The sequence below is a fragment of the Carcharodon carcharias genome, chromosome 4, assembly GCF_017639515.1.
Source record: "Carcharodon carcharias isolate sCarCar2 chromosome 4, sCarCar2.pri, whole genome shotgun sequence".
Lineage (NCBI taxonomy): Eukaryota > Metazoa > Chordata > Chondrichthyes > Lamniformes > Lamnidae > Carcharodon > Carcharodon carcharias.
Window position 1 is genome coordinate 138,520,828 of NC_054470.1, and position 288,358 is coordinate 138,809,185.

Genomic DNA, 288,358 nt, shown 5'->3' on the forward strand with positions numbered 1-288,358 from the left:
TATTGCAGTTTAAATTATGATCAAGCAGAAATATTCCATCTGTATAAATTGTAAGGAATAATTTCACTAAACTGGGTTATTTGTGGTAAAGCAGGTAGTTCACAATTTCATATAGTTAATTAAAATTCAGGGTAATTCATTGCTACTGGGTTATACTTCAAGCAAGTTGTAGTTTGAGCAGCCTCGCATACATGCAGTCAAATTCCTGCTGAAAAGTTCGCACATTGAGTGAGGATAGGATTGAGCTTGACCATGATGTGTCTCATGAGACAGTAGCAGCTGATGCTTAGGGGTAGATTTTCAACTTGGCAACCAGGCATAAACCTGGTGGTTGGATCCGCTACCTGTTATAGGAACTGCACAATCGACGGCATTCCACTTTTACATCTGGGTGGGAAATTGAAAATCTAACCCATACTCTCTCTGGTGACGCATGAGGAATAGTCATTTAGATGAGGTACAAGAGGGACCTGTAGCCCAGGACAAATTAGTACCTTCAGAAGAGAAGGGGGCACATTGGAAGACAGAATAGAGATAATGATTTTAATTGTCTCCATTATAAAATCTGTTACAATACTTAGGGCATTCTGTAAGCGCAACATTGCATAGAGAACCTTTGTAACCCTAGTTCTAATTTATTGACACAGTGAAATGCTACTTTAGCCTTTCAAGGATTATTGAAAACAGACGAAATGTCCATTGATTTACTTGTCAGAGTAAAGCTCTGAAGCTGTAACATCGAACATTTAATATAGTATCCATTTTACACAAGTCAGGCAATTGTCATATCCTAAATGTACATGGTTGGGATATGTTGACTTTACTTTGAAGCTGATGTATCTTTGCCTATCTGTGCAGGAAAACCATTTAAAAGGAAACACTATGAAGTTGGCTGACAGAAGTGGGCCTTCCAAAGCATTAAAAGTAGAACATGTACGAACTGTGTTTACAACAAATGTACTCGATGGTTTACATGCCCCAGAAATGTACTGTACTGCACATTAACACAGTGCAGTAAAATCTCACCTTGAAAAGCAGATGTGCTAAAAAATAGCAAACATAAGTTCCAGTATAATCTTCATATAGACAGAATGCATCTTAATGGTATTTTTAAAGGTATTACACAAGATAAGCTTAGTTATTTAAATACTTGACTGATGAAAAATCAGGATAGTAATTTGACCTGTTTCTAAATATATGCCAAGTAACAGCTAGCTATGAATGTGTAACCTTATAGCGTTGTCTAATTGTTTTTGTGATAATAATATAACCAGTGAAAGCAATTTACAATAGTATCAAAAACTGAGATTTGTAGTACAGCCTATAATACATAATCATGAACAGTTACAGACATAGCGGTCCAGAAATTTAGGCATGTCCATTCTTGGGGTAGGGTAGAAGTTTCATTTCCTGTTTCAGAATGGTAAGGACTGAGGGTCCAAAGATATTGGATTTCGGGCCTCATAATAATGGAATTAATGTGGTATTGGAGCCCACTGATGAAGAGTTGTGCGTATTTTACAGCTGTTACTGTCACAGCAGCCCTCATGAAAGTAGGTCCTCCTGCTACACCCAGCTCAGCTTTCAGGTTAGTTATTTACCTACATTATTGTCCGTGAACCAGGGTGCTGGTTTCCCGATTCCAACCCATGATAGCGCAGGCAGACTTAAGCAAGACTAATTTTGGAAAGGAGACCTGAAACAGGCAATATGGCCCTTATTTGCAGATGGAACAGGCCTACCACCATTTCAAAAGTGGGCAAGAAATATCTCTTGTTTGTCCTTACCCAATATGGAGGGTGCTGCAGTCCTAGTATGTGTCCTGTCTGCCATATTAGGGCTTTAGCAGTCTGAGGCTGGCATTTCATATGATGTTTGTTTCACAGATTAACACAAAATGTTGCCTTTCAAATTCATATCACTCATCACTGAAATTAGCCAATGTCAATTGTGCAGTAGTTAATTAGCAGCCTGGTTTATATTGTTGACAATAGAAGCAATGGACTGCCAATTTTCTATCGGACTTTCTTGCACTACTGGCATTGACCAATTTCACCGCCCTTAGATTTCTACTTGTGTTTACACCTTGCATCACTGGTACAGGATTTTGTCACCATTACTGTCACTTTGGTTGGGATATTATGGGACCCCAGGATGCAGGCTTGGAAGCTAGGGTTGTGTAAGATCAGGTGGGATGCTGGGTGGCAGCATGCCCATCACTTTCCTGCTGCCACAGACATTTAGCAAGCAGGTGTCAGGCACTTTGTCACATGGGGAAATGGCCAGGTATACCCTGGCAGCCTCTGTGGTCATGGGATGGGGATCCTTCTGATTGGGCACCCAGTGGAGGACTCCTTGGGAGCAAGAGCTAACCGGGCTGGAAGATCCCCAACACTACCTTAACGAGCAGCCACATCCCCCAGCACCCCGTCCTCGCTGGGGCATGCCTGATGTACCCCAGTGAACCTCACAAATTTACCTTAATTCTGGGGCCTCCTCCATATAGTTGGTCCAGGCCTGCTGTGGTACTAGTAGTGACCACCGCTGTCACTCCCCAGAGATGCTGCTGGGAGTTAAGAGCTGCTGACCCTCCAATTGGCTGGCAGCTTGGAGGTGGGACTTTGGCCTTTAAAGGGACAGAAGCCCTGACTGCTGACAGTTCATTGTCTGAGAATTATAAAAGCCAGTTGGGGCTACCACGACCAGCTGAGCACGGGGTTGCCCCAACTTTCTGGCGCATGGACAGGGCCACCACTGTTAAAACATGGCCTATGTTTCAGATCCACTGTTATCACTGTTAAGTTTTATGATTTGGGTTTGTATCACTGTCACTGCATTTTGACATTCAGACTCATATCCAAAATTTTGTCATTCAAGTTCATTTCTCCATCATTGTCTCTCTCAGGCTTGTCAATAAAGTTTCTGTTTCCCATCAATGCCAACTTTTTTTCAGTGAAAATTCCAATATCCTGCTGCCAACTGATTATGTAAATTCCAAAACTCTTTTTCTGGCTGGGCAATGAATTGAGGATTACGATGTAGACAAATAAAGTGAGACAACTTACTTTTATTTTTAATCATGTTATCAATTTTTATTGCTTCTTTATTATCCAAATTATATTTAGCTATTTCTCTATCTGTATGGGGAATTTTAACTTTCTCACCCAGTAGAAATCGGCAATTAAAGTGGAGTAGCTGACTTGCTGCTGACTTTCCACTCTAGTCCAACTGACTGCAGCGTCATACCATAGGTATCAGGGAAAGCTGCTCAAAATCAGTGGGTCCTTCTTTAAAAATGCAGGTTGGGTCCTGACAATCTCATCATCCCCCAGATTTGTCATTTAAACATAGGCCTGAGTGAGAAATTAGAATTTCTTACATTTTGTTTACGAATTCCATTGAAAGGTTTCCTGGTGTGAGTTTCTTTGTGCTGGCAATTAAAACAGTTATTATTTATAAGATTAGCCCCTTCATATGTTCATTGCATTGATGCAAATAACCTCTTATTATAGCATCATAAGGTCTGGTCAGTATGCTATTGGCTGAAATGATGTTTTGCTGACTTTCCCGACAGGCTGAAGCTTTGGTGAGAGTGATCAGTGGGAAAAGGAACAATCATTTTTGGGGTTAGGACGAGGTAGAGTGCTCCCCGAGACCTCACAAAAGAAGTGTAGGCCTCTATGCCCTGAATCCCTTTCCTTTCCCAAAACACTGACTGCCATGTAATCCTCTTCTCACCTTGCCATCCCTACACTCACCATGATCCTGGCACAGCCTCTAAGATGGCTGATTTTAATGGTCAGGTAACTGCTTCGCCTGTACTTCCTGGCTACTTTGATTGGGAAGATGGTCAACAGCATGTTAATAAGGCCAAAACATTAAAATCAGCTAGACTTCCTGCTGTCCCTCTTGGATGGGCTAGGCCCTAGGCAGGCTGTTTTCCCATTTGGGAGTTAAATTTTCTTCCATAGTGTTTACAAATTCCATTGAAAGGTTTCCTGGTGTGAGTTTCTTTGTGCTGGCAAATAAAACAGTTATTATTTATAAGATTATCCCCTTAATATGTTCATTGCATTGATGTAAATAACCTCTTATTATAGCACCATGGGGTCTGGTCAGTATGCAATTGGCTGAAATGATGCTTTGCTGTAATTTGACATTCGCACAATGTTAATGAATAGCCTCTGTTTCAAAGATTAGTGTCACACAAATGCGAAATGTTCTTGATTGCACAAATGAAAGGCGACAGCATTGCAAACAGGAATATAGGTTAATGCAATGCAGGACTTTCAAACCCAATGGTAGGCTTGTGCAAATAGCATACATGATTTCAGTAAATGAGCCCTGAAAAGTGAATATTGTTCCTTAATTTGTTTTGTACTAAGTGCAATACAATCCTTTTTGGAGTTACATGAGGTGAAATCACATTGTTGGAACATGATTCTATGAATAGGTTTGCACGAAATTCTTCTGGCCGTCATTTTAACAAAGGATAGTGACCTATTTAAAATAAAGAAGTTAGCACCTTTGTTGAAATAGTGGCAGGAGCAATTTCATTAAAATATATTGTCCAGTCTAACTTCATCCAATTAACATCATATGCCTTGATTATTGTTGTCACTAGACTGCATATTTGATTATTATTGTTGCACTAATTGTTTAATCTTTATAAATAGAGTAATTCAAAATCATGAAGCCCTTGGTAAACTGATCAGGTTAACCAGTACAAGTGTTCTCTCTAATCATGAAGCATATAGCAAATGCGTGAATTTACAATGATGCAGGAAGGTTACAAGAGGTCTAATTATATATCAAAGATCACACCCTGCATATAAATATTGTGGTGAGTGTGCTTGATACACTGGATAGATTGTCCTTTACAACACATCACCTCACACTTTGGCTGGGATTTTCTAGCCCCGTCGTGGGCAGGACCCGCTGCGGGAGATTTGGAGGCCCAGCCAAAAGTCCAGTGACTTTCAGCGGGACAGGACGATCCCGGCAGCGGGTGGGGCTGGAAAATCCCACTCTTTGACTAATCATAATGATTCAAAAGAGTTGGATAGCATTTGTATGCTCATCTGTACATCAAATTGTTACAATGGGAAGACACTAAAATTACAATTCATATCTACAAGCTATTCACCTAAGAAATTAAAGCATTCCTACCCAATTTATTTACTTATGATTTAAAACCAAGCAAACAAAGCATTCTCTAAAAGAATAAGGTGAACCGGCATAATAGATTCAGGCAGTTGCATGTCAGTTAATATTCTGTTAATACTCTACTAACATAGCCTTTTACAGTACAAATATTACAGTTGCCCTTTTCCCTTTGTATTTGTAGATACTACATAGAACAAGGGACAACAGCAAGGGAAAGCAGTGCTGAATCTTCTAAGAATACATTATAGAGGTGCTTAACAGTGCTACAGATGTCATGTAATCTGTATTTTAATGAGCATTTGTACACTGTTATCTTCCAATTTACAGGGTATAGCTTTAAAGGATTAGTGAATTTGCATAATTTCACATTTTGGAAATAGTGTAAAGATTTTGAGCTAAATCCCTTGTTTTAACATAAATTAGACAATATTCTTCAAAGTGGTGTTTGGCAGCTTACTATTCATGTAAACAATTTTATGTAATGTAAAAAACAGCAAAATGCTGCAGATGCTGGAAATATGAAACAAAAACAGAAAATATTGAAAAAGCTCGCAGGTTCTGATAAAAGATCATGTAAAAGAAAGAAAGTCCTTCATTTATATGGAATCTTTCATGGCCACAGGAGATTCTGAAGTGATTTACAGCCAATGATATAATTTTTGACATGCAGTCACTGTTGTGGAACTTGGGGCAGCCAATTTGTGCACAGGAAGTTCCCATAAACAACAATGTGATACTGATCAGATAATTTGTCTCTTTTGTGATGCTAATTGAAGGATGAATATTTGGTCAGGGCACTGGGGATATCTCCCCTGTTCTTTTTCAAAAGAGTGTTAGGGAACCTTTTACACCCACCTGAGGGAAGGAGCCTTGGTTTATTATCTCATCTGAAACATAGCACCTCCAATAGTGTAGCATTTCCTCAGTACTACACTGGAGGTTTGATCTTGACTTCACAACAAAGATATATCCCAGTGAGTAAGAAGAATTCTAGGAAGGGTATAAACCAACCATGGTTAACTAAGGAAGTTAAGGATAGTATCAAATTGAAAGACAAAACATACAATGTGGCAAAGATTAGTGGTAAGCCAGAGGATTGGGAATGTTTTAAAAACCAACAAAAGATGACCAAAAAATAATAGAGGGAGAAAATAAATTTTGAGAGTAAACTAGCAAGTAATATAAAAACAGACAGTAAGAGCTCCTTTAAATATATAAGGAAAAGAGAGTCCAAACTGAACATAACCCCCTTCAAGAATGAGGCTGAGGAAATAATAATGGGGAACCAGGAGATGGAGTTGAATAAATACTTTGCATCAGTCTTTATGGTAAAAGGCACTAATAGCTTTCCAAAAATACGAAATAATCAAGGGGCAAAAGCGGGGGGTGGGGGGGGGGGGGGAAATAAATACAACAACTATCTCTTCAGAAAAAGTACTAGGGAACCTAATGAGGCTAAAGGCCAATAGGTCTCCTGGACCTGATGGGTTGCATCCAAGGGTAATAAAGGAAGTAGCTACAGAGATAGTGGATGGACTGGCAGTAGTCTTCTAAGCATCCTTAGATTCTGGAAAAATCCCAGGACGTTGCCTGGGAGTGTGGTGGAGGGGGGTTGCCTCACATCCTTTAAAAGGCACCTGGGTGAGCACTTGGCATGTCATAACATTGAAGGCTATGGGCCAAATGCTGGTAAACGGAATTAGGTAGGTAGGTCAGGTGTTTCTTACATGTTGGTGCAGATCCGATGAGCTGAAGGGCCTCTTCTGCACTGCGTGATTCTGTGATTCCATGATTGGAAAGCTGCCAATGTAACACCCTTATTCAAAAAGGGAGTGAGACACAAAACAGGTAACTGTAGGTCGGTTAGCCTAGCATCCATCTTGGGAAAGAGTTAAGAGTCTATTATAAAGGATGTAATAGCAGAGCATTTAGAAATGCATAATATAATCAAGCAGTGGCTTCATGAAAGGGAAATCATGCCTGAAAAATTTATTAGATTTTTTTGAGTAGGTAACAAGCAGGATGGATGATGGGAAACCAGTAGATGTAATATTTTTGGATTTCCAAAAGGTGTTCAATAAGATACCGGACATAAGGCTACTTAATAAGGTGAGAGCCCATGGTATTGGGGGTGGTATATTAGCATGGATAGAGGATTGGCTAACTAATAGAAGACAGAGTGTTGGGATAAGTGGCCATTTTCAGGATGGCAACCTATAACTGGTGGAGTGCCACAGGGATCAGTGCTGGGGCCACAATTATTTACAATATATGTTAATGACTTGGATGAGGGAAGTTAATGTACTATCACTACATTTGCAGATGACACAAAAATAGGTGGGAAGGCAAGTGGTGAGGATGACACAAAGGGTCTACAGAGGGATAGAGAGAGGTTAAGTAAATGGGCAAAAACTTGGCAGTTGGAATATTAGGTAGGAAAATGTGAGGTTATGCACTTTGGCAAGAGAAATAGAGGAGCTGAATATTATTTAAATGGAGAAAGACTGAAGAAATCTGCAGTGCAGAGAGATTCGGGGGTCTTTGTGCATGAATCACAAAAACCTAGGATACATGTTCAACAGATAAATGGGAAGGCAAATGGAATGTTGGCCTTTATTTCAAAGGGAATGCAGTATAAAAATAGGGAAGTCTTGCTAAAACTATACAAGGCATTAGTTAGACAACACCTATAATACTGTGAACAGTTTTGGTCCCCTTATCTAAGGAAAAATATACTGGCATTGAAGGCAGTCCAGGGAAGGTTCATTAGGTTGATCCCTGGTTTGGAGGAATTTTTTTCTTAGCAGAGGTTAAGTAAGTTGGGCCTCATTGGAGTTTAGAAGAATGAGAGGTGACCTTATTGAAACACTTAAGGTTCTTAGGGGGTTTGACAGGGTAGATGTTGAGAGGTTAGTTCCCCTTATGGGAGAGTGTAGGACCAGAAGGCATAATCTCAGAGTAAGGGGTCACCCATTTAAGACAGAGATGAAGGGGAATTTCTTCTCTCAGAGGGTAGTTAATCTGTGGAAGTCCTCTCCACAAAGGGCTGTAGAGGCTGGGTTGTTAAGTATATTCGAGGCTGAGATAGACAGATTTTTAATCAGTAAGGGAATCAATGGTTATGGGGAAAAGGCAGGAAAGTGGAGTTGATAATTATCAGATCAGCCATGATCTCATTGAATGGCAAGGCAGACTCGATGGGCCGAATGGCCTACTTCTGCTCCTACATCTTATGGTCTCATGGTGTGCTCAAGTCCTGGAGTGGAACTTGAATTCAGCAACCTTCTGACTAAGAGGTAAGATCGCTACCAACTGAGCCACAGCCAACGTTTACCATCTGCATCAACTCTACCTTCCTCTTGACCTGTCAAGTGTTTCCAGCATTTTCTGTTATGTGAAGCTGCCTTTTGAATTGTTTAGCAAATGGTTGATTAATATGATATATATACTGGAAAATCTTATCACCCAGGCGGTGGTTGGAGCCTGGAACAAACTTCCTGAAAGGGTGGTGGGGGCAGGTTCGATTGAGGTATTCAAAAGGTAATTGAATTGCTACCTGAAAAGGGAGAATGTGCAAGGTTACCGGGATAAGGCAGGGGAGTGGGACTAGATGGGATGCTCTTTCAGAGAGCCAGTTCTGACTCGGTGGGCTGAATGGCCTCCTACACTGAAAAAATACTGTAAATTTGTATTTTGGGAAAATTATGTTGGCATTGCAGAAAAGCAAAATGTGCAGAAACATAGAAAAGTTGGAGGCACTGTGCAATTTGGCATTGGGTGACCTTTTGAGCAAAGAAATCGCACAGCATTAGGCTTTACATCATATACAGTAAAATTGCAAATAACGGAAAACCAACTTCTCAAACTTTTAAGTTTAAAATTTCACTGACTGGTGAGTAGAGTTCTCTGCATGTTTTTAATGTAATACTATAAACTAGTTATAAATGTACAATATAACTTGGTACTAATTACCTGCACTACTCTGGCAATGGGTATTAGTAAATCTGATATAACTGGAGCTGAAAAGTAAGTTTTTCATAGTCACTCAAGTGTCTGCTATGCACAGAAATGTATTACAACAGCCAAAAGTTTCCAAACCAAACTATAAAAATTCTGCTTTCCCAACCTCACTTTCCTGGCCTGATAATATAGGTACTGGTTGGCAAGAGCTAAGGTTTAGAATACCTCAATTGTGAACAGGAGTACCAATTAAAACCACACAGCTTACCCATAGGGAGTACTGGTAACCTCCTCACTGCTCATCAAGCTTGAACCAGCCCTATCCATGAGGCCATTAACTTGGAAGGTTACATGGAGCTAAGTGGGAAAAATTCCAGTACCAAGTAGCAGGTTTACCTTCCCTTTTTCTTGTTAATCTAAGCTGGCTGGTCAATCAGCAGTATTGTAGTACCATGCACCTGACTGGTTTATGTATTAGAACACCTATCTGCCACTGAGTATTGACCAGGTTTCAGTTTCCGACTACCATGCAGCTCATTTATAAACCAATTTGAACCCAAAGCAATGCTATTTACCACTTTCAAGAAGGATGACACTAACAAGCTCCAGAGTTTAGCTAAAAGCAAAAAACTGCAGATGCTGGAATCCAAAACAAAAATAAAAATAAAAATACCTGGAAAAACTCAGCAGGTCTGACAGCATCTGCGAGAGGAACATAGTTAATGTTTCGAGTCCGTATGACCCTTCAACAGAATTAAGGAAAATTAGAAAAGAGGTATAAGCTGGTTTAAGGGGGGAGGTGGGACAAGTAGAGCTGGATTGAGGGCCAGTGATAGGTGGAGATAGCCAAAAGATGTCATAGAGAAAAGGACAAAGAGGTGTTGAAGATTGTGATATTATCTAAGGAATGTGCTATTAGGTGACATTAAGGGTAGAAAGCAGGACGAGCAAGGTACAGATAGCCCTAGTGGGGGTGGGTTGGGGGGAAGGGATTGAAATAGGCTAAAAGAAAGAGATTAAACAATGGATGGAAATACGTTTAAAAATAATGGAAATAGGTGGGAAAAAATATATATAAATTATTGGAAAAATAAATTTTTAAAAATTTAAAAAATAAATAAATAAAAATCAGCAGGCCAAGGACAGGTATGTGAGCATGAGAGCAGGGTGGAGTGTTGAAATGGCAAGTGACAGGGAGGTCTGGGTCATGCTTGTGGATAGACCGAAGGTCTGCTGCAATGTTTCAATGAAGCTCAACGCAAACTGGAGGAACAGCACCTCATCTTCTGACTAGGCACTTCACAGCCTTCCGGACTGAATATTGAGTTCAACAATTTTAGATCATGAACTCTCTCCTCCATCCCCACCTCCTTTCCGATCCCCCTTTTTTCCAAAAGTTTATATAGATTTTTCTTTTCCCACCTATTTCCATTATTTTTAAATGTATTTCCATCATTTTATCTCTACCTTTTAGCCTATTTCGATCCCTTCCCCCCACCCCACCCCCACGAGGGCTATCTGTGCTTTGCTCCTCCCGCTTTCTACCCTTAATGTCACCTAAGAGCACATTCCTTAGATAATATCACCACCTTCAACACCTCTTTGTCCTTTTGTCTATGACATATTTTGGCTATCTCCACCTATCACTGGCCCTCTATCCAGCTCAACCTGTCCCACCACGCCCCCCACCCCCACCGCCCCACTTAAACCAACTTTTATTTCACCTCTTTTCTATTTTTCCTTAGTTCTGTTGAAGCTTCAGAGTTTCTTCGTTTGGTGGTTATCTGCCTTCAGTGTGGAACAAGGCCCACAATAGGGCATCTTATTGTGTGCTGGCTGTCTTCACCTTGAAGGCATCTTAATCCAATGTTGCATACTTACCACCAATTTCTTAACTTCCATTGTCATATTGAAGGATTTTGCAAAGAGCTGAGCCCACCATAAATCTAACTTCCCATTTATGATGCTGAGTGTTAGGCAACGCAAGCCAGAGTTCTCTCTCCCTCTAACTATTTCATGTTGGTTCAGGTCTAGCAATTTTGAATCTTAATGCTGCTTTGCTATATCATTGATGCAATGTTTTGAAGTACAATATAATGTTATTGCTCTCATTGATTTGATCTCAGAACTATTTATGTTAGTGAGATTTCTTTAAAGTTGTTCATATTATCAAGTTTGGATTGCCAAATTTAAACATGGAAATCCTTCTACACTGCTGCACTGGTTCAAAACTCTCATCACATCTATTCAATTATTGGTACTTTCACTGGCAGAACAAAGGTCACAGATAGCAGTAAAACTGTACATTCCCTGTTGGTACTGTTGCACTAATGGTGCCAGCACCACATTTGTATTCTATTAGTATAATTACAACATTAGGCTACAGGATGTATAACCTTGAGACTAAAGGTTTCTTCTTTGGACTCTCTTCTTCCTGGCACTTTCTTTTGAGAATCCTTTTGAACTCCTGACAGCAACTGCAAAGTATCAAACCGATACTTTGTTGTTTTAAACTGCTGCAAAAGTATTTTGAGTAGGACACCTGCTTCTGTGTTGCAATTTGTGCAAATACATACTCAAGTTTCTTATGCATATCCATACCTTGACTGTCATGAATATTATTTACCTGTGCATAGGTATATTATTTACATTTTTGGAGGCCAATGGGAGTGGAAACTGAGGCAACCAGATGCATAATTTCGTGCCACCAGCCTGTGTGCCAGTTTGCCAGCACTGTCCCTCCCCTGAGCCATTTCCAGGAAGCTGGAGCAGGGGTGGAACAGTTACCTGCTTGCAAGCAATGGACAGCATGTTAAGTTAATCAAAAAGCCATTGATCAGAGGCCAACTGGAATTATCAGGTCCTGTGGGCTCTCCGCAGCATCAAGAGAACAGCAGTTGCTTGGAGACAGCCTTCAAGTGGTAGATCAGGGGGAAGGGGAGATGCTGTCCAGTGCTCCAGGATAACTTTGAGGCTGTTCCCTCTCCCGTCCCCCTTCCTTATCTGACCATAGTTGTGGCTACAGGCCGCTCAGTGGAGGGGTTTCCCCTCCACATTGTGGTCTGGCAGCTCTGGCCATTGTTTTATTTCAGATATGTTAAAAGTGCTGAGATGGTGCCTCAAAATTAACTGCAACAGGAGGCTGCAGCTCCGTCAGTGCTAGAGGGCCTCCTTATGTCCCTCCTGCTTCAACAGCCTGTCTGCTGTCCTTAATTGGAAGGAGAGTGCACCCTCTGGCCACTACCTGGCCAATTCCGCAAAAATTGATGTTGGGTTGCTGCTCCCGGCATGGTGCAGGGTCGGGACCCGGATTTGATCCCCGGAAGCCAGGATCCTGCCTAGAACAGAAATCCTGCTCTTTATGTTTGAAGTTACAATATGCAGAGTCAAAGACAGACCTGAATTTATATAGCACATTATCACATAGGGTCTTACAGCATAGAAATATTTCTTAAAAGTGTGACGTAGCACTTATGTTTGTAAATTGCTGGAAAGAGAGACATGGGGAAAAATTTTCCACCCGTTGTGGGGGGGGGGGGGGAAAGAGAGACATGGGGAAAAGTTTTCCCCCCCGTTGTTGGGGGGAGAGGGGGAAGTGCGGGAGCGGGCGTGCCTCCAATTGACACCCCTGATTGGGGGTGCGCCGCCATTTTATGTGGGCGGGCCAATTAAGGCCCGCCCAGCATGACGTCCGCACGGAAGTGCTATGCGCTCCCTGTGCGGGCGGTGGGGGAGTGGAGGTGGGGGGCAGGATTCCCTAAGCCGAGAGGGCTGCCTCAGGGAGATTGGCTTGGAATTAAAATTTTTAATACAACTGATGAAAAAGTTTCGCTGACATGTCCCCTCATTTGACACTGTCACATGAGTTGGGACATGTCCATAACTTCTATTGAAAGATTTGATAAAATTTAAATATTCTCATGACATCTCATCCTGCCTGTGGATGAGGTTTCATGCTTTTTCTGAAGCCCGCCAACCTTAAGGTTGGAAGGGCAGGTCCATTAATTACCTTAATTAGTTTTTTAATGGCTTCAATAGGCTGTTGACAGGTTGGTGGGCGTGCAACTGACTCGGCTGCGCCCCCACCAAACTGAAAATGGAAATGACGCCGGGTGACGTTGGGAGTTCCACCCGATGTCATCCCGCATCATTTTACGCATCAGCGAGCGGGCCCTGCCCCTGCACACCGACTGGATGATCCTGCCCATGATGCCAAAACAAATGATCTTAGCAATTTATACCACAGGAGAAAAGGGATGCTGATCAGTTGGCAAGTTGACTGTGATTGGCTGAGGCATTGCCATGGACGAAGTAACAGGAATTACAGGCTCCTCAAACTTCCAGGAATTTAAAAAAAGATGCAAGGCTTGAACATATTTCTTTTGTTTGCAGAGAATTGGTTTCTGGGTATGAATGTTTGTCGCTTTTGGCAAGCCTAAATGAGCCACATTACGAGCTTGACTGATTATCTTAAATTGGTTGTTCATGTAGCTATTAGCACACTCAAGATTGTTCAGTAAGTGCTGCCCAATTATGGAATTACATCTAACAGTAGATGTTTTGGTTTGGATTTTGCAAGCGCATTTTGCTTGGTGAAAGTCAATGCTCTGCCTATTATGAACAGTCAGAGGGACATGCTGTTTGATTTGATCAACCAATCATTGGGAAGTACGGCCTATGTACCAGCCACACTGAAATTCATACATGGCGTTGCAAATTTGTGTGGTAGGCAGAACATTTTTACATTTGTGGAGTGTTGTTAAATGTTATGATTAATTGCTAGATTCTTAAAACTAATTATTTTCTAAAAGAAAATATTTTTCATGATAGGCTGGATTTTAACAAGTCAGGACCATTCGGGAACCGTTTAAAAAATGGTAGTCAGGTTCTGGTCCTGAGATTACTGACTCTGTTCCCGGGCTGTCTGATTTTTGGGAGTGCCTTTAAATGGTGCGGGCTGGTTCCTGTCAGAAGCTCGCAGCCGGCTCTCTGGACATGGCTGGCTCCATTGCAGAGATAGGCATGTCCTACTCCTCCACAACGTTCTTGGAGTTGGGCCAGGTTTTTAAAGAGTCATGCTTCACAGCCCCTCAGAGGAGTTGTGAACCCTAGTCTGCATGAGGGAACCTTTTAAAAGGTGAGTTTAAAACGTCTACCTCATGCCCCCATGCCAAACTATGCCCCCACCCACCCTCAAGGCCCCTCATACCGCCAATATCAAAAGGTTAGATCCCTACCCACCACCCCATGGCCTGCCATGCCCCATGCCAAGCTATGCCACTCCAGTCACCCCCATGGCCTCTCATGCCCAATGCCAAACTATGGCACTTCACCCACCCCCATACCCCTTCATACGCATAATAGCCAAGACATCCATAACTCTTGTTGAAACAGCTACACCCCAGGGAAAACATTGCTTGATTTACAGCGCTGGCTCTCTCAACTCTGTTGTCTTTGTTTAATACAGTGGAAAGTAATGAATGAATTACTTTTTTAAAAAGTATTTTAAAACACATCCTACTTTCATTATAGGGTTAATTGGTTCTCTACAATGTATGGTGGGTCAATGAGCATGGAAGTGCCTTAGCTTGGCATGGGGGCATGAGGGGCCAGGGGGTGGTTGGTGAAGTGGCATAGCTCAGCATACAGGTTACAAGGAGCCATGGGGATGGGTGGAGGGTAATAGCTTAGCATAGAGGGTATGAGGGGCCATGGGGGTGTGTGGAGGGTCATAGCTTGGCATAGGGGCATGAAAGGCCATGGGGTGGGTAGAGGGGCATATCTTGGCATTGGGGGTATGAAAGGCTGTAGATGGTGGATGAGCGGCATGAGGTGGCATGTTTGGGCATGGGAAGTGTGTGGGAGTGAGGGGTGTGAGGCATGAAAGCTGGAGGGATTTTGTGTTTTTATTATAACTGAGATCAAGTCTCACAGCATCGAGGCAGGCTTCTTAAACAGCCTGCCTCAGCACCCAGCAGCCCCTGTGGCTGCCTCCGACCTCTTTCCCGGGTTGACTGGCCCGACTCCAGCCCGCACCCAGCCCCAGCAATGAAGATCCCAACTTAGGATGAACTTCCTCTTGAGGCGGGCAGGCCGAATGGGAATTTTTCCGACTCACACTTGCTGATGAAAATTCAAGCTGATATTTCGGCTTCTACCTCCACAATATGTATATGTCCCAAGTTTTACTTTGCTCTCAGTAAAATTTTTAAAATTTGATTTGACTTCATTTCTTGGTTGGCTGCCTGAGAGAATCCTTGAAAATGAATGACTGCTTAGACAACTTGATGACATCACTGCAGCTCCATGTTGGGTATCCCCAATAAACTATGGTACAATCTATTGCACATCAAGAGGGTTAAAGTTCTCATCAAATTGCCAGGTCTTTTGATGAGGCTATCTTCGAAGTCAGTCATGAGCACTGATTGCTGAATTGCTGATTGCAAAATCTGAGCCAATGTACGTTGTGCACACTGATTTCCAAAAGCTGTCTAATAAGATGTCACACTGAAGGTTTGTTGACTAAATCAAGGCACTTTTTCTTATTCATTCATGCGATGTTGGTGTCGTAGGCTGGCCCATCACTGATTGCCCTTCAGAAGATAGTGGTGAGCTGCCTTCTTGAACCACTGCAGTCCATTTGGTGTAGGTACATCCACAGTGCTATTAGGAAGGGAGTTCCACAGTTTTGACCCAGCGACAGTGAAGGAATTGGAATATTTCCAAGTCAGGATGTTGTGTGGCTTGGAAGGGAACTTCCAGGTGGTGGTGTTCCCATCTGCTGCCCTTGTCCCTCTAGATGGTAGTGGTTGTGGGTCCGGAAGGTGCTGTCTAAGGAGCCTTGGTGAGTTTCTGCAGTGCATCTTGTAGATGATACACACTGTTGCCACTATGCATCAGTGGTGGAGGGAATGAATGTTTGTGGACGGGGTGCTAGTCAAGCTGCCTGCTTTGTTCTGGATGGTGTTGGGCTTTTTGGTGTTTATGGTACAAATATATTGGTACAATCTTGGTGTCGGGTGTTGTTGGAGCTGCACTCATCCAGGCAAGTGGAGAGTATTCCATCACACTCCTGACTTATGTCTTGTGGATGGTGGACAGGCTTTGGGGAGTCAGGAAGTGAGTTACTCATCACAGGATTCCTAACCTCCAACCTGTTTTTGTAGCCACAGTGTTTATATGGCTAGTCCAGTTCAGTTTCTGGTCAATGGTAAACCCCAGGATGTTTATGGTGGGGGATTCAGCGATGGTAATGCCATTGAATGTCGAGGGGTGATGGTTAGATTCTCTCCACTGGAGATGGTCATTGCCTGGCACTTGTATGGCGTGACTGTTACTTGCCACTTGTCAGCCCAAGCCTGGATATTATCCAAGTCTTGCTACACATGGACATGCATCTGAGGAGTTGCAAATGGTGCTGAACGTTGTGCAATCATCAGAGAACATCCCCACTTCTGACCTTATGATGGAAGGAAGGTCATTTGATGAGGTAGCTGAAGATGGTTGTGCTGAGGACACTACCTTGATGAACTTCTGTAGTGATGTCCTGGAACTGAGATGACTGACCTCCAACAAACACAAGCATCTTCCTTTGTGATAGGTATGACTCTAACCAGCAGAGAGTTTTCCCCCTGATTGACATTGACTCCAGTTTTGCTAGGGCTCCTTGATGCCACACTCGGTCAAATGCTTGACGTCAAGGGCAGTCACTCTCACCTCACCTCGGGAGTTCAGCTCTTTTGTCCATGTTTAAACCAATGAAGTCAAGAGCTGAGTAATCCTGGTGGAACCCAAACTGAGCATCAGTGAGCAGGTTGTTGCTAAGCAAGTGCTGCTTGATAGCAGTATTGATGACCCCTTCCATCACTTTACTGCTGATCAAGAGTAGATTGATGGGGCGGTAGTTGAGCAGGTTGGATTTGTCCTGCTTTTTGTGGAGGGGACATATCTGGGCAATTTTCCACATTGCCAGGTAAATGCCAGTGTTGTACCTGTACTGGAACAGCTTGGCTAGGGACACGGCAAGTTCTGGAGTACATGTCTTCAATATTATTACCAGAATATTGTCAGAGCCCATAGCCTTTGCGGTATCCAGTGCCATCAACCGTTTCTTGATATCATGTGGAATGAATCGAATTGGCTGAAGACTGGCATCTGTGATGCTGGGGACCTCCAGAGAAAGCATGGTATTAAAGGAAATGTGACAAGCATGCAGGTATGGGAAGTAGTTGGGAAGGCAAATGGAATGTTTGCTTTCATTGAAAGGGGAATATATTATTAACATAGGGATGTGTTGCTACAGCTTTATAGGGCCTTAGTGAGACTGCATCTGGAATACTCTGTACAGTTTTGGTCTCCCTACTTTAGGAGGGATATAATTGCTTTGGAAATAGTTCAGCGAATGTACACTCGGCTGATTCCTGGGATGAAGGGGTTGTCTTATAAGGAAATGTTGTGCTGGTTGGGTCTATTCTCACTGCAGTTGAGAAGAATGTGGGTGATCTCATTGAAACATGTAAGATTCTGAGGGAGCTTGACAGGAGAGATGCTGAAAGGATGTTTCCCCTCATGGAGGAATCTAGAACTAGAGACCACAGTTTCAAAATAAGGGGTCTTCCATTTAAGATGGAGATGAGGAGGAATCTTTTCTGTCAGAGAGTTGTTAGACTTTGGAACTCTCTTCCCAGACAGCAATGGAGGCTGGGTCATTGACCATATTCAAGGCTGAGTTAGATAAATTTTTGATCAACAATGGAGCCAAGGGTTTTGGGTGGCAGGCAGGAAAGTGGAGCTAGGGCCACAATCGGATCAGCCATGGCCTTAATGAATGGTGGAGCAGATTCAAGGGGGCAAATGGCCTACTCCTGCTTCTATGTCTTATGATCTTACTCAGAGGAGCAGATACACAAATCTTCAAAAAAAAAGGACACATTGATAAAGCTGTTTAAAAAAAAAGTACCTGGCATCTGAAGTTCTATAAATAAAGGCAGAGGGGGAAGAATTGGATAAAGCCTGAAAATGGGTCTGGGCATTGCTATGCATGATTATCTATTTATTGTAATTCAGGCGGCACGCATACTCCACTAATTTAACTTATAGTAGCATGTAGCTCAGCATTAAACGTGCTGCTGTCTGGCTGCATATCTCATGTCTAAATTCGATGCACAAAACATCCATTTTCAGGTACTGGAGCAATGACAATGAAATCAGAGATGAATTTGTCTACTTTTTTCTACTCTCTGACAGCACAATAGCAATCTAAGAATCACTTTGGATGTTTCTGCAGCTAAGAGGGAAATTAGGAAATCTGTTGTGGGTTTTTCAGTACTCTGCCAGCTGAAAGCCAATCCATGTTATGGTATCCCTCCTGCTGAGGTGATAGTTGCTGAGATCCTCTGTAGGTCAAATGAACTCGTGGAATTTCTGAAAGGGAATCGACAAGATGCTCATAGTGGAGGCTACCTTGTGCTAAAGTGAAAATCACCTTTGGTCATACAGTGTCATCTTACCTGACGTTTTGGGAAAGATGGATATATTCACAGTAAGTCTACCTTGACTGCCAAAAATTATTGCCCTTTACAGGAATGATATAGCTGCTCCAAGAAAGCAAAGGAACAACAGTCATGGGTCATGGTTCATGATCATTCTGACCACAATGACACTTCAGATATTTGACGCTCCATATTTTTGAAAACAGTTCTCATTGGGCTTCCCGTTGGGCTTCAGGTGAGGAGATTAAGAGGGACCTGGACATGAACCTAACTTAGATAGACAGAAATAAAGATTCCTCACCTCCAACTGTTAGATGCCACATGTAAGAAACAATGTAGTCTCATTTCCATTCCTGGTAAGTACAAATGCACTACACAAAAATGTTAAAGATTGAATTTTCTTCAAGTTTAAAATCTCAGTTGGAAAAATCTCCAGGACTTTTGTTTTGAGAATTTGAAGAGTTCATAATGGTGCAGTTGGGATTATTATTTTGGACTTTAATTTAAGGTACATTTTTGAGGATCAGTACAGATACAGTAACTGAGCATCTGACAAAGCTATACCTGACATGTGAGTACTTGAATGCTAAAAATGGCAATCAAACAGTGGAATCTTGCTGTTTTTGAAAATATTCTTTCATTGGGAAAGATTCAGGTCCTGTACCCCATGGTGTGTGCCCACTTGCGTGATTTTTCAGGAGGCGGCCAATTAAGAGGCCTCTTCTTGGGAGCCCTGTTCAATTAAACATAGCAGGAGAGCTCTGAGCCTGCAGGCATAATCAGAGGGCCCACAGCTTCGGAAGGTTGGCACCCTCACAAAGAGAGGTGGGTGCTGCTCAGGATCAATGGGATTGCAAAGGTGTCTCCATTTTGAGGCACTCTTGGAGACGTACAACATAATTAAAAATGAGGGCCTTAGCTGGTAAGCCCCTCTGAGCTGAGGGGACCGTCCACCTCCACTGGGCTGTAAGGTTCGGCATTCAGCTAGACGTTGTCCTGCTTCCGTTGCTCACCCATCTCCGGCAAGATCACTAGAAGGTGGGAGCACATGGGCCGCTGACTCAACATTGACCTTCTCTATTTTCCTCCCGGTCTTGCCTCCAAATCCACCTCATCTCATAATATTCCACCCAAAATAATTTAAAGCCCTAGGTGCAAAAAGTATAATCAACAAACTATATGAAGAAAAAGTGTACTCTCATTGAATCATAGAATGATACAGCACAGGAGGAAAACATTCGGCCTATCATGCCTGTGTCAACTCTTGCATAGAGCCAGCCAATTATTATCACTCCCCTGATCTTCCCCATAGACCGATTTTTTTCCTCCTTCAAGTATTTACCCAATTCTCTTTTGAAAGTTACTCCTGAAATCTGCTTCTACCACCTTTTCCGACAGTGCATTCCAGATAATAACAATTCACTGTATAAAGAAATATTTCCGAATGCTGCCCCTGGATCTTTTGCCAATCACCTTAAAGCTACGTTCTTTGGTTACCGATTCTGCACGGAAAACCATTACCCCTTATTTACTCACTCAAAAACCATTCCTGACTTTGAACACCCCTATCAAATCTCCTCTTCACTTTCTCTACTCAACCCCCAGGTTCTCCTGTATCCTCACATTACTGAATTCCTTCAGTTAACTGGTCCCATTCTAGTAAATCTCTTCTCACCCTCTGCAAGGCCTTGACATCCTTCCTAAAGTGTAGTCCCCAGAAATGAAGACAATGTTCCAGCTGAGGACTATCCAGCGTTCTGTACCCTGTTCCTCTCTCAATAAAGCCAAAAATCCCACATGCTCTGTTTTTAAAGATTCTTCTCAACTTTTCCTGTCACTTCCAAAGGTTTGTGTACATACTGTCATGATAAAAGCTACTTGTGGTTGTGGACCCCAGTATTAGATATTATACCATTGTCTATACTATATACAGGTCCACCTGATTTGCGGGTTGAAGGTCAGATAGCACATGTTGGAGCCTGTCTTGATAGAGTTCAGATACTGCAGATATATGTTCATGTTAGGAAAATGTGTTATCAATAAAGTTAGCTCAGCAACAATGTCAATGGCCTGTGTGCATCATTAAACAAAGAAACAAGAAATAAGACACATACCATAGAACCATAGAAATGTTACAGCACAGGAGGCCATTCAGCCCATCTTATCCATGCCAGCCCAAGGGCACCCAGGTGCCCTTTCTAATCCCACCTTCCTGCTCCTGGCCCATAGCCCTGCAGCTTACAGCGCTTAAGGTGCCAATCCAGGTACTTTTTAAAAGAGTTTAGAGTTTCTGCCTCTAACACCAACTTGGGCAGCAAATTCCAGACACCCAATACCCTCTGCATAAAAAGGTTCTTCCTCATGTTCCCCCCTACACCTTCTGCCACTTATCTTGAATCTATGTCCCCTGGCTCTAGAATTATCCACTAAGGGAAATAATTTTATCATGTCCACTCTATCTATTCCCCTCATAATTTTGTACACCTCAGTCAAGTTATCTCTTAGCCTTCTTTGTTCTAAGGAAAATAACCCCAACCTATCCAATCTCTCCTTGAAGCTACACTTTTCTACCCCTAGCAACATTCTTGTAAACCTCCTCTTCACTCTCTCCAGAGCTATTATGTCCTTCCTATAATGTGGTGACCAGAACTGCACACAATACTCCAGTTGTGACCTCACCAGTGTTTTATACAATTCCAACATTATATCCTTACTTTTATATTCTATACCTCTGCCAATGAAGGAGAGCATTCTATATGCCTTCTTTACAACCTTGTTGTCTACTTGAACTGCTGCCTTCAGGGACCTGTGTACTTGTACGCCAAGATCTCTCACTTCATCTACCCCTCTTAGTATATTCCCATTTATTGTGTAATCCCTGTAACTGTTTGACCCCCCCTAATTGCATGACCTCACACTTCTCTATGTTAAAATCCACCTGCCACTTTACTGCCCACTCCACCAACCCATCTATATCGTTTTAGAGATTATGGCTATCCTCTACACTATCCACAACTTGGCCAATCTTTGTGTCATCTGCAAATTTCCCAATCATGCCCCACACGTTCACGTCCAAATCATTAATGTATAACACAAACAACAAGGGTCCCAACACCGAGCCCTGTGGAACACCACTGGAGACAACTTTCCATTCGTAAGGGCATCCATCGACCATTTCCCTTTGTTTCCTGTTACAAAGCCAACCTTTTATCCAGTTTGCCACATTACCCTGAATCCCATGAGCTTTTACTTTCCTGACCAATCTGCCATGTGGGACCTTGTCAAATGCCTTGCTAAAATCCATGTACACAACATCCACTACACTACTTTCATCAACCCTTCTTGTCACTTCCTCAAAGAATTCAATCAAATTTGTGAGGCAAGACCTTCCTTTAACAAATCCATGCTGACCATCCCTGACTGGTCCATGCCTTTCCACATGACAGTTAATCCTGTCTCTCAGGATTGATTCTACTAATTTGCTCACCACCGATGTAACACTAACTGGCCTATAATTGTTTGGCATTTCCTTTGATCTCTTTTTAAACAATGGAGCTACGGTTGCATTTCTCCAATCCTCTGGTACCTCCCCTGTATCTAGTGAAGATTGGAAAATCATCCTCAGAGCATCTGCTATCTCCTCCCTGACTTCCTTCAGCAGCCTCGGAAACAATCCATCTGGCCCTGGTGACTTATCAACTTTCAAGGATTTCAACCCTTCAAGTACTTCCTCTCTCTTTATGACTATCACATCCAATATCTATACTTGGACTAATATATCTACATACTCCCTTTCCTTTGTAAACACGGAGATAAAATATTCATTCAAAACCCTTCCCACAGCCTCTGCATCTACACACAAGTTTCCATTTTCATCTCTGATAGGTCCCACTTTTTCCTTAATTAACCTTTCAGCATTAATGTATTGGTAAAACACCTTTGAGTTTTCTTTAACTTTACTTGCTAATCTTTTTTCATGCCCTCTCTTTGATTTCCTTATTTCCTTTTTTACTTCGTCCCTGCACTTCCGATATTCGTTTAGGATATCTGCAGTGCTTAGTTTTTTGTGCCTATCATACGCTTTCTTTTTCTGTTTGATCTTCCCCTGTATTCCTCTAGACAACCAGGGGGGTCTAGATTTGGCTGTACCACTCTTATTTTTGTAGGGGACATGTCTATTTTGTACAATTAGAATCTTGCTTTTTAGTGCTTCCCACTGGTTTTCCACTGTTTTATCCTCCAGCAGTGCTGTCCAGTCCACCTCAGCCAAGTGCCTTCTCACTTCTGCAAAATTTGCCTTCCCCCAGTTCAAGACTTTTACTCCTGCCTTATCTCTGTCCTTTTCCATGGTAATGCTAAATCTAACTGAATTGTGATCACTGTCTTCGATATGGTCGTTAGCTGTCACTTCACCCACTTGCCCTTCTTTGTTCCCCAAGACTAGGTCTAGAATTGCATCTCCTCTCATTGGGTTTGTCACTAATTGGTTGAAAAAATTTTCCTGGACACACTGCATGAATTTTTCTCCCTCAGTGCCCCTTATATTGTTTGAATTCCAGTTGATATTAGGACATTATTGCCCTCTTGTTCTTACAAGCAGAAATTTGCAAACATATTTGTTCTTCTATCTCCCTTTCACTATTTGGGGGTCTGTAGTATACTCCTAGTAGTGTGACTGCCCCTTTTTTATTTCTAAGCTCAATCCATAAAGCCTCGTTTGTTAACCCATTTAGTATATCATCCCTTCTCACAACTGGAATTTACCCATTAGTGCTAACCCCCCCCCGCTTTTTTATCTCCTACTCTATTGTGTCTGAAGACTCTATAACCAGGGACATTAAGCTGACAGTTTTGTCCCTCCTTTAGCCAGGTCTCCATTATAGCAATGACATCCTGCTGCCATGTGTCTACCTGTGCCCTTAACTCATCTACCTTGTTTGTAATACTCCTTGCATTGAATTATAAACAGTTTAACCCCGTCAATTTCCCATGCTGGACACTTTTTAAACTTTGCTTCTCGTGTAACTCCATGTCTATCACAATGTCCCTAGCTAATGTTCTACCTCCATTTTTCTGATCTGAATCTGACCTATCTGATCCTACTCCTGGGATCCCAACCCCCTGCCACACTAGTTTAACTACTCCCCAACAGAACTAGCAAAAGCCCCCACAAGGACACTGGTCCCAGCTCTGCCTGGGTGCAGCCCGTCCGGTTTGTACAGGTCCCACATTCCCCAGAACCAGTCCCATTGCCTCAAGAATCTGAATCCCTCCCGGCTACACCATCTCTCCAGCCATGTGTTCATTTGATCTATCCTCTTATTCCTGCTCTCGCTAGCACCTGGAACTGGGAGTAATCCTGAGATTACTACATTTGAGGTCCTGTATTTTAATTTATCTCCTAACTTCCTGTACTGAGCTTGCAGGTTCTCATCCCTTAGTTTACCTACATCGTTGGTACCAATGTGTACCACAACCACTGGCTGCTTACCTTCCCTCCCCAGAATGTCCTGAAGCCACTCCGTGACATCCTGGACCCTGGCACCAGGGAGGCAACATACCATCCTTGATTCACGTTTGCGGCCACAGAAGCGTCTGTCTGTACCCCTAACTATTGAATCCCCTACCATTTGTTTTCCTCCCACTCCCCTGAGCAGCACAGCCACCCATGGTGCCGTGAACTTGGCTGTTGCTGCTTTCTCCTGAGAGGCTATCCCCCCCCCCCAACAGTATCCAAAGTGGTATATCTGTTAGAGAGGGGAATAACCACAGGGGACACTTGCACTACTTTCCTGAGTCTTTTACTGTTCCTGATGGTCACCCATTCCCTTTCTGCCTGTGTAATTTTCACCTGCGGTGTGACCGCCTCGCTAAACGTGCTATCCACGACTTGCTCAGCATTACGGATGCTCCACAACAAATCCACCTGCAGCTCCAGCTCCGAAATCCAGTTAGTTAGAAGCTGCATTTGGACACACCTTCCGCACACATGGTCACTGGGGACGCAGGAAGCGTCCCTCATTTTCCACATCCTGCAGGAGGAGCATATCACGGGTCTGAGTTCTCCTGCCATGACGTCCCAGGAGTCTCTGTTTCTGCACCTCTTTTAAATCCTATCATTTAGCTCATCTTGTCTCTCCTCAATCTTAGCAAAACAAATCGCTTCATATCAATTTAACCTACCGTGTGTCTGCCCATTTCACTTGTCTGTCCTCCCATCTGTTACTCCTGTTGTTTACTACATTGCTGGGAATTTTGTGTCATCTGCAAATTTTGAACTCCCTTGTGTATCTCCCTGTAGTTTGAAAAGCAACCTTTTACAGTATCATAAAAGCAAAATACTGCAGAAGCTGGAAATCTGAAATAAAAAAGAGAGAAAATACTGGAAATACTTAGTAGGCCTGGCGGCATCTGGAACTGATGAAGGGTCATTGACCTGAAATGTTAACTTTGTTTCTCTCCACAGATGCTGCCTGACCTGCTGAGTATTTTCAGCATTTTCTGTTTATTTTTCTTTCACCACTACTCTCTGCTTTCTGTCCCTTAGCCAATCTTGTATCCATGCTGACGCTATCCCCCTTTAATCGCATGGACTTTAATTTCGCTAACAATTATATACAACATTCAAAATTAATCTTTAAGGAATTAAGTCTCAAATAGTCTCTAGGAATATTGCGCAGACTTTAATGCCTGCACCCCCACCCCCCTCCACCCGCACCCCCCTGCCACCCACCCCCCCCCCCCAGAGTCAGGTTTTGGGGTGGGAGGAGGCTGTTGGATTGTGCAGGATGTGTGGAGTGGAGACTCATCCCGACTTCCCCTCACTCAAGCTCCAAGCAGGAAGGGTGGAGGGTGGCCTTCTCATCTTGAAGCCAATTGAGGTCCTTAAATAAACACTTAAGGGCCGCTTAAGGGTCTTATCCCATTGCTGCTGGAATTCAACCAGCAGCTAGTGGGAATTCTCCATGTGGTACAATTGCAAACTAAACCCTGTTGGGTTTGCCTGTGGCCTACTGGGGGAAGGATGGGGGAGTCCCTTGTACCTAGGCACTCTGTGCCAGATCAAGGGACCCAGCATTGGGAAATGGGGCCCCATGGGAAACCACTTCCCTGCCCTTTCTATCAATCCTCCCTTGCCACCACCCCCTCCTTGCTACCCCTATCCAACTCACACTTACCTCTCTCCAATGTTCCATTGTCAATCCCTGGTAAAGGCCCCTGTGCAGTACCAGCAGTGACCACCACTTATGGTGACACTGCCAGTGCTGGAGAGCTGCCGGCCTTTGATTGGCTCACAGCTCTCAGGGGCACCTGGCTTAATTCAATGGGGGGCCCAATGCTAACCAGGTAAGTTATTGATTATTATAAAATTCCGTTGGGCCTCCTGAAAATGTTCAACGTGGGTTTCCCACTGGTTTTTCAGCTGGTGGACAGGATCCTGCCTTGAACATTAAATTCCACCCATTATTTTCACATTGTCCACTGTATTTCAATCAAGGGAGTAACTAAATCGGATGCTAATTGGAGGTTTTACTTAACCTGTGGTGGTTTGTGAAGTAGAATAGTGCCAATTCCAGGTTTATCTTTAAATGTGATGACTTCTTCCTATTTTTGACTTAACTTCATCTATATAGTCCTAGTAAGCTCATCAAGAAGCTCTTTTTTTAAAATTCATCTGTGGGATGTGGGCTTTGCTGGCTGGGCCAGCATTTATTGCCCATCCCTAGTTGCTCTTGAGAAGGTGGTGGTAAGCTGCCTTCTTGAACTGCTGTAATCCATGCGGTGTAGGTACACCTACAGTGCTGTTAAGAAGGGAGTTCCAGGATTTTGACCCAGCGATAGTGAAGGAACTGCAATATATTTCCAAGTCAGGATGGTGAGTGACTTGAAGGCGAACGTCCAGGTGGTGGTGTTCCCATTTATCTGCTGCCCTTGTCCTTCTAGATGGTTGTGGTCGTGGGTTTGGAAAGTGCTGTCTAAGGAGCCTTGGTGAATTCCTGTAGTGCATCTTGTAGATGGTACATACTGCTGCTGCAATGCATTGGTGGAGAAGAGAGTGAATGTTTATGGATGTGGTACCAATCAAGTGGGTTGCTTTGTCTTGGACGGTGTCCAACTTCTTCAGTGTTGTAGGAGCTGCACTTATCCAGGCAAGTGGGGAGTATTCCATCACATTCCTGATTTGTGCCTTGTAGATGGTGGACAAGCTTTGGGGAGTCAGGAAGTGAGTTACTCATCACAGGATTCCTAGCCTCTGACCTGTTCTTGTAGCCACAGTGTTTATATGGCTACTCTAGTTCATTTTCTGGTCAATAGTAACCCCCCCAGGATGTTGATTGTGGGGGATTCACTGAGGGTAATGCCTTTGAACATCAAGGGACGATGGTTGGATTCTTTCTTGTTGGAGATGGTAATTGCCTGACACTTGTGTCGCGCGAGTTTTACTTGTCACTTGTCAGCCCAAGTCTGGATATTGTCCAGGTCTTGCACAGAAATAGTTATAAGTTAAAGCACTGAGGATCAAAGAGCTACCCAAGACCACATGTCCCTTTCCATATTAAATTTGACAGTAAATGAGGTGAACAATCCACACTGTCTAAGAGACAGCCAACACATGTCTACATCTTTTGCTTCTTTACTTGGCCCATTATCATCTGCTTTTGTCTTGCATTATCATCATTTAATTGCTCCTGCCTTCCACACTATTACAGTTCTTTCCTTTGTCAATCTTTCCTTTTCCTACCTTTTCATGCCTCTGTATTCGCTTAAAAACTGTTCCCTTTCTAACTTTTTCCAGTTCAGACTTGAATAGTTAGCTCTGTTTCTCTCCCCACAGATGCTACCAGACATGCTGGGTATTTCCAGTATTTTCTGTTTTCTTTTAGATTTCCAGCATCTGCAGTATTTTGTTTTGCATGTCTACATTGTCCAGCTCTAACATCCATCAGGAATAGATTTCTGCGGATATCTCGAGCTACAGGGTTTAGGGGATTTAGAGGGATTAACAAATTTAAGAACATTTCCTTAAGTGCTGAGACTGATGATTAATTCATTGCCCACAGGTTAGGTGACTTGAGGCATTTGGTAAATCTCTTAAATTCAGAATCAGGAATTTGACAGTTAAGCTTTATTGAGCAAAATATTATATTGGTGATGGTAGGGGAAGAGGTAAGTACCAAAATCATACGTAAAAGCACCTCCAAATTTTCAGTAGCCCTCTACCAGTACAATATTTTTATAAAGAACCAACATCAGGTCTGGTCATTGAAGGATAAAGCTCACTGGAGGTAAATATGACTTTGTGAGTTAGTGTAAAGTTCTTTCCAAATTTTTATTTCCATTGACTTCCACACTATCACACAATGTCAAAATGACCCCCACCGTCAACAACATTGTTGTACAAACAGTGAATGCAATTACATCAGGTTCCTCTCTCCAACTCATGTAACAACGGCTAATGTATTGCAAGAGCAGAGCTTGTTAACGTAGATACAGTAACATCGCCGACACTAATTTTCACCTTGAATGTTTTCAAAAGGATAGACTTCAGGATGTTTGGAGATTCAATGAAGAAATGCTGATTCCATACAGAATTATTCGTTAGAGTAGTAAAACCATCCAATAATTCATAATTAGCTGTCAACACTGATAATTGGATATTAATTGATATACATCCACTTTTTCAAAGCACTACTATGATTTTAATCATCTGCACTATAAATTAATGATTTAAAATATACAGACTATAGAATTGCTCAGTAATTAATTGCAAATTATGTCTCAGTGAATTTGCACTATTAACATTGCAGATTTTAATTTTGATGTGTGAATGCCATCATACATCTTCAATATGGACTGTGTGGGCAATGCACTCTGCATGTCAGTTCATCCTAAATAAATTCTATGGATAATGACAGATAATTCAAAATTGAAATGATTCAAATGTAATACCTCACTTCAGATAGTAGGACGAATGACTGGAATTTTCTTATATGGGCAATCAAGGTAGATTTTGCAAACCGCTGCACTCAGTGAGTTTGGGTTGGAAAATTGAGTGGCTGATCTTGAATACCTGTTTCCTTGATTTTCTGATGGGTGACGTGCTGGCATAATGAGGTTGCAGCACTGAACACTCAGCCTTATTTTAATGCCTAAATCCCACTGGCCCAAAATTTTATGGTTTCGGGCAAGCCTCTGCCTATAGTTTCAGCCTCATCCATCAAAATTGGCACATTGGGATCCGAGAGATCTGGCCTGCTCGTGGAGACCTAACAGAGGGTGAAAGCAAGCTCTCACATTGTTTTTTTTTCCTTTTTAGGGCGGTGGAGGTGGGGGAGGGGGGTCGGTGGGTTTGGTATCCGTTTTCTTGTACTCACTTTTCTTCATGCATTATTCGGTTTAGCTGGGTAGTCCTCCATTTTTGCATTATGGCCTGGTAGCAAGGCAGCTTCATGATAAAGCCATCAGGTTTATTGTGTTGCCAGGCTTCCCAAAGTGCATTCTTGGCGAGTGCCTAGCTTAAAGTCAGTGTACCAACTATCTTCTTAGTGGATTCTGAATTTCTACCGGGTTTTCTTTCCATAATTGCTGTGTTGCATGCCTGACCCAATCTGAGGCCCTCTATGTATGCACTCACTGATGCTACTGGGAGCTCATTACCATAAATTAAAATCAGCGCCAATGGCATTGGAATCCCCAAATCCCATGATTTGTGTTCCCACTGCACCAATGGTAATTAAGCATGAGTTAAAAGAAGTATTCCTGTTGCCAGTATCATCTGATATGAGTGGAAATGCTTTCCTTTGGAGCCTGCAGCCTGAAGAAACTTTGAAAAGAAATTACTGGAGTTACTAAAAGCTTTTAAAGCATTTTTCTTCGTCTGCATTGTTAGACTTGCCTATAAGCAGCCTGTTGGTCAGTAGAGTTATTTTGCTCCTAACAATAGAAAAACTAAATGAGAGACATGTAAATGGGCTGCCACTCACTTTCACCTGTTTTACAATATTGCACAAAGTCAAGTTCTAACCCATTGGGAGGAAGGCACTTTGAAAAACAAGGAAATCCTCGAGATCCGCAACTGCTCATCCCACTGCATCAGCATCGGTTCACTGTTCCTAACCTGCCACCTTCTGCTTCAACAAAAGCATTCAAGGCAGCTTTGGCACAATAAGGAAATGTGTGCAAAAGGACAATGGTTATGCACAATGGTTAAAATTAGTTATTTTACAGAAGGTGCACAGTTCTTAACGTGGGTTCTTCCCATGCTCAGTGCCTTCATGCAAAACATGTTGAAAACTAAGAATTACACTTACTCAAAGCAATAGTGAAATAATGCAGATGCTGGAAATCTGAAATAAAATCAGAAAATATTGGAAATGCTCAGGCATCATCTGTAGAGTGAGCGACAGAGGTAACATTTGGTCAAAGACCTTTCATCAGAACTGGAAGAAATTAGGGCAGAATTTTCCGTTCCTGTTGGCATCCGGCATGTTTGGCGACGTGAGTGGATAATATGGCGAGAAGGCCAAAAATCAGTTTCATGACGTCATGAAACCAGTTTGCAATCGTCCGCTCTGCCCGTCAATGGCGGGCCACATTTCCCAGCGTCAGACATTGGGAACTTCGTCGCAATATATCTGCATGTCATTATAACCCCAGCTCGCCGGAATCATCCCCTCACTGAATCATCTTGGCATGGTTGGATGCCGATATGTTTCACAACTGTACATAAGTGACATGCACCTGGCGGGCTGCACTTTGCTTGGGACTTCGAGGTTTGTTTTCCTATGTTACTTCGGTCCGCACTCACAATCATCAGTGCCAGGCTTCAAAGACAACACCACATCACTTTTAGGGGGGCTCACGGGCAAATCTCTGCCTACCAGACCAGTTGTAAGGCGGGGGTGGCTTTTCAACAGCTGCAGGGCTAGGCTTGCTCAGGGAAGAGGGAAAAGTGGCCTCAGGCAAGGGAAGAGGCTGCAGGGTGAGGGCTGTACTGGGGGAGGAGCGTATCCCAGGATGTGTGTGGGGCCATATGTTGATCTGTGCAAGTGGCCTCAAGATGGTGAGGGCCAAGGAGGCAGACTTCAGAGGAAATGAGACCAGATGGAGATGTGAGGGTGTGTGTGTGTGAGAGAGTAAGCTGGCAGTGAATGAGATGCCAGTGAATGTGCGATGGCCTTGTGAGTTTAGAGCGATGAGATGGATGCCTTACCTTGGTGGCACGGATGAGATAATTCATTCTCTATCTGCATTGGATGGCCAACCACTTCTGTGCAGCATCAGCACTGATCACTACTGCCATCGCCTATCAAGCCGGAATAGTCATGTTGCTGCCCCTCCTGCAGCCAGCGGGAGTAGAGAACAGGTGGGGCTCCATGGCATCCAAAAGGAGCTTGAGGGATGCATCATTTAACCAGTGCTATAGTCTTCTTGCCTTCCAGGGCCATGTTTTCTGTGCAGCAGTCCTGGGCTGGAAGCACTGAGAGGTATGCACGTGGCTGCACTTTAAATGTGGCACGTGGTGTGATGAAGTGGTGAGGTGATGGCATGGTGGGTAAATGAGAACCCGCTTGCCATTGAAACAGCGTATTTCCTGGGAACGCTTGATACATGAGATGGGATTGGGACGGTACACCAACAAAAGCCACCATTCCGGCCAGCGGGTAAAATGTCCTTTTTCCCATCCGTTACCACACCTAATGAAAATCTGGGATGATTCTGCCCTTACTTTAACACTTTATAAGTAAGTACACAACTGGAGAAAAGGAGGTGGTGAGGGCAGGCGGGTGGGGGTGGAGCAGCGAGAGGAGAGAAGAAAGATCTGAGGGATAGGTCATTGGGATAGAGAGAGGGCAGGAGTAATTAAATGACAAAAGTGATGGTATAAAGCAAAAAGGGAACAAGCAACAAAACCAAAGATAAGTCCAAGGAAATGTAAATGATAAAAGCAGAACAATTAGCAACACCTTCTGTCCAAGAAAAATCTGATTTTGTTGAACTCAATGTTGAGGCTGCAAGTTATAAAATGCCTCATTGAAAGATGAGATTCTGTGCCTCAAGCTTGCAATGACTTTTGTTGAAACACTGTGGGTTAGAGTAGGAGGGGCGGGTGGGAAGGGGGGGTGTGGCGGGGGAGGTAGCAGAGAATGAGAATGGCAAGTGACTGGAAGCTCAGGGTCAGACTGAAAGGACCAGAATTTTATCTGAACCAGTCGGGTCATGGAAACAGAACCAGAAGTGGGTGATGATGGCTCTCCAAATTCCCAATGTTTCTTCCAGCTCCCAATTAACAGCTGGCAGCAGGATCACCCATGACATGACATCTGGAGGTGAGATTTGAGGTGGAGGCTGTGTCATCACCTGACACAGAAGAAGGTACAGGTGGCATGTTTAAAGGGCAACTAGCACCACAATCCTGAAGCAAGCTGTGACCAGCAGGAAGCCTGAAATGCGATATGAGCCCCATTAAGCCTGAGACCACCCATCTTCTGTCTGAGACTGCTCCTCTCAAGCCTGAGACCAGTCCTCCTTTGGTCTGAGACCAAATCACTATCACCATCTTGGGGTTACCATTGACCAGAAACTAAACTGGACCAGTCATATAAATACTGTGGCTTTAAGAGTAGGTCAGAGGCTGGAAATGCTGCAGAGGGTAACTCACCTCCTGACTCCCCAAAGCCTGTCCATCATTTACTGGGGACAAGTCAGGAGTGCAATGGAATGCTCTCCACTTGCCTGGATGAGTGCAGCTCCAACAACACTCAAGAAGCTCGAAGTCATCCATGACAAGGCTGTCTGCTTGATTAGAATCCCAGCCACCACCTTAAACATTCATTCCCTCCACCACCAATGCACAAGGGCTCCAGTGTGTATCATCTACAAGATGCACTGCAACAACTCATCAAACCTTCGACAGCAACTCCCAAACCCACGACCGATACCGCCTGGAAGAACAAGGGCAGCAGGTGCATAGGAACACCACCAACTGCAAGTTTCCCTTCAAAGCCACACAACATCCTAACTTGGAAATATATCACCGTTCCTTCACTGTCACTGGGTCAAAATCCTCGAGTTCCCTTCCTAACAGCACCATGGGTGTACCTACTCCACATGGACTGCAGCGCTTCAAGAGGCGGCTCCCCACCACATTCTGAAAGGTAATTCTCAAGGGATGGGCAACAAACGCTGGCCGAGCCAGCAACACCCACATCCTGTGAAAGAATACATTTTTGAAAAAGCCCCCTTCAGCCTTAGACTATCCCACTTTTGCCTCATACCAAGATTTGCCCATTCAGCCTCAAATGAGCAGCTACCAACAATCAGTCAACCAGGATGCAGTTGGAACCCACTTCCAGTGGCAGAAGCTAAACCTGGGTGACCCCACAGCTCAGTGATGACTCCCTGCATATTTGCCTCCAAACTACTTAGGGAAGGTGGGAAGACCTCTTCTTCATAGGCAGAAGGATGAGACCACTCCGTCTAAGCAAGCAAACCTGGATGGAGGTCGCAGAGGAGGTCATCAGCTGTGGGGTCATCTAGGGAATCTGGCTGCAGTGCCACAAGCGAGTCAAAGACCTCCTCTATTCTGTCAGGGTGAGTGACAAAGCTCACTCCTTATTGGGGGAGACAGGGGCAGCAAGTGGGTAGGTGTGATGTTGCAGTTCTGCAGAGAGAGAGGCCACCATATCGGTGCCAATTGGTGGAGGCTGCAGCACCTCCTTGGAAAGTAATGGCTTCAGCTCTGTCAGGGGAGTGAGTCTGGCACTGATAAACCACACAAGGGCCAGAGTGGCCCAGTGCCACATGGATGTCATTGGCCTTAGACACTGCAGCATCTATTGAAAGCAATTAGGCACTGTGTTAGCTCTTGGCGTGCCATTAACATAATTCTCCTGTGTTTCTGCAGGAGAAGAAGGCCTAGAATACCAGGGAGAGGGCACAGGCTGGTAAGCATTCTGGTGATCACCTGACCCCAATAGACGAGATGCTAGAGCTGGAAAGATATCACAGCGGCCACTCCACGTGGACAGTAAGGCTGAAATGCAATCAGATAAGGTGAGTCGCATATGGGGGAAGCATTAGCAAGAATGTTTGAGCTGCATCTGATTCTGGACTGAAAGCTTGAGTGTGCCTGATCATTCTGTTTTCTCATGCAGGTCAATCTCAGGACCAGAGAGCTGCCGTCACTGGGGGACTTTTGTGCTCCTCTGAGGAGAAGGGAACCTTGGAGGGTGCAGCAGCGCAATATTGTTCTGCACCCTCCACAGCACAGATACTTAAACCTTTGTGGGTGTGCAGTCGGGAATAGATTCAAGATCACTACCATGTACAGGCACCACACATGTGCCTGACCATCTGTCAGAGCTGTGACAGCCAAAGCCATTGACATTTAGAGAACTGTGGGAGACCAGGCCCATGCTAAATCCCAGGCTGATGATGTGCCTCTGGAGTTGTCTGTGAGGCAGCAGATACTGGAAGTCCAGTATGAAGTGTGTGAAGATCTAGTGGAGCTTCCAGAGGGTATCCGCACCCTGGCTCTGACTGTGAGTGAGTCCACCCAGGCCATGAGCGCTACCTTTCATATGTGCACTTGGCCTCCTCCATGGGAAGCTCGGCGACTCACTTATAGCTGCATCCAGCAGACCAGTATTGGATGCCAGACATGAGTCCAGACTGTGTACTGTGATATGATGTGAATATACCATTAAGGATGTGTATCTTAAACTGCTGTCAATCATTACCAACTTGACAGGATATGATGTAGTAGCCCCAGGATTTGTAGTCAGGCTATCAGCAGCAGGACTAGGAGTAAGATGTGTGTATAATAGTTTCCCAGTTAACTCTATCTGTAGAGAGTCTTATCTTCAAATAAAGAATGCACACTATTGTTTCGCCAATCCTTGCATATGATTGGTATGTTTATGTCAAACAGAAGATGAACATAACACTGAACACCAGTGCTTTGTCAGTGAGTTGAAGGGAGCAGTGGCAATGCAAGAAGGGATGAGGCGCTGGAGTCTCCACTAGGTCCTCATTCTTCTCAGGGCAGCAGGGAAGTACAAGTGTGCCTTACAAGGGAGGAGGAGCAGCTGCTTTCTGCATTAGCGGGCTCCTCTCAGGGCACTGCTGCTGTGGACAGCGGCTTCTCAGCCACTCTGTCAGTGACACCAGTGCTTCAAGTTGCCACATGACAGAAGAAGCTCCTGCATCTGTGCAGAAACCCCTCAGCACACCGGGCTCTCCAGGCCTTAGGCAGCCAGAGGATGGCCACTGAGGTCACACCAAACCGGGCAGCAAGATCAACAGCCTGTCTCCACTACAGCTTGCAGCAAAGTGGAAGCATCACGTGGGGGCACACAGAAAAGATTTAAGAAATCACTCCACAGGCACTTGGGCCTCACAGGTGCTCATAAAAGGAGTGACTATCCACCCAAGTGCAATGATTTCAATAATAAATGGTTAATTTGTTTTGTGAATGTCTTCATGCAGCGTTGGTTGCCATCTGACAGTGTAACATTGACATGGGTTTACTCAGAGGCTGGCATGCTGTGTGTGCTCATGATTTGCACATAATGGAAGCAAGAGGTGCGAGTGAAAAATGGGGTCTGGGTTTCTAGCAGACGTGTATGATTTTTGCGGGCTTGGAGTGTGGATCTTCATTTTTCTGGATGGTTGAAGTGGTAAGGGTCTTGTGAAACAAGTGAGGATAAGTGTCTCCTGAGTCTCCCTTGTGCATAGATTTTGGTGTCCTCCCAGTGGCCCCTCATATCTGTCAGAATGCTGCGAGTCCTCTTCAGCTTCGTCAGCTTCCTCCTGGTCTGAGGATACTTCGCCATCCGCCATGTCTTCAGCAGCCAGGAGCTCTCACCTCTGCAATGCCAAATTGTGCAGAATGCAGCAGACCACCATAATCTGGAGGCCCTCTTTGGGGCATAATGAAGTGCATTATCTGATTGATCCAGGCACCAAAATCTCATTTTGATGGGACCAATGGTATGCTTAATGGTTGCTCTGGTCGCAACTTGTCTCACGTAGTGATGTTTCTCTACCTCAGTCCTTGATTCCTCACTGGTGCTGGCAGCCATTTCTTCTAATGGGTAATTTGCTTGGCAAGTATCCATCCTTGCAGGTGCAAACAAGAGCACAAGAAATAGGAGCAGGAGTAGACCAAATGGCCCATTGAGCCTGCTCCACCATTCAATACAATCAAGGCTGATCTTGGGCTTCAACTCCACTTTCCCGCCTGCTCCCCATATTTCTTGATTCCCTGAGAGACCAAAAACCTGTCTATCCCAACCTTAAATGTATTCAATGATAGAGCATCCATAACTCTCTGGGGTAGAGAATTCCAAAGATTCACAACCATTTGAATGAAATAATTTCTTCTCATCTCAGTCTTAAATCATATAGAGAATATAAGCCTAATTTACTTATTATTTACTCTCATCTTTGCACACTCCCCTCATTAAAGGGGCCAATTTAGTGAACCTTCGCCTCCAATGCAGGTATATCCTGCCTTAAATATGGGGCTGGACTTTATGGCCCCTCTGTTGGGCATGTTTTCAACAGGGTAGAGGGGTGGTGGGCATGTAAAATATGTTGGGTGGCTAGCCCATCAGCTTCCTGCCCACCCTGACCCAGTCCCCATAATACTGGAAGTGGATAATAGCCTGCCCATCCTTAGGCCTATTGAGGACCTTAAGTGGCCAATTATTGGTCACTTAAGGCCCACAATCTGCCTCCACTGCCATAAAATACTGGGCATGGCAGGCGGATGAGACTGAGAAGGCTGTTTCTTTAACCACTTTGGTGAAAATATGGGAAAGACGGGAGGGGGACATCATGTGGTGGGGGGTTGCCCTATTGCCCAAGATGTTACCCCCTCTTTGTGTCTCCTCGCCTGGTCTCCAAAACCTGCCCCCACAATCCCCCTCACCTCTATCCCTAGGGTGCCTGATTGTTCCCTGCCCTAAAAGCCTGGGACATACCTGAGCCTGATGTCCATCTTGGATTTCCGTGGGCCTCCTTGCAGGCTCGGCTGTGCCCACTAGTAAGTTCTGACACTGCTGGGACTGCTAGAGCTGCCAGACAATCAGATTGGCCGGCATCTCTTGAGAATAGAACTTGCTCCTGTAATAGCACCCTCTTGTAGCTATTTATGGATATAAACCAAAACCAGAATAAACCAGTTCAGTTGGGTATGAGAGCTCCATGTATATGCGCCAGTGTTTTTGTCCTGCCAAGACATCACACTTCCTACAGAGGGCTTGTTTAGACTGATCAGAGTGTGTTATCACTGCAGGGAGACCATTTTTAAAGTCAGTTCGTTTGGAACCAACTATTCTTCCAGGGGGTGAGTAGTATGCACCACCCCCTAGCCCCCCAAATAAAATCCAGCACATGGAGACCAAAACTGCACACAGTATTTCAGATGTAGTCTCACCAAAAGCCTTGTACAATTGTTGTAAGACTTCTTTATTCCTGTACTCCAATCCACTTGTGTAAAGGCCAGGATGCTATTTGCCTTCGTAATTGCTTGCTGTACCTGCACGCTAACTTTCTGCATTTCCTGTCCGAGCATATCCAAGTCCCTTTGAACATCAACATTTACAAGTTTTGCACAGGATGAGAGTGAAAAGCTGTGGCACCACCAGAGAATGATGTGCATGATTGTTCCCAAGGAACACTTGCAGGAGCTGCCATTGGTCAAAGATAAGTTGGGCATTAGGGGAATTAAATCCCTTCCAGTTAATGCAGACCCCTGGGTGGCCTGTGGGAGTGACCTTGATGGCACATGTGTGCAGTCTATGAGACCTTGCACCTGGGGGAATCCAGAAATGATGCCAAAACCTCTGGCTCTCTCAGCCTGACTGTTCGCATTGGTTCTGAGCTTTATGTACTGCTGGCCCTCCTGAAGAGGGCATCTGTCACCACTTTGATGCAATGATGTAGGGCTGATTGGGAGATGCTACTGATGTTTGCAGTGGGCCCCTCAAATGAGCCTGAGGTGTAAAAATTCAGGGCGACAGTGAACCTGAGAGCTACGGCATCAGATGCCCACCAATGCATTTGGAGCTAATCTCCTCCTCCATCATGGCACAGAGATCAGCCATGGCCTTGTGGTGTAGGCACAAGCTTTGGTGGCTTCTGGACATTCTGGCCACTGGGTAACCTCATCTCTTTATCAGTCTCTGTGCCCAGTCCCCTCTGCAGCCTCCTGCCACCTCCTCTATCACAAGACTGCTCCTTCAGGTGACCAGGAGCTGCTGTCCATTGCCAGTTGCCCTCTCAGGTTCCCCTCCTCACTGGAGGAACCTCCTCTGGAATGCTCGATGCCCATGCCTGGACATTGCTGCTAAAAGGGGGGCACCAGCCCCCCTGGCTGCAGTAGTTCAACCCAGCCCTACACTCTTCTCAGGCCCCTCTCCAATGAGCACCTGCCAGGAGGGCTAACTGCTCAAGGGGATCTCCAACCAAAAAAAAATAGTTGCCCTTCTCCTTCCTTTCAATTAAAAGAAAAGGCCCCAGTGAATGTCAGCTGAGTGCAGTAACATTAACAGCTGCCACCTGTTGCCACCCTTTAATTGATGCTGAGGCTCTGACTCATGCCTGTCTCCCCCACCCCCATGTCACCTGTGTACTGCTCCCAAAATTACTGTCAGTTGCCTCCTCAATGTTTTAATTGGCTTTTAATTGATCGTTTAGAGATTGTGAGTAGAGTCCCTACTCGACCTGCTGTCTGCCCCTGCTGAAATTCCAGCATATCACAATGTTGGGGGCCTGACCGAATGCCATTTCTCTCAATTTTACAGCTCCATTGCCTCCTCTCCATCCATTTTCCAAGTATGTAGGGGTCTGGTGCAAGTCTCCAAACACCTGGTGCCCCTCTATTACTTTTATTACTCTATTATTACAGTTGAAATAAAAATTGGGAGAGATGTAGTCACCCACTTTACACCCTCACGAATAATCAGAATGACTGCCACTGTCATTTTCTGACCTGCCTTTCAAGTTTCATCAGCTAGAAACTAGATTGCGCCTGAAACCAGGGAGATCAGTTTAAGGTTTTAAAGTATAAAGGAAAAAGAAAACTTGTAAAACCTGTCCCCTCATGTGACAGTGTCACATGAACTGGGACTTGTTAATGAATTTTTAAAATAATTTTTATTGAATTTTAAAACACTTCATGAAACCTCTTCCCACCCACGGATGAAGTTTCATGAAAAATGCGAAGGCCGCCTGGGCTCTTCACCTGCCCGCCAATGTTAACGTTTGACGGACAGCTCATTTAACTGTTTTAATTAGTTTTTAACAGGCCTTAATAGGCCTTTTACAGTTTGGCGCACACGCAGCCGACCCATCTGACGCCCGCTGAAGTGAAAATCTAAATGATGCGCGGTGATGTTGGGACGCCCACCTGACATCACCGCGCGTCATTTTATGTGTTGGCGAACAGGCCCTGTCCCCTTTTGCCGACCGGAAAATTCTTCTCCTGGTCAGTGGGGGAGGGGAGCACACTACATGATTAGGTACAAGGACAACAGGAAACTTGTACAGACAGCTCATTATAATGAGTTAGGTATGAAGGAAGTGGTATCTGCTCAGTGATGCCATTTAAAGACAGCTAGCGCCTCTTAAAGAAGAGGTGCACTCTGGCTGTGGATAGCAGGGAATCTTCTCAAGTGAAGAAATGACTGTGAGAACACACCCAGCTTCTCTGATGCAGCACTGAAGAATCTGTTTCAGATGGTGGACAGGAGGATAGAGATACTTTTCCCACTGGAAAAAACCCCTACAGGCCATATTTCTACCACTAATAGAAGCGAGAAGCTCCCAGGACCTGCCAACAATGCCAGAAAAAGATTAATGACTTCAGCAGAATTGTCAAGGTAAGATTCTTACTCAACTGCTCTCTCCTCACACCTGCATTCCCACTAGTCACAAGGACCCCTTCCCTTCACTCCTACAATCACTGTACTCTATTTCACTCCTCTTCTTTCACACACAATGCATTCCTGATTCTCACCACGATCACAATTCTCACTTCCACACTCCTCACGTCTTCCACACAACGTACAAATTATTTGACCGGTATATCTCCTAAAATGCTTCACAAGATAGTATTAACATACTTACACATTTCTTGAAGGAGCAGGTCACACACAACATGTGATAGGAGGTGGCAACTGGTGGAGGCCAAGCCCACTTGTACACAATCTTCCTCCAGAGGAAGCTCAGGTAAGGGGAGAGTGACCACTCTGCAGGAGGTATTACGCAGGGTTTCTACACACTTTATCTTCTTACTTCACTCTGCATGAGAAACTGCAGCTGCTTTCTGTAAACACAAATCTCTCTCTGATCTCCCTCCATACTAAAAGCTAACTGTTGTCCCTTGCTTTTAGTTCAAACTGAGCTGAAAATGTCGATGCCTGTCTGCGACTTCAGAAATGGGAAGACCATCTTCCTGAAGATGCAGTGTCACTTGATGTGAATATAGACCTTGTTATAGGCCAGCTGTGTGGTACTCAGTTTCCTGACAGGAGCATGAGCTATGGTTGGAGGAGATATCACTTGTGACCTGTAACCTGACAGTCTGGTTGGAATAATGGCTGTACAGAGTACTGGACGAATGAATCATGACTATACAATTAGAATAAAAGAGCAACCAAAACCACAGAAAAACAATGCAAGCGGCATTCATGCTCAATTTCCAGAGTTTCTATGGCTCTTCTGCCTGAGTTACAGGGGATAAGTGGAATAACTTAGATGATTTGAAAAAACCCATAAAGTTGGTTTCAGTACGCATTCACAGCTGTGGTGTCTGTTTCACTTTACATTGATGCTGCAGTGGTCTGAATTTGGAATCAGTTTGGACGTCAACGCTTGATGGATATCCCACAAGCCTAGCCTTGGTTTGAAACTAAAATTACTTTGTTCCAGCGTTAAGCCTATGGTGTGAATGCATTGTGAATAAAGAAGGTCAAAATGTCATAAATATTGTTAATGTTGTGTTAAAAATTTTTAAACCTCCTTCCTATTTCAGACATATATAGTGTTGATGGAAAATTGAATCTTGAGCCTGAATTTTTACAAAGCCGGAAGGGCTTTCCCTCCTGTCCATTTACCTTAGCCAAGATGGCGCTAGAGCCTCAATTCCAGAAGTCCTGCCCCTGAGCCTGGCATCCACCATTTTTGCTGGGGGGAGGAATGGGGACGAGTTGTAATTTGCAAATCCGTGGTTCATGAAGGCAGCTGCCTTATACATGAGCAGCTGCCTTCAAACAGGTGCAATTTTCGTTACTAGGATTTCTGAAACATGACTCATGGGATTTAGACATTTGAGGAAAATGTATAAAGCCGCCAGAGTTATTTGATGAGGTAAGGTGCCCTTTTGGAGAGGTACATTCCTTTTTCTGCAAGTTCCCCTCCAAACAACACACCATTCAAATTTGGAACTAATTCCTTCACTGTTGCTGGGTCAAAATCCTGGAACTCCCTGACTAACAGCACTGTTGGTATACCTACACCACATGGTCTGTAGCAGTACAAGAAAGTGGCTCACCACCACTTTTTGAAGTGCGACTAGGGTAACAAATGTTGACATAGCGAGCGACACCCACACTCCGTGAAAGAATAAAACAAAGGTATCCTTTCAGAAAAGGTCAGGTGACCTTTTGAGCGAGGTAAGGTGCCCTTTGGGAGAGGTAAGGTACCCTTTGGGATTGTTTAGAGTAGATATGAATATACACAAAAAGTGGATAAGCTCAGTGGAACTGTTGAGCTGTCAAGTTATTTAAATCCTGAAGCCCTTTTAATTTTTTAGGAAAATTTCAGCTTGCTGAGACTCTTCTTGCAATTTCACTAGCTGTCTGTTGACATAAGTCTGAGGGTTATTATTATAGGATTAGTGCTGCTTGACCGCTCCCACAACCTTTCATTGTCACACTGAAGGCCTGTAAATTCACAATTTGATTGACATCTCCAAGTGCTTATAAAGAGATTAGCTGTCTTTGATGTAGGACTATGAATATAAATGTTTGTTTTGCATTAAGGGATTAGGTATTGATGGAAATCTGTTTTTATATGGGGGTACTTATTTGAAAGAAATATTTATTTTTATGGATGATTCAGTACTTGAGGGAATTTAAATGTATTAAATGGGCATTTATAAATGAGAATTTTTAAAAAATGATGTAATACACTCAGAACCTTATTTTATCTCATCTGACCATGGCCTGTGAGGTCTGCCCATGGTGAATACTGGGTGAATTGGCATGGAGAGTGTAAAAGCAAAGGGTGATGTCAGGGCATGGGTTGGCATGAGCTGGCACTAAGTTGGCTTAGGGGATATAAAGTGCCATGGGATGGGTAGAGGGGCATGAGGTGTCATGGAAGGTATGAGGGGCCATGGGGGTAAGTAGAGGGGTATTAGCTGGCATGGAGGGTAAGAGGGGCAAGGGGGTTGAGTGGGGGAACATAGCTTGGCATGGAAGATATGAGGGGCCATGCGGGTGAGTAGAGAGAACGAGGGACATGAGTTGACATGGATGGACCATGTGGAGTGTGTGGGGTATGAGGGGTGAGGCTGATTTTTGTTTTATTGCTTTTTTTAACAACTGAGTTGAAGTCCCGGAGCATCGAGCCGGGCCTTTTCACCAACCCACCTCGGTACTCGTCAGCCCTGCGACTGCCTCCTACCTCTTAAAGGGGTGGTGGGCCTGACTCCAAATAACACCCACATCCCCCAGAATAAAAATTACACCAAGTGGGCACTTTCTCCTGAGTCTGGTATGGGCAGTTTTCCCAACTCTGCGCTCCTGACTCAGGGATGAAAATTTGGCCCTTAACCTTGCTTTCAGTTACAACATTGAAAGTCCTTCCAAAGCCCTTGCCGCAGCCAATTTATATAGAAGAATATTCAAAAACAAGGAGAAATGTTCAGTTAAATGTAGAGTTAAACAATCATGAGGACTGAACTGCACATGGCTCATATACTTAGCGTTATTGGGAGATACAGATTACAAAAAATCTATTCAAAGGTACGACAAAAATGCATTAGGTTAAGTTTTAGCATTCTACTTCCATAGTCCACATATGCTTAAATTCAAGACTTTTTATAATCAATCACAGCAACACATGGGAGTCTTGAAGGTGATGACGTTGCTTCAGAGACCATGGGCAGCATTTTTACCTCGGGTGGGCGCACAGGCCTGGGAGCAGCCATGAAACCGACTACTGCCCGTGATTGGGATCTGACCGCAATTTCATACTGGCTGGCCAATTAATAGCCAGCCGGCATGAAAGGCACGCTGAGAGCCTCAGCACTGCTGGGGTGGGGGTGAGAGGAACACAAGCGCTAAAGTTTGCGATTGCGTGGGGGTGCACTCAGTGAAAGCTCCCTGAAGGCACAGAATTGCCTCATGGAGCTGAAGATTTTTAACATTAAAATTGAAGAGTTGAAAAATAGGGAAAACATGTCCCCTCATGTGACTCATGAGTTTTAAAAGTTTTTTTTTCAATCACTAGTTGAAACCTCATTGCGCCCGTGGATGAGGTTTCGCAAAAAATGCAAAGGCTGCTGGGGCCATTCACCTGCCCGCCAATTGAATGGGTGGACGGACAGCGAAAAATTTGATTTAATTAATTGATTAAGGGCCTTAATAGCCCTCTTAATTGTTGGCAGGCGCACTGCTGCCTCTTGCGTGTGCTTGCCAAGCGAAATATTGCGAGAGTGCGTGATGACGTTGGGACGCTCACTTGACATCATCGCGCACTATTTTACTCCTGTATAAGTCGGGTGCGTGCCCGCCCGGAGAGGGAAAAATTCTGCCCCATGGAAAATAGCAACAATCTAACCGTGGGCCCAGACCTTTGCTTACAGCAGAACTATTGCTCCACATAAGCATTATTGCCGGTATACGTATATATTACATTCCCACTAAGGAATTTTCAAACTCCCCTGCCTCAATATTAATGTTGCTTCACAGAAAGCAGCTAGTGTAAGTAAAATCTAGAGAAGGGCCTCCACCCTCAGTCTAAGACAGAACAATTGCCCTATTTTAGATCCTCCGACTTCATGCTTTGGAGAATTCAAAGACTTCTTTGCCTTTCAGCTAACAACTACCAACAATGGGCTTTTAAACAACTAGCTCAGGATTTCCAAAATCACCAGCTGATAATTTCTGTTCATGTAGTATAGGCCACAAGCAGCCACTTTGAAATCAGAAAGTAAGAAATGCTTAACTGGCTGCTCACTTTGTATGCAGAGCTGTACACGAAGCTCAATTAAATCATAATGAATAACAGATCTATAAACACAGCCAAAAGATTAAATTCAGTTCATGTGGTACCAGATCTCAAAGAACGTGGAATGGCCAGGCAGTAGTGGGAAGGATGAAATTCTATTTCCCAAATATTACAGGAGAAGTTTGACAGAAAAGAAAGGTGATGGCAAACAGCCCAGAATGTAAACAAAAATATTTTTCTAGTATGTAACTTGAACTCTTTTTAGAAAAAAAATTAATTAAAAAAATTCTGCTCCCTTCAACATTCTGACATTGTCATATAACAGCAGAGCTCTTGTTTCAGTTGTTAACTGTTGATGAGAACACTGAAAGTTTTACTGTCTGAAAACATTCACTGCACAAAACAGTTCTGTCATGCTTCCCCATAGTTTTGTTATAAATTCACCACCTAGTGTGGTATTGAGCTTACACAGGCCAGAAGTTCCTGGTTTGATCCTTGGTGCACATTGTTAACAGGCTTTAGCCGCAGTGTCTGTGAAAGTGCTTCAAGTGGCTTCGGTGCCCCAAGGGACTTGGCTGGAAAGTGCATTTTTGTGGATGTTGGAGGAGGACAAGAAGGAGTTAAGTTGTGATGCGCTCACAATCAAGAGGACCATTAATATTCACCGTCATTGCTCACAAATGGAGGGTGACCAGTTAGTTAGGTGAGGGCTCCTGGGACTTATGAAACTGTACCTTGCAAGATGCACTGCCATCAGGTTGGGAGGGGAATAAAGAGGTAATATTTGGATCAACAAAAGCATAACTGTAATTCAACTATTAAAAAGAAAGTTTAAACATAAATTAATATATAAAGCAGATTCCAACGTTATCTCACGTGAGAATATTAAAAAAGCCATCATTTTAATGTGCCTTTAAGGAATCATAATTTTCAATTATGTTGGTGAGCGATGATACAGAAATCCTATATTACACTGTATGTAACTATTTCTCATCTTCATTTTCTAATTCATTAGGATGCACAGCTTATCAAATCCATTGAGATAGCAATACTTAGCATGGCAATCTCAAAACTTCCTCTAGTTAAAAAAAAAGTTAAAATAGATGCACAGGGTGTTTCAGCTTACACAGAACCTTTATGATTAATCACAAATGGTGTAAATGCCACTTTGATAATACAAGGCAGCACCAAATGTACAAAGACTAATATTACACACTGTTTTGCTTCCCATATGAGGTTCTCAACTGTACACAAATGATCTCAGCGTATTTTAATGTCTTTAAATTAAAGGATAACACTTTTTCTGTTACACAATGTCCAAGGATTTGGATAGCTGTGGCCTAAAGTTTTACTGCGAAACTATTTACTTCTAGAATGCCTGATATTTAGCAATGGAATAAAAATTGAGCTGGTTCCACAACAGGACAGGGTACCACTCAGATGGTGAAGTTGAAAAATTGCTCCTTCTGACCCAAAAAGGCAGGGACATCCATACTGGAAATTTTAGGCAGCTGCTTTTAAATTTACAATTGGGTGCTGATCTTATCTGGAAACAAGATGTAGAAACTGCAGCAGAAGCAGATATATTGCAAAATAGACAGCTACTTAAGTCCCAACTCAGTAGTAGCAAGGACATTTCTGAGTCAGAAGGTTGTGATTTCAAGCTACATTGAGACCTGAGCTCATAATCTAGGTTGGCACTTCAGTGAGGCACTGAGAGAGTATAGCATTGTTGGGGGTGCTTTCTTTTTGCATAAGACATGAAGCTGAGGCCCTGTCTTCCAACTGAAAAAGAAGAAAAAGATCACATGGCACTATTTCAAAAAGTCCTACCATATCCTTGTAAATATTATTCTCAATATAGATTATCTGGTCATCTCACTACTGTTCATGGGACATCACTGTGAGCATGATTGCCTGCCATTGTCCCTATATTACAGCAATGACTATGTTGCAAAAATGCTTAATTGGCTGTAAAGAGCTCTGGACATCCTGATGCCATGAAAGGCATTATATAGTGTGATTTCCTCTTCTCCTCTATCTGGGCATGATAGACGGGCATTTTATGAGGGAGCTAAAATTCAGCCAGGCGGCTGTGATTGAATTATGCTACCTAATCGATGAAGGCCTACGCAAACAATTAACCATCTTCCAACATTACCACAGGCCAACTTTAATACTCCAGGAACCTTCCAAAAAGGGACATCAAAGGAGTCGAACACTTGAATTTTAGATGGGTGAAAAGAATTAAAGACTAAAAGATATATTAAAAATTTATTCATTTTGTTGAGGTTACAACTTTTCAATATATTTAATGTATGTGCTTGTCATGCTTCATCCAGTGCATTGCACTGAATGTGAATGTGCCCCACTGAAATGTACTTCCTCAGTTGAAAAAATAGCAGTGGGTGTCTGTGGAGCCAACAGGCAAACTGCTGAGAATACAGAAGGTCCACTGTCTATATCTGCACATAACCCTGATGGACCTGCATCATGCTATAGCTCTCCTTTGCTGAAGTCAATGCGGGTTCATTGCTTTCAAATTTAGTACTTACTGTTATTTGTAAAGATCTTTCTGATAGTGTAGAATTGCCATGAATACCAACTGAATGCTCCTGTTACTCCGTGCATGCCACAATTGGAGGTCACCTTCTATATCTCATTATATCTGAATATAGAGTAAGTGGTAATCTATAAGTTTTCAGAATTCTTTCATCATGAGTGCTAATAACTATTTCTCAATCAAGCTGGAGCCATCTATTAGGAAGGATGTGGAGAGAGGGTGCAGAAAAGATTCAGGGGAATGGTTCCAGGAATAAGGAAATTCTGTTATGTAGAAAAATTGGGGAAGGTGGGGCTGTTCTCTTTGGAGAAGAAAAGATTGAGAGGAGAATTGAGAGAGGTATTCAAAATCATGAGAGGTCTTGACAGGCTAGATAGAGAAAAATCACTCCCATTGGTGAAAGGATTAAGAACCAGAGGACACTAATTTAAGGTCATTGGCCAAAGAAGCAAAGGCAGCATGAGGGACAACTTCTTCATGCAGCAAATGGTTAGGATTCGAAATGAAATCATTAAGTGCTGGAAAAAATCAGCAGGTCTGGCAGCATCTGTGGAGAGAGAAATAGAGTTAACTATTCCGCTCCAATATGACTCTTCTTCAAAGTTCCGAAGAAGAGTTATATTGGACTTGAAACATTGGCCTTAATTTTTCCTGCATCAGGCGGGCTTGGCGGGTGAGGATGGTGGCGGCTGGGAAGCCAGCCTCTGCCCATGATCAGCTCTGCACCGTGATTTCACGTGGGTGGACCAATTAAGGCCCGCCCTGCGTGGATCGCGAGCGACAGTGCTGAGCGCAACCTGTGCAGGCGGGGAAGGAGGGAGAGTTGGGTCTAGCGCGCAGTTTGTGCATGTGTGGGAAAGAGCGCTTCAATCTCCCTCAGGCATGGAGCTGCCTCAGGGAGATTGAAGCGCTTTTTAAAAAAATTAAAAAATACAGTAAAAATTTAATAAAACATGTCCCCTCATCTGACTGTGTCACACGAGATGGGACATGTTTTTAATGTCAAAATAAAGGTTTTATTTAATTAGTATTAGCTTTAGGAAACCTCATCCCGCTCGTGGATGAGGTTCCCTAAAAATGTAAAGCTGACTCTGGCACACATCAAATGAAATGTTGCACGAGTACGTGATGATGTCAGGACGCACACCCAATGTCATCACACGTCTTATTACATTCTGGTGTGTCGGGCATGCACCCGCACGCCGAAGGTAAAATTCAAGCCATTAAGTCTGCTTATCTATCCACAGATGCTGCCAGACCTGCTGAGTTTTTCCAGCACTCTGTTTTCATTTTCGATCTCCAGCATCGGCAATATTTTGCTTTTACTTTAGGATTTAGAATGCTCTGCCTTAGAATGTGATGGAGACAGGCTCAATCATGGCTTTCAAAAGAAAGTTGAATCATTATCTGAAGTGGGAGGATTTGCAGGACTATAGGGAAAAGCCAGGGGAGTGGCACTATGTGCACTGCTCGTGTAGAAAACTGGCACAACACAACGGGTCAAATGGCCTCCTTCTGTGCTGGAACCATTCTCTGATTCTACCATAATTCTGTAATTTTGTGAGCTTATATTGGAGTTTGGACCCCCAAAGCCTCCATAACAATAATGCCAGTGATCATGATGAATATTCCAACTGTTTGTATGACTTAGTTAACTAAGCGGCGAAGAGCAGTGGGAAACCAGGGGATTGGGAAGACCAAAAAGACCAACAGAGGATAACTAAAAAAGAAATAAGGAGGGAGAAGATTAAATATGAGGGTAAACTAGCCAGTAATTTAAAAGAAGATTGCAAGAGCTTTTTTAGATATATAAAGGGTAAGAGAGAGGCAAAAGTGGACGTTGGGCTGCTGGAAAATGTCGCTGGAGAAGTAGTAGTGGGGAACAAAGAAATGGCGGAGGAACTGAACAGGTACTTTGCATCAGTCTTCACAGTGGAAGACACAAGTGACATCCCCAAAGTTCAAGAGAGTCGGGGGGGTAGAGGTGAGTATGGTGGCCATTACTAAGGAGAAGGTGCTAAGAAAACTGAAAGGTCTGAAGGTGGATAAATCACCTGGACCTGATGGATTACACCCCAGAGTTCTGAAGGGAATAGCTGAAGAGATAGGCGTTAGTGGTGATCTTTCAGGAATCATTGGAGTCAGGGAGGGTCCCAGAGGACTGGAAAATCGCTAATGTAACCCCCCTGTTTAACAAGGGAATGAGGCAAAAGACGGGAAATTACAGGCCGATTAGCCTGACCTCGGTCATTGGTAAGATTTTAGAGTCCATTATTAAGCATGAGATTTCAGAATACTTGGAAGTGCATGGTAAAATCAGGCAAAGTCAGCATGGTTTCATCAAGGGGAGGTCATGCCAGACAAATCTGTTAGAATTCTTTGAGGAGGTAACAAGTAGGTTAGACAAAGGAGAGCCAATGGATGTTATCTACTTGGACTTCCAGAAGGCCTTTGACAAGGTGCCGCACAGGGGGCTGCTCAGTAAGATAAGAGGCCATGGCATTAGAGGCAAGCTATTAGCATGGATAGAAGATTGGCTGTCTGGCAGGAGGCAGAGAGTGGGGATAAGGGGGTCCTTCTCAGGATGGCGGCCGGTGACTAGTGGAGTTCCGCAGGGGTCAGTGTTGGGACCACAACTTTTCACTTTATACATTAATGATCTAGATGAAGGAACAGAGGACATCTTGGCTAAGTTTGCAGATGATAAAAAGATAGGTAGAGGGACAGGTAGTATTGAGGAGACGGGGAGGCCAGGTCATTGAGTGTATTTAAGACCGAGATAGATAGGTTCTTGATTGATAAGGGGATCAAAGGTTATGGGGAAAAGGCGGGAGAATGGGGTTGAGAAACTTATCAGCGATGATTGAATGGCAGAGCAGACTCGATGGGCCGAATGGCCTAATTTCTGCTCCTATGTCTTATGGTCTTATGGTCTTAACTAACACATCTACTGTAGAGATTGTCGTCACATGCTCAATGCCAGATTGTAGTGCTCAAAATTATTGACTTATTTCATAATTTGTATGAGAAATGGCAATGAACATTTGGATGTTCTCCCCTGCCAACCTCCGCTCCGCTCCCCCCCACCCTCTCACCATACCTGAGACTACTTTTTAATGCAGTATATATGAGGGCAAATGACTCCACAGTACTATGCTATTGTTCATGCAGCCTCAATCTAAAAGTAAACTCACAAAGATATGTATTCTCAAACAACTCAGAAGGATCACTCATCTTGTTGGACCTTTATAATCATTTCCCTTTGAATCACTACCAGTACTGTCACATCTTCACTGATGCTTTGTGTTCCATCCTGCTTCCTCCTTAACATTACTGTGTACCTTTCTAATGTATTATAGCTGCACTGGGGTCTACTTCAAGTGGGAGTAAGGACAATTGGTTTTCAGATGAATGGTGCTCTTCAGACGCACTGATGGACCACAGGACCACAGGAGTAGAGGATATGTCCTCATCCAGAGGTAGCTGCAGAGATACTAATGAATTATCATTATATGCATTATTATGCATTCATACGAAATGTGTATGAAATGTTAATATAACATATTGTGTAAACCTTAAAATATTTGATTAATCTGGAACATTCCAATGTCCCAATGACTGGTGCAATGCTTTTTGCTTTTGGAGTATTCGACATTTTAATAACTGACTCATTGAGATTAGAACACAAAGTGACTCAGTGGGGCCTTGATGTTAACAATGCTTCAGCCTGGCAGCAGCCAGCCTTTCTTTAGCCAGCACTTTTACCGCTTCCACGCCTGGAGAGGTGGAGCATCTTGTGCATCTAAATCAGTAAATCGCACCCACTAATGTGTGTCTTTGGGCTGTTATGCTTTTGAAGTGACACAGGTATGGCTGAATGTTCTTGTTGAGTGGGCCTGATTTATTGCTCTTTAGATTCTAGCACTTCTACAGCAGGAATAAAAGGACATGGGAATAGTTAGGCATGTTGTGTTTGTTGTGCAGATGACACATGGAAAAATGTTTAGAACAACATTATTTAAAACTAAAATCACCAGTGCACAGAGAAGGTATGTGCTTGTAAAAGATGTGTGATGATCCTGTTAGGGAAAGGACAAATCAAAACACCCAGTAATTAACTGACTGAATTATATCACAAGATTTCACGTTTTTAAACAAAAATAAACTCAATAGCATATAAAGAGAAATTACACAATGCAAGCACCTCTAACTTAACCCGATAGCTTATAAAGACTTATACTATAAGCACAATTCTACTTCTTACTCCCCAACAGTTCCCTTATTTTACAAAATCTTACAGGTTCATTCACTTGGTGAGAGACTAACCCAAAGGTATGCCACAGCCCTCCAGAATTCACATTAATTCTCCTCAGTGTTCCAGCTATCCTCCAAGGTAAAGTTCTTGGAGTGCTTCCATTAACTTTTTTTTTTTGGCTACGCAACCCTCTACTTTTTCCTACAGACCTCATGACTGCAGATGTCTCAGCTCCTTGTTCAAGTTACCAGCAGATATACAATTACCTTACCAGAACTTTTAAATCTAACTCCTGTCTGCTTTCTGCCACAAGGCTCTATGTGGACCACTGTAGATTTCTTCCATTATCTGTAAACTAGAGTAAATAGTCCAGCTGCTTTTCCTTCATGAAATCAAAACTGAGATAGAACCCCACCAACATTCCACGTGGTGAACAATGAAGTTAGTATTTTCTCTGCTTGAATTGCAGGCCTAAATGACTAACATTTATTTTCTTTGGTCTTCCAACTCAGTGAGCTGCAGCCTACACTTAGATCAAAACTGCAACTGCCTCTGCCTGTTCCCAAACTGAACTGCTTGCTTCTATGAGCAAACATACACAGATTATTAAACAAATCAATCTTTTAACCAAGGCTCGCTGAATCACTATCTCTATGGCAACATGGCATTTTTTGGAATAATTCAAACAGGAATATAAACAAATTATTTTACCTTCAACGCAACTCTTTGATTCTGTAACCCAAATGAATAACGTATATTGCCAATAAAGTTTTGCAAACCTGTTACGACTAGGTGAGAAGGGATGAACTGGCTCCCCTCTATTCAACCTCCTCGGTTGGTCACTACAATGGTTTAAGTTTCTTTTTTATGAAGATATGCCTTTTCCAAATCAGAATATAGTTTACTATTTAAGCTGTTAGCATTAAGGAACCAAACAAACAGTCAAAGAAAGAACAAACTTATTGACCACTGAACCCGAGAAAAATAATAAAAATGTGACATCAAGCATTCGGCTCTAGAGGTGTAGATTTCAAATGCTGTGACTGATTTAGGTTAACTTTCTCGGAGGTGGTCAGGTGTAGAAGATTATGTAATTATTGTGAGATCTTGGTTCGCTGGTAGACCTGTGGTACTGTTGGCTCCTTCAACTGGCCGACACACTTATTCCAAATGAGAGAGGGAGAGAGAGAGAGCAGCCCTCCGCTTGTTTCCTCTGCTATAGGCTTTTTGGACACTGCCTGTGTCACTTGCAATCTCTCTTCAGTGACTGGCAGCCTTGTCTTGAAATACTTCACACATGTGTGTTTCCAAGTGGTTTTGGGTGTGTCTGTCTGTGGTAGCCATTGTTTCAATATCCAGTACTTTTCATTTTTAATGTCTCTTCCTGAGACAGTTACAAGTTTCAATGGGTGTCTGGGTGATAGAAAATGTCTCTATCTCTACACACCTGTGAGGTTGGTCTCTCGCCTTCAATTTGAAATGTGACCATTTTAAAGCAGTTTGTTCTGTCTCAATTCAAATTGCAAAAGTTCCAGACTGGGAGTGTTTTAGAAACCAGCAAAGGGTGACCAAAAAGTTGATCAAAAGAGAAAACATGGAATTTGAGAGTAAACTAGCCAGGGATATAAAAGAGCTTGTAAGAGTTTTTACAAATATATAAAAAGGAGAAGAGTAGCTAAAGTAAACATTGGTCCCTTAGAGGCAGATACAAGGGAAATTATCTGGGAATGAGGAAATAGCAGAGATGTTGAACAATTTTTTTGTGTATCTTCATAAAAGAAGACACAAATTACAAGCCTGAAAATTAAGGTAACCAAAGGGCTAATAAGAGTGAGAAACTTAAGTTAATTAACATCAGAAGAATAAAAATATTGGATAAAATTAAGGGGCTAAAAGCCAGCAAAACCAGAATCCAATGGTAACATCCTAAGGTTTTATAAGAGGTAGCTGCAGAATTAGTGGATGCATTGATTATGATTTTTCAAAACTTCTTAGATTTTAGAAAGATCCTTGTGGATTGGAATTTAGAAAATGGAACACTGCTTTTCAAGAAAGATACAGGTGATAGAACAGGGAACTACAGGCTAATTAGCCTGACATCAGTCTTCAGGAAATCCTGGAATCTTTTATTAAGGGAATCTTACCAATGCTTTTAGAAAATCATATTATGATCAGACAGAGTCAACATGGTTTTCCAAAAATGAAATTCTGTTTGACAAATTTATTAGCGTTTTTGAGGATGTAACTAATAGAGTAGATAAAGGGGTACCAATAGATGTAGTATACGTGAATTTCCAAAAGGCATTTGATAAAATGACATACAAAAGATTAATATGCAAGATAAGAGCTTATGGTGTTGGGAGCAATATATTACAATGGATGCAAATCTGGGACATTTCCACCCAATGATTTAAATGTTGATTATGGAAGAAACCCGTCCTCGGTGTATTCAGATTTGTGATACTCTATCTGTGAAAAATACACATACTATTAGGGTTGATTTGATATAAGTAGTGAAAATAATCCTGCATATTGAGAGTGTTGTCTTTTTAAATGGCATTAGGATGTCAATGAAAGTGACACAATTTGTATAAAATGGAAGGGGGCTATTAATGTGAAATATAATGCGTAGCAGCCAACGTGGTCTCCTATATATCATAGTCCAGAATGACAGTGTCTGCCATTTGATCTGCACACAGGAAATGCAGGATTCCAAGCAGATGAGAGGTGAAATTAAAGCCCTAAAACCTTACTCGTACAAGTGATTAGGGGCATCTGTTTAGCTTCACATTTCGGAGCACTTGAACTCTGCAACCTGCTACATTTAATGTTGGTGGCTATACCAAACAACAAAAAACCCCCCCGAAAATGAAAAAGAACGGAAAATAGTTTTTATACAACAAGGAGGAAAGTCCAGCTAGCAGATGTGGAGCAAATGGCTTTTCATTAAAAATGAAGGGTTGGGTTGAAGGAGTTGGGGGTGGGTGGTGGCAAAAGCTATATGACAGAAATACACATGGGAGGGAACAAAAAGGAAAACTGGGAACATGTATGGAAGATTACTTACAAACATAAACTGACAGCTGGAAACTCTGACCTTGAATATAGTGATTAAAAGCTGTCTATATATTTAAACTTGGTTTCAGGCTGCTGATTAACCATAAAAGAGCAGGACTTTGTTCATGCCAAAAATAAAAAGCATTTTGCCTGCATTTGTCATGTATGGTCATTATTTTTAACTGAGATAAATATTACTATAATGTATTCATTCAAATACCACCATTTAGAAACAGTCTTAGTTCATTGGGTATGAAGGAATTTTGATTTTTGGATGACAACTTTGAACAGAGCTTAATAATAACAAACGCAGTGAAGGGAAACAAATGTTCCTGGACAGATTGGAAACTTTGGCTGGAATTTACCCCTCCCCCTTGAGTTCCGTGGTGAGAGCGGGAAGCTCCCCACCAATGAGCTGGGCGAGGCATTATGTACAAACGTGTGCTCCCCTTTTAAATAATTTTGCATGCGCATGGTTTGAGACGTGCCTTGTGGCGGGATGGGCAGGTAGTCCTGTCCTGCTATCATGTCCGGGCGCCATATTTAAAAGGCACCGGACAGTCAGTGAATCAGCGTCCCAGAACTTCAGGACACTGAGGTTGCCTTGAGAAGGCACCAAGCACCAGACCCATGCTTCAGTGATGTCTCCCTGGAGACTCCCCTCCAGGCCATGGAGGACAGGTGAGAAGTCCATGCATTCCAAGTGCCCTCTGGCTATGACCCCATCAGCTCCAGCCTCTGAGACTGCTGAGGGTGCACCAAATCCAGAGCAGGAGAAACAAAGAAGGCTGGAGCCAGGACTCCCGCCAAAGTCATCACTGACATGAAAGCATAGTGGTCAGCAGGTTATCTCCACCTCTACTGGTGGATGTTGGGAAGCACATAGATGTGGTGGCAGGGTAGGAACAATTAAGAAATATTAAGTTAACACTGGTGGCATGGGTGCACAATCATTGTATATCATTTTAGCACTTTTGTAAATATATGAATCATTTCACTTCATGGAGGTCTCCTGGGCTTTTCATACTGCTGTACATGCTCCCCTTTCTTCCAGAGAGGGGCCAAGACTGTGTCTCTGTCCCCCTGAATCATGCCTGCGCATCGAGGCATTGCTCTTTGCCAAGGCTCATGTGAGCCATGTGCGAGAAGCCTTCCACTCACAATATTACCCTTCCCTCCATTGCCTTTTAGAGCCTATAGAGAGACCTTTGCCTTTTCAGGATAGAGTATTTGGGTTCTCCTTCAGTTGTCGCGTTGAGCTGACCTTCAGTTCCACCCACCCAATGGCCCTCCTGCAACCTTTTGTTGGATGAGGGCATCGACATTCTGATCTGCCTCTGCCTCAGGATGGTGCGCATCACCTTCCAGACAGTGTCCAACGCCTTTTACCCACCTCCTGTAACCCACCCCCCACCCCCATCAACATCCCCCCCGCCCAGTGTTATCTTCACCCTCCCATCTGTCACCCTTGAACCTTCCCCCATTACCCAAGAGCCTGTCACCATTACCCTTCAAATGCAGTCCCTCCCTGCTGAGCCCACACCTGTCACAGTCCCCATGCCAACACTGCCCACTCCCCAGATCCATGTGAAAATTCTTATCCCTGTAAACAACCCTCCTAATGAGAACCACTCCTGACAAGAACTACTCCCGCCATGCCTGGACATTCACCCTCCCATCCTACTGCATCCCACTGCCCTCTCTCAGAGTCACATACCCTCCTGCCACCAGTACTCTTGGTTCACCCCAGATTCCAGCATTGACAGCAACGACCCCTCCCTCTGAACAACTGCCTCCCCCAACAAGGCAGTCTTGGTTATCCCCTCCCTCTTCAAGTCTTCTTGGTCATCTGCCCCACCACCCAAGACTTCCAGGTCAGACCCCCCCACCCAAGTCTTCCTCGTCATCCCCTCACTCATGCCTTGCAGCACACCTGCCTCCCGTGTGTTCTGACCCTCCCCCCTTGTCTTCCAGCATCCCCCATGTGTGTTCCAACCCCCCAGCCCATGTTCTTCCAACACCCCCCCACCCCTCTCCCATCTCCGGTCATCTCCTTGGTGTGCACCACACCTGGGGTCATGTGGCCCTCCAGTGCCCCAGGCCACGACTTCTTGGCTAATTGATCTAAGCTCTCTTGCCATGTGCATGACAGGGTTTGTCTGGTCACGAATTACAGTGTGCAAAGGGCCTTGCAGGGTGTCAGAGCAGCCCAGCAATTTGCCTTTCAACAGATTACTAGGAATGCTGAGGTGCCGCCCTGGGGGAGTTTCAGTGCCTCCATGGAGCATGAATCCTCTGTCCTCTCTCAGGAAGACAACATTTGTCCTCCTACTACTGACACTCTGCCAGTGTCTTTGCTGTTGCTAATCAGCTAGCTAGCCCAGATTGCTTTTGGCCATGCTGAAATGGCGCAGTCTGCAACAGGGCCTTCTGGGCCCAGAGATGTGTGAGGTAAGGCTTCTGCAGTTTCCTTCACGGGGTCAGCCATCCTGCAGTCCCTGGACTTCCCATCCTAACAGCACTGTGGGTGTACCTACACCACATAGACTGCAGTGGTTCAAGAAAGTAGCTCACCACCACCTTCTCAAGGGCAATTAGGGATGGGCAAAAATAGTCTCTTGGACTGCACTACTGATGAGCACTAAGATAGACAAAGGCACATGGAAGACAGGTACTAAATGAATGTATAAGTGTGATTAGTTGACTTTTATATACAATGTGGCATAATTTAATTTGTAAAATTGGTTTGGAATGTTTATTTTGTAATGGCTTTCCTTTACATTGTGGCCAGGCAGATGTTGTTGTGGTTAGTGAAAGAGGAAAGTTAAAGTGAAGGACTGTTGAAGAATGGGGAGTTGGGGCTGGTTACTGATATCACACGTGAATGTGTTCTTATGGACAGCCCAGGCAAAATGCCTGCTCCCTTCCTGTTCCTCTTCTTTCCTCCTGCTTTTCCCACTCCTCAGCTGTTTGCTGAATAGCTGGTGACAAGGTCTGCCCCTCTTGATGGCAAGGCAGTGCAGCATGCAGCAGATCACCACAAATCTTCACACCTGTTCTGCCAAGTATCTGCTAAACCTGTCCAGGAAGCCGGGTGTTGCAACATGCCAGTGGCATGACCTATCACATTTTGTGTGATAGGATGGCTTTCATTGCATGCTGCACACGTAATGTGGCGTGTGCACAGGAATCATCAGCCATGTCTTCAGCAGTTAGCCCTTGGCATCCAGCAGCCATCTTTTAGTTTGCCATCGTGGCTTAAATGCTGATGGCAAAATGGACCACCACAGAATTAAGGCATTGTGACTGCTGCCAGGATACCTGGCATTGATCTGCATGATTTGCTGTCTATGGCCTCTCATCACCTGGACATTGAAGGAGTTATATCCCTTTTGGTCTGGCACAGGACAGAATTGATATGCAGTGCCTGGCAAAGCAATGTGTGTGTGCCCACTGGCACCCTGCATCATGGGGAGAAATGCAATCCCAGCAAACCCATGTGATTGCTCTCTCTGGAAAGATGAAATAAGATGTAGCTAGCTCTCATTGAATAGAGAGCATCAGTGACTTCCCTTATTCAAGCTGTTGGCAAACTCTGAGATGTTACAAATATCTCCACCTGCAGTGTGAATGAGCCAAATGTATACAAGTTCATTGCCATGGTCACCTTCACAGCTACTGGCAAAGTGGTCCTTACCTTGAGTTTTAAAAATTACTGTCCATGGGATGCAGGCATCACCCGCATTTATTGCCCATCTCTAATTGCCCTTGAGAAAGTGGTGGTGAGCTGCCTTCTTGAACTGCTGCAGTCCATATATTGTAGGAACACCCACAGTGCTGTTAAGAAGGGAGTTCCAGGATTTTGACCCAGTGACAGTGAAGGAACGATGATATATTTCCAAGTCAGGATGGTGAGCGGCTTGGAGGAAAACTTGCTCCCAAACATGTACTGCCTTTGTCCTTCTAGGTGGTAGAGCTCACAGGTTTGGAAGATGCTGTCGAAAAGCCTTGGCAAGTTGCTTCACTTGCATCTGGTTGATGGCACACACTATTGACGCTGTGCATCGGTGATGGAGGAGTGAATGTCGAAGGTGGTGAATGGGGTACCAATCAAGCGGGCTGCTTTGTCCTGGATGGTGTCAAACTTCTTGAGTGTTGTTGGAGCTGCACTCATCCAGGCAAGTGGGAGTATTCCATCACACTCCTGACTTGTCCCTTGTAGATGGTGGACAGATTCTGGGGAGTCAGGAGATGAGTTACTCATCACAGGATTCCTAGCCTCTGAGTTACTCTTGTAGCCACAGTATTTAAATGGCTAGTCCAGTTCAGTTTTTGGTCAATGGTAATCCCCAGGATGTTGATAGTGCGGGATTCATAGATGGTAATGCCATTGAATGTCAAGGGACAATGGTTAGATTATATCTTGTTGGAGATGGTCATTGCCTGATTTGTATGGCACGGATGTTACTTACTACTTATCAGCCCAAGACTGAATGTTATCCAGGTTCTTTCTGCATCAGGACAAGAACTGCTTCAGCATCTGAGGAATTGTAATTGGGTCTGAACATTGTGTAATCATCAGTGAACACACCCCTTCAGAACTTATGATGGAGGGAAGGTCATTGATGAAACAACTGAAGATGGTTGGGCCGAGGACACTACCCTGAGGAACTCCTGCAGCGATGTCTTAGGACTGAGATAACTGACCTCCAACAACCACAAAGATATTCCTTTATGCTAGGTATGATTCCAACCAGTGGAGAGTTTTCTCCCTGATTGACATCGACGTCAGTTTTGTTAGGGCTCCTTGATGCTACACTTGGTCAAATGCTGCCTTGATATCAAGGGCAGTCACTCTCACCTTACCTGCTGAGTTCAGCTCTTTTGTCCATGCTTGAACCAAGGCTGTAATGAGGTCAGGAGCTGAGTGGCTCTCGTAAAACCCAAACTGAGCATCAGTGAGCAGGGTATTGCTGAATAAGTGTTGCTTGAAAGCACTGTCACTGACACTTTCCATCACTTTGCTGATGATCGAGAGTTGACTGATGGTAATTGGCTGGGTTCAGATTGTGCACAGGACATACCTGGACAATTCTCCACATTGCCAGATCGATGCTGGCCATTACCGTTGTGGCTTACAGGTGAGAGATTTCAGTGAGGACGGTTGCCTTTCCTGAAGCACAGGTGTTTCATACATGGTTCCTTTCTGAGTTTCAGATAGGAGTTAGTTTTACTTCTGAAATTCCTGGGTAGACATAGATTCCTGCTGATAGCCCTACTCCTCCTCTTCCTTCAAACAGCTTGATCTACTCTGCCCTTCCTATTCTCCCAGTTGTGCTGTATTCCCAGGGATGCCTACGAGTGCACCATGCCTGGGAACAGCAGGTGGGTGCTGAAGTTTTGAAGTCAGAAAATACCTGTCACATCATCCCTGCAGACTTTTGGAAATTGAAATTATATAAAGCAATGAGCACTTGTAGAATTGTAGCAGTAGCCAGAATAACTTAAGCAGCGAATAACCTGTAAATAGTTGATGATTTCTTTAAATAGCAATAGTGCTGTGTTCTCCCTCCTGCTGAACACAAGATTAGGATTCAGAGTTGGCTGGAACCTAGAGCTCCAAAAAAGCACCATTGGCATCAAATCAGTGTTGCATACTGATTGACGTCATGATAGACTGGTCTCCATACTTCTGCTGGGCATTTTTGCATTGCATGCACTAATGCCTGCGTCAATAAATAAATAATAGAAATGGTAAACCACATATATCTAGTAAAAGTACATGAATATATGTTAGAAATTACTATTGCTGATATTTACACATTTGTACGGCATTCCTCAACCTTTTACTTTAACAGGAACATTAATTTATTCTAAATAAATGGGTTAATGGCTCCATTAATATGGCAAAGAGTGGAATACTATGCGAACATACTAAGCTGGTAATATGTCAATAGTAGTTTCAAGCTATAATTTAAAAATCTATTCCTTTGATGATAGATTGGTTTCATAACTTTTTTTAAAGCTGTCAGTTGGCGTGTTTTTTTTAGATAGATTGGTAGTTTTTTCATCTATTGTGCCTGTTGCTCTTGCAGGTTGGAGGTACAGCCTGTTTTTTTAGCGTATGTTGGACATGGTCCTTGGTGGCCTAGAAGCTGATTTTCATTCTCATATCAACATCTTTGTCTTTCAATCAAAAGTTCAGACATTGCTTTGCAGATCCTCCAAATCCAACATTTATTATTTTCTTATTCCAAAGTGATACTTCTAAAATGGTTTTAATCATTTCTCCCATCCACATTAGTAACTCTGCTGCCTTTTCAACTTACTCAGGTGAGAAAATTTTAAAAAAGCCTTTTTTCCTATTTCCTTTCCAATGTTTCTCAACTTGTTTTTCCTTTTCCTCCACTTCATGGTATCATGTATTTTCCTCCAAATAAACAAACTTTTGACATCTGTCCAGTACAAACCATATCATGTTGCATTAACCCTTAGGATAGCTATCATTTAAATTATTTGCAGTCATTTTGTTCCCCTTTTCCATTACATCAGGGTGCAACAGGAACAGATGGTGCATGAACATGACCTTGCAGGTTGCTGAGAGTACAGTCAACTTGAAAATTTGTACTAAGGACAGCAAAAAGGAAGCCACAAACCACCTATATGATGCATGCTCCAGCAAATCTCATTCTGTGAAGTGTTACATAGCCCCATGTGTAAACTCTTAGTAGATAGTTCAAGGCAATGAGTATTCTGGGAGTGAGTTCCATAGGTAAAAGTAGTTAGCAATGTTCCTTCTAAGCTGCACATAGCCTAAAAGTCCCCATACAGGCTGCACATGAGTCAGCCCCTTTAAATTACCATGCGCACGTGCCATGCAAAAAAAAGGCTGCATACTTAAACAAATTGTTCACGCACTCGACAAAAAAGAAACTAAAAGGAACAATTGGTAGTTAGTTGCAATGGTTATTTCATAATTAGAGGCTAAAGCACTTCTATGTACCTTTAAGTGCACATTCGTGCTAAGCATAATAAAATTCTAGAATGGTAGGTGTCTTTAAAAGAGTCATATGGCACATATTCTCAGTAGATCAGGAAAGGTCACAAAGTTTGAATGAAGGAGGCTTTTGGAAGGACGAAGAAGAGGGATTACAGCCTTTTGCAGGGATTGCTGTAAAAAGACAGTTTAAATGAGGTACATTTTGGCTGAAATCCTGTTAACTAAATTCCCATGGTTTCCCAGCTCTCAGTGCATTAACATGCAATGAATGAGAAACTATGAAGTGGAACACATCCGGGGTATTAGGCCTCGGGCCATGATTTTTCAGTCACATCAGCACGCGTGCTCTGTTGCTTCTCCATGGGAAATTGTTGATGCATTTTGCTCCTGTTAATGTTTCCAAGCCACCTTTGGATATGGAATGATAATGGATAAAAGGACAATAGGAATCATTTAAGCAAAAAAACATATGCGCAAGAATTTTTTCCACTTGGCAAAACATTTCCAATTGTCATCTCTAAGAGCATGAAATGCTGTCCTTTGAAAGCACGGTAAGATTTTGCTTCAACCTACCCCGGCATCCTGTCATGGGAAAAGCTTTAAGGATCTCACATTTTTATTCCACTTTAACACGCTATTAAATTGTAATAAAACACTTCCAAACTGCCAACCTAATTTACCTTCTGCACAGCATCTTTACACTTGTTTACATAACTTTACAACTTTGTCGCAACAGTCTGTGAAATTCTGTTACGCGTACATTAACTTGAATTTAACTGTTTGCAAAGTCTTCTGTAAACTAGATAATTCTTTTTGTTTAGAATTTGTGTGAAAATCAGGTAAAACCATTTTCAGTATTTATGAAACATGAAAATCAGTCTGACTTTATGAGAAAAAAACCGCCAAAAAATTCCTTTCTTTTACATCGCAAGAAAGCAGTGCAGTATTTAAAACTCACATCACCTGACAAAACTGTCATGGAAGTACTGACATGGAATTAAGAATTGACACACATGGGTGCCACTCTATTTAACTCTGAAATTATCATAGATCAATGTAAAAAAAAGCTATCCTAGTAGGTTTGAAGGTAAATGCCAACTGTAAGACAACTTTACAGAGCACAAGGGTCTTAAAATTGATCCCCGGTATACGCTGAATCAGCAAGGAGAATGGCTGATACCTACAATTGGTCTCAGCACTCCCAGGCTAGAAAAAGGAAAATTCAGTCAGAGCTCCTGCTATCCTGTGACTCAACAGGAGAATGTGCACATCTGGAAGAACTGGGCTCAACTGGGAGACCTTCACGATCAAATAATCCACTGACACTCATTGGCTAGACACACATTTGAGTAGCAGCCCCTTTGCTGAGGTGTTAAATGGTTGCGGTGCCTGCAGAAAAATGTGCACCAGCAAGAGTCAGTGCCTTTGGGCGAAGAGAGGAGAAACTTGGAATAAAAAAATCATTTAAAAATAATGGCAAATCTAAGAGTAAAATCATATTTAATGCATACGCCACTCTATTTTCAGGGCAGATAGCAGTAATAGTACCAAAGGTATCCACAAAATGGTTAACAATTGGAATATTTTTATTAATTCTAATCATTAATGAATGTCCTCATTCAAAAAAGCCCAAGAAGAACACATTTTCATCTGAGTTTTATGAATATTCTGGGACTTTTTGAGAAAAAGCTCCCTCTTAAAGCTAATTTTCTCCACCATACTTTTATGAGACAATTGACAAATATCACAGTATTACACAATTAGTTGTCATCAACACCAAACATTCTAAAGATGCCACGAACCTGAGAATAAATCAACTAAAAGCAATATAACAATTAGCATTTAAACACTAAAAGACCTACCATTGTCCAAAATCAATCAAATTTTAGAAATCTGACATTACTGCTGTTAACAAACTTCTAAGAAAAACAGAATATCTGTCTGTAACTTCAAAGAATTTGTTAAGCATGACAGCTATACGTAACGACATTTCCAATGAGTAATATTATCAGTCAAATTAAATGACAAAGGACGCTAATCTGATATAGATAGTGGAAGGAAATGTCTGTATTGCTGTGGTTTTTCATCCAGGTGTGAATTCAAATTACAGTAATTTGTAAAAACACATACTTTGACCCGACTTCAAAGCTGTAATTCTCCTCATCTGCTATTAGTAGCCTGACGACAATTGTTGTTTGGTCTGAAATATCATTCTGTATGCATGAGCTGCTTAATCCTTTTGCCCTACAGTAGTCGACCACTTTGACATCAAAATCTTCTTGCAATGTTTCACTTGTTACTACTCCCATTATGAATACTTAAAAGGATTATCATATATTACAGCATGAAATAAATATGGATTTCAATATCAAAACTTATGCCATTTTAACTTGAGTATGGAATCTCTTTAAAAAATACGTAAAAGTAAAGTAGATCTGTAAAAATAAAGGGAAAATGTGAAAATAAAAAAAACTGTACATTGTTCCTTAAATAAGCACCAAAAATTGAATCTTGTTGCACATTTCTGGAATTGTCAAAGAGCTAACAGTTAAGCAGCCTTCTTGTACAACAAGAATACAAAGCCCAAGATCATAAATTCTAGGTACGGTTCTCTTGAATGTTAACAGGTATGCTTTGCTCCCATTATCAGTTATGCTTTAAGCTGCAAAAAAATTTACCCTGTGTAGTTTCACTGTTTCAGGTGGAATTTATTGAGACATTTCCTTCCCATAGATACAGTGTAAGGTGAACATTTAGGGAGGTATTTAAGTAAAGTCTTTCAGCTTATGAAACTGACCACATTGCAATTCTTGTCCCTTGCTCCAGAACTTCTCCCACAAATGAATGTTAGTGATGGAAGGTTCCCTGTGAGGCACTCAGCTCATGTAAAACATGTTTGAAAAAAATCACATTGCTAACTTCAAACTCTATTGTTAGTTACTTGATTAAAGTGAGGGAGCTGAAGTTAAGAGTAGACTGAAGAGACACAAAGAGCGAATTGGTGAGCAGCTCCCACTCAAAAGACCTCTTGTGAAGAAACTTTTAGCAGGCGGTGGGATTGTAGCTTCTTGGAAAGGGCAGCCATTTATCATCGTCCCAAATGAAAGCATTCTTTGGACACAAATGTCTTTCGTTCCCTTTGTCCAATTACTGAGAGGAAAAGTGAGAAGGAAATGTCAAAACACTGAAACAGTGATGTATGGTGAACAGTCACTTTGGAGCTCAACCAGCCTTTGTGCAGGCCTGGGCGATTTGTCAAATGAATGTGGCATAAGTCAAGCCCTGAGGTTGAAAGGTCATGACCTCAGGAGTGCTAAGATCAGACAGTATAAGTGAGAGGGTAACTACAAGTTTCAGCCATAGTAGAGATGAACAATAGCAGGAGCTGGACACAACAAAAAATCTCATTTGCATAATTCAGGTAAGCACTTTTATTGGAGCTGACAGGGGTGTGACAAGACGAATAGAGAAAAGAACATAATATGTCTCATTACTGAGAAACACTGCTGCTATACAGTCCAGAGATGGGAAAATAAATAAGTACCGAATCTCTAATAACGTTACAACTAAAATTATAAGCAACTGTATTGTTCACACCAGGCCTTCTTATGCCTCACTGAGAGTTACTTGAACAAGGGCATTTGCATTTCACAAAGAAGCAATGCAATATGTCAATTCACATCAGAGTTATGTATACTGTATAATTTTCCTCATTAAAGATTGTTTAATCATTTCCTGTACCAATGTCAATGTTATTAATAAGTTTGAGTTTTCTCTGTGAATGTCTGTTTTGTCTTGTTTCCTACAACAAATGCACAGAGAAATAAAAAAAGTATACATCTATTTTGGGCTTGCTTATACAATATTTATTCTTATTTATAAGGCACAGGGACCTTTTAGGTTTTGAAATTTTATGTTGAGAGTTTCTGTTTTTAAACCTGAATAATCCACAGAATATCTAACACAGTTTGGGCTATGCTGCAAATTCAGTTCAGTTCTAAAAATCCCATACAATTTCCAGAATTTCTTCCAACAAAGTTCCCTCTCAAAACTCAAAAACATATCTGTACTCTTTAAGAGCCAAAGATATTAAGATATGTATAAAAAATAAAGTAATAAGGAACAAAGGACCCACTACTGTTTAGATTCTGCTCTGCTGATGCAAGTTCTGTCTGCCAACGGATTGGACATATTGGGACATTTTAATATATGGAACAAGCTGAGGTGCAGCAGAAATGCCAGGACACATCTTGTCATTCCAAAGGAGTGGACTCAAGGCCCTTAATAGGTAAAGGAGTCAGCCTAGTAAAAACATCAGCTGACATGTTGGGAAGAATTCCCAGGATAACCTGTGAATGTCCCTCAGAAATACCTTGAAAGTTAAAGATATCGACCAGGATTTTCCGTGCCAGCCGGCGTCAGGTGTGTTCGCTGACAAGAGCGGACAACATGGTGAGAAGGCCAAAAATTAGTTTCATGATGTCGTGAAACCAGTTTGCGATCATCCGCTCTGCCTGGGCTGTGTTTCCCACCATCGGACATCGGGAACCTCATTGTAATACATCTGCATATCATTATAAGGCCAGCCTGCTAGGCTTGTTTCCCCACCCAGCCCCTGCTGGATCGTCCGCCCACATCAGCGGGAATACACACCGACGTGTTTCACAATAGCATATATAAGGCGTGCACTCGGTGGGCTGCGCTTCGCTTGAGACTTCAAGGTTTGTTTGCCTACTTTGCTTCGGTCAGCACTCGCAGTCATCAGCGCCAGGCTTCACAGATAGCACCACATCATTTTTAGAGGGACTCACAGGTAGGTTTCGACCTACCAGATCGGCCATATGTGGGTGGCTTTTCAACAGCTGCAGGGCTGGGGCTTGCTTGGGGAAGGGGGAGATGTGGCCTTAGGCAAGGGAAAAGGCTGTTGGATGAGAGCTGTACTGGGGAAGTAGGGTATTCCAGGGTGTGTGTGGGGGCACATATTGATCTGTGCAAGTGGCCTCAAGATGATGAGGGCAGAGGAGGCTGTCCCCGGAGGAGATGAAGCCAGTGGGACATGTGAGGGTATGTGTGTGAGAATGGGTGGCGATGTGACTTGAGCTAGCAGTGAGTGAGATGCCAGGGAATGTGTGATGGGCTTGAGTGTGTGAGTTTAGGTGAGATGGTTGCTATACCCTGGCTGCATGGATGAGATAATTCATCCTCTGTCTGCATTGGATGGCCAACCACTTCTGTGTAACATTGACACAGATCACCACTGCCATCACCTACCAAACCGGTGTGGTAATGTAGCTGCCCCTCCTGCAGCCAGAGCGGGGGTAGAGGACATCACAGTGGGCCTCCACAGCATCCAAAAGGCACTGAAGAGCTTCAGTCTTTTTGCCTTCTGGGGCCATGTCTCATTTGCTGCAGCCCTTGGCTGGAAGCACTGACTGCGGCTGTACTTTAAATATGGTGCGAGCGTGATGAAGCGGTGAGGTTATGGTGTGGCAGGAGAATCAGAGCCCGCCAGCCATCGAAATGGCGTGTTTGCCAGGAATGCACAATTAATGTGGCGGGTTTGGCATGACATGGCGTGAAAAGCTGCCTTTGTGAACGGCGGGTAAAACATCGTTTTACCCATCCGCTACCGCACTTAGTGCAAATCTGGTACAATTCCATCCATCATTTTGTGTTACTGAGAAACATGGCTGCTATAGAAGGGATGGATGGAGGGTTCATGCCTACCTAATTTGGAATGTCTGACAGAGAGCAAGTGGGACAAAAACCTGTCAGATCCAGCTTTTGCAACCAAATTTAGGCCTCTGCTGCCCCCACAGGCAAAATTGCACAGTCCCATCATCCCCAACCCAAGTAGTTTAGGTATAACCCATCCAGGTTGACCATAATTGACACCTTGGGCTGGATTTAGTTGGCCCAACAGGGGTCTCACCCTCAGGTTGGACAGCCAGTAGGGAACCCTTGTCAGTTCCAATGGGGGACGTTCAACAGCTTTGTGCACTTCAAGGACTTAAATGGCCACAATTGGGCCTTCCCTAGGTGGATGTCCCACGTTCCCAGAGCTGCCAGCCAATCAGAGGCCAGCTATCTCCATTGCTCACCAGCGCCATCAAGAACTGGGGCATGTGCTGGCAATGCACCCACCAGCAGCCCAGGATTGGTGAGTGACCCCAGGGCAAGGGTGAGTGAGGGTGGGATGGGGATCATGGGGTGGGGCAGGGGAAGTGGGGAGCAGGAGGTGGCTTTCAGCGACCCCCCCCTTTTTGCTAAATGGGTCCAAATTAGGCAATGAGGGACCACCCTTCGCCCCAACTCCCCTCCCACCCACCCCCTCCATCTCAGAAACTGCTGGTAAACGCAACAGAAAGTCATGTAGGCCCCATTTAATTCCTGACCCACTGCTGAATTGTCGTGGGCTCAGGGATAATGGGTGTCAATCGATTCATTAATGAACCTAATTCAACTCCGCATCAGCCCCTTCCGCCCTCCAATTTAATTGGTGAGACTTTTCTGTCACCAGGAGACAGTCTCCTGTGATTAAGTGGGCTTAGTTACCGTGGCTCTCACATGATGGGCTGCATTAAATCCAACCCCTTTGTTTCAGGATTGACTCACCTTTTTCATCTTCTTCAAGTGTTGACATATTGGTTTTAATTACATTTTTTAGTATAAAACATGGAATGAAATTGAACAATATCTATGTTATTTTTAACACTGAAATTTATCACCATAAGTAGGGTGTTCAATGACAATTTCACCCGATCGTGGTGCTGTAGGACTGGTCAAAAAGTGGGAAATGTATTAATAGATGGGACAATTGAAATGGAAAGTCCTTTTAGCCCAGTGATAGTGTAACAAAAATTTGAAGTGAAATCCTTTTGTGAAACATATACTGCATTTTGGAAATATTATCCCACATTATTTTGCTGCTTCTGTTGTAAATGACAGCATTTTTTACTTTTAGAATATCTAAGACTGGTAAATATGGTACTGATTCAGAATAACCAAAATCCATAATGGGACAACAATTTATGAATTGATAGATGTATGCTGCTTAGGAAAGTAGAGGTCTGAATGAGAGATTAGAATGAATGTATCAGTCTTGTTGCTGACTATAGTTCTTTGACACTTCATACACAGCTCATTGCCAACTAAATGCTACCAACCTCCTTTGCATGGTCCACAATGTAACTAGGGCAAGAGGAGGTGTTTCAGAGTGCTGCTCCTTTATGCGCTGAGTTTAGATCTTGGAGGACGATGAATGGTAGCTAAGATGAATGCATTTGTGCCAATTTTCTTGGCCCCAGACTATGTTTCCTCACTACCATGACATCTCAACAGAAGGAGAAAACATCTCCCTTTTGTGCCAGGCTAATTTAATTTGTACCTTCCACCCAGGGGTAAATATGTTTGACTGTCCATCTAAGCACTCTTTACCCACTTTCTGTTCTCACGGGAATCCCAGCTCCTTAAAGGCAGGGGTAGGATATTGCTTAGTGCATCTCCTAACTTTATTAAAAGTAATTTAATTTTTAGCAAACTCACACCCAGTCTAATTTGAACTAACTATAGACATTCCCTTGGGATGAGACTAATGACCTTTGTACGTCTGCTGTGATTCTGACGTCAAGGGGTTTGTTGCTATGGTGTTACTAGCTTTTTGCAGTAAGTGCTTTGCCAGGATTTTTTTTCCACATTTCGTCTTTGACAATTAAACGTATAGATGAAAATGTTCATTCCCAGCATACTAAGTATATTACCTTTTGACTTTGTTCCAGACAAATTAGCTTTATTTATAAAACTAACTCTTTTTATTATTATTTTCATATCTTGACTTATAACTGACAGGAGTGAACAATGACCTATAACCTTTAACTCCCAGCAATAGAAACCATTGACCTTTGCTCCAACAGATCTGGTATGGCTATTTATGGTTTAACCTTGTTTTGTCTGGAAACTTGGTCATGAGATACAAAACAAACAACTAACACACAGATGTGCTCTAAGTGGGAATTAAAGTGAAATATGATGCAAACTCTGCATACTTCTGAAAATCTACATCTGTCACGTTGGTATTTTCCCTACTCCATTTCACTTCACGTAAAAGTGACTAAATTGATTGCATTGTTATTTTCTGTCATCTAACTTCAATAAACAAAACACAAAGATCACAGGTTTAACTTAATATTTAAAAAGTACAATTCTGTTCAACTTGAACCCTGCAAAGGCTTTATTTTCAAGAACTTTCTCAGCTTACAAGGTTCGCATTCATCTCCTTACTGTAAGTCTTCTGGAAAGAACTGAAAACTTCAACAAATATATCTATTTTCACAACACTAAGGTTCCTAGCAAAAACTGAATTAAATAGTTGCTTGAAAAAAAATATTAAAAGGTATAAGGAACAAGCAGGAATGGGGGATTTGAACAGTTGGAGAAACTAGTGCAGGTTTGATTAAGCTAATAATTAAGTTTATCTCTGTTCTCTAACATTCTCCTAAATGTGATGCTTATTGTAAACGTGACAACACAGCTATGAAGTAACTTTCCAACTTGCCGCTGGAGTGCAAAACTGGTGTTATCAATTGGTTGACCTTTATATTAAATGCCAATGTTCACTTTGAAAATTGAACACTTTCTGTAACAAGCATTCAACCCCTTCACTTTTATTAAAGGGAAACAGTGGTGTTGTGGTAACATCACTACACAAATAATTCAGGTACCCAGGCTAATCTGCTGGGGATATAGGTTCAAATCCTGCCATGGCAGCATTTTGAATTCAATAAATAAAAATGGAATTGAAAGCTGGTCACAAATTTTTTTTTGAGTCAGAAGGGCTCCATGCCTTATCCAAAATGGTGCCAGAGGCACGATTCTGGAAGTCCCGTCCTGAACCCAGCATTTTTGCCAAACTGGGGGATGGGGACAGGAGGTATTTCACACATCCATGATTCAAGGAAGCAGCTGCGCAGTTAAAAGTTCAGCTGCTTTGACTCAGAAGCTACTTTTGTCACCCAGGTTTATGAAACATGATTCATGGGCTTTAGACATTTGAAGGAAAGGTCTAAACATACCAGAGCTCTTTGGAGGGGGCAGGCACCCTTTTGAAGAGCTTGGAAATCCTTTTGGAAATGGTCTAACCTTTTGGAGCGGTTAAGGTACCCCTTTGGGATTGATAACAGTAGACGTTAATATACATAAAAGGCTGATAAGCTCTGTGGAGTCATTTAAATCCCCTGCCCTTTAAATTTTGAAAAAACAGCCTACTATGACTCCGGATTGAAAAAAATCAGTGCTTGAAATTTCAATAGATGTTTGTTGACATAAGGGTTATCATTATAGGATTAATGCTGCTTGACTGCTTCCACAAAGGGGGGGCTTGTAAGTTCACAGTTTTGTTGGCAGCTGCAGGTGGTTATAAAGCGATTACCTGAATTTGATGTGGAGCTATGAATACAAATATTTGTTTTTATAAGAGCTTAAGTACTTGAACAAAATGTTTTTAAAAGGGATTAAGAAACATTGACTGCAGCAGTTCAAGAAGGCAGCTCACCACCACCTTCTCAAGGGCAACTAAGGATGGGAAATAAATGCTGGCTCAGCCAGTGAAGCCCACATTCTGTGAATGAGTAAAAATAAGTACTTAAAGCAATTTAAATATATTGAATGGGCACTTATCAATTAGAATGTTTTTTTAAATATAGTGAAGTCTGTAGCAGATATATAAAACTTTATTTTATTTCATCTGAGCATGGCTCCTGAGGTTTGCCCACGATGAATACTTGGTGAGTTGGTATGGAGGTTATAAGTACAAAGGGTGGTGGGTGGGGGCGCACTGTTGGCATAGCAGCTACAAAGGGGATGAGTAGGGGTCATGGATTGGAATGAGTTTGCACTAAGTTGGCATGGGACTATAAAGGGCTATGAGGATGATGGGGGGCCATGGATCGTAAGCTCCCACAAAGGGGTGCAGTACTCATGGACCGAGTGCCACATGCGCTTCAACAACCTGCTGCGCACATGGAGGGTAAGTTGGCATGGAGGGAATGAGGGGGAATGGGGGTGGGTAGAGGGGCACAGGTTGGCATGAAGGGTGTGAGAGGCCATGGGGAATGGGTGGAGGCATGAGTTGGCATGGGTGGGGCATGGGAATGTGTGGACGATGAGGGGGTTTGGAGGAGTGAGGGCTAGAGGGCCATACTGTTTTTATTATAACTGGAGAAAAGTCCAAGATCACCTTTTAACTAGCCTGCCTCTGCTGTTGCCTCTGCACTGCTTCTGGGTAGCGTTCTGACTCCAGTTAGCACCTATGCCACCACAACAACCCCCCACCCCAACCACCGACCACCGCCTCCTCCACCCAGAACAAAAGTCATACTATACTATCTAGGTAAGTTTCTCCTGAGTCTGGTTTGGAGAGTCAGGAATTTTCCCAACTCTGCACATCTAACTTGGCAGTGAAAATTCAGCCCCTAGTCTCAGTAAAGGTGACCATAAAGCTATTATTGATTGTCATTAAAAACCTATTGGTTCACTAACGTTCTTTAGGGTAGGAAATCTGCTGTGCTTACCTGGTCTGGACTACAAGTGACTCCAGATTCAGAGCAATGGGGCTAACTCTTAACTGCCTTCTGAAATGGCCTAGTAAGCCTCTCAGTTCAAAGGCAATTTGGGGTGAGCAACAAATACTGGTCTTGCCAGCAATGGCCACATCCAATTTTATGCCTAGGTGTCAAGTTGAAAATCTAGTTCTATGTTCCTAAGGTGTTTACCATTCCCTGATTTTCTCTTCAGTAGTCTCCATGTTCCACTCCCCACCACGAAGGTAGCTCAGTAAACTGATCCCACCTGACAACTGGGGGAGAATTTCCCCCATATCGGGTGGGTGTGTGGGAGCAGACGCTGGCGATCAGGACTGCACCCCCATTTTGCACGGGCAGCCAATTAGGGCCCACCTGGCGTGTTTGACGACTCCTGGGGACGGCGGAAGTGGGTGGATGCAGGCGGATCGGCAATCGCTGCTGGGTCCAATGGCGACCCAGCGGCCTGTTTGAAGGCCAAGCTGCAGCCTCACCAAGGCTGCTGTACATGGCCAGAGGTTGGGGGGCAAGGCATATCTAAAACAGCCATGCAGGAGGGTAGGGCGGATGGCCACTGTACGCACAGATTTTCTGATGAGTGCCTTGCTGCTCTCCTTGAGGAGGTGGTAGCATGACTGGATGTGCTTACCCCCGAGGACGGGAGGAGGAGGCCACCCCACTTGATGAAGCGTGTACGGGAGGAGGTTGCAGAGGTAGCAGAGGTCGTAAGCTCCCACGAAGGGGTGCAGTACTCATGGACCCAGTGCCACAAGCGCTTCAACAACCTGCTGCGTACATGGAGGATAAATAGCATATTGGCATCGCTCACTACACCAATCATGTAACCTTCTCCCTCTCTGGCAGACCACCCATGTCTGAGTGGCCTGAGTGCAATGAGTCAGTGACAGCATGTGTCCTTAGCTGGGCGGGCCACCAGATATTGCCCATGCGATCATCAGCGATGAGAGGGTTGTGATGAGATGGGTTCTGCACCCGCAGCATGTGGTGGACTGACACCCACATGATTGTGGTGGGGCCAACCTGGAGGCGCCATACCCAGGGCGCACTGGTCAAACTCCACAACATGTGGAAGTCAGGGTGATGACATGGTGTGAGGGGATCTTCAAGGTCCTGTGGCACATATGGATGTGCTGCCCTCTGCGGCCCACATCATTGTGCCTTCTTGACGTGGCTGGTACAACAGTGTGCTCCCAACTGTGATGAAAGCAGCATGTTGGGGTGTGGGGGGGTGGGGAGAGACACCAGGCATATGAGTGTGAGTGCCAGCCACCAGCGCAGCAAGGATTGACTGCAGACCTGCAGTGGCCAACTGGGCTTGGGGTGGGCCGGCCGCGAGAAGATTGATGGTACAAGTATAACTTATCAATGCAATTTTTTCATTTACAGGAAAAATAATTCTCATAACAACGCTGAGCGGCTGAGGACTGGCAGTGGGCCAGGCCAGATTTTGATGCTGAACCACTTTGAGCGGGAGGCCCTTGACCTGGAGAGGCAGCATGCACCCAGGTCCACTGGAGCCAGAGAGGTTGGGGTTCCACGGGCAGGTATGTGTGGCCAGCACTCATGTCACCAGTAGTCTCCCACCATCCATGTCATTGCTGATTGTTCAGTGAGTGACATTACCAACATGGCTTGCCCATTGCGTGTGGAATGATGAGCGCTTGATGATCCAGGGAACAGGAATGTACATTGACATTGCCCGCAGGTTAACTGATCAAATTTCCTTACTCTTTCTTTCAGCATCATCGGTGCTTGGCTGGGAGCAGGACCAGCAGGGCCCCCTCTGACACCTGAGGGGCATGAAGTTGCACCTTTAGAAGCGTCACACCATCTATGCCAGGCAGACACCAGCGCAGATATTGGCACCTCAGTGGGCATCATATCTTCGGCTAGTGTCCCGAGTCACAGCAGTAAGGGCACATCACAATCGCTGGAGCAGCTGGCGGAGACAGAGAGTGCCGATGGCGCCAGCAATCAGAGGACTGAAGGGGCCCAGGCACATACTCAGTCCGTGGAAGATGAGGGATAGCCCTTATCTCCCAGCAGCCATCCATCCAGCTGGACTGGAGCACTGAAGAGCTCTGGCACCTGGGAGTGTCTGAGGATGTAGGCGGCGTGGGAGCTACCTGGGTACCTTGCTCAGAGTTGTAGAATCAGTATCCTGTGATCACACACTATATGCATGTTCATAGAGTGGAAGTCCTTCCTGTTGATGAAGGCACGTGGTTGACCCGCTGGCACCTTGATGGACACATGTGTGCAGCCTATTGCACCCTGGACGCAGGGGAAGCCAGCAATGGCCGCAAAGCAACTGGCTCACTGTGTCTGGCTTGCCTGGTCCCAACAGTAGTGGATGAAGGTCAATGCATGCCTGGACAGAGCGTCTATGACCTGCTTGACACAAGTGTGGACAGCCGATTGGGAGATGCTGCAGAGATCACCCTCGATCCCTGGAACGAGCTAGAGGCATAGAAATTGAGGGCAGCTGTGACCTTTAGAGACAAGGGCATGGGGTGTCCATCCAGACAGTTAGCTGAGATCTCTGGACCAATCATCTGACAGATCGTAAAACAAAAACAGAATTACCTGGAAAAACTCAGCAGGTCTGGCAGCATCAGCGGAGAAGAAAAGAGTTGACGTTTCGAGTCCTCATGACGCTTCGTCATGAGGACTCGAAATGTCAACTCTTTTCTTCTCCGCTGATGCTGCCAGACCTGCTGAGTTTTTCCAGGTAATTCTGTTTTTGTTTTGGATTTCCAGCATCCGCAGTTTTTTTGTTTTTATCTGACAGATGGTGGTCGACTTTTTCCCTTGACTTCGGCACTGCACCTCAGACATATTGAGGTAGCTGCTTCATGCTCTTTATACCCTGGCAGCAGGATATTGGCATCTTCTGCAGCCCCTTGTGCCTTGGATTACCTCATGGCCCTGCACCCCTTGTGCCTGCGCCTGCCCTCCCAAAGGTGGCTCCCCTGGAGGCAGAATGTGGGGGAGGGCCTCCTCCACCTTCTAGCCCTCCCTTCCTACTCAGATGAGGTGCCTCCAGTGTAGAGATCACCTCCCACTCCCAGGCTCAGGAAGGCTTGTTGAAACCTATCGGCCCCGAAACAAATCCTCACTGAAGAGTGCTACCCTGAAGCTTATGAGTGGAGTCCAAGCAGCTGCTATACGTTTGACACTTCTCTGCCTCACACATGCAACTTGCAATTACTTCTAAGCACTAACTGCTAACTGTCTGGATTCGCAAAAACAATGATCCCTCTTTCCCGCCCGTGGATGAGCTTCATTAAGGTTTTGGATAACCGACTGCCTGTTGCGCCCATGCGATGAGCCGAATTTCGCACAGGCGCCTTAAAATCCATGACAATTGGAGTCTCAACTACCTTACTTGTCCTGGTAATTACTGGCAGGCGTACAATGGACATTGTCGCGTGCCCGTCCAGCGAAATATCGCAATGGCGCACGGTGACGTCGGGACACGTGCCCGACGTCACCGTGCGAAATTTAATGTGTCAGTGTGCGTGTCCCGCCCCCCTGCACGCCGACGGAATAATTCTGCCCAGGGCAGAATTTAGCCCTTGTCAGGCAGGCTTGGTGTGGGCAGGTGGGGGCGATCGGGAAGCTGACTGCTGACCGCAATCAGGGCCGGACTGTGATTTTACGCTGGCAGGCCAATTAAGGCCCACCCAGTGTGAAACGCAGGTGGTAGCGCTCAGCGCCGCCTGTGTGGGTGGGGAGGGTGTGCGAGCACCAACTTCATGCCTCTGTGTGCAAGTGCCTGCTTGAAAATCTCCCTGAGGCACAGCGCTGCCTCAGGGAGATGAACATTTTTCCAAATGTAAAATAAAGATTTCAAAAATGTCATAAAACATGTCCCCTCATGTGACCATGTCCCCAGCCATTGGACATTAGGAACCTCACTGTAAGACATCAGCATATCATTATAAAGCCAGCCCGCTGGACTCAGCACCCCTGCCCCCCACCCCCCTCCCCCCCGTCCCCCATGCTAGATTGTCGCCCACGTCAGCAGGAAAACACACTGCTGCAGAACACGTCTTGACAACCGTGATGTGCAGAATTCAGGACTTACTGCAGGAATTAAATCATGGACATCTGAGGAGCAGAAGATGCTGGAACCCAACAGCAATGGGATCCTGGAGGAATGCCCATGGCACTATGGGTGGATTCTCATGGACATGGCTCTGCTGCGAAGCAGCTCACAGAAGTTGCAAACTCACAGCTGATGCTCACAACGGACGATGGTCAGAGGGTTGGGAGAGGAAGGTCGAGGATCAACTGGGAGAGGAAGAGGTGTTGGGGGGGCAAGCTTGGGAGGGGAGCAATGAAGGTGTCGGGGGCTGAGCATACGAGGGGGGAAATGAAGATGTGCGGGGGGGTTGAGGTTGGGAGGGGAGGAATGAAGGTGTCGGGGGGGGTGAGGTTGGGAGAGGGGATGAAGGTGTCGGGGGTGGGGTGAAGTTGGAAGTCGGGAATGAAGGTGTCGGGGGGGGGTGAGGTTGAGAAGGGTGAGGGAATACAGATAGACGAGGGGTAACGGGGGAGAAGATGGCAACTAGGGAGGTTGGTGTAAGGGAAGGAGTCCGGAGAGGGGAAGGAGTCCAGGGGGAGGAAGGAGTGCAGAGAGGGCAGGAAGTCTATGGGGAAGAAGGAGTGCAGAGAGGGGAGAGAGTCTAGGGGGAGGAAGGAATGTGGAGAGGGAAGGGAGTACAAGTGGAGCAAGAAGTAAGGGTGGAGGAAGAAATCGGGAAGGGGGAAGGAGTAAAGCCGAAGGAAGAAGTGAGGGGACTGAGTGGAGGGGGGCCACTGGGAGGGGTGGGGAGTGGTGATGGTGGGAAGACTAAGGGGGGGAAAGGGGTTCCAGGGAGGAAGGGGTTCCGGGAGGGAAGGGGTTCAACGGTATCGGTAGAAGGGATGGCAAGGATGGTTGGTGGTGACTCGGAGGCAGACACGGAACCTGGGGATGGGAAGGAGGAAGTCAGGAGGTTAATGCGGACGAGCGTGGGATTTTCAGGAAGGAAGGGAATGTACACGTTCACCTGGACATGCCCAAAGGAAAAGAGTTGTGGCTGGTAGGTCACGGAGAGGAGGTGAAAGGTGATGCCGGCGGGGGGGGGGGGGGGTCGACTGTCATAGGGGAAAGGAAATGGGAGACTGGGGTTCAAAAAGACAGGGAAGCACACAAAAAAGCAAATCCAGACTATGTTGTACAAATCGAAAGTGAAATGAGTGTCATGGTGGGCGAGATCAGTGCTGCATAGGAGTGTGATCAGTGGGTGGGCAGAGATGCAGGTCGGCTCAGATAGACAACTGAAAGAGAACGCCAGCAGGCAGCATTGAAAATGCTCAGGAAATTGAGGTGAGTGTGATATGTGAAGGATCCGCATGTGGGAGAGTGTTTGCACAAAGCTTCGAAATGTCCTGCCAAACACACAGTTCTCCCCCCAAAATCACTCGTTGGTCTGCTCTCCCTCTGCGGTGACAGAGGGCGAGGTTGAGGGGCTCACAAGCAAAGGGGACTTGGAGGGAGAGGACAACCTCTGTGATCACTCAGTGGATGACCCAGGGGTGTCCAGCTGCCGCTCCTCCTCCCTTCAGGTGCCCGGGGGCCCCAGCCTGACTCCTTGAGGGAAAGGAGCACTTGGAGGAACGTCGAGGTCCATTTCCATCTTGTGTTGCCACTGCAGGAACTCATCCAAGGCTCCCGCAACGGAGTGCAGGTCTGCACACATCTCTGCATTCTGCTGGACCAGGATCTCCATGGCATCTGCAATCCTCCCCATGAGACCTCCATACATGCGCATGTGGGCACCGGTTCACCAGAGAGCAGGCGGACACAACACTCCGATATGCATGCCACTCTGCTGAGGGCTTCCAATAGCTCTGCGAGATGATCCCCTGCCTTCTGCTGGCTCTCCACAATGAGTTGGAAGGCCGAATCCAGAGGTTCGTCATCTGACTCAGACTTCACAGATCCCTGACCCCAGCAGTCCTCCAAGTGCCAAGGGAGCTCACATGAACCTGCCTCCTGCTGCTGTGGACATGTGTCCGTGTGGTGACCGCCAGTTTGTGAACTTGAGCCTGCACTAGATCTAGGTCCTACAAAGGTACATGTCTCTGTGTTGGTGGAGGGTGTGTGTAAACACTGCTTATTTCCAGACTGCTTATTTCGAGCTAGCTCTTCAATGGAGGAGGAGGCCTCTTGGCTGGAGGCAAAGACGTGGATGGAGCTGAGGGACTGACTGGCTGAGGGTGTCGGTTGCTTGGCAGAGCTCCCTGTGAACCAAAATAAAGGTAATTAGTGCAAATCAGCAGAGTCAAAAGCAGGAGAGAGAGCACTCACAGTTGTGTTGAGGGAGGGATGATGTGGTGCAGGATCCTTATGAGGGTGTTTGCCACCAACCTCACCATCGTCACTGGCACTGACCATGTCCTCACTAATCAGTGCGATGGCACGCTCCTCAAAGTGAGTGAGGGGCCTAATGTGGGCCACTCCACCCATGGTCTGGGACCTCTTCCTACTGATGCGAGCAGGCTTCTCCTGCATGAAAACAGTTGGAGAGAGTGTGAGCAGGACACATGGCACTGCATGGAATGTTTTTACGCTGAACGGAGCCATGTACAGGATGATGGAGTAAGCTCGAGAGGGTATGAGCCAGATGGAGATGTGAGGGTGAGTGTGAGATTCAGTGGTGTTGTCCCTTGAGGTGTGAGATCCCTGTGGATGTGTGATGGGTTTGTGAGTGCGTGTGTTGAGAGTGATGGGAAGAGTAAATTACCTTGGCGGAATGGATGAAACCATTCATCCTCTTGTGGTGCTGGGTGTCTGTCCTCTTTTGCAGGGCATTGGCACTGATCAGCACTTCCACTGCCTCCCAAGCCGGATTAGTGAGGTTGCACCCTGTCCTGCAGCCAAAGCGGGGGGCAGAGGACATCATGGCGAGCCTCCACTGTGTCCAAAAGGCGTTCAAGGGATGTGTCATTGACCCTGAGGGCTACAGTCTTATTGCCTTTCAGGGCCATGTCTTCTTTGCAGCGGTTGTGGGCTGGAAGCACTGAGAGGTGCGCTTGGCTGGACTTTAAATATGGTGCCCAGCATACTGAAGTGGCGAGATGATAGAAACGGCATGTTTCCCGGGAATGCATAATTAATGTGGTGGGATTGGGACGATACGGCGTGAAAAGCCGCCATTGTGGCCGACGGGTAAAACATCGTTTTACCAGCCCGCTACTGCACCTAATGCAAATCTGGGACGATTCCGCCCTATGTCAAGATTCTGTCTACAGTTCAGAAAAAATCTTTTAACATAACACAATGGTTTATCATTTTACTTTCCAGAAGCATTGCCTTAATTTTTTCATGCAATGTAATTCCATTCAAGCTTTCAGGCAGCCTCAGTTACCTCTGGTGAGCCACATTAGTCATATATGTTAAAAGCTGTTGCGTGTGAATTTGTGCAACCTTGCACTTTCAGTTGTAGGAAGCAGAAATAATCCCTCAATATTGTGGTTGTTTTTTTTAGGACCATTCTGCAGCATAGCTATTTATTATAATATCTCATTGGGAAGTATCCAGACATCAGAATAGATCACAGCAGGCCATTAAAAAAACTGCCAATCTAAAGCTGTATTGATCACACTCTGGCATTTGAAAGTCTGGATGTACAAGAAAAAATATCAGAGTAGACCAAATCTTTCCCTCAATATGTTAAATACTATTTGCAAAGCACAGGAATAAACCTCAGTTTGAAAACATTTTCACTAATCATTTTTTAATATTGTTTGGAAACATGCTTGGATAGTATTTAAGTTGCCTAGGGATCAAAGTAAGTATTATATTGCAGTGGACTTTAAATGATATTTGCCAATGCTTCAAGTAAATCATGATGACACTGCACTTTACTCAAATGACAAATTGATATTTTAGTCTGACCTTCATGTTTTCTTTTATTTCATGCAACTATTATGTTTTCTAAAATATCAATCTAATTATCGTTTAGTGTAAAATCCTTTGAAGAAAGAGAAACTGGGCCACCATTTGTCTACGTTAAGTAATAACTTTTTTGAATTTACAGTCGAAGCACTGAGCAGACCACAAGAGGCCTGTTTGTAACACCACTTAATATGGATCATCACCGCTGAAAGATGTTGATTTAGGAAATGGGAGAACAAGACCAGAGCCCCTGTTCCTGTTGCTCAAATTATAAACAGTGAACAAGAACAAGGAGGCAGGTCAAACCTTTTAGATCTATTGATTGACAAGGACACACCAGGGTGACTGTCATCCAGACAGCCTGCAGCAAAGCATTTGAATATTGAGGTGTTAAATGTATTTTGAATTTTGAGGTGTTAAATGCATTAAAAATCAAAAATATTCATCAGTCATACAAAAATTACCCTAAAATAATTTAAGAATAGCAGTACTCAACTTTTGAAAGGATCTCCCTTCAAACAGAATAATAATAATAGATGAGGGTGGGGGGGAGGGGGGAATAGAAAATATGAGAAATATAATATGTTCCTACTAAAATCATGTCGAAGGAAGAAAACCTTGGGAAAGTCTGATGCCAGACAAGAAAATTCTCATTTCGTTGCAGCCCGTAAAGTGGTCAGCAATACTTACCTGTCAGTAGATTATTATCTTTGGGGTTATAAAAAAAGGCATTTCAACCACATTCATGGATTTGTGTAAATAAAGGCCATCCCTAGTCCATTAGACTCTAAGATCTTGAGGCCTACACGGACAGAGTCCTAGGTTGTTTATATAACAACAACATCTGCTTACACTCAGCTTTGTTGTCAGAGAGACTACTCAGCTGAAAGCCCAGGAATCTTTTCTCATCCAATTCATGGTGTATTATGTTTCATGAGGGGAGCTTTTTTTTCAGTCTCAAAGGCCTAACCAAACCTTTAATCCATTGGACCTTGTAGACTTAGCTGCTCATAATGAGAATGAATGCATCACTTGTATAACACCCTAACAAGTTAGAACAAAGACCATTTTGCCAATTAATCAAAATTTCATAGACATTCAGCATTATTTGACATAAGGTATTGAGTTCCTTTTTAAATCTAGCATGCCAACATAACCTAGTTTCCATTTGTATTGCTTATAATAAAAGGCACTTTTAAGTGCACATTAACATTTGTTTCTCCTTGAATATTATCCCAATTTAAAATGTGGTGAGATGATAAGATACTTATTACGCCTAGAAGAATGTGTGCCTTTACTATGGATTTTCTGCTTGATTATTTCAGTTTTGCCCTGCAAAATGATTATCTGCTTTTGAAGAACATGGTGCATCACTACCAAGAACTCTTCATCTTCTAGATACAGGAATTTCTTTTCAAGAGATAGACATACAAAATTATGGACAAACTTCTTGTATCACCTTCTTGTGGCTCTGTTTGCAATGTCTGTAACACTGACTATTTCTGTGCACAATTCTTTGATATGTTTTCAGAAGCACAATAGAGCTTGCACTATTGAAACTGTGGAAATCCAAAACAATTGAACCAAAGTTGAACTTATCCTCACGCGTGGTAAGGTATAACCTTAATGGGCAATTTTGTATTTTCAAGCAATCAATTGAATTAAACAATAATTTGCATTTTACAGCAACAACAACTTGTATTTATATAAAGACTTTAACATTGTAAAACATGCCAAGGTGCTTCCCAGAAGTGTTATCAAACAAAATTTGACACCGAACCGCATTAGGGCAGATGACCACAAGTTTGGTGAAAGAAATAGACTTTAAGGAGCGTTTTAAAGGAGGAAAGAGAGGCATAGAGGCAGAGCATGCAAGGGAGGGAACTCCAGAGCTTGTGGCCTTGACAGCTGAAGGCATAACTGCCCATGGTAGAGATTAAAATCAGGATGTTTTCAAGGCCAGAACTGGAGGAAGGTAGATGTCTTGTAGAGCTGGAGAAGATCTTAAGGAAAGAGAGGGTTGGTGCCATGGAGGGATTTGAACATAAAGATGTTATAGGAAAAATAGGAGTAACTGTCCCTTTGAGCCTGCTCCACCATTCAATACCTTCAGAATTGTCTTCTGCCTCAACTCCACCTTTTTGCCCACTCCCCACACGCTTTGATTCCCTGAGACACAAAGGGATAGATGTTCCCAATGAAAGCAGGAATCGGGAGGCTGGACCAGTTCAGTGACACAATCCTGCCTCTACCACCAATCTGCCCGGAAATCGGATCTTCCCAGGGTCAAGGCCTTAATTGGTAGAGAAACCTACTTGCACCAAATTCACAACTTTAACCTTCTGTTTATGCTTTCACTGAGCTACACATTCTGGGTGAATGAGATTTGGTATGAGTTATGATAACTGCCAATTGTTTATGGGGGGTAGAAAGGGCAAGTCTAGGAGTGCATTGGAATTTGGGGAAGGTAATGGTGTAGTGGAATTGTCAATGGACCAAAGACCCAGGATAATGTTCTGGGGACTTGGGTTCGAATCCCACCATGACAGATGGTGGAATTTGAATTCAATAAAAATCTGAATTAAAAGTCTAATGATGACCATGAAACCATTGTTGATTGTTGTAAAAACCCACCTGGTCCACTAGTGTCCTTTAAGGAAGGAATTCTGCTGGCCTACATGTGGCTCCAGGCCCACAGCAATGTGGTTGACTTTTAAATGCCCTCTGAACAAGGGCAATTAGGGATGGACAATAAATGTTGGCCTAGCCAACAACGCCACATCCCATGATAATAAAAAAAGTCTAGGGTAGCAAGGGCATGGATGAGGATATCAGCAGTGGGTGAGCTGAGCCAGGGCAGAGTTAGGCAATATTACCGAGGTGAAAATAGATGGCTGAATGATGGCATGATATATGGTCAGAAGCTCATCTTGAGGTTAAATGTGACACCAAGGCTGCAAGCAGTCCAGTCTCAAATAGTTGCCAGGAGGAGGGAGGGAGTTAATGTCTAGGGAATGGACATTGTGGTGGGAGCTGAAGACAATGGCATCAGTCTTCCTGATATTTAGTTGGAGGAAATTTCTGCTCATCAAATAATGGACGTTGGTCAAGCAAAATGTTACCGACAGTGTTGAGAGAGAACTGAAATCCTTGTCCCCTATCCCTTACTAATCAGTGCATTTTTGGAAAAGAAAGCATGTATGTTTTTCAACCTGTGTAATTAATTTTTAAACAATCAGCAGCAAGCTTTTGAGGGTTTACATAAAAAGTATTACCTATTCACACATTCACCCCAAAAGTTTAAACACTACATCACTCAGACTCGAGAAAGGTACAGTTCAAAAGGGCAATACACCTTTACAAGTTGTTAAAAAAAAAGAATAGTTTATAGTTCACGTGTTTGTCTTATTGCAGACTGAACAGTCATTGTGTGCTGGTTCAAGAAGGCGATTCACTCCAAAAAAGTAGCCTAGGTAGCTTCAATAGCTAGGGCTGTTGCAGGCTTCCTTCTTCAGCAGATCATGAAATTGGTTACATGAGGGTTTTTTTTTAACTAGGAGGTCAGGATTCTTTACAGGTAGACTTGGATTAGGAATTGGGCTGGGAGACTTTTAAGATGTAGCAATTCCAGTTTTAAAAATACATAGGTTCTGCAACTGGTATTCTGCAGTAGGTGTACTTTGCAGACTGATCAGTTTCTCTCTGGTTCTAGGAATAATGAAGGATTTGGTATCAGAAATTAGTATCACTCAGGTGACCAACCTGATCAATACTTTTATTGTTCACCCAGAATAATTTCAAGCCCAAAACTATTGCTACACCAACGGATTATGGAAGAGGGTTCTTCAAATGTATTTATGAAGACCTGGTTCCTTTTACAGCTCCCTATTGTAAAGTTTCAAACTTGGAGACATGAAGTCTGGAAGCCCATTGATTTTGAGTTTTTAGTAAACCATATACAATGGCTGGTGTAAATTCCACAGATGGGTTCTGCCTGGGTATGTCCATTCAAGGGGGTACCCACCCAGGGTGATTCAGTTAGGAAATTTCTGGAGGCTTGAGCAGTCTTTGTTGAATTTGCAGAAGTTACATCGCAGCCAACTTAGTGGACTTTTTAGTGTCCATTTTTAAAAGAAAGACAGTTCCTGAAAATTATATACCAAATGCAGTGCATGGTTAAAGTCATGAATAGGATAAACCTTCACTGGGCATGACATGCCTCTGCCACATGGGAAAAAATGGAATCTTGATTACATTTTGTTTTACAATTCTTTCATGGTAAAGCAAGAGAAATACAATCATGCATTCTGCACACTCTCATTCTAACATCCACACATTAACCTTATATTTGCTATGCCTCACTTTGTCGGTAACAGCCTTTGTTCAGCTTAGTTTTTTAATCAACCTTGTTGGATAAGGCACAACTATAATTGAATTTCTTCAGGAGTTGCGGTCCAACTTTAAGAAGGCTTATATTCAGGACTCTAGTGCCTTCTATTCCCTTTTCCAAAATTTCCAGTTATGTTTTGTCTAGCGGGCTAGGATTGTCATTAACATCTGTTTGCAGAGCCTTGGGGACTTTTAATAACAACAGTCCTACACTCTTTGCTGAGTGGTGGGTTTCATGGTAGCTCAAGGTCAATCTTGGTGTCCTGTACGGAATCACATCTCACAGGCTGCTGAGAAGTAAGGCTTGTACTTTGTAAATTTCTGTTACTATATAGTGGTACTACCTGTAAAATTTAAACCCTTCAATAGAGGTTTCCATAACCCACGGGTTAGATACGTCAGGTACTAGTTGATTGGTGATTCTTACTTCTAGGGTAACAGTGGGTGATAACCTGTTCTTAAACACTGTAAGGTGCCTGGGGTCTCCTTCTGCACCTTGTCTTCAGTGGGATCTGAAGCTGAATTGCTGGCTTTTAGTTAGGTTTGAATTTTGGACCTGGTCATTTGATCTTTTACTGGGAAATTCTGTACTGACTTCACTTGTAATTCCCTTGTGTTGTTCACAAATGCTGTTCACCTTAGGACATATCATCATCCCTTTTTCCTTTACTTTGGGGATAGGTTTTCTCCCAATGTTCCCCATGTCCTCAGGGGCACTACCACCCACAGATGGCTGTCCAGCTTTTGCTCCACTCCTCTGTGGCATTTCAGCTAGTTGAGTCATGTGTCTCACCCTCTGTTTGCCTGCTTAGAAGCGCTTTTGGCTCCTATTTAAATTGCAGAAAAAGGTTTCTGCCAACCACACCTCTGGTTCATTTGCTTAAACCTTGGCTGCTTTTATCTCAGTACTTTTGCTTTCCTCTGGTCCTCTTTTGGCCACTTTAATTTCTATGGGCTCTACCCTGGCCTCTGTAAATTTGGTGGGCTCTAATCTAACTCTTGCAAATTCTGCGAGCTGTAACCTTACCCTTTTAAATTCTTTGGGCTCTAACATGGCTCCTTTAAATACTATTGGTTTTCTTTTACTCCACTTAATCCTCACTAGCTCGATCAGCCCTTGTAGGATTGTGGGGATTCTCTCAGCCCTCCACAGCTGAGCAGAATTTTTCTTGTTTCTCTCAGCTTCCTCTGTCTCCATAGACCACTCTGGACACCATACCACACTTCCGGCTAAGTCACTACCCTGGTGACCAACTTATTCTGCAGGTAAATTTTAGCTAAAAGAACATTCAAGCATTTACCAGTAAGCCCTTTTAGCAACACTGTGGTATTTTATTTTTGTTTTCATGTGGCATCTCTGCAACTTTGCTACAAGTTGCTTTTGAAGATAGCCAGCATCCCCATGGATAATTATCTCTATTCTCGGGGCCTGGGATATAAAAAGAGTCATTTTCCCTTTGTGCAAAAACCACTGGTAGGTATTCTGGTCCTCTCCATCTACTTTTGATCTTAAATTCACTACCCTCATGGCTACAGACACTGTATTGATTGTGGCACTTCCTGTTCGTGTTTTAGCATTCCAACAATTTTCTTTTAAGTATCCAGCTTTCCCACACTGAATTCACACTGGGCATCCCCTGGTGCTCTACCATCCAGGTTCTTTCTTTTAAAAGTTGGGGATTGATCTACTTTCCCTTTCCTACTTTCCTTTTCTCTGGAGCCTGTTTCTGTTTAATCTACCTTCACCCTATCTCTCCCTAGCTGGTCGGAGTTACTAAACCCAGGTTTATTTTGAGTTAGAGGTTTATGGGTCAAATTATAGTTGTCTGCCATGATTGCTTCTCTGGCTTTTGAAACTCTTTGTTCCTCCACATGGGTTTTAAGGTTGCACAGGAGGCAGTTTTTGAACTCCTCTACCAGGATTATTTATCTTACCTTTCATAAATGCTGTCAAGTTTAAGCACTCACACCCATTGGTCAAAGGCAAGCGGTTTAATACTTTCAAATTTGAGGAAGGTTTTTGAGTGGGCTTTTTGCAAGAATTACTAAATCACTGGTGATATTCTTCTGTCACTAATTGATAAGCACTCAGGGTAGCATTTTTCATTTGTTCTTAGCTTCCAAAGCTCTCTGCAGGTCGCATGGAATTAACTTTGCAGGCTATCCCAGTAAATGACCCTGCAATAGGATAGTCCAAATCTCTGCCGGCAACTTAAATGCCAGATTCTCAAAAGATGTGAAGAAGGTTTCAATGTCATCTTCTTCAGATTTGTGTATTAATCGGCATTAATTTAAGAAATCAATGCTTGTCTCTGAGCTAGGGTTATTTGAATTACCAATGACTTCTCCATTACGTAAAGACACTTTTTCCCCTGCCTGCTCAATCAGCCTTATTTCATTGCCCTTTTGTGCTTGTAACTCCTTCTCAAGCTTTTCCCTTGGGAATTCTCTCTCTTACCCCTCTTCTTGGAATTCTCTCCCCCTCTCTCTCTTTCTCTGGAATTCTCTCTCTCTCTCTCCTGCCTTTCCCATTCCTACTTTCTTGCCTGAAATTCAAACTATAGCCTCCGCTCTTCTCAGTGAATTTTTGGTAAGTTAACAAGGTCTGTTTCAGGTTCTAGATCTTTGTCTGTTCCAATTTTGGGCTGAGGCCAAAATGCTCAGCTTGCATTTTTTTACGCCTTGTTACGTTATGCTATGTTGTGTCTTAACGGTACAGCTTTTGCTTTAAATAAGATGGAACTGTGTACTTAGAAGATACATAGAGTTTATATAAAGTTACCTTTTGATGCAGTTGCTTTGATATAGTTGTTAATAGCTTTCAGGGGGAGGCTGTGGACAAGTACTATAATATAAAATGGCCAGCGATAATATGCCATTGAAAGCCTTTGCATTCCCTTAGGATATTTCAAACAGCCTCCACATTTCCTCACTCCAAGGAGATCACCAGTGTTAGAGCCTGACATTTTACCTTTATCTACCTGACCATGCAGGGAAAATCTGATTGAATCCAGATGTTATTCACCTCTTCACAATTTTGCAATTTGTTTTTCAAGACCACTCCTTTAAATCAGTTATGAAAATGTGCACAAGTGTTCTTAAGCTCCCACTTTCCTTTTCTCCAGCAGTCAAATTGTCCAAAATTTCCCCTCCCTCACTAACTTGGAGGAAGTCGGGAATTCACATTATGGGGATTCATAGTGGAGATTATACATGTTGTGTCATTATACTGCATCATTCTGATGTGATAATGGATAACCCTGGTATATTATACTTGTTATAATTCCATAGAGACCAATCATTTTTAAAAAGAGATTTGAATTCCTGATGACTGACTTAAAGGAACTGTGTGACAAGATTCCAAGATTTAAGACTTTTACTGTAACAAACAAACTAAAATCAACTACTACTAAACATTACTTAGTAGGCAACTAATATTCTAAACTGCGGAAAAAAAATCCCTTATTAGTTTCTCAACATGATCAATGACCCCACACCATGTTTATATATTACTCCGCACTCTCCACAGACTTATTTATAGTTTTTAGACAAACAATTACTCCCAGCTTCCAATGGGTAGAGCAGAGCTCATTTTATCTTGAATTAAAGAGACAGTTTAAAACATAGCCATCATGTAAAACTCCACATTCGTAATGCTAAAGCCTTCCTCCTCCTTAGGTACCATGGTCTAAGAGAACATTAGTGACCATGGACTTCCATTGGACTGGGTCCATGATTATGCTTGGCAAAGTACTGCAGTGATTTGCCATTGCCTTCTGCAGTATGGCTGATCAGGAAACACTCCTGCTCTTACCACCTATCATCAGGCATATTGGAAGGATTTGCAGACTGATAATAAACCTTGTGGTCACGTTATGAATGTGTGGTCATCAAGTCCTAAAGTGGGTCGAGATCCTGGCCAAGAGGTAGAGTCTACCCCCTGCACCACAAAATCACCTGTCACAAACTATGGGGAAACAAAATATATTATCTGTCTTACAATATCTGCAGCATTAACAAACAACTTGCATTTAGACAGTGCCTTCCGCGCAGTTAAAATGTCTGAAAGCACCTCACAGCAGTTAAAATTGGGCCAAAAGCTGACAATAAGCAATGCGGGGAGACACCAGGGCAAGTGAACAAAAGCACTGGTCATAGGGGCTTTAGGTAGAGTCTTAAAGAAGGAAAGAGAGGCTGAGAAGTTTATTTTTTGTTTAGAATACTTTTAAGAATGTTTAAATGCTTTAACTATGAAATACATTACCTAGAAACTGACATAATACCACTCCTGTACCTGCATTTTAAAGAGCAGCTAACTTCCATCTTCAGCGGAGATGTAAAAGTGGTTGTAGCACATCAGCTTCCTATTTTATATCCTACATGTTATTCCTTTCCTTTCACTTCAATGGAGATCAAACTAGGGCGATGCAGGTGACCTGCTACTGCTAGTTTTTTTGCCATCACTGAAATTCTAATTTACCCCAGAATTTCTAAAAAAAAAGTCTGTGATTAAGCTTATCCTTTGTTGTTTTATTTATTGTTCAGTCTTGTTCGATTGTACGTACACATGCAATGAATTACCTTTCATTCTGAATATCTCTTTAATGAGTTTTCAGCACTTTTACACTATTGAGTATTACTTTACAACAGACACACAAATGTGTCAGAATCTAATTTTGAACAGGTTTGTTTTTAAAAGCTCCCAATACTCCACTTCAGCAGCTGTCATTCTGAATAACTCAATCTGAAGAGTATTTAAACAGATATCGATATCCTTTTACAGTTATTGTCATTCAACTACTGTCATTGACAAAACCTAACTCATTTTAAAGAGTATTTTAACAACTATTGACATCCTGTTTTAGGTATTGACACTCTACCTTATCTACTCCGATATATTTGTAAAGCTACTGGCACTTTGCAATTGATGATTGTTTACACTTTATGTTAATTGACAGCTATTTTATTCAGTAACTGTTTTGAAGTCTATGATAGAACAAAATAGTAAACATAGTAACTTAGAATTGTAGGCTGTACTTACATTACTTCACATTTTATGTCAGTTTACAGATATGAAGTAAAGCCAAGCAGACTGAAGTTTAATTAAAGGAGACCTTCAAGATATTCTTATTTTTTTCATACAGAAAAGCGGACTCAAGTAGCATTGACATATATGTAAGCAAACAAGATATAGATTTTATGCCTTTAAAATCTTTTCACAAAAGTGGTTGAATTGGAGAAAACTATGATTTGATATTTGTGACTTTCAAACAAGATACATGCAAGCACTAGCATTGTAATGGGCAGCTTTTTTCCATCTCTCTTATGCTGTCATTGCTATAGATTTGACATAATTTCTTTGCCAATGGATCATTCCATTCATAATCACTTGATTGCTTGCAGAAAAGGAGTATACATAGCTGCCTACTCATTATGTGCATGTTTTCTAGCTGTCTATTGGGCATAAAACGGGTGTGACAGATCAAAATTCAGGTGGACATATGTTATGCTCGTTCTTCACCTATTTTATATCCATTCAATTTTGCGATGGAAACTGTAAAGGAGAAAAGAAGCATTTGCTATTTTGTGGGTCGATGCACGTAAATAAAACAAAAATGTCATAGCACTGAGTAAGCAATTTCCCATCATATCTGCCATATCTGTTTTCATTACAGGAACCCCCACACATAAACTGAACCACCAGGGCTGCTAGCACTGAACAGTTTGTGGAAATAAGTTAAAGGCTCAGTAAGGAGATTGTACAATTTGTCAGGCCATTTCTTGACTATTTTATTTGTTTTCCCCTTTGCTTTCAATTGAAAAATTTACCAAATGAGTAGATAATTGAGTGCACCTTTGTGGGAATGCTTGTGCTGCTGCGTTAAGTCCAAGAGCATAACATTGGGTTTCCCACTGGAATCCTTCTATATTTAAGCTTTCTAAAGGAAAAAGAAGAGGACGAAGGTCAGCCTGCACCAGAAGTGCTCTGCACTCCCTGCTGGTGTTGCCACATCATTATCTATAGACACATATAGCTTTATTAGTTACAGGAACAGTACCTACGGGAGATGTAATTTACAAGAGATGTAGTGAGAGAGTAATACTGCAAGCTGCAACTAGACCTGTAGCCAAGCCCCACAGCAAAGTTAATTTTGCACGTCTTTAACTTCTACACTTCAGGACCACTTTAATTTATCAATGGGAACATTAGCAAAATAACCATCTTATTAGTGGGGTGCTTCAAAGATCAGTGCTTAGGCCTCAGATGTTCACAATCTATATCAATGATTCAGATATGGAAACCAAATGTAATATTTTCAAACCTGCTGATGACGCAAAACTTGGTGGGAATGTGAGTTGTAAGGAGGATGCAAGGAGGCTACAAAGCGACTTGGAGAGGCTAAGTGAATGGGTAAGAACATGGCAGATGGCATATAATTTGAATAAGTGTGAAGTTATCCACTTTGGTAGTAAAAACAGAAAGGCAAAGGGAAGAATCGTCCCAAATTTGCACTAAGTGCAGTGGCGAGTGTGAAAGATGACATTTCACCTGCCGATCGTTAGAGCTGATTTTCATGCTGTCTATTTCCCGCCACATTAATTATGCAGCCATAGGAAACACATCGTCTCACTGGTGGGCAGCCTCTGAATCACCTGCTACACCATTACCTCACAATTTCCTCACTCCGGGTGCCTTTTCTAAACTGGCACACGGTGTTTAGATATGTGTCTAATATATCTACTTGAAGCATAGCCGCGCATACAGTTCTCAATGCTTGCAGCCCAGGATTGCTCCAATGAAGACATGGCCCTGAAAGCCAAGAAGAGTTCAGTGACCCGTCACTGGAATGCCTTTTGGAGACCCTCTGTGATGTCCTTCGCAGGAGGTCCAGCAATCTCACCACTCCAGCTTTGGTGGCAGTGGTGGTAGTGGTGGTCAGTGCCAACATGGCACAGAAGAGATCGGCCATCCAGTGCAGAAAGGGATGAATGATCTCCGCTGTGCTGCCAGAGTAAGGCAATCACTCACAAGACCATCACATGTTCACTGGCATCTCACTCACTGCCAGTTCAAGGGACTCTCTCACACACACCCTTACATCTCCATCTGGCCTCATCTCCTCTGGAGACTTCCTCCTCAGCCCTCACCATCTTGAGGCCACTTGCACAGATCAACATGTGCCCCCACACACACCCTGGGATACCTGCCTTTCCCAGTACAGTCCTTGCCCTGCAGCCTCTTCCACTGCCTGAGGCTACTTCTCCTCCTTCCCCAGTACAGCCCTCGCCCTGCAGCCTCTTCCCTTGCCTGAGGCCACTTCTCCTCCTTCCCCAAGCAAGCCCTAGCCCTGCAGCCAATGAAAAGCCATCCCCACCTACGAGAGTCTGGTGGGTAGAGACCTGCCTGTGAGCCCCCTAAAAGTGATGTGGTGCTGCCTGTGAAGCCTGGCGTTGATGACCACGAGTGCTGCCCAAAACAAGATAGAGAAACAAACCTCAAAGACCTGAGCAAAGTGCAGCTCGCTAGGTGCACGTCGCTTATGTACAGTTGTGAAACATGTCGGTGTGCAATCACTCTGACGTGCCTGGATGATCCAGCACAGGGGAATGATTCCGATGAGCAGGGCTTTTAATGAGATGCTAAAGTATTGAAACTAGGTTTCCAACGTGTGGCGTCGGGAAATGTGGCCCACCATTGATGTGTGGAGCAGATGATTGCAAACTAGTTTTACGATGATGTGAAATCGATTTTTGCAATGTCCCAATATTTTCTGCTCCTGCCTGCTATGATGCCCACCGTAAATGGGCAATTAGGAAGGCAAATGGTTTGCTGGCTTTCATTGCAAGGGGATTTGAGTACAGGAGTAAGGATATCTTGTTGCAATTGCATACAGCCTTGTTAAGATTGCGCCAGGCTATATGGTGTACAGCTTTGGTCTCCTTATCTAAGGAAGGATCTACTTTCCATAGAAAGAGTGTAACTGAGATTCACCAGGCTTATCCCTGGTTTGGAGAGATTAAGGAAACCTGTCCCTCATCTCTAGAGATTCAAAGAATGAGAGGTGATCTCGTTGAAACTTACAAAATTCTTACAGGACGTGACAGGGTAGATGTAGAAAGGATGTTTCCCCTGGCTGGTGAGTCTACAACCAGGGGACGTAATCTCAGAATTAGGGGCAGGTGGTTTAAGACTGAGGTGAGGAGGAATTTCTTCACTCAGAGGGTGGTGAATCTTTGGACTTCTCTACCCCAGAGAGCTGTGGAAGCTCAATCATTGAACACATTCAAAACAGAAATCAATAGCTATAGGAAAAGTACAGAAAAATGGCGTTGAGATAGATGATCAGCCATGATCTGTTTGAATGGTGGAGCAGGCTTGATGAGTCAAATGGCCTTCTCCTGCTCCTATTTCCTGTGTTCCTATAAGACAATCAGCGGTTTGTAGACATGGAAACCCAAGTGATTGATGCTCACTTTGCTCATATCTTTTCCTATGGAGAACAGACAACATGTGAAAGAACTCTGCAATTTTTAATGAGTGGCAGGATTCCCAAAGGTCCAGACAGTTTCAGAGTGCATCTCTATGCAAAGCTACTACCTACATGTACACAAAATGGTTCTTCTTTCTCAATGTTTAACTCATTTACAATCATCATGCTTTTATGCCCTACAAAACATAAAGGTGCATCTTTTACACTACTGTGACCTCAATATTATTGGCAAAATGACTGATTCAAAATCATGAGTAGAACCTTTAAACTAGCTTCTACAGATCTACACAAAGCAATAAGAGCCATTTGATATAAACAGTTGAGCTAGGCTTAATGTATGCTACTGCTCCTGAAATACTGTATCTTCAAGCTAAACGCGGAGAAATTACTCCCAGAAATTAGAAGAGTTCCAAAGGATCAAATGTTGGCAAAACGTTACATTCTCATTCAAGAAAAGGAAAGGAATAAGCCAGAAAGTTATAGGCCAGTTAGGCTTACTACAGTTGTGGGTAAAATTGCACTGCAACTATATATAACTACAAGTTTGTGCACCTATTGCATGCCCTACTTTTAACAGAAACAGCACATTGACTTTTAGAGGTCATCTGATGTAGGTGTTCTAAATCATGAGGGGTTTTGGCTAGATAAATAGGGAAAAGAAAATCAGTAACTGGAGGGCATCAATTTATGATCATCAGCCAAAAAATGAGGGGGGAGATTAGGAGACATTTTACTATGCAGACAATTTTTAGAACACAGAGTGCCCTATCAAAAACAGTGGTGAGAGCACAGTCATAATAGCATTGAAAGGAAACTGGATGAATATTTTAAAAAGAAAATTTGTTTTAAAAAATGGGAACAAATGCATAGCTCTTTCAAAGATCCAACACAAAAATGATGGGCTGAAAGGCTTCCTTCAGTACCATAAAATTCTATAATCTAAGGGTCTTGATGGTGGGAGTACATGTACAATCCAGAAATATGGAGCGCAACATCCCTCGGAAAGCTCCATTGAAGTGGAGTACAGTCAGGGGGGGATGACCGGACACACATCCTTTTTAATGACACCAGCTGCCGTATGATAAGTTACAATGTTCAGTCTGAGTGTTAGCAAATGGTTGAGTGAATGGGTAAGTGGGTGAATGAGTGATGGGGTAGGGTGGGTAGGCGGGTGAGATAAGTGAGTAAGTGGTTAGAGTGGGTGAGGTATGAGGGTAGATGGGTGGGGTGGCTAAAGTGGATAAGTGGCTAGGGTGGGTAAGTGGGCAAGGTGGGTGAGGTGGGAGGTGGGGTGGGTGGGTAAGGGGGTAGGGTGAATAGGTGGATAGGTCAGCAAGATGGGTAAGTGGGTAAATGGGTACGAGTAGTCGGGTGAGGTGGGTAGATGGATCAGCATTGTGGGTGTACCTACACCACAATGACTGCAGCGATTCAAGAAGGCAGCTCACCACCACCACCTTCTCAAGGGCGATTTGGGATGGGCAATAAATGCTGGCCTAGCCAGCAATGCCCACATCTCGTTAAATGAATTAGATAAAATATGCGGGGAGTGGGTAGGAGTAAGGTGGGTATGGTCGTTGAGGTGGGTAGGTGGGTGAGGTGAGATGAGATGGTAGGGGGTAGGATGGCAGGTGGGTGACGTGGCAGGTGGGTGAAGTGGCAGGTAGGTGAGGTGGCAAGTGGGTGATGGAGCGGGTGGTGAGATGGCAAGTGTGTGAGGTGGCAAGTGGGTGATAGGGCAGGTGGGTGAGGTGGTATTCAGGTTTGCAGGGTAACCAGCTGGTCAAGGGAGTAGTTAGCTGGTTGGGGGTAGTCAGGCCTGGTCGGGAGGGTAGTTGCTTTGGGTCTTGGGGGCAGTTGAGTCAGGTCAAGGGATAGTCGGTTCAGGTCAGGAGGTAGTCAAATGGTAAGGGTATAGTTGGGTGATCAGGAGGTAGTTGCGTCAGGTCGGAGGGTTAGTCAAGTGGTTAGGGGCGTAGTCGGGTGGTTGGGAGTTAGTCGGGGTGAGTCATTTAGGTGTTTTGGGTGCCCAGTGTGAGTGATTGGGGGGATCGGCTGTGTAGTTACCCAGATATTAGTCTAGGTTTTAATCTGACTAACATTTTTTGGGTCACTATCCAGGTAAGTACATTATAACTCTCCGAAGTCTGTAACTCAACATTTGTGAAGGGTCCTGGGAACAGGGGAATTGCCCATTGGAAGTTGAAACTTCCCAGGCAAGTGCCATGTAGGTCAGCACATCAGGTAGGTCATGATGTAGCACATAGGTCATGACATGCATCCCAATCGTACATCCGGTCTCCGATGATCCAGAGACTAGGGGCAGAATATTGCCGTCGGTGTGCGGGGGCGGGCCTGACACGCTGATGTGCAAAATGACATGCGATGACGTCGGGCGTCATTCCGATATTTTGGTTGGCGGACACGCACTGGAAGTGGCTGCACACCCGCCGAACTGTCAACAGCCTATTAAGGCCATTAAAAAAGCAATTAAATTTGTTGACAATGCTGCCTGTCCAACCTTAACCATGGACGGGATGAGGTTTCCTGAAGGCTTAATAAAATAAGTAAAAAAATTTTGCTAAATTGTTAAACATGTCCCAGCTCATGTGACACTGTGACATGAGGGAACATGTTTAAATAATTTTTCACTTTATTTATAAAAAAGTTTCATTATGTGCTTCATCTCCCTGAGACAGCTTCGTGCCTCAGGGAGTTTGCTGTGCTTTTTCGTGCGCATGTGTGAAAGAGTGCAGGCCCCGGCTCTCCCTCCTCCCACTGCCTGCACAGGTAGCGCTGAGCGCTAATCAATGAGTATTAAGCTGGGCAGGCCTGAATTGGCCCATCCATGTAAAATGGTGGCGCACAGCCAATCGCGGACAGCGATCAGCTCCACGCCCGCACGCGCCCAGTCCTGCCCAGCCCGCCTGACATTGGTAAGATTCAGCCCTAGGAGATCTGGGCCATTGTTCCTTGCTCCACTCTGCAGAGAGTTGCCCCCCACTCCAATCAGTGGGCTGTATGTTAATGCTGGTTAACAGTATTTATATGCCCAATCCCCATATTTCTTGTCCCAGAAATAATTTGTTTTGGCAGTACTCACCTCAATTTCCCATAATGCATGCTAGAACAATAAATATCACGCCTACCATTCCTACCATCCAATCCACAAATCTGGACTGTTCCTGAGTGAAGGATCTGGAGGCTAGAGCAGCCAATTAGCACCATGTACTGCTCCTTTAGGAGAGCACAGCCGACAGTGCCAGGGAACACCAGGCCGCAATGAGCTTGTGAAAAGTAAGCAATGCCAATAATTAGCTTCAAATCTGGCTTACCATTTGAGGTTGGAGATGTGGGTCTCTCTGTGACTTTACTGAGTTTGTGGGAACATAAATCTTTTTTAAATTAAATGTTTCTATGTATTCTTCAATCTCCTCACCAGCTACCACTTTCCTTTAATGAGATCCACAAAGTGCCTGATTAAGATAGAATGTTGCTGGAGCTGAGGCTCATATTTTGCAGCAGCCAGTTACATCTTAGAGACTAGGCTCTCCACTGACACATAAGAGAAGTGCAAGAATAAGGCAGAGAAAAGCTCATATTGTGACAAGGAGTGTGCACGGTGACAAGCCAATTAAATAGTTGCAATAAATCACTGGGATAGTTGATGTAAGGACTGTTATTCTTAAGCCACTGCAATTCTTTGTGGCAGTTTGGTTTGCTGTGTCAGCCATAGCTCAGTTGGTAGCACTCTGGCCTGTGGGTCACATGGTTTTCCTTTGCTTGACCGCAAAAAACAAAGCTGACAGTCCAGTGCGGTACCGAGGGACGGCTGCACTGTTGGAGGTATTGTCTTTTGGATCAGATGCTAAACCTAGGCCTTATCTACAGGTGCGAGTGGATGTAAAAGATCAAATGGCACTTCTAAGAAGGGTAGAGGAGTTTGGTGTCCTGGCTAATATTTATCCCTCTATCAATGCAGAAAATAAACATTATCTGGTCATTATCTCATTGTTGTTTGTGGGAACTTGCTGTATACATATTGACTGCAATGTTTCCTACAATACAACAATGGGCTGAATTTTGCCCTCGATGTCACCCCACCCTATTTAAATTTTCAAGAAGGCGGGTGTGCAGCAAAATCAGCCAATTGAGGACATTGACAGGATCATTGAATCAATTAAAGGACCTGCCCGTCCAAACTTAAGGTTGGCGGGCAGGCCAGGAGCCCCGGCGGGCAATAGAAAAAGCATGAAACCTCATCCAACGGCGGGATGAGATTTCATGTAGGGATTTTAAAAGTTTAATAAAGTTTTAGTGTAATTAATGAACATGTCCCATCTCATGTGACATTGTCACATGAGGGGGACATGTTAATGATTTTTTTTTCTATTTTTAATATTTTTAAAAGTTTTAGCAATCTCCCTGGGGCTGCACTCAGCCTCAGGGAGATGTGCGCTCTTTCTTGCGCATGCGTGAAAGAGTGCACTCTCGCTTTCGGGGATTCCCCCTGCCCACACAGGAAATGCATAGCGCTTCCCGGTGGACGTCACGCTGGGCGGCCTTAATTGGCCGGCCCACGTAAAATGGCAGTGGGGCCCACTTCTCCGGCGGGGATTGGCTCCCTGCCCGCCGGAGATTGGGTCAGGCCAGCCTGCCTGACAGGCAGAAAATTCTGCCCAATGTCCCACTTCAAGAGCACTTCATTAACTGTAAAGCATTTTGAGACATCTGGTACTCTTCAAAAGTGCTATATGAATGCAAGTCTTTCTTTTCTTTAACAGACATGCTTGGCAGGCCACTTCAGAAAGCAGTGGAGGTCAACCATATACATCAAATGCTATGCCAAACTGTTAACCTAGATTTTGTGCACAAGTCCTGCTTTGGGTCCTGATCCTACAACATTCTGCCTCCAAGGCCACAATGTTACCAAGGCTGTAAAGTGGGATTCCATTAAGAAGTCAGAGATTCAACACCAATTGTGCAATTAGCATTTGTGTTAAGTCAAAATGCTTTCCAAGGGTAGTGCAGAATATAGTGCAGAATATAGGATGGCTTCGTGATTATGAGAGGACAAAGGCTTTCCAGCAATTGCAGGGAGTTCTAAAATATGGCCAAAAGTCTCCACAAGCAAGTCCTGTTGAACTTTCAACCATGTACATCGACCTTGATGAATGGGTCCCAACAGACTATGCCTTTTACATGAAGGTTCACCACCTCGAGAATGAGGTCAAGAGTTATGGAATTTAGGTTAAGTAACGTCATCCCATCCTAACTCCATTATTTGCATGCAGTTGCTGTGGAAGAGCAGTTGCTTCTTCAGTGTGGCCTGAAACTGAACACAACTTAACACTGGAACTTAACAACCTTGACATACACCAGCCCTGTCACAATTCCTGTGCCCACTGACTTACACCCTCACCAACACAGAAACATTATTTTCTCCCTGTTTCACTTGTACGTGCAGTTTCTCTGGCACTATTTTGTTTCTTGTTGCCGTGTTATTTCACATTGTACAAACACAAACCATGCATTTTTAAACTATTGTAAAGCTAGCAAAAATTTCATGGGATGGGGTTTTCATATTTAAAGCAACCAACTTGATTAAACAATCTATTTGGCTTAACAGCCATAAGAGATCATTGAACATAAAGCCAAAAATGTAAAACAATATGAAAAAGGTAATTTAAAATTAAGCAGGACATTTGTAACTGACCCTCATTCAATGGCCTGTGAGCAATAGCCTGTGGTTGTCATGCAGTGGTTGGTGTCTACTCTCTTTCTGTTAATCAGTCAGTCTTGATGCATAACCTTGAATGATAATGAAGTGCAGCTATCTAACAAGGGCTGATGAGTGATCCCTGCAAAGAGTCCATTTGCTCATGTCAATTATTTGTCAAAATCTCAGATGGGGTTCACAAATGCTGTGAATTCTGTTTTCATATAGATTATCCATCTACAAAGAGTGGCTGTAGCCCAGATTTCTCTTTAAAAAGGTATGAAGGTATAGCCCCTCATTGTGATGGTTATCTAAGCCTCACCCCTTCTTAAGGCTGAGCATTCATCAGCTGCAGGTCAACTTGCACCTTGGTATTTCAATATGGATTTTTCACTGAGTGGGATAAATGGTCCTGGTTGCACTTATTTTATAGCTCCAGCAATTTTGGACTACTGGATGCCTGAAAAACATTCAATCCAAAATTGGGTTGCGTCATTTTTCAGTTATATGGGAAGGCTGTTTAAAATAGCCTTGTGCTAATGGGGGACCAAATGTCTGTTAGGATCCTGAAGAGAAAATGGACCTGCTCTGCTCAGACTTTTGGGATGAGTATATAGACTAGACAACAGCCACTGTCAAAAAGATAATTGCCTGTACCCATTTGCTGCTATAAAAATGGCCTAGAGGAATTTCTAGGCCACTGTCCTTAATAATTTTCAGAATTTAGGAAAACAAATTTTGAGCCTGTATGATTGTTTAATAATCCTTCTGTGATATACCTCACTGCCAAATATACGAATGCTCAATCTGCATTGCAATGTAATACAGCCAGTGAATGTTTCCATCTAACACTAGCTATTTTACACCAAATTTATTTGCAGAAGTTTGCTTGGGTATTGGGAAGACTCTACGCTGGTCCCCCAAGGATAATCACATCAATCTGAAATCATTCAGATATAAGTCTGATCCTTTATAGTAATTAGAGTGATCTATTTTTCACCTGTAAAAGTGTAAAGTAATAATATATATTAGTTTGGAAAAAAATGTCTTTTGACTTGTCTTTTATTATGTCCTCTCAACCATGTGATGCCTGTCAAATCACCTGCCTGTGAGGAGTTGTTCATTTTGGTTAAAAGCTTAAAGTCTGGTTAATGTTTCATGACTGCTGGCGGTACCATAGATCGCTGTCTTTCTGTGTCCCAGAAGCTTCGTCACAATTAGTAAGTCAGGTGAAGTAAAAAGAAGAATAATTTAAAGAATGAGACAGTCTAGAATTTGCATTGCTTCTTAAAACTGTGCCATTTTTATATGAAAGAGCACAATACTTAATTTATGAAATGTAAAGTGAAGTACAGTACATTAATTTTAAATTGTACTTCTTCAAAATTATGCAAAGTTGTATTGCCTCCAAAGAAGTTAATTATCGATTCATTATAAAAACTGCCCAGATCTCTTTTTAACCCTCTTAGTACAAGCTGAAGAAAGCTATTCATATTTTTATTAATGTATGGAAGACATTTCTATTCACACTCAATTGTTTGTGAATAGATGAGTAAATCAAAAAATGAAGATTGATTGTTTCTATTGCACCAACACTGTGATATTTCAATTTTCATTGGATGAATAGCTAGAAGCATTTGAAGGCAATCATTAAAAAATGTTTATGACCTTACTGCAATCACACTTCCAGCTGTTTAAATCCTTAACTCTATGGTGATTTGGCCTGTTTTCAATTGATTGTCAACATTGTCAATGGCTTCCACTTGACATTCACACCATCCTGGTGCCAGTCTTCAGTGGATTCGATTCATTCTGCATGACACCATGAAACAGCTGATTGTACTGGATACAGCAAAGGCTACAGGCATCGATAACATCTCATCTGTGGTGTTGAACACCGATGCTTCAAGACTTGTCATGCCTCTAGTCAATCTGTTCCAGTACAGCTACAACACTAGTACATCTGACAATGTGAAAAATTGCTCAAGTATGTCCTGTCTCAAATCCACCCCATCAGTCTATTCTCAATCATAAGCAAAGTGATAGACAGAATCATCAATAGTATTATCAGATAGAACTTATTGACCAATAATCAGCTCACTGTTGCAGTTTGGGTTCTACGAGGACCACTCAGATCTGGGACTCACAACGGATGTGGTCCAAACATGGACATGACAGACAAAATCTTACGCCTTTTGAAACATTTCAGGTATCAGGAATATTTGAGGCTCCTGACCCCATAAGGCATGCGCAGACAATGGAGTCTTTTGGGAGGTGGCCAATTGACAAGTCACCTCCTTGTTCACCGTCCAATTAAGGATGGTTGGTGAGTTCCTGTCTTTTTCTGGATGGCAAGCTCTAACTAGTGGGGTGCCACAGGGTTCGGTCCTTGAGCCCCAACTATTTACAATCCATACTAATGACTTGGGATTCAAGGATAGAAGGTACTATAGCTAAATTTGCAGATGATACCAAAATAGGTGGAAAAATAAGTTGCAATGAAGAAATAAGAAATTTACAAATGGATTTGGACAGGTTGGGTGAATGGGCCAAAATCTGGCAGATGGAATTTAACGTGGATAAATGTGAGGTTACCATTTTAGTCATAAGAATAAAAAGGCAGCTTATTATTTAAATGGAGAGAAACTTCAGAAGGCTTCAGTGCAGAGGGATCTGGGTGTCCTCATGCATGAATCGCTGAAAGCTAGTTTGGAGGTACAGTAGGTAATAAGGAAGGCAAATGGAATTTTGGCATTTATTGCTAAAGGAATAGAGTGTAAAAATAGGGAAATGTTGTTGCAACTGTACAAGGCATTGGTGAGACCGCACCTGGAGTACTATGCACAGTTTTGGTCCCCTTAATTGAGGAAGGATGTAGTTGCACTGAAGGCGGTTCAGGGGAGGTTCCCTAGATTGATTCCAGAGATGCGAGGCTTGTTTTATGAGGAGAGATTGAGCAGTTTAGGCCGATACTCACTAGATTTTAGAAGGATAAGAGGAGATCTAATTAAGGTATATAAGATGCTAAAGGGGATAGACAAAGTAGACGTGGAGCGGATGTTTTCCCTTCTGGGGCATTCTAGAACAAGAGGCGATAGTTTTAGGCTAAGGGGTGGTAGATTTAAATCAGAGATGAGGAGGAATTACTTCTCTCAAAGGGTCGTGAATCTGTGGAATTCACTACCTCAGAGTGCAGTGGATGCCGGGACGCTGAATAAATTTAAGGAGATAGACAGGTTTTTAATTAGTAATGGATTGAAAGGTTATAGGGAGAGGGCGGGAAATTGGAGTTGAGGCCGAAATGAGATCAGCCATGATCATATTGAATGGCGGGGCAGGCTCGAGGGGCTGAATTGCCTATTCCTGCTCCTAGTTCTTATGTTCTTACAAAGTAGGAGGGCGAATCAAAGAGCCTGCTGCACTGGATGGACCGCGGCTCCACTAAGAGAGGTGAGTGCTACTCGGGCAGGTAGGGAAACACTTCAAGATGTGAGTGCCCTTGGAAGCCCTCTGAAGATTTAAATATAAGGAGACCCATGGCTCTTTGAGTTATGAGTGTGGAGGAGAAACTTCTCCACCAGAATAGTTACAGGCCAGGATCAATAATGGGGTTAGTGACAGGAGACCTGCTGGGCCTCTGGCCTGCCACCAGGAGGCTGCCTCCCAGTTGTTACCAGCCCCCTGACACAGTGGAGGGCTGGTCAGATGCTGGGAAAATTCCAGTGGCATCTGCACCTTAATGGTCCAAGTGACCATAAACGCATCCTTAATTGAGTCTACTTAACTACCCACCACTGCTAAGTGGGTATCCACTGCTGCTTATAGCCCAGTTCCAGCAAAAGCACATGGAGGCAGGAATGTTTCAGGCAGCCAACCCAATGTGCAACTTTCAAAATTTGCTCCCAGCCCCACCTCCAAAGCCCCCTCTGCAGGTCTGGAAAGGTTCTGCCTAATGTCTTAATTCAGAAGTGAGGTGAGAGTGATGCCCTTGACATTAAGTCATGACATTTGACTGAGTGGCATCAAGAAGCCCTAGCAAAATTGAAGTCAATGTGAATCAGGGGCAAGCTCTCCACTGGTTGGAGTCATGCCTAGCCCACATGCAGGGGATTGTCATTGCAGAGTCTTAAGCTTCATGATCTCAGATAATTCATCAATGATCTTTCCTCCATTATAAGGACACAAGTTGGACCGTTTGTGGATAATTGCAAGGCATTCAGCTCTATAACATCCTGGCTTGGGCTGATAAGTGGTAATTAACATCTGCAGCTAAGTAGTACCAGTCAATGACCATCTTGGGCTTGGCCTAAATAGTCAAGTGGTTATGGTACTGGGCTTGTAACCCCAAGATTAAGAGTTCAAATCTCACAATGGCAAACTATGAATCAAGAGTTCAAATCTCACAATGGCAAACTATGAAACAATGTAACTTCATCTGAAACAGATGGAAACGTGTTTGTACTCAAAAGAGTTACATCTTGCTTGGCCTAAATAGCCAAGTGGTTATGGTACTGGGCTTGTAACCCCAAGATCAAGAGTTCAAATCTCACAATGGCAAACAATGTAACTTCATCTGAAACAGATGGAAATGTGTTTGTACTCAGAGTTACATCTTGCTTGGCCTAAATAGCCAAGTGGTTATGGTACTGGGTTTGTAACCCCAAGATCAAGAGTTCAAACCTCACATGGCAAACTATGAAACAATGTAACTTCATCTGAAACAGATGGAAACGTGTTTGTACTCGAAAGAGTTACATCTTCTTAAGGCTTGGCCTAAATAGCCAAGTGGATATGGTACTGGGTTTGTAACCCCAAGATCAAGAGTTCAATGACCATCTTGGGCTTGGCCTAAATAGCCAAGTGGTTATGGTACTGGGCTTGTAACCCCAAGATCAAGAGTTCAAATCTCACAATGGCAAACAATGTAACTTCATCTGAAACAGATGGAAACGTGTTTGTACTCAAAAGATTTACATCTTGCTTGGCCTAAATAGCCAAGTGGTTTTGGTACTGGGCTTGTAACCCCAAGATCAAGAGTTCAAATCTCACAATGGCAAACTATGAAACAATGTAACTTCATCTGAATAGGAACAGATGGAAATGTGTTTGTACTCAAAAGAGTTACAAACAATATAATCAATGACCATCTTACAAGTGACAGCCTGAGCACCTCCCCTTGACATTCAATAGCATTATCATTGCTCAGTCTCCCACTATCAACATTCTGGGGACTGATGTTTAATACAGGCGACGGGGTCTTGCTCACCACCTGTAGTGTCGGTGAGAGCGCCACATCACCTCTTTTTGGAAAGGCCAGCTGCATTAAGTGCTAATTTAGGCATTTACATATACAGTTCCAGACCTTCCCTGGGATGAGGGGCAGAAATCCACCCCCACCCCTACCCCCGAGACTTGTCGGTAAATCAGAGGTGGGCAACAGTACATTGCAAGTAACACCAGTGGGAGCAGTGGCTTCTGCCGGCAATGCACTCATGGAAAGGCCCACAATCACTGAGGGACCAAGGGCAAAGTGAGTGAGGACCGGATGGGGTGGGGGTCATGTGGAGGAAGAAGGGGAGACAGGTTGGTAAGGTATGGGGGGAGATGGGCCTGGGCCAGCAGCAAGGAAAGGAGGGTGGTTCTCAGCGGGCCACTCCATTCCCAATGCCAGGTCCCTTGGTGTGGCATTGAAAGCCTTTGAATGAATGATCCCCCCAGGAACCTGTATGGCGAGTCCCCCACCCGCTGGGATCCACCTTAAGAGCCTCAGTTGCCAGCAGGGTGAGAAGGCCAACCACAAGCCTTCCCGTCCTGGACTTGATCGGGGCAGAAGTGGGAAGGCAGAGGGGTCCCCACCTGTTACCCTGCCAGGGGCATTTCACCATTGACCACAAACTAAAACTGGATCCGCCACATAAGTGCCATGGCTAGCAGAACCTTCTCTTTCCAAAATTGTCCTTATTATCAATTAACTAGATGATAATAAAATATACTTACCATTCTTATTATTTACTTTTGAATTGAACATTAAATCTAAGCTCTGATTTGAGTGGAGGAAGAAAGTGAAAAGCAAAAGAAAGAAGGACAGACTTGCGTTATGCCCCCACAACATCAGGATGTCCTAAAGTGCTCTACACATAATGAAGTAATTTCAAACTGTAGTCATTGTTGTAATGCAAGAAAATGAACGGGCACTAAACCATAAGTCCCATCAGTTTATTGAGGTAAATATTAAATAAAAATTGCATAGGATAATTAGAGAAAGAGCAGGCAATTCCCCAGTGTCCTGGCTAACAGTCTTCATATAATAAATTATCATCAAAAACAGAATAACTGGTTGTTCATCTCATTTTCTGTTTCTAGAAAGTAGCTGATTTGGCTGTTGCATTTGTATGTAACAAAAGTGATTGCAGAACAATAGTTATCAATTGGACCTCTAGCATTTTGGGAAATCCTGAGGGCATGATAAAACACTATACAAATGTAAGCTTTTTTCCCTTTCCTGTGGTGGAATTCTAGTTCTTGCTAAAACCATCTTAGGCCAAACGTTGCACAGGGCGGTTTTTCCTATTGTCATGTCAATAATGAGCAGGTTTGGAGCTGACTGGCTGACTGAGGTGCATATACTAAGTAACAAAAAAATCTCAAATAACATAGTAAAGACAGATTTTTAAACTTTTGGCTTAAACTGTATATAACGTTGATGAAAAACAACTGTTTATTAATATTTTCTCTGCAGATTATGCCTCCCCTTTGATGATCACAGCACAATCTGGGTATTGCAGTTGAACACGAACAAGGTGAAAACTTAATTTCCACAAAGCAACTCTTTCCAAAATGTCAACAAAACTGTACATTCCTGATTATTTTTCAATCTGGTTGCCATATGGTGTGGATTACGATGCTACATGCTAGGGGCAGAACTTTTCATCCTGCAGGTGGGCGCGTGGCTTACCCAAATGGGACTGAAATAGTGCGCGATGATGTCAGGCAAGTGTCCCAATGTCATCGCACACTCTCGCAACATTTCGGTCAGCGGCCACATGCGAGAGACGGCAGCGCTCCCACTGACAATTAAAAGGCCTATTAAGGCCCTTAAGTAATTAATAATGTTGCATTTTTTGCTGCCCACTCAACCGTTCGGTTTGGGCAAACAAATAGGCCAGGCAGCCTTTGCATTTTTAACAAAACCTCATCCACGGGCAGAATGAGGTTCCAACGGTTACTAAATTAAAAAAAAATTTAACACCTTTTATAACATGTGCCTCATCATGTGAATGAGTCACATGTGGGGACATGTTTATATCATATGTAAATAGAGTCATTGGGCAGAATTTTTCCATCGGCGAGCTGGGGGCGGAGCCCGCTCGCCGATATGAAAATGACACGGGATGACATTGGGAGAACTCCCGACATCATCCCGCCCCATTTAAATATTCAGGAAGGTGGGCGGACAGTGCGATCAGCTGTCCGCCTGCTGACCTGTCAATGGCCAATTGAGGCCATGGACAGGATCATTAAGCCAATTAAAGGCCCTGCCCGGCCAACCTTAAGGCTGGCGGGCTTCTGAAAAAACATGAAAGCTCATCCATCGTCGTGATGAGATTTCATGTCTGTTTTAAAAAAGTTTAATAAAGTTTTTGTGATATTTATTAACATGTCCCATCTCATGTGACATTGTCACATGAGGAGGGCATGTTAATAATTTTTTTATTATTCTATTTTTGAAGTTTGAAAAACTCTCAGCAATCTCTCTGAGGCAGCACTTAGTCTCAGGGAGATGTGCGCTCTTTCGCATGCACGCAGGAAGTGCATAACACTTCCCATCGGGTAGCCCGCTGAATGGGCCTTGAATGGCCCGTTCATTTAAAATGGCGGCGGGACCCGTTTCGGCGGTGGCCATCAGCTTGCCCGCCCGTTGCTGAGCCGGTGGGGCCCGCCCGCCCATCAAGAGCAAAATTCTGCCTATAGAGTCATAGATGTCTACAGCACAGAAAAGGGTACTTTGGCCCATCGAGTCTGCACCAGTCAAACAAGAACTTGACTATTTTAATCCCATTTTCCAGCACTAGGCCCAAAGCCTTGTGTGCCATGGCAACGCAAATGCACATCCAAATACTTCTTAAATGGGGTTAGAGGGTTTCTGCCTCTACCACCCTTTCAGGCAGTGAGTTCCAGATTCCCACCACCCTCTGGGTGAAAAAATTCTTCCTCACATTCCCTCTAAACCTCCTGCCCCTTACCTTAAATTTATGCCCCCTGGTTATTGATCCCTCCACAAAGGGGGAAACTTCCTTCCTGTCCACCCTATCAATACCCATCATAATTTTATACACCTCAATCATGTCTCCCTCAATCTCCTCTGCTCCAAGGAAAATAACCCAGTCTATCCAATCTCTCCTCATCACTAAAACTCTCCAGCCCAGGCAACATCCTGGTAAATCTCCTCTGTACTCTGTCTAGTGCAATCACATCCTTCCTATAATGCAGATTCCAGAACTGCAAGCAATACCCTAGCTGGGGCCTAACCAGCGTAAATGTTTATTTTTCATTTTAAAATCCCTCAGTTCCTGGAGGCAACTTTGTGCCTTCAGGGAGCCGTCAGTGCGAGCTCCCTCGCACGTGCACACACCTCAGCGCTCACGCTCCTCCTGCCTCCACCCCTGCAGTGCCGAGGCTCTTAGTGTGCCTTTCATGCTGGCTGGCCGTTAATTGGCCAGCCAGTGTGAAATCGTGGCTGCAGCCGGACTGTGGGCGGTCTCGCAGCCATTCCCAGGCCTGCCTGCTGCGCCTGCCGGGCAAGGAGAAAATCCTCCCTTGGGTGTTATTGCTTGACCAAAATCTGTAAAAACTTCAACCCCCGTGCTCTTCTCACAAACAGCAGAACTACAATTTCGGAGAAAGCCTCTGTTTGCTTGGCATATTACATGGGCCACGCTAGTACACAGGATGTTGTAGCCCTACAGCAGATGAAAATTCCTAATACTATGAGGCATCTTTTCCTCATGCACAGAATTTTGCAGCATAGCAAGAGATCCATAAAATCCAAGGCGCAGGAAAAATTTCTGACTTTAGTCTTAAACCTAAAGCCAGACCTGGGGTGGGGGAGGGGGTGATCTTTTGGAAAATATTTCAAACAGGTGTGATGATTTTTTGCAGAATTGTGTTTTTTTTATTTGATATGCTAGAAGTGCTATGTTTAAATTGCATACACTGAATAGAAAAAGTAAAATAATGGTGAGAAATAATGAGAAGAAATTATTTGAGTGATTTGATTGTTTAATTTTGTGATAGTTATCGTCGGTAAATTTAGGTGTTTTGCACAGAACTTTATTTCGCGAATGTAACTGTTGCTTATTCATTTGCATTTAATCAATTGAATATTTAAATCAATCCTGGTGGTTAATATAGATGTTATTTGATGCAATCATGATTTTTTTTGCCCTACAAATGTTTGACAGTTTTGAGACATAACACTTTTGAGCTACATTACTTCTGACCTGTGAACTTCTCAGGGGTCTAACTTTGAGCATTTTGCAGATGCTAGAACCTTAGCACCAGAAAATGTTTAGCCCATCTGCTGCCTGCAGTGGCTCTTTTTTAAAGCTTTTCAAAACTAGTCTTACTGCTTTTACTTACCCCACCCCCACCCCCAAACCTTTAACCTCCTTTGCTTCAAACATCTATCCACTTTTCCCTTAAAATATGTAATGGTGCTTGCCTCAATCACACCAATGTCTAAACATTCTAATATCCAATAAGGTTCTGGGTAAAGCAGTGATTCCTAACTGCTCTTCTCATTCTTTGCTTGACAACTTCAAAATGATGGACCACCACCCTCCCCCAAAGCCCCAAGTTTACCATCGATTCCTTAACTAGAGGAAAACAGCTTTCCTTATTCATCCTACCTAACACTTTATAATTATGATTTAAATCTCATCTTAGCCTTTTTTTGCCCTAAAGGAAATGGTTCCAGGACCTCCATTTTCTTCTCATAATAATGCATATCATTATTGTGAATTTTTTTTTACTTATTCATTCATGGGATCTGCGCGTTGCTGGCTGGGCCAGCATTTATTGCCCTAATTGCCCTTGAGAATGGTGGTGAGCCACCTTCTTGAATCACTGCAATCCATGTGGTGTAGGTACACGCACAGTGCTGTTAGGGAGGGAATTCCAGGATTTTGACCCAGCGACAGTGAAGGAACAGTGAGATATCTCCAAGCAGGATGGTGAGTGACTTGGAGGGGAACCTGCAGGTGGTGGTGTTCCTATGCATCTGCTGCCCTTATTCTTTTAGATAGTGGTGGTGGTGGGTTTGGAAGGTGCTGTCGAAGGAGCCCTGGTGAGTTATTGCAGTGCATCTTACAGATGGTACAAACTGCTGCCGCTGTGCGTTGCTGGTGACTGACTTATGCCTTGCAGATGAAGGACATGTTTTGGGGAGTCAGGAGGTGAGTTATTCAGCACAGAATTCTCAGCCACTGACCTGCTCTTGTAGCCACAGTATTTATATGGCTGGTTCAGTTGAATTTCTGGTCAATGGTAGCCACTAAGGTGATGATAGCTGGGGATTCAGTGATTGAAATGCTATTGAATGTCAAGGGGAGATGGTTAGATTCTCTCTTGTTGATGGTACTTTTAAACTGGCACTTGTGTGGCGTGAATGTTACTTGCTACTTATCAGTCCAAGCCTGAGTATTGCCCAGGTCTTGCTGCATTTGGACATGGACTGCTTCAGTATCTGAGAAGTCATGAATGGTGAAGATTGTGCAATCATCAGTGAACATCCCCACTTCTGACATTATGATGGAAGTAAGGCCATTGATGAAGCAGCTGAAGATCGTTGGGCCTAGGACACTAACCTGAGGAACTCCTGCAGGGATGTCCTGGGGCTAAGATGACTGGCTTCCAACAACCACAACCGTCTTCCTTTGTGCTAGGTATGACTCAACCCAGCGGAGGGTTTTCCTCTGATTCTCATTGGCTTCAGTTTTGCTAGAGTTCCTTGATGCTACACTCAGTCAAATACTACCTTAATGTAAAGGGCAGTCACTCTCAACTCACCTCTTGAGTTCAACTTTTTTGCCGATGTTTGGACAAAGGCTGTAATGAAGTCAGGAGCTGAGTGGCCCTGGCGGAACCTGAACTGAGTATCAGCGAGCAGGTTATTGCTGGCTCCCTCCATCACCTTGCTAATGATCAAGAGTAGACTAATATGGCAGTAACTGGCTGTGTTGGATTTGTCCTGCTTTTTGTGGATAGACCATACCTTGGCAATCGTCCCCATTGTTGGGTATATGTTAGTGTTGTAGCTGTACTGGAATTGCTTTGGCTAGGGCCATGGTTATTTTGGAACACAAGTCATCAGTACTATTGTTGGCATATCGTCAGAGTCCATAGCTTTTGCGGTATCCAGTGCCTTCAGCTGTTTCTTGATATCACACGGAGTGAATCGAATTGGCTGAAGACTAGCATCTGTGATGCTGTGGACCTCCAGAGGAGGCTGAGATGGATCATCCACTCAGGACTTCTGGCTGAAGATTGTTGCAAATCCTTCAGCCTTATCTTTTGCACTGATGTCCTGGGCTCCCCCATCATTGAGGAAGGGCAAGTTGTGGAGCCTCCTCCTCCAATTAGTTGTTTAATTGTCCACCACCATTCCTGAATGGATGTGGTAGGACTGCAGAACAGAACCATCCGTTGGTGGTGGGATCACTTAGCTCTGTCTATCACTTGCTGCTATGCTGTTTGGCACACAAGTAGTACTGTGTTATAGCTTCACCAGGTTGACACCTCTTTTTTAGGTATGCCTGCTGCTGCTCTTGGCGTGCCCTCCTGCACTCTTCATTGAACCAGGGTTGATCCCGTGGCATGATGGTAATGGTAAAGTGGGGGATATGCCGGGCCATGAGGTTACAGATTGTGGTTGAATCTAACGCTGCTGCTGATGGTCTACGGCGCCTCAAGATTGCCCAGTTTTGACTTGCTAGATCTGTTCAAAATCTATCTCATTTAGCAGTGATAGTGCTGCACAACATGATGGAGGGTATCCTCAATGTGAAGACAGGACTTTGTCTCCACAAGGACTGTGCAGTGGTCACTCCTATGATACTGTCATGGACAGATGCACCTGCAATGGTTGCTAAGGATTCTGAGGTTGCTGAGCAGTTCAAGAAGGCAACTAGGGATGGGCAATAAATGCTGTCCCAGCCAGCGAAGCCCACATCCCATGAACGAATTAAGAAAAAAATAGTTCAAGCAGGTTTTTCCCTCTTGTTGTTTATGTCACTACCTGCTACAGACCCAGTCCATATCCTTCAGGAATCAGTCTGTTCGGTGGTGCTACTGAGCTACTTTTGGTGATGGACATTGAAATCCCCCACCCGGAGTACACTCTGTGCCCTTGCCATCCTGAGTGCTTTTTCCAATTTGTGTTCAACATGGAGCAGCACTGATTCATCAGCTGAGGGGGTGCAGTATGTAGTAATCAGCAGGAGGTTTCCTTGCCTATATTTGACCTGATACCATGAGACTTCATGGGGTCCAGAGTCAATGTTGAGGATTCTCAAGGCAATTCCTTCCCGACTATATACCACTCTGCTGCCACCTCTGGTGGTCCTGTCCTGCCGGTGGGACAGGACATACCCAGAGATGGTGATGGTGGTGTCTGGGACATTATCTGTAAAATGTGATTCAGTGAGTATGGCTGTTGCTTGACTAGTCTGTGGAGAACTCTCCCAACTTTGACACAAACCCCCCAGATGTTAGTAAGGACTTCACAAAGTCAACAAGGCTGGATGTACCATTATTGTTTCCGGCACCTAGGTCGATGTCAAATGGTCTGTCCAGTTTCATTCTTTTTTCACTTTGTAGCAGTTTCATAGGCCATTTCAGAGTCAACCATATAGCTGTTGCCTGAAATCACATGTAGGCCAGCAGATTTCCTTCCCTAAAGGACATTATTTACCACAATTGATAGTGGTTTCATGGTCACCATTACTGAGGCTAGCTTTTAATTTCAGAATTTTATTAATTGAATTTAAATTACATCATGCTGCCATGATGGGATTTGAACCCATGCCCTCAAAGCCTGGGCTTCTGGATTACAAGTCTAGTAACATCACCACTGTGTCATGTGATGGGTTAAATGGCTTCTGCCTAAATCTTTTATCCGCAAAACAATGACATCAGAGGCCAACCGGATTCAGCGGTCAATGACTATGGCAAGCCACAGTACACAACATGTGGAGTGCAGAAAAGGCAAAGGCCTTTCTCCAAACATCCCCCTTTTCATAAAAAGAAAACACACATTGCATGTACTATTATTTGCAGTTGCAAGGTACCCACATACATGGTCTATAAAAACAGTCATCAAGCATGAACAGAAACAGTTCTTTCTAACCTGTCTCATTTTATCTGTCCTTACACATGTATTGCACACAATTTTGAAAGCATTCAGGTCTTCTAACGTGCGGGTTGTTTTTGTTCTTCTGATGCTTACTGGTTCCTGGTTGCTGCTCCGGAGAAATGTTGTTGCCATGGCGACTCTTGCTGCTGATCTGTTGCTTTTGTTGGGGTCCAGTTGACCTCAGGAGCTGATGGTCATTCCGTTCTTTGCTCAGTTGGCAAAATCAACTCTTCTATAGCTTCCCTGGTTGCACATATATGTCTTCAGTTGTGACACTATATCTGCTCGTTCACTTTCACTGTGTACAATCGAAGTGACAGCTGCTTTACACAGGTTCCAATTTGACAACTGGAGTAACTTTTGTTTGAGTGTGTCGAACGTTTGCACTCTGACCGGCTCTCCAACTCTCAACTCTATCAAAGAGGAATCTGGCTTTCGGTTTTGGGCATCGCTGGCTTGGCCAGCATTTATTGCCCATCCCCGATTGCATTTAAGAGTCAATCACATTGCTGTGGGTCTGAGGTCACATGTAAGTCACATGTCACATCATGCATTAATGAACCAGATGGGTTTTTTAACGATAATCAGCAATAGTTTCATGGTCATCATTAGACTTTTAAGTCCAGATTTTTATTGGATTTAAATTTCACCATCTGTCGAGGTGGGATTTGCCCCTGGGTCTCTGGATTACCAGTCTAGTGACAATACTACTACGCTATCACCTCCCCTGATGTTGCATGTGGCACCGGTGTCTATTTGACACTTCACATTAACTTGATGCTCTCATTCTGCAGTCATCATTCCAATATTTACACATCATTTTTCACCTTGAGACTTGACGGTGCCAACCTGTTCTTGGGTGTAGAGTGATTCATCAGAATCATTATCCGACATCTCTCCAGCAACTATCTTTATAGGCTATCTTTTCTTCTTTCCAGCAAGACACTTGCATGCAAAGCGATTTACCTTTCTGCGGCTACAGCACTGCCTTCCCCACATTAGACATGCTTCCTTTGTTTGGCGTGGTGTTCTCTGCAATATTTACATCCAGTACTCTGGCCTTGAACTTTCTGCTGATCCTTTTGTAAAAAGTTCTCTCTTTTCTCCATTGTCTTGTGCTTGGAAGGCTTGAACTGCCTCTCCGCATAGTGCAAGGCCCCATCAGTTCTCCCATCAATACTCTTCAGCTGATGATTAACCACTTCAGAGCTTCTGCACATGTCAACAGCTTTCTTGAGAGTAAGCTTGACTTCTCTCAGCAGATGTGCTCTCATGGTGGGATCTCTTGTTCCTAAGACAATTCTATCTCTGATCAGGTCATCCTTCAGTTGCTCAAACACACAAGATTCAGCTAGACATCCCAATGCAGTCACATACTGATCAATATTCACCCCTCTTACTGAGCTCTGGTGTTGCAAACTCAGTGTTCATAAATAACATTCATAGGGTCAAAGTAGGTTTTCAAAGCCTCCAACGTTTCACAAGACTGGCTTTTCAGCTCCTCACTGAGGACTAGGGTCCAATAGAGCTTGCAACACTCTTTCCCCAGCATTGATTTGCTACTCTTATTTGTCCAGGTTTCATTTCTAAATCTGTGGCAATTTCATAGTTCTGCCATTGAAACTGGACTAATTTCCAATTTATTTTCGCATCTCCTTCACCTCCATAGGAGCTGGTATTGGATTATTCAAAGCCATACTGAGTCACCTTGTGGTCAATGCCTGTACAAAGTTTCAGACTGAAGTTTTAATTATTCTCTGCTGTTTCTTACAGCCGCTGGTTCTCTTATATCCATCAAAATTCACTCAAATTCAGCTGCACACTCGACATACTTTTCCAAGTGGTGGAAAATGGCTTCTGCCTGAATCCTTTATTCACAAAGTCATGAAATCAGAAGTTACAGGGCTCAGAGGTCACGTGACTATGGCAAGCCACAGTACACAATATGCACAGTGCACAAAAGACAAAGGCATTTCTCCAAACAACCATTATGCCACCACCTCCCCAGATGTATTTTCTATGTAAATTTAATGCCCTTTCTATAAATGGATACGTATCACTCTAACTCTTGCATAACTATTGACTTGTATCAATTGATATGATTTTTAATGATTTAGGTAGGTTGCCTAAGAAGACAAGAACTTGATAAATTGTCACTGCAGTTTAAGATTTTACTGCAAGAAAATTCTGAAATGATTAGCATTTTAATTATAACTTCAATCACAATTAAACTGGATACAACAAATTTGCAAATCAATGCTTTTAATTATATATTTAAGTTTGTTACACAATGCTATTTTATAGAAATTTATTGCTACCATCAGTGCACCTAATTTTTATTGGTCACAGAATTCCACTATCAAATATTTGCTCTGAAATCCTGTCTGCATTTGCTCAATGATTAGTTTAAGGCAGTTGCAGTGGAAGCAATCTGAGATAAATAATTTGTTTATGAACACATGCTGTCATATTCACAGGAAATTAATTGGAAGGTATGTGTCGTCTTGCAAAGGATCTGTTTAGAGCATGAAGCCGCTTATATGCAACAGGATAGCAGTCATGGAGGTCAATTTTATAATAATTGCTCAAAATGACTGATCTCATGGCTGTTTGTGGCAACTTGCTGTGCATAAATTGGAGACAGTATCCTATATTATGACAGCATCTATGCTTCGCAAGTACTTCATTGGTTGTAAAATGCTTTGAGGTATCATGAGTTTGTGAAACTCATTTTCTTGGAATTATTAGTCAAGACTTCTGGATTACAAGTCCAATAAAGTAACCTATATTACCTTAATCAGTGATAAAAACAAAAAACTGCGGATGCTGGAAATCCAAAACAAAAACAAAAACAGAATTACCTGGAAAAACTCAGCAGGTCTGGCAGCATCGGCAGAGAAGAAAAGAGTTGACGTTTCGAGTCCTCATGACCCTTCGACAGAACTTGAGTTCGAGTCCAAGAAAGAGTTGAAATATAAGCTGGTTTAAGGTGTGTGTGTGGGGGGCGGAGAGAGAGAGAGAGAGAGAGAGGTGGAGTGGGGGTGTGGTTGTAGGGACAAACAAGCAGTGATAGAAGCAGATCATCAAAAGATGTCAACAACAATAATACAAAAGAACACATAGGTGTTAAAGTTAAAGTTGATGATATTATCTAAACGAATGTGCTAATTAAGAACGGATGGTAGGGCACTCAAAGTATAGCTCTAGTGGGGGTGGGGAGAGCATAAAAGATGTAATAAATAAATAAATAAATAAATATTTTTTGTTTCCTTTTTCTCTTTTTATAATGGAAATAGGTGGGAAAAGGAAAATCTATTTTATTTATTGGAAAAAAAAGAAAAGGAAGGGGGAAACAGAAAGGGGGTGGGGATGGGGGAGGGAGCTCACCACCTAAAGTTGTTGAATTCAATATTCAGTCCAGAAGGCTGTAAAGTGCCTAGTCGGAAGATGAGGTGTTGTTCCTCCAGTTTGCGTTGGGCTTCACTGGAACAATGCAGCAAGCCAAGGACAGACATGTGGGCAAGAGAGCAGGGTGGAGTGTTAAAATGGCAAGCGACAGGGAGGTTTGGGTCATTCTTGCGGACAGACCGCAGGTGTTCTGCAAAGCGGTCGCCCAGTTTACGTTTGGTCTCTCCAATGTAGAGGAGACCACATTGGGAGCAACGAATGCAGTAGACTAAGTTGGGGGAAATGCAAGTGAAATGCTGCTTCACTTGAAAGGAGTGTTTGGGTCCTTGGACGGTGAGGAGAGAGGAAGTGAAGGGGCAGGTATTGCATCTTTTGCGTGGGCATGGGGTGGTGCCATAGGAGGGGGTTGAGGAGTAGGGGGTGATGGAGGAGTGGACCAGGGTGTCCCGGAGGGAGCAATCCCTATGGAAAGCCGATAGGGGGGGTGAAGGGAAGATGTGTTTGGTGGTGGCATCATGCTGGAGTTGGCAGAAATGGCGGAGGATGATCTTTTGAATGCGGAGGCTGGTGGGGTGATAAGTGAGGACAAGGGGGACCCTATCATGTTTCTGGGAGGGAGGAGAAGGCGTGAGGGCGGATGCGCGGGAGATGGGCCAGACACGGTTGAGGGCCCTGTCAACGACCGTGGGTGGAAAACCTCGGTTAAGGAAGAAGGAGGACATGTTTTTGAAGGTAGCATCATCGGAACAGATGCAACGGAGAGACCAAACGTAAACTGGGCGACCGCTTTGCAGAACACCTGCGGTCTGTCCGCAAGAATGACCCAAACCTCCCTGTCGCTTGCCATTTTAACACTCCACCCTGCTCTCTTGCCCACATGTCTGTCCTTGGCTTGCTGCATTGTTCCAGTGAAGCCCAACGCAAACTGGAGGAACAACACCTCATCTTCCGACTAGGCACTTTACAGCCATCCGGACTGAATATTGAATTCAACCACTTTAGGTCGTGAGCTCCCTCCCCCATCCCCACCCCCTTTCTGTTTCCCCCTTCCTTTTCTTTTTTTTCCAATAAATTATATAGATTTTCCTTTTCCCACCTATTTCCATTATAAAAAGAGAAAAAGGGGGAAAAAAAATATTTATTTATTTATTTATTTTTTACATCTTTTATGCTCTCCCCACCCCCACTAGAGCTATACCTTGAGTGCCCTACCATCCATTCTTAATTAGCACATTCGTTTAGATAATATCACCAACTTTAACTTTAACACCTATGTGTTCTTTTGTATTATTGTTGTTGACATCTTTTGATGATCTGCTTCTATCACTGCTTGTTTGTCCCTACAACCACACCCCCACTCCACCTCTCTCTCTCTCTCTCTCTCCACCCCCCACACACACACCTTAAACCAGTTTATATTTCAACTCTTTCTTGGACTCGAACTCAAGTTCTGTCGAAGGGTCATGAGGACTCGAAACGTCAACTCTTTTCTTCTCCGCCGATGCTGCCAGACCTGCTGAGTTTTTCCAGGTAATTCTGTTTTTGTTTTTGTTACCTTAATCAGTCCCTGTGCCAAATTGCCCTAGAATTTTTTCTCACACTCTTTCTATCCATGATGTTACATATTATGCATCTGACGCTTTGTAACAAGCTTCCTCTGAATAACATTGTTGAATGCTTTCTGAAATTATATATCCATACTTGCATTTGCTTCATCTGTGCAACTAGTGACTGCTTAAAAAAAACTACTAAATTTGTTAGAATGACTTGTCTTCAACAAATATATGTTGACTGTCCTGGAGGATGCAACTTTGAAGGGCCACTAGTTTTATTTTAGATTATGGATTCTAAACTTGCCTGTAGCTGACTGCAGAATGACTGGGCTATAATTTCCAGGTGTTCCCTTCTGTCCCTTACAATCTTTTTCCTCACAAAGCTGTGATTTATTAGTTCAAAATCTAAACCCCAGGGGATTGTTCTGTAGACTCATATTCTATAATATTTTGCAGTATTATATTGATGTAAAATCAAAATACCTGCAAAACCATATACAACAAATAACAAAGGAAGGCCCTGAAAATCTATGGGATGATTTACTACAGTGCTGCATCCTGGAAATGACACTTCACCACCATGGTTGAAACCAGGATAAATTGTGAGTCAGGTTATTTGAATATCCATTGGTGTTTGTTGAGATCAGCTCTTGTGTAACATGGTACTGACCTTTACATAACCTAGAATGACTGAAAATTCCATCAGCAGACTGATGTAGCAGTGTAAGTGAAGATTATTTAGCAAGGCTGAGGTAACAGTCAGATATGTGGAGTAGACGGCGGTGGGCGGTTGGTGTGGGGGGGGGAGGCGGGGGGGGAGGTGGTTTCACTTGGGTCAACAACACTATCTACATGCAGTGCAAATCTGGTGGGAAGGGTTCCAGGATGATCATAGAAATTGCCCTGATCTTCCTTTCACAAATTAATGAAAGGAAATTCAGGCAATTTCCATAACATACCTGTGATTCTTGGCTACCCAATTTTACTCTCAGGTCTTCCTCCAAACAATGCTCAACACTCATGTGATGAAAGATAAAACTCAACCACCATGTCTTCAAAGAGAGGATTTGGCAGGAGCTGGTAGCTATTCTCAACCATTCTAACCTGATGCCATCCCTTCATTCATATCCATCACAGCAATAGAAGAGAGAAAATAATACAGCATTTTAACGAGACCAAATGTCATGCCTTTCCTTGGGTAATATAGTAAGGGCAGAGGGAGAGAATGCAGGGTTGCCAAGGGGGAAAATCTCAGCAAAGTGTCTCACATGCTGTGCAGAGGGAGATGACAGTGGCCTCTGAAGTTAATGGTTAGGAATTTCCTCACGGTTTCTAGCTCCGTCACTGTAACTTTGGCAGAAATTCTATTTATACAGGAAAATAATTAATCTGAGCAGTAGCTGCCTGAAGCAATTCACCCACATTATATCATGCTGTCTTGTGGTTAAGGGCTTCATTAACACTGGATTTGATAATCTATGTGTTGCCATCTCCTCTAACAGCAATTACATGTATTTAGCATCTCAAAATTCCTTCCTCCACTTTAATAGGATGATACCAGAAAATCTACTATCTCAGCTGCCTAATGAAACCCAGGAAACATCTCCCAGATATTAGCATCCCCCTCTTATTTTCAACCTGGTTGCCGTCCTACTGTGCCTTCTATTTCATTCTCCACAATGCAGCTGATAACCATCTACATCCTGCTTCATAAAATCTCAGATATTTATGTATCACCTCCATCTCTCCTACCAGCCTCCCATCTTCCACCTTATGTAAATGGCACCTTACCCAAAACTCTGTTGCCCATATCCTATCCCACGTCAAGTCCTGCTTACCCATTTGCCTTGTCCTTGCTGACTTATTTTGCCTTTTGGTCACCAACAGTTCAAATTTAACATTCTCATCATCGTGTTTAATACTTTAGGCTCCACGCTCTGGAATTCCCCTCCAAACCCCCTTGCTTCTCCAATTTCCTTATTTTCTCTTTTAAACCTTCCTTAAAAGCCATCCCTTTGACTAGACTTTTGGTCAGCCATCCTAATATGTTCCTGTTTGACATTTTGTTAAAGCATTTTATAGTACCTTTGGCTGTTGTTCTATGCTAAAGTCATTATAGAAATGTTAGATGCCATTGTCGTAATGGCAAGATTTAAACAACATGTATAACTTGAATATAAAACTTACCAGCTTGTCAGATATTTGTTATATAGTTATTTCCACAAAAGGAGGCCTTGTGGTGCAGCGGGTGGCATCCCTGACTCTAAGCCAGAGCTCTGGGTTCAAGTCCCACTCCAGGACTTGATGGCCAAGGAAGGTACATTCAAAATGTGACCAAACAGGTTGAGTCTGCAAATGCTTCCAACATAGGCTAATGGCAGGTGCTAAGGGCAGGAGAGATTCCTGGTCAGCCATGTGAGAAAATTGAAGCCTCTAACATCAGTATTCATAGCTCTGGACTGCAACATGCGTGTAAAAATGCATGTTGCCACAGCAACTTGGACTCCTTGGGGAGCTGGTTGGCTCAGTTGTGGATCAGATTTGTGCCAACAATACAGGGTTTAATCTCTGTTTCGGTTGGGGTGGATTCAGCAACTGCTCCTTGCCCTACCTGTGATGCAGATTACATTGCTTTGGGTCACACTTGGGACAACAAACCTACTTTAAATCATGTGCCATTAATTTTCATGGTGGTTCTACTGATCAGCAGTTCCAAATTTGGTGTAAGTGCCACAAAAGCCCAGGAGAAATGCATTTTATGCCATTTCTCTGCGATTTCCTCAGATCTTCCACAAAAATTGCAGGAGTAGATTCCAAGGAACAGTTGCAGAAATTTCAACCATACTTTCCTACAAGAACGGTGTATTAATAATCCCACATGATCCAGAGATATTTTCAGAAATAAAGTGATACTTGAGTAAAAAGTCCTTTTAAACAGCATCTCGCTTTAGAAATGATCCCAGTAACAGGCTTTTACTGTATGTCTCTACTTGTGTCTAAAACAGTAATGCTTCCCAACTTCCAATGCAGTAAAAGGATGGAATTTGAATCAGCTCTTAATCAAAAGCATGGTTTTCTGAGGAGCCACAGATCAGCTAAACTTGCTGGTGTGGTAGTTTTGCCCAGTACTGCAATGTTTCTCAATGTTTGCAACATCGTATTAAAATGGGACAATTCAGAAGTGTAATCAAAACATCACAAGAATTAATTAAGTTTTAATAAAGGAAAGATTTGAACTTATTTAGGACCTTATCAAATCTCAGCGATGTCTCAAGCGCTTCATATATAATTGAAGTAAATGTAACTATTGTTAAGCCGGCAAATACAGTAGCCATTTTGCACCAAGCAGGGTGCCAAAAACAGAAATGAAATGAATGGCCAGTTAATGTGCTTTTTGGTAATCGTGTTGGTCAAGGGAGGAATGATTCCAAGGACATCTTCATGATCTTTTTTGTGCCTAGATATACAACAAGTATAGTTCTTCTGATATGTCTACATTATGGTCAACAAGATAAGACAGGCATGATGTCTGTTTAACATCTCAGAAGAAGGATGCCATCTGCAAAAATATAGCACTCCCTCAAAGTCACTCGAGATTTTGGGTTCCAGTCCTGAAGTGGAAATTGAATCATAACCTTCTGACTTAGAAACACTGCTAACTAAACTAGCTGACAGTGACAGCTAACAAACATATTCAAAGAGGCAGCAGGATCAAAAGAATCTTATCTCAGACTTTCCTAAAAGTGTTAGCTAATATATTCCTTAATGATTACCTATCAACATGCCAAGTAAGGTATTGCTTGGTGCACAATTTTGCCTTAATATGAATTATTTCAAATAGTTTATTCCCTCCTAATGTTATTGTTTATTTTCAAATGTCATATTCACAATTCCAAAACTTTCTCACCTTGAGACAAAAAGAGTGTTTTTGGTTGGCTTTCTGTTATTACATAAAGCCATCGAACTGACATGTACATGCACCAGTGGAATTAGTTCATCAATAATCACTAACTAAAATAAAATACATTCCAAAGCCATGACTAATGTGTCTTCTCACATAGGGCTGATCTCTATCAGATTGATTTATGAATTGGCCAATTGTATTTCAGCATCTCCAGTAGAAGTAATGAATGGATCTTTGCTACTGTCCTTTTCTACATAGTCTGTACAACTGCAACAGGATCTGTTTCTTGAACTATTTTGTCTGCTTTGGAAGAAATGCTGCATAGTAGAAACTAATTTATGGTGAAGTTTGTTTACAGGGAGCAATTGTTCAAACACCATTTCCCTTCACATATTTCTTAAAGAGCTGTGCAATCTAGGATTGCCTCAGAAAATCACAATCATACCCCTGAATATGTTTGAGCTCCTCACGCTTTGTAATCTGTCTCATTTACACTGCACAACACCAGCAGCAACACACAAATACTGCACATTTACTCTTGTGCATAGTTGTTTGAAAGATACAAGTCATTGCAGAATTTCCCTGATATAAGCTCCAAATTCTCTTCAATTCGTATAAATCTTTCGCCTTTTACTAAAGATTTCCGTGGAGAGAATGGATTGAGAGTTTTGAAGCAATTTTTGAATGCCTGACCTCAGTCAGGTTAAAAAAAAAGCTTGGCCTAAATAGCCAAGTTATGGTACTGGGTTTGTAACCCCAAGATCAAGAGTTCAAATCTCACAATGGGAAACTATGTAACTTCATCTGAAACAGATGGAAACGGGTTTGTACTCGAAAGATTTACAAGCCAACAAGTAGGCATTCGCATTATTGACTTGTACAGGTTCATTTAGAATTCAGCATATTCAGAGCTAGAGAAAATGGTGGTCATCAGCATTTACATTTGTTTCTGGTGCCTCGGCAGGAGGCAGATTGCGAAAATCACTACTTCGGCCTTCAATTCTATTGAGACTGTAACACTGCTGCTGAAGTTAGGGCTGGTGGCAGGCATGGAGTAAATCCGGTTACCATGATCTGTTGCAAAAGGGAGCCTGATGTTATGTAATATAAAAATGAATGTATAAAACTTTATTTTGCCACTTTCATGATACAGAGAAAAATGATTTTGCCAGATTTGCCTCATCAACTCATTTTAAAGAAATCACTGGGGCACACAGTCAGGGGCCACAGTCAAAATGCAATATACAATTGAAAGTTTTGCCATGCTTACATATTCCAAGGGCTTGTGATTGGACATTTTTAAAATTTGTTTATTTATTGCCCATCCCTGATTGCCCTTGAGAAGGTGGTGGTGAGCTGCCTTCATGAGCCATTGCAGTCCATGTGGTATAGGTACACCCACAGTGCTGTTAGGGAGGGGGTTCCAGGATTTTGACCTAGCGACATTGAAGGAACGGCAATATATTTCCAAGTCCGGATGGTATATAGCTTGGAGGGGAACTTGCAGGTGGTGGTGTTCCGATGCACCTACTGTCCTGGTCCCCACCACCACTCAGGACTGGATGTGGCAGGACTGCAGAGCTTAGTTCTGATCCGTTGGTTGTGGGATCGCTTAGCTCTGCCTATAGCATGCTGCTTACACTGTTTGGCACGCAGGTAGTCATGAGTTGTAGCTTCGCCAGATTCATACCTCATTTTTAGGTATGCCTGGAGCAGCTCCTGCCATGCCCTCCTGCACTCTTCATTGAACCAGGGTTGATCCCCTGGCTTGATGGTAATGGTGGAGTGGGGGATATGCTGGGCCATGAGGTTACAGATTGTGGTTGAGTACAATTCTGCTGCTGCTGATTGTGCACAGAACCTCATGGATGCCCAGTCTTAAGTTGCTAGCACAGTGGTAGTGCCACACAATACAATGGAGTGCATCCTCAATGTAAAGATGGGACTTCATCTCCACAAGGACTGTGCAGTAGTTACTCCTACCAATACTACTATGGACACATGCACCGAGTGATGAAGATGAGTCAAGTCAAATATGCTTTTCCCTGTTGTCAGATCTCTCACCACCTGCCATTGACTCAGTCTAGCAGCAATGTCCTTTAGGACTCAGCGAACTCTCTCAGTAGTGGTGCTACTGAGCCACTCTTGATGATGGATGTTGAAGTTCCACCCACAGTAAATTCTGTGCCCTTGCCACCTTAAGTGCTACCTCCAAGTGGTGTTCAACATGGAGAACAGGACCTACCCAGGATGGTGAGGGTGGTGTCTGGGACGTTACCTGTAGGGTATGATTCATGAGTATGACTATGTCAAGCTGTGAGACCACTCTCCCAATTTTGGCACAAGCTGCTAGATTTTAGTAAGGAGGACTTTGCAGGGTAGATAGGGCTGAGTTTGCTGTTATTACTTCCAGTGCTTAAGTCAATGCTGGGTGGTTTGTCCAGTTTCATTCCTTATATACTTTCTAGTGATTTGATGCAACTGAGTGGCTTGCTAGAAGGCAGTTAAGAGTCAACCACATTGCTGTGGATCTGGAGTCACATGTAAGCCAGACCAGGTAAGGACAGCAGATTTCCTTCCTTGAAGGACATTAGTGAACCAGATGGGTTTTTACAACAATGGACAATGGTTTCATGGTCATCATTGGATTGAATTCTAATCCAAATTTTTATTGATTGAATTCAAATTTCACTATCTGCCATGGTGGGATTTGAACCCAGGTCCCAGTCTTTGTGATCAATGACAGTACCACTACACCACCATCTCCATCACTTGGCAGCATTAGCTAGCAATATTAACTGGGAATAAGCCAAATGCGTAACACTGAGTGCAGAGTTTACCTTGCCAACTGTTGAGTTGTTCCTGTGCAAGTTTGATACAGGAACTGGGTGCAAGCACTTTGACTCAATAAAAATAGATCACCATGGAACTAGAGGCCAGAATTTTTCTTTTCCCAAGGCCTGGTGTCCTAAATTAGCACTCCTTCTGTACCAATGGTGTACTGGATCTCCTAGAATGAGCACCATAGAATCAACCTGAAGCCACTATCTTTGGTCCTACTCAAAACTCAGTCCTCTAGTAACCAACTCCATCACCCCTGACAACTGTGTGAGGCCAATCCAGATTGCTCATAACCTTGGTATTGTATTTTGTCCCCAAGAAGATCTTCCAAGCACATATCTGTACCATCGCTAAGCGTATTTCCACATTTGTAACATTGACCATTCCTTTCGTGTCAGCTCGTATGTTGCTAAAACCCTTATCTGTGCATTTGTTACCTCTAGATTTGAATATTCCAACACATTACTCCCATCTTCCACCCTACATTAATTAAAGCTCATCCAAAGCTCTGCCACCTATATCCATCAGTTCAGTGCTTGCTGATTGACATTGGCTCTTGGTTAAGCAATTCTTTGATTTTAAAATTCACATCCTATTTTCAAATTTCTCTGTGGCCTCACTCCACCAGTAATCTCCTTCAGTACCATAACTCTTCAAGATATCTGCATTCCTTTGATTGTTGTCTCTTGCGCATCTTTGATTTTAATCACTCCACCATTGGTGGCCAGGCCTCCTGCTGCTGAAGTCTAAAGCTCTGGAATTCACTCCCTATACTTCTCTGCCCCTCTACTTCTCTTTCCTTTTTTAATGGTTCCTGAAAACCTATTTCTTTGATCAAGATTTTGGTAATCTGTCCTATCATCTCCTTATGTGACTGGATGTCAAATTTTATTTGATAATGCTTCTGTGAAACACTTTGGGATATTTTACTACATTAATGGAGCTATATAAATGCAATTTGCTGTTGTGCTTTTCAGGCTTGGGCTGACAAGTGGCAGCTACCATTCGTGCCACACAAGTTCCAGGCTATGACCATCTCCCATCTCCAACAAGAGAGAATCCAACCATCTCCCCTTGATGTTCAAAGGCATTGCCATCACTGAATCCCCCACCATCAACATCCTTGGGGTTATAATTGACCAGAAACTGAACTGGACTAGCTATATAAATACTGTGGCTACAAGAGCAGGCCAGAGGCTGGGAATTCCAACTCACCTCCTGACTCCCCAAGTCCACCATCTACAAGGCACAAGCCAGCAGTATGATGGAATACTCTCCACTTGCCTGGATGAATGCAGTTCCAACAACACTCAAGAAGTTCAATATCATCCTGGACAAAGCAACCCGCTTGAATGACACTCCAACCACCACCTTCAACATCCACTCCCTCCACCACCCACGCACAGTGGCAGCAGTGTGTACCATCTACAAGATCTAGCAACTCACCAAGGCTTCTTGGACAGCAACTTCCAAACCCGCGACCTCAACCACCGAGAAGGACAAGGGCAGCAGATACAAGGGCACCACCACCTGCAAGTTCCCGTTCAAGTCACTCACCATCCTGACGTGGAACTATATCATTGTTCCTTCACTGTTGCTGGGTCAAAATCCTGGACTCCTTCCCTAACAGCACTGTGGGTGTACCTATGCCATATGGACTGCAGTGGTTCAAGAAGGCAGCTCACCACCACCTTCTCAAGGGCAGTTAGGGATGGACAATAAATGCTGACCTAGCCAGCAATGGCTACACTCTGTGAATGAAGAAAAAAAGCTTGCAACATTTTGAGAAATAATTTGGTGGAGAAGTTCATTTACAAATCACCACTTGTAATGGCACCATACAGCCTACACTGAGAGCATGGGGGCAGGCAGCATTGGTGGCCACTTCCTACATGATTCAATGCAGAATGCCACACGAACTACCCAAGTAGCACCTTGTGGCACTGCCAGCCCTTGGGGGATGGATATAAATCTACATGTAGCAGCATTAGAAGTGGCAATATGTGAACAATTTTTTCTCCCATTAAGCCCAGTAATTGAAATAGTTAATGACAGGCAATCACATAAACTATGGGCTAGATTTTCAACTAGATGCCTGGGGATTAACTGGCATTGCAGATTGGCTGTCCATTATAGGAATCATCCAAATTACATTTCTTGGGTGTCAGGTTGAAAACCCACCCTGCATTCCTTTACATATCATTGAATCCTGATAAATACGTAGCTGCTTAATGAGATAATTCTGTAAATTGCAAATGAAACAAGCAATTTGCAATCTGTATATGACAGCCCATTTAATCATTCATTCAGCTATGTAATGCAACACAGAAGATGTTTAACAAAAACATAAAGTGATGAGATTTCAAAAATGCACAGTTCTTCCTGGATGACAATTGGCAGCATGTTGACTGTGTTGAGCATCACAGAAACCGATAATCAGGAGATATTTTAAACCTGGATCAGGATTCTGTATTCAAGGGGTGTGCATGGATCAGGATATATATATAATAATAATAATAGATTTCCTATGACATAGATTAACCTATGCAACGTAAGATATATTGTGACACTGATTGGAAAAATCAAATGGAGTGTTTATTACTGAGTATTGTGGGGGCTAGGTCATACTTTCAGGCACAAATGCCAGGATTCAATGTATATTTGCAAATAATAGTGAGGGCATCCCTCCCAAAAATAGCCAGTTTTCCAATGTACCCCTGGCACATGAAATCAGAAAATAGGGTGGCAAGCAGTTTAACTGGGCTTCAGACCATCTCCACCAGCATAACAATTTCTTAGGGTAATTGAAAAATAGAAACTAAAACTCTAAAATGTTCACGTGTACTTCAATGTCGCCCCAATGGCGGGAGGTCATTGCACACCACATTTCTCATTATTCACACCTCAATAACCCTGAATGTAATGTTCTGATAAAAGGTCATCAAGCTGAAATGTTTCTCTCCATAGATGCTGCCTGACCTGCTGAATGTTTCGAGCATTTTCTGTTTTGGTTTCAGAGTTCCAGCATCCGTGGTATTTTACCTTTGCGAGTTAAAATTGCAGTTGTTTTGCATATTAGGGGTTGGATTTTATGCACCCCCCCCCAACCCCCGCCGTCGGACATATTTTCAGCGGTGGGGCACATAAAATACAAAGGGTGACTAGCCCAAAACTTTCTCGCCCAACACTGAGCTGACCACCATAATATGGAGGGTGGGTGGGCACCGAAATTGACACGTATGTAAATAAATAAATAAGGGTCAATTGAGCTTGTTTACAAGCCAATTAATCCCAATATTATGCTGCCCATGGCGTAACACAGTTGGCAAGGACCGGCAGGTGGGAGTGGCAGCCCGTTTTTTCAAAAATGTTTTTAACAGGGTAGGAAGGAAGTGGGTACTATGTTTGGGGGTGGGGTTGTTCCCTTTGTGCATCGAGGGCAGCCCCTACCGAAGGCAGCACCGTCCCTTCCTTCCTCCCCGCCTGCACTACAAAACCCATCACTATTTACTACTGAATGTGGCAGGACTGCAGAGCTGTAACTTTTCCACATATTATGGGATTGGTCTCCTCTATCTACTGCAGGCTGCTTCCACTGTCTAGTTTGCATGTCGTCCTGTATTGTAGCTTAACCATGTTGAAACCATATTTATAAATATGCCTGGTACTGTTCCTGTCATGCTCTCCTGCATTCTTCATTGAACCAGGGTTGATCCCCTTGCCTGATGGTAATGGTAGACTGCGAGGTTTGTGGGGCCATGAGGTTACAAATTCTGGTGTGACACAATTCTGTTGCTAATGGCACATGGTGCCTTATACCCAGTTCTGAGTTGCTTGGCCTTTTCTGAATCTAAAACAAAAATAAAATACTTTGGATGCTAAAAATTTGAAATAAAAACATAAAAATCTAGAAATAGTCAGCAGGTCAGGCAGTATATGTAAAGAGAGATGATGACCTTTCATGAGAACTGTTCTGAATCGATCACATTTAGCATGGTGGTAGTGCCACACATCACAATAGAGGGTGATTCGTTGTGAGGATGGGACCTTGTTTCCACAGGACTGTGAGGTGATCACTCGCATCAATACTGTCATGGATAGATGCAATTGCGACAGGTAAATCAGTAAGGGCAAGGTCGTGCAGGAGTTTCCCTCATGTTGGATCACACTTTACCTACCGCAGGTTCTGTCTCACAGATATCTCTTTCAGAACTGGAACCAGCTTGGTCAGTAGTGGAGCTACTAAGCTAGACTTTGTAATGGACATTGAAGTCCCCATCCAGAGTACATTCTGTGCCCTTGCTACCCTCAGTGCTTATTCTAAGTTATAATCAAAATGGAGGAGTACCGATTCATCACCTGAGGACGGGCAGTAGCTGGTGATCAACAAAACAGTTTCTTGTCCATGTTCAACCTAATGCCATGAGACTTATTGGGTCAGGAGTCAATGTTGAGCACTCCCAGGGTCATCTCCACCTGACTGTATACAACTGTGCTGCCTCCTCAGGGAAGGTAATTGAGGAATTTGGGATGTTGGCTGAAAGGTTTAATTCTTTGAGTATAACTATTTTGTGGGACAGTTCTCCCTATTTTCACAAATCTCCAGATGTTAGTGAAAAGGACTTTGCAGGGTTGACTGGGCAGGGTGTTATGTCCAGTGCCTAGTGCATTGGTGGGTGCTCTATCTAGTTTTATTCTTATTGGTCTTTGTAATAGTTTTGTTACAACTGGGTGACTGCTAGGCCATCTCAGAGGGAAGATAAGTGCCAACCATATTGTTGTGGGTCTGGAGTCAGATACAGGATATACTTAAGATCAGTAGATTTCCTTCCAAAAAGACATGAGCGAACTAGATGGGTCTTTACAACAGTCTGATGGTTTCATGGTCACCATTGCTGAAACAAACTATTTATTCTATATTCCACTTAAGTAACTGAATTTAGTTACCCAGATGCCGTAGTGGGGTTTGAATTCATGTCTCTGAATCATTAGTCTAAACCTCTGAATTACTAGCTCAGTTACATAACCACCATGATACCATACCCTGCTCAATCTGCTGCCATCATAGCTCTGGATTACAGTGTGCAAAGGACTTCACAGAAATCCTGCTATCTGTCCTCCAGCAGATTATTGGGATTGCTGAGGCATCACCACTGGGAAAGTGGCATAGGCACCATGCAGCTAGCAACTGCAGTCCTCTCTCAGGAAGATAGCATTTGTCCTCCCTCCACTGCCCCTCGGCTAGTGCCCTTCCTGTGGCCTGTCACCCAGCCATCCCAGACTGCTGCTGGTGATGCTGTGATTACGCAGTCCAAAGATAGCCCTTCAAGGTCCACAGCTGTTTGAATTCATCCTTCAAAGCTACCTGCAATCTCTTCCACTGAAAGCCTTCCACAACCATGCTGCAGCCACTGGTGTAGCACTGCATAGGAACGCGAAGTCAGGCAAAGGCAATCACAAGACAGGCAGTTAAGAAATGCACAAGCATGGTTAGTTGAGTATTGTGTGGAGTATTTAAAATGCTGTTGGATAAAGATGGTCTGGAATGGTTGCTTTGTGGTAGGTTTTATTTTTGGATTGTGCCTTCTTAGAGCATGGTACCTGGACGAGAAGGAGGTATTGTGCAGCAACTCACCAAGGCTCCTTTGACAGCACCCTTCTGCTATCAGTCACTTATGCATGGGAACACCACCACCTGCAAGTTCTCCTCCTATCCTGACTTGGAACTATAAAGCCGTTCCTCCAGTTGCTGAGTCAAAATCCTGGAATACCCTCCCTAACTTCACTGTAGGTGTACCCACGCCACACAGACTGCAGTGGCTCAAGAAGGCGGCTCATCACCACCTTCTCAATGACAATTATAGATAGGCCACTAAATGCTGGCCTAGCCAGCGACGCCCACATCCTGTGAAAGAATTTTTTAAAATGATGAAATTGCCAGGATTGACCTGCCTGATTCTCTGTCTATGTACACGTCAGCTGGATGTTAAGGGAGGGAATCCCTTTTGGATCTGGTACAGTACAGAGTTGACATGCTGTGCCCTGCAAGGTGAATGTCTGCACTTGATGATGCCTCCATTATGGGGAAGCCAGCAAACCGAGGCAAGGCTCCGCCTGTTTCTCTCTGACAAGAGAGATTGAAATGCAGTCAACTGTCAATGGACAGAGAGCCTCTGTGACCTCATTACACAAGAGTGGATGGCAAGCTCTGAAGACGTAAATATCTCCAGGCTGGAAGGAGCCAGATGCATGAAACTTCATCACCACTGCCATCTTCACAGCTACTGGTAATGTGGTCCTTTCCTTACTGTGAGGTTATTGTGGCTGCAGCAGGTGGCAGATTTAAATGAGGATATGCATTTGAAGCACAGACATCTGACACATTAGGCGGAACTTAATGACCCCCCCCCCCCCTCCCCCCCCCCCCACCCCCCCCTGGTGAGTTTGGTGTCAGGGGGCATTTCAGACAGCAGGGTAGCAGAGTGGGGACCACTGCCCTAATTAAGTCCTTGGCGGGAAAGACTGTGGATGGCCTTAAAGCCCCATCGTCATTGAATCCTAATTGGGCATTTAATGCCCACTTAAGGGCCTCACACTGCCACCACAGTATTCACCTAACAGTGGAGCGAATAACTCACCATGCAGGAAGTCCGAAAAGCAAACCCTGTCACCGTTGCTTGTGGGCTGTAGGGGGTGTGGGTGTCCCTCGTTCAAAGGCATTCTGTGCTTGACCGAGGAATTAATTATTGGGAAGGGGGCTGAGAACCACCCCCCAACCTTGCTGCTGATTGCCCTCTACCACTCCTCCATAACCTCCATCCCTTGAATCTTCTTCTGCCATCAGTCACGTATGCCTGGGTCTATTGACGATCCTAGACATAGGTGGGTGTAGTACCGGACGCAGCCACCACCTCTCTGCTGGCACTGCTGAGCAATGAAGTGTTGCCAGCCTCTGATTCACCGGCAGCTTTTGGCGTTGGGACTTCTGCCCCTAGGGTCCTTGATCCCGGGGAAGGCCTGCTATTCCCAATAAGTTTTGATTGGCAGCCATCCTGAAAAAAGCCACTGGGGGCTCTCACTGATTCTCAAGTCAGTGAGGAAGACCCCTGTCGCCTGCATTAAATATTGTCCATTGTTCCTCACTGAGGTTTCAATAGAAGAATTGCTCCCTGAATACTCTGGGAGGATATAATCTTTTGCTGAGAGTCTCCTCCTGCTCCTCCTCCCCTTTTCAGAAGCTTGGCCTGCTGTGTGGCCTGTGTTCATTCTCCAAGTTGTGCTATATTCCAAGTGGAATGTCTACTAGTGCACCCATGTCTGGGAACAACTGGTTTGTCTAGAAACCTTGAAGTCAGCAAAAACTCCTTCAGCACCTACCAAACCTCTTCCTGTATACTTTAGCAACTTTTAACAACAACAGACAGCTCCAAATACTTGTAGAATCATAGAAAAGCCAAAGGAAACCAACCAGCAATTAACCTGCAAGTTGTTGATCAATCGTTTAAATAGCTCCATAATAGCATCACTGTTGTCAAATCAACATTGCACATGACTGACATCATGGTCTGCCTGGTTGGGTCTGCTCTCCTTGGAGAAAAGAAGGCTGAGAGGAGACTAGATCGAGGTATATAAAATCCTGAGGGGTACGGACAAGGTAAATAGTGAGAAACCGTTCCCACTCAAGAGTGCATCAAGAACGAGAGGGCACAGGTTCAAAATAATGGGCAAAAGGAGTAGGAGTGATGTGAGGAAATTTTTTCACCCAGAGGGTGGTTAGAGTCTGGAAGGAACTTCCTGAAAGGGTGGTGGATACAGGTTTGATCGAGCTATTCAAAAGGGAACTGGATTGATATCTGAAAAGAAAGAGTGTGCAAGGTTATGAGGATAAGGCAGGAGAGTGGGATTAGGTAGAATGCTCTTTCAGCGTGCCAGTGTAGACTTGATGGGCCAAATGGCCTCCTTCTGTAAAGATTCAGTGATTCTGTGATTTCTGATGGATATTTACTGTGTGCATACTAACACCCTCAACAGCATGGCATGATTTGCTCCAAAAGTGTACTTGCAGAGTTCAGGTGCAATTTTGGAACTCTAAAGGCACACCTAGCATCTGAAGACCGAGCACAACTTGGCCCCAATTTCTCACCATAAATCTTTTCCATTCAGTTGTAGATACTGGTATCTTCAGCAGGTATTGGATAGTAATTTCTAACTATTTTATTTCAAGCCATTAACCATCCAGGTCAATTTCCTGCCAATGTAGTATCATTGTCAAGGACTTATAGAAAAATGTAAAATTACGAGTAGACATTTTTGTCAGATGCTTGGTCCCAATGTAAATGTTCAGATAGTTGTTTTGTAAGGTGGAACCATGTTCTTTCTAGATATTCAGAAAGCATTGCACTGTTTTTAATGCTATCACCAACCTATTGTGTTTATTGAAAAGCTCTTACCATGGCAGTTATGTTAGGATTTGATTGTCTACTTCATTTGTAAATGTCACACATATGCAGCATTTCATTTAGCAGTTAAAAGGAAGGTGACTGTCACGCAGGCTGATATATGTTGTACTGTACTAAAGGCACTTGGCTGAAACCTGAGTGCAATATCTGACTGGTGAAAGGTTATCATCTTTTCAGGGCATAATTTATTCTTGATAAAACTTTATGGAAATGCGCCATCAATAATAAATCTTTAACAAAACTGCAAATGAAAGAATAAAGTATTCTCTACTTAGCTTTGTCATAGCTCTCCTAAATACAAAACCCTAAACTGCAACTTGGTGTACAATCTTGAAAAAGGCTAAGGGGAAAAAAAACTTAGCACTATAGTTAAAATTGGTGCACATGGTTGCAGGGAATATTTAGCAACACTGTAGCTTCGAGTGGAATTGCAATCCCCATTTTACTTGCTAACTGCGTTCAGATATGAATCTATTGCCCTTGGGGCCCATTTTAACAGAAGATGTACTATAATTATACACGATTTTTTCATGCACAGCAATTAAGCATATGAAGTGCCCTCACTGACCCAGCACAGAAACATTCACCAAATTCCAGCAACAGAATAACAACAAACAGTACAAACAAACCCTGATGTGTGGATTGGCGAACATTTAGGCAAATAATACTGGCTGTTTGTTTGCAATGTCTTATTCTAATGTGTAGTAATAATATACATTCTTGTTTTTATCCAATATTCTGGACATGCTCCCCAGGTTTTTGTCTTTCCCACCTTTGACATGTATGTGTAATCACAAAAGAAATAAACAGCATAGCATGAACCTCCCATTTGCAATTTTCTCATGGCGACATTGTCACAAAAAGGGGAAACAATGTTAAACGCAGCAATTGACACCCTCACAGTAAAGAATTCTGTCTCCAGCTTGCAGTGTGGGAAGAAACTTTTGACAACAGTAACCAGTTTCAAAAATAATCCTAACATTACACAACTTCATTCTTTATAATTGCAAAAGTATATCCATTTGATATGTACAGATGAAAAGCAGAATTGCTCAGACAGATATGTGCAATATTAAAGTTGTAGTGTGCCAAATCTTTCATATCCTACTAAAGGAGTTGTCAGTCTCTGCCTTGGGATGTGAGAAAATTAAGTAGAGACATGAATTGGGGAGACTAGTTTCCCTTTGCCACGGATGGTTCCAGTGTCATGTAGGCCTGGAAGCAAGTTAAATGAAAAATGCCTGGTCCACCCTGGAACCTGTAGAAGTACAGCAAAGGCTTGATTGCTGCATTCTAAACTTGGAAGTATTTTTTTTCCTGCAAAAATTTATTTATCCTCAGATATTTGATGTCCAAATGAGCTTAATTTTTAAAACTTAGATTGCTGAATAACATTATTCATCAGCTATGAGAATGCTCTTAATGCACTATATGAAAATGTATATTACAGATTGCTAAAATTATGCTTGAGAACCTGATTGGCAATATTTGTAAACTGCAGTAAGATATTTAGCTGGACTTTCTGTGGGAGGTTTGCAGGATAGCGTTGGAACTAAATGGCATGAATGGCTAAAGATGTCCATCTGTGCCCTTCCTCTGGGGTTTCTGCCAATCTCTTGCTGAATGTTTGAGGAGTTCTTTACTTGTTTGCCACGTGTGTGTTTATGTTTACACGGGGAGAATTTTCTCCCCGTCAGGGGGGTTGGACGGGAGTGGGCGCAGGCGGGGGCATAGCCAATCACTGCCCGCGATTGGCTGCACACCGCTATTTTACTTGAATGGACCAATTAAGGCCCGTCCAACGTGACATGCACCTGGAAGCGCTGAGCGCTCCCTGTGCTGGCAGGGGGAGTAGGTTGAGTCGGGGCCTGCGCTCTTTCCTGCATGTGCACAAAAGAGCACAGAAATCTCCTTGAGGCATAGAGCTGCCTCATGGAGATTATTTTGATTTTTGAAAATTTTAATAAAGAAAAAAAAATTTTAAGACATGTCTCCTCATCTGACAGTGTCACATGAGCTGGGACATGTCAATGAATTTTATTAAAAAATTTTACTAAACTTTAAAAACTTCATGAAACCTCATCCTCCCCATGGATGAGGTTTCATGATAAATGCAAAGGCCGGCTGGGCTCTTCGCCTGCCCGCCAACATTAAGGTTGCACGGGCAGCTCAGTTAATTAGTTTAATTACTATTTAAGTGGCCTTAATAGGCCTTTAACATTTCTGCGGGTGTGCAGCTGACTCCTGTGCATGCCCGCTGAACTCAAGATCTGAATGACGTGCAGTGATGTCAGGACACACACCCGATGTCACCGCACATCATTTTACGCATCAGCAAGCGGGCCCCACCCCTGCTCGCTGACCCAAAGATTTTGGTCCAGTGTTTGTATGTGTGTGTGTTTGAAAGAAAGGTAGACTTGCGTTAACAGCCGATGAAGTGTTTTCTTTAAGTCCAACCATTGTTGTAATGTAGGAAATGGGCAGCCAATACGCACACAGCAAACTGCCACAAACAACAATGTTATCATTTTTTTGTGATGTTGATAGAGGGATAAATATTTGTCAGGACGGTGAGGATAACTCTCCTGGTCTTCTTCAAAATAGTGTTGTGGGATCTTTTATACTCACCCAAGAAGGCAAATCGAGCCTTGGTTTAGCATTGCATTCAAAAGATGGCACCTCTGACAGAGCTGTATTCCCTCAATGATGCACTGGAATGTCAGCCTTGATTTTTAGGCTCAAGCCCAGTTGTGAGACCCAAACCCAGAGTGTGACTCAGAGGTGAGTGTGCCATGGCTGTCTGTGTGTGAATGTGTTGTGTATGTATATTTGTGCTTGTGCACCTATTGCACATACAAAAAGACTTGCATTTATATGGTGACTTTCAGAATCACCGGATGTGACAAGGTACTTTACAACCGATGAAGAATTTTTGAAAACCAGTCACTGTTATAATGTAGGAATGTGAGTGGCAAGGGTTGCAAAAGGCAGTCGAGGGCAAGGTGTCCATTTGAATCCTGGTTTTAAACTCCAGGTTCACATCCATTTAGAAAATATTCATTTGAGACGCTTGTGAACTGGCGGTTTAGTTTTTTAAATTAATTCATGGGATGTATTGCCCAACCCTAATTACCCTTGTTCAGAGGGCATTTAAGAGTCAATTACATTGCTGTAGTTCTGGAGTCACATGTACAGCAGATTTCCTTCCCTAAAGGTAATTCCCTGGTTCCATGAACCAGATGGGTTTTTACAACAATTGACAATGGTTTCATGGTCATCATTAGACTTTTAATTCCAGATTTGTTTTTATTGCGCCACCTGCCAGGGCGGGGCATGCTCTATGTGCCAGTGCATTACCTTGGGTCTCTGGCTTATTAATCCAGCAACAATAGCATTATGCCATTGTCTCTCCTAGTAGCTCAGGCCATTTCAAACCGAATGAAATCAAGCTTAATTTTTTTATCAAAATACTCGTGTATGCCTTGCACACAGTTTTAGGAGAAATAGTCAACTTTTTAAAAAAAAATTAAAAATGAAATAATTGTAATTGAAATTGTGTGGTGTACTCAGGAGGATATTTTATAACTACAGATAACTGTGTCAGTCGTAAAGAGGATACCCTACAATATGTAGCAGGACGGTTTGCTTCACTGGTGTATTGCATTGCATCTCAGATGCTGTTGTGATTGCCTGACATAATGTGGCTTGAACTGAATTACAACGCATTACTCTACAGCACTTTACCACCCTTTGATAGTGTGGAATTACACATGTGAATAATCATTACACTGCCCACACAAGTGAATGATTTTAAACTAGAACTGAAAATGAGTGACACTATAAAAGAACTATCACTGTGGGTTACTATATTGCGTCAATACTCTTTTAGTTTGTTGGAAGAGCAGTGTATGTAGTGTTCGGGAGACTCAAATCTTTTCCAGTCATGTGAAACTATTGACGGCACTTCTGTTCTTTTAACATTGTTTAGATTTTCATAAATAATGGGTTGGGTTTTACCAGCACTCCAGAGATGGGTTGGGAGGCAGGGGTGGGGCTGTGCTCGTAAAATGACGAGGGAAGCTGAGGGGTGGAGTGCCCGTTACCTGTTATCTTGGTATTTTACCAACAGCAGGTGGGTCCTCTGCCACAGGGGTGACCTCCTGGTAAACCCTAGCTCGGGAGGGGTCAGGTGGGGTCCTACTAAACGTACACTTTGGCCACCCCTGCAGCAACCCCCCTTAACTCACCAACTGCCCGTTGTCAAGGCCCCTGCTGGTCAAGTGCCAGAACCAAGCTTCGCATTATTCTCAAAACTCTACCAGTGACCTAGTGCCCTACACTTAAAACTTAAATCATCAGCTCTCCATCGATTTGAGAATGAGGTCTACTCAGGGTTGTGAGTTTCTGCCACGGATTTTCATGTGGCTGAACAGGTCAATTCTTGACCCGCAGATCTTTGGGCATACGGGGCAGGATGTCCCACGGTGTAGTGGGGTCCAGAGTGTGGGATTTGCTTCCTTTTCTTTCCTTTCCTGCTGCCGCTCTGCCTCATCATTAAGACATTGGGACTTGGACTGCATGATGCAGCTTAATGGACAACTTGTCACCATTTTGAATGACTGGTAGCAAGATCTTTCCAATCATTAACGTCAATGCTTCCATGCTTCAAGGAGAGCTTCAGAGTGTGTTAGAAGTATTTTCTTTGTCCTCCCCTGGACCGTTGGCCATTTGAGAATTGAGAAAACAGGACCTGACAGGGGAGATGCTTATTGGCCATCTGGACGCAGCATCCAGTCCATTGTAATTGATTGTGCAGGAGTTTTGCCTGAATGCCTGTGGAACTGGCTTCAAGGAAGTCACTAACATTTGTTCGATGGTTGTCCCATTGAATCTAGAGGATGCAGTAGAAATATTGCTGATGGGATTTCTCTAGCATTCTTGGGTGTCGCTGATATATAGCCCAGGTCTCACTCCAGTACAGGAGTGCGCTAACAACAACTGTTCTATACACCAGGGCTTTTGTTGACTAGCAGAGGTCTTTGCTGTTAAGCACCCATTGCCATGGTTTGTAGAAGCTGAACTGGTGCAACTGATCCAGCGATGGATCTCCTCATTGATGTAACTTTTTGAGAGACGTGGCTGCCAAGTATGGAATGTACTAACCACCTTCCAGAGTCTCTCCTTCAACATACGTTGGAGGTGGAATATTTGGCTGGCCAGATGTGGATTGATATATGAGTTTAGTTTTAGCAACATTCAAGGACAGGACAAGTCTCTTGCATGCAGAGTTGCAAAGATTGAGAGCAGCTTGCAAATGGTGTAGAGTGGGCAATGACATTGCAGTCATCTGCAAACTGTAATTCATATATGTCTATAGCGGTCAGTTTAGTCTTGGCATGGAGGCAATCAAGGTTCCATCTAGGCAGTATTTAATACTCACAAGGCTCCTTAGGCACCACCTTCCAAACCCACGACCACTACCATCCTGAAGGACAAGGGCAGCAGATACATGGGAACACCATCACCCAGAAGTTCCTCTCCAAGCCACTCATCATCTTGATCTGGAATATATTGCTGTTCCTTCACTGTCGCTGGGTCAAATCCTGGAAATCCCTCCCTAACAGCACTACGGGTGTACCTAAACCAGATGGACTGCAGTGCCTCAAGAAGGCCTTCTCAAGGGCAATTAAGGATGGGAAATTAATGCTGGCCTAGCCAACAACACCCACATCCCATAAAAGAATAAAAAACACAGAAGGCAGTTGATCATTGCTGAGGTAAATAGCCACTATCAGATGCATTGTAAATCATATAGGGGCTATCGCACAGCCTTGCTTAACTCTAGTCTGGATTTTGAAGGAGATATTTCAGATCTCTCATTCAAGACTTTTGCAGTCATATCAAATATACCACAGTGCAACATGCAACTTTATGCCTCCACTGCCATCCTTAACATTGCCAGCAAATGGCAATCATTTTTGATTCATCAACCGGGGTTAACATGCATATTCCTCCATGTTCTGTGGGAACTTTCCCCTGATAGATATATCAGGCTCCCTTTATTAACTTTTCTCCAAGTGGCAAAATATCCTGTCACTGTTCTCAAATTTCCTGATAAACACTATTGATTTCTCTCCTGCTGTGCTTCAGGACTTCAGTAATAGAGTACCATGCTTTCCCTCTGCAATGTTTCAGAACATCAAAGAAAAAGCTCTGCTTAGGATCTGTTTAGTTAAATTGAGAAGTATTCTTTGATCCAAACCTGTACACATCTAAAATGATATTTGCACTCTGTGCATATTCAAACTCCTCTCATAAACAAATTCTGGTTGCCTCAAAACTTTCTTTTAAAAAAAACATCTCACAAGTACACATAGCCATAAATGGGTTAATGGCATTCGACCTATTACCTCATGCTCCTCATGTGGGAACAAACATGAGGTGACTCTTTTAACTGCCACCCAACCATTTTTCAATCAGGAGAACAGGCAACCAGCAAACCCGTGTGGGGGAATGAGGAGGTCCGCTTCAGCTCCCTTTGATACAAAAGGTGCAATTTTCAGGTGGGCCTGTCAATGGGCACACAGTATGCCCACCCACAGCAGGTAGGAAGTTGCCCATATGTATGAATTGGGGTCCTACATTGGAAGGAGCTTTTCTTCTACAATTCTCAGATACAAATTTTCCGGGAGCTGACCTGAATTATGCCAGTGAGGCTGCAATCTGAAAGTGGTATGGGCCTCTCAATGCTGGCTGCGGGGAAGTGGTGTAGCTAGTCCACCATCCAGCAAATCCACTTAAGATTGCATTTTATAATTGTTCAAGCTGGATTATGATTAGATTTCCTCTGTGCACTATGTATAGCAAAATTGTAAGTTAGTTTATAAAGGGCCAGTTTAGTTTCACGACACCAAGCCCACAGGAAATCTTCCATCATTGTTCCACTACCTCATTCACGTGTTTTAATTAATTTTATTTAATGTAACTTACCGTGAGCAGAAAGAACTGAATTCATTTCAATTGCAAGACTAATATCTACCAATAATGCTGGGAAATAAAAGCATCATTCTTACCCCTGATCCCAATGATTTATACTTTTATTTAAAAACAACTAGTCCTGCACTAAATTTACCCGTAGGATTCTTCTGGAATTGTTGAGCTAGAATTCTTTTTCAAATAAAATGTCTTCAAACAAGTTGGTGGCATAGGTCAGTGACTACACTATCCAAAACTCGCTCTTAATTACACCACTGGTTAATAACCATCATCATGGCATGAAAAGTGCATATTTTCTTTGGGGGAGGACATTGGTCTCGTGGACAGGAGGTTTTGATTCTCCTAAACACCTTCATGTGCAAGTTTTAATGTGAGCAATGACAAAAATTAAACACTTGTCATTTAACTCAAATTATAAACCAAAATGCTGCAAATCAGTTAAAAAGTACAAGCAATTCAAGAATTCATCAGACTGATTTTGAAAATATTAAATCAGTTCACCAATGGGTAGTGAGTAAATGCACTACATTATGGGGCATCGAGCTATACCAATCGGGGAGGCTCCGAGCTTGATTGCTGAACTGTGCAGAACAAATCAATCTCATTCGAAGTGGCAGCAGGACATAGGGCTGGACCTTATTCTCACTCGCTTGTGGGTTTGAAGGCAAGGAGGCTCATTGAATCCAGTGGGCAACCTGCCCACCATTTACCCACCTGCCCCAGCCCCACTGCATTTATACAAGCAGCAGGGAGTGGCATTGGGTGGCCTGCCCACCAGTGGACCAATTGAAGGCATTTAAGGGAGAGGTCACAGGCCAGGGTGAAGTGGCCCACATTAGGCCCCTCACTCACTTTGAGGAACATGCCATAGCGCTGACTGGTGAGGATGTGAACCATGCTTGTGGCGATGGTGAGATCAATGGCGAACACCCACTTGAGGATCCTGCACTGCATCAACCCTCTCTCAATGCAACTATGATTGCTCTCTCTCCTGTTTTTGACTCTGCTGCTGCCAGGTACTAATTATCTCTACTTTGGTCACAGGGAGATCTACCACAGTTATTGTCCTGAGCATTTTCAATGCTGCCTGCTGGGGTTGTCTTTCAGTTGATGCTGAAAAACTCCGCCCACCCACTGAGCACACTCCCATGCAGCACCTGCGACCATTCAACATGAGGCTCTGCTCACTTTCAATTCCAACAACGATGGTCGTGGTCAGATTTTGGCTCAACTCCCCTATCCTTTCCCCTCCCCCAGTCATGCACATCATTTCCCCCATTACTGTTGACCCCCCTGGCATCACCTTCACCTCCCCACCATCACCTGCCAACCTGAACCCTAGTGTTTTGGGGAACGCACACCTTCCCTACCTTCCTGGAGAATCGTACCCCCATCCACATTCACCTCCCCGACCTCCTCCTTCCTACCCCTGGGGTCCCTCTGCCCTCTCTCACACTCACCATTCCCTCCTACCATGCCCACCCTCATTTTGCTCCCCAGGCAGCAGTCATTGACTCCACAGACCCCTCCCTTACACATTCACCTGAACCCTTACTCCCTCCAACCTTGCTCCCTTCTCCCCCTGAACACCTTGCTCCCCCTACAGACCATCCACCCCCTGGACTCTTTCCCCCTCTGAACTACTTCCCAACTCTGAACTCCCCCCTCTCTCCAGACATCTTCCTCCCCCAGACTCCTTCCCTACTCCAAACACCCTCCTCCCCCTGGACTTCTTACCCCCTCCCAACTCCTTCCCTTACACCTTCCTCTCCCAACACCTACCTCCTCCACTTGTTGCATTCTCCCCTGTTACACCCTCCTCCCCCATACTGCATCCTCTCTCTTCCCAACCTCACCCCCCCCGACAACACTTTCATCCCCCCGCCAACCTCACTCCCCCCGACACCTTCATCCCCCCCACCAACCTCACCCGCCCCTGACACCTTTGTTCTCCCATTCCAGCCTCACGCCCCTAACACCTTCGTTTCCACCCCACCCTCCAATACATCTTCCTCTCCCACCCGGTACACCTTCCCTCCCAATTACAGCTGAACCTCCCACTCTCCCACCTCATTGATCATCATCCATATCAGCCCATGGTCAAGGCCGTGATGTTCCCAAACATCAATGGGGATCTCCCACCTTCTGTGAGCTGCTTTGCGGCAGAGCCTTGTCCATGAAGATCCACCCAGCATGCGATGAAGGTGTTCCCCCAGGGTCCGGTGGCTGTTGGGCTACAGCATCTCCTTCTCCTCCGATACCATGATCTGATCAAGACCCTAATGGTACGTCACGACTTCTGCATGTCTCACTTGTCCAGACATGTTCTGGGCCGCCGTGTTTCCCCGCTAGCGTACCAGTAAATCTGGCATGGGTGAGGGGAGGGGGAACGATTCTGCTGGGGTTTACTTTGCATCCCATTACCAGGATGTAAAGTGGGTTCATGCCGGCCTCCAGCAGGATTGGCGTTCCACCGTGGCCAACGCCATCGGATGATCCTGCTGTGTTTTCACACCAGCGTGAAACCGATTTTTGGCCATCTCGCAGTATTGTGCCCCCTGCCATGGTGCCCAACGCCAACGGAAAATTCCGGGCCTTGTCAATATTCAAGAATAGATTAGAAAGGCAGTAAAAGAAAGGGAGATAGTGGAAGAGGCCAGTTACATGGAATAAAGGCTACAGCTCACGTGGAAGATTAGACAACAACACGAACTGTTTTCCTGCTGTGACTTCTACAAAATTGTGTAATTTGGGTACAAAATTGGTCTGATATCTAGGTTAGGAAAGCTGGGGCAAAATAAATCAGCCAGCCCAAGATTCCCATGTCTGATCACTGACCACTAACCCCTGTTGGAAACTGTGTCAGGTGAAAGCAGAATATCAGCTGGACATCAGGTGAAAGCAGGGCTAGTCTAAGCTGTCATTCTCTGCCAAATAGCTTGCTGACACTCACTGTCCAGGCCACACATGAAGAATGGTCATTTGGGGAAGGTGCTGGAAGGTTGCCATCATTTGTGGTATCATATCCCTGCACAAGTTACAGCTTGCAGGAGAAAAGAAGCAAATTGTGAAGTCTGGAATATTTTAGTCTTTCCCATTACATGCAGAGCATTTGGTGAATACAGCTTTTACCTACATTAAACAACGGCATGCATTTAAGACATTTTATTTTTGATACTTTTCATCTAATAATAGCTGATCAGCATGACGGTGGTGAAATTGAGTTAATTTATTAATCTTGCAAAATGCAGTTCTATAAATGTCAAATATTATTCAAATAATTGTGGTGTAATTTAGCTAAGCTTGACATGCCTGGAAATATTGTATAAAAGAAATGCCATTGAAAGCCTCTGAAGGTTAGTCATATTTGTAGAATAAACTGCAAAATTCTACCCTTGTCAGATTTAATTGCTGAAAGGAGATCATTTTAACACTGTGGGTTAAAGGGATGAAAGCAAAATAAACCACAACTAAAAAAAAAAGCCTGCATAAAACTTTTAAAACTTTCAGAGACATGTAATAGTGACACAAGATGATTTTTATGGTGTGAATGTGCTATTTACCTAAAAAAAATTGTGTTGTAGAAAAATGTTTCAGAGTTTAGTCTGTGGCCGGAAGTGAGTCCTTTTAGGCCCATCTGTTTTCTGTTCTTAGACGGAGGGGAGAGGTCAAATTGCTTTTGTTTTAAATGAGCTGGTCACTACTTCAGACGTAACCTGATAAGATTCAACCACCTTAATGAAATTGGTATTTCAATGACATTGTGAGCTGCGTGGCACCCCAGTGGTACACGGTCATGTATTGTAACTAGAGAGGATTTTACAAATAAATGCACAGTAGAGCATGACTTTGTGCATGACCTTCATACCCTAGTGCTCTTATGGCGGCCACCTGGGTAATGTGATGGCTAAATTTGCCACCCCCTACTCTTTCACAAATTACAGAACTGCTCAGAGGCCACACAGTTCAGCAAGCACTGCTCTCCACAGATGGTGAACCCATTACTCCAGGCTCTCTTAATGTCCTAACAAAACCTGATTTGAAATGGGATTAAACAACATGAGTGTTAATCTTGTTAGATAAAAAAAATGAAACAAAAGATTCCAGGAGGCAACACTTGAATTTAAAGAATGCAAAGTGAATTCTTTAATTGGTACATTTTTAGAGTTATAGTCATAGCTAAGTTGAGACAAAAAGTTGTTGCTTCTTTTTGGTAACCACCACTCGCTGTGTTCTCATCAAAGCCTTTTAAAGAAATTACATTAATTTGCTAAATACGGTGTAACCAATATTCTTAACATTTTATTTATTAACTGTTTATGCAAACCTGGTCTTGAATATGGTTTATTTAATCAATTTTCTGCTCATTGGCATCTTTAAAAAATGTAAAGAAATTGTGATTAATATTACTATTTTCATAAGCTTCTGAACAAAATTTACCAAATTTGTCATTCATAAATCAATAGTTAGCTTTAAAGATGAATTTTACAATGGAGGCCTTAAGTGTAAACCATATGCAAACATGTTATCCATTTCTTTAAGCAACATGTTTTAACTTGTGTTATTAGTTAGGAGCAAAATTTAGGGATGCCTATACCATGTATGCTAAAAATGTGGCTTTAACAATGTCACTTACATTCTGAGACCAAAGTTTAAAAATAATAAAAGTATCTAAATTATTTAGACATTGGATTTGAGTTAGCTATTTGGCCATTAATAGGACTTTACCAACACATTTACTGCAATTTAATGCATGGGTTAATGTCCACATTGCTTGATGGTGAAATGATATAACGCTTTGGGGAAATATGGTGAATTCTACTGCCTGTCTCACTCTCCAGTTTGCAAAATTTGTCCCAGTTTTTAACTGAAATTTAACTGTATAGCAGAAAGGTAATAGTTTATTGTGCTATTACATTAGAATGCAAATGGATGATGTTACACTTGTGAAGTGGAGCACCATCAACAGTACTGTGATGGTGTTCTGCAAGGTTTGCAGTGTGACTGCATTACCTGTCTTAGATGTTATACTCTCTTCACATAGGAACACATGTTGCTTTACCTTCAGCAGATTGAGGGCTGATCAAATCTGCCCTCCAGAAAGATGGGTGAACACAATCTACCATGTTACATGATTATTCATATAATAATTTATAGCAGCCGGGAATCATGAAGTGGCATAATGCATGGAAATTTGGGTATTTCTCGGTGATTACCCCTTTTTTAACTGGTCTTTGTTTCCCTCTTACTGAATGCTATAGGAACGTAACTGACACAAAGGGAAAACTGGCATCAAATACACATAACAGCATTCGGAACTTAAATAACTGGATTCATATGTTTAAATAAAATAATTTTCTGGTTCAAATCTTCACACAATCTAATTATGTTTAATTGCACTGAACATTTTTATTGCTTTTCATTACCAAAATGTGAGCAGCTTAATTAAAAACAGATCATTATATTGTCAAAGGTTCATAGAGACAAAGAAAACTGACTTGGTTAGAAAATTGGCATATGAAAGGAAACTCATTGTTCTAACATGCGACCTAAGCCTAAAAGCTTTATTGTCTGTTTCAAGTAAATCAGCTTGCAAGGAGGTTGAGGTTTTTCAGCAAGTGCCTGGTCTCTAACACCCAGTTGTCTTGATCACCTCATCAATCACAGCTCATCATCAAGCCCAGCATAAGGAGGACAACCACAGGATGTGCAATTGTCTTGGAAATGTAAAATAAACAGTTTTTCTACATATGCTAATTTTTGTTTATTGACCGCTTACTGAGTAACGGTGTAATTAGGGTCATTAACGAAACATAAGCAGCTCAGTGCTTGTCAATACCTGACCTTTACAATATTCAGCATGTTCAGTGTTACATGCTGTTAAACAAACTGTTGGACTTGCTGTCTTTTGCTAATGTGCATAGAGCTGTTTCAGGAACACTTCAAAAAACAGAATTCACTCTTTGTCCGGCCCTGCCATCTTTCATTGCATGGATTTTGTCAATTACTTGTCGGACCTTTCTTTATAAAACCCTTAAAAATAAAGTGGAATTATGGATTATAGAAAAGGCAGAGTGGGGAGGTGGAAGAATCTCTCATCAGCTGATCATGCAGAAGATCAAGGGGAAAAACCTATCAAAACTGTGCAGATGTTATCAAACCGTAACTCCTGCAAAGCTATACCTCCCAATGGGGGAACAAAATTGCAGATGTTAAAAACATTATCATGGAGCTACATCTATAGACATTTTTAAAAGAAATTTCCTGTATAATCTAATTGTTACAAAGTTTACATATAGAGAGGGAGAATATTAGTCCCATCCATGCTATTGCTTCAGAATTGAACTTCTTTTCAATATTGAGTTTGTTGAAGGTCATTACTTAAGGCAACATAAAATCCTTAATGTAAACCATTTGCCCTTGCCACCTGGAGACCTCTTAACACTGATAGACAGTTTCAACTATGAACTGCAATCCAAAAAAGTATCTGTGTGATCTGCAGGCCAGATAGTACTATTGAGCCAGGCCAATTGCCTGGTGCTCTTGTCTGCTTTGTGCTGCTCTTTGCTGCCCTCTGCTAACCCCTGTTGATCCCCTAGCCATTCCTCCTTTCTCTGATCCAGCAGGACTTTGGCCCCTTCAGGTCCCTTATCTCAAACAACTAGGCCCCCACAGCATTACACGCCCTGAAGGTGACTGCTGTAAACAAGCACATGGAAACCCTAGGTTTTGAGACAGGGTGATGGCCTCACAGGGCAAAAATACATCAATCAAACTGTTGAGCTGTCTCAATTAACCCTTAGTTAATCTCGGACCTCCTGGAGAATCTGAAAGGCATCTGAGGGAATGGGAGATGCTATCTGCCACAAAGATTACGATTCTCCATGTGGATCAAAGACAATTCCACATTTTACCCTAGTGATTAGCTGTAATTAAATAAAGTAAGTCTGTTTAAACTTCATTAGCAGCCAGGCGTTTGTTACAGCAGAGTGGGCTCAAATCAACCATTCTTAATTAAAAGATAATCCATGAGATCGACCAAAATCTGTTTCCAAAATATACGATTTTCCCCCTGAAAGGTTTTCACTTCAAACACAAGAGTGAATCCTCCGATTCTGAGAATTCGGGCATGTGAAGAGTATCTTCTCTGTGTTTCATTTTCTGTTGAGTGTTGAATATAGCTGATAACATCAATTTTGCACGCTATTATCTAATATGGGTGAAAACTACACTTCAGCAAAGTCTGACATAAATCTTTGAGAGAGAGGCCACTGAATATGCATGAGCTGAAACAGATATGACAGTGTGAGCACATTAATATTCCTGTCACTAGGGTTTAAAACTTTCCTGGATGGTTAGAGTAGAGGAAGGCAATAGTTTTTGTAATATGGTACACAAAGCAATTACACAATTATGCAATTAAAATTTCAAACACAGCTTAACTGTCTAATCTTTTATTTAATGCTAGGAGGTCAATGTGATGCTTTGTTTGCACATGTAGGAACGTCTGTTGACCTTGAGAGTTATGAGTAAAGATCGCTCACAGAGGCTGTGACCATTACAGCGAAGCTTTGCTTTTGGCTCTGGAGTCATTCATCATTTCTGTGCATTCTTTTGTCCCTGACAGATCTGGTCTGAGCCCTGACATCGGACACCCAATAACCTCAGAGCAGACATGGCTGAGGGCCCAAAGAATTCCTTCTTCGCAAATATGCATGAAGATAGCACCAAGATAAAGGCATCTCAAACACAGACGATGACAAGCCAGCTCTTTAACTCTATTATAAGAGAGGAATCTTGCTTTGAAACATTTTAGGTTTTACTAATAAAAACCTGACAAGAAACTGAGCTGTGTCTTAAAAACAACCAAAACAAAATATATGCTATAATTTAATTTTAACTCTTTAGTTACCCTAATGTCATTTCCTGTTTAGCAATTTACATAGAATTTTTGAGTGGATAATGACTTGAACACAAAAATGTAACAACCATACCTGATAAACTCATTCTGGGCTGTGTCACCAATATGTCTATTTTTATTCAGTCTCTCTTTGACGATGTACAATCCCAATAGGCTTGCTACATATTGCAAAATACTAAAATCTTATACACTTCAACTCTTACATGATTGGTTAATGGTTGCATCCTTTTGAAAAGGCCCATGAGGATTAACTACAACATGGTATTTGTTTTGTGTTTGTGGAAGGGGACAGGTTGGAAACTAGTGTGCTGCATTTGAGACTGATAACAGATTAAATCAACAACCTATAATAGTTCAAATTAACGACTCATTAAATGAGAGATATGAGAATCTTTGTATTGAATTGGAGATCATTCCATTTGCCATTAACTTATACTGGTTTCTGTGCTATCTGCTCTAATGGAGGGTGGGGACAATGCACATTCCACAGTGTGCTCAGATCTATGACTATATCAGACAGGTTCTTCTACGGACTAGCACAAGTGCAGCATATTTTGTTCAATAAAGAAGGTCCAATACACAGTAAACAGAAAACAGAAGAGTGATTGATTGCATTTATTTTTCAACTCACAAGCAAGACGTCATAATGGCTTTTGCGTGAGCAATGACCTTTTTGCACATTTGGAATGAAATAAATGAAGCATATTGAAACTAGATACTTTTAAAGAAAATCTTTAAAATGTTGTGGCTCAAACAAATATAGAGCACACAACATAAAAATTCAAGCACACAATAAATGAAACATTAAAAGTATAAAAGTCTAGTATATAAAAATTCCCCTTGAACACAATGTGCAGAGAATGAACTGAACATTTGTATGAGCCCATGTTCTCAGGGGTTGTTTAAAGCATACAAAAGCACATTAATATTTCTATTCTGTCACGATATTCTACACTGCTTTGTGCTTGGAAACTTGCTGCAGGTTTAAAGCTACTAATGAGTGAAAATTGCACCATATAAAATTAGCAAGATTAACCCTTCTACCTCCACATATATGATTAATTCTCCAGTTGCTGGTGAGTTTGCTCATTAGCAGCGCTGTCTCTTGTTTGGATTTTCTAAGTATAGATTTTTGATTGGCTGTGAAAATAGATTTCAATAGCCGCTTTTAGCTCATAATCCCAGACTTTTTGACATTACTCCACTCAAGAGAAAGACAGAACAAAGGGGTAGTATTAGGTATTTTGACGTCCTCTTTCACACATCATGGATGGAATTTTGTGGAAGCGACAGGGGTCTCAGCTGACAGCTGGAGAGCTGGTGAGAGCCCTGCATCACTTCTTTTCCAAAAGGCCTGCTGCACCTTGTTCCACTCAGGCACATGACAGGCTAGCAGTGAGCCTTCCCTTGCAATCAGGGACCCTGGGCATGAAAGTCCCGCTCACCAAGAGTTTCCGGCCAATCAGTGGTTGGCAGCTGTACTGAATGGCAGTGCCAGTAGTGAGCAGTGGCTGCTGCCAGTATGGCACTCACCTGAAGGCTAGGATCATCATTGGATCCCGGGATGGAGGTGAGTGATGGGGGAGAGTCAGCATGGTGTGGGGTGGGTGGGGGGTGGGGGGTGGTGGTGGTGGTTGGGGGGGGGGGGGGTAGGGGGGGAGTCAAAATGAAGGGCAGGGGGCAGCTCTCAGGGGGCTCTCCCACTTCTGATGCCAGGACCCTCCGTCAGGCACTGAGTGTGTTGAATGAGGGACACCTGACCCCAACAGGAGCCCACAAGCAACCCCGGCATGGTTTGCTTGTTGTGCTCCCCACATGGCGAGCATCCTCCACCACCCCCACATCCACCACTGGGTTAATACCAGTGTGGTGAGATGAGGCCCTTAAGTGGGCATTAACTGCCCAGTTAAGGGCCTCAATTGGTGGTGGCATGGGAAGGCTGTCCACAGGATATCCTGCTACAGGGGTGTGCTGCATTTGAGACAATGGATTGAATCAAGATGGAGGCCGGTGGGAGTAGGAGCAATTTTAATTGCTTTAAGGCAAGACTGTTGCTCCTATACAATAAGATTGGCCGGCAGCTCTGTAGTCCCAGCAGTGGGAGCAACTGATGGGACTACAGGCAGTCCCACTACGCCAAGGAGCCCAATCAAATCTAGGCTTGGAGGTTTCAGTGAGGGGGTGTGGAGGGTTGGGTTCAAGAGGCTGAGGGGAGGGTTAAAGGGGTGATGGCCAGGTCGGAGGGGGTGCAGTGATGATGCTTCTGATGGGTCTGTGTGCCCTCAATGGGGGACCCAGCCCCTTGCCTGACACCAGTCCATGCCATCAAAGCTGCTGTGCTTCCCACATGGTGTGGGCCTCCCCCACCACCCCCACCCCCCACCACGGGCAAAATATTAGAATTGCTGGGATGAGACCCTTAAGTGGCTATTAATTCACCATATAGGCTGGCCTATGCCTTCCCCCCAACTAAAGTTTCAGGCAGGTCGGGTGGGGGGTGGCTGTGGGTGGGTAGGTGGCTGGAGGCCACCCGCCTTTGAATCTGCCTGCATGGGAGAGTAAAATCCAGCCCCAGTGTCTTAGAGGGGTTAGTACTGGCTGATGCTCTGAGTGCGACTGGGCAAGAGCAAAAGCCTGTGAGAGCACAGCTCATGCCAAAGCTCACCGGTGGCGAGCAAGTATCCTAACTGCTGTAGATAAGGACTTCCAGGGCCCAAATACCAAAGATGAATTTTAACTGCACACCAGAAACTGTCAGGAGCACTGGAGTGCTTGTCAGGGGGGATTATGTGCCATGCCGAACGGTCTGAAGACTACTTCCCACATATGAGTGTAATAATGATGCATGGCACTGAGTCACTGGGGTGTACCATGGAGTTTGTGGTCACTTCTATATGCACACCATATTGGGCCAACTGTCCAGGAGTGTCTGGCAGCACCTGTAAAATCTCTAAGGGATGCTCAGAGCAATGTTATGCATTTTCTCTAGCTTAATTGAAGGGAAAAGAAAGAAAGAAGACTTGCATTTATATATTGTCTTTCACAGCCTCAGGATATCTCAAAGTGATTTAAAGCCAATGAAGCGCTTTTAAAGACAAGTCACTGTCGTAATGTAGGAATTGTACTCAAACACAATCTGTAACCTCATGGCGCAGCATATCCCCCATTCTACCATTACCATCAAGCCAGGGGATCAGCCCTGGTAAAATGAAGAGTGCAGGAGGGCATGCCAGGAGCAGCACCAGGCATACCTAAAAATGAGGTGTCAACCTGGTGAAGCTACAGCACAGGACTACTTGCATGCCAAACAGCATAAGCAGCAAGCGATAGAGAGAGCTAAGTAATCCCACAACCAACGGATCAGATTTAAGCTCTGCAGTCCTGCCACATCCAGTCATGAATGGTGGTTGACAATTAAACAACTCATTGGAGGAGGAGAATCCTCAAATATCCCCATCCTCAATAATAGAGGAGCCCAACACATCAGTGCAAAAGATAAGGCTGAAGCATTTGCAAAAATCTTCAGCCAGAAATACTGAATGGATGATCCATCTTGGCCTCTCCGGAGGTCCCCAGCATTACAGATACCAGTCTTCAGCCAATTTGATTCACTCTACGTGATATCAAGAAAGGCTGAAGGCATTGGATAGTGCAGAGGCTCTGTGCCCTGACAACATTCCGGCAATAGTACTGAAAACTTGTGCTCCAGAACTTGCCATGCCCCCAGCCAAAGTTTTCCAGTACAGCTACAACACAGGCATCTACCTGGCTATGTGGAAAATTACCCAGGTATGTCCTCTACACAAAAAGCAGGACAAATCCAACCCGGCCAATTGCTGCCCCATCAGTCTACCTTTGATCATCAGTAAAATAATGGAAGGGGTCATCAACAGTGCTATCAAGTGGCACTCACTTAGCAATAACCTCTCACTGAAGCCCAGTTTGGGTTCCACCAGGGCCACTCAGCTTGACCTCATTACAGCCTTGGTTCAAACATGGACAAAAGAGCTGAACACCCGAGTTGAGGTAAGAGTGACTGCCCTTGACATCAAGGCAGCATTTGAACCGAGAGTGGCATCAGGAGCCCTAGCAAAACTGGAGTCAATGAAAATCAGGGGGAAATCTCTTCGCTGATTGGAATCAGACATAGCACAAAGGAAGATGGTTGTGGTTTTTGGAGGTCACTCATCTCAGCTCCAGGACATCACAACAGGAGTTCCTCAAGGTAGCGTCTTCAGCCCAACCACCTTCAGCTGCTTCATCAATGACCTTCCTTCCATCATAAGGTCAGAAGTGGGGATGTTCACTGATGATTGCACAATGTTTATCACCATCCGCAACTCCTCAGATGCTGAAGCAGGCCATGCACAAATGCAGTAAGACCTGGACAATATCCAGGCTTGGGCTGACAAATGGCAAGTAAAATTCGCACCACACAAGTGTCAGGCAATGGCCATCCAACCATCGCCCCTTGATGTTCAATGGCATCACCGTCACTGAATCCCTCACGATCAACATCCTGGGGGTTGCCATTGATGTGAAACTGAACTGGGCTAGCCATATAAATACTGTGGCTATAAGATCAGGTCAGAAACTAGAGTCCTGCGATGAGTAACTCACCTCCTGACTCCCCAAAGCCTGTGCACCGTCTACAAGGCACAAGTCAGGAGTGTGATGGAATATTCCCCACTTGCCTGGATGAGTGCAACGCCCACAACACCCAAGAAACTGGACACTATCCAGGACAAAGCAGCCCGCTTGATTGGCACCACATCCACAAACCTTTACTCTCTCAAGCACCGATGCAGAGTAGCAGCAGTGTGTGCCATCTACAAGATGCACTGCAGGAATTCATCAAGGCTCCTTGGACAGCACTTTCCAAACCCACGACCACTACCATCTAGAAGGACAAGGGCAGCAGGTAGATGGGAACACCACCACCTGGAAGCTTCCCTCCAGGTCACTCAACATCCTGACTTGGAAATATATTGCTGTTGCTTCACTGTCCCTGGGTCAAAATCCTGGAACTCCCTTCCTAACAGCACTGTGGGTGTACCTACACCAGATGGACTGCAGCGGTTCAAGAAGGCAGCTCACAACCATCTTCTCAAAGGCAACTAGGGATGGGCAATCAAGCCCACATCCCATGAATGAATTTAAAAAAATCTCGGTAGCCAAATTGCTTACAACGTGATAATGATCACATAAATAAAAACAAAAAAACTGCGGATGCTGGAAATCCAAAACAAAAACAGAATTACCTGGAAAAACTCAGCAGGTCTGGCAGCATCGGCGGAGAAGAAAAGAGTTGACGTTTCGAGTCCTCATGACCCTTCAACAGAACTGTCGAAGGGTCATGAGGACTCGAAACGTCAACTCTTTTCTTCTCCGCCGATGCTGCCAGACCTGCTGAGTTTTTCCAGGTAATTCTGTTTTTGTTAATGATCACATAACCTGTCTGTGATATTAGTTGACCAATATATATTGGCCAGGGCACTGTGAGAGCTCTATGAGTTTTTCTTCACAATGCTGTCACGGGATCTTTTAAGTCCACCTGAGAGGGCAAATGGTGTCCCAATTTAACATACCATTCATAAGATTACAACTCTGATAATGCAGCATTTCCTCAGTATTGCACTAAAGTGTCAGGGCTATATTTAGTGCTCAAGTCTCTGGTTTGGGGTATGAGCCCACAACTTTCTGACTCAGTGTTGAGAATGCCACAATTGAGCCTGACTGATATTTAAAGCATGTATAGGGGCTACAAGACACAAGGCTAAAAGTACTCCTACTGTCTGCCATCAGTCAGATCAGCGGGAATGCTGAGGGACAGCCCCAAGTGGGGGACAGTGGCACCACAGAAGATGTGCATTCTGTCATATTTCTTTTAACCATTTACCCATTGCCAATCCTGGTGTCACAAAGCTAACTGGTATAGGCTGGCTGGGAGCACCCAAGGTATGTGGCAATCTGCCACCAAGCTTTTGCAGGCTCAAGCTCTTTGAGGTCACTGACCATAGCCATGACAATTGCCCTCATCAGAAATACAGCAGCATTCCCAGCTGTAATCAGTTTTTTTTATATTCATTCATGGGATGTGGCATCACTGGCTATTTATTGCCCATTCCTAATTGCCCTTGAGAAGGTGGTGGTGAGGTACCTTCTTGAACCAGAGTGATCCATGTGGAGTGAGGAAGGGAGTTCCCAGATTTTGACCTAGTGGCAGTGAAGGAACGGCAATATAGTTCCAAGTCAAGGATGGTGTGTGGCTTGGAGGGAAACTTGCAGGTAATGCTGTTCCCATCCATCTGTTGCCCTTGTCCTTCCAGGTAGTAGATTTGGTGCGGGTTTGGAAGGTGCTGTCGAAGGAGCTTGGTGAGTTGCTGCTGTGCACCTTGTAGGTGGTACACACTGCTGCCCCTATACATCAGTGGTAGAAAGAGTGAATGTTGAAGGTGGTGGATGGGATGCCAAACAGGCTACTTTGTCCTGGATGGTGTTGAGCTTCTTGTCTGTTCAGAGTCATTTTGTAGTACAGAACTTGAGTGTTGCTGAAAAAAGAGACATGTCAAAGCTTTTCATCTTGCACTCATCAGGACACTTCACAAGAATACCAATATATTGGTATTCTCACAAAGTCCTGATGGGTTCAAAACTAAAAGTTTCAACATGTCTCTTCTTTCAGCAATTTGTGAGTGTTGTGGGAGCTGCACTCATCCAAGCAAATGGAGAGTATGCCATCACACTCCTGACTTGTGCTTTGTAGATGGTGGACAGGCTTTGGGGAGTCAGGAGGTGAATTGTCTCCACAGAACTCTCAGCCTCTAACCTGCTGCTGTAGTCACAGTATTTATATGGCTAGTTCAGCTCAGTTTCTGATCAATGGTAACCCCTAGGATGTTCATAGTGGGGATGGGGGTGGGTAGTGGTTTGGGGAGTGTCTTTCTACCTCAAAGCCTCCGTCAGGAAGGAGTTGCAGATATTAATTTCAGTAAACATTGCATTCATCATCTATTTTATGCACAAATGTACAGCTCATTGATTAATGGTACAGATTTCACTTGCTAGAGCCTGGAATGACCCTGAAGCCGATGCATTTACTTTCAGAGCCATGAATAAGGGTGTACATGAGCTGTGGCTAGGCTGTAACAGAAAACATATTCTGTGAAGTCCATTACATTAAAGTGGAGCCTCCTCACACACTGCTCCTTGCTGAACTGTAGGCTTAAATTTCTGAGTCTGCACTCAACTGAGGTAAAACATCCTGTGAGCTTCCAACTTTCTGTCCTTTCTGAATGCAGCTGCAGGTCTCTGGACATTTGCCTGCTGCTCGTCCTTTTCCAGCCTCAATGACTTCCCAATCACTACACCCATGAAGTCAAACAGAAGTTTGCCAGAGGTTTCTGGCCAACATTCCACTGTTGGCTCATCCATATAACTTGTTGAAAAGATTGTCAGCTGTAGCAGCCAAAACAGTAAAAACAGCAAACTAGCAACCAAGGTGCAGCCCAGAGCTGTACCAAGAGCAGCTGACAATCCTGTTAAATATTGTTGGGGATAAAGCTCTCACCAGCTATGTCTGGCCACTGTGACTATTGTACAACGAATGAAAGGGACATTGAGTTCAAATCCCACCTTGGCGGCTGGTGGGATTTAAATTCAATTAATTAATAAATCCAGAATTAAAAGCTGATCTCAGGAATGATGATCATGATACTACTGGGTTGCTGTAAAAACCCATCTGGTTCACAAATGTCCTTCAGGGAAGGAAATCTGCCCTCCTTACCTGATCTGGCCAATGTGGGATTCCAGACCTATAGCTATGTGGTTGACCCTTAACTACCCTCTGTAATGACCTAACAAGCCACTTAGTTATATCAAAACCACTGCAGAAATGTTGCATAAGAATAAAACAAAGCGGTCTATGTTGCGTTGACCAAGACACCAGCACATCCTGCCCAGTTAACCATGTGAGGTCCTCCTCACTAATATCTGGGCACATGTGCCACAACTTGGAGAGCTATCTCACAGACTGGTCAAGCAACATGATGACATAGTCATCCTCACTGAATCATATGTAACAGCCAATGTTCCAGACACCTCCACCACCACCCCTGGGTATGTTTGTTATACAGGCAAGACAGAACTACCAGAGGTGGCAGCACAGTGGTATACTTTAGGAAGGGACATCCAGTGTGATCGGCACCCCATCCACCACTTTAAACATTCACTACCTCTGCCACTCCGCACAGTGTCAGCAGTGTGTACCATACAGAAGATGGGCTGCAGCAACTCACCAAAGCTCTTCCAACAGCATTTTCAAAAACCATGGCCTCCACCATCTTGAAGGACGAGGGCAGCAAATGCATGAGAACACCACCACCTGCAAGTTTCCCTCCAAGTCACATAACATACTGACATGGAAATATATTGCCATTCCTCCACTGTGGCTGGGTTGAAATCCTGGAACTCCCTTCCTAACAGCACTGTGAGTGTACCTACACCACGTAGACTGCAGCGGTTCAAGAAAGCAGCTCACCACCACTTTCTCAAGGGCAATTAAGGATGGGTAAAAATGCTGGCCTTGTCAGTGACACTTATATCCCATGACTGAATAAAAAGAAAGAGGTGTTTAAAATAGAAAGTAGGGTCCTTAAACAAGCATAGGATCCTCATGCACATAATTATGTAGCCACCTGCCGATTTCAGCGCTTGACACTGAAAAGAATGACTGGCTCAAACTGGCAGCAGGTACATTGCCAATGTGGTAAATTGTAACCCAACCTTGGGGATCCTAACACCAAATTTTTAAAGGTGAAATGAGCAGACACCGAGTGAAAATTCCTCAGGATCTTTGTTGCCTATTTTAAGGGTATACTTGCATTAGAGACAGTGCAGTGAAGGTTCACTAAATTGGTCCCTGGGATGAGGGGGCTTGTCCGAGGCTGAGTATATTGGACCTATATTGTCTGGAGTTTAGAAGAATGAGAGGTGATCTCATTGAAACATACAACATTCTGAAGGGGCTTAATAGGGTAAATGCTGAGAGATTGTTTCTGCTGGTCAGGGAATCTAAAGCACTGGGGCACAGTTTCAGGATAAGGGGCTGTTCATGTAAAACTGAGATGAGGAGAAATTACTTCACTCAGAGGGCTGTGAATCTTTGGAATTCTCTGCCCCAGAGAGTTTGGGATGCTCCATCGTTGAATACATTTAAGGCTGGGATAGAGAGATTTTCGGGGCAGGATTTTCTGGTCCTGCCCACCGCTGGAATCGGCATGGGTATGAGAGAAAATTTGACAGACCAGCAAAAGGTCTGTTGACTTTGGGCGGGAACCACCGTTGGTCTCTACGGAAATCAAGGGATATGGGGAGCAGTGCAGAAAGCCCAAGTTAAGTTGAAGCCCAAGACCATCCATAATCATGTTGAATGGTGGAGTAGTCTCAACGGGCCATATAGTCTATTTCTGCTCCTATTTGTTGTGTTAAAACTGGCACAAGCATAACTGGGTGATAGGTTGCTGGCTTACTCCTTTTGTATTTTTGTGAACACACCTTTTGCGACCCTACAGTCCTTTGACAAGAATCACATCCTGAATAATTGAGGAAAACTTGCTTAGTGCCTTCTTCCTTTCCTCACGAACATCCAAATTTGTGGGACGCATACCTGACATGGCACTATTTCCTTAGGAATACAATATAATCCATTAGTTACCTTTCTGTATCTTCATCCAAAACCTTTTGATGGCTTTGTTTACTGTTCTCAATTGGAGCAGAATGAAAGTGATCAATTTCAACCCAGGTTAGAGTTCAGGCAGAATTTCAGTTAAAATAGCATCCAGGCATCAATAATGCCATCAGAGACCAACGTGCATTTTTAATGAAGAATTCTGTTGTCTTCCAATGGGTGTCTTCTTGCCTGCTCAAAATGTAGTTGAAGATCAGAACCTATAGGGAGGGAATGGGATCAGTGCAGACAAGTCCCACAGCATTGGACCACATTCATTGCCCACCTGCCCAGTTTCCGTGGGGCAGACATTTTGCCCTTTTTGAAAAATGCAAAAACCAAATAATTTATATGCTCTTTTTGATGACAGTAAGAAGATATTATCTTGCAGTTCAAAATTCCTAATAAGTAGAATCAGTTGATGTTTTGATGCATATTTTTGTTTTCTTAACTTTCTTCAGCTTAACCAAAACTTTTTTTGGAAACATTGACTATTAACAGCTATTGCTATGAAACCATTTAATTATCATAAAGAGACCTATCCTTATTTAATTTGCAATATAAAATAAATGAACAAATTTTAGAAAATGTCCACTGAATGCCTACCACGAATGAATCAATGCATTCTTATTCTGTCAATACATATTTTGCATAGCTTGCATTACTTCTTAAGTGATTCAGAAATAACTTAAATGCTTATCCTCCCACAGAAGTATCCCTAAGGAACAGAAAAATATACATTCACATTTTAAAGGAAGTCTGTCTACATTCAATTTGATCTATAACTTACACTTGCTATTAATTACACCTCAGTTTGTGTTGAATATGAGGAACTGTGATTTGGTAACGAGGAATGACTGTAAACTGGAACAGACACTGGTCACAGAAGGAATTCTGAGGCTAGATATGACCACAAATGGGAATTAGACTTTGGCTGAATATTAGATACTGGAACTGCCTTTAGATGGAGAATTTGAGATCTATTACCAGTAACTTGACTCTTAGCTGGAGACAAAGATTGAAACTGGCCTTAAACAATGTTGATAGCCAATGGTAAGTAAGATATCCTGGAAACCCTGAAGTGGAAAGTAAATCATCTTACATAGCTAGAGTTGAGCGTTGTTAGGGTTTAAGGCCAGAAATTCAGTAAACTTAAAATTCAGCTGTTTTTTGGCATTGGAATCACAATTTGTGATCCATCCGTACATGCAAACTTTGTGCTGCCTTCTCATTTGCCTGATTGTAGCATGCAGCTGAGCATGACCCTCGCTGCTGGTGGGCTGGCTGTAGACTCAACATCGGGCCTAACAGCACATGAGCAAGCATACGTTCCAGCTAGCCTCCAGGTCAGTCCCTCTTAAGGGAGAGCTGCACTGACTGAGTACTGCAATTGAACGCAAGAAGAAATTAAACAAATGGAGCAGCAGGATGGGGAGTATCACAAAGGTGGTGCTGGAACCTCATTGATAGCGGTCACCTGTAGGGGCAGCCAGAAGGCCATCAAGGAAATCTCTCTAAAAGGAATGGAGCAGTTGGCCAGCAAGGTCAAGTTTTTTTTTTATTCATCCACGGGATATGGGGGTGTCACTGGAGCATTTATTGCTGGATCCTGTCTCCGAGGACTTGGCAGCAGTGCCAGAAAAAGTTCAAAGTTCTCACATGGGTAGTCGAGGTCAATAAATGCAACCTCTCGTGACATGCCATAACCACTGCACATCCAACTGTGACATTTTTCAACGTATCACACCCCTTTCACTCACCAATCAGCAGTCCCCAGCAGTGAGGACTCAACTCCAACCTTCAGATGCTCCACCTCACCCTCCATACCTTCCAATGATACCAACCTCACATGCACCTTCCGCAGCCTCCACACACCTTTATTTATGGCAGGTGCATGAACCAAACATAGCACTACACAATCACTTCTCTTGTGCAGACAAGGGAGCACACAAAAGAAGGGAACAGAGCAGAAGTGGCAGGGTCAAGGACACATCCATCACCCAAACACTATGGAGGAAGTAGTGTTTCACATCATGGGGCCAGTACCAACAGAACCTGTTGTACCTGGCATCTCTAAGAACATTGAGGATGATGGTATGAACCTGCCATATACTCTTTCTCTAATCGCACCTTACCCTCATCCTGCTATCTAGCATGATGATCAAGCGGCTGATGGTCTCTTGCTTTCCACTCCAATCCCACTTTCTTTTCCCCAACCTAACCCAAATCAAAGATTCTCTGCTTTCAGATAACCAAGAGCTTCCACCTGGCCAGCCACAGAGGCCTTAGGGGAAAGATTGAGAGCTGCACCTGACCTCTAATGAAGAAGCACCATCGCTTGATAAGGGAGAAAGAATAGATTGTGTGCCAGCTCACCAGAGGGTGAGACTGCACACAAGTTCAGTTACAGAGTACTCAGATGAGGGCTTTGATGGGGAGGTGTACAGCAGAACTGTAATAAACATGCATGGAGAGATGCTTGGTCTACTGACAGACAGCCTCCTACACTGCCAAAAAGCATGGAAATGCCTGGCTCCAACATGACACAGGGGCATCCCTCAGAACTTGGAACCCAGCCTTTCCGTCGTGGAAGTGGTGGCCAACTCCATGACAGTCCTTGTGGATCTAGCCTCAATGTAGTGTCCAGTAGCCAATGTCTCAGCCTCCTCTCACACAGGCAGAAGCCACCCAATATCTCAATGCTGCAGTGGAAGCCCAGAATGAGATCATGAGTTCCAGGCTAGCTGCCATGCAGGAAAAAAATCGCTGCCTTCATAGCTGCAGAATTTAATGCTTAAATGACATGCAGGCTGTCACAGCGGTCCAGCAATCTGTGTCCTAACAGGTTACTAGGATTGGTGAGGTACTGACTCATTGAGGGGGGCAGGGGGAGGGGGCATGAGAGCGGCAGTAGCAGTGGTACAGTCAAGTACAAACCTGCTGCATTCTCTCTGTTCATGCTTCCACCACTACCACTCCACCAGTGCCCCTGCTTTGGCCTCTTAGCCAGCCAGCCAGCACAGATCGCTACTATCCTTGATAAGGTATTGAAGTTCAAAGCTGGATCTTCTAGGTCCAGAACTGCTTGAGGGTATCCTACAAGGACATCTGCAGCTTCCCCAGTGAAAGTCAGCAGCCTTCGAGCAACCATGCTGTAGCCACTGGGGTAGCACTGTATAGGAGCACTAGAGCAAGCAAAGAAACCTACAAGACAAGAACTCAGGGAATGCCCAAGGGATGCATAGTTCATTTTTGTTTGTACAAGTACACATGTTTTTGGATAAAGATGATATGAAAACATTATGATTGGTTGCCTTTATTGCAGGATCTTGGCCAAAGTGTCACTCCGATGGGGTGTTCCATATAATAGTAAGATGGGAAATGGTGGAGCCCTGGTGGTGAAGGGATGCTCCCATAAGGGAAGCTGAGTCAGTAGGCACTCTCAGAGAGCCCATCAAAGTGAAGGTATCCCAACTGCATCCTCCCTGCCTCCTCCTTCTCCAGCCAGATGCCTGATGGCAAGGGGCTGCACCCTCATGACAGTGAGGCTATGGCGGACAGAGCAGTCCACCACAAATTTTGATTCATGCTCCAGTGAGTATTGTAGGGGTCCACTTGAGTGGCCCAAGCAGCAGAACCACTGCTTGACAGCGCCGATGGTTTGTTCCATGATGTTTCTGTTGGTTGTGTGGCTTTCATTGTTGTGCCCATGGTCAGTTAGTGGATTGGGGGTCATCAACCAGGTGCATAAAGAGTAGCCCCTGTCTCTGAGCAGTCGCCCTATGGTTCTTCTTGAAAACACGAAGACAGCAGGAACAGCAAACTGCCACAGGATGAAGGCGCGGTGACTGCTGCCAGGGTATCGGATTTGATGACTCAGGTGTATCATTGCAGTCAACTGCAACTTTCTTGTTTAGAAACCTAGGATGTTTTTTATACTGTATTACTAATGTTACTTAGAAGAGCACTCTAATCCCACTCCTCACCCCAGTGGAAAGCATTGAGACATTTAGATCACATTAATATTTATGTAAGAGTATCCCTCTGCCACTCATCCACATGCACACAAATATGCACGTAGAAAGCCGAGATGGATGTTCCTGATTATGTGAAACTGGCTGCTTTTGACTTCAGAAATAATAAAGCTCCAAACAAAAGTAAATCTGAGGTCTAGATCCTCTTTTATGTTGACTCCTTTCCACAACCAAAGTGCACAATCATAGCTAATCTGGGACATCATGGAATCCTCACTTAAAAAAACAACCATAGACAAATGCTGAGGGCAAGATTTTAACTGTGGACTTCTGACCCCCATTGTGTGGGAAATGGACACTTAATCTGATTTTCCCTCCATGGAAGTTCTGCCATTTTCCACCACCCAAGCTGTAGTCACTAGGCATATACCTTGTAGGAGCACTAGATAGGTAAACAAGCTCAGAAGACAAGCAATAACGGGTTGCATTATGGCAATACTTATAACAGATGGAATTAAGTTGGTGTTAATATTTGTAGTGGGGAGACAGGGGTCAAATCCCATCATGACAGCTGTGGAATTTGAATTCAATTAATAAATCTGGATTATAAATCTATTCTCAGTAATGGTGGCCATGACAACTATTATCAATTGTCATAAAAACTCATCTGGTTCATTAATGTCCTTTAGGGAAGTCAATCTGCCATCCTTACCTGGTCTAGCCAACATGCGACTCCAGACCCACAGCAATGTCCTCTGAAATGGCCTAGCAGGTCACTCAGTTCAGTGTAACAAATGCTGGTCTTGCCAGTGACACCCACATCCCATGAAAGAATAATAAAAAAGTTTGTTGAGGACAAGATCTATAAGATTGGAATGAAAAAATGTGTTTGGATGGTACTAGTATGGATGGTGGTCATAAGAATTTCAGAACTGCTGATATATTATGGGTATAGTATATTGGGCAGGTGATTCACATGAAACTATATGTGATTAGCTGTTCTCTAAGAGCTCTGACAGCTAGGGCCACTGGCAGTCAATACTGCTCATGCTCTCCTTTCCTTTTGTGCTGCTCCTGCAGCACTTCTTGTTGCTCAGGTTCCAAATCAGGCTAGTCCCTCTTTATGGCAAAGTTATGCAGTAAATCTGGATGCATGATTAGGGTTGCATTACAAAATCCCTCCAAAAGGTCCAGCCAGTGGAAGTATCGCCAACTGCCCAATGTCATTTTTGGCGGCAGCATGGCTTTTGTTATAGACCGCATCAGCAGTTCTGCCTAGGCTCATGATGTGTCATGAGCCATGTCTGAAATGTATAGCCCTTGTCACCCAGCGATCAGCCTGTGACTTGACAGCCTGGTGGGACTAAAGGCAGCAACAGAGGACTGCTGCAAGAAGAATAAATGATGCACTGTCAGGAAACTGGGCACAGGCCTGTATAATATGCTGCCCATGGCCTGTAACTCTTGAATTCCTTTTTAATTTGAAAGATAATAGGATGGTAATGGGGAGCAGGCAGGACATTGTGGGGCCAGCTTATAGTTACCTTGCACACTGGGGAAGCATTCAATGTAGAAGAAGACTAATACTCTCTTGCCCTGTTTTTCTCTCTCCATTGGGAAGGATATGCTGATATCCCTCCTTGTATAGACAACCTAGGTGATCTCATTGATACAACTGTGAATGGAAAACCTGCTGCAGCCTTGAAGGAACCTGTTGCATATAAGGGCCATGGCGACCATGACAACCAAAGGCTCGATGCTCCAGGTGTGAATGCAGCAGATCGATGTAGCTCAGTAACAGTTTGCTTTGTGATGCAAAAGTGCCTGATAGATTGCTCCTCAGTGAAGCTAAGTTGAGAGAAATGCTCCCTGCTGACCCACCGTACATAAGGATTTCTGCTCAGTGTACTCCTGCTCCCTCGTCTTCAAATTGTTCCTGCTCTCTCCTGTCAAATTGGCTGGCCCGCATCGTCCTCCAGTCACAAGGGCAGAAATACTAGATCATTCGTTAAACTATGAAACTCTTCTGTTCTGGTTTGCATTGGGATCACAGACTAACATCCATATTTTGCCAACAGTTTTATGAATGAAACAGCGATGTGATAGTGATCAGATAATCTTATTTTTTTGTGATGATTGAGGGACAAGCATTGGCCAAGCCATCAGGGATAACTCCCCCTGCTCTTCTTTGAAATAGTGCCTTGGGATCTTTTACATGCACCAAACAGGCAGATGGGGCTTTGGTTTAATGTCTCATCTGAAAGACAGCACCTCCAACAATGCAATGCTCCTTCCATAGTGGACTGAGGTGTCAGCTTTGATTCAAGCCCTGGGGTGGGACTTGAACTGAGAACCTTTTCATAATCAGAGGCGAGTGTGCTACATCAAGCCTCAGCTGTTTTGAAGGCAGCCTAATGTAATCCCTTTCTTTGCAGAAATCAGTTCTAGAAGTTAGAATATAGGTTAAAAGCAAAAGTCTGTAAGTTAACCAGCAGCCTAAAAGGACAAATCTAAATAGGGTTAGAATGCCTTGGCTCCCTGTTAGTGCTGTAAGTTGCTGAACGAGTTTATCATGTGGTGAGTCAGGTGCTGCAGCAAACAATTTCACAAACATGGGCACATGTGTACTGTCTGCCACTTTGGAGGCCTGCCACCCCATTTTATGCCTGTAAAATGTGTGCAGCATCAATAAATTTCGAGGCCCATAAATTTTACTTCGGCTCATAGGAGACATGGGGCAGGATCTTCCCCGTTAGCCTCAGTGTCCTGCTGTCAGAACCAAATGGGGATCCCAGCCCTGACTTGAGGGGCTTCCAGGGAGCCAGACCCTGGAAGTATTTTTCTGGAGGTGGTCTCTTGGTTGGATGCCTCCGTGCTCATTGTCCTACAGCCCTCTGCTATTTTCCCAGGTTCCCTCTACCTCACCCTAACCTCCAAACCTGCCACCTGGGGCTGGGAAAATTCAGCTCACAGTTTGCTTGCAAAAAACTGCTGCCAAGCTGTTCATGGAAGGGTTTGAAGACAGGTGTTGATGGACTGGGAGCCAACATACGTCAGTGAGAACAAGAGTAATGGGCTAACTGATGAGAGTTAGGATACAAGCAGCAAAGCTTTGGATGAGCTCAAGTTTGCAGAGGCTGGAAGGAGGCCAGCCAGGAGGGCATTGGAAAAGCCTATCTGGAGGCAACAAAAGCATGGATGAGGGTTTCAGCAATAGATGGGCAAGGCAGGTGCAGAGTCAAGTGATGCTTTGGAGGGGAAGCAGGCAGTCTTAGTGATGACACAGATGCGTGGTTGGAAGGTCAACTCAGGATGAAGCAGAATGCCATGGTTACGAACAATTTGGTTTAGCCTTGTATAGTGGCCACAGAGGATGACAAAGTTGGTGGCAAGAGAGTGGAATTTGTGGCAGGGGCTGAAGGCTTCAGACTTCCCAATATCTAATTGGAGGAAATTTCTCATCCGATACTGGAAGCTGGACAAGCAGTCTGACAAATCAGAGAGAGTAGAGGTGACAAGGCATAAAGCAGCGAGGTAGAGCTGGTTACCATCATTTTACACATGGAATCTGATGTTCTGTTTCAGATTATGTTACCATGGGGCTGCAGGTAGGGAAATAGGAGAGGGCCTTGGTGGGCTTCCAAGGTAATAGTGCAGGAGTGGGAAGATGGTCAGTGGGATACAGTAATAAGCTGGATGAATGTTCTATATATTTGGGTTGGAGTAACAGAAGATGTAGAAGAACATGTCAACACTAAAATATTTTTGCTTTGGTAGTTTTGGACCATTTTAGTCACAACATCATAGGTAAGTTTGTTGACCTGAGGTAAAATGTCCAAATTAATACGTCAAGTTGGGGCTCCAGAATTAGTCTTAAATTAACAGTTAAAGTGAAGTGTCAAGAGTTGGCCCACAATACAGAATTAACCAAACTACTGAACTGAATGAAACCAGTTCACTCATTATCAGAATAAGGCACATTGGAGCAGCAAATGAGTAATTCAATAGCTATTTTATATCCAGATACCATAAAGTTTTGTGCCACAAGGAAAAAAATATGATATCAGCTTAAGTGTTTGCTGAATAATTTTTGTGGCAGATGCATTATTTCAAATCTGTGGTAGCTTCATGCTCGTATGCAATAACAGTGAGTAAACTAGACAGCACAAATAACTCCCACAGTTCACATATTAGTACAAACTGCAACAAAGAGCTACGATCAGTAAGGCAAAAAACCAGCATGCTTCATCTCCTTTATTAAAGAGTAGGGAGTTTTGTTTTCTTTCTGTGTGATAGTGAGAAAAGAAGGAAAGTCTTGCATGAGCAGAAAGCCACTAAAGGCATAGGCTCAGCTGGCGAGATTCTCTTTTCCATTATGCAACCTTTGTTTTTTTCAGACTGATCACTTATTTGCAGTCTCAGCAAGCAAGAGGCAAGACTTTCATCTGCTTTGGCTTGTTTTTGCATACTAATTAACTCAGCAGACTGGGATCCTCTAAAGAACAAAACTGCATGAGAGACATGCTGCATTTGACACAGTCAGAAGGCAAAAGAAAGAACAAAACAAAAGTCTATTCAGCCCTGAAACTTCTGATATGCTCGCCCATCCCCCTGCTCCCCTTCCTGCCCCACCACCACACCACCACCCAAACAGGCAAACAAGTGATGGTTGAATGGCTGAAGCCTTCAGGACAATATACGTGAATGGCAGCTGACTATCAGCTATGCTGCAGCCTTACAGGCTTTCAGTTAACTCTTTAGAGGCTGCAAATTCTTTTTCTTCCTGCAGTGTGGCAACATTCATTTCTTTCATGTCGTCATGATCTTTAAGCACCTCTAGTGTTTCATTGAATCATACAAAATCTTTACAGGACTCGACAGCTTTGATGCTGTTTCCCCTGGCTGGGGAGGTCTGGAACCAAAGGAGACAGTCTCAAAATAAGAGGTAAGCTATTTAGGACAGAGATAAGGAGCAGTTTCTTCACTCAATGGGTGCTGAATCTTTGGAATTCTCTACCCAAGAGGGCTGTGGAGGCTCTGTCATTGAGTTTGTTCAAGACAGAGATCCATAGATTTCCAGATATTAAAGGCATCAGGGGATATGTGGATAGTGCGGGAAAATGGCATTGAGGTATAGGATCAGCCAAGATCTAATTGAATGATGGAGCAGGCTTGAAGGGCCAAATGACCTACTCCTGCTGCTATATTCCTAAGACCTGAACCATACAATAACTTGATGTAACCTGTTCAAATGGCACATGCAGGTCATATATATCCAAACACTGTGGGTGGAAGTTTGCGCCGGTGGGATCTTACTGTCCCACTGAAGTCAATGGACTTTTGAATGGCTCACCACATTTTATAGCCCCACCCTTGCTGCAGCGGAGCTGTAAAATTCCACCCTAAGTTTGTAAAGCAGTTAGTAACCTGGAATTTTGCTCTTGTTGGATTTGATGTGGCAGATCACAATCAAAAAAGAAGTCAGCTTGGTTGATAACAAAAATTGTACATGATGACTTTTTGGCTGCCTTAGACAAAGAAATAGGAAAGAACTTGCATTTATATAATGCTTTTTGTGGCAAAAGGGAAATATGTTGGATTATTTTCAGAAACAGGAGTAGGAATCGTGATGCACAACTAACTCAAGCCTTTGATTGCAATACAGGTACCAACTTCATGCTGCCTCCTGATTCAAATGATGTCTGAGTCCAGCCATTGCTAACCACACTGTACATTGGCTGGACAGGGGTCGGTATCATGAGTTATGCGTGCCACTTAAAACTATCTTGCACTACTTAACGGTAGTCTGCATCTCTCAAAGGTGAAGGCCATTGTAGCTGGGGCAGATGCTGGGAGTTGTGGTTGAAGAAAACCTGACTTGATAAGGAGTGAGGAATAGCAACAGGGCAGAAAGCAGGCTCCAAGATTTTCACACACTGCACCAGAGGTCTTAGTGGAAAAGGTGGAAAGGAGGGATGTCATCTATCCATGGAGGGAGGTGGGTGGGGAGAAGGAAACTCTCTTGGCACATGGCCAAAGATAGTGGGAGCAGAAAGCCATGGCAGTCAAAGCAGGAGACAAGTCCCAAGGGCCTGGATGCAGTGCAATGATCTCAAATAAATGGTCATGGTCAGTGAATGCATCTTCAAATATTATATCCTACCAACTGTACCAGAAGCCTCAGTCACTGCTCAGATCACCACAACCCCATCACACACCTACCAACAACCTCCACCATACCCAACATCCATATGCTTCACCTCACCATCATGCACTTAGCACTGAGGCAAGCCTCTCACCCATATGTCACAGATTGCACACACTACTAGCTATTCAACCATGATAGCCATAACAGCCAAACAGATTGCACGACACCTATTTGCGTCGGAAGGAGATGGCCCACAGGAATTTGAAGAAATAACTACATACTTACAGGCCCTTGAAAATTATGCTGATACTTCTGTTTGCTGGAGATGCTTGATGCCTGCGTCAAAAGACTCCTCAGAGGACCCAGTGCAGCTCTGGCAGATTCAGGGAGGTCATGTCCCTTTTTTACAGCACTAGCTGCCGTAAAGCAAGTAAATTTAAAGGGACCTGTAAATTTGACAGTGCCCTTTCTGTCCCATCTGCAAAACCAGTTCCAGTTAAACATTTATTTCTGTATAGTTTAGGGAAAATGTTCCATTAGCCAGCTATATATATACATTTTGATCTTGCTAATATCAGATTTTGATCCTTTTATATTGCAAAAATCTTTTTCCTTTAACACATTTTTTCATTACATAGGGTAAAATAAAGTCTCATGTTCAGTTTCAAGATCCACCATCAGTAGAGTTATTCTAATATATATGCAAAATGTCATTTTTCAAATGGCATCGAAACAGATATTTATTTTTCAGTGCATAATGTGTGCTTTTATCTTAATAAGTTACCAGTGCCATATCATTTTTTGATGTAAACATCAATATAAAAAGTACATTTAGAAAAGGTAGGTGTTTAAGGTAAGTGGATAGCATTTTGGGGGTGGGGGGAATGGAGGGCATGGAGGTTGGTGGGGGGGGTGGGGTGTTGGAGGTTGGAGGTGGGGAGGTCAGATGTTGGGATTGGTGTGGGGGTCGGATGATGGGGATGGGGATGTCGGAGGTTGGGGGTGGGGGATCGTTGGTTCAGGGTGTGATGGGAATCCCATGGGAGTGTGGGGAGAGTCCTGTTGAGGGGGCTGTGTGGCAGGGGGGTGATCGGGGTTGTGGGGGGAGTTGCGCGGTGGGAGTTGGGTGTGTGGGGGGATGCCTGCACTTTCTTCTAACATTATCACAGCTTACAGAGAGATACAAATAATTTGTTTTTGCTTTTTTTAGCAAACACACACAAGTTAGCATGTGCATTTTATGCTGTGTTTTGCAGCTTACACTGATTCACTGCTTATTTTCCAAATGTACTTTTTATATTGGTGTTTACATCAAAGTACAATATGGCACTGGCAACTCATTAAGGTAAAAACACACATTATGCACTGAAAAATAAATACCTGTTTCTATGCCATTTGAAAAGTGACATTTTGCACATATATTAGAATAACTCTACTGATGGCACATCTTGAAACTGAACACCAGATTTGATTTTACCCTATGTAATGAAAAAAAAAGTGTTAAAGGAAAAAATATTTACAATGTAAAAGGGTCAAAATCTGATAGTAGCAAGATAAAAATTGCGCAGATATAGCTGGCTAATGGAACATTTTCCCTAAACTATGCAGAAATAAATGTTTAACCCGAGCTGGTTTTGCAGATGGGACAATGCTTACTACACCTAGAAAAATGTGAGCAACATCAGTTCACCCGTATCATGGACTCAATAAAATACACTCAAGAATCAACACTTTATTTAAAAGCATTACAATTCTTTAGAAGGCACAGATTTTGAGGCCTATTTTCCTGTGGGAGTTAACAGGAGTAAGAGAATAGGCAGAAGTGGAAGCAGGAACAGACATTTATTTGGTTATTATTACCAGTACAGTTTTGCTCACTAAATATATTTAAAAAGAACAATGAAAGGAAGGTACTAGTAAAGGGCTTTTGAGGACTGTGAGGTTTGGCTTAAGACTCGTGTTAAGAAACAAATACAAATTTTGTTTGGGGGCAAATTGAAATTTGTTCCAGAATTTCCATTCAGGACAGGAGGTTAAATATCATATAAATTTAAAAAAATAAGTAGAAACCTCTTTTCAAATTGGTATTTCCAATGCACAAAGCTTTTTAAACCAAATACATGCATAAGAACATAGGCATGAAGTTTGGAGCCATCTTGATGTTAACAGTGAAAATGGCAATTTATTACAGTTCCCGGTTCCAGCATGAATTGACAGTATGCAAGTTGGTTCACATGATTACATAATTCAGATTTTGATTTTGGGGCAGGTATTGTGAAATTCATGAATGTCATGTTTAGTTTTTTACCTGGTATTTTGTCTTGTGTCCACAGTAAAAAGGTAGTTTCCATGAGCAACCTTAGTCCCAAAAGAAACATGCAACCTTATAAATGTATATTTGAGGTAACAAGACCTTTTACTGTGAAGTTAGCCAAATCAGATTAAATGAGCTTCCCACTGCCTTCTCTTAATTTTTTGCTAAAAGATTGGAATTATCATACCAAGTAAAGGCTAAAACTAGGACTCAGATTTATTACAAATAAGATACAAAGTAGTAAGACACAACAAGTATCTTAAAAAACATAAACATCAGCCACAGTCCTATTTGGAATGCATTTTTAACATAACTTACTAAGAAATAAGTAGATGGTATAATGTAAAGCTGTACACAAACAACATGTGTTGTTGACCAGTCCACAGAATTTAGATCTCTAGATAGCAGCAAAGATATTGAGAGAAATCTCTAGTATATTTTTCAGACCAAGGGTCTATGAAGACTGAGCTATCGAGGGCAAAATAGAGCATAACTACTGCACAGAATGACTGATGAATAGCTGGTTGCATATAGACCATTTATCTAAGAAAAGTATTTGGAATTACATTATTTTACAGAAAGGGGTCATTTCCATTGCACTGGTGGCTATTCTCTTAATTCTTTGCCCTTTTCCCATATCTTTATATTCTTATCTCTTTTTTAATACTTAATTTGGAGTTAAGATAGAGTCTCTGAATACTGACTACTTTATAGATGAAGCAACATGATTTGATTTCCAAAACCCATTCTTTTCCACGCTGTCATTCTCCATTTTAAAATTGAGGTAAGGGGAGACAATTTCCACTTTAATAATAGTTATTTTTTGTTTTAATACACCTTTAAGGGATAGCAGCACGACATCACTAGAAGGGAAGTATGGCATGCGATCCAGTCTTAGTTTCACTTTTGTTTTTGTGCACAGCACACACACAGCTCTGCTGCTGATGTCTTCAAACTTTCAACCTTTGTATAAACTTTTCATGTGCCTGGTCTAAATAAATGAACCCACAACATGTTTACCCAATCTCTTATGAGTGATTGGTGCCTTTATATCAGTATAACAACATGGCATGGTACTCAGCAGTGTTTGAACAGTTTGGCAGCAAGATTAAGTACAGGTATGACATGGTGAATAGCTTTAGATCATGATACATGGTATGAGTTGACCCCCGACTTTCTGATCAGACCACAACAGAGTTGCTGCATTGGGGAATGCTGAAAACACAGCATGGTAACTGCATAGAAAAGCTTGGAAGGCACAGTGTGATAGTGCTCAAATAAAGAGCTGGTAGGCAGACGGATCCCATATGGTAAGACTGAAGTGCAGAGTCTATCAGCTCCATGAATGGGGCAGTGAGTCGAGAGGGGCGGCACCAGGTTAGCTCAATCAGGAACTGTGAGTGACTAGGGTGTGGGCCAGATCAATAGCGAGCAAAGGAGAGTCAAACAAAAAAAAATCATAAAATCGGGCCAGAGAAGATTGCGATTATAATAGGCAGAGCTTTGTAAAAATGTGAGAAAGCAACACTCATCCCAGGTATTATAGGAGAAGGAAGGTCAAAGGGATATTATCAGTATGTCCACAAAATTCCCCAGTTTGAATCGGGATGTTGCTGACCCACTATCCGAATTCAACATTTTTAAACAGTGTACAGGGCTATGGTTTCTAGATTCAGATGTGCCTGAACCAAACAAGAAAGCCATAAAAGTTCACCTAGCAATTGGGAATGAAGGTCTACACAGGCTGAACATGTCAGGGTTAATAGCAGAAGAGCTAAAGGATCCCCAAAAGATATGGACTACGTTGGAAGACTGCTTCAGTATCAAGTTAAACTTCCGTATTCATTAACACAAATTCATGTCATTTCAACAACAGCCTACAGAATCCATCGACCAAGAAATGGCAAAAGATTCTACACTACAGAAGCTGTGGAACACAATCATTGAAGGATGGCCTGATTCAAATCAGCATATCTACAAACATGTGAGACCATTTTGGCCTCTTGGGACAAGCTAGGCATCATACCAGAATCTTTGTGACTTGATACTCTTCAACAATTTCATCACTCATACATTGGCATAGACTGGACAATTAGACTCACAAAAGAGATGGTCTATTGGCCGGTGTGAACATTGACATTAAAGTAATTGACAAGAAGTGTGAGGCATGTCAAGAGCATATACCAAGTACCCCATCATTCGACAATTGCACAATATGTCAAGCACAACTGTCTGCACACTCTAAGTGTTATTTTCAGTTCATTTGGTGTGCTTAGAGAGATCATTATGGATAATGGTCCGCAATTTATTGGTAAGCTATTTCAGGATATTCAGTGGAATATTGATCACACTACTTCTTCTTCTCATTACTTTAAATCTAACATTCTAGCTGAACAAATGATTTGCAAGGTAAAATCCTTAATTCTGAAATGAAGACAGGCCAAACAATGTCTACAAATTGCAGTATTACATCTGAGAGCAACAACTTTAAGTGCAATTATTCCATTACAAGCAGAGCTCATGTTTGACAGACCAGTGCGTGCCAATTGACCTACTTTTACCCATTCTGCTCTTTCAGAAACTAGAGAGCAGCTTTTAAAACTGCAAGAGAAGATAGCCAATGTGCACAATAAACATCCAGGTACCAGACTGTCAACTCTACAGTTGGGACAACAAGTTCCTCTCCAGGATCCCACAGAAGGTATGTGGTGACCAGTCAAGATGACAAATATCTGTTCAGAGCCAATGTCCTATGAAGACTTTACACAAAAAAGTACAATGGTGAGACAAAAGCAAGGATAAATTAGATCCACTCCAGCTCCTCAACCGCTGTAAAGTCCAACTGCATCTAGAACAAGATCTCAAACACGACCAGGAACAACAGCCAAGAATGACAATCCCACAGAACACTGTGAGCAGCTAAAGAAACATCCAGACAAGTTAACATTACAAGATATGTGTGTAACAGCAGATTACCTCTATGCTTTAGAGACTCATAGATTCACCAGTCCTATATACTTATGTAGTTGTAACGAAGCATGAACGTATATTGTAAATAGTAACACTTCTTTGGAAGAGGGGCAAGTATCTTCAAAAAGAAAGAGGGATATTGTAACATGTCTTTAAGGGTTAGCAGCATGACATCACTAGAAGGGAATTGTGTCATGTGATTCAATCTTGGTTCCACTTTTGCTTTTGAGCAGAGCACACACGCACAGCTCTGCTGCTGATGTCTTCAAGCTTTCTACCTTTGTATAAATGTTCTCATGTGCCCAGTCTAAATAAATGAACCCACAAATGAATGTTTACCCAATCCCTTATGAGTGATTTGTATCTTTATATCAGTAAAACAACCTGACAGTTTTCAAACCCAATGACGAAAGTGCTGAAATCCCTTATTTGTCACAATACTATGAGGAATCACAGCAGAAATAATAAATGAAATGGAAAGATCTTAGGGGATTCACACTATTGTTTGCCTGGGATGGCATAATCAAAACTAAGCAGTAAAAAGCAGAAAATGCATGTATGATATGCTCTGATTTCAATATCTTGTAATACATCATTAAGTTAAATATTTTAAACAATGCAGTTCATTTGACAGTGGAACTGAAAAGAAATGTTTTGGTTTTCCTTTACTTCATCTCTTTCTAAGTTAAGAGTTTAGTATGAACCTTGTCTTGCTGCTTATGTCCAATGAGCGTTTTCAAAGAGTTGGGGCAGGCATAATGGGCTGAATGGTCTTCTTCTATGCTGCAAACAACTATGATTTTATGGGCAGAATTTTTCCAGTCTGTGCGTTGCAGGTTTTGTGGCGGTTGGAACAGCAAATCTATAGGGAGGCAAAATCGGAAACCCGCCAGCCTAGAAATAATTTGCAAGATTCCTGATGGCAGGTTAATGGCAGGTCGGGTATCCCATTGACTGGTGGTGTGAATGCCATTTTCATTCATTATCAACTCATGAATGCTCATTAAATTAGCACTCGCTGGAATCACGTGCCACCTTCCAAACAGCGGGAAATCACATCGGTCTGAATCTCACTTGAAAAAGAATGGCGTGCACAGGTCAGACCTCGCTCGCGACTTCAATGTGATTGCAACATACATGGCCAACCTACCACAGTGCTGCTCTGGTGTTGTTGTGATGCCAGTGGAATGCCAGGCTGCTGGGGGTGTAGAATTGGTCTGCTCCCACTGGCTGCCTCAGCAATTACAAGGATATCACTGTGCAGTGGTACTCAGGCAGGGCTCAGCTTTCAGACAGAGACCAGCATTTCGACTGGGGTGGGGGTGAAGGAGGGGAAGGAAGGCATTGCAGGTGGCTGGAGGGGGTAAGAGGACAGGAAGGCTTTGCAAGAGGTTGGAAGATGAGGGGGAATGAAGGAAGGCAGAGAGGAGACCGAGGGGTGGGAAGCTGGAGTCCGACAAGGGAAACAGGAATGCTGACAATAAAAGGGGTGAATGGGGTATCCCATGTATGATTGGGAGAAGATGCATGCAGACTCTGGAATAGGAAAGAGGCGCAAGGGTTTGTCAGTGTGGCACAAAAGCAATGGGTCGCATGGAGACTCATGGGGGGTGGTTGGGAAGGGAGACAGTATAGTCTTCAGCCATGAGGGTAATGGGGGAACTCTGTGAAAGTCAAATCCTTGATCTGGGGCTTGCAGTCAGGAGTCAGAGAGTAGAGGCACTCCTGGGTCTCTGTAGACAGGGGTCAGAGAGTAGAGACAGTCCTGGGTTGCAGTGGGCCATGCTACAGGAATATTCATTGGGAGCGCAGTGTACTTCAGCTCCAGAGAGGGGACAAGGGCTGTGTGCTTAACAGGAATAATGCACAGCTTGGTGTGCAGGACTGTCTCACCGTCGCTGCCAATGGGCTTGTCTGTCTCTGTACTGGGCTGGAGATGGAATGGTGATGGTTATGGCAGGCACCTGCAGCCTGTATCTGGGGAACACATAATAAAGGTAGGGGCTTTTCTTGGGGAGCATCCTTCTCAGTGGGTGATCATGTACACAGCCTCTAAATGGGGAGTGTAGAGGTCCACATGTAGCATGGGCATGTCAGTAATGATGTGCTCGGGGGGAGGGCAAGAATGTAGACCAAAACAACAATGGGATCCAGTATTACCGGGAAAGGCTGGAGAATAACAAGAGTGAGCTCTACCTTCACATTGTGAGGTTCAGGTAGATTTCTGGGATGTGGACAGTGAGAGAGAGACCGTCAAAGCTGGTCTCAAAATTGCAGCGCAGAACCACCATCTTGCTCTATCGGAGTTATGGCACAGTTATAAATCAAAAGTAGAAGCAAATCTGAATGGGAGTGGCCTGAGGCAGTGTGGCAGGAGTGCACTGCTGGACTAAGGGGGCCTCTTTTGGTGGCACATCCTAACTTGCTGGTGCCACAAGAGATACTGTAGTCTCATTAGAGAGAAAGGAGGAAGACCTCCAAACGAAGAAAGCCATTGGAAGCCAAATTCTTTATAAGTGCTGAAAGAGGGGTATTCAGGAGTCAATGGCTTAACATCACAGTCGCTGCATCTCAGCATTAACACAAAGGAATATGAAATTTGGGAATGCCGGTAAGGGTTAAGGAGGCACAGGAGTAGCATATATGGCATTTCATCAGTGGAGGCCTGTCATGTACTTTGCAGAATTGACATTCATAATGGGCCAAAGGGCATTCTGTCATTAACCATGAGCAATGTATTGTTAATTAGTATGCCAGATCAGACATTGGAGCACTGAGCTAGGTTAGGCAGCACATGTCATTCAAACCTCTTCCAATCACTGAAGGATTCAGGTGTTAAGTTTTAGAGATAACAACTTGGTCACCTCGATGTGTGTGTTAGTGCCTTATACAAGGCTGTATCAGCGGCAGTGCAGGTAAGGCAGAAACCACCATAGACCATTACAGTTGGTATTGGTAACAGATCATGAGCTTCACTATTTGACCCATTAATCATTAATGTGTTCAATCTTTCATTTCAGAGAAAATGATAAAGCAATTATGGATCCAAGGATTAATGCTGCTTTTTAAAGGGTTCAAAAACAATGAGGGAAGAAAAGAAACGCGAAGCAACAGTGAGTGCAGCTCTAGGGGGAGGCCCTGCCTGAGGCCCAGGGTCAAGAGGAGCCTCACCAAGAACAAAAGGGTCAGGAAGAGAGACCCAGACAACAGAATCAACTTGCCAGACCTCGGGTATATCGAAGAAGACTTCCCTATTTACAAATGAGTACGAGACAATGCCGTGCATGTCTGCTTGTCCCGAGCTCTGGTAGATCATATCTGCTACGCTCTTTGTGAAGGCCTGATGCCCCCTGGAGTGGGAGGGTATCCCCTGCCAGTGGCTTTAAAGGTAACCACTGTGCTCAATTTTTTTGCCTGTGTCAAAGGTGCCATTTTCAGTTAGGCATATCACTAAGTGAGGTTTGCTCTTGATGAAGATAGCCAGGCTGCAGTGTTCAATGGCTTTGCTACTATCTTAGGATTCCCAAGAGCGCAGGGTGCAATTGACTGTGCCCACGTGGCTTTAAGGGCTCCATGGCAGAAGCCAATTTTGTTTATCAACTGTAAAGGCTATTATTCCATCAATGTTCAACTGGTGTATGATCAGCGGAAGCACGTAATGCATGTATGTGCCAGGTACCCTGGGAGCTGCCATGACTCATACATCCTGAGCCACTCCCAGGTGCCTCAGATTTTTGAAGGGCCTAAACATTTGCAGGGATGGCTGCCTGGGGATAAGGGGTAGCCACTGAAATGATGACTGATGACATCGGTGTGTCGCCCTCAGAGTGGTTCAAAGGAGAGGTACATCGGAGTTTGGTGAGAGGGGAATTTGGTGAAGGGGGTGAAGGAGGTGTTTGTTTCCTCTTTCTATCTTTCTCATCCCATAGAAATTGGTTCTTGCTCTATTATAGGGAAAGGAGCTAACAGTTTGGTGAGTATCTGGTAAGTGGGTAAGTTCTATTCTATCTAGTATACAATTTGGTAGTAAAGTTAATAAAGTATATAAGAAAGCAACTTAAATAAGTGATTAATATATTTAAGTAATTATTTAAAACACATTAAGGGTGGCAGGACAGGTGTCAAGGCTGCAACAAGTGGGAGCTGCTGGATAAGATTGTGATCCAGGGCAAACACGTCTGCAGTAAATGTTTGTGGCTTGAAGAACTTCGGCTCAGAGTTGTTGAACTGGAGGCTGAGCTGCAGACTCTGGGAGGCGGTAAGTTACCTGGATGTGTTATACCAGGAGGCAGTCACATCACTTAGGATAGGGTGTTCTGATTTGGTCAGTGGCCAGAGACAGGAGGATGTGACAGTAGGTGAGGAAGAAAAGAGATCCAGAGGGCAGGAGTGCAAGAGTGTGAGCCTCTGCAATTGTCCAACAGGTTTGAGGTTCTCTCAGCTTGTTTGGATGAAAGTGGGGGCTGCAGGGTGGATGAACAAACTGACCATAGCACCATCGTACAAGAAGCCACCCAAGTGGTGAGAACAAAAAGGAATGTAATGGTAACAGGGGGCAATATAATGAGGGGGATTGACATTGTTCTCTGTAGCAAAGAGCAAGAGCCCAGATGGCTATGTTGCCTGCCCGGTGCCAGGTACGGGACATCTGCTCAGGGCTGGAGAAGAACTTGCAGTGGGAGGAGGAGGATCCAATGGTCATAGTCCATGTAGGTACCAACAACATAGGCAGGATGAGGAAGGAGGCTCTGCATAGTCAATATGAAGAACTAGGCACTAAATTAAGAAGCAGAACCTCAAAGGTAATAATTTCTGGATTATTACCTGAGCCACGTGCAAATTGGCATAGGACAAATAAGATTACAGAAATGAATGCTCAAATGAATGCTTTGTGGCTCAAAGACTGGTATGGGAGAAGTGGGTTCTGGTTAGTGGGGCACTGGCACCAGTATTGGGGAAAGTGGAATCTGTACTGTTGGGGCAGTCTACACTTGAACTATGCTGGGGCTGGTGTCCTCACGAGCGGCCTAAGTAGGGAATGAGAGAGGGTTTTAAACTGGAAAGTGGGGGCAAGGGGTCAAATTTGGGTAGATGTGGCAAACTAAAGAGTAGAAGCAAGGCAGGAGAGATGGGTATTAATGTGGGAAGTGATAAACAGACTGTGGCAGGAAGGGACAGGGAGTACAAATCTAAGAGTAAGTCAGCAGGTAAGGCTAGATGCTACAAAAATAATAAAAGGACAAAACTAAAGGCTCAGTGTCTAAACGCACGTAACATTCAAAGCAGAACAGATGAACTGATAGCTCAAATACAAATAAATATGTACGATCTGATAGCCATTACAGAGACATGACTAAGGCCCCATATATTGGGACCTTAACATTGAAGGGGATGTGACATTTAGAAAGGACAGGAAGTTAGGAAAAGGTGGAGGGGTGGACCTGTTAATTAATGATGGTATTAACACATTAGAGAGGGATGACCTAAGTTCAGGAAACCAGAATGTAGAAATGGTTTGGGTTGAGATGAGGAATGATAAAGGCAAGAAGTCACTTGTGGGAGTAGTGTACAGGCTCCCTAATTGTAACTATGCAGTAGGACAGCGTATAAAAGAAGAGATAATGGGAGCTTGCCAGAAAGGTGCAGCAACAATCATGGGTGATTTTAATCTACATATAGACTGGAAAAATCAAATGGGCAAAGGTAGTGTAGATGAGGAGTTCATAGAATGTTTTCGGAATAGTTTCTTAGAACAACTTACGTTCTGGAGCCAACAAGAGAGCAGGCTATACTAGACCTGATAATAGATAGGATTAGTTGATAACCTTACAGTGAAAGCACCCCGAGGTAGCAGTAATCATAATATGGTAGAATTTTACATTCATTCTGAGGGAGAAATGAATGTGTCGAAAACTAGTATTTTAAACTTAAATAAGGGTAATTATGAGGGCATGAAAGCAGATCTAGCTAAAGTGAACTGGCAAATGAGGTTATGAGATATGTCAATAGAAGTTCAGTGGCAGACATTTAAAGGGACATTTCAGAATACATAGAATATATACATTCCAATGAGAAAAAACAATTCCAAGGGGAGGGCCCACCACCCGTGGTTAACTAAAAAAGTTAAAGACTGTATCAGACTTCAAGAAAAAGCATATAATTACACAAAGCTAAGTGGCAGGTCAGAAGATTGGAAAGAACATAAAGAACAGCAAAGAATGACAAAAAGATTAATAAGGAGGGAAAAATTTGAGCATAAGAGAAAGCTGGCTTGTAATATTAAGGCGGATAGTAAGAGCTTCTATAAATATTTAAGTACGCATTGGCCCTAGAGGGAGTATGTCTGGGGAATTGACAGTGGAAAGTAGAGAGATGGCAGATGAATTAAACAAGTATTTTGCTTCAGTCTTTACTATAGAAGATACAAGTAACATCCTGGAAATGGAAGGGAAGGAGGAACTCAGGAAAATTACAATCACTAGGGGAGTGGTATTGAGCAAATTGTTGGGGCTGTGGGCTGACAAATCCCCAGGTCCTGATGGACTTTACCCTAAGATCTTGAAAGAAATGGCTAGTGAGATAGTTGATGTACTGTTTTAATTTTCCAAAATTCCCTAGGTTCAGGGAAGCTTCCATTCGATTGGAAAATAGCAAATATAACTCCTTTATTCAAAAAGGGAGGGAGAGAGAAAGCAGGAAACTATAGGCCAGTTAGCCTAACATCTGTTATTGGGGAAATGTTAGAAGCTATTATTAAAGATGTTATAGCAGGGCACTCATAAAAATTTAAGGCAACTAGGCAGAGTCAACGTGGTTTTGTAAAAGGGAAATCATGTTTAACCAATTTACTGAAGTTCTTTGAAGGGATCACATATGCTGTGGATAAAGGGGAACCGGTGGATGTACTATACTTAGATTTCCAGAAGGCATTTGATAAAGTGCCACATCAAAGGTTATTGCAAAAAATAAAAGCTCATTGTGCAGGGGGTAACATATTGGCATGGATAGAAGATTGGCTAGCTAACAGGAAACAGAGTTGGCATAAATGGGTCTTTTTCTGGTTGGCAGGATGTGAGGGTGGTGTGCCACAGGAATCAGTGCTGGGGCCTCAACTTTTTACAATTTATATAAATGACTTGGATGAAGGGACTGAAGGAATGGTTGCTGAATTTGCTGATGGCACAATGATAGGTAGGAAAGTAAATTGTGAAGAGGCTGTAAGGAGGCTACAAAGTGATATAGATAGGTTAAGTGAATGGGCAAAGATCTGGCAAATGGAGTATAATGTGGGCAAATGTGAAATCGTTCATCTTGGCAGGAAGGATAAAAAAGAAGCTTATTATCTAAATGGTGAGAGATTGCAGAGCTCTGACATTCAGTGGGATCTGGGTGTCTTAGTGCATGAAACACAAAAAGGTTAGCATGCAGGTACAGCTGGTAATTAGGAAAGCTAATAGGATGTTATCATTTATTGTGAAGGGAATTGATTACAAAAGTAGGGAGCTTATACTTCAGGGCATAGGTGAGACCGCATCTGGAGAGTTGTATGCAGTCCTGGTCTCCTTATTTAAAGAAAGATGTAAGTGCATTAGAAGCAGTTTAGAGAAGGTTTACTAGACTAATGCCAGGAATGGGTGGGTTTGTCCTATGAGGAAAGGCTGGGCAGGTTAGGCTTGTATCCACTGGAATTTAGAAGACTAAGAGGCGTCTTAATTGAAACCTTTAAGATCCTGAGGGGTCTTGACAGGGTGGATGTGGAGAGGATGTTTCCTGTTTTGGGAGAATCTAGAACTAAGGGTCACCATTTAAAAATAAGGGGTCGCTCCATTATGACAGAGATGAGGAGAATTTGTTTTCTCACAGGTTTGTGCGTTTTTGGAGCTCTCTTCCTCAAAAGACAGTGAAAGCAGAGTCTTTGAATATTTTTAAGGCAGAGCTAGATAGATTCTTGATTAACAAGTGGGTGAAAGGTTACTGGGGATAGGCAGGAATGTGGGGTTGAGATTATATTCAGATCAGCCATGATCTTATTGAATGGCGGAGGAGCCTCAAGGATCTGAGTGGCCTACTCCTGCTCCTAATTTGTGTATTCGTATTGCTGCTCACAGCTCCACATGATTCCCTAATCGAGCAGACCATTGGCATTCTGAAGATGCGCTTCAGATGTTTGGGCTGTTAAGGTGACGCATGCCGATGGGATTTCACACATCATCGCTGTGTTTGCACTCTTCACAACCTGGCACTCCGAAGAGGTAATCCCTTGCCAGAAGATAAAATGGAGGAGGATGACAGCTTCTTGGAGGATAAAGATCAGGAACTGCAAGAAGGTGATGAGGGTTCTTTGAAGGCAACAACACCATAGAGGAAGCAAGATGTGTTGAGATGTGCCTGTGACATTTTAATTGTTTCCAGATTGCAGGAGGAATAAAGTGAAGGCAAGGGGCCACATTTCTCCTGGCCCTGAACGTCATTTAATTTCATTGAAAGGGATGTCCAGCCAGTTACATCGAGAGCTGGTTCAGCATTCACACTTGCACCTTCCAGCTTCATGACTCATCAGGCCATAATCTCTAAGAAGGACAGCGGTGCCCTCTGTATGTACTCGATCTGGGAAGTGAGAGTCCACTCAACAACGAGAACACTGCAAAAAGTCACTTGCAGCAGTTGTAGCCACTTAAATGAGAAATGGTGGCGAGTGAGATGAGGACATGGTTGGGGATCTCCTCCTTCTGTCCGTGTCTTGTCCTTTGGCACTATCACTGAGGAGACACAACTACCACTAATCCCTTAATGGTCTTTCATGAGGAGGAAGGGTTACAAGCGCTTTAATCAGACACTCCCAATAAAGATTTTAACACTTCTCCTTGGCATCACACATGGCGTGGAAATTATTTTCAGTGAGGCTGACAGCACATGAATGTGAATCTCACAGAGGGAGACTATCACTGAGTGGGAGGATGGCTAAACCTTGAAGCAAGAGGATTAAAATGTATATAATCACAATGCCTTCAGTTGACCAATCTATTCACAAAAACATCAAATATATTTTACAGTGGTAGCTCACCCATGACCCATAAGTGATTTCAGTATTTTTTAATTTTCCTAACCCAACCACTATGCCTGGGTACAACCCGGACATCCAGTAGCAGAGGTGGAGGCAGCCTGCTGGCTGCAGCATCCTGATGTCTGCGATGACCTTGGCGGGCATCCCCTGATGGCTCAAGGCCTGGAGGGCTCTGGCCTGATAAGGGTCTCCTGCTCCGGGGCAGATCCCTCTTTGGCCTGACCAGCTAGAGTAGATAAGGTCACAGGCAGAGGGGACTCTGAGCAGCTGGAAACCCTTGGAGTGTCCTGAGAGGAGCTCCCTGGCGTGTCCGGCTGATGCTCATCATCCCTGTGGGTGCCCGAGGTCCCTGCCCTGACTCCTTGACGAGAAGGTGCATCGGGGGGAGGTCAAAGTACCTCATTCTCCTCTCGCCTACACATTGATGGTGCTCACCACGGCATGTGGCCATGGAGTGCAGGGCTGAGTGCAAATCCGACAAAACCTGATGGACCAAGGTATACATGGTGACCACCAACCTTCGCATGGTAACCTTGAGGCACTCATATGTCAGTGCCATGACATCAGACAGAATGTGGACAGACTCCTCCATCCTTTGCTCTAGTCTGCCGAGTGACTGCCAAATTTCTGCCTGATATTCTGCCGTCGCCTGTTGTTGCATCTCCAGCGTTGAGTTGGCGGCCACTTGTGGAGGCTCATCATCTGGCTCGGACTGAATGGGTCACTGGTCTCCAGCAGCCCTCCTACAACCTGGACTATCCCTTCCTCCGACCACTTTGGGGACGTGTCAGTGAGATGTTCTTCAGAAAGTGAACCCAAGCTAATCTATAGCTGTGCACCACCGATGTGTATGTCTCTGCACTGGTGCAGGGTGCGGTTGAGCGCTGTGACGGTTCTTCCTCAGCTTCCTTTTTTGATGTGTTTGAGGGCAGAACTTATGGTGAGCAGCCTTGTGGGCCTTGACCTGCTGGTGCCTAAAGAGAGAGAAGAGGTGTGAAAGTTTCCATGAGACAATCAGTGGTGACATGTGTCCCCCACATGGTTGTATACACTAAATAAAACCATAAGTACTACATTCCTCCCCCTTTAACTCGGCTATACATATATTTACATTACATATTTTTCAAGACAACATAATATTTACACTGGGTAAGGAATTTACAAGTTTAGTCTTTCAGGTGGTTTCCTGGTACATGTGGAATGTCGCAGCTCCACAACTTCTTTGTTAGGAATCTCCTTTTCTGGAGTTGCCTGAAAATCAGGTGCTTCGGTGGGCATTTGCAGTTCTGTATCCTCAACTCTTACAGGAACATCAGAGATGTCCGTCCTGGGTTGAGTATCCTCAACAGGAAACACAGCCCGGGTCATGATCACTAATGGAACCAAATCTTGGTGATTTGTGTGTCTTTTCCTTAAATGATCCACATATTGACGGATGATCCGACCTTCCACCTCCACGGGGCAAGATAGAGGTCTAGTCACCACATTTATTTCATCCAGTAACTACTCTGGTCCTTCCCCAAAAGTTTCCACAAAAACCGGCTTTCCCATGGTAAATTTTCTCTCACGACTATGCCAGTCGTGTCTAGTTTTCTGGCTTCCCTGACTCCTTTCCACCTTCTCCTCTAAATTCAGCACTATTAAGCTCAATCTCATTCTGAGATGACGTTTCAACAACAATTCCGCAGGTGTTGTTGTGTGAAGGGTAGTCTTGTAATGAAAAAGAAAACATGCTAGCTTGGTTGCCAAGGAATCGCCAGTTAGCTTTTTCATGCCTGCCTGGAGTGTTTGAACTGCCCTTTTGGCCAGTCTGTTAGAGGAAGGGTGGTGCGGTGCAATTTTCACATGAGTGATACGGTTGAGGCTGATAAGCTGTTGAAACTCAGCACTCACAAATGCCATGCCATTATCAGCAATACTCTGACAAAACTCTGACATAGTTTCCCAATTGTAGTGGCCAGCATTGATGACTTCACCTCATATACGTCTCACCATTTTGAATGGACATCAAAAATAAGCAGAAACATTGTTCCCAGGAAAGGTCCAATGTATGTGTAACCGCAGCAAGGGTCTACTTGGCCATTCCCATGGGTGTAACAGAGCTGTCATTGGCAACTTTTGCAGATGCTGACATTGCACACAGTGCTTTACTAAACTCTCTGTTTCATCATCCATCCCCGGCCACCATAGAAAGCTGTGTGCTATGGTCTTCATTCGGGAAATTCCTGGATGGGCACTGCGTAGATCAATTAAAAGTGGCTCCCTTCCCTTTGGAGGAGCTATTACTCATGCTCCCCACAATACAATGCCATCCTGGCTGGCTATTTCAAGGCTTCTGTTGAAGTATAGTTTCATTTTGTCAGATACAGGTTCCTGTGACCAATCATGTAACACTGGCTCTCATACCTGAGATAGGACTGAGTCCCGACTTATCCAGTCTCTGATCTGTCAAGCACTTACCAGCGAGGAATCTAAGAAATTTAACAGTAAAACATGTCCCTGTGGAACTGGAACGTGCTCATCTTTTTGTTGTAAAGGCAAACGACTAAGGGCATCTGCGTTTACGATTTGATTGCCAGGCCTACGTACGAAAGTGTATTCACAAGCTGCCAGAATTAAAGCCCCAACCTTGTATTTTTGCTGAGGCTATGGGTGGTATAGCCTTGTCCTCACCAAATAATCCTAGCAATGATTTGTGCTCTGAAACGATTGTAAAATGACGGCCTTGTATGTATTGGTGAAATTTGATGCTAAAGACGATGGACAGGCCCTCTTTTTCTATCTGTGAATATCCCTATTCATGTGGTGAGCATTCTTGATATGTAACCTATTGGCCATTACATGCCGATGTTCATCTGATGAGAGAGCACTGCTCCCACTCTGTAGGTAGCTACGTCACATGACAGCACCAATTCTTTTGTCTGGTCATAATGCACTAATAGACTGGACAAGTGCAACAATGGTTTCACCTTTATGAAATCCTCTCTCCGGGGATGCCTTGCAAAACCTGCTTTGGTTCTTTCGGAGTAAAGAATGCAGGGGGGCCAGCACTGTAGACAAATTGGCTAAGAACCACCCATAATTGTAGATCATTCCTAGTAATAATTTGAGCTCGGAGGCATTCTTTGGCACAGGTACCTCTCTTATGGCTCTCACTTTCTCCTCAACTGGGTGGAGGCCCTATGAATCTACCCAGTGACCAAATAGATTACCTCCCTTGCTTGCAACATGCACTTTTCTTTTTTTAAATGCACTCCAGCTTGCAAGAATCATTTAAAGACTTCTTCGAAGTTTGCCAAATGCTCTTTTTCAGAGAATCCTGTCACCAATACATCGTCTCAGTAGACTATAACATGGGATAGTCCCTGCAGTGAGCTTTCCATTGTTCTCTGAAAGATGGCATAAGCAGAGGAGACACCAAAAGGCAATCATGTATCTTGGTACAACACATTGTGGGTATTAATTGTAACAAATTCCCGGGAGGCATTATCCAACTCTAGTTGATGGTAAGCATGACTCATATCAAGCTTTGTGTACATTGTCTCTCCTGCCAGCTTGGCATACAGGTCTTCAATTTTTGGAATGGAGTGCCTGTTTAGCTTAGCTACTTTACTAACCATTAGCTTGCAGTCTCCACAAATTCGGACGCTTTGGTTAGGTTTAATGATGGGGACTATGGGTGCTGCCCATTCTGAGAATAAACAGGTTGTATAGCGCCCAGTTTCTCTAGTCTGTTCAGTTCAATGTTGACTTTTCCTCACAGGGCATGTGGCACCGGCCTCAACTTCATGAAGCGAGGGGTTGCTTCTGGATCCACATGAATCTTGGCCTGCAAACCTGGTTTGTCCTTAAAAATGGTGATGTATTTTCTAAGTAACTCTGGTAGCCCACTTGCTCTCAACTGGAACATTTCAGCCCATTCTAACTTAATCTTCTTTAACCAATTTCACACTAGGAGGCTTGGCTCTTCACCTGCTACCACCATCAAGGGTAGCTTTGCTGATTGGCTTCCATAATGGACAGTTATTCTGTTTATGCCTTTTACTTGAATGTCTTGACCCGTATATGTTATTAGCTTGGCGGATTTTTCTTCTAAACTTAATTGATGTTCACCATTATTCAAATATCTTAAGGTAAGTTCCCCAATTACTGTAATGGAAGCCCCCATGTCTACATCCATTCTAACAGGTTTGCCATTTACTTTCACTGTTGTTCTGTCTTTCCAACTTTCAGATTAAAAAATGAGTAAATGTCTGAATTTGTTGTTTCAGGCTCTTCTACATTGTAGATTTCATTAGGCTTCTTCTTTTGTTTACACGCCTGCTTGAATCTTTCCTTGCACTGCCTCATTATATGTCTATTTCTGTGACAATAGTAGCATTCGATTTTTTTAAACTGCCAATCGCTAAAAGACAGATTATTTTCACCTCAATTAAAATTATTCTTTCATTTCGCTGCTAAGTTATTTTTCTTTATTCTTCAGCAAGCGGGGGCTGCTCCCACTTCTCGGCCGAGTTTCGCTTTATCATGCCTCTTTCAGCTGAGGTTTCCTGCCCGATGTGGAAGGCAGTGCCATTTTGCGCACCCTGTATTGCTTTTGAATCTCTTACTGCGCTTTCCATGGCCAGCTCTATCACTAGCTCCTTCTTGAAATCCAGATTCATTTCAGGCAATAATCTTTTCTGAATAGTGTTCTCTTTCACACCACACACTAAACGATCTCTGAGCATGTCATTCAAAGCTGTACCAAACTCACGATGTTCCGTTAGCTGCTTTAAATTTGCCATGTAGCATGCAATTGTCTCACCCGGGGCTTTATTTCATTAAACCTGAACCTCTGCATCACGACTGAGCACTTTGGCTGAAAGTGACCCTTCATGAGGTCCACCAATTCATCGAAAGTCTTCGAATCTGGGGCACTGGGTGCTGTCAAACTTTGAATCAAGCTGAGGGTTTTGCTCCCACAAGTACTCAAGAGGATCGCTCACCTCTTCTCTTCTCCTGTAATCTCATTTGCTTAAAAAAAGGTGAGGCATTCTATGTATTGAGACCTATCATCTGCGGCTGGTTCAAAAGGATCAATTCTCCCAAATTGTGGCATTTTGAGAGGAGATAACTTCTTCAATTCTAATGGAGTTTACAATCACTGGACAAGGTACAGTGCTGATTTCTTTCTAACTTGATTTCTTCTGCTCAAACTTGTTTTATCTTCATCGCCAATTTGTTGTAAGGTATCTGATTTGTACTATTAATGATAGAGTCGATCAACAGACACTTCTTGGGTGGAAACACTAAGTTTATTTACAATATACTCAGCAGCAACTACATGCGTGCTTTCAACTCCAATTCTATCTATGCACTGACTGCTGAGGTAGCCCACGCAACTCTCCTATTGGTTAAGAAAGGTCATGTGATCGTCCTTAACAAGTATTATTCTAGAAGGTACAATGCACACTAAATAAAACCATAATTACTACAAAAGCCCTGTGAAAACACGGTCTTTAGTGGAAACTTCATGATATGGTTCTTGGGGTTATTGTCATCCTTGCACCAAAACAATTACTGATGGACTTTAATTTTGTGTTTGTATGGTTTGTACAAATGAAATTAACTAAGTCCTTCCTGGTAGACTTTGGAGATGAATTTCCTCAGAGCTTTTCTTGCTTTGATGCTTTGCAACAGTGACATATTTAAGGGCGCAAATGTGGGCCCTGTCAGATTGCTGATATCATGTGGAATGGGGGAGGGTGGGGGAAGTCAAAGAAAATTCACCCCCTTTGTTCCTTATTTAGGTTAAAAACTAACTTTGCCTAAAATTGTCAATGGGCAGATTGTACAAGGTAATGTCACTGGCTCATATCACTGTTACAAAGCCAGGAACTAAGCCTGGACATAACATATCTCCCACTTTGAACATCTTTTTATTTTGTTAGATGACACTGGATATCAAGGCTGTGCGCAGTCTAGATATGAAACAGTTAACTGATCTATAAAAGACAGACTATATGACAAGGAATATACAAGAAAATAACTTGCTTGTTTGAATTAAAATCTAAAATAATTTATTTTGCCATTTGCAAGATATCAATAAAAAAACTAATATTTCATTCTTTTTAAACTACATTGTCAAATGAGAGTTCAAAGCTGTCAAAGCTCTATTTTAAAACAGCCTGGATGCATGGTAAAGGTCACAGGGGACTTCCTATGGCCTCAGCATGATGAACCCTGGGGCCCACTGCTGCTAATACTTTAGTAGGCATGGCAACTAACTTTAAGTTCCTGGCATTTTGCAAGGCTTGAACTGTGATAGTCTGTTCCATACTATCCTACAAAAACTGATGGGATACTGGACTTTCTTTACTCGGATTAGTTGTGGCATTTGGATGTTTGAACTCTGAACGTTTTACAATCATCCTGACTGTAATTGCTTATTTTGAATACTTAACCATTTTGTAGTACCAAATTGTTTCTTATTAAACCACAAACCATATGTTCTAAATACAACAAAGCAAAATTTTAAGTGCACAACCAAGATGCAAACTGTTAAAGGCTAGTATGATTTATAGCATAATTGACAAAGTAGGGCCCAATTTTCGAAGTTTGTGTTGAGCAAGCCCCATGTGAGCTAACACCAGAACATTTATTTTACAAGGTTTCACTGTTGGCACAGAACTTTGCTATGGGCATGCATAACATGTAAAATTGAGAATGTTTGTATGCTCAAATCATACAGGCAACATTTTCGAATCAGTGGTCAGAATTTTATGCCTCTCCCTCCCTGCACCATCCCTTCCAACCCCACCCATGCAGCAGGCTGGCAGGCTCGCAGACAGGGGAGAGCATAAAATCAGGCAGGATAGGAAGGGGCCTGTCACCCACCTGCTGGCACTTTACCAGCAACGGGGGAGGTATCCAGCAGCCTGCCTGTCCTTGGGCCAATTGAAGCCCTTAATGGCCAATTAATGCCTGGCAACCTGACTGCTGGCTTGAGAGAGGGGGTTGGGTGAGTGCCTCCAGTTTGGGCACCATTTGCTCCACAGAGTGCCTCCCCAGAGGAAAGGGCTGCCCTTGCTTGAACAATATCCACCTCGGCCTCACGATCACGGATGCACCCTGCTCCTCCTCTCTGTGTTTTGCCTGACTGGTCTCGATGAGGCTGTCTCACTTAGTTGCTTCTCCAGCCTCCACCACTGGCTTGGTTGGGGGCTTTCTGCTGTCCCAGCAATGGCCACTGCTGATTGGCTGGAAGCTTGTGCAGATGGGACATCCTGCCTCAAGTTTAAGTCATGACCTCAGGTATCTAATTGTGTGATGACCATAAAATCCAGCCATGGCTTCCAGGGCTGGCGGAGGGGGGTTAGTCCCTGATTTTCCAGCCGGTGGGTGGGGCAACAGTCTCTGTGTTATATCCCAACCAGTATTCCTGGTTGGCGAAAGGAGGCTGCAAAGTCTCAGTTTCATCAAAAAATTATTCAAATTAGGTCCGTTACTGCGTTTCATGATCTACCTGAATTGCACCCCCAGCATTCACACTAACCAATGAATTGGGCATGACTGATTCACAGGCCTCACCTGTTTTCGTGATAAGCTGCATTGTTCTTTGATTGATTGCATTTGAAATTTAGTCTATTTGTGACTTAGCAGGACTGACTTAACCCCACCCATTATCTGGCAGAATTGGTGCAGGCGAGGTATTGCCATTAAGATGGCAAGGGGACTCTTGCCACATTCTACATTCCTGCATTCCCCCTGTCCTCTCCCATCCCACAATATTATCTCGCCTGAATCCAATCATTGAAAGCTCACCCACTCCAGAGGAGCTGGTCCTGAATTTGTATGGCAAAGTTGCATTGTGATGATGACATTGGGACTTGCCCATCACCGCAGGCATCACTAAAGGCCACACAGCTGGCAGCATCAGTACACAGCAGGCATTGGTGAATTCATCAAACTTTAAAAAAATATATGCTTCTTGTGAACCAGGAGAAGTGTCTGGTCCTACTCTATGTACTGCATGTCCTTGCTGTACTTCCTCTAACCATGCAGCTTGCACCTCCTTATAAAAGAGAGTCAGCTTCTCTCAAGGGAGTCACTCTTCTTTTCTGTAACAACACAAAATGTTTGGACCGCAATCACAAAATGCTTAATGAAGAGATAGCATTTTATTGGCACACCAGAAGTTCCCTTCCCCTTCCCTTTAATAGCAAGCAGTAGGTCTTTAAGAGCTAGAGCCTGGTCAAATTTCCTGTACCCTGGCTAATGGCACTTGTTCTGCCTCTCATTATATTTTGATTTTCATATCTTATACAACGCTTTTCTTGGTAAGCTCCAACTCCTCATCCTTTTCAGAGTGGCTACCCTTATTTTGAGATATTGGTAAGCTTTTTGTAACCTGGCTCAGAAACAAACAGCGAACTTCATCTGATTTTTATTTTAACTGCTGGACTTATCTTGTATCTTCACAATATTTCATTCCTGATCTTTCGAAGGGGCACAGTAACAGATCTCGTATTAAGTTTAAAATGGAAAGCGAATTTAGTTCAAAAAAGATAGACAAATATGTAAGAAATTATCATATAGTTAGATGTTTTTTCTTTATTCTTTCATGCAATATGAGTATTGCTGACATTTGCTATCCACAATTGCCCTTGAACTGAGTGCTTGCTAGGCCATTTCAGAGTCAACCACATTGCTCTGGATCTGGAATCACATGTAGGCCAGACCAGGTAAATGGCAGATTTCTAATCCCTAAAGGACACAAGTGAACTAGATTTTTTTTACAACAATCAATGATGATTTCATGGTCACTGTCATGATTAAGTAAAAGGCATTTCCTCACTGTGGCCCATAAGCTAAGAATTTGTGTGTGTATGTGTAGCCCCCTTTTAATTTGTGGGTGGTTCAATTGAAAAGTAACCCAGCAGTCAAACTTTATTCTTAAAGATAAAGTTTATAGTATTTCAAAACTACTACTGAAATTTACTTAATTAAATGTGATAACAGTATTAAGGAAAATACTGATAAAAAAGTTTAAAATGTAGATAAAGAAAAAAGATACTTATAGATGAGATTTCAAATCATTCGTTTAAGATATTGCGGGTCCATATCTTGCGGTCAAAGGGCTGACTGTCTGGAGTGAAAGGTTGAGGTTGAAGATTTGTGTTCGAACCATAGAACCATGGAAAAGTTATGGCACAGAAAGAGGCCATTCAGTCCATCATGTCTGTGCTGGTCATAAAAAGAGAAAAAAGAAACTAGCCGCTCATTTTTAATCCAACGTTCCAGCACCTGGTCCGTAGCCTTGCAGGTTACTTCACTTCAGTTACAGATCCAGGTACCTTTTAAATGAGTTGAGCATTTCAGTCTCAACCAATTTAGGCAGTGAATTCCGGATGCCCATCGCCCTCTGGGTGAAAAAGTTTTTCCCCATGTTGCTTCTAATCCTTCTAACAATCACCTTAAATCTATGCCCCATGGCAATTGACCCATCAGCTAGGGGAAGCAGGTCTTTCCTGTCTACCCTATCTAGGCCTAAAATTTTGTACACCTCAATTAGGTCAACCCTCAGCCTCCTCTGCTCTAAAGAAAACAACCCCATCCTATCCAATCTTTCTTCATAAATGCAATTATCAAGCCCTGGCAACATTATTGTAAATCTTCTCTGTACTCTCCAGAGCAATAATGCCCTCCCTGTAATAGAACCGTAGAACCATAGAAAAGTTGCAGCATAGAAGGAGGCCATTCGGCCCATCTTGTCCATGCCAGCCCAAGGACATCCAAGTGCCCTTTCTAACCCCACCTTCCTGCACCCGGCCTGTAGCTCTGTAGCTTACAGCACTTAAGGTGCAGATCCAGGTACTTCTTAAAAGAGTTTAGAGTTTCTGCCTCTAACACTAACTTGGGCAGCGAATTCCAGACACCTACTACCCTCTGCGTAAAAAAGTTCTTCCTCATGTCCCCCCTACACCTTCTGCCACTTATCTTGAATCTATGTCCCCTGGTTCTAGAATTCTCCACCAAGGGAAACAATTTTATCCTGTCCACACCATCTATTGCCCTCATAATTTTGTACACCTCAATCAAATCACCTCTCAGCCTTCTTTGTTCTAAGGAAAATAACCCCAGCCTATCCAATCTCTCCTCGTAGCTACACCTGGCAACATTCTTGTAAACCTCCTCTGCACTCTCTCCAGAGCTATTACATCCTTCCTATAATGTGGTGACCAGAACTGTACACAATACTCTAGTTGTGGCCTCACCAGTGTTTTATACAATTCCAACATTATATCCTTACTTTTATATTCTATACTTCTGCCAACGAAGGAGAGCATTCCATATGCCTTCTTTACAACCTTGTTGTCTACTTGAACTGCTGCCTTCAGGGACCTGTGTACTTGTAGCCAAGATCTCTCACTTCATCTACCCCTCTTAGTATATTCTCATTTATTGTGTAATCCCTGTAACCGTTTGACCTCCCTAAATGTATGACCTCACACTTCTCTATGTTAAAATCCATCTGCCACTTTACCACCCACTCCACCAACCCACCTATATCGTTTTGGAGATTTTGGCTATCCTCTACACTATCCACTACTCGGCCAATCTTTGTGTCATCTGCAAATTTCCCAATCGTGCCCCCCATGTTCACGTCCAAATCGTTAATATATTACACAAACAGCAAGGGTCCCAACACCACTTGAGACAACTTTCCATTCGCAAGGGTGGTGACTAGAACCATAAACAAAATTCCAGCTGTGGCCGAAACAGCGTTTTGTACAATTCCATCATTACATCCCTGATTTTTCAACTGCAATGGCTTCTATTGTCACATAATGCCTAGGAAGAGTGTCCTGCAGTCTGTTCTTGTTGAAAATCATAAGAGTGACATCACAAGACAGCGCGAGAGAGGGGCGGAGAGATCAGAACCAGCGCGAGTGTGGGGAAGCTTCAAAAAGTGATGTCAGCACAAAGGTGAGAGCTGATTGGTGAGTAGTGGGTAAGTGTTTTTCTCCAGTTTTTTTTCCAGTTTTTCTCCAGTTCAAAATAGATTAAGCTAAGGAAAGGTAAGGGTTCTAGTTTTTATTTAAAGTACAAAAATAACTTAACATTTTTTTACTGTATTTAACTTAAAGTAAGGGTTTTTTTTCAACTAAAGGCATGGCAGGGCAGCTTAGTCCCATGTTATGTACTGCCTGCAACATTCGGGAAGTCCTAGACTCTCCTTACATGCTGACCGACCACGTGTGCAGGAAGTGCCACCAGCTGCAGTTACTTGAGCTCCGAGTTTCAGGGCTTGAGCGGCAGCTGGAGGCACTGAGGTGCATCTGCGAGGCTGAGAGTTTTGTGGATAGCACATTTTTAGGCGTGGTCACCCCACAGCTTACGGAAGTGCAGACAGAGAGGGAATGGGTGACCATCAATCAAAAGAAAGGTGTCAGGCAGATAGTCAGGGAATCCCCAGCGTGCATCTTGCTTGAGAATTGTTTTTCTGTGTTGGAAAACGGGAGAGTGACGGTTCCTCTGGGCAGTGCAGCCACGCTCATGGCACTGTGAGTGGCTCAGCTGCACAGTGGGGGGAGGAAAAAGAGGGGAAGAGCAATAGTGGTAGGAGACTCGATAGTAAGGGGAACAAATAGGCGTTTCTGCAGCCATAGACATGACTCCAGGATGATATATTACTTCCCTGGTGCCAGGGTCAAGGACGTCACTGAATGGCTGCAGGGCATTCTAAAAGGGGAAGGGAAACAGACAGAGATCATGGTACATATTGCTATCAATGACATAGGTAGAAAGAGGGATGTGGTCCAGCAAGCAGAATTTAGGCAGCTAGGAAACAGATAAAAAACAGGACCTCAAAGGTAGTATTTTCTGGATTAGTGAGTATAGAAATAGGAGGTTAGTCGAAATGAATGCGTGGCTGGAGAGATGGTGCAGGAGGGAGGGCTTTAGATTTCTGGGACATTGGGACCATTTCTGGGGGTGGTGGGACCTGTACAAGGCGGACGGGTTGCACCTGAACTAGAACGGGACCAACATCCTTGCGGGGAGGTTTGCTAGTGCTGCTGGAGAGGGTTTAAACTAAATTAGCAGGGGAATGGGATCCTGAAAGGAGGTTCAGCAGGGGGAGATGCACAGCCAAAATCAGAAGAAAGAGCAAGTAAGTCTGGAGGCATAGAAATTATCGGCCAGTTAAGGCACAAGGGAGCTTGGCAAGGTTGGATGGTATTTATTTTAATGCAAGGAGTCTGACGAATAAGGCAGAAGAGTTAAGGGCACAAATTCACACATGGAAGTATGATGTCAGTGCTATCACAGAGACATAGTTGAGAGGGGCAGGATTGGCAGCTCAATATTCCAGGATATAGGGTCTTCATGCGAGACAGGGAAGGAGGTAAGAGAGGAGGGGGTATCGCAATATTGATCAAGGAATCAATTACAGCAGTAAGGAGGGATGATATCTTAGAAGGCTCCTCAAATGAAGCCATATGGGTAGAACTTACAAACAAAAAAGGAGCAATCACATTGCTGGGAGTGTACTATAGGCCCCCAAACAGTCAGAGAGAAATAGAAGAGTAGATACATAGGCAAATTTCAGGGAAGTGTAAAAATAATAGGGTAGTAACAGTGGGGGATTTCAACTTCCCCAACATTAACTGGGTTAGTTATAGTGTGACAGGTTTAGAAGGAGCAGAATTCTTAAAATGCATCCAGGAGAGCTTTTCAAGCCAGTGTGTATAAGGTCCTACAAGAGAGGGGGTGGTCCTGGACTTAATTTTAGGGAATGAAGCCAGGCAAATGGTAGAGGTTTCAGTCGGCGAGCATTTTGCAGATAGTGATCATAACTCCATTAGATGCAAGGTTGATGTGGAAAAGGACAAGGATGGGCCAGAAATCAGAGGTCTAAATTGGGGGAAGACCAATTTTAGTAAGATCAGATATGATTTGGCCAGAGTGGACTGGGAGCAGCTACCTTTAGGTAAATCTGCATCAGAGCAGTGCGACTCATTCAAGGAGGAAATCGGGAGAGTACAAGGCCAACATATTCCAGTAAAGATGAAGGGTGGGACCAACAAATCCAGGGAACGCTGGATGTTGAGGGATATACAGGATTGGATAAAGAGAAAAAGGGAGGCTTATGGCATATACCGAGGGCTCAAAAGAGCAGAAACCCTAGAGGAGTATAGAATGTATAGCGGGGGATCTTAAAAAGGAAATTAGGAGAGCAAAAAGTAGGGCATGAAAAACATTGGCAGGTAAAATAAAGGAAAATCCAAAGTTATTTTACAAGTACATTAAGAGTAAGAGGATAACTAGGGAAAGAGTAGGGCCCATTAAGGACCATAGTGGTAATCTGTGTGTGGAGCCGGAAGATGTAGGTAAGGTTCTAAATGAATACTTTGTATCAGTGTTCACAAGTGAGAGGGACGATGTAGGTATGGAAATCAGGCAGAAGGACTGTGATATAATAAAGAAATTAGCATAGAAAGGGAGGAGGTTCTCAGTCGTCTGGCAGGTTTAAAAATAGATAACTCTCCAGGCCCAGATGAAATGTATCCCAGGCTGTTGAGTGAGACAAGGGAGGAAATAGCAGAGGCACTGGCAATAATTTTCAATACCCCTCTGGCCACAGGAGAGGTGCCAGAGGACTGGAGGACAGCTAATGTGGTATCATTATTCAATAAGGGAAGAAAGGTTAAACTAGGTAACTACAGGCCAGTCAGTCTAACCTCAGTGGTGAGGAAACTATTGGAAGCAATTCTGAGGGACAGAATTAAACTACACTTGGAGAGGCAGGGATTAATCAAGGACAGTCAGCATGGTTTTATTAAGGTTTTTTCTGACCAATTTGAGTGAATTTTTTGAAGAGATGACCAGGTGTGTAGATGAGGGCAATGCATTTGACGTAGTCTACTTGGACTTCAGCAAGGTTTTTGATAAGGTCCCGCATGGGAGACTGATAATGAAGGTAACAGCCCATGGGATCCACAGCATTTCGGCAAATTGGATCCAGAATTGGCTGAGTGGCAGGAAGCAGAGAGGTGTTTTTGTGACTGAATGCCTGTGTCCAGTGGGGTTCCACAGGGATTGGTGTTGGGTCCCTTGCTGTTTGTGGTATATATAAATGATTTAGACTTGAATATAGGAGGGTTGATCAGCAAGTTCATGGATGACATGAAAATTGGTGGCGTGGTAAGTAGTGAGGAGGATAGCTTTGGATTACAGGAGGATATAGACAGGCTGGTCAGAAAGGCTGATCAGTGGCAAATGGAATTTAATCCGGATAAGTGTGAGGTGATGCACTTGGGCAGGACAAACAAGGCAAGGGAATACACAATGAATGATAGGACACTGGGAAATACCAAGGATTAGAGGGACATTGGTGTGCATGTCCACCGGTCCCTTAAGGTAGCGGGACAGATAGATAAGGTGGTTAAGAAGGCATATGGGATACTTCCCTTCATTAGCCAAGGCATAGAATATAAGAGTTATGCTTGAACTGTACAAAATGTTGGTTAGGCCACAGCTAGAGTATTGTGTGCAGTTCTGGAGTCCACATTATAGGAAGGATGTGATTGCACTCGAGGGAGTGCAGAGGAGATTTACCAGAATGTTGCCTGGGCTGGAGAGTTTTTGTTATGAGGAGAGATTGGATAGACTGGGGTTATTTTTCCTGGAGCAGAGGAGATTGAGGGGGGACATGATTGAGGTGTACAAAATTATGAGGGGCATAGACAGGAAGGAACTTTCCCCCTTGGTGGAGGGATCAATAACCAGGGGGCATAAATTTAAGGTAAGGGGTAGGAGGTTTAGAGAGGATGTGAGGAAGAATTTTTTCACCCAGAGGGTGGTGGGAATCTGGAACTCAGTGCCTGAAAGGGTGGTAGAGGCAGAACCCCTCATAACATTTAAGAAATATTTGGATGTGAAATTATGATGCCATAGCATACAAGGCTATAGGCCTAGTGCTGGAAAATAGGATTAGAATAGTTAGGTACTTGTTTGACCGGCGTAGGCTCGATGGGCCGAAGGACCTTTTTCTGTGCTGTAGACCTCTATGACTCTATGACTCTGTAGTCAGTGTTTGCCTTTTCAGGTGGGCTCAGCTGGTGGAGCAGCTTTGGCAAGTGAGTGGAGATCCCTTTACTGATTCTGCTGACATGACACTTGGAGACTGTTTGGATTCCTTTTTCAGCATAAGAGTGATGAATTCTGGACAACCTCCTTTGTGAATCCCAGTGGCAAAGAAACCCAGCTTTCACATGCTGTTCACAGTTAGTTCAGCTGAGAGCTTGTGGGCTAGAACTGTCTTCCAGAGATCCTCTGGCTTCTCCACATAAAATGGCTATTCTCAGCCAGGCTTTATACAGTTCAAAATGCAAAATGGCTGCAGTCCCAAACTGCTTCCATTTTAGGTATTGGGTTAGCCCAGATCTGGGGGAATAATCCCATCCATTGTCTTTTAGCCAGAGTAATTCAGCTTTTAAATGTTGCAGCCATTAACTTGAATGGCTTCCTTTCTTCCAGGTTTGGCGAGATGTGAAAGAGCTATTCACCTCTCCAGGGAAGCCATTGTCAATGAATGTTTGTTTACCCTTACGGAAATGCACATTGACTTCAAAAATCTTCGCATGTCTGGATATGCCTACTTGCAATCTTGACAAACATTGCAGCTGTAAAAGGTCAGGTGACATTTGGCAGCCATCTTTAAGGCTCCAACAGTCCATTTAAAGAAAGATTAGCTTTTTTACAAAATCTAAAATATCACAACTTCATATTCATGACACTATAGTTTTTTTTAATTCTAGATTTTATTAACTGATTAAAAAATTCCACCAGCTATCATGGCATCCAAAGCATTATCCTGGGCTGGATTACTGGTTCACTGATGTTACCATGGTACCACTATTATCCTTAAACAGTAACAAACGTTCCATCTGACTTTATGAGTGGACATAATAGTGATAAAAACTATTGCAACACTCTAAGAACTAAGCTAACCATCGTAAATAACTTATTTCTTTAAGGGATATCAAATCAACCAATTTAGAGATTTTCTGAGATTGGAAATGTTTTCCTCCGATATGATTTTCCAACTGCCCCCACCTTATTTAAAGATACATCTTTTTGTAACCTAGGAAAGAGTTATTGGGACTTCTGGATTTTGAATATCTCACCTCAAATTGAAAAAAAAAACTGTCTGTCAAATATAAACTGAACCAATCATGGACATTTTATTATCTTTCTCACTCAATTCTGCAATGGACGAAATCTTCAAAATTGTGTCAGGGTCAACTCGATGCAACTTTCTGGCTCAGATGTCTATTAAATTCTTTAGGTATTATAATGGGCTTTAAAAGGACAGCCACCAAATTAAATCTTACGATTTCAATTCATAATATTATTACGATAAATGTTATTCACTGCACTGCTGATTAGGCTCCTGATGCTTGTTTTATTTTTGCTCAAGAAGCCTATTAGGATGAGGAGGAGAGGTTTTTTCCATAAAATTCAACAAAGTTAGCCCTCTTCATGCTGAGTGTCCACCCTGCTGAAAACCTAAACCTGATTTTGCAAATTTGGGAATCATATTTATTTTTCTGCCAAGGCACAAGATTTCTAGTTCCAATGCTGAATTTGAAATTAATGCAAATATGCATATTAGCTGACCAAATGACTGGAAGGTATAAACCTTTTATCTAATGTTCCTTAACGCTATCAGAAAAGACTTGAAGAAAATGTCCTCCCTAGCTGTCCTGAATTAATAAATGGGGTGGGGGTGATATATTTCGGAGAAGTAAGTCATCATGGTTCAGAAGGGATTTGACAGATGTTGATTCAGACAAACTTTCACTGCAGAAAAAGATTCCAATACCAGGTGACACATGTTTAAAAGTCATAAATTAGCATGAACAGGAGAAGTCAGCTGGAGCTGGGTAATACACTTGTAGAGTAAGTTGCCAGAAAAGGTCAACAGCAAGGATAAATGGATGTACTAATATTTAAATGAATTTCTGGAAAAGATGGGATTCAGGGACATGGTAGGAAGGGAGCAAGGGGTGTGTGGTTGAGATCAATCAAAAATGGATGACCTGAATTATGTTCTTTGCTGAAAGGTCTGTTCCTAAAATATATATCAAAATCTCAGCTGTTTTAATGCTGTGTTTTCTGTTGTGTAAGCAAAAAAGTGCTGTTCAATGGAAACATTTCTGAGAAGGTATTGTATTAAAATAATAGGTTTTGCACTAATCCTGCATTCATGATTCACACCAGCTTTGCACCAATCCTGGCCTCAGTGTTCACACCAGTATTGTGAATTAGTTGGAGTGAAAGTAATGAAAATAGCTTGCAAAGACGATTAATGAATAAAGGACACGGGGAAATCTTGTGGTAAAATGGATATATTGTTCTTACTATTTGTTCGCTTTTTGTCTTCAGGTATACTGGGTCCTGGGTTACGCTCTGGGCTGGATTTTCATAGAGTTGAGAAGACTTCATGGACCTTTAAAAATAGCAGATGGGACCCCCCCCCCTTTCCAACAGAATCGATTTTTGCTGCCAGAAGGAGGGGTGACGCAATAGGGCCATTTGAACTTGGTGCTGAGTTCAAATTGACCCTATTTTGCCTTTACAAGGCCCTTAACCCATAGTGTGGGAGTCACAAATTAATGGAGTACACTTAAAAGCTCTTGAAGGGCAGGTAAAATCTCATGATCTGAAGTTTTTTTAAATGCCCCGTTCTTTAAACATTAAAAAAAAATAGGCTGCAGCTGTCAGCAAGAGTTAATAATCCACTATGTTCGACTGCTTTCATTGACAGGCCATTTGATATAGGATAGAGAAAAACATTAACATCTGTTCATGCAATTTCAATAGCACTCTTTGTTGACATTTCCTGAAGTGCTAATATTACATGATTATGAATGCTTGGCTGAGTTCAAAAGCTACAATGATCTCAGCAGGAGGTTCTGAGTTCACAGTTTGATTGACAGTTTAAAGAGGCTATTAAAGGATTAGATATCCAGCTGTGGGGTCTGTATAAAAGTATATTTATTCTTATAAGAGATCAATCAATTGAGCAGATTAAAATGCATTCAATGGATTTCATGAATGGGAGTTTTTTCACTATTAAGCATGAAAGTTTTATTATTTTTTATAGCTCTACATGGCTCTTGAGGTCTGTCCTTGGTGAATACTGGGTGAATGGCTATGGAAGTGGCATTGAGGATATGAGCGGGCATGGGGTGGGTGTGGAGCATGAGTTGGCACTGAAGTGGGATGGGGATCGGTGCAGGTGAGGGGGCTGAGGGCTGAGGGCTAGAGAGCCTAACAGCTTGTAAAACAACACAGATGAAGTTCCAGAGAACCAAGACAGACCTCCAACCATGCTCACCCACCCCAGTGGCTTCCAGGGTCAGTGGCCTAACTCTTACCCCCCCCCCCACCAAGTGAAAATTGTGCTTTTTGGGGCATACTTGACTGAGACGAGATTGGCATGTTAGGAAATTTTCTGACACAAGCTATCTGCCTCAATAGTGAAAACCTGGCCCTCTGTCTCAGTATGTGCTTTTTCAATTTCATTGCTGATTAGATATATTTTAAAAGTATGCATAAATAATTGTAGATGCTTGTATCAGATCAAACATTTTGAAAAGGTAGACTGTTCATTTAATTAAGTAGCTGTAATAGGTTAACTCAGTACTTTAGATATTACTTTGTACACTAACACTTAATGTACATTGTTCAGAATATCTTGAGGGATGTAATCAGTAAATTGGTCTCAACCTTGTGACTGCAATGTCTATTTGCACCTTAATTTCCTGTCAATCTCGTCAACATTCACCTGTAAAACTGAATGTAAACAGCAGGAAATTAGTGAAAACAATTTTCAATGGGGAAAAGTGGGCAGTGTTCCAGTGTCACATGTAATGTTACTGAGTGACTGGTCTTCAAAACATACATTTGGAATGCGGCGAGAAGGGATTCATTACGTGGCATAAAATTTCGTCTCAGAGTGCAATTGCAATATTTTAATGATTTGATTGGCATCATGTCTTCAATAACCCTGAGACTATGCTGATATCTATGCAGAACTCATACCAAATCACCAGGCCTATATGCATTTGCTGTGGTTCAGCCACATCAGTTATATTAACAGCACAAACTGAGATGATTAAGTTGTAGACACATGCTGTACATGCTATTTGGCACCATTTTCATTAAACATACTGGTCATGGCAGGAGACTCCCAGGAGAACAGTGGAAATGCTTTAGAATATCCTCAAAGAATGAAAAGTTCAAACATACGCACCAACTCACCGGAGACCGTGGCTTGTGAATGACCAAAATACAGAAGGTTCATTCAGGGAGGCACCGAACACATTCGTCGGGAATGTGCAGAGGCGAAGTCGAGGCGGAGAGGGTGCACAAACCTCCAAACAACTCATCTGTGCACCTTCAAGCACCAAATGCCCCATATGTAGCAGAGTCTGCAGATTACACATTGGACTTATCAAGCATCTCAGAACCCATTAAATCTGAGTGGAAGTCACCCCTGACCCTCAGGGATTGCCTAAGAAGAAAATAATTTATTCCTGCTCTTGGCTAACAATTCAGTATATCTACCATGCCATTTTGTGTTCTTCTCCTGGAAATGGTATACTCCAGTGCTACTGGTCACTCCTACCACTATGACAATAGTAGGCGAATTGAATGCCTTGGGCCTCATGTCCACCACTATTATGTTGTGAAGCCAGCAAAGTAACCATCTGACCACTCCATTATATTAAGTAGCATTCAGGAGAATCTTTTTTCATCGAGAGAATGGTTACTCTCTGAAAGTGGAGCTTCTACAACCAGGAGTAGTTGAGGTAAATTAGCACAGATGCATTTAAGGGAAAACTAGATAAGTACATGAGGAGAAAGATTAGAAGGTCACACAGATAGCGTGAAATAAGGTAAGGTAGGAGGGGCCCTGTGTGGAGCGTAAGAGCCAACATAGACCAGTTGGTCTGAAAGGTTCACCTCAGTGGATTCTATGTATTTTATGTAATTCTATGTATTTTCATTACATCAGCATATAGCCAGTAAATGCAACCTTTAATTAGGAGCTTAATTAATGTGACCCAAGGTAAGGTGGGGAAAAGAGTGCAGGAAGGCCATGGCCTGAATTTTTAGGACGGAGGAGAACACATCCACACTGACCCCAGCAGCCCCGATACCATTTTATGCTCTAATAAGCATTGATTGACAAAAGGCAGGACTTCTGCTCTCAGTCGATAAGAAGTCCCATCTTGGAGAGCTGTCAGCCAATCAGCTTGGCTGGCAGTTCTCCAGTCCCTCCAGAAACAGCACTGCAGTGGCTGGAAGAGGCACTGCAAGGAGTTGTTTGGAACAAAGCCCTGGGACCTGGGGGACAGGTAACTGACAGTGGTCCCAGGACGGGGAGGGTAGGCAATGTTTGGGGGGGTTGCAAGGGGGGAAATTGGGGTCTTGGGGGATAGGCCAGAAGGGATGGAGGACTCGAGGTTACCATGCCCCAATGGAAAGGTGAGCTGATGGAGGTGACCCCACCTCCCAACCCCTGCAATCCCCACCCCCCCACCCCACCCTCATGCCCATGATCAAACTCAGTTTAATTCTAGCCTTCCCCCCCCGCCACCCCCCCACCCCCCCCTCCTGGGCTGTCATCCACCTGCCAGCCTAAAAATGGCTGGGTGGGAAAAGGTCCTTAAGTGGCCATTAAGTTGCCACTTGATAGCCTTAATTGGGGCAAGGGAGGACTCTTTGTCCGAAGCACTGCCTGCCCCAGTGTAAAATCGCTATCAGCTTGGGGCAGGCGAGAACCTGGAGGGAGTCCCATCATGCAATTTCACGCTCCCCCCAACTTCAGAACCCACTGAGGTGGTGGGGGGAACATAAAATTCTGGCCTTTTTTTGCAAGCTACAACTTTTAAAGAATCTTGCTCATGCCCAACTATTCAAAAACCTTCCCTCTTTATTTTATCTGGTCACATATAAATGATGAAGCTGTCATGCATATGTAAGCGGCAGTCTAGATATATACTCAGGTGGGAGAGTGGAGTTTCAGCTGGAATACGTGGAAGTCTTAGCTGCCTTAGATGCTGTGGAGATATAATTCCTTGCATGCACCTATTGATCCCGACAGGCTCTGCACACGAAGTCAGCCTAACAGATCTAGCTTCCAGTCAGGCTGGAACACTCAAAGCAGGCTGCAGAATCAGGTACATCCGATCAATGCGGGGTGGTGATGGGGGCCATACCGGGGGAATCCAATCCATGACCCCAGGAGATTTCCACTTCCAGGGAGCAGATCTGACCCTAAATTCCAGGAACTGTTGTGGGGTGGGTGACTGGGATCAAATAGCGGGGCGTTTGGAGGGCAGGATAAACAATCAGTGCTGTAAAGGCCCAGTCCCTGAAGCTTTTCTCTGGATTTCCAAAGTCCTGGGAAACCTGGCTGTCCACTGTAAAATCTGCAAAGCAGGTTAACTCAGAGGCTGCCTACCTCATTTAAAATGCTAACCTGCCTCCCGGGAGCAAGTTGGCTGCCCACCCATTTTCTCACCTCAGTAAAACCTGGAAGTTGGCAGATTTGGGTGGCTTCCTGACGAGCTCAGGAATTTTTCTAATGTAACATGTCTACCTCCACTCAATGCCACATACTGAACCCATGGTAAAATTCCCTCCAGTGTCCCATTTCCTTAGGCTTGCAATGGTAAGCTTTATTAATGAGGGAAATGGATGAAATCTGCTAAAGATCACTTTGTAAATGCTTCATGAAGTGCCAGTTACCACCATGGTGTAGTACTTTCAACAATTTTACAATTACACTTCACAATTTGCTGCTTTCTTGAAACGTTTCATGCTGAAGTAAATACAGCCAAAAGAAAAGTTATGCAAATTCTATTGCCAGTGAAATACAAATCAACATCCCGATGATTTTCTTTTTGTTCTTTCACGGGATGTGGGCATCGCTGGCATTTGTTGCCCTTGAGTATGCCCTCGTAATGTTGAAGATTTATACACCAGTGTGAGCCGCTCCCCTAACTAAGCTCTTCTAGAACTGATTTTCAGAAGAGAGGTGAGAGTAGTTGACCTTGACATCAAAGAGTACTTGGCTGAATGCGGCACCAAGGAGCCCTATTAAATCTTAAATCAATGGGGATCAAAGGAAAAATCTTTGAGAGGGTGAAACCATCTCAGTTTTTCACTAAGTGCAGTAGTGGGCGGGAAAAAGGATATTTTACCTGCCAGTCGCAATGGCGGCTTTTCACGTTGTGTTGTCCCATTCCTGGCACGTCCCACATCAATAATAATGCATTCCTGGGAAACATGCCGGATCATTGGTGGGGTGGACTCTGATTCACCTACCCCACCATCACCTCAGGCCTTCAGTAATCCGGGCACCATATTTAAAGGACGCCCCTGCACAGAGCTAGCACTCTGTAAAGCATTGGAAGCTGCTGAAACTCATGGCTGCCAAAGGGAGGAAACAAGCTGATGCCAAATTTAGTGACCTCTCCCTTGAGCACCCATTGGGCAAAGAGCAGCAAGCAAGGTGACAAATCCAACATAGGAGGCAGCAGTGGTCAGTGCCAACACCCTGCAAAAGAGGACAGCCACCCACTGTTGAAAGAGCGTGAATGATCTCTTTCGTTCTGCCAGGGTAAGTCACTTTTCTCATCACTCTCAACTTACAAACCCATCACACATCCACAGGGATCTCACTCACTGCCAGTTCAAAGGGCATCATCATTCACTCTCTCACACACACCTTCATCTGCCCTGCAAATCGTGTCCTCATCCCATCCATGGCACCACTCACCACCCACACATGCCAGGCATACTTATCATCTGACCTGGCAGGCATCCTGCTTACAGTCTCTCTATCTGTAATCCTGCCAGACAAGCTTGCATACAACAAAAGGGAGAGGTCACGGACTGGTGGAGGAACGCCTGACATCAAGGTCCTCACAGACTTTCAAAATAGGGTCATCCAGCTGGCCGGTGACAATCTGGACCATTCCTGTACTGACGGTGAGGCCAGCAGTGCTCAACCAAGAGATGATCCAACATTGCAACAACCATCAGACAACCATGTTGTGAGTGAGGTCCTCTGTTCTGCAATCCCTTGCCATGCACAAATAATCTCTTCCTGCACATCTGGGAAGCAGCTGAGGGGGTCACAACCCAGGTCCTTGATTCAAGCCCCAAAGACACCTCGGAAGAAGAACCTAAAGCACCCTCACTGAGGACCCATCACAGTGCTCACCCACACCCTCCACCAGTGCAGAGACATCACACCTCGGTGGGACCAAGATCTAGAATAGCCCCAGGGTCACAATCTGGTGAGCATATTGCACTGTCTGATCCACAGCAGGCAGCGGCAGGGACTTCTCAGGTCTCCGGCACTCAGGGGACTGCTGGAGGTCAGCAATCTGCTGAGTCTTAGTCAGATGAGAAGCCTCTGGACTCGATCATACCTCAGTTGCAGGAGCTGCAAAGGCAAGCTTAGGAACATCAGGAAGGAATGTCTGCTGCACTCCTCAGATTGTACAGCACCATGGAGGATTCCACCTGCCTTCATTCTGAGGTGATAGCGCCCGGATACCAATGCACCAAGGTCAACACTGGTAGGACGGTGGCCACCATGTAAACCTTGGCTCAGGACATCAGTCCTGAACTGTTGCAAGGGCTGAACTCGAAGACTGATGCCATAGCTGGCCTCCAACAGTGTCAATGTGAGAGGGGAGCAGGGCAGCTTGATCTCACTCCAGCTTCCCCTTCTCCTCAAGGAGTCAGCCAGGGTCCCTTTGGCACCCATATGGAGGAGGATCAGCCTGGGGCCATCCACCCAGGTGACTCTGGAAGTGTCCGGCCCATATGAGTCCCCTTTTCCTGTGACCCCAGCAGCTTCAGCTCCACAGGCCAAGGAGGATACCACTGTCATACAGCAGGACGTCAAAAGCAGGCTGGGCCCTCCAGAAGATGCTCATCAAGGTCATCACAGCCAGCAGGCTGCCTCCATCTCCACTGTGGATGTCTAGGGAACACCAAGACAGAGCTGCAGGGTTAGGAAAGTTAGGAAAATGTTATTTCACTGTGTGGGTTTGGGTGTTAATCACTTTTATGTAATATTGATGATTGTAAATAAACTCTCAACAATGTCACCCTTTCTGTGGCTCCTTGCTACTAAGAGCAGTGTTCATGTCAGTCTGAAGTGAAAGCTTGGTTTCTGCATAAATAAAGGCAGGTGTCTCAGTCCAGGGCTTCTTCCCTGTGCTTTGTGCAACCTACCCAGCACACTGATGATTTGCCTTCACTGTCACTGGTCACATCAGTCATGCTTGTACCTTGATGGGGCTTATCATTACTGCCAGAATGTCCTGGGTCGGCGTTACAGAGTTCCATCATTTCCTCTGTGTGCTATCAGCACCTTTGAAGTGCGGCTGGCCCCCCCATCTCATCAGCATCAGTGTCCGGTGGCTGTGTGGTTCTGAAGGGTTCAGCTCATGACGAATGCCATAGGATCAGGAGAAATTAAAGTTTCCCCACTGCGTCTCCATGATATGACCCTGTTCACAGAGCACAAGTGATGTGCCATCAGCCAAAGAGGAGTCAGACATTCACACAAACTATGTGAGGATCTATGGCATGTCCCCACTACATGTTGTCATCATCCTCCTGGGATGTAGGGACCATGGGCATTGGCTGCATCTCCAAGATAGGAGCCTTATCACAGTGGGTATATGCGCTGCCATCAGCCAGACAGGAGTTGAACGTTCACAGATGCAATATGAGGATCTATTAGTCCCCTCACTGCCTGTTGTCATCAACCTCCACAAACATACCAGCGATGAGGGATTGCCAAGAGCATCTGCCTTGTCTGGACAACGCAAAGGCCTCATCATCATCATCGTTGCCTTTGAGGACTGCATCACCCTCATCTCCATCGATGTCCTCCTCATTGGTGGAGACGTGTAACTTCTCTATCTCCTCCTCAGGCAGCTCCTCTCCCTGTTGCAATGCCAGGTTGTGAAGGACTCAGCAGGTGACAACAATATGTGATGCCCTCTGTGGACTATATTGCAGGGCTCCACCAGAGCGGTCCAGGCACTGGAACTTAATTTTCAACATCACAATAGTTTGCTCCACCAAAGTGTGAGTTGCAGCATGAGCCTCGTTATACCTGCACTCTGCTGCAGTCTGAGGGCATCGCACAGGTGTCATCAGCCACATTCTCTGTGGGTAGCTCTTGTCCCCAAGGAGCCATCCCTGCAGCCTCTGTGGACCCTGGAAGACATCAATGATCTGCGACCAACTGAAAATGTATGAGTTGTGGACACTCCCTGCAAATTGTGCGCAGGCCTGTAGGATGCATTTGTGGTGGTCGCACACCAGCTGCACATTCAGCAAGTGGAAGCCCTTGCAGTTGACGTAGTTGACTGCTTGTTGCCATGGAGATTGAAGAGCCACTTGAGCGCAACTGATGGCATCCTGAACCTGTGGGAAACCTGAGATCTGGGCAAATCATGTTTCTTGGCTTTCCTGATCCTGGGTGAAATGCACAAAGTTCTGTGCCTTTGTGAATATGACGTCCACAATCTCCTGGATGCACTTGTGCATGGAGGCTTGCAAGATCCCACAGAGGTCACCTGTGGAACCCTGGAAAGAGCCACTGGTATAAAAATTGAGCATTGCGGTCATTTTCACAATCATTGGCAGTGGATGCCCTCCATGGCGCCAAATCCTGCAGCAGGTGGCATATGTGACCGACCAGTTCCCTAGACATGCCCAGTCTTTGGCAACACTGGTTCTTGATCATCTGCATGAATGACAAGTGCCATCTCTAGACCCTGGATCTAACTAGGCACCAACCCACAACGGCTCGCTGTGGTTCTCCAACGTCATGTGCAGTAGCCCCAGCTGCCCTTTCTTCTTGAGGGTGCTGCTCCTCCCGCTGCCCAGCCAGCCACCTCCATTGCTCTCTTCACCTTCGTCTTCACTCCCTGTAAGCCATGAGGCATACAGCTAGGCTACCAGGCTCCATGATCCTGATGTATTCCTCCTGCGGGATGAAAGAGAGAGATGCGCGGGTTAGCAATGTTCTCCTAGGGACTTCTCATGGTTATGCTCCATCTCAAGGCCCCTTAATGCATGCTGGAGTGTGCTGCCCATCACTTGTTGGCCAGAGTTTAGTGCATTGCATATCTGTCCAAAACCCCACCCACCTCCGCCCCACTCCACCTGACCAATTGGCGACAGCTTCTCCTACTGGATTGCATGTTGTACTCTCAGCTCAGGCAAAGGCATTCTCCTAACCCGCACTGCAAGGCTGCACTGTTAGCTGGAACCATCGGGGAGACTGGTCCAAAACTTAATGATGCTGTTGCAAGGGGCTGTGAGTGCCTCCTGCTCCCCGACCAGCTTGCGCAAGGAGATTGTACAACTTGCCCACATGTCCGATTGTTTTGCAGTGCCCTAAAACATTCATTAATTTGCAGTCTGTGCCTGAGGGATGCAAAGTTCAGGAGCACTGGGTGGTACTTTCATGCCTCTGCGTTGCTTAAGTGGGCAGATAAGCTAGAGGCCCGACTCCAAGCATGTCAATGAGACTGTGTCTGAACTGTCTCAGCTGTGGAAGAATGCTCACTTTATACCAGGTTTCACGAATGTGTGGCCACTTCCCTCCCTCCAACAACCACCCCCATCCCCGTATATACTTGTGCACGACTATCAGGCCATGCTGTCTTGTCGCCCTGCAACTTGCCCCAACCACAGTGCAGCCCTTGCCCCTGCATAGTACCGTCAGACAGCCTGGAAAAAGCGACTTGCCTGTGCCCTCACCTGAATGCACGCACCTCTTTCTTGAAGTCGAACAGGCGACCCTCATGAGCGCTTCTCAACGTCAGTGTGCACTCAGCTCCCAGTCCCCCTTGAAGTTCAAACAATCCTTGCAAGTGAAGCAGCATTTCACTTGCATTTCCCTCAATTTAGTCTACTGCATTCGCTGCTCCCAATGCGGTTTCCTCTACATTGGAAAGACCAAACGCAGACTGGGCGACCGCTTTGCAGAACACCTTCGGTCTGTCCGCAAGCATGACCAAGACCTCCCTGTCACTTGCCATTTCAACATTCCATCCTGCTCTCTTGCCCACATGTCCATCCTTGGCCTGCTGCATTGTTCCAGTGAAGCTCAACGCAAACTGGAGGAACAGCACCTCATCTTCCGACTAGGCACTTTACAGCCTTCCGGACTGAATATTGAGTTCAACAATTTTAGATCATGATCTCTCTCCTCCATCCCCACCCGCTTTCCAATACCACCCCCCCCAACTTTTTTTTTTCCAATAATTTATATAGATTTTTCTTTTCCCACCTATTTTTGTTATTTTTAAATATATTTCCATCCATTATTTTATCTCTACCTTTTTGCCTATTTTGATCCCTTTCCCCCACCCCACCCCCACTAGGGCTATCTGTACCTTTCTTGTCTTCCTTTCTACCCTTAATTAGCACATTCCTTAGATAATATCACCACCTTCAACACCTCTTTGTCCTTTTGTCTATGACATCTTTTGGCTATCTCCGCCTATCACTGGCCCTCTATCCAGCTCTACTTGTCCCAACCCCCCTTAAATCAGCTTATATTTCACCTCTCTTCTATTCTTACTTAGTTCTGTTGAAGAGTCATATGGACTCGAAATGTTAACTGTGTTCCTCTCTGGAGATGCTGCCAGACCTGCTGAATTTTTGCAGGTATTTTTATTTGTATTTTTATTTTTATTTTTGTGTTGCTAAAGTGTTGAAATTGGGTTCCCGACGTGCAGCAGAAATTAAGTTCCTGAGGTGCAGCCACGGGAAAGTCGGCCCACCATTGACGGGTGGAGCAGACGATCACAATCTGGCTTTACGATGGCGTAAAACAGACTTCTGGCCTTCCCGCCATATTGTCCCCCTCCCCCCCGCCTGCCATGATGCCAGCGCCAACAGGGGTGGAAAATCTCTGACACAAAGGAAGATGGTTGTGGTTTGGTTATTCACCAAAGCTCCAGGATGTTACTGTAAAATTTCCTCGGTGAAGCGTTCTCAGCCCAGCCAACTTCAGCTGCTTTATCATGAACCTACATTCCATCATAATGCATAGAAAAGTAAAAAAGAACATGTACCTATATAGTGCCTTACATGGCACAAGATACAGTGAAATGCTTTGTAGCCAATGTAGCACTTTTGATGTGTACTTACATCTGTACTGTAGGGCAACACAACAACCAATTTACACACAGCAAGCTCCACAAACAGCAAGGAGTTACATGACCAAATAACCTGTGCTTTAGTGATGCCGGTTGAGGAACAAACATTATACAAGGCACTGGGAAAATCCCTACAGTTTCTCAAATAGCGGCACTGGATCTTTTATTTCCATTTAAGAGGCCAGACATTTAACGTTTCATCCAAAATACAGCACCCGCAATAGCACGACACTCCCTCAGGACTGTACTAGAATACCAGCCCAAATTGTGCGCTCAGTCTTTGGTGTAGGGTGAATCCACAACTTCCTAACTCAGAGGTGAGAGTGAAACCAACTAAGCCACTCCATTATTTTAAGTAGGATGCAGCAGAATCTTTTTCACCAAGAGAGGATTACTTTCTGAGGGTGGAACTTGCTACTACCGGGATTAGTTGAAGAAAATAGCATGGGTGCTTTTAAGGGGAAATTAGTTAAGTACATGGAGGAGAGAGATTAGAAGGAAATGCAGATAGGGTGAGATTAGGTAAAATGGGAGGAGCCCTGCATGGAGCACAAACACCAACATAGACCAGTTGGTCTGAAATGTCCACTTTGGTGCTCTAAGTTCAATGTAATTCAATGTATTTTGTCCATATGGAGCATTGGTATAAGTTACAACATTTGGTCAGTTGGCTCAACTCGTCCATTTGTTCTCCCTTCATGCAAATAGTTCTGATCATATTTACCCACCCTATTACTTTTTCCTTTCAACTCCTTCTCTGTCATTCACCTGTTCCATCTCATCTTGAACGTTGACGTCAATTCCTGCATCTGTTACTGATCCTGGATGTAAATTCCACAGCCTTACAATTTCTGTCTAAAAATCTTTCCCCATTCTTTTAGATATAACCTTGTGTATATGGCTCCCTACTATTGATCCCTCAACTACTGGAAACAATTTGCTTTTTACCTACCGTATCCTATCTGTTCATAAAGGTACACACTTCTAACACATCAAGCCAGAATTTGCATTGCTGTAATGAAAAGAAAGCAATTTTTCGAATCTTTTCATATTTCTACTTCCTCACATTCCCAGTATCTAAGTTTGATGATGATATGAAGCTAGTTGGGAACATAAGCTGTGAAGAGGACACAAAAAAGCTGCAAAGAGGCAGGCAGTGGGCTAAAAAGTGGCAGATGGAGTATACTGTGGAGAAATGTGAGGCTATTCACTTTGGTCGTAAGAATAGAAAAGCAGGGTATTTTTTAAAGGTATGAAACTTGTGAAGGTTGATGTTCTGAGAGACTCAGGTGTATGCGTACAAGGAATACAAAAAGTTACATATTAGTATAGCAAGCAGTTAGGAGAGCTAAGGGCATGTTGGCCTCTATTGCAAGGGGATTGGCATACAGGAATAACAAAGTCTTACTAAAATTGTACAGGCCTTTGGTGAGACCACAAGCAATTTTGGTCTCCACATTTGAGGAAAGGTATTCTTGCATTTGAGGCAGCACGGTGAAGATTGGTCTAAATTGGTCCCTGGAATGAGGGTGTTGTCCTATGATGAGAGGCTGAATAAATTGGGTCTATATTCTCTGGAGTTTAGAAGAATGAGAGATGATTTCAATGAAACATGAAGATTCTTAAGGGACTTGATAGGATAGATTACTGGGGAATCTAGATCAATGGGACACAGTTTCAGGATAAGTGATCAATCATTTAGGACAGAGATGAGAAGAAATTGCTTCACTCAAATGGTTGTGAATCTTTGGAATTATCTACCCTGGAGTGGTGCGGATCCTCCATCATTGACTGTACTCAAAGTTGTGACAGACAGCTTTATGGTTTGTCAAGGAATCAAGGGGTATGGGGAGCAGACAGGAAAGTGGAGTTGAACCCATCATTATGAATGGTGGAGCAGGCTCAACAAGCCAAATGGTCTATTCCTGCTCTTATTTCTTATGTTTTTATGTTCTTACATAAACATTTTTGGAGTCAGCAGTGAACGGAAGCTTAACTACACTAGTCATATCAACACTGTAGCTACAAGGAGAGAGCCAAAAGTTGAGCAATCTGCGATGAGTGGTACATGTCCTGGCCCACCATTTACAAGGCTTACATCAGGAATATGAAGGAACACTAATCACTCAACTGGGTGGGTGCAGCTACAACCATGCACAAAAGTTCAACACCATTCAGGACAGAGCTCCTACTTCTGGACTCAATATTCACCCATTCCAACATTGATGCACCTTTACTACATATGTACAATCTACAGGGATGCAGAAGCTCTCCATGGTACTTTGACGTCACCTCCTGCTCCTGCGACCCCTGCTTCTGAGAAGGATATGAGCAGCAATATTGTGGAAATACCATTTACTCTCAGTTTCCAATCTAAGTCATACACCATCCAGACTTGGATGGGGGAGGTGGTGGCATGGTGACATTGTCACTGGACTGCTAATCCAGAGACCCAGGGTAATGCTCTGGGGACCTGGGTTTGAATCCCACCATGGCACATGGTGAAATTAGAATTCAATATTAAAAAAAAATCTGGAATTAAAAGTCCAATGATGACTATGAAACCATTGCTAATTGTCATAAAAACCCATCTGATTCAATAATGTTCTTTAGGGAAGGAAATCTGCTGTCCTTATCTGGTCTGGCCTACTTGTGACTCCTGATCCATGGCAATGTGGTTGACTCTTAAAATGCCCTCTGAACAAGGGCAATTAGGGATGGGTAATAAATGCTGGTCTAGCCAGTGATGCCCACATTGCATGAATAAATGAAAAAAAAACTATATATATATATATATTACATTTACATTGTCATAAGTTTCATATCCTGGAATTCACTACCAAATAGCCTCTAACATTTCAGTAGACATAACCAGCTGGAGCATAAACATGGCTCTAATTTTCTATTTATTGTCTCTTGCTGTTCTGAATTCCAGAAAATCCAAGGACAATATAAGAAAGGGATCTCTGACCTACTTTAACTATATTCTGAAAGATATCAAGGCCTTTTCAACACTTTTTCTACTGTTTCATTTGAACATCTCAGAGCTAGAATATTCTTTGCCTTTTATTACCTCTTGCTGTAGGACAAACTGGCAAACCAAGATAAAGTACAACTGTCATTACGACAAACCTTTAATATTAGGCAGCATAACATCAAGGAAACTACAGCAGGACGACTATCTCAGGAAATTGATTGTTGGGAACATGGAGAATTTGTGAAGGAGTGTCAAGGGACAAGCCCACAGCTTTTCTTTGGTCTAATGCATAACCAGCACCACTGGTTCAGCAGGTGATGATGATGGCTTGGCAGGTTTCTGTCAAAGTTACTGAAACAGTTGCTCGATGGTGTGCAAGAATTGCCCACATTAGTTCATTCTCTGAATTTCCCTACCTCCCTGAGGGAAAGTACCCTGTCTTCTTGCAGAATTTACTTTCGTGTTTAGCTTTAGTACATGGACTAAATGTACGGCACTGACCCCTTGATCACTCGTGCTCTTAAAACCAATACACCCAACCTCCATACACCCACCATATAAGTTGTTAGCCAGCCATAACCATATAAAAACAACTGCATTAATATCGGGCATGTTGTAAACTTCTTTTCTATAACCAAGAGCTCCAATGCCAAACTGGGTTATAAAGAACCTGTGGTGTCATTGTGTCTGTATAGATATGGCCCTGGAATATGGATTGTCATACTAGCCTCAACTTTTAACTTAATGCATCAAAACAGAACATAAATCACTCCTTTTTAACCCTTGGGGCATAGTGTGTTTCATATATATTACTTACACTTGGGAACAAATATGCAAGGTTGCAATTAATCATTCACACCTCTGATAATGGTCTCTGCTTCAGTCATTATTAGTTATAATTTTTTAACCATCTTTTCAGGGGAAAAGAATACTGAGTGTTATTTTAAAGAATACTTTTAGCATTGTATTTGTGCCCAGGAGATCAATAAGCACTCCGCGTCTTTCTCAGAAAGGAGATCTGATAATAAAAAGCTGACTATACTCTTGCGGATTGCGTAGCTGTAATCCCATCAATGCAACTGCTTTGGAATCATTCTTATTTCTCCTTTTAAATGGGTATGACTTTTCATAGTTTTTGTGAGCACTGTCCTTTGGCTGACCCCACCGAATTTTCTTTTTCAAGATTTACAAATGAAATGGTAAGAAAATAATGGCCGCTGTAACATCCAAAGAAATCCTGATAAAGTAATTGGCAACAATTTTGTCAACAAAGCACTGAGGCAAGATTAGCTAATCAGAGGTCAAAGTTCTGGTTATAACTAGAGGTGAAAGGATATGTGACTGGCAGTTTAAGATATACTTTCACAAGCATTTTATGTCTTTGTAGCCAAAGAATCTCAGATTGAAATACAAATGTTCTAAGTCAAAAGACCACTTCAGAAGCTTTTTAACTATCAAAGGTCTACAGCAGTTTTCTAGGGCACTGCAATGAATGAAATATTGTTTCCTTCTACATAACAGGATATTTGGTGAAGAAATGTGTTCAATGAGACACTGCATAGGCAGTGGTTATTAAATTATTAGAAGAAAATATGAGACATTATTGTCTACAATATCAATGTTCCAGATCTACAGGACAACAAAGTAGACTTTTCTCCTTGATTCTGTTTCTATCTCTGGTTGGTTCATCTAGTGACACTGTTAGTTTGGACAATGTCATAATACTCCTTTTAGTTAATTTAATAATGACCACTCAGCCACAACACACTGTAGCAAACCACAAGATATCATATCATTCTCTGCTCCTCCCACTCTGCTACTGTGGTATAACAGTAATAGCACAACACAATTGTCTAATCAGCTTAAAACTTTGAAGTTCAGAAATATTATTATGCATATCTGTTTATTGTGAGTTCAATCTTCAACTGTGGTAAGTGGAGGCTTCAATAACACAGGTACACAGTAAGGGAACTAAATTTGTATATATAAGTAGACAATGTTGCTCAAGCTTAGTTTTATTAAATGATCCAAGCCCGTCTGGTTTCCCTCATCATTTTTGTATACATGATTTTCTGGCAAAGTACAACTAGTAGATATTTTTAATTTAAAGATATCGTGTCCTCATGTCCTGATACATGCACACTGTAAGCTTTTTCCCCCCACATGTGAAAGGCCATGCACATTCATTGTTTGAATGACCCACATAAAAATTTGACCTGACAGAAACAAATCTGTTGATGGATGGTGCTTCACACTTTACAAACTGTCCAGAGAGAAGAAGAGTGGCAAATCCACCTCATTCTACGAGTGAGAGACCTCATAAACCTTGAGTGACAAATTTAGAATAGGTTATAATGGTCTTCCTAAAAGTGGGATAAACTCAGTATGCTACTTTCCTCTGGATGCCGATCCTCTGCTGTGTATATTGTTCACACCATAGGAAAAAAATAACATTGCATTATTTGTGTTACATTAAACTCTGAGTTTACCAGTTTGCCAAGAAAATTTATACTTGAATCTGGAATTCTATCAATTTTGGATATAAAACAATAGCTGATTTCAAATCTTCCTACAACAGCACAGCAGTGGATCATTGAATATATTCGAGGTGGAGTTAGATTTTTGATCTACAAGGGAGTGAAGAGTTATGGGACAGACAGGAAAGTGAAGTTAAGGCCACAATCAGATCAGCCATGATCTTATTGAACGTTGCAGCAGGCTTGATGGGCCAAATGGCCTACTCCTATTCCTATTATGATCTTATGAGCTTATAATCGTTCAGATTCTCATTCTAAACTGAAACATCTTAACAAAAGCACATTTTAAATAAAAAAGATTAGATTTTGAAGTTATGATTAGAAATTATAATTGGAGAACACTTTTGTATTTAGATGAAAATATGAAGAGCAATTTTCATCTCCTTTGCACCCAGAGAACCTCAGTGCCTGAATGCAAAGCAGAGGGAAATTTGGTTGAGACATAATGGCATCAGGGTGAGATTCTGTGCAAGAGTAATGAACTTGTAATCAATTCACTGGGATAAGGAAAGCTACTGGAGTTTGGCAAAGAGGCCAGCACAAGGCTGTTGGAAAGTCCAGCATTAGGATGATTAATATATACTGGCAGTGGTGGGGCATTGGTGGGTAATGTACAGGACATTAAAGAAGATAGGTTTATCTTATTCATTTATGGGATGTAGGTGTCGCTGACTAGATCAGCTTTTATTGCCCATCCCTAATCGCCCTTAAGAAGGTGGTGGTGACCTGCTTTCTTGAACTGCTGCAGTCCATGTGGTGCAGGTACACCCACAGTGCTGTTGGAAGTTCCAGGTTTTTGACCCAGTGATAGTGAAGGAACGGTGATATAGTTCCAAGTCAAGATGCTGAGTGGCTTGGAAGGGAACTTCCAAGTGGTGGTGTTCCCATGTATTTATATGGCTAGTCCAGTTCAGTTTCTGGTCAATGGTAGCCCCCAGGATGTTTATAGTGAGGGATTCAGTGATGGTAATGCCATTGAATGTCAAGGGGCGATGGTTAGATTCTCTCTTATTGGAGATGGTCATTGCCTGGCACTTGTGTGCTATGAATGCTACTTGCCATTTGTCAGCCCAAGCCTGGATATTATCCAGAACATGCTGTATTTGGACATGAACTGCTTCAGTATCTGATGAGTTACGAATGGTGCTGGACATTGTGCAATCATCAGCGAACATCCCCACTTCTGACCTTATGATGGGAGGAAGGTCATTGATGAAGCAGCTGAAGATCGCTGGGCCTAGTCATATTAATGGAATGAATATGTAGATATAAGTTCAGCTCTGGATAAACAGCATGCCAAGGCTCCCCGCAACACCCCCACCCCCCCTCCCCCGGCCGCTACACTGGACTTGAGAAGGCAGTCACTGATGTTTGCATGGATTACAGGCAGAGTTTCAGTAATGCTGGTGGAAAATGAAGACAACAGTTTCAGTTTTATTGATATTACACTGGAAGTTACAATCATTCATATCCTAATGTCAGCCAGGTAATTTGAAAGTAGAGCAGTAGCAGCAAAAATGGAATAAGGGCAATGGGCGATTGAAGTTAGATAATAGAGGAGTGTTTGCGGAAGCTGACTATCACATCTAATGTTTACAGTCACCAAGCATTTAAATAATAGTGAGTGAAAAATATAGCAACGCATGTGAGGAGAAATTATTGAAGGAGATTTGTTGCAACAGATAGAACTGGGACCATAAGAAAGCCGTGTTACAGAGGTGAACTATGGAGAAAATGTTTTGGAAGAACATGGGGTGGAATTTTACAGCCTTGAAGCGGCGGTGATGGAGGCATAAAATGCGGCAAGCCGTTCAAAATTCCGTTGACTTCAGCAGAACCATAGAATCCCGCGGGTGTAATAATCTGCCCATGAAATAGTTAATGATGTCAAAAGCAAAATAGGTGTTAAGGGTGATGAAGAGTGTACATAAGTTGTAAAGGATGTTGCTTATAAAGCCGAAAACACAGATTCAGTGTCATGAACATGGAAGATATAATAAAATGGATTGTTTTTTGTGTTATCATTTGTGTTGTTCCTGTCATTCTGAGGACTGTGTTTTGACATTAAGAAACTATAATAACATTAAAGGAAAATGTTATTAGGCTGCATTTTAAAATGCAAGAACAAGATTGGCACCTACAATCTACAGGAATGAAATCAGCAGGTAATACAATGGACAAAGTAATGTTACTTTTTCTGAGCCAGCCCACACAAACTGTCATCTGATCAAATTCCAGTGATAAGATTAGAGCAAACCTAAGCAGATTGTTGTGACAATCTCATCCCCCTCCACCCTGTAACAGTTTTAAGGTAGGCTAATGAACCAAAGCTCCCGATGTACAGCGGAGATGATAGCAGTGGAATACCGGACAACGGATGAAAAATAAGCAAATATGGTCATCCTGGACTTAACGGAGACAGAAATTACAATGGTATCTTTCCAAGAGTAGAGCCTCACTGGACATGAGATGGTGGGGAGCTGGGAAGGGGAGTGGGTTGCAGAGATGGAACTAGAAAACGGCAACCCTGATTCTGCACCATTCTTACAACCAGTAGAGCTTTATACCAGTAGCAGAGGTTTGCAATTTCTGTCCCAATGCCTATTGTTTGTGTACAAAACAAAATAGTTGGAATTGATGGCACAGTGGATAAGCATTTTTGAAAGCAATTTGAAACCATCTACTGTCTCTGTTGCCTATCAGGAATTGAAGTAAAATGAGTTTGAGAAAGCTCAGCCAAACCAAAGGTTGAAACAAAACCAGCAAAGGGAAACAACATTTAATTCGGTAAAAAAACTAGTTTCAAATTGTCAATGTCACTGAGAGCCTTGTGTTAAAGTCTCACCAGTACAATGGAGGTGCTCTTTGGAGGTTAGGTTCGGAATGGTAGCATCCTAGTTATCTTACTGCTCAAGGCACAACAGGAACGTGATTGAATGGTGTCCACTTGCCTGGATGACTGCAGCAACAACACTCAGGAAACTCAACACCATCCAGGACAAATTTGCTTGCATGATTGACCACTTCATCCACCACCTTAAACATTCACTCACTCTACCATTGGGGTGCAATGGCAGCAGTGTGCACCATATATACTGCAGCAACTCACCAAAAGCTTTCTCCATCAGCACCTTCCAAATTTGCGACCTCTACCAGCTAGAAGGACAAGGGCAGCAGACTCATAAGAACAACACCACCTGCAAGTGTCCCTCCAAGCCAGGCTAAGTGCATAGCCTGGTTTGGAGGGGTGCTTACCCTCTGCTGGGAGAGCTGAGTAGTTAATTAGCCAACTGGTTCAATCTGGTTACTCTAGCCCCAGTTCAGTTGGCTATAAATACAGGATTCTTTAGCGCAGCCTTGGCAACTGGAGTGCAGCTGAGGAAAGTGAATGCAGACTTGGAGTTTGGTAAAAGGGGAGTTTGTTTCCTCTGTCTTTCTCAACTGATAGGAATTGGTTCTTGCTGTGCTACGGGGAAGGGAGGTAGCTGATTGGTGAGTACCTGGTGAGTGGTTAAGTGCTATTCTATTCCTAAGGTTCAAAACATTATACAAATTGGTGGCAAAATTAATAAAGCATATAAAAAAGCAACATAAATAAGTGATTAATATAATTATGTAAGTATTTAAAACACATTGAGGATGGCAAAATAGGTAATGTGTCAAAGCTGCAGCATGTGGGAACTCCTGGATAACATTTTGATCCGGGGAAACACGTCCTACATTAAATGTTTGCAGCTCGAGATCTTTGGCTCAGAGTCCTTGAGCTGGGGGCTGAGCTGGAGGCTCTGCAACATCAGGGGTGGAAAAGTTACCTGGATGCTTTGTACTAGGAGGCAGTCACACCATTTAAAAATGGCCTTCTGATTTGGTCAGTGGTCAGGGACAGGAGGGTGTGACTGTGAGTGAGGCAGGTAAAAGGACCCAGAGGGTAGGAGTGCAGGAGTGTGAGCCTCTGCAATTGTCCAACAGGTTTGAGCTTCTCTCAGCTTGTTTGGATGAGAACGGGGGCTGCACGGTGGAGGAGCAAACTGACCATGGCACTTGGTACAGTTGGGGGAAGCAAAAAGGAATGTAGTGGTAGCAGGGGACAATATAGTGAGGGGATTGATGCTGTTCATTGTAGCAAAGAGCGAGAGCCCAGACTGTTGGATTCACCTAGTTCTATCGAATGGTCATGAAGACTCGAAACGTCAACTCTTTTCTTCACCGCTGATGCTGCCAGACCTGCTGAGTTTTTCCAGGTAATTCTGTTTTTGCTATGTTACTTGCCTGATGTCAGGGTTTGGGACATTTGCTCAGGACTGGAGAGGAAGTGGGAGGGGGAGGATCTGGTTGTTATGGTCCATGTAGGTACCAATGACATAGGTAGAACTAGGAAAGAGGTTTTGCATAGCTAGTGTGAGGAGCTAGGTACTAAATCGAAAAACAGAACCTCCCCTGGATTATTACCTCAGCCGCATACAAATTGGCATAGGGTACATAAAATTAGAGAGATGAACACGTGGCTCAAAGACTGGTGTGGGAGAAATGGGTTCTGGTTTGTGGGGCACTGGCACCAGTATTGGGGAAAGTGGGGGCTGTAACGTTGGGTCGATCTACACCTGAACCATGCTGGGACCAGTGTTCTTGCGAACCGCATAACTAGGAAAGTAGACAGTGTTTTACACTAAATAGTGGGGGCAAGGGAACAAATGGGGAAAGATGTATATCAAAAAGTAGAGAACAAGATAAGAGAGGAGAACAGTCTTTTGGGAAATAAGGGTCAGAGAATGGCAGGAAGGGACAGAGAGAAAAAACCTAAGAATGCACCATGAGTCAAGACTGGGTGTCACAAAGATAACAAAAGGACAAAACTAAAGGCCCTATATCTGAATGTGCATAGCATTCATAGCAAAGTAAACAAATTGATGATGCACATTCAAGTAAATAAATATGATCAGATAGCCATTGCAGAGACGTGGCTGCAGGATGTCAAGGATTGGGTCCTGAATATTGAGGGGTATATGACATTCAAGAAGAATAGGAAGCTAGGTAAAGGTGGAGGGATAGAACTGTTAATCGAGGATGGCATTGGTGCAATCGTTAGAGGTGACTTTGGTTCAGGACATCAGGATGTAGGATCGGTTTGGATGAGATGAGGAATAGCAGGGGAAAGAAGTCATTAGTTGGCGTGGTCCACAAGCCCCCTAACAGTTGCAGCCTGGATGAGAAGTTCATAGAAAGCTTTTGATGTAGTTTTTTAGAGCCACACATTCTGGAACCAACCAGAGAGCAGGTTATATTAGACTTGGTATTGTGTAATTTGACAGGATTAATTAATGACCTCAGAGTAAAGGCTTCCCTTGGTAGCAGTGGCCACAATAAGATTGAATTTTACATCCAGTATGAAAGGGAGAAAAGTGGATCTAAGACTAGCATTTTAAACTTAAATAAGGGCAGTTATGTGAGCATGAAAGGTGAGCTAGCTGATGTGAACTGGGATACTAGGCTAGGGGATAGATCAATAGAGAAGCAGTAGCAGACATTTAAGAGGATATTTCAGAATACTCAGAATAAGCATATTCCTACTATAAAGAAAAATTCTAAAGGGAGGACCAACCATCTGTGATTAACTAAAGAAGTTAGAGAAAGCATCAAATTTAAGGAAAAAGCATATAACTGAGCAAAGGTGAGTGGCAGGTCAGATAATTGGTCAGAATATAAAGAATGGCAGCGAATGACTATAAGGTTACCTAGGAGAAAGAAATTGGAATATGAGAGGAAGCTAGCTAAAAATGTAAAAATGGATAGCAAGAGTTTCTACTTAACAGGAAAAGAGAGGTAAAGTGAGTGTTGGTTCTCTAGAGAGTGATAATGGGGAGCTAATAGTAGACAATAAGGAAATGGCGGATGAAATGAACAAATATTTTGCTTCTGTCTTCACTACAGAGGATATAAAAACATTCCAGCAATAGTTGTAAATCAGGAGGTGGAAGGGAGAGAGGAACTTGGTGAAATTACAATCACTAGGGGAGCAGTACTGAGCAAACTGATTGAGCTGTGGGCTGACAAGTCTCTGGGTCTAGATGGACTTCATCCTAGGGCCTTAAAAGAGGTGACTAATGAGGTAGTAGATGCATTGGTGCTAATTTTCCAAAATTCCCTAGATTCTGGAAAGGTTCCATCAGACTGAAAAGTAGCAAATCTATTCAAGGAGGGAATGAGGATGAAAACAGGAAACTATAGGTCAATTAGCTTGACGCCTATCATGAGGAAGATGTTAGAGTCGATCCTTAAAGAGGTTATAGCTGGACACTTAGAAAAACACAATGTAATTAGAAGAGTCAGCATGGTTTTGTGAAAGGGAAATCACGTTTAACCAATTTATTCAATTTCTTTGAAAGAATAATGTGCTTTAGATAAAGGGGAGCCTGTAAACGTACTGTACTTGGATTTCCAGAAGACAGTTAGTAAGGTGCCACATCAAAGGTCATTGAGGAAAATAAAAGCTCATGATGTAGGGGGTAACATATTAACCTGGATAGAGGATTGACTGGCTGGCAGAAAGCAGAGAGCATGAATAAATGGGTATTTGTCTGATTGGCAGGATGTGCCTAGTTGGGTCCTGCAGGGGTCTGTACTGTGGTCTCAACTTTTACAATTTACATCAATGACTTGGATGAGGGGAGCAAAGGCATGGTAGCTAAACTTGCAGATGGCACAAAGATGGGTGGGAAAGTATGTTGTGAAGAAGACATAAGGAGTTTGCAGGCAGTTGAGTGAGTGGGCAAAAACCTGGCAGATGGAGCAAAATGGGGAAACTGCAAAGTTGTTCACTTTGGCAGGAAGAGTAAAAAAGCAGAGTATTACTTAAACGGAGAACAACTGCAGAAATCAGAGGTGCAGAGGGATCTTGGTGTTCTCAAGTCACAAAAAATTAGTATGCAGCACATAATCAAGAAGGCTAATGGAATGATTACATGAGGAATTGAACATAAAAGTGAGCATTGGTGAGACCACATTTCGAATACTGTGTGCCATTTTGGTCTCCTTATTTAAGGAAGGATGTAGATGCATTGGAAGTGGTTCAGAGGAGGTTTACTAGATTGATACAGAATGAACGGGTTGTCTTACAAGGATAGGTTGGACAAGCTGGGCTCGCTTCCAGTGGAGTTTAGAAGAGTGAGGGGTGACTTGACTGAAGTACATAAGACTCTGAATGGTCTTGACACGGTGGACATTGAAAGGATGTTCCCTCTTGTGAGTGAGACAAGAACTAGGCGGCATTGTTTTAAAATTAGGTGTCACCCTTATAGGACAAGAATGAGGAGAATTTTTTTTTCTCAGAGGATTGGACTTTGGAACTCTCTGCCTCAGAAGGCAGTGGAAGTGGCGTCACTAAATATTTTTAAGGCATAGGTAGTAGATTTTTGTTCAACAAGTGAATCAAAGGTTATTGGGGTAGATGGGAATGTAGAAATTGAAACACAAACAGATCAACCATGATCTTCCTAAATGGTGGAGCAGGCTCGAGGGGCTGAATGGTCTACTTCTGCTCCTATTTTATATGTTCGTACATGCAAGATGCACTGCAGCAACTTGGCAAAAGCCTCCTTCGTCAGCACCTTCCAAATTCGCGACCTCTACCAGCCAAGAGGACAAGGGCAGCAGACTCATAGGAACACCACTGCCTGCAAGTTCCTCTCTAAGCCACACACCATACTGACGTGGAACTATATGACCGTTCCTACACTGTTGCTGGGTCGAAATCCTGGAACTCCCTTCTTTACGACATTGTAGGTGTACCGACACCATGGGCTGCACCAGTTCAATAAGGTGGCTCACCACTACCACTACCACCTTCTAAAGGGCAATTAGGGATAGGCAATGAATGCCGGTGCCGTCACTGATGTTCATAGCCCATGAACGAATTAAAAAAGGATTGAGGCACTTCACTGGAGCAGCATAAGTAATAACAGATAGCATACTTCAGGAATGATCCATTGTATGAAGCACTTTGGAATGTTTGGTGTGTGACAAGATGCTCTGTAAATACAAATCCTTTTCATTTAATAGTGGCAACTCTCCCGTGTGCCAAATATTTGTTCCCAGGAGTGTTTCATCCAAAAACAGCATAATAAAAGTGGAAAATGTTGCAGTTTTGGTCACTGACATTCCTCAACTTGATGAGCACTTAAAAGTAAGGACTCTCAATCTCAATTACCTGTGGGCCGTCCTCTCACATCTGTCACATTATCACTCAATAGCCATTTCGCTTGTTCAATACATATCACTCAATACTTGTTTCACTTAATCAATCACACACCCATTCATTCCATTATATTGTCAAACTTATTTTAAATATAATTCTTTGACTATTTTCCAAAGTCAAACTGCCCAAATAGTGTACAATAGTGTAATGCTATATTTTTATAGGTGGAAATATTAGATAAGACCACAAAATGAGCGCAGGGATTATAATGCACAATTAACCCATGCCTATTCCTTATGATGCATGTGAACTTCATGCTGCCTGCTAATTTAAATGATTGTAGCATTCAGTTCAGCACTAAATGTGCTGTTGAGTGGCTGCACACCTCAGCAGAGGCCCAAGTTCATGCAAGGTTAGCCAGCCCACATTTCTTCAAGCCAGCTCCTACCTCCGAAAGAGGAGGTGCATTCTGGCTACAGCAGGTGCTGAAACTGATTGCAGAAGACATTCTGTGCTAGAAGAAGTGAAAGTGACAGAGAGTTTGCATCAGGATTCCCTGATGCAGCACTGGAGGTCTTGGTGCATGAGGTGAACAGGAGGAACAAAGCCCTGTACTCGCAGGGGACCAGGCGGCCCTCCAGATAGTCAGTGAGAAAGCGGCAGGAACAAAAAGTCATCTTTGCCAATACAAGCAGTCTAATCCGAGGATTTAGATACAGTGCAGGAAGTTGTTTAACACTGGAATAGAAACATGGGAATGGAAGTAGGACATTTAGCCTCTGAAGCCTGTTTCACCTTTCAATGAGTTGTTGGCTGATCTGTGACCTAACACAGGTAATCAAAACCAGTGAATGCATTTTCAAATGCCATATCCTTCTCATGAACCAATAACCTCACACATTCTCCATTCACCACATCCTGCTCATTCACCTACTAACATTTTCTATCAAGGCTCATACATCACATTCATAGCTCCATCCTTACACAATTACTGCTGCAAGCATCACACCCATTTCTCACTGCTTGCACACACTGCCAGTCATTTAACCATGACAGGCACATCATTCAAATACATCACACTGGGGGAGATGGTGGCGCAGTGGTAACGTCACAGACTAGGATACCAGAGAACTAGTTTAATGCTCTGGGGACATGTGTTTAACCCCCACCACAGTAGCTGATGGAATTTAAATTCAGTTAAAGTAATGTGGAATTGAAAGCTAGTTTTAGTAATTGTAACCAAGAAACTAGCATTGATTAAAAACCTATTTGGCATAATAATGCCCCTTTATGGAAGGAAATCTGCCTTACTTACCTGGCCTGTGACTCCAGATCCATGGCAATGTGGTTGACTTTTCACTGCTCTTAAGGATTTTAGGGATGGGCAATAAATGCTGGCCTTGCCAGCAACACTCACATCCCATGAACAAATAAAAAAAAACTCACTGACACACTTCCATCTCTCTTGCAGGACAAGGTGGTGTACAACCGCAGGCAGCAATACCTAACCAGTGGAGAAAAGACATAGCTTCTCACCACTATGCAAGAGACAGTGAAGGCAATCATACATCACAACTGAGGCCGTAGCCATGGTAAGGCTGAAACCATAAGGCTTCCAAGCTGAGCCAATTTCTCACATGCCATTTCCCCTTCATCTGACAATCCTACCATTGTGCTTTTCTTTTTTCAGATAGCCAAGCTGTTATAGTACAGCTACAACACAGGCATCTACCCGGCTATGTGGAAAAGTGCCCAGGTATGTCCTGTACACAAAAAACAGGACAAATACAACCTGGCCAATTACCTCACTTTCAGTCTACTCTCGATCATCAGTAAAGTGATAGAAGGGGTCATCAATATTGCTATCAAGCGGCACTTACTTAGCAATAACCTGCTCACTGATGCCCAGTTTGAGTTCCACCAGGACCACTCAGCTACTAACCTCATTATGGTCTTGGTTCAAACATGGACAAAAGAGCTGAACTCCCGAGGTGAGGTGAGAGTGACTGCCCTCGACATCAAGATCGCATTTGACTGAGTGTGGCAAAACTGGAGTCAATGGGGATCAAAGGGAAAACTCTCCACTGGTTGGAGTCATATCTAGCACAAAGGAAGATGGTTGTGGCTGTTGGAGGTCAGTCATCTCAGCTCCAGGACATCACTGCAGGAGTTCCTCAGGGTAGGGTCGTAGGCCCAACCATCTTCAGCTGCTTCATCAATGACCTTCCTTCCATCATAAGGTCAGAAGTGGGGATGTTTGCTGATGATTGCACAATGTTCAGCACCATTCGCGACTCCTCAGATGCAGGTCCATGTGCAACAAGACCTGGACAATATCCAGGCTTGGGCTGACAAGTGGCAAGTAACATTCGTCACAAGTGTCAGGCAATGACCATCTCCAACAAGAGAGAATCTAACCATCACCCCTTGACGTTCAATGGTATTACCATCACTGAATCCCCCACTACCAACATCCTGAGGGTTACCATTGACCAGAAACTGAACTGGACTAGCCATATAAATACTGTGGCTACAAGAGCAGGTCAGAGGCTAGGAATCCTGTGGCAAGTAACTCACCTCCTACCTCCCCAGTGCCTATCCACTATCTACAAGGCACAAGTCAGAAATGTGATGGAATACTCCCCACTTGCCTGGATGAGTGCAACTCCCACACTACTCAAGAAGCTTGATACTGTCCAGGACAAAGCAGCCCACTTGATTGGCACCCCATCCACAAACATTCACTCCCTCCACCACCCTTGCACAGTGGCAGTACTGTTGCACCATCTACAAGATGCACTGAAGGAATTCACCAAGGCTCCTTTGACAACCCATAACGACTACCATCTAGAAGGACATGGGCAGCAGATAGATGGGAACACCACCACCTGGAAGTCTATAAGTTCACCTCCGAGTCACTCAACATCCTGACTTGGGAATATATCACCATTTGTTCACTGTCGCTGGGTCAAAATCCTGGAACTCCCTCCCTAACAGCACTGTGGGTGTACCTACACCACATGGACTGCAGCGGTTCAAGAAGGCAGCTCACCACCACCTTCTTAAGGGCAACTAGAGATGGGCAATAAATGCTGGCCCAGCCAGCAAAGCCCACATCCCATGAATGAATAAAAGAAAAATCCAAAAACTGCCACCAGGTCAAGCAGTGGAATGGGAGTGTGAAGTCCAAGAGGACCAGGAAATCAATGATAAGGAAGCACTGTTACTTGATCTTACACTCTCAACCACCAGTTCAGATACTATCACTGTACATTCTTTAAAGGGCAATATAAAGGTGTGATCTCTATATGGTGAGTCACCAAACCTTACAGCCAGGGCAGGGGGAAAGGGTTGTGCAGGTGCCAGCTACTGCAGGTGAGGTCGCAAATGGGTTCTGATTCAGGGGCTTTAGATGAGGATTTCAATGTAGTGGCATTAAGAAAAATGCAGCTGGATTTGCAGAAAAAAATGCTTCAATCATTAGTAGGCTTGCTTGAAAGTTTGCTGTCACTGTCAAAGAGCATGGAGAGGTCCATCTCCAACTTGGCACAGGGCTTCGAGCAGAACTTGAAGTCCATTCATCTAGTATGGAAGTAGTGGCCAACTCTATGAGAACCCTTACAGATCCAGTCATGATGCAGTGTCTGATTGCCAATGTCTCAACCTTCATTGCAGCACAAGCAGAGGCCACCTTCTGGGTGCTGCAGTGGAAGCTCAGACTGAGGTTGTGCAATCTCAGCTTGCAGCCATGCATACCCAGACCTCTGCCATCATATCTATGGATACCAGTACTCAAAGCAGTTTGCAAGGTTCAAAAGCAGTCCAGCAATCTGTGTTCCAACAGATTACCGGGATTACTGAGGCTGCCCCAAGGAAATTGCCACTGCCTCCATTGAGCATGAAGCTCCTCTCCACTCTCAAGAACAATCATCCTCAAACCCTTGCTGTTACCTGTCAGGCAGCCAGCTTAGACTGCTGCTGCCCATGCCAAGATGATGAAATCCAAGCCATTTATTGGTCTAAACCTGCTCAAGGTCACTCTGTAAGTTCATCTGCAGTTTCCACCACTGAAAGCCAACAAGCTTCCACCAGCTATGCCACAGCCAAAGGGTAGCTCTGCATAGAACACTAGGACAGGCAAAAATACCTGCAAGACAGGCTCTAAGGGAAGGCACAAGAGTAATTAGCTGACTTTTGTATAGGATATTCGATGTTTCTTTGGGCAAAGTTGGTTTGGAATAATTATTTTATGATGGCCATAATTTTAGCATTATGATCACGACTATGCTGTGATGGTCAGTGACAGAGGGAAAGTAAGGTACGAGAATAGGAATGGCAAGAACAAATAACAAAAAAAAAGTTTTGAGCTGCCAGATCTGTTCTGAATCCAACCCATTTAGCATGGTGGTAGTGCCACACACAAGCCCAGCCTGGCAGTTATGTCCTTCAGGACTTGGCCAACTCAGTCAGGAGTGGTGCTACCAAGCAACCCTTGGTGATGGACATTGATGTCCTCCAATGTTTAAAAAAAACATTTTTCAAATAACTTCTTTAAAAATGTTTTTCCATAAAATTTCAGCATCTACCTTCTTACAAGTACAATGTTTATTAGATTGTTATATTTTGGAACTGTCTCTTTTATTTAAGGTAAAATGCAGGACCGAAGGGGGTCTTGTGACCTGCTATGAATTCTGCCCAACAACAAACCTGGGTGGCTTTTTTGTTAAAGGTTAAGGGTGGGCCCAGGTTGTCTTACCGGGAAGAAAGAGCTAGATGTCCACACCCATAGACAATGGTAAGAGCAGTTATGCTGACAGTGAGTAGACTGTTAGTCTCCAAGTTTCACAGAGTGGTGTTAGGAATGTCAGGCTTTGTTAACGGTTATACTTTAGGCTGTCTGTTTAATTCCAAGAAAGAATGGAGTTGGGGTCAAGAAGCTGGCTAATTAGCATTTTTACTTGAATATAAGGCCCATGTGATTTGCATTGCCATGGAGATGAAAGGGGAAAAGTCCATAGAAGGTAATTGTAGTATCGGGTTCTAGGGTTCCTAAGATACCACTGAACCTCACCGACACAAGTCAGTCTGCAGTCATCCAAGCGAGCAGGAGATAGAGGTAGCTAGTCACGCACTGAAGCACAGAAAATGCTGATTCTATTGTTCACCAGGCAGAACAAGAGGGGGAGCCCGGCTCAAGTTCATGATGATTTAAATAAGGCTGGAAGATTTGCCTGGCTTGGGCTACAGGGAAGGAACCTCCAATGTACTTCTCACAGTGAATATCACTTCTGGGGTTAGAAGTTACCCAGCTGGCAGAGGAAAAAGGAAACAGACCATCGGGAGCAGAGAATAGCTTTGGACTAGTTCCAGGAGAATAAAGTGTCCATTTAAGGGAGAGGGTAAAGTTCAATCATGGTGGCAGATTGTTAGGCATACTACAAGTTAAATGGGGAATTTCTTTTCAGTATTTAGAGTTTAAGTTGTGTACAAAAAGTGTTTAGTTAATGTTCCTTTTAGTTTGCTTGTTACAGTAAAAGTTTTGAAATCTTGTTGAGTGATCCTTCCAGTCAGTCACTGGAACTTCACATTTTTTAAGGTATTGGTCTCTGGCAGAGATTGTAACATTATTCATCATCAATCTATGTGCTTGAAAAGCACTCATATTTGAAGATCTCAAAGCATGTTTGCATCACTTTTTGCATTGAAATTAGGAGGCAACTCAGGTGTGTTTGTATCATCTGATTTAGGTATAAATACCTTAAATAATAATGATTAAAATGTAAAGCATATTTATTTCCTGAAAAGATTTTTTTGAACTGGAGATTGCTAAAACAATGTTTTTCTCCAGGCCTTGGGGGTTTCAAATAAATCACTGCAAACAATCATAACAATGTAATTAATAGAGTCTGGTATCATATATTGTGTTAATAATTTAAAAAAAAAATGAAAAAATTAAATAAAGGCAGGGGAAACAATTTCACCCAAGGACAAAGTACCAGATGTGCTCAAACTTATGGGAACAATCAAAGGTGGCCAAGGCTCTGCTGTGGGCCTTATTAAGTCAGGCTGGAATCCAGCACCTTCAACTTATTAAGCTGTCAAGAGTTTCAATGATTAAAACCAAAAAAGGTCAGATGCAGACCTTCAGCATTTCAGTGTACTTTTATTTTTTTTCTAAGCCTTGGACTTAATGAAGATACTTCATTTGATAGGTGGGTTTTACTTACACTGTGCTTGTGAACAGGATTTGCCTGATAACTTGAGAAAATCTTTAATAGGTTTTGTTTTAACCCCTATTTTGAAAATTTTGTGAAGTTCAGTTATTAAAAATCATGACTAATAGATAAAAGAAAAAGAGCTAATGGTCAGCTTTACGTATCGTCACGGAAGAGATCAAAGAAAATAAGATGATGGGACAAAGTGAACTTTAATTATAGGTTAGATTGAGACTGAAGGTTAGTGGGAGGTGTGGCTGTCAAGTTTAAGCATTCAGAGAGCTGACAGCTAAATTCTGATATGGCTGTCTGATATACGACAGAACACTTGATTTTCATAAATGAAAGGGCAACAGGTCTAAGTGCCTGTGTCCAAAAATTCTACTTCTGAAAACACATGACACAAAGCTATGGTAATTATTGCTATATCAGTGAGGTAAGGTAAGGTCATTTGGCATTTCTCTGATGTTGAAACATAAATATTCCACACAAGATTTGAGAGATAGTATATATGGATTGGTTTGTATAACACTGCTTGAAGGACCAACTGTATGAACTTTAGACATATTACTGTGCACATTTGTTTCAGCTTACATTTTAAAACTATCTGATAAAGCAGAGCCCTTCCTAGTTTATAAAAGGAGCAGTTTGAGTTTACCACATTAAGCTACAATTAACACCCATTCCTTGTGATAAGCATTTTAATTAAATAATTAATGTGCTTTACTTTACATTCCTTGGAGAACAGTAACAAATAAACCATGAAACAATCATCATTTAAGATTTTTCTACTCATTTTTAAATTGTTTTAACTATGATTTTATTGTGCTGAAAATAGGAATGGGTAATTAGAACACCTTATTTGTAGCTAATGCCTTGTACTAAAAGATTTGCAGTGTTTCCATGCGAAGCTTAAAACTTAAAAGGCATCATTAATTTTTAATCACTGGTCTGGCTTTTTCCATTTAAATTAACAAGAGCACAAATGGGTTGCTTTATCCATTTTGTAATTCTGACTTTGCTAAACGTCCCTGGGTAATTACAACTTATTACTTAGTTCACATCCCCAATGGTTTCAATCAAGCAAGCCAGGTAAGCACTAATTGCTGCCAGAATTTCAAACTGGGCACAAACCATTGTATCTGATAATCCTGCCATAATGCTTGTAGATCTGCCTGTCACACTTCTCAATTGATATGGCAATGTTTTAATTAGGATTTCTTTTAATTGATTAATTTCACTAGAAGGATTAAACTATATGACTTCATAAAGCTCATTACGAAGACAGTTACGATTTATTTTTGTCAACTTGACCCAAAGGTTTCAAAAGACTTTTAACCTACAGCCTCATTTATTGTCCATTTTTATTTGTCATGCTTAAAAGTGACTATCAGAATTTCATGAGATAATTTGCTCAAAAAAAGTTCATACAACATCTTACATAACATACATGAAAAAATTTTTATTGTAATGAGGGTGCAGCTCGAAGAAGGTTTTAATAGAAATTTCCAACATAGATGAGTCTAGTAGAAGAATAAAGCAGGTCAACACCGTAATAAACTTGATGTACTGGACAGATTTCTTACTTGAAACAGATACCTTTATTTACAGAGCTCTTGTAGAAGCTATATGCTTGAACCAGGTCCACAACTAGAAAACTCCACCCCTAAGAGTACCCATGTTTAAGGCTGATACATCAGCACAATCATGTGACCCCTAAAAGCAGTAGGAAAGGTTTTACCCACAATCACTACATTCTTACCCCTTAAGTTTTTTAATATTTCTTATTTGCAAGAATATCTAATTAGGCCACAGCTGGAATACTGTGTGCAGTTCTGGTCACCACACTATAGGAAGGATCTGATTGCACTGGAGATGGTACAGAGGAGATTCACCAGGATGTTGCCTGAGCTACAGCGTTTCAGCTAAGAGAGACTGGATAGGCTAGGGTTGTTTTCCTTAGAGCAGACGAGGCTGAGAGGGGAATCTGATAGAGGTATACAAAATTATGAGGGGCATAGGTAGGGTAGATAGGAAGAAACTTTTCCCCTTAGCTAAGATGCCAATAACCAGGGGGCATAGATTTAAGATAAGGGGAAGGAGGTTTAGTGGGCTTTTGAGAAAAAAATTTTCACCCAGAGGGTGTTGGAATCTGGAACAAACTGCCTGAGGGGGTGATAGAGGCAGGAACCTCAACATTTAAGAAGTATAGCATACAGGGCTATGGGCCAAGTGCTGGAAAATGAGATTAGAATAGGTGCTTGATGGCTGGCATGGACACGATGGGCCAAAGGGTCTGTTTCTGTGCTGTATAACTCTTTGACTCTATCTTAATCCACAACATATACATATTTCCACAGTTCATGCGATTATAGTTTAAGTCTCTGAGGTAGTGTTCTAATTCGGTTAGACGTAATGATGTAGATCTACGACTTAAGATTCTCCCACAGGATCGACATGATCAAGAATTGCAGCATCAGGGACATTCTTAGACAATGGCAGTTCAGAATTAGGTAATTCAACAGAGACCTCAGGTTTGTCTATTCTAGGTCAATCTGCCACCTATGAGATTAAAGTTTCAACATCAGTTACAGGTGGAATAGCTGGTTGTTAGAATATCTCCCTACTCCTTAGATGATCCCCATGTTTTTGAACAGCATGGTCTTCCACTTCCACATGATGTGACAAAAGTCCAGTTTCAGAAACAATCATGCCAATTCGGTCCATTTCCAAAATTTTGCATGAAAACTGTATCTCCCATAGTAAATCTTTGAGCTTTACTATGAATATCATGATTCACTTTCTGACTACTCTGGTTCTTCTCCACCTTCCCCTCTAAGTTTGGAAACAGCAGACTTAACCTCGTAAGAAGGCTGCATTTCTCCAGTAATTCAGATGGTATTGAATCTGTAGTTGCATGAGGAGCCATAAGAGAATTGAGAAGAAAACTTGAAAAGAAATTCGAGTATCTAACATTCCTTTGGATAATTTCTTCATTCCTGATTTGAACATTTGCACTGCTCATTCTGCTAGCCCATTAGATTATATGGTGCTGTTTTGATATGTTTAATTCCATTTAAACTCATGAATCTCTGGAATTCCGTACTAGTAAAGTTATTCGAAATAATGACTTCTGGTAGGCCATGTATACTAAAACATTGGTGCAGCCTTTCAATAATTGCACACGATGTCAGTGATCTAATTTCATACACATCCATCCACTTAGAATGCACATCAATAATCAATGAAAACGTAGTACATAAAAATAGATCTATTTAGTCTATGGGCAGAATTTTCAGTTCAGTGGGCGAGCGTGGTTGGCGGGCCTGAGATTGGCCAAGGAGTGGGCTGTCGCCTGCGATCAGCCCCCGACTGCTATCAGCCCCTGACTGCGATTTCACGCTGGTGGGCCAATTAAGGTCTGCCCAGTGTGAAACGCAGCTCCCTACTGGTCAGGACAGGCCAGGTGGGGGTGGGGCCCTATAGCCTCTGGGTCCAATGGCGATCCAGTGGCCGGTTTAAGAACGGCACAGGCAGTCCCTTGAAGGCTGCCACAGAAGAATGTCTCTTCAGTCTTTTGTTACCTAACATAATGGAGTTGAGTGCGGCAGAAGACGCTAGGCAGGGGGGCAGGTCGGGTAGGCACTCTGCTTTTCGGAAGAGTGCCTTGCGGTCCTCCTGAAGGAGGTGGCTGCCAGGAGGGACACCCTTGTCCCTAGAGATGGGAGGAGGAGGCCACTGCACCTCACAATGAGGACATGGGAGAAGGTGGCGGTGCAGGTTAGAAGCCATGACGTGATATGGCACACATGGGTGCAGTGCCGGAAGAGGTTCAATGACCTGCTGCACTCAGGAAGGGTGAGTACAGTGCTAACATGGATCTGTGTGCAGAAGTGTTAAGGTGTGTCATTTCCCCCAGTGGAGATCAGGGGTGTTAGAGTCTGAGTGCCAACTGTCAATGATGCCAGAGCTGGCTGCTTGGACTGAATGCCTTGGAGCTCAAGGTCTGTGACTCGGATACACCTTGCGAGGTGTTCCTCAGCTGGTGTTGGCCAGGCTGCAATGATGCTGCAGGTAGATAGTGGACTAATCGATGCTCTTCTGTACTTTCAGGAGAAGACAAGCTATAACCAATCAGAGAGGTCATATACAGGCGGAGGCTGCCCAACCTGCTGCTGCTCACCAGATTAGACTGATGGTCCAGAGCTAGAGAGCCGGCACGCTTCATGTGCAACTGGGCATGGAGAGGCTGGGTTGCCAGATGATGATAAGAGCGCAGTGCACAGAGTTGAGAGTTTCGAATTGTGCAACCATTCTATTGTAGTCTCTTCATTGATGGGAGCCTCAAACCTGGTGTCCCCATTGAACAGTGAAAGATGATGACACCATGATACAGATCTGCATCGTCTCACCAGAGTGCCTGGCATGCACAGTGACAGTGTGATGACTTTAATTAATGACATGTCCTTGTTCACCCTTAGATTCATCAAAATGTGCTTGCTCTCTGGACCCCGAAGGACTACCCCTGATGACAGAGGACCACCGGGCTTCATTTGCACCTACGTCACACGCGTTCTCTGAACCAGGCACTAGCGCAGATACCAGTACCTCGGTGGGCATTAGATTGGTGGCTGGAATGTCGGTGCACAGCGGTGAGGGCACTTCACACTCACTCTGAGGCGCACGCGGAGACAGTGAGTGCCCAGGGTGCCAGCAGTTGGAGAGCTGCTGGAGACCAGGATGATGCTGACTCAAAGGCAGATTATGAGCCTCTGGAGTTGTCCATTACGCGGCAGATGCTGGATGTCCAGCAGGATGTGTGGGAGGATCTGGTGGAGATCCATGAGGGTCTGCATACCATGGTCTCTGTGGTGGAGGGGTCCATGTAGAACATGAGAACTGCGTTGACCCTCATAGCCAAGCACACTGCATCCTCCATTGAGAGAGTGGTGATTCTCATGGAGAGGCAGCTCCAGGAGCAGAATCAGGGGTTCCTGGGGTTTAGTTTCGGACCTTCAAGCCCTCACACAGGCAATGATCTCAGCATGAGGCACCCAGTATCCTAGCTAGGTGCCTGTCCATCAATGGTGAGTAGGGAGGTCCAGAGTGACCCCACGTTGGCGCACAACCTGCTTGTTGTCCCTGCAGGATCCTCTCAGGGTGCTCTGGATGACGGCAGCAGTTGCTCCGCCCGTCCACCAGTAACCATTGCATCCGATGAGTCTACAATGACTGGGGAGATGCCAGCCATGGTACTGGCTGCTCCCTCCCAGGCAGGGCCAGCACAGGCTCCACTGGCCAGAGAATGACCGCCAAGTCCATCAAAGCCAACAAGACACCAGAGTCAGCAGTCTGTCTCCAATGCCGGTGCCAGCGATGGGGGAGCACCAAGACGTAGCACTCAGAAACATAAGTTAAAAGCCACCATGAGCACGTGGGGCAGTTCATGAGTGGTTTTCTGTTCATTTATGTTTGGATTATATGTCCGCTGGTGTGGACGTCAACATCAGTAATGCTAATGTGATTATGCATTCAATAACATTAAATTTGCTTTTGTTCTGATGGCCTGAGTATGCTTCACCTTTTTTTTTCTGGTGCAGGATTCGCCAGTATGTAATGCTGGACGTGAGTGACTCAATACTTTATTGTGCAGGCACTGAATGGACTTTGGGTGCAAATGAAAGGGTCATTTCAGACATCTGGGATGGAGGCAGCAACCCTGGCATGAGATGGAAGCAGATCTTTGGCAGCCTAGCTGGAGGAGCATTGGAGTCATCCCTGGTGTCCCTGCCTCCCTGGAGGTTACCAAGGTCTGCCTCCATGCCCTCAGCATTCTCTTCACTGGGCTCCTCTTCTGACTCACTACTGCATTCATCGTTTGCGGCCTGTTCAGCTGCGACAAGATCTTCTTCCTTCTGTCGGTCCCCCCTTGTCAGTGCCAGATTGTGGAGAACACAGCATGCAACTGCTATCAGTGACACTCGCTCTGGGGGGTTTTGTAGTGCACCCCTGAATGGTCCAGGTATCGGAAGTGCATCTTCAGAAGACCGATGGTCCTCTCTACCACCACCCTTATGGAGGCATGACTCCTATTATAACGCTGCTGTGCCTCTGTTCCTGGGTGGCGGAGAGGTGTCATAAGCTACCTTTTCATCATATAGCCCTTGTCACCCAGCAGCCATCCTCCCATTCGGGCTGGTGCACTGAAGAGCCTCGGCACCTGGGAGCGTCTCAGGATGTAAGCGTCATGGGAACTGCCAGGGTCCCTTGCACATTCTTGCAGAATCTGCATCCTGTGATCACACACTATCTGCATGTTCATGGACTGGAAGCCATTCCTGTCAATGAAGGCATCCAGTTGGCCCACTGCCACCTTGATGGCCACATGTGTGCAGTCGATTGCACCCTGGATGTGGGAGATCCCAGCAATCACTGCAAAGCCTCTGGCTCACTCAGCCTGGCTGGCCTCGTCTATGCGGTAAAGAATAAAGGTCAATACCCACCTGAACAGAGTTTCTGTCACCAAATTGACACAACTGTGGACAGCTAATTGGGAGACTCCACAAAGATCCCCCACTGACCCCTGGAAAGAGCCTGAGACATAGAAGTTGAGGGCAACTGTGACCTTCAGAGCCACTGGCGCAGGGGGGCTACCCACATAGTCGGAGCTGGTCTCAGGCCTAATCATCTGACAGATGGAGGTCACCGTCTCCCTTGAGAGGTGGAGCTTCCTTTGGCATTGCACCTCAGACGTATTGAGGTAGCTGCATCACCGTCTGTAAATCCTGGCAGCAGAATAGTGGCGTCTTCTGCAGATCCTTCCGCCTTGGACTTCCTGCTGGCCCTGTGCCCCTTGTGCCTGCGCCTCTCCTCCCACAGGTCCCTCCCCTGGAATCTGCACTGGGACACCTCGCCTCCTCTCCCTTCTGTCCCAATCTTCCTCCTCAGAAGAGGTGTCATCAGCAGAAACCACAATTCCCATCACCAGCTGTCTGATACCTGGAAGGGTCCATGCAGTCTGAATCCTCCGGGGGCCTTGGGGGCACCAATGAGTCCTGAAATGAAGCCTGGAAATGCTAACAATGAAGCCCCAAACAGATGTGAAGCTGCAAGTACCAATAAGCAACCAGCAGCAAACTATCTCCAAATCTCTTCACCACTCACACTGGCAATGCTGCATACCCTATTTATCCTGCCCTTGGATGAGGTTTAGCAAATTATCGTCTGTCCGCCTGCCCGCTTTGCCCATGTGATGAGTGTGAAATCGCCCAGGCAACATTAAATCTAGCTTAATTGCCTTTTTAATGGTCTTAACTGACCTCGTAGTTGATGGCGGGCACAGCTCCGAATCCCACACGTGCACTCCGACCAAAATATCGCCACAAGAAGTTGTACTTGTATTGATTTCCTTGGACTCTTTGCCTGTCTGTGCAAAGCACATCTGGAATTGGACAAACCGGGATCCAATTTTGTCAAAAGTTCAAGACCAAGTATTGTAAGGATGGTCAGATGCACCAGCCTCTGCCCGTAAAACTGATTTAAGTTGTCAAGATGGAATCTTGTTGTGGGGATCAAGGGTCATCATCCCTCCACAAGGAAGAGAATCAGACTTGACTGAAGTTCACAGCGCGCATCCAGGCATGTCGAAGATGAAGATGCTTGTGCAAAGTTATGTCTGGTGGCCAGGTATAGACAATGATATAGAAAAAATGCTTAAGCACTGCCACCAGTGTCAGCCACAAAAGAAGTTGCCCATTTCAGCTCCACTGCACCTGTGGGAATGGCCTGGTCGACCCTGGGTTACACTACATATAGGGCGGAATTTTTCATGCCCAAAAAAGACGAATTCTGTGACACTGGTAAGAGTCCTTGATTGCACTGACTTTCTCCTCCATTGGATGCAACCCCTGGGCATCCATTCGAATACCCAAGTAAGTGACTTCAGCCCCTTGGAATGTACACTTCTCTTTCTTCAATCGTACCAAAAATCTTTTTAAAGCCTCTTCTAGGTTGGCCAAATGTTCGGCTTCTGTTGATCCTACGATCAGGACATCATCCAGGTACAGTACTACTCGGAAAAGTCCTTGCAATAGGCTTTCCATGATCCTTTGGAAGATTGCACAGGCAGATCGTACACCAAAGGGTAGGTGTGTACATTGGTACAGGCCCTGTAGATGTGCTGTCTAGCTCTAGTTGTTGGTGTGCATGGCTCATGTACTGTTTGGTGTAGGATTTTCCTCCAGCTAGCTTAGCGTGCAAACCTTCAACCTCGGGATTGGATATTTGTCTAATTTAGCAGCCTTGATCACAGTTAATTTGTCATTTACCAGATATGAATAGTTTGATCTGGTTTCATCACAGGGACTATGGGTGCTGCCTGTTCTGATAGTTGGACAGGCTGCATTATTCCTAGTTTCTCTTAGCAGCACAATTCTGCATCCACCTTCTCCTTTAGGGCTCAAGGCACAGGTCTGGCCTTAAAAGAACCGGGGTGTTGCCTTCGAATCTACATATATTTTTGCTTGTCGGTCTTTTATCTTTCCCAATTCGTCATGAAATACACAGTTGTACTTCCTTAACAGCTCAGGAATTCCTCCTGTCCTCACTTAAAATATTTCTGACCAGTTTAGCTTAATTTCTTTTGACCAGAAGACTAGGTCTTTCACCTGTTACAATGATCACTAGCAGCTGGGCTGCCTGTTACCTATAGGACACAGGTACAGAGGCGTGCCATTTCCTGTACTGCCTCTCCAGTGTACGTCTTCAGCTGAGCCGTGGTTCACTCCAGATTCAGTAGCTGGATACCTTCACTTAGGTATTTAAATATGTGTTCTCCCACCACTTTGGTAGAGGCTCCCATGTCTACCTCCATGACTAGAGGCGTCCTGAAAGGTGACAGTGATTGGTTCAGTTTTTACTGTTTTGACATTGTTAAGGGAATAGATATTGGCAGCTTCTGGTTCACTTATATTGTGCACTTCAATCTCCTTGGTCTGCTGTCTGAATGGCGTCTCAATTTCACCTTGAATTATTTTATTACCTGCCCTTTTTTGTGACAGCAGTGGCATTTTGCCTCTTTAAATCTGCAGGGTTCCAGTGCATGGTTACCCTCATATCAGTAACAAATTAATTTCTAAATCACTGGTGAGATGCTTGCAGTATGTCTTTTCGTTTTTCGAGCAGTAGAGACTGTTTTCCGCTTTGCGGCTGTACCTCTAGTTTTCACGCCATGCCCAGCGGTAGCTTCCCACCCTGACTGAAGAATGACGCCATGTTGCACACTCTGTAAAGTCTGCGAGTCCCTCTCAGCAGTGCCCATTGCTAGCGTTACTTCTATGGTGCACTTCAAATCAATATTAACTTCTGACAGTAAATGGCACTAACTTGTGTCATTGTTTACGCCACAAACCAAACGATCTCGCAACATGTAATTGAGTGTATCTCTGAAGTAGCAGTACTCAGTCAACTGTTTCAGCTTCACAATATAAGTTGCGATTAACTTGCAGGTACACTCACTGAGCACAGTGCCTGGTACACAGCACAGATGCAGCTGGGAGGCTCACTGAGCACAGTGCCTGGTACACAGCACAGGGGACAGCAGGGACACTCACTGAGCACAGTGCCTGGTACACAGCACAGAGGACAGCAGGGACACTCACTGAGCACAGTGCCTGGTACACAGCACAGGGGAGAGCAGGGAGACTCACTGAGCACAGTGCCTTATACACAGCACAGGGGACAGCAGGGACACTCACTGAGCACAGTGCCTGGTACACAGCACAGGGGACAGCAGGGACACTCACTGAGCACAGTGCCTGGTACACAGCACAGGGGAGAGCAGGGACACTCACTGAGCACAGTGCCTGGTACACAGCACAGGGGACAGCAGGGACACTCACTGAGCACAGTGCCTGGTACACAGCACAGGGGACAGCAGGGAGACTCACTGAGCACAGTGCCTTATACACAGCACAGGGGCAGCTGGGAGACTCACTGAGCACAGTGCCTTATACACAGCACAGGGGACAGCTGGGAGACTCACTGAGCACAGTGCCTGGTACACAGCACAGGGGACAGCAGGGACACTCACTGAGCACAGTGCCTGGTACACAGCACAGGGGACAGCAGGGAGTCTCACTGAGCACAGTGCCTGGTACACAGCACAGGGGACAGCAGGGAGTCTCACTGAGCACAGTGCCTGGTACACAGCACAGGGGACAGCTGGGAGACTCACTGAGCACAGTGCCTGGTACACAGCACAGGGGACAGCTGGGAGACTCACTGAGCACAGTGCCTGGTACACAGCACAGGGGACAGCTGGGAGACTCACTGAGCACAGTGCCTGGTACACAGCACAGGGGACAACAGGAAGACTCACTGAACACAGTGCCTGGTACACAGCACAGGGGACAGCAGGGACACTCACTGAGCACAGTGCCTGGTACACTGCACAGGGGACAGCTGGGAGACTCACTGAGCACAGTGCCTGGTACACTGCACAGGGGACAGCTGGGAGACTCACTGAGCACAGTGCCTGGTACACAGCACAGGGGACAGCAGGGAGACTCACTGAGAACAGTGCCTGGTACACAGCACAGGGGACAGCAGGGAGACTCACTGAGCACAGTGCCTGGTACACAGCACAGGGGACAACAGGGACACTCACTGAGCAGAGTGCCTGGTACACAGCACAGGGTCAGCAGGGACACTCACTGAGCACAGTGCCTTATACACAGCACAGGGGCAGCTGGGAGACTCACTGAACACAGTGCCTGGTACACAGCACAGGGGACAACAGGGAGACTCACTGAACAGAGTGCCTTGTACACAGCACAGGTGCAGCTGGGAGATCACTGAGCAGAGTGCCTGGTACACAGCACAAGGGCAGCTGGGAGACTCACTGAACAGAGTGCCTTGTACACAGCTCTTACTCTGAAGTTGAACTTAAATCTCCGCGTAATTACCAATGGCTTCGGCTGAAAATGTGACTTCACGAGGTCTACCAGCTTGTTAAAAGATTTAGAATTGGGCACGTTTGGGGCCGTCAGATTATGGATGAAGTTATATATCTTGCTCCTGCAGACACTTAAAAGAATTGCTTTCTGCTTCTCCTCCACTGTTATTTCATTCGCCACGGAATAAAAACCTAGGTGCTCAAGTGACTGGCTCCAGTCTTCCATGGACGAGTCATAAGGGTCAATTCTGCCAAAGAGTGGCATGACTGGTGAGTATACTGTTCTTTCTTTCCTTAAAGATTGATGTACTCACATTCACAAGGGCAAGGTGCAGTGCCGGAGCTATTTAGCCTCGTCGCCAATTGTAAATAAACTTGATGTACCAGATAGGTTTCTTACTTGAAACAGATCATTTTATTTACAGAGCTCACGTAGAAGCTACATGCTTGAACCAGGTCCACAACAAGAAAGCTCTGCCCCTAAAATTACCCGTGCTTAGGGCTGATTTGTCAGTACAATCATGTGATCCTTAAAAGCAGTAAGAAAGGTTTTACTCACAATCACTACAAACACAAACAGTACAGATCACCTTGGAGCACTATGCTGATGGAAGATCACCAGAATCGGAGGGCCACCGAGATCTCGGAGAGTTGTAGGGCTGGAGGAGGCTACAGGAATCGGGAGATTACTTGTACATGCTTAGAGAAGCAGATTCAATAGGAACTTTCAAAGGGGAATTGGTTAAATACTTGAGAAGGTAGAAATTTACAAGACTACAGGGGAGTGGGACTAATAGGATAACTCTTTTTTAAAAAAAAAATAAAATAATTGTCCAAATGGTCTCCCTCTGTGTTGTATGATTCTATGATGAGAAGAAAGCTTTCCGCAAGTGAAAGCACCAATCCAATTCTGCAAATGCCAGCATACTCACTTGACATTGCTATTACTGTTTACTAGAAAGAAAATGGGAGCTATGGTTAAGATTTGAAGGTGTGGAAGTCTTGAGAGATGCAAAGAGTCTAGTAGAAAAATACAGACTGTTACTTGAGCTTGCACTGAGCTCAAGTGCAAGTGAGCTCAGAGTGGGATGGGGTCAAGAATAGAAGTGGGAGCTTAGACTTACAATTGTAGCCAGAATGAAGGTATTTAACAAAGTGGCCAGCTAATTCACATTTGGCCTTCCCGAGTGCAGAGGAGATTGCAACTTAAATTTTAAATACAGTATACTGAGTTAGAGGAGACACATGTAAATAGTTTTGTCATGCGGAAGAAGTGTTCAAGGTCCAGGACCATAGTGTGGGTTAAGGTAAATGGGCAGGTGTAGCATATCCTGTATTTGTGCTTGTATTGGAAGGTGCCAGGTGGAGGCAAGCAGATGGCAGGGATGGTGAAAGAATGAAACAGGGTGTTACATATCACCAAGGTAATGGTCCTTTCGGAAAGAGATATGGGAAATATTTGAGATGGTGGAAATAAAGCATGATGATCTGCCAAATACAGAGGTTGGTAAGGTGAGATGAGATTAAGGGGCATTATCACATTTACTCGAGGGGTGTTCAGGGAAGGGGTAATGGCAGAGGCATGGGAAATGGAATGGACTCAGTCAACCCTCCTGTCTACCATCATGGAGAGGAATCCCCAGCTGAGGAGAAAGATCATCTTTTGGAAGCTCTGATGTGAAAGGCAGTATCATCAGAGCAGATGCAACATAGTCAGAAATATATGGAGAAGGAAATAGAGTTATTACAGGAAGGGGGATGGGAAGAAGAATAATCCAGGTAGTTGTCAGAGTCAGTGCTTGTAATAATTATTATTAAGTAACACATCCTGAGATTTATAGATAGAGATACAATAGAGCTAAAGATAGAAAACTGCAAGAAGGGAAAGGAAGAATCAGAGATGGGCAATGAGTGGGTTGCAATTTGGAGCAAAATTAATTAAACTTTCAAGATCAGGCAAGTGTAGGGGCACGTTATTCAATGTAACAGAAAAAGTTTAAGGTGGAGCTTGACTAAGAATGGAACAAAGATGGGATTGGAGTTCTATCAAAAACAAACTGAAGTTATAACAAGGTGGGGCAGTCGTAGTGTCCCCACCTCTAAGCTAGAAGCTCCAAGTTCCACTCCTGCTCTGGGACTTGATGGCCACAGTAGGTATGTTCATAACATGGCCAAACTGGTTGACTATCAAGCTGCAAGTCCTTCCAATATGCCAATAGCAGGCATTAAGAGCAGGAGAGTCTCCTGTTCAGCTAGAATCTGCAAAAGACAATGATAAACCACGGCAGTACCTTGTCAAGCACAAGCATGAACCAACAAATGGAAGTCCATGGTTGCCTATGCCCTCTTGGGACATGATACCTGAAGAATTATATTAGCTGCTGTGTCTCATTGCGTTGACCCAAAGCACATAGGTTGAGAGGAGAAATCTGGGAGATATCAGAAAATAAAAATGTGATTCAGTTTAGACAGGCACTTTTGATGATTAGTTCCTGCTTAATTGAAGTGTTACTCACAAATTCAGTGTCAAATGCATTAAATAGGTTAACTGGAGTGATGCTTCTGTCGGGTGGGACTGATTCCACCACTTTGTCCTTCCATCCTAGGTGAACTGGAGTGCTCTGTGTCTTGTAAAGGGCTCTTCTTAGAATTGTAACCAAGAACTGACAAATCACACTGAATGAAAAAAATGGGGTTGAAATACTGATTGAACCTGGAATTTGAATGGAATCCTTTTGGTTGAGTACCTGATGCTATACTACTGGAACTATCAGATCACTACCTGTTGATAGAGTTCTTTTGCTAAAGAAAAGTGGGTATTACTGCCAATTGTACGAATCTTTCATTTTTATCTGGAATAAAAGGTGAAGACTCTCTAAATAATTTTCTATTGAAACAAAAAGTAAAGCAAGTACATTGGGAAACTTTTTTTAAAAATGTAAATATAAAATAGCATGAGGGGAAATTTCCTTTGTTCATTATATATTTATTGACAGCGTAAATATAGTAAGATAGTTTCTTCTGACTCTAAATTGTAATTGCTTTTGGAAAAAAACTGTTCATGATATCATGAAAAATAACCATTAGAGGACACCTTGCTGCTGTTTCTACTATATTGCCAAGGCATAATGATGAGAAGAAAATTTTCTCATTATTTCCCACAATAATGGTACTGAAAGGGTTAGTTTATACTAAACTCCAGTCACCAGACCATATCCAGCGGCCTTTTCTATGCCGCCACCTCCTTCTTGGAGACATCTCATTCCTTCTTGGAGTCCTCAATAGACTTTGCTTGCATTCATTGCCATTTAATATGCAAGCGGGCATGGTGCCACACTGACTTTTAACCCTGATGGAGAAATGCTCAAGTTGACTACAGACCTCTAGGGAACAGAGAGCTCTAATGGCAATTTGAGTGTAAAATCTGGTCTCTCAGAAAGGTCAGCACATCTGCATAAGCCCCTTGAGCCAGGCTTAGAGCTCTGTCTGCCTTCAACCAAAGAGGCATTTTCTCTTGTCTTAAGGCTGCTTTAGTTTGAGGTACAAGAAACACATGATGGAATCAGGGGAACTGAGTGATGTTTGTGTATGTTTGACTGCACTCTACATCCTAAAAGGAGACTCTTGAGAAACACAATCAATACCATGAACATGTCCTGCACAAAACAACTATGTTATTTCATTCTGTCAAAATAATGAATCTAGGCTTTTATAATAGCCAGACACCTTCGTTCAGTTACGGGTTTGCAGCTGTTCATAACCCCTTACCTTTGTTACTAATCATTTCTAATTTTAAATTCACAGAATAGCATGTAGAATATTATTGAAGCAGTAACATTGCTTGTATAGTACAAGACTCCAGTATTGCTTTCATCTTATTCAGCTGAATATTCACAAGAAGTGCACTGGACACCCACATAAACATAATGTGCTGCTATAAGATCATGGCGTGATCTCTTAATGCCTAATGATAAAGGGCACATTTGGTAAACCTGAAGGATATACAATAAACTCAAATAGAATCCTATAGATGTGCAGTTTGGTAAGAATATAGAAAGCACAAATACCTTGTAGGGACAAAAAGAAAGTAAAACATTTTAAATAAGAAATATTGTAAATACAAAGCGGGTCCATCAGTGTCTGTGAAGAGAAAAGCCCATTTAGTATGTAAGGTGAATACCCTTTGTCAGCAAAGGATCTCTATCTAATGCATTAACCTGTCTTTCTTCCTAAAATGTTGATTGACCTTTTGAATATGTTGTGTTCTGAAGGCAAATATCTGCTATTTCAGCACAAATAAGTAGGCTTGGATTTCACCATATAAAAAATGTGTAGAAAAGCTGTATAATGAACACACTGACCTGAAAATTGCATAATTAGTGATGGATGTGCGGTATTACAGGGGTCCACAGAGAAGATAAATGATGGTTTTACATTCTGGAGGCCAGGTGCTTCTTCTTTCTTTACCCCGTAAGTTTGCGATGGCAGGTTGGGAGCATCACAGGAAATTTTCCAGGAAATTTTGCATGAAATGCCCCTGATAGACCCAAGAGAACGTACATCTGCTGAGAGCAAATAAATGCCTCATTGTGGACTTAAAGCATGACCCGCAGCTACAAAGGAAGATGCAGCACGCAATCCCAGGGAGATCTGTTGCCACTTTTGATTAGGTCCTCTGCTTCTTAGGGGGCATTTTTCCCCATTTCTGTTTTGGCATGAATGTGACGAAAGGGAAATCTGCCTTCTGAGGATTTGGCAAACCAGCTCATTCAGGATAAAACGGGAAAAGAACATCTTCCCATCTCTCTGACCCCATTCCATCTTCTAATCCCAGCCCTGCCATACCCCCTGACCTTCCCTTCTCTGACGCTGAACATTCAGTACTCAGCAAAGGGCTCAGTTTCATACCCTTACACCCTTACCTCAATGAATTCTGGGCTCAGCACGATGCTGAACTCTTCTTCTGCCACCTTCGTCTCCGTGCTCACTTCTTTGGGCAGAAGTCCTCCCCTGCTCCACAAACCCTTTCACCCACTTCCAGTATTCTACCTCCACCTGGACCCTTCCTCTGGCCTCTTACCTGCCCTTGATCTTTTCATTGAGAACTGTTGGCGTGACATCAGCTGTCTCAATTTCTCTGCTCCTCTCACTCATTGTAACCTATCTCCTTCTGAATTTGCTGCATTCCGTTCTCTCAGGTCCAACCCTGACTTTGTCATCAAACCTGCTGACAAGGGTGGTGCTGTTGTTGTCTGGCGTACTGACCTCTAGCTCGCAGAAGGTGAGCACCAACTCACAGATACTTCCTCCTACCTCCCCCTGGACCATGACCCCACCACCAAACATACAGCCATTGTTTCCAGGACTGTCACTGACCTCATCACCTCTGGAGATCTTCCTTCCACAGCTTCCAACCTCATAGTCTCCCAACCTCGGACAGCCCACTTCCACCTCCTATCCAAAAGCCACAAACAGGACTGTCCCAGTAGACCAATCGTGTCAGCCTGTTCCTGCCCCATGGAACTCATTTCTTCCTATCTTGACTCCGTTCTCTCTCCCCTTGTCCAGTCTCTTCCCACCTACATCTGCTATTTCTCTGATGCCCTACATCATATCAACAATTTCCAGTTCCCACATTCAAAGGATCATCCTCCGCCATTTCTGCCAACTCCATCATGATACCACCACCAAACACATCTTCCCTTCACTGCCCCTCCCACCCCACCCTCTGCCCCAGTCAGAATTCCGTAGGGACCGTTCCCTCTGGGACACCCTGGTCCAATCCTCCATCACCCCAACACCTCAACCCCCTCCCATGGCACCTTCTCATGCAATCGCAGAAGATGCAACACCTGCCCCTTTACTTCCCCCCCTCCTCACCTTCTAAAGGCTCAAACACTCCTTTCAAGTGAAGCAGCATTTCACTTGCACTTCCCTCAATTTGGTCTACTGTATTCGCTGCTCCCAATGCAGTCTCCTCTACATTGGAGGGACCAAATGCAGACTGGGTGACTGCTTTGCAGAACAACTTCGGTCTGGCCACAAGCATGACCCTGACCTTCCTTTGCTTGCCATTTCAACACACAATCCTGCTGTCATGCCCACATATCCATCCTTGGCCAGCTGCAATGTTCCAGTGAAGCTCAATGCAAACTGGAGGAACAACGTCTCATCTTCCGATTAGGTACTTTACAGCCTTCCAGGCTTAACATTGAGTTCAACAACTTCAGACCATGAGCTCTCTCCTCCATCCTCAACCCTTTTTGACCCCCTTTTTTCAAATATTTATTTATATATATTTATTTTCACACCTTTTTTATTATTATTATTATTTTTTAAATTTATTTCCATTTTTATTCATTGTTTTATCCCCACCTTTTAGCCCATTTCGATCTTTTTTCCCACACCGTCCCCTCCCCCCACCCCATGCCCACTAGGGCCATCTGTCACTGGCTCATCCTGCTTTCTACTCTTAATGTCACCTTTAGCACCTCCTTTAGCCAGTATCACCACCATCAACACCACTTCAACCTTTTGTTTATGACATCTTTTGCAATCTCTCCTTTGACTCCACCTATCACTGGCCTTCTATCCAGCTTCATCTGTCCCACCCCCCTTATACAGTATATATTTCACCATATTTTCACTTCTCTTTAGTTCTGAAGACAAGTCATCTGGACTTGAAATGTTAATTCTGTCTTTCTCTCCACAGATACTGTCAGACCTGCTGAGTTTTTCCAGCACTTTTTGTTTTTGTGTGGGAAGAGAACACAGCTGGCTGAATAATTTGTCCATCTACTTCATAAAGTGTGTGTTTAATGTTACTTGGAAGATTTTCTAAGGGTGTCCATTTTCTTGTAGGTTGGCTGGATCGTAGACTCTGAGTTGGTCCTGTAATCAACCCCTGCCAAGCAGCCTGAGTAGTCCTTAACACACTAGGATACACTGGTATGCTAGAGATGGTATCCTTCATTTGTTGCTCATCCTGCAAGATGGCCTCCAAAGAGTTATCAGAAAATGGAGGAAACCTATTCCTTCTCCCGTTCATGTTCTCTGTTAAGCACATCAAGAATTATATGGGGCTTCTTATTTAAAAAGCAGCTGCAGCCTTTAACCATTCTAAAACTGAGTGCTGATTGGTTTATATGTGGTTAAAATAATTATTCTTTCTGTTGTGAAAGAAAATCTAATGGCACAAAAGGCTGTTTTATCATTTTTTTTACCCTTAAGGCTGTATATTAAATGATAGGTTATTCACATCAGAAATGTATTTGTGATTATATCAACGCATTATAGATCAGTGATCGTGTCTTAGTCAAGATTAATGGACCTCAAAATGTGTAATCATTGCACCACTTTAAACAAAATGCAGTAATTTAGATGTTCAAACTTCCTTGACCTTGTGCACTGGGTTTAAAAACTGAATGTATTGAGGACGTTAAAAAAAATTTAATCAGTAGAATTAGTGATGTGGTGAAACACATAGCTGAGAGGATGAAAATAATTTGACAATAGACCATGATATGCTGTGATGAGAAATGCTTACTGATTTGTTTAGGATCATTTCCAAAGTGGCTATTATTGCACTAATTGGATATTGCCGTTATTTTTATAAAAGCTGTAGATCATAAAGTAGGCTCAGGTGAAGAAGGTCCTTCAACTCATTTGATCATGCCCTTTTGGAATACCAATGTTATATTTTCCCATTACAACAAATAGCTGTTCCTTATTAACCTGGTCTCAGATATCCCGCAACTTGCGCTAGAGTTGATTCCTCCACTTAAAGAGATACTTCCTGACATTTGTGCTAAATTTGCCCTTTACAACTATGAACTATGCCCTTTGCACACAGATTGATTTTATAACATGGCGGCAATATAAATAAGAAAGAGCTTGCATTTCTATAGTGCCTTTCATGTCCTCAGGATGTCCCAAATGCTTATAACCAATTAACTACTTATTTGAAGCAAACACAACAGTCAATTTGCATACAGTGAAGCTCACTAAACAGCAATGAGATTAATGACAAGTTCTGTCGAAGGGTCATGAGGACTCGAAACGTCAACTCTTTCTTCTCCGCCGATGCTGCCAGACCTGCTGAGTTTTTCCAGGTAATTCTGTTTTTGTTTTGGATTTCCAGCATCCGCAGTTTTTTTGTTTTTTTAATCTTATTGGTGTTGGTTGAGAGATAAATGCGCCATGAAATATTGTAAGTCCACCTGAACAAATGGATACAGCCTAAGTTTAACATTTATCCAAAAGTCAGCACCTACAGCAATACAGCACACCCATTTATGTCCTGTGAAGAGTTTGAACTAACAACATTCTGATTCAGGGGCAGGAATGCTATTGGTGAGCCAAAATATTTTGACATTATAAGAAAGCAGCCCAATTTGTGAGGAATAACTAATGAAAATATGTCTCTTAATGTGAACTCGCTGTCAAAATTTGAGAAAGTTTAAAGTAATTGTACATCAGCAACATGGAACAACCTTTGTAACTTGGGTATCATTGTGGTGAACAGTGACACTGCTGGTCAGTCAGAGAACTATCAAAGGCAAAGGTTAAAAAATGGTCCCCTGGTAAGTCACTGGCTGGCTAACATATTATTATAGACAGGACTGTGTAATACAAAATGAGAGGAAACAATAAAGTACAGAGAAGCACATAAACTGCTAGAGAAAAATAATACGAGAAACAAAAAGAATTCAAAATAGTATAGTATTTAAAAAAGACGATATAAGAACTAATATGATTCAAAACATTCACGAATACAATTGAATAAAACAAAGCTTCCAAACTCTGTGACCTGCATTTCATTCCTATTTGCATTTTGTTTACTTTTTCTTCTCATCACATCTTGCTGCACAGGCTGTTAGCATGCTGCAGAACAATTAGCCTTGGGCATCTGAGCACCTCAAAATAGTTGCACATATAAAACATTTGTAATTCTTCACAGATAATAATTGTCATTCCAGGTTAAACATCTCAGTCTGGGGAAAGGGAATTTGCCATTTTGTTGCAATATTCTTTCATTTGGAGCCTTCTACTGCCGAGAGTAAGGGTTGGAGGTAGGAGAGAATCAACAACTGCTTGATATTTGGTTTTTCACAATGTTTCTGTAATAAAGATCAGACAGTTGCTGCTTTGTGTGTAGCTTTATATTTCAGGTCAGAATTTGTCTTAGAAAAAACAGATTGTTTCTTTTAGTTTTAATTTGTGTAACGTTGAGAGGCTGCCAAAGAGAGAGGAGTCGCTATTGTTCTTTGAGGTGAAGACTGGAACAGCTTTATGCCAGAGAGGAGTGGAGACTTACGTATAAGAATGAGAGTTGAGGGAATAGAGCCAAATAGAAATTAACACTGAATAAGATGGAGATGAAGCAACAGAACCTGGAGACAAACAGACATTATGGTTCAAGCTTCAGACCAATTATGCTCATCCCTTTTATTAGCAACAGAATAGGTTATATGCAGAGAATGGCTCAAGTTAGATTGGGGAGCTATGCATTGATGTAATGCATGCCATTAGACACTAAATCATGAGGCGAGGAATCTTGAAACCAAACAATCTTGCAGTTACACTACAGTTCAAATGTTAACCAGAATGAAATCAGCAAGAGACATTGACTCCATTTGGAGCACTGTGTTCAGTTTTGGGTGTTGCCCTCAGGAAGGATGTATTGGCCTTGACGAGGTTATTATGCAGATTCATCAGGATGATATCGGGACTTAAACGGTTAAATTATGAGGTAAATGTGGCTGTATTCCATTGAAATTAGAAGGGCGAGGGGAGACTTGAACAAGGTCTTTAAAATTATAAAAGGATTTGAGAGGAACTTATACAGAGAAATTATTTCCTCTGTAGGGGAATTCCAGAGCAAGGGGCCATAAAATTAGAGTTAGGCTATGATTGATATCAGGAAGCACTTTTTCATGCAAAGCATAGTGGAAATTTGAACCCTTGCTTACAAAAGGCTGTGGATGCTGGGTCAATTAAAATTTTCAAGACTGGGATGGATACATTTTTGTTAGCTAAGAGCGAAAAAGGGATTTAGAACAAAAACAGTTGGTGTGCAGCTCAGCCATGATCTAATACAATAGAAGTTCAGGCTCGAGTGACTGAATGATTCATTCCTGTTGATATGGTATTCCTCATGACAATCCAAATGATTTGAGATGAGAGTTCTGACTGTAGTAGAAGAATCCACTGGTTGCTGTGTAATTATGAACAGGCATCCTTGTACGCTACTTTTAAGTCACATTTCAACCATACATATTGGGGGTGAAGATGATCCATGCCAGCAGCATGAAATGTATTCATAGCAAATCAGCAGCCAATTTTTCACCGATCTATTTCCACTGAAGTTCACAGAAAAATAGTTCAAATCCTTTTTGGAGATGTGTTCGCATTTCTCACTGTCACTTTTACTTTGTTTGAAGTTCAAAATCTTGTTCCTGTCCAACTTGGGCCCCTTCCCTCCATTCTTTTCCTGGTACATTGATGACCGTATTGGTGTCGTGTTCTGCTCTCACCCTATATTGGAAAACTTCATTAACTTTGCTTCCAATTTCCATCCTTATCTCAGTTTCACATGGTCCATCTTTGACTCTCCTCTTCCCTTCCTTGACTTCTCTGTCTCTAAGTCTGGAAGTAGGCTTTCAACTAATTTTCATTTTATCGTCCACTGACTCCCACAGCTACCTCAACTACACTTCCTTACACCCTGCCTCCTGTAAGGACTCCATTGCATCCTCCCAGTTCCTCCATCTCTGTTGCATCTGTTCCAATGATACAAACTTTCACACCAACGTTTGAGATGTCTTTTTCCCTCAGCCAAGGACTACACCCACACCACGATTGAGAGGGCCTTCAACCGTGTCCGTCACATTTCCTGAACTTCTGCTCTCACCCCTTCCCCTCCCTCTGAGAACCATGATAGGGTTCCCCTTGTCTTCACCTTCTACCCCACCAGTCACCGTATTCGATGGATCATTTTCCACCACATCCAGCTTGAAGCTACTACCAAACACATTTTCCCCTCCCCTCCACTTTCAGCATTCCAAAGGGGCCATTCCCTCCATGATACCCTGGTTCACTCTTCAGTCACTCCCAACACCCCATCCGCTTCCCATGGCATCTTTCCATGTAAATGCAGGAGATGTAACACTTGCCCTTTTATGGCCTCTCCCCTCATCATCCAAGTCCCCAAACATTACTTCCAGGTGCAGCAGTGATTTACATGTAGTAATTTCAATTTAGGTTTCTGTCCTTGCTGTTCACATATGGTCTCCTCTACATTAGGGGCTGCAAAAGCGTGACCACTTTGCGGAGCACCTCCAATCATTCCATAGCATGACCCCGAGCTTCTGGTGGCCTCTCATTTTAAGTCTCCACCTTCCCCTCATGCTGACATCTCTGTGCTTGGCCTGTTGTACTGTTCCACTGAAGTTCAGGGTAAATTTGAGGAATAGCACCTCATCTTTCGATTAGGCACTTTACCACCTTCTGGACTCAACACTAAGTTTAACAATTTCAGACCACAAACTCTGCCCCCCTATTTTGTTTCTTTGCATGTTTCAGTTTTTCTCTTATTTTTGCTTCCAAGCAGTAGCACACCTGCTGTATGCACTAATTTTGTTTATTTTGCTCTTTTCTTGCCCCATCACCAATTCCTTTGGCTCTATAAGACTAATCCTTCTCTCATTCAATCTCTCTTGGCTTCCACCCTATCACAGTTCTTCCTTTTGTCCTTGTCTCACCTACCCCTTGTTGAAAGCCTATTACTTTTCCCAGTTCTGATGCAAGGTCATCATCCTGAAATATTTACTTTCACCACAGCTGCTGTGTGACCTTCTGAATATTTCCAGCATTTTCTGTTTTTACCTCATTCCTATACACTTGATGGTGAAAAAAATCATTTTCAAGAAACCCATTCAAAGTTTTTAAATCTCAAGTGGTTAATCTGTTATAAAAAAAACAAACATCTATTCAGACCCTCATCAAAGACAACTAATAGCTTCTTGAAATTGCCAATCAAACTGTGAACTCAAAAACTACTGCTGAGCTGAGTGACTTTTGAAACTCAACCAAGCATTCATAATGACATAATAATAGCCTTCAGGAAATGTCAACAAAGAGCTCAATTGAAACTCCACAGCCATATAGTATTGTTGTTTTCTGAACTACACCAGATGGCCTGTTAATCAAAGCAGCACAGCAGAGGGCTTTTTTAAAAGCCTTCACTGACAGTTTCAGCCTATTTTTTTGTGTTTAAAGAGCAGAGAATAAAGAAAAACTGACCATCATGATTAAATAGACCTTATTTGCCCTTCAAGAGTTTTTATGCATACTCCATCAATTTGTGACTCCCACACTGCAGGTGTACAGCCCGATGGGGTCTGTCAAATGGCCCTACTGCATTCAGATTTCCCTTTTGTGTGATTCACACCATCACCACCCCGCTGCCCCATCCCAACTGCAAACCCCCCCCCCCCCCCCCCGCTCCTCCCCCCCCACCCCACCCTGGCAAAAATTGGAACTATTGGAAATGGGGCCGGGACTTCTGCACCTGAGTCCTAAGACCTGCTTGCCATTTTTAAAGGTTTGCAGAGTATTCCTAATTCTGTGAAAATCTGGCCCAGTGTTCTTGGAGGACACATTTCCAACTACAGACTTCTCTCACAATTAAGACAGTAGAATGATCCTGAATGTTACTTCTACATTCTGTTCAATGTATACCTGGATTTGGCAGAGCAATTCTTTTTATCCTGTGAGCTCATTCTTAACTGCATTGTTGAATTTGGACTAAAAGTTTATTTCATTTGCAAGCTGCAAAACTAAGTATTTGCCAAAGTAGGATTAAAAAAAAACATCACTTTGTTTGGTCAATCTAAATTCCAAACCAGATCCTACAAAGGAGAAACAATATTCTAGCCAGATCAGAATTATGGCAATAGGACACTTGACATACACTTCAGTTCGTAGGTAGTTAAACTCAGATTTAATGAAAGCATGTAGCTAAACTGTTACTGACTTAATATTCAGTACTGAGAAACATTACTAACAGACCAACAGCAACTTATATTCATATCACACCTTTAATGTAATGAAACATCCCAAGGCACTGCACGGAAGCATTATAAAACAAAGTATAAACAAATTAAGGCCCCTATTGAGCCACAGTTGGAGTTATTAGGTCAGATGACCAAAAGCTTGGTCAAAGAAGTATGTTTTAAGGATTGGCTTAAAGGAGGAAGGTGAGGTAGAGAGGCAGAGAGGTGTATGGAGGAAATTCAAGAGCTTAGGGCCTAGGCAGCTGAAGCTGCAGCCATCAATGAAGGAACAATTAAAATTGGGGATTCACCAGACTCCAGAATTAGAGGAGCACAGATATCTCAGAGGGTTGTGGGGTTGGAGGAGATTATAGAGATAGAGAGGGGTGAAGTCATGGATGGATTTGAAAGCAAGGATGACATTGCTTGACCAGGACCCAATGCAGGTCAACTAGCACAGGGGTGAAAGGGGAATGGGGCTTGCTGAGAGTTAAGACACAAGCAGTAGAGTTTTGGATGACTTCAAGTTTACAGAGGATAGAATGTGGGAGACCAGCCAGGAGTGAGTTGGGAAAACCAAGTTTAGAGGTACCAAAGGTGTGATGAGGGTTTCAGCAGCAGATGAGTGAGGCAGGGGCAAAATTATGAATATGAAGGTGGAAATAGGTGGCATAAATGTGAGGTTCTCTTGGGATCAAATGTGATGTCAAAATTGCAAACAGATTGGCTCAATCTTAGACTGTTGCCAGGGAGAGGGATAGAGTCAGTAGCTAGGGAAAGGATTTTGGAGCAGGTGACTGAAAACAATGGCTTCAGTCTTCCTAATATTTAATTGGAGGAAATTTCTGCTCATCCAGTCAGTGTTGGATGTTGGATAATTTAGCAACAGTGGAGGAATTAAGGGAGTTGGTAGTGAGGTAGAGACGGGTGTCATCAGCTTAGATGTAAAAACTTGTATTTTGCTTTCGGATCATGGTTCTGAGGGGCATCATGTAGATAAGAAATAGGAGGGGGCAAGGATAGATCCTTGGGGGACATCTGAGGTAATGGCACAGGAGAAGGAAGTGAAAGCCATCAGAAGTGATTCACTGGCTACGGTTATATAAATAAGAGTGGAAGCAGGTGAGAACAGTCCCACCCAGCTGGACAACAGTGGTGAGGCGTTGGAGATGGATAGTGTGGTCAACATGCCAAAGGCTGCGGACAGGTCCAGAATGATGAGGTTTGTGACATTTGTCAAAGTCACATAGGATGTCCATTAGTGGCCCATGGAACTGAATCAAACATTTCTGTTGTGCACCTGTTCAGTTCCATTTTAGTAAATTCCAGGAAATTATGAAAAGAGAAAGGAAACCATGATGCCTGGGGTTATGAGTTTCCTCACCGAGATCGATTCTTCTTCACAGCAAGCATAATTAAGTGCTTAGAAGTTTTAAATTTTTAAATAAAATTGTGTTTTGAGTGTTTATCTTACTACTTTTAGTTTAGTATTGCGGTGATAAAGCTGTCCCCATATTTCAGTAGTTTTATTATTGAAAAATTTATGTTCCTTCATAATGAGAATATTACGAAGTGGTTAACCCTGAGAGAAAGTAATTTTCCTGGACTATAAGAGTTAAATCTCGAGGTATTGCCTGCTGGAATAGGTACAGTAAAGGGGTGACTTTCAGAATGATAAGCCAATTGCAATTGAGAGAAAGTCAATTTCAATGCTTAATGTCTTCCTTGGCAACTGTTAAGCAAATGTTAACAGAAAACTGTTTGTATTCAACTTACCTTAAGGAAAACTTATATTAAGCTAATTGTGGTGAGTTTATGGTGGAGTAGCTAAAATTGATTGCCTGTCCAAAATCTTCACATTATTAGCTGTGTTGAATTTTAACACAGGCAGAAGAAGAAATGTAATTCATTCATGCAATAAAATGGACTCTGACCAACTATTTAAGAAAAAGGAGTCAATGGTGTCAATCTATAACTCTTGATTTGGGGACTTTGATGGTAAAGACTGGGTTGTCTTTTCCACATTAGTTTAAAAGGTCACAGAAATTGTCCTTTGACCAATGCAGACATTGTAGTTAGTGAAACTACATTGGTACTAGCAGCACAACTGTGACACCGTTGTTACTCAAAGTGGTCATGTAAAGATTGCCACCTCATTAGCTAAAGGAGAAAATTCATTTTATTCTAGCAATGTGATAAATTAAATTATTTTCTGAAGGCTTGACTGAAAAATGCACCTAGCTATGGGATCAATCCATTTTAGAGTTTTACAGGATGAAAGAAGAGGCAATGATGAATCATGAGGATGTGCATTTATCATGGGTTTTTAAGAGCCAGCATTGTACTGGAATAGGATGAAGCTGATTGTTTGAGTCTGCCCTATAAACCAAGGCAAATATACATCTCCATGTTCACAAGATGCTTTGCTCAGGCAGCAGCAGTACAAACAATATTTTAGATATAACAGAAATATTGATTTTTTTTTACTGCAGGTGATAGTTAAAGAAAGTGGCAATGTTTAGACCAGTTGTTGAAAAATGTTCAGTTGCTGACACAGGGAATTGATTTAAAGAGTTATATGAAAAGTCAATGTGGATGACATCAGCACACTGCATATAATGGATGATAATGGATTGTAGGCATGATTTTATACCACTTGACATCACATTACGATACTTGCACTGAATAAATGTTAACCTATAATCTCTTTAGTAGAAATGGCATTGTTTATCTTCACTAACATTGAACACATTGATTTTTTTAATGAATGCTCAAACAATCTCTGCACCCCAGATTGATTGTTTAGATTTTCATTTTTATAGATTGTTTTCCATCACGTTCAACTGTAAACTGAATCACAGACGTCTAGAAGCTCAGCCTGCGCATATTCCAATTTAATTTCAAATTCTTTCCATTTCCCATTTTGTCACTGAAACTGCTGTTTAGCTGACCTCTGCTCTGCTCCTTTGACCTTTGACTTGGAGAAATATGACCAGTCGCAGATCGAGGAGTAGCAAATTAATAGGAGTGCTGCATGTTAATTGCATAAGAGAATAGCAAAGAATTCATCACCTCAGTCATGGCCATTGCTTCCCTTTGACCCTTTCTCCCACAAGGTTTTTGCTTGTGGTCACATCTGCTGCTTTTCCATGTTTGCTACGTAATTATTCAGAATCAAACCTTATTAATCAAGTTGATCCTGCATTTTAAATGGAAATTGCAGGATTAATACTAGCATCTATTTCATCCTCAAAATCTGGATGGATTTAGCATGGAATCCAATTGGAATACAAAAGAAGGATATAGGGACCCAACTGAATAAGAAGCTCTGTATTGGCCTGTGAATTGATATTCCATTGGGATCTTTCATTCTCGAAACAAAACAACTAGGTTTTAATATACAAGCTTAATACTTTATTCTTCTTTCACTGTAAAACTGTAGTTGCCTGAATCAAATTATCTTTGTTAAAAATGATTTAATATCTTTTGCCATTGTTATTGAGTCCATAGCAGCAGCTGGTCAGTTGTGATTCTTGCTCACTCAGAACTATTAGCATAATTTATAGCAAGTTTACTGCTGTAAAAGCAATGGAAATGAAAAATAGGCACTGTCTATAACAGGCAACTGATTGGCAATGGCAGTTTTACATCAGGGTGGCAAGTTGAAAATTTTCCTCTGTGTTTTTGCCTTCATTGCATCCTGTAGGTATTTAATTACCTGTTATTAAATGCTATGCTATTTAATATTCTGGGATATTTGGAAGTTTGCTTTCCCTACTTTGTGATATTTCTGTAAACCTGCATCTAAAATAGCATTATGTAAAAACAGTACCAAAGTTTTATTGCATCCAATTTCCCCACAAATTTGTAACAGACGGCCAAAAAAGGAAAGTCTGACCAAAACCAATTTAGAAAGTATTTTATGTGCTTAAGTTGTGGCTTGAAAAGAAAAGTATAAATGACACATAAAATTACCCTTTTACCCTTTGTACTTGATGCATGTAAAAACACACCCCTTAGCAACTTATTATAAAATGATAAAAGGTTAGTACTGCAAAAACATTGTTATAGAAGCTAATAATCAAATGAAAGACTAACTATTCAACTTAAATGCTCAGGAAGTTTCATTACAGCAAAGCTACTTCCCAAACTATCTTTTATCTAAGAACCTGAAATCATTTTTGTTGTACCTTAAAAAGATGATATTTGGGGAACTATTTTTTCTGAAATGAGCTTTACAGAGTATTCATTTCAACAGAAGTTACATGTTAGAATTTCCCATGTTATTATATTGGGTGGAAGTTACAAATTACATTTAAATTAAACACTTATAAACCTAGAGTTTTACAATTAATGGCATCTGTGAAAAAGGACAGGATGTCCTGTTCTGCCACTCCTGTTTCCAACATAAGACATGTATTATCATTCTTTACTGAATTTATAAACAAAATGAGGTGCCAATCTCATAATTACAGAGTTTGAACCTTATTAAAACAATTGAGGCATGACAATCCATTATTCTGTATACGGTGCTAACAGAAGCAATTCAATTTTCTAAGGCATTTTTGAACACCTTAACTTTATACAAAATTCAAGGTTTACATTGTAGATGAACTTTGTGGATGGGTTAAGTATATTGTTCCTATACATATTTTCTTGTTTTTTCAATCTTTCTTTCTCTCACCCACACACAGGCGCAAACACACACTACAAGAATGTCATTGAATGTTTAATAGTATACAGCAAACTTTTAAGGTCTGGACTATACCGACATCCATCCTCACACACAAGTTATTCTGATAATTCTGGACACCTCAACAAACACTTGAAATGCTACCAAACTGCCACTTCAGATGATTTATGATGTCATTAATGTCAAGCTATCAGTGGACGAGAGCAGAAGAGACAACAGGAAAGCTGAGTAAAAACAAATAGTTTTGATTAAATTCAAGGACATTCAGTACAGCTTTCAGCTAAAAACATTTATCATCCAAAAGCAGCCCCTGCTTTTATCCCAAATGTACACTACAGTACTTCAATGTTTCTGAACAGCTGCTCCTAACGCAGAATTCTTAAAGAAAGCAGAATATGGTTGTTATTACTATGTCCTCTCTTGCACTCTGTAAGTGCATTTTTTCATCTTGTTAATGTGAACACTGGGCAGTTTCTTCAGAGACTTTTCTTACCTGCTTTTGTTCATGATAAATATATAATGTGTACAGTTAAAGCTTTTTACACCAGGTGCCAGGATTAAATATGCAAAACAGGCGTGAAGGTCTGATGATGGAAACAACAGAGAAGGTACATTGCATTCAATATTATACCATTTACTGAAACATATTAATCGAAGCAAATGACATAAGCTTCCAGAGTCTCGAGGACCCCTTTCTCAGATGATCCAAGTTATACCACTTGAAGATGAAGTCATTGAATCTGAAAGGCAGAGTTATTTTCATTGTACAATGCACAGAATATAATTTATTTCTTGGTGATCTGCTGCCAAAAAATCTCCTGTTATTACTATAGTACCAGTCACATAATTCCACATACCTTCAGATCCTGTATTCCTTATTTCGCTTCATTACTTTTTCATCTATCTCATGCAACATGCTGCATGGATAGTATGAAAATCAAAACCAAATTTTTATTTTGTTACCAAATATGATTAAATAATAACAAGTGTTTGTCAGTCAGCTTAAGTAGTTATTCAATCTCAGGGTTTGCTCACTGCTTATAATAACATCATCAAAACTTCTCAGTTGAATTACTGTTTTAGGACTCAATGCCAGATATACATTATTAGATATGTTTATGTAAAATCATCATACTATATTATGCAAATATATATAGAAATCATGGGCTAGAGTCTGGCCTGGATTCCTGCTGTTCAGTGAGCTTGATCAAACCAAATCATTGTCCCTCTTGCAAAATGTTGGCAGCCTTGGAAGCTATGGGATGTTGGTGTACAAATGTATTTCCCCTTTCTGTTATTTTAATACTAGTGTTTAACCTATATGTTTGAAGAGGTCAATGACTCTGCTAAAATAATAGAGAAGAAAAAATCAGATGAATATGTTAATCAATTGTTCCTCAGTATTCTACTTATATTTTCAAGGTCTACAGGCTAAACTAAAGAACAGGGCTTCCCAAAAACTCGATGATCAAATGCTTCACATAGTGTGGTACTCAATCATGCCAACCGAGAAACCAGGTTTGATCCCTGGTCTATGCTGAGTTAACTGACCATAGCTAAAATCAACAGAAGCTGCAGCAAATTGACTCAGTATGTCTGTGTTGGGGAGTAAAAAAAAATCGGCTAATGTTCTTGCTCCTCTTTGCTGTCAGCCACTGCTACCAGAAAATAAAAATGTGATTATTAGGTGGTATCTTGTCTGTGCTGGCCCTTCCACATTATCAATTGCCTGCCAAAATTCACTACATATACTCACATTTCAAAAATGGTCACTTGGATAAGGCTCCAGACAGCTGGTGGTGCCCATGGCATGATACCCCAATGGAAGCAGAGCTGTCAACATTAGGGAATGTTAAGTGTGAGATTAGGTATCAAAAATGATACAGATTGCTAAGTTATTTAAACATAAGGAGGGTTGCTTAAAGAATGAAGTATGTTAAAGTTGATCATATTTTTAAAACAAAATGAGCCAATCTTACTCTAAATGAACATACTAAATCATTAGTAAATTTCAGGAGATAAGTGTTTTAATAACACGGAAAGCATTCATGTTGTTTTAAAAAGGATTGAAAATGCAGTGCTGGAGACTTTAGGTATATGCGTCTGATGGATTTGAACACTTTCTCTGGCAAGTAGCACAGTTCTGTCAATGGAAATCCAAGCAGATGTACATCAATGACATTTTCGCTTGATTTTGGGGCTAATTAGCCAAAGATTATGAACTCTTCAACTGCTAATGAGCTTGGATATGAAGTTCAGTTCTCAATTTCCTTGTAATAGTCTGTAAATAAATTGTTCTAATTCTCAATGTCAAAAATTCCACCTTTGAAAGGCACAGCCTTTCCTACATGAAACCCTGCCCTGACATCCAACGTAGACATTTTCTGAAACATCTGAGACATACATTCTGTTCTTCATTTGGCTCTTTGTAATTTATTAGCTGTCTTCAGAACCATTAAAGAAAGCTTTTTGTAATGGATTTCTCACTGGCAAATGATCCCTATCCGCTCTTCTGGGGAAATGATAGGTAAGTGGATTTTGGAATCCTGGGATAATACTGGTGGCCACCTCGTTTTCCTTTAGAAAATTTGCACGCAAAGATTTTATCCTTGTTAAAAATCTCTCTTCCTATATTCTTTTCTCATTCTCATGAGAAGATATTGTCCACAGTTCTAGATCAATGCATCTTCCACCCAACAAGGTGGACAAGGATTTTGGAACACGTATGAAGATGCTGGAAATACACCAGGTAATACATTCAGCAAAAGTGTTCTCAGGGTCAGCAGTAAACCTGAATTGACTTGTGCAAATTATGTTATTAGGCTCAACTTTTGAACTTTAACGTGGTGTAGGAGTCTTGCTGACTTGCTAGAACAACTTTCCCCCTGCACGCTGTGTTATTTCCAATGCTGATAGTTGTACAAGCACATGGTATTACTGAGATCCGGAACTGTAAACATCACAACAGCCTGCACTATGTAAGAAGTTTGCATCAAATATATTCCCACAAGAGAAAAACCTCTGTGAAAAAAATCTATACAGTACTCAAATTATACCTCATTGGTAACCTCTGGGCTTAAGTTACATGGTGAATGTGGCATAATAAAAGTGTGGAATATTCACATTGCTCCAAACCCAAAGGTATGCCACAATGGCATTGAGACCACAAAGTGGGGAATTTTAACCTCAAAAAACAGGTGGGTTTAGGTCAGCTAGATTAAAGAGTTATAAATTTGAATCTTAGCCACAACTTGCTTTCAACTGCCCACTTCTGGTTTTAATGGAGACTGGATGAGGATAGATGGCCAATTCATTTCTAGGAATTGGGTTGGGGCTTGAAACATTATTCTGGTGCTGCGAGCCTCAATTTTATGCATCATTTTGAATTTAACTCTGGACAGATTTCCTGAACCTATTAGCTGGCAACTAAACTTAGGCAAGGGTAGTCAGTCTGATCCAGGAGGTTTTTCTACCCATCTGCTGGATCCAGCATCCCTGTTTGCATAATCCCAGTAACTTGTATACCTCCCTGACAATTATGATATCCCCACAACCTTCCCCACAAGTCCTCTGATCTCCCACATCCCTTACCTTCCAACTGCATCCTTCACAGCTCTCTGATCCGCCCCCCACCACCAGGCTCTACCCACTCCCTCTTGACCCATACTGCTACTTATCCCTATTGTATTGTTCGACTTTACGTTATTGAAAGATCCCACAACTCAAGGTTAGTTATCACCATATGCTGTTTTCAAATTTTGTTTATGTACAATTAATTCACTAGTATTGCTAATGTTTCTCGCTCTTCAGGTATTGCCCCTTTCCCCTTCAAATTTGCAGTCATTTGCTCTCTCTTGAAAAAATCAAACTTTAATCTCTTTATTCTTGCAAACTACCATCCCACCTCAATTTGCCCTTTCCTTTTGAAAGTGTTCTAGTAGACACATCGTTTGTTTCTTTAGCCATTATTACTCCCTTTGGTTTTTGTACCATGAAACCTTTTATCATTGATTTTTTTCTGCTTTCCAGCCTACAACAGACCTTCCCTTATGTCCTTCTTCCTCCCTCCTCCCTCCGCCCTTCCACTTGCCCATAACATTACATTTCTAAATTTCCTCAGTTCTGATGAAGGGTTATTGACCTAAAACATTAACTCTGTTTCTCTCCACAGATGCTGCCTGACATGCTGGGTATTTTCCAGCATTTCCAGTTTTGATTCCTTTAAAGTAGTGTTGCCTCCCAAATCTGTACTTACCTTTCCCAGAACTCCATTTTGGAATCCCTCCAGTCAGATTTCTGCCTCTGACACAGTGCCAAAACAGCAGTAACTAAAGTCAAAAATGACATCCTATGTGACTGTAACAGCAAGGAGTGCTGTAAACTATTCCTCCTCCAACACTTCTCCATCATCGTCCAGTTGCATGGAGCTGCACTCACCTAGTTCCAGAGTATCACCTACAATGCCTTCATTTTCTGATCCTGCTCCATTACTTCTGGTGTCCTCTGAAGATCTGTCCCAGGCCCCTCCCTCTTTCTCTTCTACACGCCATCCCTTGGAAACATAATCCAAAAATATGGTTCTAGTTTTCACATGTAAACTGATGACACCCAACTCCACCTCACCACCACCTCTTCAATTCTTCCACTGTCTCTAAATTGTAAGACTGCTTGTCTGAATCCAGTACTGGAGAAGCATAAATTTCTTCCAATTAAATTTGATATAATTTGACACCAAGCCACATAAAGAGATATTAGGACAGGTGACCAAAAGCTTGGTCAAAATGTAGGTTTTAAGGAGTACATTGAAAGAGGGCTAAAGGGATAGAGGGGCAGGATGGTTTGACTAGAATATTCCAGAGAAATCAGAAATGTGCAAACAGCCAGACGTTCAAGAGTGCAGAGATATTGGAGGGCTGTGTGGCTGGAGGAGATTACAGAGATAGGGATGGGTGATGCTGGGGAGGAATTTGAAAACAAGGATGAGAATATCATGAGAATTTTATTCTGTCAGATTGGGGGCCAGGTTAATGAACATACAGCTGATGGGTGAACAGAATTTGATGTGAGTTAGGATGTGGGCAGCAGAGTTTTGGATGACCTCACGTTTATGGAGAGTGGGAGATCAGCCAGAATTCGTTTATCCTACCAAATGTTCGTAAGTGTGTATTCTGGCTTATGAGTAGATTGATAACAATTTTAAAACTTCACAAAGAAGGTGCAAAAGTGAAATATGATTAACTGAGGTTTGGTATTAGCCTGGCTCATGTTGCTGTGATAGGTTTGATTTACAATGCACTACTGGACAATTTGATGCCATTTATTTTTACCCATTTTAAAAAAAGGATGTGGTTTATAGTGAAACATGTGCCTGAGAACATTTGTAATATTATCCTTGGAGAATAATAAACAGATACTTGGAGCATAAAATGTCGCATAGTTTACAGAAAATAATCCAAACATCTGTTTTAATGACATGGACCTTTAAGTGGATGAGAAGTACATGGGAAAACAATGTTGATTCTGTAACTTTATAAAGTTTTATCAAAGAGCAGCGCGCTGTGGCACAAAGCAGCTTGCTGCTAATGTAAACAATTTTCTCAATGTTTCTAGGCCACATGCCAAATCCCAGGCTTCACTTACAAGCAGTAGGTCAAGAAGAAAGCAAAAAAAAAATGACATGACAATAAAACTTTAATGGACACTTACAGCAAAAACTAACAGAAAAGACACACTTAACTTGTGAGGTTCTAGAACAGTTAAGGCACAATTAGGTCATTCAATCTTCACTGGTTATTGTTATTTTTTTCCTTTCATTGATTTTGTTCAGTAAGAGGTAGGCAACATGTCAATGCTTTCCACTGTGGAATTGTTGAGATGAATTTTACAGCCCCACCTCAGTAGAAAAGTCAGTCTTGAGCCGGCAGACTTTTAAAGGGACTGCCCCACAGCAGTAATATGCTGGGGGTGGTTTTAACAAGGTGAGAATGGGACTTACACGCCTCAGGGGCAGAAGTCCCAGCCTCATGAGCTTCCGCCCAATCTGATGGCCATCAGCTGAGTAGTCCCAGCAGCACCAGGACACAGTAGTGGCCACTGCTGAGAGTACAAGGGAGGCCTGAGAAGATGATCATGGCTGCCAGAAGTACAGAAAAGTTTGGGGCTTTTAGCCATGGAGGGATTGCAGACCCTAACGAAGGGAGGTTGGGGGGGCGGGGGTGTAGGGATGGGCGGGGGTTGAGTTCAAGAGGCCGGGGGGAGTCACAAAAGGGGGTAAACCATCTTGGGGAGGGTGCCCTCAGTAGGTAAAGGGGACCCTCATAGGAGGTACCTGCCCTTCCTTCCTGCCTTTTACCCCCAACTTGGGAAAATAGGTGGGGCCCTTATTTTTTGCTGCAGCTGGTGCTGCTCCTGGCCCTCTCTCCTGCACTCCTCATTGAATAGGATTGATCGGTTGATTTGGTAGTAATGGTACAGTGAGTGATCTGCTGGGCTATGAAATTACAGATTGTGGTCAAATACAATTCTGCTGCTGATGATGACTCACATGGATGCCCTGTTTCTGCTTTCTCCTGCCTACTGTTTTATGGAAGTGATGGCAGAAAGAGGCCCCTAATTGGCCTTTAATTGGCAACATAAAGGTATCAATAGGCCTAAGGGCAGGGGGGATGGCTGATGCCTTACCTACCCACCATAATATGGGGGATAGCTAAGGGGTGGGAAGGCAATGGGCTAGACACCTGTTTATTTTACGTGCCCCCAACTTCAAATATGCTGGCAGGAAGGCTGTAAAATAGCTCCCCCTTGTTTTGCTGCCAGTAAACCTAAAAATTGAAATATGTGCAACTTTTCCCATTCCCTCCATTTTGCTTATGGCCGCTAAAAATGGTGGCAGATGAGGGGAATGGGTTGGCACTAAGTTGGCAAAGGGGTCATAAAGGGCCATGTGAATGATTGGAGGGGCATGGGTTGGCATAGAAGATTTGAAAGGCCAATTGGGATAAGTGAAGGGCATGGGTTGGCATGAGTTGACATGGGTAAACATGGGGAGTGTGTGAGGGGTGGGGGGGGTAGGTGAGGGGATGTGAGACTTGAGGTCTAGAGGAGAGAAAGGTCAGGTTAGATGGAGAATTATTTTTTTTTTATTCATTCATGGGATGTGGGCTTCGCTGGCTGGGCCAGCATTTATTGCTCATCCCTAATTGCCCTTGAGAAGGTGTTGGTGAGCTGCCTTCGTGAACTGCTGCAGCCCATGTGGTGTGGGTACACCCACAGTGCTGCTAAGAAGGGAGTTCCAGGATTCTGACCCAGTGACAGTGGAGGAACGGCGATATATTTCCAAGTCAGGACAATGAGTGACTTGGAGGTAACCTACCAGGTGGCGGTGTTCCCATCTATCTGCTGCCCTTGTCCTTCTAGATGGTAGTGGTTGTGGGTTTGAAAGGTTCTGTTGAAGGAGCCTTGGTGAATTCCTGCAATGCATCTTGTAGATGGTGCACACTGCTGCTACTGTGTGTTGGTGGTGAAGGGAATGAATGTTTGTGGATGTGGTGCCAATCAAGTGGGCTGTTTTGTCCTGGATGGTGTCAAGCTTCTTGAGGGTTGTGGGAGCCGCATTCATCCAGGCAAGTGGGCAGTATTCCATCACACTCCTGACTTGTGCCTTGTAGATGGTGGACAGGCTTTGGGGAGTCAGGAAGTGGGTTACTCGTTGCATGATTCCTAGCCTCTGACCTGCTCTTGCAGCCACAGTATTTATATGGCTAGTCCAGTTCAGTTTCCGGTCAATGGTAATCCCCAGGATGTTGATAGTGGGGGATTCGGTGATGGTAATGCCATTGAACATCAAGGGGTGATGGTTGGATTCTCTCTTGTTGGAGATGGTCATTGCCTGACACTTGTGTGACACGAATGTTACTTGCCACTTGTCAACCCAAGCCTGGATATTGTCCAGGTCTTGCTGCATTTAGACATGGACTGCTTCAGTATCTGAGGAGTTGCAAATGGTGCTGAACACTGTGCAATTATCAGCGAACAGCCCCACCTCTGACCTTATGATGGAGGGAAGATCACTGATAAAGCAGCTAAAGATGGTTGGGCCTAGGACACTACCCTGAGGAACTCCTGCAGTGATGTCCTGGAACTGAGATGGCTGACCTCCAACAACCACAGCTATTTTCCTTTGTGCTAGGTGTGATTACAACCAATGGAGACTTTTCCCCCTGATTTCCATTGACTCCAGTTTTGCTCAGGCTCCTTGATGCCACACTCTGTCAAATGTGACTTTGAAGTCAAGGGCAATCACTCTCACCTCGCCTGGGGAGTTCAGCTCTTTTTCTATGTTTGAATGAGGGCTGTAATGAGGTCAGGAGCTGAGTGACCCTGGAGGAACTGTGCGTCAGTGAGCAGTTTATTGCTAAGCAAGTGCTGCTTGATAGCACTGTTGATGACCCCTTTCATCACTTTACTGGTGATCGAGAGTAGACTGATGGGGCAGTAATTGGCCGGGTTAGATTTGTCCTTTTTTCGTGTACAGGACATACCTGGGCAATTTTCCACATAACCAGGTAGATGCCAGTGTTGTAGCTGTACTGGAACAGTTTGGCTAGGGGTGCGGCAAGTTCTGGAGCACAAGTCTTCAGTACTATTGCCAAAAATATTGTCAGTGCCCATAGCCTTTGCAGTGTCCAGTGCCTTCATCCATTTCTTGATCTCATGTAGAGTGAATCAAATTGACTGAAGACTGGCATCTGTGATGCTAGGGACCTGCGGAGGAGGCCAAGATAGATCATCCATTCTGGCTGAAGATTGCAGCAAATGCTTCAGCCTTATCTTTTGCTCTGATGTACTGGGCTCCTCCATCATTGAGGGTGGGGATATTTGTGGAGCCTCCTCCTCCAGTGAGTTATTTAATTGTCCGCCACCATTCACAAATGGATGTGGCAGGACTGCAGAGCTTATATCTGATCCATTGGTTGTGAGATCGCTTAGCTCTGTCTATCACTTGCTGCTTATACAGTTTGGCATGCAAGTAGTCCTGTGTTATAGCTTCACCAGGTTTACACCTCATTTTTAGGTATGCCTGGTACTGCTCCTGGCATGCCCCCCTGCACTCTTCATTGTACCAGGGTTGATCCCCTGGCTTGATTATAATGGTAGAATGGGGGATATGCCGTGTCATGAGGTTACAGATTGTGGTTGTTTACAATTCTGCTGCTGCTGATGGCCTATAGCGCCTCATGAATTCCCCATCTAGAGCTGCTAGATCTGTTTGAAATCTATCCCATTTAGCATGGTGGCAGTGCCAAACAACACGATGGAGAGTATCCTCAATGTGAAGGCAGGACTTCATCTCCACAATGACTGTGCGGCAGTCACTTGTACAAATACTTCCGTAGGCAGATGCATCTGTGGCAGGCAGGTCAGTGAGGATGAGGTCAAGTATGCTTTTCCCTCTTGTTGGTTCCATCACCACCTGCCGTAGAGCCAGTCTAGCAGCTATGTCATTTAGGACTCAGCCAGCTCGGTCAGTAGCGGTGCTACTGAGCCACTCTTAGTGATGGACATTGAAGTCCCTCACCCAGAGTACATTTTGTGCCCTTTCCACATTCAGTGCTTCATCCAAGTGGTGTTCAACATGAAGGAGCACTGATTCATCCACTGAGGGAGGGTGGTACAAGATAACCAGCAGGAGGTTTCCTTGCCCATGTTTGGCCTGATGCAGTGAGGCTTCATGGAATCCAGAGTTAATGTTGAGGACCCCCAGGGAAACTCCCTCCCAACTGTATACCATTGTGCCACCACCTCTGCTGGGCCTGTCCTGCCGGTGGGACAGGATATACCCAGGGATGGTGATGGTGGAGTCTGGGACATTATCTGTAAGGCATGATTCTGTGAGGATGACTATGTGAGGCTGTTGCTTGACCAGTCTGTGAGACAGCTCTCCTAATTTTTGCATTAGATGTTTGTAAGGAGGGCTTTGTGTGGTCAACAGGCATGAGATTGCCGTTGTCACTTCCGGTGCCTAGGTCGATGCCAGGTGGTCCGTTTAGTTTCATTCCTTTTTTGTGACTTTGTAGTGATACAACCCAGTGGCTTGCTAGGCCATTTCAGAGGGCATTTTAAGAGTCAACCGCATTGCAAATGATAAGTGGCTGGAAGCTCAGGGTCACGCTTGCGGACTGAACAAATCTCCCTCACCCCCAACCCCCATTTTTTCTGTTCCTATCTCTGAACTTACATAAAACCGGCTACATCTCTAACTTCTGCCACTCTGACAAAATGACACTGACCTGAAACACTTGACATCTGATGGGACTGGAACGGAAGGAGGCAAATGGTAAAAAATAGTGCCGCTGGACTATGTGCCAGGTCCCCAGATTAATCCTGACCCCAGGCATGCATTGGGTAGCTGATAAAACTCATTAATGGTCACATAAGACCAACTGAAGGAGATTGAATGGGATTTTCCAATTGGCCTTTCTGGAGGCAGCAGCGGCCAGTTCAGCCTGGAGGCAACAAACCCGCATCAGACCAACCACAGGCTGCCCTTAGAGGTGCTCCCTGCACCACACAACACCCCCCCCCCTCCCACCCCTCCATCCATGCACATCAGTGTATCAGTGTTGGCTGCAAATTCTTATTACAAATTTTAAAAAGTCAGAGAGAGGATTCCTCCATTTTCAAGCGTCCTCGCCCTCACTTACCTACCTCACATCTTGCTGCTGCTTTCAAGCTTGGAAGGCCTCTGAATGTCCCCTAGGTTCAAGACTTTGCCTGCTGTTCTTAATCGGACAATGAGCCCATTCTCTGACCATCAATTGGCTCCTCCAGGGAAAATCACATTGAGTGACTGTTTTTCACACAGTGCAGGTTTCTGACCCACATCTGAGCCTGACAGTGGGGTTCAGAAGCCTGTAGGGAAAATCCTGCCTGTTAACTCTTTCCGTCCACCAATACTGACTGACCTGCTAATTATTACCAACATTTTCTGTCTTTTTTAATATGTGTTACTCAAATGTTTAAAGCTCATGAGTCATGGAAATTCCATTAACAAAAGTTGCCTTTGTTTGAAGGCATGTGCAGCTGCCTCGGTGAATCATGGATTTGCAGAGTACAGCCCATCAACATTTCCCCCCTCTCCCCTGCACCACAATCAAAAATGGTGAGTGCCAAGTTCATGGGCAGGACTTGTGGAATCGGGGCTCTGGCACCATTTTGGCTAAGGCGCAGAGACCTGTCGCCTTTGTAAAGATTCAGGTCAGAGGAGCACAGCTATCTTGGAGGGTTGTGAGGCCGAAGGAGATTACAGAGGTAGGGACATATAAGGCCATGGAGGGATTTGAAAATATTTTAAAGTCAAGGCATTGCTTGACCGGGAGCTAATGGAGGTCAGCGAGACAGGCTTGGTCGGGAAATGGAACTTGCTGAGAACTTACTTTTTTAAAGGTATGACACTTGTAAGTGTTGATGTTTAAAGAGACCTGTATGTGCTCATACAAAGAATGCGGAAAGTTAGCATGCAGGTGCAGCAAGCAATTAAGAAGGCAAATGGCATGCAGGTCTTTATTGCAAGGGAATTGGAGCACAAGAATAAAGAAGTCTTGCTGCAGTTGTACAGGGTTTTGGTGAGACCACATCTGGAGTACAATGCGCAGTTTTGGTCTCTATATTTAAGAAAGCATATTAATATATATATTGGAGGTGGTACAATGAAGGTTCACTAGATTGGTCCCTGGGATGAGGGGGTTGTCCAATGACGAGAGGTGGAGTAAATTGGGTTTATATTCTCTGGAGTTTGGAAGAATGAGAGGAGATCTCATTGAAATCTATAAAATTTTGAGGAGACTTGATAGTGTTGACAAAGAGAGATTGATTCTACTGGTCAAAATGTCTAAAGCCCAGGGGCACCGTCTCAGGATAAGGGGTTGTTCATTTAGGACTGAGATGAGAAGAAATTACTTCACTCAAAGGGTTGTGAATCTTTGGAATTTTCTACTCCAGAGTGTTGTGGATGCTCCACTGTTGAATACGTTTAAGGCTGGGATAGACAGATTTTTGGACTCTCAGGGAATTAAGGAAAATGGGGATCAGGCGGGAAAGTGGAGTTGAAGCCCAAGAACAGCCTTGATCATACTAAGTGGCGACAGGCCATTTCGTCTGCTCCTGCTCCTATTTCTTGTGTTCATGTATTCTTGGGAGAGTTAAGACTCAGGCAGCTGAGTTTCAGATGACCTCAAGTTCATGGAGGGTAGAATATGGGAGATCAGTCAGGATGTTGGAATAGTCATGTCTAAGGTTAGTGAAGGCATGAATAAGAGTTTCATGAATTGAGATGGAGGCGAAGTTGGGCGATGTTACGAAGGTAGAAATAGGTGGTTTACTGATGGCATGAATATGAGTTAGGAAGCTCATCTCAGGATCAAATGTGACACCAAGGTTGCGAACAGACTGCCTAAGTCTGACTGTTGCCAAGGAAGGGTGGAGTTGTAGCTAGAGAACAGCGTTTGGAGCAGGTACCGAAAGCAATGGCTTCAGTCTTTCCAATATTTAATTGAATGACATTTCTAGTCTTCCAATACTGAATGTCAGATAAGCAGTCTGATAATTCAGCAACAGTTGAGGAGTCGAGTGGTGGTGAGGTAGAGTTAGATGTCAGCAGCTTACATATGAAAACTAATGTTGTGCTTTCAGATGATATCACCAAGGGCAGCATGCAGGTGAGAAATAAGTCAGGGGGAATTTTATAGAGCCTGCAAGAGCTGGAAATGTGACATGCAGGGTGACAGAATTAGGTGGGAGCCATCATTTTGATTTCTCAGCAACAGGTTGAGATGCAGAGATTATGTCAGCGGCATATTTGTTGTGTGTCAAGCCTGATGCCGTCTGTGATGGGTTTGTACTTGTAATATATTTGCATCCATGAATATTCATTAGTGTAAAACTAATTAGTGTAAAATGAGAGCCTGGGTCTTACATTAAACATGTGTAAGATGAAGGTCCTCTACTAACCTACCCCCTCCACACCGCACTGCCCCCACCAGTTATCAAAACCCACGATGAGGCCTTGGACAATGTGAACCACTTTCCATACCTTGGGAGCCTACTGTCAACAAGGGCAGACATCAAAGACAAAGTTCAACACCGCCTTCAGTGTGCCAGCGCAACCTTCGGCCTCCTGAGGAAGAGAGTGCTTGAAGACCATGACCTCAAGCCTGGCACCATGCTCATGGTCTACAGAGCAGTAGTGATACCCGCCCTCCCATAGGGCTCAGAGGTGTGGACCATGTATAGCAGGCACCGCAAATCCCTGGAGAAGTACTACCAGTGCTTCCTCCACAAGATCCTGTAAATGCATTGGCAGGATAGGCAAACTAACGTCGGTATTCTTGATCAGGGCAACATCCCCAGCATCGAAACATTGACCACACTCATCAGCTTCGCTGAGCAGGCCACATCGTCCACAGGCCTGACTTGAAACTCCTGAAATAAGTGGTCTATTCAGAGCTTCGACATGGCAAGCGAGCCCCAGGAGGGCAGAGGAAACACTTCAAGGACTTCATAGCATAAAAGGTTGGGTTTTGGGTGCATGGAGGAGTGGAAGAGGGATCTGAGGGATGGCTGAGGGTGATATTGGGAGCATGAAGGATTGAAGTGGGAAGACCCTGGCATCCTGTTGTGGTGAGGGATGCGGTGGGGTTATTCGGTCAAGGTAAGAAATGAAGGACCAAAAAGGTGGGGTCAGTATTATCCACATGTGAGTCCATTTCAGCATGCTGCCTGGCAGAGTCCTTACAGCGTTTTGAATTCATTTACAACATTTCAATTATCCCCCTTGAGAGTGATCTTGGATGATGTCCTTTACAATGCATAGAAGGGAGGGTCAGCTGAGGCTGCAAGCTCAGCCAAGGCGAGTATAACACTGGACACTAACATATTCAATAAAGAGTGAACAAAAAAAAACACCATGGGCAGAACTTTTAGGTTGGCGGGCGGGTGCAATTGGCAGGTCCGGGATCAGCCGGGGAATGAACTGCCGCCCGCGATCGGCCCCGGTTCACGATTTCACACTGGCTGGCCATTAATAGGCAAGCCAGCGGGAAGCTTGTGCTGAAATGCTCAGCACTGACAGGGTGAGGGCAGGAGGAGGGCGGGCGCTGACGTAAGCGCGGGTGCGGGCGAGCGCTGAATGAAAGCTCCCTGAAGGCAGAGAGCTGCCTCAGAGAGCTGAAGCCTTGAAAACAGTTGAAAAAAAGTTTATAAAATCAGGAAAAAAAATTTGGCCAAGCATCACAATCATTCACCTGAACATATACATGACAAAAATGTTGTCCATAGATTTTTTTAAAACTTAATAACGGAAACCTCATCCCGCCCTTAGATGAGGTTTCATGAAAAATGCAAAGTCTGCCCGGCAGATTCACCATAAGGTTGGACAGACTACGAAAAATCAGAGACAATTACAACTTTAATGACCTTAAAGACTCTTAATTGTCAGCGGGTCACTTCCGACTTTTGCACGCGCCTGCTGACCAAAAAATCACACCAGCGTGGGATGACATCGGGACGCTCGCCCAATGTCATCTTGCGCGATTCCACGTCTGATCAGGTTGGGCTCACGCCCTCATGCCAATCCAAAAATTCTGCCCCACACCGTATCTTCCACAATAAAGGAAATGTCCCTAACTCCTCTGTAACCTTCAATGCGTATAACCTGTGAAGAATACAAATACATTTAGCTCTCTGACTAAGCTAACCTCAACAAATAACAATGATGCACACTTGAATGAAGTCAATATAACGTGAAATATTTACAAGTTAAATTTAAATTTGAAAAACACCCATGCCACCACTGTGCTCTTAATAAGTCTTATGTTGATGGCCATGGATATGGGCAAGAAAGTTTTAGCTGTGATGCAGAGCCTCCCTGTTTGACCAGGAGGATCTTTTTATAGGCCATCCATAGTTACAGCATTATTAATGGACGGCAGGTTTCACCAATGAATACCTTTCCCCTGGTGTGGAATTGCTCATGTCTCTCATGCATGCCACTAGTAATTTACGTTTTAGTTGTATTCACGTGAGAAATGGGAAAAAGCAAGAGAGCGGAAATGGCGCACATTTCTGGTGCTGCTCTCGGGAATGGTGTGCCACTGATAAAATTCCACCTGCCGTCTTTCTGACATTTCCTTGTCTCCTCAGTAAAGTTACAAGGGACACGCAGGAGAAGCTCCATGGGATTTCACCTGGTTACTCAGGCTCGTGCTTGAAGCCAATCACTTAGGTAAAGTACCAGAGAACCACAAGTGCTTGTGTAGTCTGAGAAGAATTAGTCCCTTCAGGAAAGGAAAAGAGAGGGGAAAGGTGAGAGTTAGGGGGAGGAAATTAAACAGTAACATATTACAATAATCAGTGTAATTTAATATGCTCTGATTTCAGTTTTTACAATATTAATTTTTTTCTTGAATTGAAATCACAATACATAGATAGAGTGACAAAATGCAGAGCCCCTCACATTGAGATCAAGATGAAGCTTCAAAAGAAAATAGTATTAGAGCTCAAGACTATATACAGTGAGTCTTCAACTCAAGTTTATGATACATGATAGCTGCATTTCTGTAAGGAGGAACCTAACAAATGCATCTACAACTTCCTCACCTCTCATATTAATCACTAGATAGCCAAACATTGATAGGCCGCTTTTCATGCATTTGGATGCACATGTGTGTCTCTATATCTGTGACACTGACTAATTGTTGCCAGTTTTGAAATAATAGAAGTGTCTTAAAATGTCTAAATGTAATTTGTTATATAAACAGGAAAAAAATGCAGCAAGAAAAAATTTCCATAATGGAAATGCAGTATCTCCTATTAAATGTAAGCTGTTGTGGATCTTACAATGTTACAGAATTGAGCTGAAGTAACATTAGACTTTAGGAAACCAATTTAACACTTGCAGTTTCCAACTGTTGGGGCATATTCAATTACGAAGGAAAGAATATTAAAACAAACTGCAAGCAGTTCTAAACAATAATCATAACTTTCCTGTAATATTTGGCAACACACGAAATGCAATGTGAACATAAAAAGTATTTTGAATATAGTACATGCTCCCGGAGACAGAAACCTATAATCTATTGGAATAAACAAGCAGAAAAATAAATGGTTTGCAGCATCCGACAACATCCTTCAAACAATTGTCACTTCATATCCTCTCCTTTTAGGAACTGGAAATTATTTGTCTTTGGAAATATGAAATTGCATTCAAGATATAATATTCTGTGCAACTTTTTTATTCTTGGTGTAATCAGTTGTAGCAATAAAGTGGGGATTATGTTTGCCTGCCTATTGCTCTGTTTATGCTGAATAATGCTATGGTAGGCAGATGACATTTTGATAAAAGCAACTTAATAGCCACCCGAACCCTCAAAATGGATGGTCAGTGTTCCTGTCTGAAACAGGTTGGAACCTTATTACAATATTTCATTAGAGTCCTGTGCCAGTTGTAAGACCCTCAACATAATTTTCAGATACCACTAGGTGGAAATGGCACTCTATGCCCATTAGTCATAGCTATGGAATGGCCAAAACAGGAGTCCTGAAAAGAACCACTGGATTCCATTCCACAAGCATTACAGCAAGACTTCAAAATAATTTTTGTTGGGTCAAGGTGTGCACGAATGCTCCTTCAGGTCCCACAGGGATCCTCCAATGCAAAATTGCTGCCCCCCTCCCCAACACTTCCTACATGGATTGCTTCTCTTGCCAAAAGTTTTGATGTTAATGGAAATAAAATGGCGCAAGGTATAAAACAGGCTGCCAATTCCCTTTCACCCACCTATTTGACCAGCGGTCAATGTTTTAATTACTACCACAAAATGAGAAAAATGAACAGCTTTGATATTTTTGTTGGTGTTGGTGGAGGGAGAATGTGAACCCACGCATTGGGGAAAAAGGGCCTCTGCTCTAAAAAAAAGAATAGGGGAATTTTTAATCCCAAAACACAGATAGCTTTGCATCAGCTAGAAGGTTTGGTGGCATCCATCCATCTCATGGGATGCTGCATTGTGCCCAAGGTGTATATCACTTCTGTATTGAACATATTCTATTATGGCTGTAGAGGCCGATTCGTGAGTGGCAGTCACTTTTGCAGCTGGCACAGATGAATAGCATTGGCCCAAAATCGTCTCATGGTTTTTCCTTCCGGCAGGCTCTCTTTTCTGCCATTTGGTTATTTCTTTTGTCCTCTGCTTTTTCCACATCCTTCCTGACTATTTGTCTCCAGGCACTCTGGTCAGCAGCGAGGACTTCTCATTCATTGACTGCGACACTGGTCAACTTGAATTCATGCTTGTGGACATCCTCGTATCACAGATGTGGACGAGCTGTTGGTCTTGTGCTGATAGAGCATGTATTTGGGGATATGGCCATCATCCATTCAGTTCACAAGACCCAGCCAACTGTTGACTCAAGAGGACAAACATGCTGGTGTCCCTGCATGCTGGTGTTCTTCCATATTTGGCACTCTGTCTTGCATCGGCTGGGAGGTTAAAATGATAAAAATTTGAATCTCAACCTCAAGCCCACTTGTGGTTTAACAGAGATGTGGCAGTAGGTGGGTTAGCAGTCTTAAATTGAATAGTGATGGTGTGAGCCTCATTTTTATGCACTATTTTGAATATAGGTTCAGATGGCTGAGATTCTTGAGCCTTGGGAAACCTAGCAGCTAAACCCAGACAGGGCTATTGGATCCAGGAGGAAAGGGCCTTTTCATCTATCTGCTGCATCCAGCATGCCTGCCTGGACTCCTCCCCCCAGTCCCCCCACACTGGCCCTTCCAACCTAGTATTACGATCCTTGGTCAGACCCCAGGGACTGGGGGTGGTCCGGTTAGTAACGTTTTGTTTAAAGTAGTTAAGGGTTGAGATTAAAGACACCTTCTTTTGGAATAAAGCCACAAGATTCCATGGGATTTGAACAACCACGATACACTTTAAGAAACAAAGTTAGAAAAGTAAAATGATCTACTATATTATATACCTTGTACTCTAACATACAGAATTAACATGAGGTACATATGAATTAACAGACAAACTGTGGTTGGACACTCCATACAACAAAGTAAATGACAGATGCAATCAAGACAGAGTCCTTTGATTTCTCAAGAGCCCATCCAGATATTAGTCAGCCAATTTCATTGAAAACTTGTCTTTCTCACAAGGGTTTCCAATCTACACCTTTGAAGATCCTGTCTTGGAATTATTTCCAAAAGTCACTACCACTCCTAAAGGGGTACCAACCTTTGCCCCAATGGCTCACAGTACAGATATAGTCTGTTAACTACACCTCTTTCCTTAAGTTAACTGGAACCTCTGCCAGTGTCCCTGTCTTACCTGTAATACTTCTTGGCTGGCTCCCCCAAAGCTGACTGCCTGACTGACTAAAATTGAATGGCCCTTGAACTGCTCTTCACCGACCCTTGAACTGATCTGGGGAACCTATCTGCACACTCACAGCGGGTCCCACGGTTGTTACTAGGCAGGAACCACTGTAATAGCATTTGAACATGCTGTACCTTAAATGTTCAACCTCCACAGGGACATACAGGGACCCACAGTCAATGGATTTCCTAACACTAGCTCCAACCATACCCACTAGGCCTCCTAAGTTACCCCAACCCCTTAGGCCTACACTCCCACATCCAAGCACTGCGATCAGCTTTCTCCTTCACCCTGCATGCAGGAGGAAACACATCCCAACCCCAACCCAATTCATACCCCCGGGGCGCAGGCTTACCTGGTCCTGTGACCTTCTCTGGACTGCACCCAATCCAACTGGAAGTTGAGCCTATTACACTGGTTTCTTGATGGAGAACCAGATAGTGATATCACATGCCTGCTGTGGAATTAAAACTCCAAAGGATGAAGGGGTTACCCCAACATACAGGTTCCCTGTGATCCTTTAACCTTTCCCCTCCCCCAATCCCGAATCAGCATCAGAAAATATGTGAATTATATATATTTTTAATTGTTTCGGAGAAGAAAGACCAAAGAAAGTTATTCCCATCTTAAGCAATTTTCCTAAAGTGGTTGGCAAATAATATTACAAATATTATATGCATGTGTTCTGCATTTTTCAGCATCAACATTTTGAGAGCTGAAAATATCTTTTAGTTCAGTTAATCTTGCAATATTCTATCTTTCAGTTGTGCTTAGATAGTATCAAAACTATTCAATTGAGTTATAGCTGTGCACAATATTCTTACCTGTGTTAGTCATGAGATATATTGCTTTATTAAATTTTCTGTATTACACCAATGGCGTGCCACTGTTGAGTGCTGCTGTGGGACCACAGGAAACATCAGAAACTGTGCCCTACACCCTGGTCTATCTGAGAGCAGCATTAAAGGAGATCCACCATTATAACATAATAAATTGCTGAGAACTAGACAGATTCTGCTTTCAAAATGCTTACAATTGTTTTTCCTCAGCTAACAATCAAAAACCATATTGCAAATAGATGATTAAAATGGCAAGAAGTTCAAATCAAATTATGGAGCTCAACACATTTTATACTTCACGTTATTCTTATAATAAATTATAAAAAAAGGAATGATTCTGTTTAGAATTTTGACACAGAAGTTCTTCAGTAGTCCCCAAAAAACCAGCGCAGAAAGTTAAGTGCAAACTGCAGAGAGAATGAAAACTGTGTAGGGGCTGATAACCCTTTGGGTGGAATGACAATACAATGGCTGGTAAGATTTCTGCTTACCCCAGACATGTGCCCTGACTCACACTGATTCTCTAGGGCCTGGACAGTTGTTAATATCATTGCTGATCACTCAGTAGAGCCTGTGTCAGGAAGAAGACTGTGTCACAGGGCTGGCCATCTCCAAGTGGTGAAAAGTGAAGAAGAGAGAGAACGTAACTGCATTTATGTAATGCCTTTCATGCCTTTAGGATGTCCCAGAGCAAATTACAGTTAATTACATACTTCTGAATTGTAGTCATTGTTGTGGGAAACGTGGCAGGCAACCTGCACACGAGAAGGTAACACAAACACCAATGTATAATAACCAGAGAATTTGATTTTGGGAGTTGCTTGATTGAGAAATATTGACCAGAACAGAGAGAAGAACTCTCCTGCCCTTCTTCAAAATTGTGCCATGGGATTTTTTACATCCATCTTGAGAGGACAGGTGGGGTCTGGGATCAAAAGAAGAATATAAGAAATAGGAGCAGGGTTAGATCATTCGACCCCTCAAGCCTGTTCAACCCTTCATTGTTATCATGGCTGGGTTTCTGCCTCAACTCCACTTTCCCACCCACTTCCCTGATCTCTTAATTCCCTTAGAGACCTGAGAAATTTGCCTGTCTCAGCCTTGAATATACTCAATGATGGGGCACCCACACCACTGCAGGGTAGAGAATTCCAAAGATTCACAACACTTTGAGTGAAGAAATTTCACCTCATCTCAGTGCTAAATGATTGAGCCCTTATCCTGAGATGGTGCCTCCTGTTCTAGATTCCCCAACCAGGGGGAACAACATCTCAGTGTCCACCCTATCAAACCCCTTCAGAACCTTGTATATTTCATGAGATCATCTCTCATTCTTCTAAACTCCAGAGAGTATAGGCCCAGTTTCTTCAGCCTTTCATCATAGGATAATCCTCCCATCCCAGGAACCAATGTAGTAAACCTTTGCTGTTCTACCTCCCAGTTAAGTATATCCTTCCTTAGATATGAAGCCCAAAATTGGGCACAGCACTAACAGTCAAACACCCATTATGAGGCATTCAAAAGATGGAACCTCCAACAGTGCAGCACTCCTTCACTACTTGCACTTAACTATTTTTCTGAGTTTTGAAGATGATGAAAACTTGAAAACCATAAATATAGAATTTTGATTATTTCTGATTGGTTCTGTTGATCCTGATATCCTCAGGATGTCCCAAAGTGCTTCACAGCCAAAGATGTACTTTTAGGCTTGACTTTCACTCCTGGGTCAGGTGCACAGAGTCAGGACATTTCTGGGCACATTGAGATCACCTCTCATTCTCTAGGCTCCAGAGAACAGAGATCCAATTTATTCAGCCTGTTATCATAAGACAACTCTCTCATCTCAGGAACCAATTCAGTGAGTCTTCACTGTACCATCTCTAAGGCATGTATATCCTTCTTTAAACATGGAGACCAAAACTGAGTACAGTGCTCCTGGTGTGGTCTCACCAAAGCCTTGTACAATTGTAGCATGACTTCCTTAATCTTTTCCTCCAATCCCCTTGCATAAAGGCCAACATACCATTTTCCTTCCTAATTGCTTGCATTGCCTTCACGTTAACTTTCTGTGTCCCTTGTATGAGTATACCCAAGTCTCAAGCATCACATTTATAAATTCCAAGGCTTTTAAAAAATATTCTGCTTTTCTGTTCTTCTTAACAAAGTGATTTCCCACATTATACTCCATCTGCCACCTTGTTGTCCACTCACTTAACCTTATCTCTTTGTAGCCTTTGTGCCCTGCTCACAGCTTACATTCCCGCCTAGCTTTGTATCATCAGCAAACTTAGATACATTGCTCTTCATATAACTCATTAATATAGATTGTAAAAAGGTGAGGTCCTAGCCCTGATTCTTGAGGCACTCCACTAGTCACAGACTGCCAATGTGGATCAGTGAGCACAGGAGTGATAGGTAATTGAGACTTGGTGCTAGTTAAGATGTAGGCAACAGAGTTTTAGATGACCTCAAGTTTACAGAGTGTAAAAATATGGGATATCAAACAAGAGTGTGTTCGAATAGTCGAGTTTATACGTAATGAAGGCATAGATGAGAGTTTCAGCAGCAGATGAGCTGAGACAGCGGTGAAATCAGACAATGTTACGATGGTGGAAATGGGTGGTTTTAGTGATGGCACTAAGAAGCTTATCTTGGGATCAGCTGCACCACCAAGGTTACAAACAGACTGACTTAATCTCAGACTGTTGCCAGGTAGAGGGATGGAGTCAGTAGCTAGGGAGTGGAGTTTGGAGTGAGAATCAAAAACAATGGATTCAGTCTTCTCGTTATCTAATTGGAGGAAATTTCTGCTCTTCCAGTGCTGAATGTCGGATAAGCAGTCTGACAATTAGCAACAATGGAGGAGTTGAGCGAGGTGGTGGTGAGATAGAGCTCGGTGTCATCAGCGTACATGTGAAAACTAATATGAATGATAAATCACCAAGTAAAATGTTTTTATGTTATTGCTGCCAAATCTTATATGCTATAAACAAAGAACTGCTATTTGCGCCTAAGCCTTTCTTTTCAAATCTGTATCATAATTGTATAAACATCGTATTCTAAATTCCTTTCTCAATGGTCTATACTATTTGCAACATGGTAGTAAGGCTCAGTTAATGCCAGGAATCACATTTCACAGGCAGTATGTAAATACACTTCCACACCAATCTAAGTGTGTTTAAAAATCCAAGTTCTTATTGAAATGTTCATTAATTTCAAGGCATGGCCTTTCTAACATTCTATGGAAGGAATTTGTGGAATCCATGAAGCATTTCAAATAAACATTTTTAATCCATTGATTTTGCTCCAAACATGACAACCAGGAAGATGCTCAGAGGTGCTCCCACACTGCTGCTGTGAATTCACGGGAAGTAAATGAGGTTTCTGTCATTCTTCCGGAAATATTATGGTGCTAGAATGGATATAGCTCCAAGGTGACTTCTGGCCGAGATTCTAAATCAGTAATCATGAAGGAAATTTGGAAAGAACTATAGAGCAAACTATTGGTTAAAATTGATAAAAACATGGTTCACATGCTTAAGTTCATGTAATACATGTTAGATAAATATAGTTCTTTGCAATGTATTTGTGACTTTTAAGAAGGTGTCTTCTGTCCGAATATGACAGCCTTCTATCTCATACTCTAGCTGGCAGTATGAAATCCTCTGTGTGGCTGAACAAAGCAACTGCTTTAACCGGATTTAATTGACTATCGTGGCTGATTGTATGGGAGACAGAGACAGCAAGAGCGTGACAGAGAGAGGTGCTCACATGCTTAAAATACTGAACTCAGTGCAGAGTATAGGCAGGATTTATAGTTTGGAGGGCAGGTGTGATTGGCGTAAAATTCTGCCCTATGTGTGTGAAGGCCAAGTATTTTATTTCTTCATGCTTTGGCTTCCTTTGTATTGTCCACCCTCCAGTCCATCTTCAGTGAGAACATTTTGCCATCCAGGGCCTATACTCTAGAACTGACTTCTTAAACAGCTCTGCTTTGGTACCTCTGAAGAACCTTCTCAAAATCTACACCATCAACCATGCTTTGGCATATTCCCTAATTCTTCTCTTACAATCTTGTGATGGGACATTTACTATGCTAAAGTTGCAATATAAATGCAAGCTATTGTAGGATTGGAAATGAGAGTGTTTTGTCCATGGACCCAAGAACTGCTGAGGCAACAGAATTTTGTTTTCTCTTAAACATTTTGCCCAGGAGCAATACTACAGGAGACCAAGGCAGTGCTATTAATCATACACCCACCCAGAAGATGGGTAGACAAGTTAACATCATCCAAGTTAACTACCCACCCTCGAGGTGCCCAGATCCTATTGACCGCAATTTGTACATAGGCTTTGAGACAGGTCCTTCCCAAAAAATGACAAGTCTTTCTTTAAATTACTTCAGATTCTAATAGCTATTTTTAATCAAGTCTGGCTGGAATTTTCCATGCCTGTTGGCGCCGGGCATCATGGCCACACGAGTGGATAATATGGTGAGAAGGCCAAAAATCAGTTTCAAGACGTTGTGAAACCAGTTTGCAATCATCCACTCCACCCACCAATGGTGGGCCATGTTTCCCACTGCCAGACGTCAGGAACATCATTTTAATACATCTGCATATCATTATAAGCTGGCATATTTCACAACATTGTTTAAAAGGTGTGCACGTGGTGATCTGAACTTCGAGGGGAACTCGGAGGTGATTGCACACTAACGTAGCGCAGCACTCGCGAGGGCTGCCTGTTTGACTTCAAGGAAGGGGCATTGCGCATTCATTTACGGGTTCAGGCAAGTTGCTTTTTCCCGACTGGTTGACAGTACAGTGCCAGGGCAAGGGCTGCCCTGCAGTTGGGGTGAATTGAGGGGGGCAAGTCAGCACAGTCTGATGTGAGTTGGGGGGGCGGGGGCAAGTCAGCACAGTCTAATGTGAGGTGGGGGAAGGGCAAGGCAGCACAGTTTGATGTGAGTTGGGGGGAGGGCAAGGCAGCACAGTTTGATGGTAGTGCACAAGCACATGCCTATGGGGCAGGGAAATGGCCACACATTAGGGAAACCTTGTATAAAGTGACCATTCCTCTGCAGCTTAGACAGCTCGGGCCGCCGCATTGACAAACGTGGAGTCAGGTCTCTAGCTTCTCTGCCCACTCAAACAATGCAGAGGTGTGAAAGTGCCAGCAAGTGCTCCTGAACTTTTTACCCCTCAGGGACAGACTGCAAATTAATGAGTGTTTTAGTGGACTGCAGAACAATTGGACAACTGGACACATTGTACAACCTCCTTGCGAAAGCTAGCCATGGAGCAGTCACTGGTGGAGGGGCTCACAGCCCCTTGCAATATCATCATTCCGGTTGGGACCATTCTCCCCCATGGTTCAAGCTAACAGAGCAGCCTTGCAGCACAGGTTAGGAAAATGCCTGTGCCTGAGCTGAGAGCAGAGCTCACAGTCCAATGGGCAAAGCTGCTGCCAATCGGTCAGGTGAAGTGGGGCGGAGGTAGGTGGAGTTTCAGGAAGCCATGCAACCGGTGGCCAGCACTCTCCGGGGTACATTAAGGGACCTTCAGACTTAACCAAGAGAGTTCTTAGTACATCCAAGCTTACTCACACATCTCTCTCTTTCATCCTGCAGGAGGAGTACATCAGTAGCATGGAGCCTGGTCACCTAGCTGTATGCCTCATTGCTTACAGAGAGTGGAGATGAAGAAGAAGTGAGTGACGGAGGGGCCTGGCTAGGCAGAGGGAGGAGCAGTACCCTCAACAAGAGGTGGCTAGGGCTCTTGCGCACGCTGCTGAAGAGCCACAGTGAGCCGTTGTGGTCAGTGCCTCGCTAGACTCAGGCGCTTGTCATTCCTGCAGATGACCAAGAGCCGGTGTTGCCGAAGACTGTGCATGTCCAGGGAACTGGTTGGTCACATCTGCCACCTGCTGCAGGATTTGGTGCCACGGGGACATGGAGGGCATCCACTGCCAGTGGGTCTCAATGTTTACGCCAGTGGCTACTTTCAGGGCTCCACAAGTGACCTCTGTGGGATATCACAACCTTCCACGCGCAAATGCACCCAGGAAATCATGTACCCTATATTTGCGAAGGCACACAACTTTGTGCATTGCACCCGGGATCAGGAAAGCCAGGACACAAGAGTGCTGGTATTTGTGCAGATCTCAGATTTCTCACAGGTGCAGGATGCCATCCACTGCACTCACTTGGCACTCAGATCTCCATGGCAGTTGACATCCTTCCGAGTTTATTTACAATAGTGAACATTATGTACAAGCTATTAACACCCTTGTCCAATCTGTGTAACTAGATCTTCTTCATTGCAGGAACTGGGGTGTTTTATTGACCCTGTTTATCACATTTTGGTTTAATGTTTGCAAGTTTCCTTTAAATTTTGTCTTTGTTTTTGCAGTTTCCATTTAAAGGGCTGTCTTCTACTTTGTCCCTTGATTTGTTAATTTAGTTTAATTGTTTTGTAACAAAAGAGTTACATCTTCTTCACCCAGTGCAGAGGGTGCCAGAAGGGAGGAGGACCTCCTCGTGAACCTGCTCCTGGGCCTGGCCAAGTTGGCCATTAGCAGGTCCAGGTGATGGCCTATCAAAGGGGTCGTCCGACCTGACTGACTGCCCCTCTTCCATGGCTGCATTCACAGCTGGGTGTCCCTGGAGAGGGAGCATGCAGTGGCTGCCCACACTATCGAGGCCTCCCATGGCTTGGTGGGCACTGGGGGGATTGGGATGCTTTATATACCCTTTTGGTCACATTTTGATTTAATGTAGGCAAATTTCCTTTAAATTGTGTCTTTGTTATTGCAGTTTCCCTTCAAGGGACTGCTTTTACTTTATCCCTGATTTTGTTAATTAAGTTTAATTGGTTTGACTCAAAAGAGTTACATCTTCTTAACCTTCTCAAACCTGCCGCTACGTCTTGGTGCTCCCCCAACATCCACAGTGGCGGTGGAGGCAACCTGCTGACTGCTACACCCTGTCTGTGATGACCTTGATGGGGTCCTCTGGAGGGCTGAGGCCTGCTTTCGGGGTCCTGCTGTGTGGTAGTGGCACCCTCCTTGGCCTGTGGAGCTTGAACTGCTGGGCCACAGGAAGAGGGGATTTGGATGGGCCAGACACTGCCAGAGTCACCTGGGTGGATGGCCCCAGGGTGTGCATCTGCTGATCCTCCTCCCTATGGGTGTCTGAGGGCACCTGGCTGCCTCCTTGAGGAGAAGGGGAGGCTGGAGTTAGATCAAGTCCCCCACATCCCTCTCGCATTGACATTGTTGGAGGACTTGAGCCTGTGCAGTACTGCAAGAGCAGCACCCTGGACCAAGGTCTCCATGGCGGCTGCCATCCTACCAGAGTTGACCTTGGTGCATTGGCATGCTGGCACTGTCACCTCAGACTGAAGGCAGACTGATTCCTCCATCGTGCCTTACAATCTGAGGAGTGCAGCAGACATCCCTTCCTGATGTTCCCGAGCTTGCCTTTGCAACTGCAGCAATTAATGTATGACCGAGTCCAGAGGCTCCTCATCTGACTCGGGCTCAGCAGATTTTTGGCCTCCATCAGTCCTCCGAGTGCCAGAAACCTGGGAAGTCCCTGCCGCCGCCTGCTGTGGATCAGACAGTGCAATATGCTCACCAGATTGTGATCCCGGGACTACTCTAGAACTAGGTCCCACAGACATGTGTGCCTCTGCGCTGGTGGAGGGTGTGGATGAGCTCTGTGATGGGTCTTCAATTAGGGTGTCATCAGATTCTTCTTCCGAGGTGTCTTCGGGGCTTAAGTCAAGGACCTGGGTGTGGACCCTCTCGGCTGCTTCCCAGATGTGCCTGCGAAAGGAAGGAGAGTTAGTGTGTGGCAGACAACTGCGGAACTGGGGAACTGACTCACAGCATGGCTGTCTGGTGGATGTTGCACTGCTGGTGCCTCACTTGGTTGAGCACATCTGAGCTCACCGTCAGCACAGGAATGGTCCAGATCATTGCTGACCAGCTGGATGACTCTATTTTCAAGTCCATGAGGACCTTGATTTCAGCTGTTCCTCCACTTATTTGTGACCTCTCCCTTTTGTTGTGTGCCACCTTGTCCTGCATGAATACAAATGGAGAGAATGTAAGCAGGACACCTGCTGGCTAGATAACAAGGATGCTTGGCATGTGTGGGTGGTGAATGGTGCCATGGACAGAATGAGGACACGATGTACAGGGCAAAGGTGTGTGTGAGAGAGTGAATGATGATGTCTCTTGAACTGGCAGTGAATAGGATCCCTGTGGATGTGTGATGGGTTTGTGAGTGTGAGTTAAGAATGATGAGAAGAGTGACTTAGGCTGTTGGAATGGAGGAGATCATTCATCCTCTTTCGGCACTGGGTGGCTGACGTGTTTTGCAGGGCATTGTCGCTGACCACCGCTTCCACCACCTCCCATGCTGGATTGGTGACCTTGCTTGCTGATCTTCACCCAAAGCAAGGGTAACAGACATTGTGGCGGGTCTCCACTGCATCCAATGGGCACTCAAGGGAGGTGTCGCTAAATCTGGGGGCAACATGTTTCTTCCATTTGACAGACATCAGCTCCCAGCAGCTTCCTATCCCTTGAAGAGTGCTGGCTCTGTGCATTGACAGCCTTTAAATATCGTGCCCAGTTTACTGAAGACCTGAGGTGACGGTGGGGCAGGCAAATCAGAGGCCAATGAACTTGCATGTTTCCCAGGAATGAATTATTAATAAGGCAGGACGCACTGGGAATGGGATGATACAGCACCAAATCCCGCCATTGCAGCCAGATGGTAAAACATCCTTTTCCCCGCCCATTACTAGTGCAAATCTGGGACGATTCTGCCTCCTGAGTGGGAAAACAGCCATGACACTCCGGCCAAGTTGTGAGAGGTGGGACCTGCTAGGAAAACAAAGAGCCTCAAACATGAAAGATTTCACTTTTTTTTGTGTGGCCCAGAGGAGCTTCAAAGCTCCCCTGGGCCCAACAAGGAACATTTAAGCCAATTGTGCCCTGGTCTCCCCTCCTCACTCCATCCTGAGACCCTCCTGGGACCTTCTTCTTCATACTTACTGAGGTGCCGGGAGCAGCCCTCAGCCGCCCAATCATTCCACTTCCCATCTTGAGATATAAGTGCTTAATGGAACATTGGAGTTCCAATAGCCCGGGCCAGATTTCTGCAGCAGTGAGCTTCCAACTCACCTTAATGCCTGATCAGTGAGAATTAATAAAGACGTAAATAATTAGCTAAAAACATTCACCATACCATTCAATATTAAAACAATAACATTTACAATGTTCAAAATGCTTAATTGAAAAGTATTAATTTTCAACAGCATTCCAAATTCTTAGGTTTTTTACTTTCCAAATGTTTCATAGTAACAATTTATTCTTCAAAATGCTTTTAATTCTTTTATCTATGAAAGCAAATTCTTTAAACCTTCAATGCATTTGTGTAGAAATAAAATCTTTGAAATCTTAAAGCTTTTGTTTTTGGTTTGATCTTACAGATTAGCATTTTAGCATAGTAACTCTTATTCAGTGATATTCTTCATTGTTGAAATCTCTGATGTGAAGGGTGTGCAGCCCAACTAAATTAAAGACCTATAGTATTTATAATGTTGCGTAGATAGAGTCCACACAAGCACTGCGTACATATAAAATACTCAATTCTTTGCCCTAAAACAACACAAAGACACTTCACAATCACTGTGTCCCTAACAATCCTCAGGCCAAAGCTTCAGACTCCATTCATGACACTATCATGCTGAGTCCAAACAGTGACCAAATTGACTGACTGTCCCCAGGAATTCAACCCTAATTAACTACAGATATAAAAACAAAAGGTTAAAGGCATCTAACCACAAATATCCATCTAATTTGCAATCAGGGGAGTGGTGCATCGTTACTCTTCAATCGAAATCATTACTGCTGCCAGCAGTTCCACATCCATCTAATTGCTACTATGTGTGAGAGCTTCTTGCAAGGTGGTAATGGAAGTGGATAATGTAGCTTTTGTTGTTGGTGTTCTACCTAGCCTTTCAGAATAAAAGTATGTAACAATACTAGTGCACTCAGTCAAATCTCTTTGATGTTATTACATTAATGTATGACTATAAACATTACTGTCTCTTTTACACTTGTTTGCAAGAGCCTGAATGAAAGTTGAAAATCAGTTCTTTGTTACTTTACACCACTGCTCATCAAGTACTGTGCTTCAACCTTAACAATATCTCACTGTCCATCTTCCTATTAAAATGCTCAAATAGCTTTTCAAACATTGATCAATACACATTACTTCAAGGGAGTAAATTGTATATTTTTGCTGTGAAATTAAACAAATTACTTCGAATTTACTATTTTGGAAAAGCAGCTGCATGTCCTCTATTTACCAAATGTTATTTAAATATTTTATTTGTTGATATGAATAAAAACTTGTACTTCAGTGTCTTTTGCAATCACAGACATCCCAAAGCATTTAATAATGATGCAACTCTGAAGTGTTGTAACTATAGTAAAGAAGGAAGCATGGCAGCCTATTTACTCACAGAAAGCTCCCACAAACAGCCACATGATAATGACCAGTTCATTTGTTTTTGCAATGTTGGTTGATTAAATATTGGCCAGGATATAAGGGGCAGCTGCCATACTCTTCTTCAAAATAGGGCCATGGGTTTTTTACGTTCATCTGAGAGGGTAGATGGGGCCTCAGTTCAATGTCCCTGAAAAATGACAGCACCTTGTGCAGTGCAACAGTCCTACAGTACTTCACTGGTGTGTTAGCCTTCATTATAGTGCTTAAGTCTTGGACTGAGGCTTGGATCCACAACCCTCTAACTCAGAGGTGAGGATGCTATCAACTGAACCACAGCCAACACAATGTGCATATACTATAAACTTAAATCATGTGGCAAAGTAGTTTGTTGTTTTATGGCTTACATAAGTGCAAACTAAGTTTTATATTCTAATGCAGATTTTTTTCAGAAATGGTGAGAAAAGTGTGTGATAAATCAGAGAAGATTTTTCTCTTCAAATAAATTATACCAGATTTCTGTCAAATAGATCCAATGATCTAATTTACCTTAAGTCATTGTACATGGATAAAAGCTGTTCACTGATTCTGATCTTACATTCAACAGTTTATAAAAACCAAAGCCATATGTTCATCTTTATGTCTCCGCCCATTACTGGTCGACAAATTTTGAAATTTTGCTGTTTGAATTTGTGAATAGAAAATAGCATACTTATATTTACAGATAAGTTTTTGGATCTAATACCTAAACTTTCCCAATGGTCCTGAAAATACATTGTGAGATGCTAATGATGAATGCCTCATTTGACTTTCCTCTCTAATGGATTTATTAATTTGTATAACTCAAATGGGTTAACAACTCTGCCAATTTTAGCAGGGATTTCAGCTGAATGTTTTATGAGCTTGTTTGTTATTTTCCCACATTACCTTTCTGTTATTGTGACTGCAATGGATGTTAGTTATTAGGATTTTCTGGCTTCAAGAAAATACCACACCTGAACATTCTAGAAGTAGCCCTGATGGGTTTGGTGAGAAAAATACTCATAATATAAAACTGGTCAGCAAAATATCAGTTTTACACA

General features: G+C 43.3%; 1 non-coding gene across 1 annotated transcript; it reads left to right on the forward strand.

The window, feature by feature from the left end:
* The first annotated feature begins 120,754 nt into the window (after positions 1-120,754).
* On the forward strand, positions 120,755-120,870 carry LOC121277567. Its single transcript, XR_005942927.1, has one exon. It is a non-coding gene; the product is annotated as a U5 spliceosomal RNA (small nuclear RNA).
* Positions 120,871-288,358: the final 167,488 nt, after the last annotated feature.